At 43.3% G+C, this 252,284-nt stretch overlaps 22 protein-coding genes and 1 pseudogene across 42 annotated transcripts in view; 13 read left to right on the top strand and 10 right to left on the bottom strand.

Annotated features, from left to right (window-relative positions):
* The window catches only part of LOC115203135 (calretinin-like), a 15,348-nt gene extending 7,359 nt beyond the window's left edge, over positions 1-7,989 (bottom strand). The window contains exon 1 of the mRNA XM_029767543.1: positions 7,770-7,989. Within this exon, the coding sequence (XP_029623403.1) occupies positions 7,770-7,863 (94 nt within the window). The 5' untranslated portion in view covers positions 7,864-7,989. The remainder of the gene's footprint in view (positions 1-7,769) is intronic.
* Positions 7,990-11,775: 3,786 nt separating this feature from the next.
* LOC115203134 (purine nucleoside phosphorylase-like) lies at positions 11,776-33,266 on the bottom strand. 2 transcript variants are annotated; one of them, XM_029767542.1, is made up of 6 exons: positions 32,981-33,266; positions 15,346-15,515; positions 14,473-14,576; positions 13,899-14,074; positions 13,281-13,471; positions 11,776-12,105 (listed from the first exon to the last, which is right to left on the bottom strand). In XM_029767542.1, the coding sequence occupies exons 2-6, from the start codon at positions 15,455-15,457 to the stop codon at positions 11,909-11,911; spliced, it is 780 nt and encodes a 259-aa protein (XP_029623402.1). In that variant the 5' UTR covers positions 15,458-15,515; positions 32,981-33,266; the 3' UTR covers positions 11,776-11,908. The 2 variants fall into 2 exon arrangements, with proteins under 2 accessions (XP_029623402.1, XP_029623401.1); XM_029767541.1 differs by lacking the exon at positions 32,981-33,266 and adding an exon at positions 18,850-18,953.
* A 582-nt stretch (positions 33,267-33,848) lies between these two features.
* On the bottom strand, positions 33,849-39,390 carry cmtr2 (cap methyltransferase 2). Of its 3 annotated transcripts, none has more exons than XM_029767538.1 (3): positions 39,209-39,390; positions 36,641-37,905; positions 33,849-36,339 (listed from the first exon to the last, which is right to left on the bottom strand). In XM_029767538.1, the coding sequence occupies exons 2-3, from the start codon at positions 37,886-37,888 to the stop codon at positions 35,269-35,271; spliced, it is 2,319 nt and encodes a 772-aa protein (XP_029623398.1). In that variant the 5' UTR covers positions 37,889-37,905; positions 39,209-39,390; the 3' UTR covers positions 33,849-35,268. The 3 variants fall into 3 exon arrangements, with proteins under 3 accessions (XP_029623398.1, XP_029623400.1, XP_029623399.1); XM_029767540.1 differs by having other exon boundaries at positions 39,333-39,353; XM_029767539.1 differs by lacking the exon at positions 39,209-39,390 and adding an exon at positions 38,653-38,716.
* Positions 39,391-47,073: 7,683 nt separating this feature from the next.
* Positions 47,074-51,029, bottom strand: LOC115203132 (putative sodium-coupled neutral amino acid transporter 8). 2 transcript variants are annotated; one of them, XM_029767536.1, is made up of 10 exons: positions 50,496-51,028; positions 49,350-49,548; positions 49,025-49,181; positions 48,778-48,882; positions 48,572-48,629; positions 48,303-48,417; positions 47,936-48,083; positions 47,643-47,845; positions 47,444-47,495; positions 47,074-47,260 (listed from the first exon to the last, which is right to left on the bottom strand). In XM_029767536.1, the coding sequence occupies exons 1-10, from the start codon at positions 50,682-50,684 to the stop codon at positions 47,158-47,160; spliced, it is 1,329 nt and encodes a 442-aa protein (XP_029623396.1). In that variant the 5' UTR covers positions 50,685-51,028; the 3' UTR covers positions 47,074-47,157. The 2 variants fall into 2 exon arrangements, with proteins under 2 accessions (XP_029623396.1, XP_029623397.1); XM_029767537.1 differs by lacking the exon at positions 48,778-48,882 and having other exon boundaries at positions 50,496-51,029.
* Positions 51,030-58,198: 7,169 nt separating this feature from the next.
* Positions 58,199-63,810, top strand: LOC115204734 (dynein assembly factor 1, axonemal). The gene is made up of 10 exons (XM_029770449.1): positions 58,199-58,440; positions 58,547-58,682; positions 58,779-58,870; positions 59,069-59,290; positions 59,384-59,550; positions 59,753-59,874; positions 59,994-60,163; positions 60,262-61,004; positions 61,232-61,294; positions 61,525-63,810. Exons 1-10 carry the CDS (start codon positions 58,314-58,316, stop codon positions 61,825-61,827), a joined length of 2,145 nt encoding a protein of 714 aa, XP_029626309.1. The 5' UTR covers positions 58,199-58,313; the 3' UTR covers positions 61,828-63,810.
* A 498-nt stretch (positions 63,811-64,308) lies between these two features.
* On the bottom strand, positions 64,309-67,138 carry LOC115202702 (neuritin-like protein). The gene is made up of 3 exons (XM_029766767.1): positions 66,176-67,138; positions 65,043-65,190; positions 64,309-64,770 (listed from the first exon to the last, which is right to left on the bottom strand). The coding sequence occupies exons 1-3, from the start codon at positions 66,228-66,230 to the stop codon at positions 64,461-64,463; spliced, it is 513 nt and encodes a 170-aa protein (XP_029622627.1). The 5' UTR covers positions 66,231-67,138; the 3' UTR covers positions 64,309-64,460.
* A 4,000-nt stretch (positions 67,139-71,138) lies between these two features.
* Positions 71,139-72,905, bottom strand: LOC115203131 (THAP domain-containing protein 11-like). The gene has a single exon (XM_029767534.1). The coding sequence runs from the start codon at positions 72,769-72,771 to the stop codon at positions 71,932-71,934; it is 840 nt and encodes a 279-aa protein (XP_029623394.1). The 5' UTR covers positions 72,772-72,905; the 3' UTR covers positions 71,139-71,931.
* On the top strand, positions 72,529-82,112 carry LOC115203129 (centromere protein T). Of its 5 annotated transcripts, XM_029767533.1 has the most exons (15): positions 72,646-72,767; positions 73,586-73,689; positions 73,870-73,999; positions 75,294-75,450; positions 75,604-75,697; positions 75,817-75,953; positions 77,916-77,982; positions 78,076-78,227; positions 78,453-78,874; positions 78,968-79,700; positions 79,885-80,235; positions 80,313-80,412; positions 80,513-80,680; positions 80,912-81,016; positions 81,126-82,112. In XM_029767533.1, exons 2-15 carry the CDS (start codon positions 73,601-73,603, stop codon positions 81,256-81,258), a joined length of 2,838 nt encoding a protein of 945 aa, XP_029623393.1. In that variant the 5' UTR covers positions 72,646-72,767; positions 73,586-73,600; the 3' UTR covers positions 81,259-82,112. The 5 variants fall into 5 exon arrangements, with proteins under 5 accessions (XP_029623391.1, XP_029623393.1, XP_029623392.1 ...); XM_029767531.1 differs by lacking the exon at positions 72,646-72,767 and adding an exon at positions 72,529-72,619 and having other exon boundaries at positions 78,453-79,700; XM_029767532.1 differs by having other exon boundaries at positions 78,453-79,691.
* A 6,425-nt stretch (positions 82,113-88,537) lies between these two features.
* LOC115203128 (glucose-fructose oxidoreductase domain-containing protein 2) lies at positions 88,538-100,791 on the top strand. 3 transcript variants are annotated; one of them, XM_029767527.1, is made up of 5 exons: positions 88,538-88,734; positions 88,868-88,971; positions 89,092-89,180; positions 97,535-97,898; positions 98,842-100,791. In XM_029767527.1, exons 4-5 carry the CDS (start codon positions 97,646-97,648, stop codon positions 99,762-99,764), a joined length of 1,176 nt encoding a protein of 391 aa, XP_029623387.1. In that variant the 5' UTR covers positions 88,538-88,734; positions 88,868-88,971; positions 89,092-89,180; positions 97,535-97,645; the 3' UTR covers positions 99,765-100,791. The 3 variants fall into 3 exon arrangements, with proteins under 3 accessions (XP_029623387.1, XP_029623386.1, XP_029623388.1); XM_029767526.1 differs by lacking the exons at positions 88,538-88,734; positions 88,868-88,971; positions 89,092-89,180 and adding an exon at positions 94,702-95,024; XM_029767528.1 differs by lacking the exons at positions 88,538-88,734; positions 88,868-88,971; positions 89,092-89,180 and adding an exon at positions 97,146-97,281.
* Positions 100,792-101,590: 799 nt separating this feature from the next.
* LOC115203127 (trichohyalin) lies at positions 101,591-112,018 on the top strand. The gene is made up of 3 exons (XM_029767524.1): positions 101,591-102,082; positions 110,733-111,197; positions 111,378-112,018. Exons 1-3 carry the CDS (start codon positions 101,839-101,841, stop codon positions 111,815-111,817), a joined length of 1,149 nt encoding a protein of 382 aa, XP_029623384.1. The 5' UTR covers positions 101,591-101,838; the 3' UTR covers positions 111,818-112,018.
* A 12,886-nt stretch (positions 112,019-124,904) lies between these two features.
* On the top strand, positions 124,905-132,582 carry vrk3 (VRK serine/threonine kinase 3). Of its 2 annotated transcripts, none has more exons than XM_029767523.1 (15): positions 124,905-125,209; positions 125,817-126,043; positions 126,118-126,261; positions 126,409-126,546; positions 128,277-128,417; positions 128,696-128,751; positions 128,858-128,924; positions 130,006-130,090; positions 130,624-130,726; positions 130,834-130,926; positions 131,019-131,151; positions 131,261-131,381; positions 131,500-131,558; positions 131,656-131,792; positions 132,130-132,582. In XM_029767523.1, exons 2-15 carry the CDS (start codon positions 125,818-125,820, stop codon positions 132,151-132,153), a joined length of 1,527 nt encoding a protein of 508 aa, XP_029623383.1. In that variant the 5' UTR covers positions 124,905-125,209; position 125,817; the 3' UTR covers positions 132,154-132,582. The 2 variants fall into 2 exon arrangements, with proteins under 2 accessions (XP_029623383.1, XP_029623382.1); XM_029767522.1 differs by having other exon boundaries at positions 124,909-125,209; positions 126,406-126,546.
* A 1,454-nt stretch (positions 132,583-134,036) lies between these two features.
* LOC115203125 (rho family-interacting cell polarization regulator 1) lies at positions 134,037-146,959 on the top strand. Of its 5 annotated transcripts, none has more exons than XM_029767520.1 (17): positions 134,037-134,246; positions 138,884-138,968; positions 139,300-139,420; positions 139,543-139,621; positions 139,792-139,815; positions 139,945-139,998; positions 140,216-140,365; positions 140,630-140,693; positions 140,870-140,913; positions 141,013-141,138; positions 141,412-141,560; positions 141,870-141,978; positions 143,096-143,788; positions 143,863-144,044; positions 144,373-144,475; positions 144,587-144,734; positions 146,389-146,959. In XM_029767520.1, exons 3-17 carry the CDS (start codon positions 139,329-139,331, stop codon positions 146,454-146,456), a joined length of 2,085 nt encoding a protein of 694 aa, XP_029623380.1. In that variant the 5' UTR covers positions 134,037-134,246; positions 138,884-138,968; positions 139,300-139,328; the 3' UTR covers positions 146,457-146,959. The 5 variants fall into 5 exon arrangements, with proteins under 5 accessions (XP_029623380.1, XP_029623381.1, XP_029623377.1 ...); XM_029767521.1 differs by having other exon boundaries at positions 134,037-134,266; positions 144,376-144,475; XM_029767517.1 differs by having other exon boundaries at positions 134,037-134,266.
* Positions 146,960-147,761: 802 nt separating this feature from the next.
* On the top strand, positions 147,762-158,932 carry LOC115203124 (transcriptional repressor CTCF). The gene is made up of 13 exons (XM_029767515.1): positions 147,762-147,965; positions 149,376-149,658; positions 149,777-149,968; positions 150,082-150,433; positions 150,810-150,980; positions 151,105-151,238; positions 151,312-151,432; positions 152,427-152,576; positions 152,698-152,858; positions 153,077-153,259; positions 155,755-155,890; positions 156,021-156,167; positions 157,797-158,932. Exons 1-13 carry the CDS (start codon positions 147,874-147,876, stop codon positions 158,075-158,077), a joined length of 2,403 nt encoding a protein of 800 aa, XP_029623375.1. The 5' UTR covers positions 147,762-147,873; the 3' UTR covers positions 158,078-158,932.
* Positions 158,933-159,527: 595 nt separating this feature from the next.
* Positions 159,528-164,625, top strand: LOC115203123 (flocculation protein FLO11). 2 transcript variants are annotated; one of them, XM_029767513.1, is made up of 8 exons: positions 159,528-159,782; positions 160,597-160,700; positions 160,986-161,451; positions 161,625-161,726; positions 161,806-161,842; positions 161,942-162,013; positions 162,179-163,882; positions 163,982-164,625. In XM_029767513.1, exons 1-8 carry the CDS (start codon positions 159,684-159,686, stop codon positions 164,374-164,376), a joined length of 2,979 nt encoding a protein of 992 aa, XP_029623373.1. In that variant the 5' UTR covers positions 159,528-159,683; the 3' UTR covers positions 164,377-164,625. The 2 variants fall into 2 exon arrangements, with proteins under 2 accessions (XP_029623373.1, XP_029623374.1); XM_029767514.1 differs by having other exon boundaries at positions 159,533-159,782; positions 162,179-163,876.
* A 581-nt stretch (positions 164,626-165,206) lies between these two features.
* On the top strand, positions 165,207-172,166 carry acd (ACD shelterin complex subunit and telomerase recruitment factor). 3 transcript variants are annotated; one of them, XM_029767512.1, is made up of 14 exons: positions 165,207-165,306; positions 165,939-166,074; positions 166,675-166,799; positions 167,013-167,103; positions 167,226-167,305; positions 167,574-167,618; positions 168,065-168,111; positions 168,205-168,380; positions 168,479-168,557; positions 168,650-168,808; positions 168,945-169,058; positions 169,336-169,874; positions 169,991-170,067; positions 171,915-172,166. In XM_029767512.1, the coding sequence occupies exons 2-14, from the start codon at positions 165,958-165,960 to the stop codon at positions 172,018-172,020; spliced, it is 1,755 nt and encodes a 584-aa protein (XP_029623372.1). In that variant the 5' UTR covers positions 165,207-165,306; positions 165,939-165,957; the 3' UTR covers positions 172,021-172,166. The 3 variants fall into 3 exon arrangements, with proteins under 3 accessions (XP_029623372.1, XP_029623370.1, XP_029623371.1); XM_029767510.1 differs by having other exon boundaries at positions 168,647-168,808; XM_029767511.1 differs by lacking the exon at positions 165,207-165,306 and adding an exon at positions 165,341-165,421 and having other exon boundaries at positions 168,647-168,808.
* Positions 172,167-172,453: 287 nt separating this feature from the next.
* On the bottom strand, positions 172,454-173,329 carry LOC115204733 (leukotriene B4 receptor 1-like). Its single transcript, XM_029770448.1, has one exon. It carries the CDS (start codon positions 173,327-173,329, stop codon positions 172,454-172,456), a length of 876 nt encoding a protein of 291 aa, XP_029626308.1.
* Positions 173,330-174,609: 1,280 nt separating this feature from the next.
* Positions 174,610-180,113, top strand: LOC115203120 (cleavage and polyadenylation specificity factor subunit 5). 2 transcript variants are annotated; one of them, XM_029767508.1, is made up of 7 exons: positions 174,610-174,882; positions 177,810-178,010; positions 178,133-178,196; positions 179,052-179,141; positions 179,242-179,317; positions 179,402-179,516; positions 179,651-180,113. In XM_029767508.1, the coding sequence occupies exons 1-7, from the start codon at positions 174,758-174,760 to the stop codon at positions 179,670-179,672; spliced, it is 693 nt and encodes a 230-aa protein (XP_029623368.1). In that variant the 5' UTR covers positions 174,610-174,757; the 3' UTR covers positions 179,673-180,113. The 2 variants fall into 2 exon arrangements, with proteins under 2 accessions (XP_029623368.1, XP_029623369.1); XM_029767509.1 differs by having other exon boundaries at positions 174,870-174,941.
* Positions 180,114-180,408: 295 nt separating this feature from the next.
* On the top strand, positions 180,409-190,701 carry LOC115203118 (prolyl 3-hydroxylase OGFOD1). The gene is made up of 13 exons (XM_029767505.1): positions 180,409-180,716; positions 185,058-185,203; positions 185,331-185,377; positions 185,713-185,813; positions 186,065-186,181; positions 186,254-186,345; positions 186,455-186,583; positions 186,705-186,818; positions 186,900-186,979; positions 187,096-187,328; positions 188,921-189,049; positions 189,235-189,293; positions 189,387-190,701. The coding sequence occupies exons 1-13, from the start codon at positions 180,521-180,523 to the stop codon at positions 189,546-189,548; spliced, it is 1,605 nt and encodes a 534-aa protein (XP_029623365.1). The 5' UTR covers positions 180,409-180,520; the 3' UTR covers positions 189,549-190,701.
* A 1,389-nt stretch (positions 190,702-192,090) lies between these two features.
* Positions 192,091-205,465, top strand: LOC115203119 (tumor necrosis factor receptor type 1-associated DEATH domain protein). 2 transcript variants are annotated; one of them, XM_029767507.1, is made up of 7 exons: positions 192,092-192,194; positions 201,069-201,118; positions 202,731-202,824; positions 203,125-203,275; positions 203,664-203,944; positions 204,127-204,274; positions 204,722-205,465. In XM_029767507.1, exons 3-7 carry the CDS (start codon positions 202,804-202,806, stop codon positions 205,018-205,020), a joined length of 900 nt encoding a protein of 299 aa, XP_029623367.1. In that variant the 5' UTR covers positions 192,092-192,194; positions 201,069-201,118; positions 202,731-202,803; the 3' UTR covers positions 205,021-205,465. The 2 variants fall into 2 exon arrangements, with proteins under 2 accessions (XP_029623366.1, XP_029623367.1); XM_029767506.1 differs by lacking the exon at positions 201,069-201,118 and having other exon boundaries at positions 192,091-192,194.
* A 2,374-nt stretch (positions 205,466-207,839) lies between these two features.
* Positions 207,840-220,850, top strand: LOC115203115 (guanine nucleotide-binding protein G(o) subunit alpha). Its single transcript, XM_029767501.1, has 8 exons — positions 207,840-208,308; positions 208,470-208,512; positions 215,293-215,434; positions 215,748-215,908; positions 216,475-216,603; positions 216,725-216,854; positions 216,950-217,103; positions 217,269-220,850. Exons 1-8 carry the CDS (start codon positions 208,191-208,193, stop codon positions 217,454-217,456), a joined length of 1,065 nt encoding a protein of 354 aa, XP_029623361.1. The 5' UTR covers positions 207,840-208,190; the 3' UTR covers positions 217,457-220,850.
* Positions 220,851-221,651: 801 nt separating this feature from the next.
* LOC115204732 (conserved oligomeric Golgi complex subunit 4-like) lies at positions 221,652-235,504 on the bottom strand (annotated as a pseudogene).
* Positions 235,505-235,868: 364 nt separating this feature from the next.
* Positions 235,869-239,564, bottom strand: LOC115203117 (probable ribosome biogenesis protein RLP24). Its single transcript, XM_029767504.1, has 6 exons — positions 239,398-239,564; positions 238,856-238,969; positions 238,677-238,749; positions 236,837-236,900; positions 236,351-236,436; positions 235,869-236,177 (listed from the first exon to the last, which is right to left on the bottom strand). Exons 1-6 carry the CDS (start codon positions 239,476-239,478, stop codon positions 236,110-236,112), a joined length of 486 nt encoding a protein of 161 aa, XP_029623364.1. The 5' UTR covers positions 239,479-239,564; the 3' UTR covers positions 235,869-236,109.
* A 203-nt stretch (positions 239,565-239,767) lies between these two features.
* rab27a (RAB27A, member RAS oncogene family) lies at positions 239,768-250,219 on the bottom strand. Its single transcript, XM_029767502.1, has 6 exons — positions 250,018-250,219; positions 243,955-244,127; positions 243,230-243,315; positions 242,980-243,083; positions 242,725-242,848; positions 239,768-240,849 (listed from the first exon to the last, which is right to left on the bottom strand). The coding sequence occupies exons 2-6, from the start codon at positions 244,105-244,107 to the stop codon at positions 240,645-240,647; spliced, it is 672 nt and encodes a 223-aa protein (XP_029623362.1). The 5' UTR covers positions 244,108-244,127; positions 250,018-250,219; the 3' UTR covers positions 239,768-240,644.
* Between the last annotated feature and the right edge of the window lie 2,065 nt (positions 250,220-252,284).

Genomic DNA, 252,284 nt, shown 5'->3' with positions numbered 1-252,284 from the left:
GAGAGAATGGGAAGAAATAGCTAGGAGATGCAGCAATAGAGAGAGAGGGGGGGTAAAGAGAGGGCAGAAGAAAGGACCCGCTCTAACATTCTTGTAGTTTAGCTCAGTGTTGGGAGAAGGTAGGGGTTCTGCATTAGTCACATGACCAAAGCACTGCCAGCATCAGGCAGATCAGGGTGGCATTTACGAATGGGAAGTGTGGAAATTCTCTGGTAATGCTGCCACAGAATGATATTTAAAAACAGGAATCGCCTGCAGCTCAGAAGGCATTAGAAACATATTCACAGTGGAATGGCTTTGTGCCTGGGGGATTGACAGTGGGGGGTCAGGTAGATGTTTATTGGGGCACTAGATATTCTGTAGCAACATTCACAAACATGGCAGGCATGTGACTGGCTACGCATGGTGTACAGCAAGTTTGCTGACGACACAATAGTTGTAGGCCTGATAACCAACAATGATTAGTTCACCTATAGGGAGGCGATAAGTGGACTGGCATTGTGGTGACATCATGACAACAACCTCTCCCTCAATGTCAGCAAAACAAAGGAGTTGACTGTTGACTTCAGGAAGCAGAGGAGTGAACATGCCCTGATCCACATCAACGGGACTGTAGTAGAGAGAGTCACTAGTTTTATGTTCCTCAGCATCCACGTCACTGAGGACATGTCATGGATCCACAACACCACCACTCTTGTCAAGAGGGTGCAACAGCACCTCTACTGCCTAAGGTAGCTGAAGAAATTTGGCATGTTGCTAGAAATACTACCACTGAACCATCAAGAGTGTCCTGAAAAGTTGATTCACGGCTTGGTATGGGAATTGCTCCGTCCACGACCGCAAAGCTCTCCAGCGGGTGGTGAAGACGGCCGAGTGCATCACTGGGACCATGCTTCCACTCATCCAGGACGTCTACTTGAAACTGTGCCTGAGGAAGGCACTCAGCATCGTCAAGGACCCCACACACCCCAGCCACTAGCTGTTTTCTCCCTTACCTTCGGGCAGACTGTTTCGAAGCATGTGGTCTAATACCAACAGGCTCACTTTAAGTTTTTATTCTTATTTTTTTACTGTTTTTTATTGTTGTTGCATTGTCAAAAAGGAACCTGCAAGTAAGCATTTCGTTGGACAATGTATACAATACGTATCCCGTTGACACGCCCTGACCATAGAGAGCCCTATGGTGTTGTAGGTCAGGGCGTGACTAGGGTGTGTTCTAGTCGATTCATTTCTATGCTTGGGATTGAGTATGGTTCCCAATTAGAGGCAGCTGATTATCGTTGTCTCTAATTGGGGATCATACTTAACCTATCTGGGGTAGTTGGGACGCATAGCGTCCCACATGGCCAACATCCAGTGAAATTGCAGAGCGCAAAATTCAAAAATACTAAATTCAAATATTTAACATTCTTGAAAATATATGTGTTATACATCAAAATAAAGCTTAACTTCTTGTTAATCCAGCCAAAGTGTCAGATTTCAAAAAGGCTTTACGGCGAGGACAGCGTCCCTCATACAAAACACATGAAATTCATTTTTCAACCAGGCAGGTGCGACACAAACGTCAGAAATAGCGATATAATTAATCCCTTACCTTTGATGATCTTCATATGGTTGCACTCACACGACTCCCAGTTACACAAAAAAAAATTGTTTTGTTCGATAAAGTTCCTCTTTATATCCAAAAACCTCCGTTTGGCTGGCACGTTTTGTTCAGCAATCAACTGGCTCCAGGGCCGGCACAACAGGCAGACGAAAAGTCAAAAAAGTACAGGTAACGTTCATAGAAACATGTCAAACGATGTTTAGAATCAATCCTCGGGTTGTTTTAGTTATAAATAAGCAATAATATTTCAACCGGACAATAGCGTTGTCAATAGAAAAAGAAAAATAACACACGGCGCGCTCTCGGCCATGAACAACAAACAACTCTGGGACATCAGACAGTCCATTCACTCTCTGTGCTCTTACTCACTAATTTTTCACAATACAAGCCTGAAACTATTTCTAAAGACTGTTGACATCTAATGGAAGCCATAGGAAGGGCAATCTGACCCCACAGCCATCGGATACTGTGTTCAATTCAATTGAAAACTACAAACTTCAGAATTGGATTTTCTCAGGTTTTCGCCTGCCATATGAGTTCTGTTATACTCACAGACATGATTTTAACAGTTTTGGAAACATTAGAGTGTTTTCTATGCAAATCTACCAATTATATGCATATCTTAGCTTCTGGGCCTGAGTAACAGGCAATTTACTCTCGGCACGCTTTCATCCGGATGTCAAAATACTGCCCCCTACCCTAGAGAGGTTAAGGTGTCCCTGTTCCCACCTGCTTTTGTGGGATATTGTTTGTGTTTGTGCTTGTTGCACCACGTAAGTCACGTTTCATTGCTTGTTTATTGTTTTGTTGAGAAGTTTTCACTTAATAAAAGGATGTGGAACTCAAATCACACTGCGCCTTGGTCCGTCCATTATCACGAGCGTGACAGAATATCCCACCAATCAAGGACCAAGCAGCATGCTCGGGAGGATAAAGTGAGTTGGACCTGGGAGGAAATCCGGGGAGGATGCGAGACCCTTCCTTTGAGAGAATCGCAGAAAGATCAGGAAGGACAGCGACAACGCCGGGGGCCACGGCCACAGAAACTCCAAGATTTTTTTGGGGGGGGGGGCACATGGGGTGGTCGACTGAGCAGCGGGGAGTGCCAGAGTCCGTTTGGGAGTCGGTGGAGGAATTCAATGAAAGATACCGGAGAGAGGTGATAGCGAGTAGTATGCTGCAGCGCAGGCGTGCTGAAGAGCGTGACACCAGTCCAGTGCCATCTGCGCCGGTTCCACGCACCAGGCCTCTAGTGAGCCTTCTCAGCCCGGTACATCCTGTGCCGGTTCTCGCACTCGCCCTGAAGAGCAGGTCATCAGTCCGGTGCCATCTGTGCCAGCTCCCCGCACTCGCCCTGAAGAGCCAGAGACCGTCAGGGAGGCGATGGAGAAGTTGGGAGAGAGAGAGAGGAGAGAGATGTTGGTCAGGTGTGTTCTGCACAACATTCGACCTGAAGAGCCTGTCAGCAGTCTGGAACGTCCTGTGCCAGCTCCCCGCACTTGCCCTGAAGTGCGTCTCACCAGTCCGGTGCCACCTGTGCCGGCTCCACGCACCAAGCCTCCAGTGCGCCTCCCCAGTCCGGTATGTCCTGTGCCAGCTCCCCGCACTTGCCCTGAAGTGCGTGTCACCAGTCCGGTGCCACCTGTGCAGGCTCCACGCACCAGGCCTCCAGTGCGCCTCCCCAGTCCGGTATGTCCTGTGCCAGCTCCCCGCACTTGCCCTGAAGTGCGTGTCACCAGTCCGGTGCCACCTGTGCCGGCTCCACGCACCAGGCCTCCAGTGCGCCTCCCCAGTCTGGTACGTCCTGTGCCAGCTCCCCGCACTCGCCCTGAAGTGCGTGTCATCAGTCCGGTGCAACCTGCGCCGATGCCCAGTCCAGGCACGGCGTCCAACCCAGCTCCATGGCCGGAGCCTTCCTCTGCGCCGGTGCCCAGTCCAGACACGGCGTCCAACCCAGCTCCATGGCCGGAGCCCTCTGCGCCGGTGTCTAGTCCAGGCATGGCGTCCAACCCAGCTCCATGGCCGGAGCCCTCCTCTGCGCCGGTGCCCAGTCCAGGCACGGCATCCAGTACCGCTCCAAGGCCGGAGCCTTCCTCTGCGCCGATGCCCAGTCCAGGCACGGCGTTCAGCCCGGCGCCATGGCCGAATCCGGGGTCTGGGCGGGGGCTACAACCCGCACCGGAGCCGCCACCGACACTAGTCACCCCCCCTACCCTCCCCATTTGATTTCAGGTTTTGCGGCCGGAGTCAGCACCTCTGGGGGGGGGGGGTACTGTCACGCCCTGACCATAGAGAGCCCTTGGTTCTCTATGGTGTTGTAGGTCAGGGCGTGACTAGGGGGAGTTCCAGTCGATTCATTTCTATGTTTGGGATTGAGTATGGTTCCCAATTAGAGGCAGCTGATTATCGTTGTCTCTCATCATACTTAAGGTGTCCCTATTCCCACCTGCTTTTGTGAGATATTGTTTGTGTTTGTGCTTGTTGCACCACGTAAGTCACGTTTCGTTGCTTGTTTATTGTTTTGTTGAGAAGTTTTCACTTAATAAAAGGATGTGGAACTCAAATCACGCTGCGCCTTGGTCCGTCCATTATCACGAGCGTGACACCCGTACAACTAATACAACTTTCAACGTAAAACGTTTAACTTTGTGTGATGTATTTGATAGGTAAACCATCATCTGTGCATTGGCTCGGCTGGTCTTTGAGATGTAAGCAAATCACTGCAGAAACACAAAGCTTTGTGTATGTAAATAAATCAGCCCATCAGATGGAGGGACTGAGGGCTGTCTCCTCTCTATATCAACATGTCATCACTCCACAGAAGCACAACTAAACATATTCCTGTACTGTGTGGGAGGGAAGTGGGTGAGTTGGCTGGTTAACTGTGTAAAGAAGTTTCACCAAAGACATGGATATTATGCTAGATATGTGCAGACCATCACAAATAATCCCAATTGCTCTTCCCAATGTGAGGATTTAGTGTGAATTATGCCCATGTCTTTACACAGGGCAGGACTTGGGCATAAGCGACATAGGCGGTTTGTCTACGTCCCCTGGCCGCTAGGGGGACGGTGACCCAAAAAGGAACTCATTCTTACTGTTGAGAATTTGAACAGCAGAATACACAAAGCGCAATTTGGAAATGTGGTAGTGCATCAGCAGTTTTCCTCTTGTTATGTCAGTCACTGACAGCACTCCATTAGCCCACGAAGCTTCGCATTTTTAGATTGATAAATTAGTGTACCCTGCTATCTAAATTTGTAGTAATAATGACCAAATTACTGAACGGGAACGAAGGGCACATGCGCAGGGTTCCTGCCCTTTAGAGGGCCCCCATTGATTTTGTTTGCCACTCTCACTCACGAATAAAATTGCATGAAATTAGTTAGACATTTACCATAGTTTCTTTTTAGCCCTATGGCAAAATGTGTACAATTGCAGAAAACTTGCATTAAAACTGAAAAACTTTCTCTATGACCTATGGCAAAATGTGTGGAATTACAGGAAATTTACTTTAAAAATGTATGAATATTTCCATGGTCAAGTGGGGAGCCACTAAAATATTTTACCAGCGAGGTGGTAGGCCCCTCAACCAAATATCGTATAGAGCCCCAAAAGGCTTGGCCCTGTTCATACATTTTCCAGTTATGTTAGACATAGATCTTGTTTCCTTGCATGGAATAATATTTGGTGTGAAGAGTGGAATAATGCATGCGCTTCCCAAATGTCATAGGCCTATTCTCTACTCCACACACAGACACATTCTGCACAAACCATAACACACACACACACACACCATACAAGGCCTGTCCTAGGAGTGAATCATCTGAAGTTTTAAATCTGAAATGCGTCATTGACATTGACCGAAAAATGTAATCTAGGATTCTTGAAAAGCATGCTCCACTACCCCAGCTCTAGTCCCACTTTATCATGTATGAGACTATGGACACAGATTGGCACACGGATTCGACTTGACAGACCGACACAAACCCGCTTGGCCGCAATATGTTTCTGTTAACCACCTCTGCCTCCCACAGATGGATTACTGGCACGACATCTCTGAAAAGCCTTAAATGCATTAATGTATTCACAGCGAACAGTGAGACCTATTTTTACATTCCACAAACTATAATTTGTGTGTGTGTGTGTGTGTGTGTGTGTGTGTGTGTGTGTGTGTGTGTGTGTGTGTGTGTGTGTGTGTGTGTGTGTGTGTGTGTGTGTGTGTGTGTGTGTAATTGCACTCATTCCTCATCCCTGGCTCTACTAATTCTAGGTCCATTCCAGCCCAGTGCACGCCAGGGATGCGTATGGCTTAGTTGACCCGGTGGGCGGATTTAACTCTCGGCTGGGGCAGTGGAGTGTTTGAGCGGCTCGGAGAATCCCTGCGCTTGCTCAGGTGTGACTGTTTACATGCTCTAGGTTTACACGCTCTAGGTTTACACGCTCTAGGTTTACACGCTCTAGGTGAGAGGCTGCAGAGCTCAGAGTGAGCGCTATGGGGCGGAAACATGTCAAGTCTGCGCAATGTCACAGACTTTTTGACACATCTTTACACACTTCAACAGGCGCGTGTTTAGTAGAGCCCTCAGTAAGTCTAAATGGACCTAGCCCAGCGTTTTGCTGCCAAGCAGAATGTCTCCAACGGCCCTAAGGGACCACCATGGGATGGGGAGAAGGATTCAACATGCTTTGCGCAGTGCAGAAATGAATGCATGGATGGATGGATTAAAGAAAGAAAACGCAGTGCTATACCATGCAATATATTTATATCCAAAGACGTAAATGAGAGATACTGAGGGTCATGGGATTTAGCAACTCGTATAGCTGCTGTTATAATCACTGTTTATAACCTTTCATGATCACTTTTGAGTGCTGTGTGACAGAGACCAGCTCTAGCGCACAGTGACGCACACCATACCCGTGACTGGGCCATCAAGCTGCAGTCAGTCACACCCATAACCGCCCAGTATCTAGTGCGTGCACTCCCCCCCCCCCCCCCATCCCTCTCCCCCAATGACTGTAAAGGCTATATGGCTATTCCCTATATTAATTCCGTCGCTCTCCTTTTCCCCATCACTACTTCTCCCTCGTCTCTCCTCTCCCCCCACTTCCACTTTACCATCCTCTCTGTCCTCTCTCCCCATCTTCTTCGCACACTGCTCCCCGTTCTCCTACCCACCTTTCCCCCCTACTCTCTCTCCCGCTCCGCTCCTTCCCATTCCCAGACCGGACACGGCAAGCTGCCTGTCCATACACCGCGCCTGGCAGAAGCCCCGGTGATGACATAGGCTACTGTAGATTCATTCATAGGAGACGCGCGGATCCGGTTGCCTCGTCGGGGTCGCTACAAGCCAGGCACATATATAATTCACAGCGATCAAACAGCGCTAAAAACAGCCACTCCGTTTTGCACACACGTCACCAGTCTATATAATAAATGATCTAGCAAGAACAACGCATGTTAACTCTCAAAGAATGTAGTGCTGTAGTAGACTTTTGTGTTTTACGCACAGAAAATAGTGCCACAAATGTGGTCCAAAGCAGCGCTCTTCTGTTCCATAACTTAGCGCGGTTTGATGCGTAATTGAGAAACTAAAAGAAAATGATGATTAACAAACATGGTTATAGGGGATTATATGTAGCCTACGTGTCGACTGAAATCTCATATAACACTCGTGTGGGAAAAATGCACAAACTGAACTATTTGAAAATGCTTTTCTACTTTGCTACTTCAAAATATGTTTCCTTATCTGACAGTTCTGCAACAAATATCTACAAACCCCACAAATGCCCCTTTATACAACTTCAATATGCTAATTGTGCAATGAAAGTTAAAAAAGGAGTGTCAAGTTAAAAATCTTTTCAGAAGTGCATGATCACGGAACAGGGTACAGGGCACAGGGAACTCTGACTGACAATCACAGCCAAGATTCCCAAGACGCTGTTTAAATAACAACCCATATGCTCCTCTGTCCCGCAGTACAACACACAGGACTTCCTGGCCTCGTCTATCACATCTGCTCACTTTCTCTGTCCCACCATGCACTAGCCGATCAGTTTAACAACTATCCAACCATTCGGAATTTACAACCAGCCTACTCCTATGATATGACCATAGTCCAGTCCTGCCCAAGTTTAACCCCCTGGCCGTAGCAGTACTGACCGTCTGCGTCGAAATGTTTCCAGATGTCGAGAAACTGCGCCGCGGTGAGCTCTGCCAGGTGGAGATGAGGGGGCTGCTGTGCTTGACTCGCCATCGTTCAGTCGCTGCAGCTTTTTCTTCTTCTTCCCGAGTTAACTTGGTCCCAGTCTGATCCAGAGCCTAAACTGTCAGCGGCTCGCACTCAGCCGGGGCTTTTAAACCCCCCCGCGGCGCATGCACTTTTCACGCTGACAGAACGGGGGCGCAGCGGCTCTGAACCTGCATGTACTCTGAGCTAAGGAGTGTGAGAGCCTGCAGGAGTTGTACTGATCTGTCACTCCCCTCAGAGGGATGAGAGATACTCAATGGCACTGTCCATGCAGGCTCTGTCCATGCAGAATAACACTCTCTGTTGATTGGAAGTGTGGAAATATAATCATACAGAGAAAGGCCCCATATACTTGCACTCATGAGCCGAAAATTACATCAAAACATTCCATCACATAGTCTGTCCCATCAAACAGCCAACACCTCAGGAAGACAGTAGTAATCCAACTAAGTGTGTGTGTGTGTGTGTGTGTGTGTGTGTGTGTGTGTGTGTGTGTGTGTGTGTGTGTGTGTGTGTGCGCGCGTGTGTGTGTGTGTGTGTGCGTGTGTGAGTGTTAATGTGTGAGTGCACATGCTCTGGTAACGAGTATCTATCTCTCTGCTCTACCAAATGCCTCACCATTGATCTTACTGTACTTATCAAGTATCACTTTGAAAACAGACTGTACTATCCCCTCTCTCACCGTTCCTAATTTACTCCCATTTTCTCCCCCCATCCATCCATGCATCCCTCTCTCACTGCCTCATCTCCCTCGCAGTAAGCCCAGCTCTTCTATAGGGTCTGTTTAGATTTAAGTTTCCCCTCAGACTCCTTGGCCATTCAACCTCATAGCTGGCACAAATCCTATCACCCACTAGGACGACTATATTGTACTGCCACTAAAGTATAATAAAGCCTCTTTAGGCTCTGGTATGGGGGATATCCCCACTGATCTTTTATCTATTTTCTTCTCACTTTTCTCCCATTCTTTCTATTTGAGGCTCCAGAAGCTTTGATAAAGCCTGAAGGTGCGTGAGAGAGAGAGAGAGAGAGAGAGAGAGAGAGAGAGAGAGAGAGAGAGAGAGAGAGAGAGAGAGAGATAGAAATTTCAAGGGGGAAAGGGAGAGAGAAAAGCATTTTATCTCCACATAGCAGTGTTGTGTATTGATTAGAGTGAAATTAAGAGAGAGAGAGAGAGAGAGAGAGAGAGAGAGAGAGAGAGAGAGAGAGAGGACCCCTGTTGTGAAATCTATACTGTATGAATAATAATTACAGACAGTGTATATAGCAGTGTTTCCCTCTGCTCTGATCTCTCTGGGGAGAGGAGAGATAGAGGGGAGAGGGGGAGAGGGAGCGATAGAGAGATTGGAAGAGAGAGTAGGGTGTAGTAGTTAGAGTAGATGGACCACTGATCAGCTCTCACATGAATATGTCCATTAAATCCTCACGCAAGGTTTACCTGAACACAAAAATATCCCCACACACGCATGTATACAAGCACTAACACACATACTGCACAGTGACCTCAGACCTAATCCCTTTAGTTAACCATCCTGTCATCAGAAAGGCCATTACATTTCATCTGCTGATAAGAAGGTGAGGGTATTATTTTAGCATGCCACTCTCACTGCACCCCCCATGGATCACTTGAAAGTAAATGTTCAATCAGGGTAACGTCCTTAAAAAAAACGTCATCTGCATATTTAGCATTTAAATGTAAATTAGAGTGAGGATGAAATGGCTAGAATGTGATAAATATTAATAAAAGATAACGTGCACATTATAACACAATCGGGGACATGGGGGAGGGAGGGGGCATAAAGGAGGTGGGCAGGTGTATAACAGGCTTTTCAGACCATTTTAATTTAATTTCAGATGTATTTATTTTTTTAACTCCATAGCTGGGGTAGAGCTATGTGGGATGAGAGTATGCCTGACGTGTGTGTGTGTCCATTAGGCATGTGTGTGTTTAGGGTGGGTGTTCAGGGAGTTCATCCTAAACCAAGAGGTAATTTTGCTTACAGTAGATCCTGCCCGTCATCCCCTCTATGCAACTGCAATACTCTCCCTTTCTCCCTTCATCATTTCTGTCTAGTTCCTCACTATTCTTCTATCTCCATCCCTCTCTCCATCTGGTTATTGATCCATGTTATTGATGACAATACCTTTCTTGTCTTCTGTAGTTTCACCACAACATCTCCTGCTTGGATCAATGAGACTTACTCTAGCATCTCTCCATCTCCCCATTCCCACTCTTCCTCTCTTCCTTCTCTTTCGATGTAGCATGATCAGAGAAGCAATATTGGTTTAACCATTTGATGAATAGATTGATGAACTTAAAGGCAGTTGAACATAGAGGTAGACACACATGATTGGAATGGTGCCTTTTATTTCACAAGAGTGTTTCAGAAGAGATGCAGGGTTATAAGCAAGGCAACAACAGCAAGTAAGCAGAAAGAGACATTATGTTCATAGAATAATAAAACCTTTTATAGTAATAAATTAAAACTGTCAGTACTGTCAGTACAATAACAGATAACAGTACTATAATATAATGTATTCATTTATTTTTAGAAAGATAGTTACAAAAATGACTTTGGACTGAATGGAATATCAGCGTCAGCTTTTTCAAGAAAATAAGATATTACTTAAGAAAGAATAATCAGATGTGGACAATAATAAGGTGGAGTTGAGTTCCAAGTCCTCTCAATCTCAGGCACATATTAATAACTCACAATTACTGATTTGGATACAGTGTGTGGAATCAGATACACTCGTATCTCTCTGATTCAAGCTGTCCTTAGTTTTTATTGTACTGACAGTATTGGATGGTTCTGACTTAGAATATGTAGACAACTACAAATACCTGGGTGTCTGGTTAGACTGTAAACTCTCCTTCCAGACTCACCTTAAGCATCTCCAATCTAAAATTAAATCTAGAATCGGCTTCCTATTTCGCAAAACAAAGCATCCTTCCCTTATGCTGCTAAACATACCCTCGTAAAACTGACCATCCTGCCGATCCTCAACTTTGGCGATGTCATTTACAAAATTTCCTCCAACACTCTACTCAACAAATTGGATGCAGTCTATCACAGTGCCATCCATTTTGTCACCAAAGCCTCATATACTACCCACCACTGCGACCTGTATGCTCTCGTTGGCTAGCCCTCGCTTCATACTCGCCGCCAAACCCACTGGCTCCAGGTCATCTACAAGTCTTTGCTAGGTAAAGCCCCACCTTATCTCAGCTCACTGGTCACAATAACAACACCCACCCGTAGCAAGCGCTCCAGCAGGTATATCTCACTGGTCACCCCCAAAGCCAATTCTTCCTTTGGCCGCCTTTCCTTCCAGTTCTCTGCTGCCAATGACTGGAACGAACTGCAAAAATCACTGAAGCCGGAGACTCATATCTTCCTCACTAGCTTTAAGCACCAGCTGTCAGAGCAGCTCACAGATCACTGCACCTGTACATAGCCCATCTGTAAATAGCCCATCCAACTACCTCATCCCCATACTGTATTTATTTATTTATCGTGCTTCTTTGCACCCCAGTATCTCTACTTGCACATTCATCTTCTGCACATCTACCATTCCAGTGTTTAATTGCTATATTGCAATTACTTCGCCACCATGGCCTATTTATTGCCTTTACCTCCCCTATCCACCCGTAGCCTAGTGTTAGAGCGTTGGACTAGCAACCGAAAAGTTGCAAGATCAAATCCCTGAGCTGACAAGGTACAAATCTGTTGTTCTGCCCCTGAACAAGGCAGTTAACAAGGCTGTCATTGAAAATAAGAATTTGTTCTTAACTGACTTGCCTAGTTAAATAAAAATAAAATAAAAATGTGCACACACTGTATATAGACTTTTTCTACTGTATTATTGACTGTATATTTGTTTTACTCCATGTGTAACTCTGTGTTGTTGTATGTGTCAAACTGCTTTGCTTTATCTTGGCCAGGTCGCTGTTGTAAATGAGGACTTGTTCTCAACTGGCCTACCTGGTTAAATAATGGTGAAATAAATAAAAAATAAATTGAACATCACTATCAGATAGTGTGTGTATCTATATTCGGGCCAGGAGGTTGATGATGAGTTTCTGCAGGTCCTGTGTGCGTCGCTGGGTGATTTCCAGCACCTCCTCATGGTTGACGCGGTCCTGGCTGCCGTACTCTGACACCACGCGGTTGGTGATGAGAGACAGGCCAAACACACGCAGACCACCGTGACGAGCCACTATCACTTCTGGCACTGTACTCATACCTGAGTGAGAGGGAGCAAGAGACAGGGAGCAAGACAGAGATAAAAGGGAGAGGTCAGAGGGAGACAGAGGGAGAGAGAGAAAGTGATATAGGAGGGTGTGTGAAGACAGGGGATAAAGAGGGGAAGGGAAAGATGGGGGGAAGGGGAGACCCAGAAAATGAGTCATGTCAAAGGATAATATGTACAGCTTCCTCCCTGTCAACCTGTTACCCTCTAACTGACACCACTCAGGGTTCAGATCAATTGAACTGTGACCCCTGAAGCTGAACCCATTGGCGTAGATATCCCCCTGGGCACAGATGTCAATTCAACGTCTATTCCACGTTGGTTTCATTGAAATTACGTGGAAACAATGTTGATTCAGCCAGTTTGTGCCCAGTGGGATGGCACCTGATGTTGTGTGTTAGAGAGAGGAGCACCTGACGTTTTCTGTTATTAACATCCGTTTGTTTGTTCCTAATTTTGTTTCTAGCTGCATGCAGCTCTTCGTGTGTGTGTGTGTGTTTTATTGATGGTGTCATTGGTTAGATAGTATTACAAATTCCAGTGACTGGTATTAGCACCTAACAAACCCTGAGCTTCACATTCCACTCCCCATCACCCACAACTGGAGCCTGAGAGTCTAGGGGGCCCCATAAACCTGCCTCTCAAACTCTCCCTGACCTGTGTCAGATGTGCCCTGATAGGTTGCTAGGGAGGTTAGTAGGGGGCCGGACATTTGCCCATCCTCTTGATTATACAGGTCACACAATACTTGCAGCCTCCCTCAAGCAGGTCTCTGCCCATCAACAACTGGACTCAATAATATCTCTGGACTTGTGGGAGGTGTGCGTGCCCAAAATCCACTACCATTCCACAACCTCTCCCACTTTTCATCCCCATATGCATCAACATATTCATCTTCCTCAGTGTGTTTAAATAAAGTTCCTGTGTGTTCGTTATTTGGCTGCTTTATTCCCCTCTAACCGGGGGGCGGTGTCAGTGAGTCACAAACCAGTAAAATATGTAGAGCCGGGGCACTCTCTTTCAGATAGAGTGCTCTTGGGGAGAGTCTTCTCCATTTCCTCAGTCAGAAGACAGTATACACATCAGAGGCCTGATGTGCTCCCTGAAGGTACAAGTTTCCCTTTAGCACAGATCTGAAAGCTGACCATAAATCAGTGTCTTGTACCCACCCACAGCGTCTGCCCCCAGGCTTAGCAGAATCTTGCTCTCTGCCACTGTCTCGAAGGCGGGGCCGCCCACATTGCAGTACACCCCCTGTTGGAGGAAAGAGGAACAGCCCTGCTCCTCTGCCACCTCTCGAGCCAAACGGCCCAGGTCTGCATCATATGCATCCGACATGCAGGGGAACCGTACACCAAACCTACACACACGCACACACACACACAGAACAGTAGAGTTAACACACACACAAACATACACCCCAAAACTTCACACGCCAAAGTGTACTTTTTTAAAGTCCACACATACCTTCAACAATTAAAGCACCTAATGATGGTAATAAGGGCTCATCACAGCTAAATGACTCATTATCGTAAAAACTCCATTTAGGTTATCGACATCTCATTATCAGTGCCTTAGCGATGACTGCTTAGAGACACTTGAATTGCTAGTTCAGACTCAAACATGACAAATGTGAAATTACAGTCTATTCTCAATACAGTAGAAAGTGCATAGTACAGAACCCCATAGAATAGGGTGTCATGTATGGTCATTTGGCCTCAGTGTTTGGGAGGCTCACTGATGATCAGAGGCACCTGTTTGACTGTCTCATAGTTTAGGTGTCTCACCTGTCATCGTTGTGTCCCCTCAGAGGGTTGATCCCGGCCAGGCCTGGCATATTGATGTGGTCTCTGATCAACATGACGTCACCAACATTGAACTTAGGGTTCAGTCCTCCTGCAGCGTTGGTCACTATCAACGTCTCCACCCCAAGCAGAGTAAACACACGCACCGGGTACGTCACCTGCACAACACACAGAATATACACTACTTCAGCAGTCAGAGTGGACCTACACCATTACAGTGTCTTGGAGTGACAGAGAGCATCATCACGTTAATCAGCTGTTTTTACTTAGGACTCAGCAGCCCACTGCTGTCACAACTATAATGTCATCTGCCAGCCCTGTGGTCAGAGTAGTCTAGGAGCTTCATGTTGGACAGTGACACAGCATAATCCAATACAGTACTATGTAACAAGCTTAGGTCCTGCTTAGACAGTATCAATTGCATATGTTTATTGCACGTCTTTATTTTACAGCAATTTGTCTTCAAAATACTTTTTATGGAAAGCATAGCATACACAGCATGGTATGTGCTGAATGTGTGTTGCATTATGTTTCAGAGCGGAAGAGGCAGTCTAACCATGGCAATGCTGTAGCCCTCATAGTAATGGAACCTGCCCTGCATACAAACACAGGCCTTCCCTTGCAGCTCCCCAAACACCAGATTCCCAGCATGGCCTGGCACTGATAGAAAGAGGGAGAGAAAGAGAGAGACATACACAAATATGTGCACGGCACAGGAGGCTGCTGAGGGGAGGACGGCTCACAATAATGGCTGGGATGGAGTGAATGGAATGGTATGAACAACATGGAACCATGTGTTTGATACCATTCCATTATTCCGTTCCAGCCATTACTAGGAATCTGTCCTCCACAATTAAGGTGCCACCGGCAGCTTGTGGTGCACTGGCACATTCACACTAACTAAATACACCAACTTCCTTGCCAGATTTGTGCTCGACGAGGTGTTACACACACGCGCACGCAAACACACACACATACATACACACGTATGTTACCCTACATGGGATGGGATTAAGGGAGACAGATGAGGAAATGGGGTCAAGTTGCAGGTCAAAGCACTAACAGACCAGTCTACCTGGTGTGCAGTATGGTGGAGTTTGGTGTGTGTGTTTAGTAGGTGGGCCTCTCCCTGTGTGTCTCAGTGGCAGGGCCAGTTCCCCTACCCTCTGAGGTGTGATTAAGCCCTGTACCCCAGAGCTTACACCTGAGTAGGAAAACAACCCAGCTACCCCCCCCCCCCCCCCCCCCCCATCTACTCACCATGGTCCCTCATTAATGATGTCACCTGGGACCAATGTTGATGACATGGCTTTAGAACTTTATTATGCAATGTAGTCATGTGCTTTGAGGTGAAGAAGATGTTAAGCTACAGACTCACAACACAGTGTCAGAGATAAGAAGTCTTCAAGGTTATGCGTGTATACTGTACCTGTGCTCTGAGGGAAGTGAGGGATGTCTTTATAAGGGAAGGCTACGCTATTCTCCAGTAAGTCTGCCAGCCCTCCCAGTCCAGAACCACAGATGATGGCCACCTTGGGCATGTGCTGCGTACGCTCCAGCAGCCAATCAGCTGTCTCCTTGTACTGCTCATAGGTGTACCTGCGAAGTGGAGAGAGATAATGAGAAAGAGAGAGAGAGAGAGGGAGAAGAAAGAAGAAAGAAAGAAAGGGCCAACAGTGAAGGGTTAGGGGCAAAGGGAAGGATTTGGGGGGTGTAAATGCAGTTTTGTCCCACTCCTGCAGTGGAGCGTTTAGCTCAGGCCCTGGGCAGGTGATGAATCACAGGCTGAGTAGCCTCCATAAGCAAATCCACTGGAGCACAGCAAGCAAGCAGTCCCTTACACACACATCAAAATGCGATACTCAACACACACGCGTGGGTGGTGATGTGTGAGTGTGTGTGCATGCACACACTTCCAACAAGTGGGCCCTGAAGCCTGATTGGAGGGTTAGGATGCGTAAATAAACCCCATCAGCCAGCAGGGATAAACGCGCTTGTGATAGCCTTGGTCATGGGGGGTGGGAGGTGGGGGTGGAATGGCTTGAGCAATTCATCAAATTCAATCAATTCAATTCACTGGGTGAGTAGACATCTCTCACTCTGTCCTGAAGGAGGGAGGGAGAGAGAGAGAGAGAGAGAGACAGAGAGAGTGAGTTAGAGAGAGAGAGAGAGAGAGAGAGAGAGAGAAAGAGTGTGTGAGAGAGAGAGAGAGAGAGAGAGAGAGAGAGAGAGAGAGAGAAAGAGTGTGTGAGAGAGAGAGAGAGAGAGAGAGAGAGAGAGAGAGAGAGAGAGAGAGAGAGAGAGAGAGAGAGAGAGAGAGAGTGAGTTAGAGAAAGAAAGAAAGAAAGAAAGAAAGAAAGAAAGAAAGAAAGAAAGAAAGAAAGAAAGAAAGAAAGAAAGAAAGATGGTCTGTGGGGATGGAGTGGACTAGAGTTCTCTGACATGAGAAGCCACTGAAGAGAGCAATCAGTCTGGTTAATGCTTTCCCTCTCTCTCGGTGTATAGAGAGGCAGTAATGGGTGAGAGGTTGCAAGAAAAGGTAGCTAGAGGAAGGGCTATAGGAAAGGGAACAATGGGGTACTAAGTTAAGGGGAACTAGGCAAGCAAAGAAGCAAATAGTCTAGTCTAGTCTAGTTCATCCTATAGAATGCAGGAATTGACATTCAGGTCTCAAAGACATTTGCCCATTGGGCAAGTCAGTAATATATTTTTGTTGCCCAAAGATTATGATTACTTGCCGAAAATGTAAAATAGCTATTTTCCACTACACACAGGGGGTGCACACATACACAAACACACACACACATCACCACACACGTGTGTGTTGAACCAGAAAGACCAGACTACTGGAATTCTTTGCATCTCGTTGTAATCAGTAAAAAAAAAATCACCTGCCACATGGGGCATCCACAGGCTCAACTTGCACGACTGCTCATGTCTGAGAAAGCAGAAAAGTACTGAGAAAGCAGAAAACAAACGATGAGCACGGAGTGCGCAACAGGGGAAACTAGATTGCCCAACATTGCCCCATGCCTTCCCTCCCACACAGAGCTGTCGAAGGTCCTGGCGGTCGCTCTGGCAACTTTCCTGTCCCTTGCACTATGAATACGGAAGCGGGACCGACCACAGCACAGCAGCCTCGTTCAGAGCATTTGAATACCAAACAGGCCTAATGTAGGCTACAACGAAAAGCCCTGATATACAGTATTTCTTCTCAGGAGCAGCCTAGAGAGGCATGTTCTCTGAATTCTAATCTCTCCCTAGCCTAGTCCCTCCTGTAGCTGTGCAGGAAAACAACTCCAGTGACTGATGAGTTTTCAAGTTTGAATCTTGAAATTATGCAGCGGAATCCTGCATGTTTTAGCATTGTTTTTTTGTAGGGTGAGCAGCCTCTGTAGTTTGTATGCTAAATAGACAGTTACACTTTAATACGGTCCATATTCAACTATTTATAAGACATTTACAAAAAGATAGCACACTATTAAGGATTAGGGTTAGGTTAGGTTAGGTTAGGGTAGGGTAGGGTAGGTAAGGGTTAGGGTTAAACAGCGATCACTTTAGATTAGGGACTGCAAAAATCCTTTACTTATGATTATTAAAGGTTTATAAATGTGTGAGTAATGATTAATAAATTATTTATTACAGAACATTAAAATAAAGTGTTACCACATAAACTATTCAAAACTTTCTATAAGCTACCTAAATGAAACTCATGCCTACACTCTCAGAAAAAAGATGCTATCCAGAACCTAAAAGAGTTATTCAGCTGTCCCCATAGGAGAACCCTTTTGGTTCCAAGTAGAACCGTTTCGGCTTCCAGGTGGAACCCTTTCTACAGAGGGTTCTACATGGAACCCAAAATGGTTCTACCTGGAACCAAAAGGGTTTTACCTGGAACCGGCAAGGGACAGTGGTGAAAAAGTACCCAATTGTCATACTTGAGTAAAAGTAAATATACCTTAATAGAAAATGACCCAGTAAAATACTACTTGAGTAAAAGTCTACATGCATTTGGTTTTATATATACTTACGTATCAAAAGTAAATGTAATTGCAAAAATAAAAATATAAAAAGTATACATAATTTCACATTCCTTATATTAAGCAAACCAGATGGCATCATTTTCTTATTATTTTAATTTATGGATAGCCAGGGGCACACTCCAACACACATCATTTACAAACGAAGCATTTGTCTTTAGTGAGTCTGCCAGATCAGAAGCAGTAGGGATGACCAGGGTGTTCTCTTGATAAGTGTATGAATTGGACCATTTTCCTGTCCTGCTAAGCATTCGAAATGCATTTAGTACCTTTGGGTGCCAGGGAAAATGTATGGAGTAAAACGTTGCCTAGATTCTTTTCTTTAACGGTGTAAAAGTAAAAGTTGGCAAAAATATATAGTGAAGTACAGATATCCAAAAAACATCTTAAGTAGTACATTTAAGTATTTTTACTTAAGTCCTTTACACAACTGTCTATTGGGTCACCCGAAGAACACGTTTGAAACCCTTTTTCTAAGAGAGTATAGGCTTATAGCCTAATATTGTGCCTGCATAGCCTGCAGTGTTTTGGCTGCAGCGTGGTTATATTGTGTGCAATATAGGCAAGCTCTCATCGAATTCAAACTGGCCATCTGTAGTCTATTTCCTTCCATCCTCTTTGAATCATATGGGAAGGACGTTTTGGCTATCTACCTGTCACTTTGACCGGGGGCGTTATCAGAAACGAGAGCTACTGCCGCCACATAACTCTTGCGCTTTCTCACTGTAATGTCAAGTTCTCTACCAGGAATGATCTCCGTTGCTATGGCAATGATCTGGTTGTGCCCGAGTTAATGGTTAATTCGAATAGGCGAAACAAGTTTATGAGGTGATAGATTAAGGTTTATTCCTTCTGACCCAGCCTAATATCATGTAGTCGTTTATTTATCGTACCTGCTCTCGATGGTGGATGACATGTCGGCGGCGGTTGAGGAAATTGTTAGATTTATTTCTCTCGCTGTCTGTGATACAGCTTCCGGCTTGAAAGATGGAGTGGACTGATTCGCTCACGGGGTGGATTGACAATAGTGCAGCACGTGGACTAGTTTGAGGGCCAGGGCCGGCTTAATGCAAGGGCTTACCGGGGCTGAAGCCCCTTGGCCCAGGCCTGTGAGGGGTCCAAGAGGCCACAAAAAATAAAAATAAAATAGGGATATATATATATAGTTCATACACTGCTATTAGAATGCAGGAAAATACGACTTCACTCAAGAGGATACTACTTAATCAATGTTAAAAACACCCTTTTATCGCCATCATGACATTAAAATACACGACAGTGTTCATCAGTGTGTTGGTATTACCTTTGTTAATTAACTTGTATTTGACTATGTTGTTACTGGAAATGCATTATTTCATTGTAACTGGAGCTAGTACATGCCTCTTTCAGCGGCGCCGTTCTGGTCCAATCTCTGCTAATTTTACAACTTGGAGATGCGTTTCTAGTTTTTTTTCTGCGGTTTGGACAAATCATCATCATCATGATCTATATGTTGTTTGAATCTATGGAAGTCCAACTTTCTATTCCTATCATCCCAATTCGCCAATCTTTTCAGGACATTTTTCTGTGGAAATTTAAAGAGAAGAAGTCGAAAATTTACCACGGAATTTGAAGTTCCTGATCGTTGGGTGAGTAATTATTGAATTGTAGATTCTTTACCTTGTATGTACATATATATTCACCCACAGTCATGTTTAATATTCTGCAGATTTCAGATAGAAAATGTACTGTCGCCCTGAAACTCAGAGCTAGCAGCTTAGCTAACGAATTCAATTCCAGAGGTGCAGCATTCGAGGATGCTGCCCAGTTTTCGCTTGTAGTGATTAGTGAAGCTTTTTTACAGTGTTGCAGATGGTGAATATGTAGTAGTTATGTTATTCAGAAAGCGTTGTCCAAATGAATGGACTGTTGACTGTCAAATATGAAGAAAGACAACTTTCAGGTGTCTCATCCATCAGGATAGCTTCCCCTGTTCTGATTTCCTGCCCCTCGTTTCCGCCCCTCAATTCCCCCACTCGTTTCCGCCCCTCATTTTGGCTCACACCCTCATATCACATACAGTCCTGTGTTGATAGCTGCATTGATAGACAGCGAATTGGATGAGTGTCCTTGAAGAGAAATGTCTTCTTGCACTGTTTTCTGACAATCAAAGTTATGAATTTTTTCTAAATAAAAATACAATAAAAACAAAAAGCTTGTCGTATAACTCTGTGGGGCACAGTAGTATTGTCTTACCCTCAGTACTAAACAGCCATGAACAAGAATTACATTTCTTATGTGACCCATTCATTGACCCATTTTTTTTATAAATGATGGGCTATTTCAGTTTTGCTCCTTCAGAAAGTATTCATACACCTTGACTTGTTCCACATTTTCTTGTTACAGCCTGAATTTAAAAAAAATGTCAACACTCAATAACCCATAATGACATTTATAGAAAATTAATAACATAAATATCTAGTTTCCATAAGTATTCATACCCTTGAGTCAATACATGTTAGAATCATCTTTGACAGCGATTACAGCTGTGAGTATTTCTGGGAAAGTCTCTAAGAGCTTTGTACACCTGGATTGTACAATATTTACACATTATAATTTTTTTAATTTTTCAAGCTCTGTCAAGTGGGTTGTTGGTCATTGCTAGACAGCCATTTTAAAGTTTTGCCATAGATTTTCAAGATGAACTAAGTCGAAACTGTAACTAGGCCAGTCCCTCCAGTGTATATTTGGCCCCTGTGTTTTAGGTTATTGTCGTGCTGAAAGGTGAATTTGTCTCCCAGTGTCTGCTGGAAAGCAGACTGAACCAGGTTTTCCTCTAGGATTTTGTCTGTGCTTAGTTCTATTCTGTTTGTTTTTATCAAAAAAAAAATCCCTTGTCCTTGCCGATTACAAGCATACCCATAACATGATACAGCCACTAACATGCTTGAAAATATGAAGAATGTTACTCAGTGATGTGTTGTGCTGTATTCAGGACATAAAGTTAATTTCTTTGCCATATTTTTTTTCTGTACAGGCTTGCTTCTTTTCAAACTTTCAATTAGGTTATTATTGTGGAGTAACTACAATGTTGTTGATATCAAGGCTCAGGAAAAGACCCAGATGCAGACAGTTTTGAAGTAACAAAAGCTTATTACTAAACAGCAGGGCAGGCAAACGACAGGTCAAGGGCAGGCAGAGGTCAGTAATCCAGAGCAGAGTCCGAAAGGTACAGAATGGCAGGCAGGCTCAGGGCAGGCAGGGGTCAGTAATCCAAGGTGGTGTGACAAGGTACAGAACAGCAGGCAGGCTCAGGGCAGGCAGGGGTCAGTAATCCAGGGTAGTGTGACAAGGTACAGAACAGCAGGCAGGCTCAGGGCAGGCAGGGGTCAGTAATCCAGGGTGGTGTGACAAGGTACAGAACAGCAGGCAGGCTCAGGGTCAGGGCAGGCAGAATGGTCAAAACTGGGAAAACTAGAAACAGGAACAAGAGAAAAACAGGAGCACGGGAAAACCGCTGGTAGGGTTGGCAAAACAAAACGAACTGGCAACAGACAAACAAAGAACACATGGGGAAGATGGGTAACACCTGGAGGGGGTGGAGACAAGCACAAAGACAAGTGAAACAGATCAGGGTGTGACAGTTGATCCATCCTTGGTTTTCTCCTATCCCAGCCATTAAACTCTGTAACTGTTTTGAAGTCACCATTGGCCTCATGATGAAATCCCTGAGCGGTTTCCTTCCTCTTCGGCATCTGAGTTAGGAAGGACACCTGTATCTTTGTAGTGACTGGGTGTATTTTTAAAAACACAATTTTATTTAACCTTTATTTAACTAGGCAAGTCAGTTAAAAACAAATTCTTATTTACAATGACGGCCTACCAAAAGACAAAAGGCCTCCTACGGGGACGGGTATTAAAATTAAAAAAATATATAAAATATGAATATAGGACAAAACACACATCATGACAAGAGAGACAACACAACACTACATAAAGAGAGACCTAAGACAACAACATAGCAAGGCAGCAACCTATGACAACACAGCATGGTAGCAACAACATTACAACAACATGGTTGCAACACAAAATGGTAGCAGCACAAAACATGGTACAAACATTATTGGGCACAGACAACAGCACAAAGGGCAAGAAGGTAGAGACAACAATGCATCACACAAAGCAGCCACAACTGTCAGTAAGAGTGTCTATGATTGAGTCTTTGAATGAAGAGATTGAGATAAAACTGTCCAGTTTGAATGTTTGTAGCAGCTCGTTCCAGTTGCTAGCTGCAGCAAACTGAAAAGACGAGCAACCCAGGGATGTGTGTGCTTTGGGGACTTTTAACAGAATGTGACTGGCAGAACAGGTGTTATATGTGGATGATGATGGCTGCAGTAGATATCTCAGATAGGGGGGAGTGAGGCCTAAGAGGATTTTATAAATAAGCCTCAACCAGTGGGTCTTGCGACGGGTATACAGAGATGACCAGTTTACAGAGGAGTATAGAGTGCAGTGATGTGTCCTATAAGGAGCATTGGTGGCAAATCTGATGGCCGAATGGTAAAGAATATCTAGCCTCTTGAGAGCACCCTTACCTGCCGATCTATAAATTATGTCTCCGTAGTCTAGCATGGGTAGGATGGTTTCTGAATCATGTTTAGTTTGGCAGCTGGGGTGAAAGAGGAGCAACCAAGTCTAGATTTAACTTTAGCCTGCAGCTTTGATATGTGCTGAGAGAAGGACAGTGTACTGTCTAGCCAAACACACAAGTACTTGTATGAGGTGACTACCTCAAGCTCTAAACCCTCAGAGGTAGTAATCACACCTGTGGGGAGAGGGGCATTCTTCTTACCAAACCACATTACCTTTGTTTTGGAGGTGTTCAGAACAAGGTTAAGGGTAGAGAAAGCTTGTTGGACACTAAGAAAGCTTTGTTGTAGAGCATTTAACACAAAATCCAGTGAGAGGCCATCTGAGTATAAGACTGTATCATCTGCACATAAATGGAGGAGAGAGCTTCTTACTTCCTGAGCTATGTTGTTGATGTAATTGAGAAGAGCATTGGGCCTAGGATTGAGCCTTGGGGTACTCCCTTGGTGACAGGCAGTGGCTGAGACAGCAGATTTTCTGATTTATACACTGCACTCTTTGAGAGAAAGCCAGTCAGTTGATTATTGACAAGTTTTTCCAACACTTTTGATAAACAGGGCAAAATAGAAATAGGCCTATAACAGTTAGGGTCAGCTTGATCTCCCCCTTTAAATAAAAGACGAACCATGGCTGCCTTCCAAGCAATGGGTACCTCCCAAGAAAGGAGAGACAGGTTAAGGTTGCTGCCCCTATCATCGCCAAGCCTATCTTCGACCGTTTTAAAGAAGAAAAGGTTTAAACCATCTGACCCAGATGTTTTTTTGGGGTCAAGTTTCAGGAGCTCCTTTAGCACCCCAGACTCAGTGACTGCTTGCAGGGAGAAACTTTGTTGCGGGGCAGGGGAAAAAGAGGGAAAAGCATTGGGGATAGTCTCATTAGAAGGGGTGGGAGACGAGGAAATGTTGGACGGGCAAGGAGGCATGGCTGAGTCAAAAAGGAATCCTGACTTAATGAAGTGGTGATTAAAGAGTTCAGCCATGTGCTTCTTGTCAGTAACAACCACATCATCAACTTTAAGGGACATGTGCAGCTGTGAGGAGGAGGGTTTATTCTCCAGGTCTTTAACCGTTTTCCAGAACTTCTTGGGGTTAGACCCACAGAGAGAACTGCTCCTTAAAGTAACTTCCGGATCGTCTGAGTGCATTTACTTCTCATTTCGCCAAATGCAATTCTTGAGGTAGAGTAACTTTGCAAGATCACCGTCGAACCAGGGGCTGAACCTGTTTTTAATTCTCGTTTTCCTTATGGGGGCGTGTTTGCTAACAATACCACTGAAAATATAGAAAAAAAGAAGGTCCAAGCGTCTTTGACAGAGGGGATCAAGCTGATTCTATACCATTTTACAGAGGCCAGTTCATAAAGGAAGGCTTGCTCATTAAAACATTTTAGCAAGCGTCTATGTCAAATCAGGGCAGACAACCAGGGCAGACGATGAACAGATCGCCAGCTGGAATCCAAGCAGCAGTGCAGCAGGCGACGAGAGTAGGTGTCACCATCCAATACACCATCCAAAGTGATACACCTTCCAAAGTGTAATTAATAACTTCACCATGCTCAAATGGATATTCAGTGTCTGCTTTTTAATTTTTACCCATCTAAAAATAGGTGCCATTCTTTGCGAGGCATTGTAAACCTCCCTGGTCTTTGTGGTTGAATCTGTGCTTGAAATTCACTGCTCGACTGAGGGACCTTACAGATAATTGTGTGTTTGTGGGTTACAGAGACGAGGTAGTCGTTCAGAAACCATGTTAAACAATTTTATTTCACACAGAGAGTCAATGCAATTTATTATGTGGCTTGTTTTTACTCTTGAACTTATTTAGGCTTGCCATAACAAAAGGGTTGAATACTTATTGACTGAAGACATTTCAGCTTTTCATTTGTTATTTTTTTAATTTATTTTTTTAAATCCACTTCGACATTATGGGGTACTGTGTGTAGGCCAGTGACACAAAATCTCTATTTTTCCATTTTAAATTCAGGCTGTAACACAACAAAATCTGTAAAAAAGTCAAGGGGTGTGAATACTTTCTGAAGGCACTAAGACAATAAATACTATTTGCCTATTAATACAGTTGAAGTCGGAAGTTTAGATACACCTTAGCCAAATACATTTAAACTCAGTTTTTCACAATTCCTGACATTTAATCTGAGTAAAAATTCCCTGTCTTTGGTCATTTAGGATCACCACTTCATTTTAAGAATGTGAAATGTCAGAATAATAGTAGAGAGAATTATTTATTTAAGCTTTTATTTTTTTCATCACATTCCCAGTGGGTCAGAAGTTTACATACACTCAATTAGTATTTGGTAGCATTGCCTTTAAATTGTTTAACTTTGGTCAGATGTTTAGGGGTAGCCTTCCACAAGCTTCCCACAATAAGTTGGGTGAATTTTGGCCCATTCCTCCTGACAGAGCTTGTGTAACCGAGTCAGGTTTGTAGGCCTCCTTGCTCGCACACGCTTTTTCAGTCCTGCCCACAAATTTTCTACAGGATTGAGGTCAGGGCTTTGTGATGGCCACTCCAATACCTTGACTTTGTTGTCCTTAAGCCATTTTGCCACAACTTTGGAAGTATGCTTGGTGTCATTGTCCATTTGGAAGACCAATTTGCAACCAAGTTTTAACTTCCTGACTGATGTCTTGAGATGTTGCTTCAATAAATCCAGATAATTTTCTTTCCTCATGATGCCATCTATTTTGTGAAGTGCACCAGGCCCTCCTGCAGCAAAGCACCCCCACAACATGATGCTGCCACCCCCGTGCTTCACGGTTGGGATGGTGTTCTTCGGCTTGCAAGCCTCCCCCTTTTTCCTCCAAACATAACGAGGGTCATTATGGCCAAACAGTTCTATTTTTGTTTCATCAGACCAGAGGACATTTCTCCAGAAAGTACGATATTTGTCCCCATGTGCAGTTGCAAACTGTAGTCTGGCTTTTTTTATGGCGGTTTTGGAGCAGTGCTTCTTCCTTGCTGAGCGGCATTTCAGGTTATGTCGATATAGGACTCGTTTTACTGAAGATATAGATACTTTTGTACCTGTTTTCTCCAGCATATTCACAAGGTCCTTTGCTGTTGTTCTGGGATTGATTTGTACTTTTCGCACCAAAGTACATTCAGGTCTACAATTTCTTTTCTGAGGTCTTGGCTGATTTCTTTTGATTTTCCCATGATGTCAAGCAAAGAGGCACTGACTTTGAAGGTAGGCCTTGAAATAAATCCACAGGTACACCTCCAATTGACTCAAATGATGTCAATTAGCCTATCAGAAGCTTCTAAAGCCATGACATAATGTCCTGGAATTTTCTAAACTGTTTAAAGGCACAGTCAACTTAGTGTATGTAAACTTCTGACCCACTGGAATTGTGATACAGTGAATTATAAGTGAAATAATCTGTCTGTAAACAATTGTTGGAAAAATTACTTGTGTCATGCACAAAGTAGATGTCCTAACCAACTTGCCAAAACTATAGTTTGTTAACAAGAAATTTGGGGAGTGGTAGAAAAACAAGTTTTAATGACTCCAATCTAAGTGTATGTAAACTTCCGACTTCAACTGTATGTCTAATGGACAGAAATTATTATGTATTTTTGTATTATTTATTTTTCCATCTGATACTGTTCCATACAGTTCACTCCAGCCTTTATGATGATGAACATGTGATTTGCAATTAAGCTCTACTAGCTGCCCCTGCATACACAATGTGGCCAAAAGGATGTGGACACCTGCTCGTCAAACATCTCATTCCAAAATCAGGGGCAGTAATATGGAGTTTGTCACCCCCTTTACTGCTATAACAGCCTCCACTCTTCTGGGAAGGCTTTCCACTGCAAGTTGAACATTGCTGTGGGGACTTGCTTCCATTCAGCCACAAGTTCACTAGTGAGGTCGAGCACTGATCTTAGACAAATAGGCCTGGCTCGCAGTCAGCGATCCAATTCATCCCAAAGGTGTTCGATGGGGTTTAGGTTAGGGCTCTGTGCAGGCCAGTCAAGTTTGGGCCGTCATTGTAAATAAGAATTTGTTCTTAACTGACTTGTCTAGTTATATAAATAAAAAATAAAGTTATTTCACACCGATCTCGACAAACCATTTCTGTATGGACCTCGTTTTGTGCCCGGTGGCATTGTCATGCTGAAACAGGAAAGGTTATTCCCCAAAGTGTTGAAACAACGTTGGAAGCACAGAATCGTCTAGAATGTCATTGAATCCTGTAGCGCTAAGATTTCCCTTCACTGGAAGTAAGAGGCCTAGCCTGAACCTTGAAAAACAGCCCCAGACCATTGTCCTTCCTCCACCAAAATGTACAGTTTGCACTATGCATTGCGGCAGGTAGCGTTTTCTTGGCGTCCGTCAAACCAAGATTCGTCCGTTGGACTACCAGATGGTGAAGCGTGATTCATCACTTCAGAGAGCGCGTTTCCACTGCTTTAGTGTCCAATGGCGTCAAGCGTTACACCACTCCAGCCGGCTGCTCGGCCATGGAAACCCATTTCATGAAGCTCCTGACGAACAGATTTGTGCTGACGTTGCTTCTAGAGGCAGTTTGGAACTCGGTAGTGAGTGTTGCAACCGAGGACAGATTCTCACATTCTGTGAGCTTGTGTGGCCTACCACTTCGCAGCTGAGCTGTTGTCGCTCCTAGATGTTTCCACTTCACAATAACAGCAATTACAGTTGACCGGGGAAGCTCTAGTAGGGTAGAAATTTGATGAACCGACTTCATATGATGGTGCCTCATTGAAAGTCATTCTACTGCCAATGTTTGTCTATGTACATTGCATGGCTGTGTGCTCGATTTTATACGCCTGTCAGCAACGGGTGCTGAAATAGCCGAATCCACTAAGTTGAACAGGTGTCCACATAATTTGAAGGGTTGTTCACCGGACCTATACGAACATACCTACCTGGCCGGCAGGATCTATCTATCTGGCTGGCCGGTCGACCAAACATACCTCTCTGGCCTACCAACCAACTTGGCCTACCTATCTGGCCGGCCAGCCGAACCTACTTATCTGGCCGGCCAGACTGACCTATCTGGCCAGCCTGACCTATCTGGCCGGACATACCTATCTGGCTGGCCGCGGACCTACCTATCTGACCGACCTGACCTATCTGGCCGTCCGGCCGGCCGGCCAACCGGACCTTTCTGGCCTGACCTATCTGGCTAGACCTACCTATCCGAAAGGACCTATCTGGCCTGACCTATCTGGCCGGACCTACTTATCTGGCCGGCCGGACCTATCTGAATGAAATACACATGCATTTATTGATGTATGCTTCATGCTTGTAAAAACACTATGATGAAGTGTATATGTATTTAAGAATGGTTGATTTATTGCTGGAATAGGTTTATTGTGCATTTCATGCCTTTTTTAAAGTTAATTCTACAAGTGATTACTGATTGACTGAGAATGGTATGGTCCAGGTGAATGCCATGTTTGAAATGTATTTAAACCTTGTCATTCGTGTCTTGGCCAGACAGAGGTAAGGTGCCATGCTGGCAGTCTACAGGCATGATTGAGGCCTGGTTAATTTTTAGAGCTCTACAATGTTTAAATGTACTTTCAGTTTTCCCCCAGTTTATGTTACCTGTCCAGTCTATGTCCTGTTTGTTATTTTGTTGTACATGTACATAGTGTACGGTCTTTGATTCCGTGATTTCACTTATAAAAGCCCTCATCACGTGCGCTGCACTGGATCCACCTTTATGCCTCCTCACTGAAACCTCCACTGCAAGGGTGACTTCATTTACTCTTTTTTAAAGTTTCAATGGCGGCCGTCTTGAAAAATCTGCCATCTTGAATTTTCAACTGGGTCCATTAGAAAAAAAAATACACGCGTTAATGTCTGTTTTTATAGTTGTTACATGATTTAATAACCTACGTTGCTCTCAAGGCTGACTACTATACCCTCCTCCCCTTTATTGAATTATGGCGGCCATAATGGATATTAATTGTACAATTTTCACTGTGTTGGTATTTCTGTTTTTTATTTTTAATACATTTGCAAAGATTTCTGTTTTCACTTTGTCATTATGGGGTATTGTGTGTAATTTAATCCACTTTAGAATAAGGCTGCAACGTAACAAAATGTGGATAAAGTCAAGGGGTCTGAATACTTTCCGAGTGCACTGTATATTGGTCATATGGCCTGTGCCATTAGATTAATCATATTCCTGTCATGAAATAACCAACCACGTTTCAGAGTGTATATTCAAGAATTTAGGACAAGTGATGTGCTTAGTAGGCCATAAAGCATAAGCCATAGGGAAGTTTACACATAGGCCTATTGAGCGCATTGATCTGGGCCAGTGTGAGCAAGGCCTCACATCAAAGGGGATTACTCACCCCAAACCATTTTTGTATCAAAAAATACCATCTCTATAAATAGGCACCTCTGCATAAATGGTAACAATTTCTCATTGTCATGTGCGCTTATAGCAAAGGGCGAGAAGTAAAGGAGTGGGTGTATAAATGCAAGGAAATTAAAAAGTGTTGTGGCTCCATGGAAACTGAAGTAGTGTCAATTAATGGAGCCCAATTGGAGCTCTTAAAAGCATTAAAAGCATGAATAAAAGACCCCTCGCATGGGGTCAATAAGCGCACTAATGGCCATACTGTAATGCATGAGAGAGGCTTCATGGCATTAGTTTACACTTTACAGTGACAGGAAGAAAAAAGCCACATAGTGGCCCCGACCCACACACTCTCACTCTGAGCTGGGCTGGGGCCTATACAATCACAACCCTTACTGCAAGGGGAGTGTAAGGCCTCCACTTACCAAGAGAAATGGAAATACAATCCAGCCATAAAACAACACAATGAACACACACAACACAGGTTGGGGAAAGGAAGATGTGGAATTTACAGACACATCATCAAAGCTGCACATTCATCCATTTATCACACACTGACACTGAGTTATGACAGTAAATTGTCATGTGAGAAGGAGGAGCAAGACTGCAATAAAACTGAGAGGGGTGTTTGCGTCAGTTTCTCCAGCTCACAGCACAGAAATCATAAATACAGAAGACTGACCTCAGACCAGTCCCACCAGTACCATTCCTCATCTAATCATATACACAAACACTGAAGCATCTCCATTATGTTGATGGGTGAGAGCTTAAGAGGGATGATTGCAGTAGACTATTAGAGTGTCAGACTATGCAGGCTCCACTAGGTTGTTAAGAGTGTTTGAATTTCATTCCCCAAATATTTGGCTCTGTTCCCAAATACAACCAGGACAGAAGTTCACCTAAGGCACTGTGTGTGTTATGGGACTGCTCTGTGTACCAGCATGCTTGCATGCACATACACAGTCACACATATACACACACAGTTGCACATGCACACTTTCAAGTGCACACACACTCTCTCTTTCTCTCTAGCTCTGTCTCACACACACACACACACACACACACACACACACACACACACACACACACACACACACACACACACACACACACACACACACACACACACACACACACACAGACAACTCGTCACATCAGCACAGATTAGGGGAGAAATGTTAATTAAATCAGTAAACGCTTAATTCAAATCTTTAGGAAACACGAACACACAGGCCTCATTTGTTCCATACGGCAAATGAAAGACAGAATGTAAATACATGAAGAAAGGCAGCATTGATGAAGAACACTTTAAAGAGACAAAGGCATAGACAATCTGGAGTCAGCAATACATAGACAGTCTAGCATGATGTACATACTCAGTCCATAAAACCAGCCGTTTAACTGGGGGGCAGAATTCAATATTTTCAAGTAACGACAAAGATGGATATTCCAATCCAGACTAGGTGTCAGTGGTTAATTTGTTGTTTGTTGATGGAAAACACCTGCCATCCAGAGAGATTTGTGACCCCTCCATATCCTCACAACCCTTCCCCTTCTCATCTGATTGGTCAGTCTTTGATTTGGCTGTAGACCCCCCGTCTTCCAATCACCCCCTTTATGTTTATTACCATAGCAACTTTATGAGGCTGGACAAGACTCCTTCGTTAATCAATGACATGACAGGGGAACCTACTCGTCATTTACCCAACAAGCTCCTCTTGGTTAATCACATACCGTAAAGCACCTCATTAAGGACTAAAGCCTCCCTTGAGCATCGGATTTTTAATTACTGCTGTTTGTGGCCTGATCTGATTACCAGTCTTTGCCATTGATGATTTCTATTATTTTTTATTCTATTCTATATTTATTCCTATTTGCATGTTTATTGTAGAGCGAACAGTAGTGGCCCAGCTCCTCTCACAGCTGCTCTCACAGTTCTCTTTCAGAAGGCTCTGCCTGTAACAAGCATCTGGGGAGAACAACTGCATCTCACAAACCTCTCCACGCGCCTCCCTTTCTTTCAACTCTCTCTCTCCCTCTCTTCCTGCATCTCCCCTACTTTCATCATCCTTCATTTTCCTCTGTCTCTGTACTCCCTCTCTCTTTCCTGTCTTCGCTCCCTTCCTATGACTCTTCACTCTTCTCTCTCTCTCTCTTTCTACCTGCTTCCTTTAAATCTATTCTATCTCTTAACTGAGCAAGTGTAGGAATAAGGAGGGTGACTGCCTCTCTGTCCTGTTGTTGTGTTGCTGCAACAGAAAACAGCTTTTCACTGTGCTTCTAGCGGCCCTTCTCTTTTCACTGTGTATTTATATCAAGTCTCTGCATCCCAATGTATCTCAGTGTGATGGTTTGTCTCAGGGGATACCAGCCACAGAACAGAGCTGTCATCCCCACACTCCATCATTCCCAAAATGCAGAACTTCACCAATCCATCATTTCCAAACAGAAACACACTCTGACACATGTTTCATTCCAAAAACCCAAACACGCTGATACTGTTATCATTCAAAAACCCTGACACTGTAAACCATTTCTGTCTGACACACTGTCACTATGACATGTCAATGTCAGTCTGCTTTTATAGCCAGGGTTGGAGACATCCCACAGAAAGTAAATACCCCCTTTCACACAATGGCTGACATCGACACACAAGTATAACCTGAGCGGCAGACGTGGGGCATGGTGGACAACATCACTGGGGCGTAGGGTGGGATTTGCAGTGTAATTTCCCAAACAAGCCCCTACATCTTCAACGCCACACGTTCCCCCCATAATTATTCATTATTATAAGAGGACGGCCTTTCCAGTCCATTCACTTCACCTTTGGCCTTTCTCTCTGGTGTTAAGTGATTACATCCCTGATCTATATTTGGATTCACTCCTGGATGGATGGAGGGACATATGGAAGGAGGATCTTTCCACAGATTGTGATGTAGCTGGAATCATGCCACCAGTGTAGACCATCCATCCACTGAAGAGGGGGCAGGGGAAGGGGTTCATCCATTCAGTGTGTAAGAGGCAGGGTTCATAGAGAACATCCAGTGCGTGTGTGTGTGTACGTGTGCGTGTGTGTTTCAAGTTTAGCGTTATATTAGTCGTATGTACAGGATGCACATTGTATACACCGTTCAACAAAATGCTTCCTTGCAGGTTCCTTCTCGACAATGCAACAAAGATAAGAATACGAACATAAAGTAAATGGCTCAGTAGAATAGAATAACCTTTTTAGCAGAAGTATAATACAGTAAGGCACAATTTATAGTCCAATATGTACACATGTACGTATCAGGGAAGGGGGGATTGGGGGGCAAGTTTTTAAATTGTGCATTATTAACAATAGTAATTAAGAGTCTGGTAGTAGCAGTTGTATCATGAACGAGCATGTGTGTGTGTGTGTGTGTGTGTGTTTGTACAGATTGGGATTGGACAGAGCAGTGACAGAGGAACAAATTGGGAGCACTGAAAAGGGATTACATTTACAGTAAATGTCACCCAATCACCTGAATTTCTACCACTCTCACCAACTTAAGCCTATCATAACTCATTGTCATCTATCTCGCTTATCCACACACACTCTCTATTTCACTCTCTGTGACAAATTCATCTATAGTATATTACACAGACAGAAGTTAATCAGTAATCTCACACTGTCACACAGACATAATGTAATCAAATGGACATTGCTTTTCCATGTTCAGTTGATGCCTTTGAAACTCTCCAAGGTATTGTTAGCATGTCTGTGTGCATGTATGTACACGTTTGTGTGATTCAAACTGTGATTTATTCAGCAAAGGCAATGTGTGGGTAATGAGCTTACACCAGGTCAGTGCTTAAAGTGTGAGAATGTGTGTGTGTGACCCTGTAGAACACTAGCCATCCATCATAGGGTTCACCATTTAGCCTCATCCACACAGCAAGATTCTGATAAACCAGACAAACACTATTCTCTGTTCTGCTGTTGCCTCAACACTCTTTCACCCGCACACACATTCTGATCTGAATGAACCTGCAGAGGGGTGGCTTGTTACCTTCTCCTTTTCTCATTTTCTGTTCATCCAGACATCTGCTCAGTCCTTCATTAGTAGTCTCTGGCGTGTGTATTTTGCCAGGGGAGATGCTAGTTGTTCAGATATTACATAAAGCTGCCGACTCGGCTACTCTCCCCCCCTCCAAACCCCATCTCTACCCTCACTCACAGATGGTGAGTGGATTTGGTTAATCGAAGCAAAAGCAGGGATTCTACTCGGAATCATTCAATGGTTCCATTAAAACAATTCATTAGATCGCACTACACTCACTGAAGCCCTCCACTCCACAGCTATGGAATTCAACAGAGATGAGTTGGTAGTGGAGGAGGAGGGGGCTGAGAAAGAGGAACAGAGAGTGTGAGAGAGATAGAGGAAGAATGTGAAAATGACAAACTGTGTTCAACAGCAGCCACAGGGATTAGAAGAAGTCAGCAGCGAAACAATGAGATGTCTAAAAATGCAATCTGAATCTATTCCTTTTGAGCTGACAGGAACCCCTTGGCTGTTGAGGCATTTTAAGCCTCACTGTCATCTTCTTTATTACCCTGTCCTTCAGTTGTTTCCCTCCTGACTGCTGACTAATTAACACACACAGGAAAAGTATTAATCAGAAAATTAGGGAATGGCTGGTCTTCAGATGATACACTGGGACAAATACAGCTTCTCAAACACTCCCTTTCTCCAAATGGCCTACTGTGATACAAAGATTTGATCATCACTTAATCTTATACCTCATCTACCTATAACATGTACTGACAGTACATTGTACTGCATAAAGAAGGCTCAGGGCTGTAGCTCTGAAGTTTCCTTTGTGCTTTTGGATGGTTTTATAAAAACTAATTTAGAGCACAACAAAGAGAAAGAAGAATCGTCTCCCAGTATCTTTATTTACCCTGATTTCAGCAGCTTGTGTTTATTACAGAGCACCCCTGGGGGTTCTCACTCGCTTTGGTAAACCTTAAACCCTCTTCCCGAAGTGGAGGCTCTTGCTGAAGTAGACACCAGGATTGTCCTGACAGTTTCTGCTAATGAAGACTTTTCTTGGTTTTCACAAATGGCTGTGTTCCAGACTCTGTTGTAAATATCCTGAAAATAAATAAACTCTCCTCTGTTTCTGTTCACTAAAGTAAGGCAAAACGAGGTAAGAATTCAGTGAAGTCAATATTTTTGTTATTAAAGGAATACAACCTGCACCAAAAAAAATGACTTCAAATATTCAACAGCACATAAATATAAAAAAATAGTTTTTTCAAAGGCAAACAAAACCTATACAAAAGTATATATAAAACACATTGTGGACACATTGGCTTGCACAGCACGTTCCCAAAACCCAAAGCACAACATTTCGGTCCAACCATTTTCTTCAATAAAGTATCTGACCACATAGTGGATGCATCATTCCAAAGAAAACGTAAAAATGCAGACAAGACTGATATGAGACGCATTTCAAGGCCAGCTGTGTTGTGGACATTATCAGATCCTACATAATCAGGTATTCATTTGCAGTTTAACACCAGGTGTAAATGGGGTTTAAGTATAGATGCCGTAGAGGCAAGAGTACATTTTCTTCAAACCCCTGCAGAGTGAAACAGTGCATGCACTGCTAGCCTTCACAGCAGTCACCAGGTAAAAAAACAGTCACACAATCTACTGTATTTAGTCACTTCTGGTTAGACAGTGTCAGGAAAATGACACAAAAAAGGCTTTTTAACTCCTAACAAAATGCATGATAATATTTTTATTTTAATAGTGAAACTAATATGAAGTATTTTTTACTTCAAATAACTTGAATTAGCAGTACATGAGTTATTGTGCTGTCCTAAAAATACATTAGATCAGAGACCCAGGGAAATGTGACCAAATGTTGTCCTAATTCAAAACAGATTAACTGTTGATATTTACAATCATAAAAAAAAAATAAAGTCAGTTAGGTCTTCAATGTCTGATCATCACAGCACCAATCATATGATATCAAATAGATTTACTTCAGCGAATTGCTTGCCTCTAATTTTCATCAAAACAAGGACCAACTGTGCCCTTATTAAATATTGAAAGTTGCGAGGTCCAAAAACAACCCCATACCACTTCTGTGATACAGATCTGAAGGGACCAGATGGGATTAAGTTATGGGGGAGCTTCCACCATATTGCTTCCACCCATCCAATTCCTTCACATTTGTCAACACTGATGGGGTAGGGGCTAGAGAAATTAGCTAGTCAGTGCTTGTTTTCGGGCCAGGCTATGGTACAATCCACCTGAGACACTCAGAGCCCCTCTGTTGACCCCAGCTAAGCCTGCATGAGCAGGTGCAGCAGTTGACGTGCGATGGCTGAGTTCATGGTCCACAGGAACTCTGTCAGCTCTCCTTTGAGCAGCTCCTCCATGGGAACAAACTGCAGTACCTGTCTCTGGCCTCCAGGAGGCAGACTGTCAGTGTCCTCCTCCCTCCTGGCCAGGCAGCCCATACGCTCCTGCAGGTCACCAAGGTAGGGAAGGAGTCGAGCGGCAGCCTCTGGACAGAACCCCACACATACCAGCACCGCCCCCGCAGCACCTGGAGGAGAAGGACACCTGAAGGTGACAGAGCGGAAGGACAGATGGAGGCAAAGGACGGTTGCCGCGGTTACACGGGTAAAGGCGGAGAGGATGGGCAGGAGGAGGGCGTCGCCGGGTCCCATGCGGCGCAGGGAGATCAGGACGCAGTCCAGCAGGTCTCTCTGATACTGCGGCTCCCCGTCATGCAGAGTGATGTGGGCCGTAGGTGGTAACGAGGGCTCCGAACAGAACTCCAGCACCAACCCCCCAGCCTGCTCCTCACAATCCCCCCAACACGATGCTCTGCCAAAGACTAGGCACTTTCTGTTTCCCTTGCCATTGCAGGGAGAGATGTCACATAGGGCTGCCACCTCTGAGAGGATGGAAGTGGTACCAACCATTGGGCAGGAGCTACAGGGAGGGACCAGAGTCCAGGCAGCTGACCTGCCCATGCCTGAGCCTAGGGTAGCCTGCTCCAAGGCTTCATTGAGGTGGTTCAACAGACCCCCATCACAGAATGGTGAATTCCTGACTACAGTGAGGGCCGCCCCCACCATCACAAACCAGGTGTCCATATGGCATTCTGCCAGTGGCCCTGCCAGCACACAGCCTGCCCCCGTGCCCTCGGGGCCGTGCCCTTCCACACAGGCAGCGTAGCGGCCCTTCCCAACACGCTCCTTCCAGCCCAGGGCCTGCAGCTCAATCCGCTGGTTAAAGGAGCCCATCTGATTCTTCTGGCTCAGGGGCCTCTGACTCGTTACGCTGCAACACGATGGGGCCACTGTGTTACGAGACAACCAGCGGGCCCGCGGCAGAAAACTCACCTACACACAGGAATAGGAAGAACAGCTCAGGCCTGTGGCTTGAACATTTTTATGCAGAACTTTGTATTAAACAAGTCACTGATACTAAATGACAGATCCACCAAAAATAAATTCAGGAGGTGGCCATCGGTCACTGAATATCTCATATTATACTCATCAAGAATTATTCTTAAATTGTAGATAATTATTATCCTAGCACTTTATAATGTCTAACTAATGGTCAAAGGGCATCAGCAAACTTTTATCGAGCTATAGGCTTCGCCATCTACTTTAATTAACTTTGCACATTTGCCACTCTTACCTGGAAGCGCTGCAGGTACTCCTGAGCAGTGCGGTCCCTGATGTTTTCCAGTCGTTGCCTCTGCTTCTCATTCAGGCCCTCAAACAATCTCAGGTTTTCCCTAATTGTCCCAGTCTGTAGGGCATGGAAGTAGGAGCACGCCTGCTCATGTTGCGCCATGAACGACTGTGGGAGGAGCTTGCTGGGGAATAGGGCTTCACGGGCAGCCAGGTCCGGCCCGAAGTGACGGATCAGCTTGGACAGCAGGGGCCTCACAGCCTCCTTACCATCGTAGTGAAGACAGACGACGTACACCTCAGAGTTCCCTGCTTTGCTGGTTGCCGGTTTGAAGATGCTGACGGAGCGGAAGCAGCAGTTTAACAGGTAGAGCAGGCAGACGGAGGAGTGCTCGTACAGAGTGAACATCTTCAGTATAAACGAGCCGCCTGGGCCCAGAAGGAAGAGTGCGGCCGCAGCCTCACAGTAGTGCAGCGATGACACCAGGGCCTCCTGCTCATCGGGGTTCCCCTGGCAGTCAAAGCTCCCGTCCGCCGTCACCACGTCAATACGGCGCATGTTACCCACAAAGGTCTGCAGCTCCAACAGGTGCTTCTGGCTCATGATGTCTCCTGTGTTGTCCGAGCCAAAGAACCACCAGGGCAGAGTGTTGGCGATGAGGCGGTCGTCCGTGATGGTGGTGCCCCCTCCGTTGGCCTCGTGATAGGGGTTGAGTGTGTTGGCTGCCCAACTCCAGTCACAGTAGCGCGTGTGCTTGCTGGTTTTGAGATAGTGGTTCAGAGCGGCGATGAAGGCCCCTGGAGCCTCACACAGGTGAACCGTGTTCAGCTCCCCGCTCTGCAACGCCTCCTCTGACAGAAGGTTGAAGGTGCCCAGGATCTCATAGAACTTGCACCAGGCCTGAGTGCAGATTTCGGCATTGGCGGCAGCTCGCACAGTAGCAATGACCTTCCCGGCACGGTTGGTGGAATTGGTATGCTGGTGCCAGACTTCCAGATCCTTATCGCTAAGTTGGTTCTTCACCTCATTTAGTGACGTCTTCAGGGTCTGCAGGAGGACGTGGTCCTGGGCCGGGTGTCTCAGTGCGTCGCTGGGGTCAGGGATACACCACTCCCCATTGGCCGGTTTGACGTATGTCCTGACTTTATTGAAGAGTTCTCTGACCTCTGCAACTACTTCCGGGTCAAAGGCTTCCACGTCAGTGGGCTGCTGCCTGCCAGCTTTCCTCCTCGCTCCCCGGCCCCAACTCATCCTCTCCACCAGACACCCTGCAGCAACAACAAAAAACAACCGATGTGATTTGCTGACATCCACAACGCTATACAATGCATGCATGCATGCCCTGCATAATGTAGATTATATCAAGTAACTATTTTATTTACAATCATATTTGTTGACTTTTTAGTTTATATGCATTAATGCCTGGTCCCAGCTCTGCGTAGCTACTGCCGTCACTCTATATATGCATGGGCAGTGGTTGATTACTGATTTATATGTACACTAGACTAATGGCTGGTACCATAACGATTTCTACCACGGTATGGGCTCGGAGTCTGAACACACCAATAAAATAGGCCTAACTGAATAAACCTTTCTAAACACATAACCAAGCCCTGCAATAATTCTTAATGTTCAGCTACACAGTTGCTAACATGATTTAACTATGATGGAATAGTAGGCTTTGCCTTATGTTAAATTGACATTTGGCAGTGTACATTAATCATTTTCTGCATCTCAAGCAACAGGGTGTGTTTGTAAATTCAATCTGGAGTGACAGAGTGTGCTCTGGGCGTTTGTAAATTCAGAGCGTTGTCAGATTGTCCGTTCCTAAATTCAGAGCGTTTCACTCTTGTAGCGTTCAGAGCGCACACTGGACGCTCCGGCCAAAGAAAAGTTGGGTTGATCCGAGCGTTCTGACCTCACAACCGCAGTCAATCACCCAAACGAACTGGCTAACGTTGGCTAGTTACTTCCAGACACAAATGAGAGAACACCTCACTCTGACCATTACTCACCCTAGCAGAGCAGGTTAGGCTGTTTTCATGTTATTCAGAGCTTTGGTGACTAAATGGGGTGCCGTTTACTGATTCCGGCCATATTCAACGGGTGTTGAGCGTTCGTAACTTCATAACAGTATTCTGCGATCTTGCATACTCAGACCAGAGTGCTCTGAAATCGGAGTAGATAGAGCTAATTTAGGAACGCACCCACAGCAAGCAGGACAACCTCCTACTAAATAAAGCTAGCTAAACGTTAGGCATTTCATACAACGTGCCTAAAGGCGAAACAAGTAAGCGAAATCATTTATTTCCGTCTATAATACATATTTAAGGGACACATAACTTAACTAGATGTTTAAATGGCCACACATCACACGGGCCAGGACATGATTCTGTGAGTTGCTAACAGCATTTGTCCCCCTCTCCTTGCAAGTGCAGCGGCTTCGTCTGTGTTAAGCAAGAAACTACGGGGTCGACTTTTAGGCCTAAACTCATTTCGTTAGCCAACAAAGCTAGTTTCTCTAGTGTTAAGGAACATATCCTAATGAATAACTTGAACTTGCTACTATACCTTGCTTGTTTACTGTACAAACACTTCCATAATAGGCACACGTTCACAACGCTTACGGTCGTTAAGTTACAAACAAAATGTAAGCTTCCCGCCGGTCATAATGCTAACTTAAAAAGGCTCCTACCTAGCTAATGCTAGGTCAGCTAACATCCTCTTTGGCTCAGCACAGCTAGCTTCTGAGCAGACACCTTTAAAAAAATAGCGCCCCCCGAAAAAACAGACTTCTTCGGTGAGGTTTAATGGCGGTTGGCATCCAATATGTTGCATTACCGCCCCCAACTGAACTATAGATCCATTACACTTAAAATACTAAATGGGAATCAGAATTTAAAAAAAATATATATTACCCTATCAACTAACCATATACTCATTAAAACTCATCACCTTATTCCACGACTTTAACCCTCTCTGATCCTACCCTAGGCCAACAGCCTGAGAAGATGGGACATCACTGCTCAACACACCCTGTAACTCTTCTGAAGTTAAATCTTGTATAACTAAATACTTCTCTGCAGTTGCCACCACAGCATATATTTTCTGTGATTTACTTCCCATTTCTGCAATACAGTTGATATCCATTACTATGAACGTTAAGAAGCCAACCTTACTGAAGCATAACTCACTGATTGGCCTATCCCTCTGTGCTGGCACAAATCTAACACTCACTGGGAGCCTCACCCTTGACCCATCCTCCTCAGCATATGACACCCTCTGCACTACTCTGACCCTGGCCACCTCAACCTGCCTCTAGAGCCACATAGATTTCCGATCCCCAGAAACATGAGCACCCCTACAATTGACAAACAACTTTATCCACCGAAACTTCACAATCCTCTGGCACATGCCCTCCAGCACACTTCCCACATCTTGGAATCTCCCTCTTACACACTGCTGCAACATGAACATAAACGTTGCACCTGAAACAGAGCAGTGGATTCTGCACAAAAGCCCTAACCAGATAACTGATATATCCTAACATGACTTTGTCTGGTAGAGACTGACAATGACTCTTTTGTTTCACCACGATGCACCTGCATCGCACCAAACGGCAGGCATCACAAACACCAGGAATGTTCAACTTCAATTGCTACACCTCCACACTTAACGCTACCACAGAGAGCTAAGAGCAAGCAAGAAACAGATCTTAACCCACGTTGCATGACACAAAGCGCCTTCTCCCTCTGGTCATAAGTAACACAAACAAATATCACAAGTCCACTACAGGTTACCTTTAATTGAGTTAAGATCATTCTTTGGGATTGGGTTGGTGGCTCGCATCTGAGTTAAGGTGAGTACACCGCCACCTACCTAAAGTTTATAACTGTGGGGATGAATGCCACAAAATCCACCTTTATAACACACGGTATATTTTGAATGGCAGCAAACATTTACGACAACCTGGAATTCTCTTCAGGTATTTAATGTTAATGTAACAGTGTAGGTGTAGCCCAACCTGGGCTCGAACCAGGGACCCTTGCACACATCAACAACTGACACCCCACGAAGCATCGTTACCCATCGCGCCACAAAAGCCTCGGCCCTTGCAACGCAAGGGGAAACCCTACTTCAAGTCTCAGAGCGAGTGACGTCACTGATTGAAATGCTATTAGCGCGCACCACCGCTAACTAACTAGCCATTTCACATCGGTTACGCTCACCCCTCCCTTTGACCTCCTCCTTTTCCGCAGCAATCAATGATCCGGGTCACGGCACCAATGTAACAGTGTAGGTTCCGTCCCTCTCTTCGCCCCAACCCGGGCTCGAACCAGGGACCCTTGCACACATCAACAACTGACGCCCCACGAAGCACCGTTACCCATCGCGCCACAAAAGCCGCGGCCCTTGCAACGCAAGGGTAAACCCTACTTCAAGTCTCAGAGCGAGTGACGTCACTGATTGAAATGCTATTAGCGCGCACCACCGCTAACTAACTAGCCATTTCACATCGGTTACATTAACATCCATCGTCACCCCTGAGATGACTCCTTTCACAGGCACTCTGCTCTGAAGTTCAAAGCATGATACTTCTGTTGTATGGATTCTTTTGAGGGATACTGCAACCTTCCTCTGTTCTACAGAAACCCACTTAATCAGAATAATAGCTTTGATAGATTCCACTTTTCCCAGAGTATGCTTCACCATCTTCAACACCTCAAACAGGTCTCCCATGTATTTTTTAAAATGTTACCTTTATTTAACTAGGCAAGTCAGTTAAGAACAAATTCTTATTTTCAATGACGGCCTAGGAACAGTGGGTAACTGCTTTGTTCAGGGGCAGAACGACAGATTTGTACCTTGTCAGCTCAGGGATTTGAACTTGCAACCTTGCGGTTGCTAATCCAACACTCTAACCACTAGGTTACGCTGCCTCCCCAGGATGCATGCATCCTTCACATGCACAAATATCTATCCTCCATTCCAACTTTAGATCATTTCCTTTTTGTTTCATTCTTTGACACTACTGTTGTCCATTCATCTTCACCAACTTTGCTCAACGCACTGCTCGATTCAACCCCGGCATCCACTTCCACTGTCTTCCTCCTAAACGACCACTTCCCATTTTAGGGCTCTTCTTTCCCAGTCCTAGTCATCCCCCCATTATTAAGCTATATCTAAGTTTACATTTTATCACTCTTTTGCTTTTCCACCAGATCCATCTGTATTTTGTGCATTTTATAACCAACCAACCTCATCCAGACAAACACCCACACAAACCTATGGTTTTAATCCACGTTTGCAACATAACATTTTGAAAAGATTGGATGACGACGACCTTAGGCTGCCTGGTTGGCAATGGGCAGTGCTTGACTTGGTCTGAAATAGGTGTCGGTACTATTTTTGGGTCCCGGTACTGATTGTATTTAGGTGCTGGAACTTTAAGCCAATATTTAAGGTGTTGGAACTCAAGCTGTAGAACATTTGAGGTGCCAGTACAGTTCTTGTGAGCTGGGGCCCGAGTCAAGAACTGGCAATGGGGCCATTAGGGAAATCCCACACTAAATAGAACTGATCCAGAACAAATTAAGTGAAGTCTGACCTAAGTCCTTCTCTGACTGCACCGAACCATTGGGGAACCAGCAATCCACAACTTCACCCCCATCCCCCAATGTCTCAGCCTGTAGAGTGGAGCTGCGGGTGATGTAATGGCCTTAATTTGACATGATAATGGTTCGTTTATTAGTCTGAGAGAACAACATAAGAACTGTGTGCATTCTACCCATACTGCCCTGAGGCGCGTACATCTGTGCTCTGTCTCAGTATGTTCACAAATTACTACTGCTGTAACTGTTAGACATCTTAGAAATTACTACCTTTAGAGACACATGCCAGTAATGCCAGAATGGGGTCGAAAGAGTTGGAATTATTGTACATTTAAAAAATGTTATTCACTAACTAAAATTATATTCTTTATTTGTGACATGCTTTAGCTTGAGGTAGTCTCAGCCTTTTCTCCACACTTGAGGATACCATTCTCCTCTTCAGACGATTTTAGAAAAGTATTTGTGCAAAATTATTTTATTGCCAAAGTAGACCTGCTTACAAGTTACAGTTGAAGTCGGAAGTTTACATACACTTAGGTTGGAGTCATTAAAACTCGTTTTTCAACCACTCCACAAATTTCTTGTTAACAAACTATAATTTTGGCAAGTCGGTTAGGATATCTACTTTGTGCATGACACAAGTAATTTTTCCAGCAATTGCTTACAGACAGATTATTTCACTTATAATTCACTGTATCACAATTCCAGTTGGTCAGAAGTTTACATACACCAAGTAGACTGTGCCTTTTAAACAGGTTGGACAATTGTAGACCTCCACAAGTCTGGTTCATCCTTGGGAGCAATTTCCAAACGCCTGAAGGTAACCACGTTCATCTGTACAAACAATAGTACGCAAGTATAAATACCATGGGGCCACGCAGCCGTCATACCGCTCAGGAAGGAGATGCGTTCTGTCTCCTAGAGATGAACGTACTTTGGTGCGAAAAAGTGCAAATCAATCTCAGAACAACAGCAAAGGACCTTGTGAAGATGCTGGAGGACACAGGTACAAAAGTATCTATATCCACAGTTAAACGAGTCCTATATCGACATAACCTGAAAGACCGCTCAGCAAGGAAGAAGCCACTGCTCCAAAACCTCCATAAAAAAGCCAGACTACGGTTTGCAACTGCACATGGGGACAAAGATCGTACTTTTTGGAGAAATATCCTCTGGTCTGATGAAACAAAAATAGAACTGTTTGGCCGTCATGACCATCATTATGTTTGGAGGAAAAAGGGGGAGGCTTGCAACCCGAAGAACACCATCCCAACCGTGAAGCAAGGTTGTGGCAGCATCATGTTGTGGGGTGCTTTGCTGCAGGAGGGACTGGTGCACTTAACAAAATAGATGGCATCATGAGGAAAGAAAACTATCTGGATTTATTGAAGCAACATCTCAAGAGATCAGTCAGGAAGTTAAAGCTTGGTCGCAAATGGGTCTTCCAAATGGACAATGACCCCAAGCACACTTCCAAAGTTGTGGCAAAATGGCTTAAGGACAACAAAGTCAAGGTATTGGAGTGGTCATCACAAAGCCCTGACCTCAATCCCATAGAAAATGTGTGGGCAGAACTGAAAAAGCGTATACAATCAAGGAGGCCGACAAACTTGACTCAGTTACGCCAGCTCTGTCAGGAGGAATGGGCCAAAATTCACCCAATTTATTGTGGGAAGCTTGTGGAAGGCTACCTCTACTATTATTCTGACATTTCTCATTCTTAAAATAAAGTGGTGATCCTAACTGACCTAAGACATGGAATTTTTACTAGGATTAATTGTCAGGAATTGTGGAAACACTGAGTTTAAATGTATTTGGCTAAGGTGTATGTAAACCTCTGACTTAAACTGTCACTTTCTATTTTTCTTGCTTTATTGTGTTTCCCTCTCTAGAGAGATGTTTCACTCTTCCTCTATGACAATGTGTTTGTTTGCAGTTGTCTATGTCAGTGATATCTATGTCTCTTCATGATGTCACTATCATTGTGTGTGTATGTGTGTGTTAGAGGGGGCAGTGTGTTGGAACTGTAACACACGAGAACAGAGACACGGCTGCTGAATGCTGGGAACAGGGCGGAAGGATTGGGAACAGGGCGGAAGGATTTTTAAGCCTTGAGACAATTGGGACATGGGTTGTGTATGTGTGCCATTCAGAGGGTAAAATATGTAAGTGCCTTTGAACAGGGTATGGTAGTAGATGCCAGGCTTTTGTGTCAAGAATTGCAACGCTGCTGGGTTTTTCACGCTCAACAATTTCCCGTGTGTATCAAGAATGGTCCACCATAGAGTCCATCCCCCGATGAATTGTGGCTGTCCTGAGGGGGTTGGAACTCAATATAAGGAAGGTGTTCCTAATGTTTGGTGTACTCACTGTATTTCATGCACATACTGTATATTATGTAATTTGTGTTTACCTCCTCTTATCCCAGCTTCCAGTTATTCCATAACTCTTAGAGAAATCCTGATGAGCTTCCCGCAGGGACAGCAATTCCTCTCATTACCAATGATGGACAGAGCAGCAGTGAGACGATAATTGCAATATCTGCCACAGATTACAGCGTTAGCATTTTTTCTCTAAATTAACCTATTAACATACAGCCTTCAAAAAGAAAAACACCTAGAAATAGAAGCAGAGAGTTGCTCCTTGATGGTGCCTTCAATTACATAATCAATCTCTTAATCTGCGGTACAGTCATGTTTTGAAAATGTACTTTATTCAAGCTCTGATGTGTGTTTTAGATACCTCAGGCAGTATAGAGCAATGCAGTGTAGGTTATGATAGCCTGCTTGTGCTTGGATCACAGGGCAATCTGTCAGCTACTAGGGACAGAATTATTGTATATTTGAAACACCCATACAATCTTCAAATCACACAAACTTCAATACACACACACACACTCACACTCACATGCGCACTCACGTAGACACACACGTTTCAAGTATTCTCACACAGTCTGACAGCAAGATAACAAAGCAAAGGATGTGTGACTAAGAGGATTAAAAGTGTTTCTGATTGATCATCTGAGCAGTGTTTCCCTCTCAGTCACTCCCTGCCAATAAAGATCTGGGGGGAAAAACGCACAAACCCCAATCTCCTCTTCTTCCATTTGAGCAATAGTAATCATTAATATATTCTACCGTCAGCTTGCGAGCTATCAGAGCTCTCTCTCTCTCTGTGTGTGTGTGTGTGTGTGTGTGTGTGTGTGTGTGTGTGTGTACGTGTGCGTGATCTTGTGCTGCCGCTGTCACATTGATTAAATGTTTGACGGTCAGTTCCATTGTCTTCCTGTTTAATTTACATAATAGTATCCAGTAATTATTCAATTGTCTTCAAATAGTGCCACTTTATTGAATTTAAGGAATTTAATTTGCCACGGGCAAATTAGGAGGCAGATGTAATGATGTTACACTGTTGTGAATGTGTATAAGGGCTGCATGCGTGTGTGTGTTGTCAGCAGCCTGATCTGTGGTTTCGGCCTATGTCTCTCTATGCATAGATACAGTACATAACTCATTCACACACCGACTCACACCTACTCACACACACACGCTTCACACTCTGCTAGGGTTCAGTCCGTTATATCTGGAGTATTTCGCCTGTCTTATCCGGTGTCCTGAGTGAATTTAAATATGCTCTGTCTAATTCTCTCTCTCTTTTCTCTCTCTCTCTCTCTCTCTCTCAGAGGACCTGAGCCCTAGGACCATGCCTCAGGACTACCTGGCCTGATGACTCCTTGCTGTCCCCAGTCCACCTGGTCGTGCTGCTGCTCCAGTTTCAACTGTTCTGCCTGCGGCTATGGAAGCCTGACCTGTTCACTGGACGTGCTACCTTGTCCCAGACCTGCTGTTTTCAACTCTCTAGAGACAGCAGGAGCGGTAGAGATACTCTGAATGATCGGCTATGAAAAGCCAACTGACATTTACTCCTGAGGTGCTGACCTGTTGCACCCTCTACAACCACTGTGATTATTATTATTTGACCCTGCTGGTCATCTATGAACATTTTAATATCTTGGCCATGTTCTGTTATAATCTCCACCCGGCACAGCCAGAAGAGGACTGGCCACCCCTCATAGCCTGGTTCCTCTCTAGGTTTCTTTCTACGTTCTGGCCTTTCTAGGAAGTTTTTCCTAGCCACAGTGCTTCAACATCTTCGTTGCTTGCTGTTTTGGGTTTTAGGCTGGATTTCTGTACAGCTCTTTGTGACATCAGCTGATGTAAGAAGGGCTTTATAAATACATTTGATTGATTAATTGATTGATTGCTATAACTCCTGAGTCTGATGTTGGTTAACACTAAAACAGTCATATTCAGCATCTCTGCTGTCGGGCTCTACACCGCACCATCACTGATATACCAGTACTCACAGCTGGGATAGAGGGAGGTCAGTGGGGAGGGAGAGTGGGAGAGAAGAAGAGATGCAGAGCAACAACAACAAAAAAACGGTATAGAGGGAGAGAAAATAGAAGTGTTTCCATATGTTCTGTCATTTCGAGGTGCAGTCTATATTTACAATGTCTCATTGTGGAAGAACTCATTCAGTCTTCCTGCCTTCATCCCTATGAAAGACTGCCCCCTGCCACAGCTCTGCAACATGACACACTGCATGCTGACTGGACTGTAGCTGCATATCTGTTGTGATTAGTTGTGATGGCCACAAAGGAAGAATAATTTATGAATGCTCATACATGTCTATGCATACATAAATACATTGATCAATTTCCCCATGCAGTGTTGATATAGCAGCACTACATCAATATCTTATTCTAGACTTCTGACTCCCATAAACATCAACTTTAAAAACAGGATGAACCTCAAACAGAACCCGGGTACAATCATAATGATGTTGTTTTATTGATAATGACAGATGACAGTGTTGGTGATTTGGTGGTTCTGATGGTGATGGTTATCACAATTTGTGGAAGATCTCCATAATGGCAATGGTAGTGCTCTGTCCCAAAATGAAGGCTCCAACAATTACAGTAATCACACCCCACACAGTGCACACTACCCTGCAGACAGGGAGAGAGAGAGACAGAGGGACAAAAGAGGAAGAAATGGGTGGAATCAGGTACATTCATGAATGTTTACAATAGTAATGCAATAGTATGCAATTTAACTCATGTTTTGTGGGCAGTTTGTGATTCAATTCAAAACCACCAGGTGATCTCATAACTTCAAACTACTCCACTCACCTGACTCTGGGCGACACAGGCTCTGACTGCATAGTGAATACCAGGCAAAGCCCTGCAACACACATCTCAATGTTAGTTGACACAAGTTTTACACAAACACAGGATCAGCTCAACACAGGAAGGCTTGTGAGACACAAACAACCTCAGACACATGCCTACATACACACACACACACACACACACACACTTTGTTTCATACCAGGAAAGATAAAGATGAAGAAGGCACTGATTCCTCCGATAACGCTGATGACCTCACTCATGTCAGGGACGAACATGGCGATGAGGAGGGTGATTGTGATCCAGATGACAGTCAGAATCACTCTGCATTGGTTCTCAAACGAATGTGTGACCCCACCGCGCCGACGGCGACGAATTCGCAACATCAGGTCCAGAATGACAGACCTATGCAATGAACATAAATGTATATACACAGACTCAGTTACATGGTAACACACAGAAACAACCGCTTGTGCTGTCCAAGTGGGGCCCTACCTTCCCAACAGAAGTATAATTGGATAGATGGTGATGATTGATATTCCAAATAGCAGTCTGGCAATGATCATGACCACATCATTTCCAGGATATGACATCAGAATATCAGCCGCCACTGTGCGCCCAAACGTCAGGAAGCCAAAGATACCTAAGAACAGAGAAAGAGATATGACTGACAGCCTGACAGCTCCCACAATGCACTAAACAGCTGGACATCAAGTCCTGTTTGAATACTTCCTTGCATCCTTAAATCCATCCTTCTTTCCTTGAGGTATTCACTGCTCAACGCTAAAACCATCCAACCACTTTTATCAGTGATTTACTTCAAAGAAGGAGGGACCATGCCATGACTGACAGGCCAGCTCACCTGTAAGGGTGTAGATGAGCAGGCAGAAGAACATAGAGATCACAGAGATGATCACCCAATGGGAGAGCTTCTTGTTCTCCATGCTGCTGTAGATGGCTATACAGGCCTCATGGCACTACAACACACAAACACACATTCATATACATACTAATAATACACAAACAGAGTATAGGTGTTGTAGCAGTGTAACACACACACAAGCAAAATGCATAACCCTATAGTACAGATACTGTCTCCAAACTTCAAACAGTTAAAAGATTGTTCTGTACCTGGAAGCCAAAACAGATGGTGGGAACGACGCTGAACATTGATGCCCATGAATCTTTTCTAGAAAACATAGAAGACAGGGAATAACAGATTATCACACACATCATATGCACAAGTATACTCATACCTGCCGAAGAAACACATGCACACAAACACACATGCACATACATACACACACTCACACAAACCAACTCATACACTCACTGACCCTTCACTGTGCTCTGGGGTAATGACGGCTGAATGTTCGTCCATCATGTAGTATTTGACAATGACAGCCACACAGAGATATGTAGCAGCCAGAGTGCCCAGCACACTGAGTGATACAGAGAGTCAAAGAGTCAAAGAAAGAGAGGGGAAATAGGGGGTCTGAATAACCATGAAGTGTCCCAATTCAAACACACACAGACATGCACAACATATTACACAGACAAGCACCCCCGCTCCAACCGACACACCTGGTGTATTTCTGGATGCCAATCTCTTTGGGGATGGAGAGAGGGAGGATGAAGATGAGGCACATGATGAAGAGGTGGAACCGTTGGTCCATGTACCAGTGGTACGGTATCTCGCCCTCAAAGGACCCCGTCACCGTCTCATACAGAGACACACACACTGGAACACATACAGAAAACACTCATAGATACACATTAAAACATTTTCAGGACGTTGGTGGTTCTATCGGTATATCAGCTAACCGCATCCATTTCTAACTGTGGCTACGGGGCCATTGTGTGAACGACGTGATGCTGTGCCAATGCTGGTCTGGAGGTTATCACTCACGTTTGTCTAGCTGGTCCTGCACCACCACCAGGAAGGCCACAGAGATCATGAAGAGGTTGAAGCAGAAGCAGACCTCACACAGCTGGCCGATGGCCCCCCCACACACCTCTCGCACCACGTCCTGATAGGTATTCTTTCTGCTGATGGACGAAGCATAGCCCAGGATGATCAATCCGCTGATCAGGAACACCAGTGACACCTGGGGGTGGGGGTCGGGGTTGAAGGAGAGTGTTTTGCAGTACAGATATCATTATGTCTGAGCACGTAAACGGTTCCAGTGCTATTCTCCCTTCCTCCCTGAATTTCCTCCCTAAAACTGTTTGGATAAGTGCTAGAAGTTTGACAGGGAGCTCACCCTTGGCAATTTAAATGCAAACCATGTTCCCCATCAATGATACAGTGAGATGGAAACCACTAGACTAATTGTGTGTCGTAGCCCTGATGGAGTAAATCATTCACCCATCAGACACATACAGAAAGAAACACAAATACACACACAGGCAGGCCTTCGTGGTGGGTACTGCTGATATTACAGTATACATGCATGGGCGCCTGCCTGGCTCCTGACCCATGAGCCCTTCATTAGAGTTAGCCTGTGAAAAGATGCATCTCATTCACACCAAGGAGAGGAAATTCAACAAAGCAGGCCTAGGCCATGGGTGTATGCGGCCTCACACAGGCCATCACACATACACAGGGGCAGACTGGGACCAGAAATCAGTCCTGGCATTTCTAAAACACTGGCCTATTTTTTTCTCGAGGCACCCATTATTAGCCAGTTAATGATCATTTTGTGCAACAACAAAAAACAAGCAAACAGGCCCACTGGGCTAGAAATGGACCAGACCATCTGGCATTTGCACAATATGCCAGATGTCCACCACCGTGACACACACACAAACTAATATGAGAACATGTAAGTATTAACAGGATGAAGTAAACTAATTTTGACTTTAATGAAGGGTGCAACAAGGTGCAAGGGTGCTATGACTTCCACAGATTTCCCATAGTGCATGTTTGATTGAATTGACACCAAGTTACAGCACATTTCTTGATTGTGTGGACAAAAAAAATGTTTTTCTGTTTTATTACTTTACTCTTTCTTTTAGAACAATATTTTGGTTCTTGATTTTTGATTGCGCTTACCATTTCAACGCTGATGGCTTTATTGACTCCTCCCGCCTTCTCGAAAGCCCACGGGAAGTTAAGCAGTCCCGCGCCTAGGGCAGATTTGAGCATGATGAAGATGGCACCGAACGAACCGAGCCGTGGGGGATCCGCGTGCGACGCAGATCTCGCCAACAGGCTGATACTCTCACGAGCAAGTTCTTCCATGTCTGGCCACACAGGTCACCGTCCTTGTCCGTCTTTGCAGTAGTTTCCTGGAGTCGGGATGCCAGATGTTACCGTTGCGCTTCAAAGCGCTTCTGCCTTCAAGTGCGCCCTGAGCCTCAAATAGCTATAGAGTGTGAGGAGACTAATTTAAGTGTCGCTGAAGTTTCCAGTCCTATAGAGTCCTTAGCGTTATGACTTCAGAAAGAAAAAGTAGGCTTTCATACATTTGTGCTATATATACTGTATATATAGGCCTGCCCTAGGTGGCCGCTCTTTCTGTCCATGAGGCATCCACGCGCATCGCCATGATTACACAAGAGAATCCGAGGTGGACTCAAATAAAACAGCCAACACATATCACTCTGAGGTGACAAATATGACACCAGGCTGCGACCGTTACTGTGTGTGTGTCTGTGTGTGTGTGTGTGACTGGGTCACCTGTAATCCCACGGGTACATACTTACATTAATGTATTTTCCACGTTTGTTAAACGTAATTTCATTGAAATGACGTGTAACCAACATTGATTCAACCAGTGTTTGTCCAATGGGATAATGTGCCCAGTTTCACCCCATACAGAACCAATCAATCGATATAATAGAGAACAATCATCAGAAATCACGCGATATGAATCAGACAGTGAGGCGCCGTCTGACGCACTAGTTGGTCAGAAGGTTCAAATCATCGTTTCATATCGTAATTTCCGAGTAGGGAGTAATGATCATTTTAATTGTGCTGTAAATGAAACTAGAATATCTTATGATGTCCTTTCCCTTCGTCAAATGTACGTACTGGGTTTTTAAAAGGGTTTTTACGCCGGGATAGCCAGCTAATATGACCCATAGTAAGGAAGAACATGTAGAGTGCAATTCGATCTACAGTACATCTACACCACGATATGATACGTTGATTTGAACCTTCTGACCAACTAGTGGCACTAGCGGTTCTGGGGGGAGGGGGGGGGGCTGTGACAACAATTTTGGACCCCCTTGTGGCCCCCCTAAATGTGGAGTATGAAATAATTTTTACATAACTAATTTTTGCTATCGTTCTTTTTTTACATCCGTTATTAGACAGAAAATGCAAATAAATTGTGGAATGATTATGAACATGGTCTTTTGCCTACTAATGCCTGCAATGCAGTGAAGAAAACGATATGACAACAATAACGTCTAATGTAACTGGCCCCCCTAACAGTACAACTTGCCCCAGCTTGTGCGTAAAATTGATACGAGCGACATTCGTCTAGAAAACGAGTTAACTCAGACGACACAGAGGCCCACTGAGAGTAAAATATGCTCAAAGGAATTCGGCACGAGAATGACTCGTGCCAAAAGCAAACAGTATCACCTGAGCAAATAGGATAACGTGACGCATGCTGACAGCGAACCTGACAACGGCAAGGTTTAATGTGGCTTATTTATGAGGATCTAGTCTCCCGTGACCATCCTTGCAAAATTAAATTAATTGTATGATCAGCAGGTAAACGTTTGTGATTTACAAGTACAAGTTGTCATTTTGACAGATGGAAAACCCTCCTTGTTTGTAATGTGAACTTTAGGATCAGGAGCAGGTCAGGGGTCAGAGGGTCATCTCTCAGGTGCACCTGACAAATAGCATGCAGCAGACAGCTGTCAGACAATAGAGAATACATTCTCTCAGGTTCTTCCTCTTTCATTGTGTGTGGTATGCAATGTATCTGAGAGAACAAGATGCAGGTGCTGTCTGGAGCTTCAACATTCACATCCTCCAGGTCAGGGAGATCATGTGGAGAGTCAAGTGACCTTTAGTGCTCTAAATTAAGGTTAGAATCAAGAGAAAAATTATATGAGTCTGGGGCAGCCTGTTCTTTTGGATAAGACACTGATGGAGAGGGACAATATTTTCGCTGATAATGTAAATGAGTACATTAGCAGGTTTTTTTTTTTACATGTAATCAGATACTCTCCAACCCTGCCCTATGATCACCTCAGCTGTCTGAGATTTTGTCCCGTGTAGCTCAGTTGGTAGAGCATGGTGTTTGCAACGCCAGGGTTGTGGGTTCAATTCCCACGGGGGACCAGTACGGAGAAAAAAATAAAAATAATGTATGTATTCACTACTGTAAGTCGCTCTGTATAAGAGTGTCTACTAAAATGTAAAAAAAATTAAATTTTGGCTGGCCACATACTGACCACTCTCTCTAGCTTCTCTCTTTTTTGTAGTTGCTCCCTCTCGCAATGCTACCGTACCTGTAGACTTCCAGTCATTGTGCTAACACTAGTTAGCATTGACTCACGAAACTACCGCTACTTCATACTGCATGCAGACATACAAATGGTTTCTATGAGTTCATCTGACTCTGGGTAAGTAGAACAAGGGGGGGGGGGGAGTGCCCTGTGACAACAATTTTGGACCCCCTTGTGGCCCCCCTAAATGTGGAGTACGAAATCATTTTTAGGTAACTAATTTTTGCTATCGTTCTTTTTTTACATCCGTTATTAGACAGTGGCAACGATGATGATTATGAACATGGTCTTTTGCCTGCTAATGCCTGCAATGCAGTGAAGAAAACGCTATGACAACAATAACGTCTAATGTAACTGGCCCCTCTAACAGTACAACTGGCCCCAGCTTGCCCCCCGCCCCAGTTGAAATGGTCTAGAACCGCCACTGGCTAGCTCTCTAGCTGATCTCTGTCCAGATCCTGTCTTTCCGGGTGCAATTGTATACGAGTGTGTGTATGCGTTTGGCATATATATCCTACAGTGCATAAAGTTTCATTTTGCATCTTTTATTAAGGTTTGCATTTTTCATTCAATTCTCCCATTTCTGTCTCCAGTGGGATACAGGTCCCTCGGGATCGGAAGAACCCCTTGTTCACCATCTGCACGCGTGCATTCTTCTTGTAGGGAGCCTCCAGGGGCTTGTCTACATGCCAGCCGTACATAGACGATGAGAGGACAGGCACCCGTCTACCCCTTTCCTGGTGCAACAGGACAAAATGCTTAATCAATCATTGACATCAATAATGGGCAGTAAGAGTTCTAAGTGGACTGGCAAAAATGAAGGGACATCTTCAGAAAGATTATGGCCCAGAGAAGAAGCTTTGTTAATACTTACCTCCTTATTAATGTTCAGTGTAAGGTTCACAGCCTTGTCATCACGTGACACTTTGGGTTCATACCCCTCCCTAAGATGGAACACTGCATCATAAACCCTTCCTTGCTCCTCACGCTGTGTATACAAAAAAACTGTGATTAACAGTTGGCTAATGTCATCATTGGAGGTAGTAGTGTCCCTGGAAGCATATTTTAGAGGAGGTAGTGCCATATAGCTTAACTTCAGGAGTACTGGTTTACAACAAGCCCTGCCCCGGATGTAATATGCCTAAATGACTACCGCCACATAGCACTTACGTCAGTAGCCATGAAGTGCTTTGAAAGGCTGGTCATGGCTCACGTCAACACCAACATCCCAGAAACCCTAGACCCACTCCAATTCGCCTACCTCCCCAACAGATCCACAGATGAGGCAATCTCAATCGCACTCTACACTGCCCTTTCCCACCTGGACACTTCCCTTTCCCACCAGCTCAGTGTTCAACACCATAGTGCCCACAAAACTCAACACTAAGCTAAGGACCCTTAGGCTAAACACCTCCCACTGCAACTGGATCCTGGACTTCCGAACGGGCCGCCACCAGGTGGTAAGGGTAGGCAACAACACATCTGCCACGCTAGTCCTGAACACCGGGCCCCTCAGGGGTGGGTGCTTAGTCCCCTCTTGTACTCCCTGTTCACCCACGACTGCGTGGCCAAGCACGACTCCAACACCAACATTGTTAATGTTGTAAATGACTATTGTAGCTGGAAACCGCAGATTTTTAATGGAATAACTACGTAGGCGTACAGAGGCCCGTTATCAGCAACCATCACTCCTGTGTTCCAATGGCACGTTGTGTTAGCTAATCCAAGTTTATAATTTTAAAAGGCAAATTGATCATTACAAAACCCTTTTGCAATTATGTTAGCACAGCTGAAACCGTTGTGCTAATTAAAGCAGCAATAAAACTGGCCTTCTCTAGACTAGTTGAGTATCTGGAGCATCAGCATTTGTGGGTTCGATTACAGGCTCAAAATAAAACAAAGAAACAAATAACTTTCTTCTGAAACTCGGCAGTGTATTCTTGTTCTGAGAAATGAAGGCTATTCCATGTGAGAAATTGCCAAGAAACTGAAGATCTCGTACAACACTGTGTACTACTCCCTTCGCAGAACAGAGCAAACTGTCTCTAACCAGAATAGAAAGAGGAGTGGGAGGCCCCGGTGCACAACTTAGCAAGAGGACAAGTACATTAGAGTGTCTAGTTTGAGAAACAGACGCCTCACAAGTCCTCAACTGGCAGCTTCATTAAATAGTACCTGCAAAACACCAGTCTCAACGTCAACAGTGAAGAGGCGACTCCGGTGTCTGTGTTCTTTTGCCCATCTTAATCTTTTATTTTTATTGGCCAGTCTGAGATATGGCTTTTTCTTTGCAACTCTGCCTAGAAGGCCAGCATACCAGAGACTTGTGAGGCGTCTGTTTCTCAAACTAGACACTCTAATGTACTTGTCCTCTTGATTGCAAAAGGGTTTTCTAATGACCAATTAGCCTTTAAAAATGATCACCTTGGATTAGCTAACACAACATGCCATTGGAACACAGGAGTGATGGTTGCTGATAATGGGCCTCTGTAAGCCTATGTAGATATTCCATTAAAATCAGCCTTTTCCAGCTACAGTAGTCATTTACAACATTAACAATGTCTACACTGTATTTCTGATCAATTTGATGTTATTTTAATGGACAAAAAATGGTGCTTTTCTTTAAAAAACATGGACATTTCTAAGTGACCCTAAACTTTTGAATGGTAGTGTATATACTAGGCGGTGTCAGAGGAAGGTCCAAAAAATTATCAAAGACTCCAGTCACCCAAGTCATAGACTGTTCTCTCTGCTACTGCACGGCAAGCGGTACCGGAGCGCCAAGTGTGGGTCCAAAGGGCTCCTTAACAGGTTCTACCCCGAGCGCTATAAGACTGCTGAACAATTATTTAAATGGCCACCGGGACTATTTACATTGACACCCCCCCCCGTTTATTATTTATGCATAGTCACTTTACCCCTACCTACATGTACAAATTACCTCGACTAACCTGTACCCCCACACACTGACTCGTATATAGCCTCCTTTTTGTTAAGTCATTTTATTGTGTCCGTTTTTTAACAACTTTATTTGGTAAATATTTTCTTAACTCTATTTCTTGAACTGCATTGTTGGTTAAGGGCGTGTAAGTAAGCATTTCACGGTAAGGTCTAAACCTGTTGTTTTCGGTGCATGTGACAAATACAATTTTATTTTATTTGATGTAACCTACCCCCTCAGTTGCTACATGGCAGCAGTGAGTTCATCCAGTCTCATAGACCTTTGTTAGAAATGTGCTCCCTTTAACATTGCGTTTTGTATTTGGCCAAGTCTTTAGAGAGGGGCAATAGACCAGCATCTGTTCATTTGCCTACAGCCTTTGACCTTTTTGGCACAGAGGTAAGGCTAAGGCACTGACTTTCCCATGTTTACGGCAGCTTATATCAGATGAGAATAATACACTATGGTGCAATTATGTAGGCTTAGGCGGATATTTTATGTTTCATAGCAATGCATTTGATTTACCTCCGGTAACATGCGCTTGAAATAAGAGGAACGAGACACTGCGTCAAGCTCCCTTTGAGTGAAGCTTCGCGCCCGCATGCTCGTGTTGCCCCCTTCTGTCTTGCTTATGTCACTGCACTAGCGTGGGACAACGGGTTGCAACAGTAAGCCTTGGTTTAGGTGTCTTCATAGAAAGCTACGCTTTTCAAATAGACCTCTCAATTTAAAGGTTCACGCACCTCTCACTATGTAGCCTATGACGTCAGTTGTAAAAAATGGTTTAATTGATTCTGTCACAATCGTTGTGTGTTCAAGCATAAAAAAAACATTTCCTGCTGACTGTATTTTAGCCTACAATAAATGTCGTTTAGACGGTATACTGATGCTCTACACTATACAGTGCATTGCTTGTTTTGTCACATAAACTGAAATTAAGCAAACTATTAGAATGTTAGCAACCAGCAAATGGCGGAGATTTGTCTGCATATTGAACCTTTAAAGCGGCCCGCTATCCCACCCCTGTTTCAGTAAAAAGCTGAGGGATAGGGCTGGATAAATGTAACCAATGTCACATTCATAGACAGAGCTATGGAATCAAGTACTGAGCATCCATGATATCAACATTATAGTTCTAACCATGTTTGTAGGCTATATAGGTGTATATAGTGTTTATTTATGTACTTTGTTTCCAAACATTGGATTGAAACAAGCTTGTATTTTTGGTTCTGATGGGGTACGACAGTTGAACTAAACTCATGCAGCATTTATAAGTTATCTTCTTCAAGAATCAATGGGTACATTTCATTAAATCAGATGAATGAAGCAATTTAAGATTGCCCCTTTAAGGTGTTAGCTTGCTTTGTTTTGGGTAGCCTAATCATCGTTGTAGCCTTGTATAAGCCTACTGTAAGAGTTAGTTCATAGAAGTGCATAGAATTACATAACTAGAAATAAAACTAGATGTATAGGGTCTCTGCCTTTTTGTGGTCGACAATACATGTATTATTCAGAATAGGATACATTGATTACATACACGTTTTATTTTAGAATCGCTGTATGTTGTGTAAATATTCATATTTTTAGCTCGGGGAAAAAATAGATTGACTGTCAGTCCTTTTAACCAATGAAAATGTTTTAGTGTAAAGACGGCTCGGCTACATTAGTTTATATCGGAGCCATCGAGGGGGTTCGATTAATCGCGCCCGGGCGCTCGTGTCGGCGTGTTTTGCGTCGGCTGAAAGTTGATCGTATTCGATTTGGAACCGGGCCACCTCCTGGGCGTGAGCCAGGCAAAGTCGGCTCAAAACAAAAGTGACTTAATTAAGCACGTGTAGTAATTACTAGGATTCTGTGTTTTCCCATGCTAAAGGGATTGTTTTTGATAAAAACGGTTTATCTGCCTTCACAATGAACAATAGTTAGAAAATTCGAACAATTCATTTTATGGAAAATATATGTTGTATGTTTCTGGACGATGCACCATAGTGCCTTGTTGACAAAATGACCGAGCGGCGCAGATTACTGTTCGATTTGAGAAGGGCGTTCCTCCCTCCCCGATTTCACCCGATGACGTAACGTGCCATACCCTGTGCCCCGCGGTTTAGCATAATCGAATCCGCACTTTATCACTGATGAATGTCTTTATGTTTTTATAATGTATTTTCTTTCATTTATGTAATTCAAGGCTCATCTGTAAAATAGAACTTGGTCTCAGTATGACTCCCTGATAAAATAAAGTTTAAATTAAATATGACTCTGGCTTGCACAACCAATCATGAGAGGATGGCGGTCGTCGTTTGGTGTTCACCGTTGCTATGGAAACACAGAAAAGCTTTACCGGAAAATAGTTGATAGGGAGTTTATGACAAGTTATTACAACTGGCTAATACGGTAACAGAAACTGTTAACTAAACAAGTAAATAGTATATAGTTGTAATAATCACTTAACTATCGACGATGCATCCTAAACCCCACGAATCCGGTGAGGTGGAAGAAGAGAGTGGCGAGGAATCCAGTACGATCCAGCAAGCTGGAGATGCAGAAATATTGCTGAACGCGATGTCAACAACTTCCAGTAAACTAGGTTAGACAGTTCACTATAATTTAGCATAATAGTCAGCACGTGGCAACATGTTAAATAATCGCATGTGTCTAGCCATGTCTAAAGTTATCCTCCTCTCTCACTTCAGAGGAGGCCCCCACGGCGAACTGCAGCCCCCTGCCAAACGATATCGAAGGAGACCGTTGTGTGTCATCACATACAGAAGTCGACAAACTCATACAAGCCCAACAACAAGAGAAAAAGGAAAAGGACTCAGGTCCAAGGTAATCCAGAAAGCTAGGAATTGGCTGTGAGTCGTCTTCTAGCATTACTGTTCGTTCTGTCTAGCATTCTAACTAGTGACGCTTTATGTTCCTCAGAATGACGAAGACATTTCTGAAGGACCACTGCAAGCAAAATAAACTCTACATGACACCTCGATTGAATGACACACTGTATTTGCACTTCAAAGGTATGTGTAGAATTGTTGTTGTTGTTTATGGACGGTTTAGATATATTGTTGCATGAATATTTTACAGAAATTAAAATCATAAGCTTTGTGTGGTCTATATAGAATTGTAGGTGGAATATAACTACGCTGTTAGTGTTCTTGTAGTATTCTAATGTAGTTATTTGTTTTATGTTTTGTTTTATGTATGCCACCTCTTAGGCTTCTCCACTATAGAGAATCTGGAGGAGTACACAGGGCTGAAGTGTCTCTGGCTGGAGTGCAACGGGCTGCAGCGCATCCAGAACCTGCAGGCCCAAACAGACCTACGCTGCCTCTTCCTCCACCAGAACCTCATACACAATCTGGAGAACTTAGAACCACTCAGCAAGCTCTGCACCCTCAATGTCTGCAACAACTACATACACACCATCGAAAACATTGGTGAGTCTGTCCTCACTCTACATACCACACCTATCTGGCTATCTCAGTGTGTGTGTGTGACTCCATCTATCTGATTTGTGATTATTTTCCCAGCCTGCCTCCCTGATCTGGGCACCCTGCAGATAGCCCATAATAAGCTGCAGACAGTGGGAGACGTGGAGCATCTGAGTCAGTGCCTCTCCCTCAGTGTACTGGACATGTCCCACAACCTGCTGGATGACCCAGACATCCTCACTGTGCTGGAGAGAATGCCTGAACTGGTGAGAAACATGCTCACAATAGGCTCACACAGATAAACAGTACTGTATGCTAATAGAGATCATATCATTTTTATTCATTAGTATGCCCATGCGCATGACACACTGACTATAAAATGCAAATACTCTTGCTTCATGCTGATAATATACCCAAGCCTGTGTATGTGTGTGTGTGATTACACCCTTGTTGTTCCCTCCTCCTCAGCGCGTGCTGAACCTGATGGGAAATGAAGTGATAAAGAAAATCCCATACTACAGGAAGACTATGATCATACGTCTAAAACAGCTCACATACCTGGATGACCGACCTGTGTTCCCAAAGGACAGGTGCATTAGCAGTTTGTCTCTGTTTGCCTGTGCATGTCATACTTATGGTTGAGTCATTGTGTGGTCTGTGATGTTGGTCTTTGGTTGCTGTATGATTGTCATGTGGTTGCGGTATGAAGGGCGTGTGCGGAGGCGTGGGGGACAGCGGGTCCGGAGGGGGAGCGTAGGGAGAGGGAATCATGGCAAACACGAGAGAGAAGGAAGATCCAGGACAGTCTGGACGCCATGGCAACCATCAGAGACCAAGCCAGGAAGAGACTGCGAGTCAGAGAGGAGCTGCAAGAGAGAGGTACGCACACACACACACACACACACACACACACTTGAAACCTGCTACACACACACTACGTAGAGAAGGTTCGATAAGGGTGTGTTGACCTTCTCTAGGGGAGTATGAGACCACTACAACTCCAGAACTTGAGAGCCCCAGTGAAAAGAACCAGAGACAGAATCAGATCCCGGGCTGGGAGGAGAGGATCCAGGCGTTTGTGGAGGACAGTCTGGAGGCCCATGAAGAGTTCCTACAGACACAGAGAGAGCAGCCAGAAAAGGAGGAGCTATGGAATAAACAGCCACTGAAGAAGCAGCTAGACAGAGAACAACCAGAAAGAGAGGATCAGGAGAGAGATCAGCTAGAGAGAAAGCACCAAGAGGGAGATCAGCTAGAGAGAAAGCACCAAGAGGGAGATCAGCTAAAGAGAGAGCACCAAGAGGGAGATCAGCTAGAGAGAGAGCACCAAGAGGGAGATCAGCTAGAGAGAGAGCACCAAGAGGGAGATGAGCTAGAGAGAGAGGACCAAGAGGGAGATCAGCTAGAGAGAGAGGACCAAGAGGGAGATCAGCTAAAGAGAGAGCACCAAGAGGGAGATCAGCCAAATGGAGAGCAAGCAGCAGAAGAAAGCTTAAAGGAAGAACTGTTAGAGTTAAACCAGTCAAAGAGAGAACAACTACAAAGAAGGCAGCCAAAGAGAGAGAAGTTAGAGAGAGAGCAGTCAGTATGTGGCCAGCCAGAGTCTCAGACAGCTGGGGTGATTGTAGAGCACGGTCCTGGACCAATGGTGACTGAGCTAGAGGAGACAGAGGACCTGGAGACCATCCACCTGGAGCCACGCCCACCACTTCGTATTGACGTGAGTCAGACTGAGCACCACAGCCAAGCATTACCAGTCACTATCACTATAATAGAGTGATTATTACACTGTAATAACGTTTTATTGTTGTTATCTAGTCCCTCTCCATCAGCATCTTATCCAAAAGCACAGACTGCCCCAGACTCATATCATTTAGCTCTTGACTCTAACCTTCATTTAGAGCACTAAAGCCTTGTCCCCTGACTAATGGTCACCTGACTCCACAGGATCTCCCTGACCTGGAGGATGTGGATGTTGAAGATCCAGACAGCACCTCCATCTTCTCTCAGGTACATTACATACCACACACTAGGCTGTAACTTTGATTATCCAAAAGAAAGAATAGAATACCTTTAGCATTTATTGTACAATAGTCAGCAGGCATATTCCAAATACACACAATTAGTCTCTAAATTACTCACATACTAATATTTTATTAGGTCAACACAGCATTTAAGTCAGCAGTGTATTTAATATGGGTCAGCTGTGTTGTGTCTGAATTGACCACCTGTGTTTCCAGCAAGTATTCCGGCCAAAGATAGAGGTAATTTCAGGAGACAGCAACGATGTAGATCCAATCATACATCAGAGTGGGACAGTGTGGACCACAGAGACCACACCTACCTCAGATCCATGCTCATCTTTACTGTTCAGGGTCTGTGACAACACGTCAAACAAATCGCCCACCAATCACCTAGTAGCATTGGACCCAGAGGCGGGGGATGCCCCAGAGCTGCTGATATCAGAACCTCAGGGAGAACCCAGACAGAGGCAGAGCCCTGAAGCCAGCAAACCAGGTTGTCTCATTGAGGAGCTGGACTAACCCTGCATAAGGCTTTGATAGCATTAACAACACTAGGTTTAGGTGTTCAATCTGGGAAAGCCTTGTTTTGCTGAATACAGGTACAATGTAAGCACAGAGAGCTGCTATGGAGCTATTTTGCAGCCATGGGTTTACACCCAACACATTTTCCGCACTAAACAATGTTGTTTTTGTTTAAGTTATTCGTAGCTGTTCTGTTACTGGTTATACTTTATATTCTGTATTCTTAGGCTCAGTGTTCTAAATGAAATGTTCATGAACCGCATTCAAGTCCATTCCAAGATAATCCCGGTCAGATTATAGCCAGGGCTCATAAAATTAAACGTTATAATACAGTATGGGGAATTTGTCTCAGTGCGTGTTACAAATACTTAAAATCTACCACTAGGTGGCACTTAAGTACCAGATGTGCACCTCATATGTGCAATAGACTGGCCCATAATTACAGAAAATAAAACATAAAAAACATAACAAGTTTAGAAAATAGAAAAATGATGATGATCATGCAGAAATGTGAACCTAAAGAGCAGTTATTTTGTCAAATTCTTTGTGTTTTAGCAGTAATATTACAGACCTGCTAATGTAAAAACACATAGAATCTCTTCTTTATCGTTTAATCTACCCGGGACTGAGGGTGACATTTCAGGGCTCCCTGAAAGATAACATGGCCCGGTGCCCAGGTCAAATACTGGTCACAGGGAGACTAGAGAATAGATTTTAGTAGATTGGGTCTTTTAAATAAAGGCACCAATAAGAGGATTAACAAAAAATATATCCACCTGTCTCCTCATCTCTCTTGTCATAGCCACACGCATTGTCAGGATTGTCTACTGTTCTCTAAATATTTGTTTCTGTTCATGACCATGTTCACATCGTAATTCACCATCTCTTCATCTTTCCTCCTCCCTCTCCCTCCCCCCTCCCTCCCCTACTCTGACACATGGCTAGGATGTGCAGTGTTTCCTGGGCTGTCAGGGTGCATTGAGGGATGCTGGGCAGGAACAAAGACAGATTAAATTGATCTGCTCATGACCTTCTGTTATGAAAGGATTTAAGAGCAAAGATTACAAACACACACACATACAGGATACACACACATTGCACGTTACATGCTACACCATACATATTCTTGTTAATATATTTTATTACAAATGAATGCATGAATTATTATTAAATCTAACTGTCTGGATTAATCAGATGTGTGTCTGATTTCACATCTCACAGCTGAATGAAACAAAGCATGCACCCCTTAAAGCAACTGCTCTGAGCAACCTCACATGAAACTATGAAAACAAACATGTATCTAAGTGAAGTGCAGCTTCTGATATCATTTTTACATTATGATGAATCATTACATAATAAGTCCACAGGCATACTGTGTGTGGTGGCTATTCCATGCCACAGGCAATGCACGAATCAATGATTGGGGAATATAGGGATTTAGTCAGCTGGTGGCTGAGTAAAATACATTTTACAGGTGAACTCTTTTATAGCTCATATAAAAACACGAAAGTGGCGGGCACATCCCCAAAGTGACTTATCAACTGTATGCAAGGGTTCCTCTGTGTTGTCTAAGGAATTCAGAATTCTCTGTGTTGATCTCACCAACCCCCATTGTCACACCTCTGGGTAGCAGAGGTTCTGTTGTCTTTACAGGTCTTTAGGTCTGATATCTGATTGGAGGTTAATTTTACAGTAATGCTATTGATCAACAACTCAGATTCTGAATCCGAACAACTCAAACATTATAAAAGGTCTTAGATTCATTCTTTCTATTTTTTTGTTCCTGGACTGCTGTGGTGAGATACTCCGTCTTTCTTTCTTACTTTCTCCATCTCCCATGAGCTATGTGCCATGGCTCAAGCTATGGTATCTTTGTCTCTCTCTCTGACCATGCCTAGAATAATGCTTGTTAATGCTTTGTAACTTAAGCTTTATGTCTTGTATGTGAATCCATTCATTTCATAAAGTTATTAAGTAATACTTGCTTTGATATTCACTTCTCGTGACAATTCCTTGATATTAGTCAGCATAATACTTGATTGCACATGGTTTAACTATAGTCTTTTGCATATTGTTATTTATCTTATGAAGTCAGATAATTCAGTTAATGGGCTTATTGCTTAGTCTTATTTACAAGTTGCATGTGAGGTATATATAATATATGCATACATACATGTATCAAATATTGCCCCACTACACATGTCACATATAAAAACAGAGTTCACATCGTGTAGATTATAGAGCAACTCTGTATCAGTAATGTCAGTACTTCCGTCTTATAAATGATAGGTGGTATACAGACAATTGCACAGAGATGTTGACATATAAACTTTATTTTACATAATATGCATAATAATTACGTCCATAACGCTTGGGAGTGTTTTCTTGCGTTTCTGTGTGTGTGTGTGTGTGTGTGTGTGTGTGTGTGTGTGTGTGTGTGTGTGTGTGTGTGTGTGTGTGTGTGTGTGTGTCTGTGTGTCTGTGTGTGTGTTTGTGTGTGGATGCACGTTGGAGGAGGTATGCATTTTGGAGTGAGGGGTTTTTACAGGTGTGTGTTGGTTCATTTGATGCTCAGTCCATTTAAACACAAGGCTCACAGAGAACCTATAGCAGTCTGAGGGAGGCCAGGGCTACATCCTGAGCAGGAGCAGTAGAGAGATGCATGCTGAGAGCAGAAGCGTGGTGTAGGCGGGTCCAAGGTGATGCGTGTACCCTTTTAGAGTTTCTTGATTGGTCTGGTCTGACGTTGGTGGCCTCTGGGAGGGTGGCACGGGCACTGTGTTGGGTGCCAGTGTGGTGCGGCTGGCACACATGTCATAGAGGTTTCCAGAAAACTGTGTCTTCCTGGACTCTTGCCTCAGAGACTCCCACACAGCCGCTGCGTCTCCAGGACAACTGGCAAGTGCCGCATTCGCACACACATGGAACGCATCCCATGATCTGTAAGGTAGCAAGGAACTCTAAACTCTAAGGAAGTCTGAAGGTTGTGAATGAGGGACGTGTAAGGGAGTGAGACGTGTGTGTTTACAGGTGTTGGAGCACATGTTGGGCTACAGATTCTGTATGAGTGACTTTGTCTGAAAATGTGATTTAGTCAGATGAACATTTACAACAGTTATTTGTGTGAGAAGATGGGAGAATATGCGAGGAGAAAAAGAGAGCTGGAGTGATTCAGAGTAGGTGTCAAGTTGGAGTGGGAGAGAGAGACTCACCTGCAGACTGTGTCAATGTCCTGTATGCTCTGCTCTTTCTGTGTGTCACCCAGACTGTCCCCCAGAGTGAGGAGACACTGAGCAAAGCTCTTGTAGATGACGCCACAGGAGCTAGGGAGCGCAGCAGCCCAACACACAGGGGCCAGACCTGAGGGAGGGGAGGGAGTGAAGAGTATCAATGTGAATTACAGTAGATAGATAAGCTCCGTTGTCCACTGCTGTTAATAGATTACTTTTCATTTGTTTATTTACGTCTGGGGTTTTAGCATCGGAGTAAGGTCATTCATCAGCCTGCATTATATATTACAGTTATACTGTATGTTACAGTTACATCGTGTGTGTGTGTGTGTGTGTGTGTGTGTGTGTGTGTGTGTGTGTGTGTGTGTGTGTGTGTGTGTGTGTGTGTAAACCACATGTACACACACATTGGCAAACATACAAACAAACAACCACATAATCACACACAAACACACACACACATCAGCCCTGAGAGAGGGTGGAGAAGGAACATGAAGATGAGTATCACCACAGGGGGAAGGTTGGGGTGAATGCAACACACATGCATGATGTCTCTCTCTCAACGTAACATTCTTATGGCCTTTAGTAACTCCGTAAACTACAGGAGGTACCGCCCCTATCCTCAGCACTAACCTCAGAGGGATAGTATTCTCCAGCTGTCTCACAACTCCCAGAGAGACGACAGTGGGAGGCACACACACACATAAACACACACACACACACACTGCGCTGTTCGGAACAAGCTGGAACAGCATGTATTTCATTAGGATAAGTACTTCGTGAAACCTCTCTCCTTCATTTCCGAATGGATTCAGAAATTTAAAAAAATTCACCCATACAATTGCACTCCTCTCCTGACCAACTTACCATCACTTCATACCAAACCATCACTCCTGTCCTGCTACTTATTCCATCGCTTCAGTTTAAAATATTCTAATAAACAAAAACAATTGAACAGAAAAAATACAGGAAACTAGTAAGAGCAGAGTGAGATAAAGGCTGCCTTTGAAGTGTCACACTGCACTCACCACACTAAAGTAACATCACTACAATACACACAGACAAAGACACACAGACATACAATACATAAATAGATAAGGGAAAGGCATCCTTACAGAGGTAAAGAGCAACAGGCAGGAGGAAAGTCACGGTGCAGGCATGGGACCTCATACTCAACTGGCCCAACTGAGTCCAGTGGAGCCCCAGCACACAATTAATGGGCTCTGATCTGATGACGTTCACAGCAGTGTTATAATCCCGGACAGAATGTTGGTGTCTTCTCAGAGTGAGGTGTCCTGTCACTCATTTGTTGGATCATCAGAGCTCAAGAGTAGAGCAGAGCATACAGGCAGATCGTAGTGAGTGTTCACTGGATTAACAGAGCAAAGGGCCGACGTGCTGCATCCAGGGGATGTGTGTGTAGGGGAGGGGTGGAGGGCAAGCTGTGGAAAGCTTGGGGGCAACGGACCAGGGACGTCACATCATAGCACACTGGATTAGAGCATTCTCATTTCCGATCTCAGTATTGAGGGCATTTAGTGGAGGTAAAAAAAACACATAGCACAAATAGTTTGGTAGAGAGATAGAAGAGAGAGCGGAGCTCCTGAGAAATATGGGCTTCATAGTTTGCAAACAGTTTCTTACAAAAGAGGGGAAATACTCCTAACACAGACCCGTAGATTCCAGATGTTTGGAGTTACTATTTCTCAATGAACAGAATTTATTCTTGGTTTACTGAGAATTACTCAGTAAATCTGTCCTGTATATTTTGACAGTTTCTGCCTGTGTGGGGCTATGTCTTGTTTTCTAGGGCAGTGAGGTGGGCTGTGCTGGGTTAAATAATCCGATGTTTGGGAAGAAGCGGGCAGATGGCCCGCTTCTGAGGATTAGAGAATCCAGCCCACCTGGGAGAGACAAGCTCGGAATCACAGGATCCTCTGGGAAACTCAGCCCCCAGAGGACAGGGAGGGGGGACAGGGTTCAGGCAACATTAGTTACCCACACACAGATCATATGTGGAGTTTCCATCTGTCCCACGTCCAATGCCAGCCCTTCCTGGTTGAGCCTTTGCATTATATTTTACAGACAGTTTTAACAACCCTCTTTCCACCGTATGCCCCCTGCTCCACTCTCCATGCCCCCCAGATGGCTGGCGCTGGGTGCATTAATTGTCACGTCCTGACCAGTGAAAAGGGTCATTTTGCCATAGTAGAATGGTCAGGACGTGGCAGGGGGGTTGTTTTGTGTGTTTTGGGGTTGGTTTGTTTCTAGGGGAATTTGTTCTAGTTTTCTGTTTCTATGTTTCATTTTCCATGTGTGGCCAAGTATGCTTTCCAATCAGAGGCAGGTGTCTTTCGTTGTCTCTGATTGGAAGCCATACTTAGGCAGCCTGTTTTCTTTTGGGTTTTGTGGGTGGTTATTTTCCGTTTAGTTATTGTACCTGACGGAACTGTTGGTCGCGTTTGTTATTTTGTTGTTTGAAGTGCATTCATTAAAATTCTAAAGATGAGCACTATACACGCTGCGCCTTGGTCTAACCCTTTCGACGCCTGTGACATTAACAGATAAGTCCTGTTTCACATCTGTAGACAGTCACAAATGGGAAGAACGATATCTCAACAGTAATCTGCGGTTTAATACAACCATTAACTTCTGAATAATCTGACTGCCTGTCTGCCTCTGGAGATACCTGCTATGCCCCTCTGGTGTGTGTGTGTGTGTGTGTGTGTGTGTGTGTGTGTGTGTGTGTGTGTGTGTGTGTGTGTGTGTGTGTGTGTGTGTGTGTGTGTGTGTGTGTGTGTGTGTGTGTGTGTGTGTGTGTGTGTGTGTGTGTGTTACCGTCAGAATGACAACTGGAAGCAGGGATTGAGATTAGGACACATGGAATGTATTTTTTGTTCTAAAGACAGGCAACCCCATACTGGTCCTATACACAATATCCCTATCTGATTGCAGAATAAGGGTCTCAGCATGGCAGGAAGCTGAGATCCACAATCGTCACACTGCTGTTTAATCTCCCACAGTTCAATGGATGGCATCTTTATATAGATTTGAGGGTCGGTTTATGTAGATTAAGAAGTAGGGACACTATGGTCAGATAAAGGGTATGCACTTTATCTCTATGGTTGTTCAGAGAATAGAGAAGAACAATGGCTAACAATGAAAACAAGGACAGTATAGTATATAGCACCAGAGTACACAGGGGCTAACAAAATCCACAGGGGCAAACAAGGCTAAACAGGTTTAACATAACCAAAGGAAGAAATGTGCCACAAAAGCTAATGTAATATCCTTACAAATAGAGACAAATCCACTTGGAACGATGCATGGCAGTGTGGTCACTTACACATGTCACACGATGACCACTGAGAGCTTTGGCATGGGATTGTTTGATAGAGGATTTCATGAATTGTTTGTTTTGTAAAAAATATGAAGGGAGAGTTGTGTAAATTTGATTGACAGGCCTAGGTTAAGTCATTACATAACTCTACTGGGACCTGGGGTAGAGAATAAATCCAGATTAGGATCAGGAACCTCCCTCTCTCCATTCATCTCTCTCTCTCTCTCTCTGTCACACACACATAATTCCTGTACCCATGTCAGTTGAACAAATATACATATATTAACAAACTGCATAGTCAGTCATCCAGTTTACACACATCATTGCTCTTCAAACTCCAAAATAACTAGCATTGCAATGTACACAGAATATTCCAACACACCCACTATACACACTCTCTAACAAACATACACACATACAGGTTACCAACAAAACAGCTCTGAGCTTTCATGTGAGGCGTCAGCCGTCAGACAAACCCTTTTCTAACCAGCAGTGGAGCCTCTGAGTGGTCTGGTCAGAAGACTGAGGGTGCATATCAACACTCTTACTTGGCCTCCTCGTCTCCTTTCCTTAATCTACACTGTATAATTTGACATCCCTCAAAGTGTTTTTGACTGTCCAATGCTTTTAAATCCATACAAATTAAGGAGGTTTCCATTAAACCTTTTTATACTGATAAAGTACATGTCGGATATAAACATTTCATGACCAGCCTGATGAACATTTTTCGGGAAACATTCCAAATGTTGATGGAACTCAATACGCTAGAAATAGTGGGATATTTTTGTACCAGTAAAATTAATTATGCGAGATATGTCGATTGAAACGCTTTTATGCGCGAATATTGATACAATAACCATCATATCGAAAAACTTGGAGTCACGCTATGACATGTGTGGTCCTCCCACTACGATTTGGGAAACCATACAGTTTATTAGGCTACAGATAAAATAAATGATGATGAATTTCACAGGGTGGTGAAAGTGCAAGGTAATGAACTTGATGCTCCTTTCCAATAAATATCGAGGGTATTGTTATGGTGACATGATGGTCGATGTTTGGCTGCCATTTGACAAATAAATAATAATCTCACTATGTAGGGTATACATGAGCTCTAGCCAACACCGCTAGAGCGCACGTCCCAAGAGCGGGCACACTCGCTATGTAACGCAGCATAGTTTGTGAGAAAACCATCAGTAGAGTTGAAAATGCGGTGGAAACCCATTTAACTTCTATTTTTTATTCGGCACATGGGAATTTAACCACAAAATGTATTTTTATGTGTAGTACGTCATCACGCACAGCCTTTTATCAGCAACAAGTCAATTTGATGGAAACATCTCTGGTGGGAAAATGCGCGTATTGTTTTTATGCGGATTTTAGAATATTTGCATGAAAAACTGTCGCCACGCCCCCTACTTTGCAATGCGAATCACATCTCTCTTTTTTAAATTGTTTTTATTTAACCTTTATTTAACTATGATAAATGGATTTGAATTAGTCACAAGATAAGTCACTGATAGAATCTACATCAAAATAATACAATAGAAAGTAACAATAAAGATTCTTATAAATGTAGTTTTCTGATGCTAAGTGACACAGGGCAGGGGCGAGAATGCATAAGGTCCCATATAACAAAGGAAGGTAAGATAGTGGACCATGATCCACCAAGGGAGATAGAGAAAAGGTGACCGACAGGGGTGGACACTAGACAGACAGAATGGGGAGGTGAAAGTCCAGTGACATTGATGTCCAAGCTGTATTGTAGTGCCATCTACAGTCTCTGTATAGTGCTGCAGGTCTGGTGAGAGGATTAAAACTTTATTTTGAAAATGAACTCCCCATACCAGATATTCCTTAATGTGAGCTAGTCATTTAATTTGATTTATTAGGATCCCCATTAGCAGACGCCAATGGTGACAGCTAATCTTACTGGGGTCCGATGCATAACGAAAAATACATTACAGACAAAAGACCTTAAAATGTACATTTAAAAACATTAACATGTAGTGTGTGTGAGTGTGTGTATCTATCAGTTACACATACATGTCAGTACAAACACACAACAAGTAGTTCACATGGGGGAGAGGCAGTGTGCCATCAGATGTTGCTTTATTTGTTTTTTGAAACCAGGTTTGCTGTTCACTTGTGCTATATAAGATGGAAGGGAGTTCCATGCACTCATGGCCCTGTATAATGCTGTTCATTTACTTGAATTTGTTCTGGACCTGGGGACTGTGATAAGACCCCTAGCGGCATGTCTGGTGGGGTAAGTGTGTGTGTCAGTGCTGTGTGTAAGTTGACTAAGTAAACAATTAGAAATGTCCAACACATTTCTTATAAAAACAAGAAGTGAAGCAGTCAGTCTTTCCTCAACTCTTAGCCAAGAGAGACTGGCATTCATAGTATTAATATTAGCCCTCTGATTATAATGAAGAGCAAGATGTGCTGCTCTGTTCTGGGCCAGCTGCAGCTTAACTAGGTATTTTTTTGCAGAACTTGACCATACGTCAGGCCAATAATCAAGATAAGATTAAATCATGATTCTAGAGCCCTATGGTGTTCGCTTTAGTTGATTTCTCTAAGAGAATGTCTGTTTCAATTGAAAAGGGAAATAGAAATGATAGACATCAACTGCATGACATGATCCAGGTCACTATCCAGCCTACTGAGCTATCTCCAAGAAATTAGTAACACTCGTGCATCAATTTAAACAGATAAAGAAACAACTCAGGATATATTATTTAAAAATTAAATTTACTTCAAATGGATATGGTTTAAGTTTCAGAACAGTCATTGCTGTCAGTTCAAAGTTCAACAGTCAGAGGTTAACATAATATCCATATGTGAGTGCCAACTGCAGATACTGTATCAAACCATTTGGGAGAAGGTTGAGACACCAGTCACAGTGAACCTTTAGGTGGTGTAAAAGTCTTACAACCAGATGGTGCCATGGATCAAGCCAGGTCTCCGGTGGAAATAGGCACCTCATAAGCACACATACTTTCATGATGCACAACACATCTTCCCACAGTTAGAGTCACAAAGCAACCTTGTTTTGGAGGATGGCCGCTGAGCTGAAAAGCTGGTGTTTAATATACTGCAAGGAGAATTCAACTGCAGACACTGACATACAAACAGCTTAACAACAAAACAATGGCCTAATAATTCCCCCATCTCCCTTTAAATGTTCTGTCGAAAGTAGGGCTACAGAGTTGCAGCCAGGCGATCCACAAGAACGCATTCGTCTATGATTTTACACTCCCCTAAAAGGCTGCTTGCATTTAGCAAACACATTGGTGGACTAAATTGGGCAATGCTTTATAGGCAACTATGGGATTATCATCAACTAGCTAGCCAAAAATAGCATTAGTAGACCAACAAGTTGCTACCCCTCTATTGAAAATAAATTCTCATCGCTTTCGTATTAAAAGAGGGTTTGCTCTGTTCTCCACCGACCCCCTTCATCTCACGTTAGAGTCTTAGGTCGCGACTGTCTTTAGTTATCCATCATTTGGGTGGGAATGATGGTCACATTTTCTTTAACGCTGCTCCTGCCGACAGCAAACGGTCCCGCTCGCGCACCTCCTCCTGTAGCTTGGCCTCGGTCACGCGCAGCTGGCGGATGGTTGCCTTCATCTCCTTCATCTTCACTTCCATGAGTGCGATGATGTCCCGCTGCTCGTTCAGCTTCCGAAGCAGTTCGGCCGAGGTGGTCCCGGTGGTCAGCGAGTACGCGTGGTCCAGCGGGTTGCTGACAACGCTGTAGTACTGCACAGTCTGCTGCTGGGCAGCGGCCGCGGCCGCGGCGTCTGCAGGGGGATCGTCGCCCCTGGCCAGGTCAGTGGAGCTGGAGACGACTGCAGTAAAACAGGACCCGTCACCCTGCGCGGCTGGATTTACTGGTCCGAGGTATTCGCCGTCCGGGCCGATCTGCACCACGATAGGGCCATCAGTAGCAGCTGTGTCGGTGACTGCATCGCTCTGAGCGGTCTCAACGGCATCTGGGGCTGTCGAAACAACGTTGGTGATGACAATGTTGCCTGGACTGTGGGCTGGAACACCAGCCGCCACAGACGCCTTCCTGTTCCTGCCCCTTCGGTTCTTGCGTTCATTCACTCCTCTCAGCGGGAAGAGCGTCGGTACACGAACGGTATAGGTCTTTCTGCCACCGGGAAAGTGTACGCTACAGACGCGGTGTCCCGTAGTGGGTTGGAAGGTACTAAAACAGCCGCTCACCCCGGCCCGGGAGATGTTCTTGAGCCAAATCTCCCTTTGCGTGGTATCCTTTGGAAATGTGTAGAACCGCAGCTCTCTGTCCCGATGAGAGTTGTTGTAGCAGCCAGGGACACAGCAAGTGAATCCAGGCATGTTTATTCCAACGAAAATCTGATAAACTTGTTATTCTATTGAAGTTTTGTCTAATTTATTTTTGTTTCGTTCTTCCTCGCGTTGTTATCTAGCCGATCGGCCTCGAAGCGGAACTACACGTCCCACAATGCTTACAACTTCCTGTTTTGTGTCCTAAGCTGGTAGCCCCAAAAATATGACATTTTGTTTAGTGTTGCGCACAATTCATATGTTTTTAGACGTATTTGTGTATAATGTCTCAGACTTTTATTATGGTGATAGATGTTTAACTATTGTATCCATTATTACTGCTTTCCAAGCAAGCGTGAATCAGAACTAAGAATTTAAATAAACTACATGTCCCATAATGCATTCCCTAAACTCTCGTCTCGCGAGTTTTCACTTGAATTTTAAACGCGGGAGCCACCCGCTAAAAGGTAAACACTAGCTAGCAAGCTTTTTATTGTATTTATTTGATAGTATCCTAGCAAGTTTAGGATACTATCATAAAATAGCACATCAAAACGGTGATTTTCCACATAAAGAGGCGACACGAATCTAACGTATCGTGAACACGTACGATATCTAACTTTAGCTTAGCATGGATAGCTAACTTAGCTAGGTTTTATGTATTTATTTTATTTAATCCGTTAGCGAAGTTAACTTTAACGCGTTAGTCGCCCTACTTACTTTCAGAAGTAGTAAGCTATATGTTTATTTGCATTAACGTTAGCTAGCAAGTACTAAACCAGTAGTTAGCTAGCTAATTAAAGCTGTCAGCATGTCAACTATTTCCAGAATATCGATAAAACGTTGACTTCTTCTGTTTCGACAGACTGAACGTTATGCCATGGATTCTGTAGACGAGGACGTGTCTGCTCGAATTCTCCTGCAAAATGTAATTCAAACGGAGTCCTCCAGGTCCCCAATTACCCGCAGGTAAATCAACACTGTCGAAAAGTGTCACCCACAGTACCTACTACTATCTATCAACTAAACTTGCTTTGGCAAGCGGTTGTCTACTGTTAGGTTGACAGGCTCTCTCTTGTCAACTGTAATATCTCAAGATAAAATGTTTAATTTTAATGGAATAAGCCATGTGTGTTATGTCCTCTCTAGTGCCTCCCAGGCTCAGTTCCAGTCCCCGGGGTCCAGAGTCAGGTGTAGTATCAGACTAAGGAGGAGTGATGTTGGGGCCCTTACACCACAGGAGGCCCTCAAACAGAGCATCAAAAAGAAGCTTCGTGAGGTCAGGTTAAGCCGGGTCTTCACTATGTGATTTTGGCCCCAATTTTAGCTGTCCCAGACAAGTTTTTGAGATTGGAGACAAAATCCCAATGTCCTTGCCTACTCTGGGTGCGCGGCCATCAGCTACGCTTGTTTAATGTGAGCGGATCAGAGACGCAATCAGAGGGCTACCGATCCTGTCTTTGAGCCGTCCCAGACATCCCAATATTTAGATTTTTATCTGCACAAAATTTGCAATGCTCTTGTAGTGTGACATATGCAATGACAATATTTGAGAACGGTGATCAGCAATAGCCAATGAGAGCTCTCCTGAGAAGCTGTCACGAGAATTTTGAATCCCAATGATAATAACTAACAATTATTAAAGCTTTGACTAATTCCCGAGGTTTGTAAGACCCTGGGTTTAATAATAATTAGGCAAAGACTCAGTTTATACAAAAGGTCCGTACAGTTTATTCAGAGAGCGCTCTAAAGTCCACAATACAAAGACATGCCATTTTATAACTCACTCCCTACTTACGCACATACCTCCACACAAACAGTAGATATCCTACGCACATACATACACACGAACAGTATGTGAGTTGTATCAACTGTTTATCATTACCAAGCTAGCAGTTCCATTTACCCGAGATTAGAGGAACCTTGAAAGGACTCCCTGTCCAATCGTAAGTTTCTCAGAGTTCTAGCCAGGTCAGGTCATACACAGTTTAATTGTTCTCTTCTTAGTCACACACACATTTCTCTCCCTCACATGTTTCTACTGAACCTTATTGGACTTTATGTTCATTATACATGCTACATAAACTAATAATCACTAATAGTTACGTTTCAGGGTGGAATTCTTTAATCATTACCTTTAAGCATATAAATTGCCTTATCAGAAGGAGCCAGTGAGATGATGACATTGTATCGCATCACCCAGAATGTGTACTCTCGAGCAGGAGCGATGAATACTACTCGTATGTGTTTGTACTTGCCAAAGTGTCAAATCGTTACAGCTCTTTACACACAATGTTATTCAATTAAAAATGTATTTGTTAGATATTTCAACTCTGTAGGGCAAACATGAATTTCTGACTGAAAACGTTTGAGGCTGCTTTGAGCCACAGCTCATTCCAGCTATGGAATCGCATCCTTGTCAAGACAGCATGGTTTAGAGAATCCTGTAGTGTCTGCCCGGCGTTACTTTGGAGATCTGTCTTTCTGTCCGTTTGTCTGTGTTGGGCAGAGAAACTGTTTTAAACAAGGCTTGTGTTGAGTTCATCGGCATTTTTGTCTTTTTTTTCTTACAGAGCACTTCCAGGTTTTCCCTGCCAGTGCCACCCAGTAAGAGGCGGACTATATCAGAGGGAGTCAGGAAGATAAACACGCCTGCACCAGCCACAGCCTCACTTCTCTATGACGATGACATCACACCTAGATACCTACTCAGGGGGATCCTGCAGACAGGTGAGTGTTGTTATGTCAGTGTGTGGGTCAGTGTTTTTATTATTGACTAGCGGTAAGATGGATGTGTTATTATATGCTCATCATGGGTACATTAGGGCCCATTGTTCAGTGATCTTTGTCTTTGTTGCTCTTCTGTCTCCTCTGATTGGTCAGAGCCGGAGACATCCCTTCTGGTTCAGGACCGGCCAGTCAAGAAGGAGCCAGAGCTGCCCTCCACAAACTCCAGTCTTCACAGCAACCGCCCAAGGTATGCTGACAGACAAGGACGATATCCTCACAGGTGCACTCAGGACACACAGCCCTCTGCATTATTGGTGTGGTGATGTGTTTGTGCGTTCACACCATGTTTTTGTTTGTGCCTCCTAGTACAGGGCTGTCTGACTTGGATCTCCCTGACATGACCACCACAGTAAACCTGTCAAATACAGTGAAGGGACTAAGCAGGAAGCGACCACGTCGGAGTCTCAACATAACAGCATTCAACAGGCAGCTTGAACATGAAGGTAAGGTCAGGGTTGGCACTGTACAGTCTGTGCGCATGGTTAAGTTTGTGTGACATCTGTAACTGGAGCATGTTCTGAACGTGTTAGATGGTGTGATTAAATATACTGGTTAACTGCTCTATATGAGAAGAGATTTTCTGTTCCACTCATTTTGACCCACTGACAATCACACTTTCATGGGTTCGTGTTTAAATTAAATTGTATTTGTTAAATTCTGAAAATACAACGGGTGTAGACTTTACCATTAAATGTTTGCTTACGAGCCCTATATATATGGCAGCTAATCCAAGTTGATAGATATATATTAGTATTGTGAGTGCATATACACTACCGTTCAAAAGTTTGGGGTCACTTAGAAATGTCCTTGTTTTTGAAAGAAAGCAAATTTTTTTGGGCCATTAAAATAACATAAAATTGATCAGAAAACAGTGTAGACATTGTTAATGTTGTAAATGACTATTGTAGCTGGAAACGGCAGATTTGTTCTGGAATATATACATAGGCGTACAGCGGCCCGTTATCAGCAACCATCATTCCTGTGTTCCAATGCCACGTTGTGTTAGCTAATCCAAGTTGATCATTTTAAAAGGCTAATTGATCATTACAAAACCCTTTTGCAATTATGTTAGCACAGCTGAAAATTGTTGTCCTGATTAAAGAAGCAATAAAACAGGCCTTTAGACTAGTTGAGTATCTGGAGCATCAGCATTTGTGGGTTCGATTACAGGCTCAAAATGGCCAGAAAGAAATAACTTTCTTCTGCAACTTGTCAGTCTATTCTTGTTCTGAGAAATTCCATGTGAGAAATTGCCAAGAAACTGAAGGTCTCGTACAACGCTGTGGACTACTCCCTTCACAGAACAGAGCAAACTGGCTCTAACCAGAATAGAAAGAGGAGTGGGAGGCCCCGGTGCACAACTGAGCAAGAGGACAAGTACATTAGAGGGTCTAGTTTGAGAAACAGACTCCTCAAAAGTCCTCAACTGGCAGCTTCATTAAATAGTACCCGCAAAACACCAGTCTCAACATCAACAGTGAAGAGGCGACTCCGGGATGCTAGCCTTTTTTGCCCATCTTAATCTTTTCTTTTTATTGGCCAGTCTGAGATATGGCTTTTTATTTGCAACTCTGCCTAGAAGGTCAGCATCCCGGAGTCGCCTCTTCACTGTTGACATTGAGACTGGTGTTTTGCGGGTACTATTTAATGGGGCGGCAGTTAGCCTAGTGGTTAGAGCATTGGGCCAGTAACCGAAAGGTTGCTAGATCGAATCCCTGAGCTGACAAGGCAAACATCTGTCGTTCTGCCCCTGAACAAGGCAGTTAACCCACTGTTCCTAAGCCGTCGTTGTAAATAAGAATTTGTTCTTAACTGACTTGCCTAGTTTAATAAAGGTTACATTTAAAAAATGAAATACTCAACTAGTCTAAAGAAGGCCAGTTTAATTGCTTCTTTAAACAGTTTTCAGCTGTGCTAACATAATTGCAAAAGGGTTTTCTGATGATCAATTAGCCTTTTAAAATGATAAACTTGGATTAGCTAACACAACGTGCCATTGGAACACAGGAGTGATGGTTGCTGATAATGGGCTTCTGTACGCCTATGTCGATATTCCTCTAAAATCAGCCATTTCCATCTACAATAGTCATTTACAACATTAACAATGTCTACACTGTATTTCGGATCAATTTGTTGTTATTTTAATGGACAAAAAAACATTACTTTTCTTTAAAAAAACAAGGAAATGTCTAAGTGACCCCAAATTTTTTAACGGTAGTGCAGTCAGTGCAAGAAAGGATCAATGCATATAATTCATGGTTACACGGACTAACTATTTAATAGTCTTATGGCTATTTAGCTGTATTATGGCCTGGGGGTGGAAGCTGTCTCTGAGCCTGTTGGTCTGATGATGGATGTATTCATTTTCTGATAGAATTTTATGTTTGTGGATTCCTTGTTTGCAGATGGAGAGGGTGAAGGTGGCAGTGCAACAGAAAAAGACCTCTCATCCCTGTCTTCTGCCTCTCCAAGGTAAAGAGCTTCAAATTGGAAAAACTTCTGCTCATTGAATTTCAGTGGTGAATGTCAGAAATGTAACTGAGGCTTTTCTCACACATTTTCTAGCTCTATCACCTTCTCCCTGAAAACACCCTTTGTGGATGTTCGGACTGAGAAAAGAGTATTTCAAAGGAAGGTAACAAATCGTAAAAAAATTTGCCTTGAGGAGTTTGACAAGGCCCTACAGAATCGACAGGCGGCGATGGGTGGAGACCCTGGTAAGCCCCTTCCTCTGCATCCTATCTCATTTCTTCCCCCCTTATATTTCTGTTTGTCTTTTGTTTGGTGTATTATATTGTTTGATATGTACTTAAATTATCTGGAACAATATGAGATTGAGACTCTTATATAAGACTACATTTTGTGTGAAGAGTAGAACTTAAACCTAGTTCTTACACCTCTTTTTCTCTTCCCACGCCCACCTCTCTCTCCCTGTTTTTCAGAGCTGAGTGTTAGGGAGGATCAGCAGGGTCTCAGTGAGACCGTTCGGTTTGAGGGGTTCACCTCGGGACTGAGTGACCTCACCGCTCCTGACATCACCCATGATATCATCACCAGCAACACAGCGCTCTACGCCCCGCCTGTTGACACAGCAACAACCTTCACTATCACCACCCAGGACAAAGACACCATCACGGGAACACAGATCCAGCGAGAAATGGGAGGAATGAAGGATGAGGAGGAGAAAGATATGGAGGAGGTAGGGGAACAAAAGGAGGACAAGATGGAATTAGACAACAAAGATGGAGAGGATTTGGCTGGAGAGGCTGGGCAGAGAGAGGACTCAGTGAGACAGGAGGAATCCAAATCACAGACTGAAGAAGTAGAAGCGGTAGCTGACTCCCAGACAGAAGAAGAGGATGAGGTGGCTGACTCCCAGACAGAAGAAGAGGATGAGGTGGCTGACTCCCAGACAGAAGGGGATGAGGTGGCTGAATCTCAGACAGAAGAGGATGAGGTGGCTGACTCCCAGACAGAAGAAGAGGATGAGGTGGCTGACTCTCAGACAGAAGAAGAGGATGAGGTGGCTGAATCTCAGACAGAAGAGGATGAGGTGGCTGAATCTCAGACAGAAGGGGATGAGGTGGCTGAATCTCAGACAGAAGGGGATGAGGTGGCTGAATCTCAGACAGAAGAGGATGAGGTGGCTGAATCTCAGACAGAAGGGGATGAGGTGGCTGAATCTCAGACAGAAGGGGATGAGGTGGCTGAATCTCAGACAGAAGGGGATGAGGTGGCTGAATCTCAGACAGAAGGGGATGAGGTGGCTGAATCTCAGACAGAAGGGGATGAGGTGGCTGAATCTCAGACAGAAGGGGATGAGGTGGCTGAATCTCAGACAGAAGGGGATGAGGTGGCTGAATCTCAGACAGAAGGGGATGAGGTGGCTGAATCTCAGACAGAAGGGGATGAGGTGGCTGAATCTCAGACAGAAGGGGATGAGGTGGCTGAATCTCAGACAGGGGGGGATGAGGTGGCTGAATCTCAGACAGCAGAAGATGTAGCAGATGAAGGGGGACAGGTAGTGGAAGAAGGGCAGGAAAAACGATTGACATCACACAATGCGATGCACATCAGTCGGAGAGCTTATTGCTCAGAGGGTGGCATCACGGTTGCTGGAGTGATGGAAGGAGGGAGGGGTTACAAGAGCATGGGAGCAGCGCTCCATCCTACAGAGACTGGTGAGTCAGGTTGGTATGAGAGCATGATGTGATATTGGCCGATGTGCACAGTATTTCACTTGACTCAAATACTGCTTGTCAACAAGACTGTTCAATCTTTTTCAAGTTTGAAAAATTATATTTGTGCGTCTGTTCTATTATTTAATGTAGTATTTGTGAGACTGTTTTATTGATGTTTTTGTGTGTTTTGTAGGGTGGGCAGGCAGAAGGTCAGAGGGGGACACGGCTGGTGAGTGGCACAGCGGGCCAGAGGTGGGAGCTAGTGAGAGTGCCCACACCCGCACAGTAACCCTTGGCAGCAGCCCTCCCTCCCCGTTGCCCCAGGAAGATGAGCAGGAGCTGGAAGGTTTGAGTAGAACTGGCACCAGCCTTGGCAATGAGGAGATGGAGAACTCCATGCCTCCTTTAGAGATGACCTTTGAACCTGAGAACAACGCCTCTCACAGCGGCAACTCATCCCTGCACCCCATCACTGTCCAGAGCCCAGCTGAGCATGAGGAGGACTGGGATGATGTGGAAGAGGGGGATGGTATCTGGAGTGAAGGTTGGATCCACAAAATCTGTATTCAGGTGTGTGTGCGTGCGTATATGTTGTGATGACTAACCCCTTCTTTCCTACAGAGCTGTCCATGAAGACTCCTGCGTTTGTCAGAGAGAAGAGGAATGCTCTGCCTATTGACCCCCTGGCCACACCCACTGTTCTCAAAGACCTTCAACCAAGGCAAGTCGCACACAAACACATGCAATCATTTTAGTAGTAGTGCTGTGTGTTTATACGTGTGCAAGCTTGTGACCTAATCTGTTGTGTTTTGGGGCCTCAGGGTTTTGGCTGGTGCTGCAGCTGCGGTGAAGCCCAAAGCGGTGAGGGGAAAGCGGGCTGGATCAGCCAAGAAGGATCCTGGTCTCTCTAAGAGCTACATCATGAGCGTGTTCAAACACTTCGCCAAGACCAAGGTGTCTACAGATGTCTACCCTGTCCTAAAGGAGATGTAAGAATCTACACCCATCTTAGGGAAAAGTGCTTATGTTCATTAACTTGCACATCAAGTGATTTGGTGATGTACCAATCTGTTTAAAGACAGGAAAACATCAGAATGCTACTGTTCTTTTATCGTTGATGTTAAATTCATTGATGTACGTATTAGTGACAGAATAGAGGACTTTCTTAATGATAATGTATTGATGGATGAATGAATACATGTGTAACATTTACTTACCAGAATGGAGCGCTACTTTGACCGACTAGCTGATGACTTGGAGACGTTTGCTGCTCACGCCAAGAGGAAGACCATTGAGGTGGAGGACGTAGAGCTGCTGATGCGGAGGTTTGTTTATAGCTCTGGTTCGTCAGGTGTTTAAGTGTACAGTATGTACTATAATCTCCTCGTGTGTGTGCGTGCATTCTTCTTTCTTTAACTCTGTTTTTCTCTCCAGACAGGGGTTTGTGACTGACAGCATGCCAGTAAATGTGTTGATTGAGAAATATCTCCCAATGGAATCCCGAAAGCTCCTCATTCCCGTGGCAACAAGTGGTAACTACGTCATTCCCAAACCGAGGAGAAAATGATCAGCCTATACTGAGAGTGATCAGCCAAAATCATAATGTGGGCTGATGTTGAATATCTATGAACAGCTGTTCATGTATTATTTGTAGACACTCATTCAAACACAGCCAGGAAAAGAACATGTAACCTGGTGTAAATGTGTTGTATTTGTTTGAATATGGCTTTGTGTCTTTTATATCTGTCAAATATTACTGCAAAAAAATGTATTTGATTTATTCAGTAGTCTGGCATTTGTAAGGGCCTTTGGATGAGAAAGGAGACTGGAGTTAAAGCCCTGAGGTTAGGAGTGCCTTGGCTTCCATCAGAGCAACCTGAAAGACACAACCAATACAAGCACTATAGTTTGGAGACACTAATCTAATGCCCTCTGTCCTCATGCTGCCCCCAGTTTTCACAATCGACCCAGCTAATCATGCTACAGTCAGAGTAAAAAAAGCAATCATTCAGACTTTCGCATTCGATACTTTGGGGTGTAATCATTACTTCAAAACGTTCTGCGACAAACAATTTACTCCAAACAGAAAATGCAAACGACCGTTTCTATTGGACGAATTCAGGTAGGCCCGTTTTCGTTCGCCTTGTTTGGTTCTTGGTAAACGGTCAGTTTTCAGGCAGTACGCGTCGAACACACCGACTCTGTTATGCGTTTTGGTACACTAGAAGTACATTCATTTCCAGTGGAACGCTGCGTTTGCCTTGCAGCATTGCGTTGCAGAGGCCGTTGTAATGCGTTGTGTAGTAAATCGAATGTATGCATCAAATTGTATGCGTAGGCTAGTAGAATGTTGAATTTTTGTTGCACACATATCCAGTAAAAGAAATGTTGGATTCCATAATAAAAAGTTTGATAGCATAATTTCTTTACATATTTTATTCATTTATTTGCCAGGTAACATACATATTTATTCGATTAAATCCAAAAATTGTGAGAGCCTATCATTTACCTCCAAAATGCATAGTTTTGGAGCGAAATGCAATAATAAATAGTCAAGATAGCAGAGAGTAGGCTCTTTCAACAATGAGACCAACGTTGTGGAAGGTGGTATTGATCGCGCTGTTGGGCCGGTGTCTGGGACCAGCCCCGCGGAAAGCGCAGGTCTGGATGGTTAAAGTCCCGAAAGCAGGCAGGGGAGTTCCACGGTGTCATTCAAGAGCTTCGACTGGAGAGGAATTTCGAAGTTACTTTCGTCTGGACCGCAGCCAGTTCGATCACCTGCTCCAGATTTTTGGAGCCAGGATCGCCCGGATGGAAACCGAGTACCGGGAGTCCATCAGCCCAGTTGAACGCCTGGCGATTTGTATCCCGTAAGCTAAATTCTAGTACATTTTTAAAGTCTTTGATACCGTAATTGATTGATATTAGATATATTTTATGTGCAACCTAGCTAGCTAAAGGGCTCTCTAGTTAGTAGCCCGTATGTGACATCAGATGTACATTTACAGAATGTTAATTCGGACTATAACTTCCCTAAATTGGTTTAAATCCTTTAATGGTGCAAAGTTACCAAATGAAAAGAAAGTTGGGGTGCCTTCTGCCCTGTAGGCTAGTCTTCTCCAGGACCCCTTGTTGTTCAAGACAGTCATTCATTAAATTCTTATTGGAATTACTTACACTTAGAAAAAAAGGGTTCCAAGAGTGTCCTGCTTCCCCCATAGATAACCCTTTTTGGTTCCAGGTAGAACCCTTTGGGGAAAAGGTTATACATGGAACCGAATAGGGTTCTCCTATGGGGACAGCCGGAGAACCCCTTTAGGTTCTAGATTGCATCTTTTTTTCTAAGAGTAGAATTGGCCTGGGCTACAGTTTGATACAGTCAGACTGAATTGTACTGTTTCAAGGCATTAATGATGGTTGATGACTTACAATATAATTAGAGCATAATAAACTAATGAGGTAGGTATGTGATATAATATGTGGGTGGAATTTCAAGATACACACACAGTCCCGTCTTGGCGACAGGGGACTCCTACAGAACCTTCGGATTCAGCTTCCAAGTTGGACGGTCCACGGTGGCAGGCATTGTCCCCTCTGTGGCACAAGCCATTTGGGACTGTCTGTTTGGTCAATACATGTCTGTCCCCAAGGAGGAAGACTGGAGGGCCATTGCTGCCGAGTTCCTGGAGAGGTGGAATTTCCCCAACTGTCTTGGCTCCATTGCTGGGAAACATGTAGTAATCCAGGCTCCACCGTGCTCGGGTTCGCAATTCTACAAGGGTACATATTAAGTTGTACTCTTGGCTGTTGTAGATGCCATCTACTGTTTCCATGTCATCAATGTTGGTGCTTACGGCAAGGGAAGTGATGGCTGGACCCTCCGGGACTCTGCCTTCGGCCAGGCACTTCAGGATGGCACCCTGGAGATTCCACCACCTGCATCCCTCCCTGGAGCTGAAGACCTGGGACCTGTTCCCCACGTCTTCGTCGGCGACGAGGCCTTCCCTTTAAGACCCAACCTCATGAGGCCCTACGCTGGACACCAGCTGCCATTGCCAAAGGCTGTAAGGATCTTTAACAAATGACTATCCAGGTCAAGGTTAGTTGTTGAATGCGCCTTTGGGGGTCTGGCAGCCCGGTGGAGAATGTATTGGAGAGTTCTTGGTCTCAGCCCCTCAAATGTCGATGCCTGCATGAGGACCACATGTGTTCTCCACAACTACCTGCGGAGGGCATTCCAGGAGCCGCTCCGGATGGAGATGGGCACGCCAAATGGTCACCTACCTGATGTCACCAGGGCAGGTGCCAACAACGCCCCCAGGCAGGCACTCCAGGTGAGGGAGAAGCTGACCACCTACTTCATCGCCGGCAGGTGAAGTCCCATGGCAGTATGCCGTGGAGTGAAACGGCTCTTCTAAGAGCCCCCTAACACAAGGTTATTTTAAGAACCATCTACTGTTGTCCATAAAGTAGCATTTTTCCCCCAGATGACTTTATGTATCATTGTCTCTCTTCATTTGGAAGTTATATTTAAGTGAAATTTGGGAGTAAAGACCACACCTTAACCCCTTCCCTCTCCCATTAACGTCAGTATTATACACACCTGGCATGGTACATCAGGTGAGCAGGAGCACTAATTAAGGTTATACGACATACAGTTAGTATGATAACAAAGGGAAAGGGTAACCTATGGTCCCTACAAATAGTACAGTTTACCACCATGTTCACTGGCCTGACAAAATACAGGTGGAAAAAAACTAATAAGGAAGAGAATGTGTTTTTACTTTCATCTTGTCTTAGATCTGCAAAGGTGTAGGGAAGAAATATGCAGATTAAGTCTAAATGAGATATTAATAAACAACTGAAACAACTGACTATGAAAACATAATTTAATAAGTATTCAAGTACAGGAAAGAACATGAGAGGTATGTATGTTGTAAAAAAATTTTTTTAAATTAAAATATTGAAAGAGGTTTGTGTGTGTGTGTAAAAAAGACAACAAGAGCATGTATTTTTGGCACAACGGCTGACAGATACAGGGACTACTCATAAAGCCTAGACGTAGTAGGGGAACTTCAGACATGGCCATAAAGAGCGAGAGGGCAGGGCACTGGAGATCTGAGGTACAAAGAGGAGTGGAGGAGAGGTGTGTGTGTGTGTGCATGAGTCTCTGAAAAAAAGTAAATAATATGTAGCCATAACACAGCTAAACAAACAAATGGCCCCTGGACGTCATGGACCAGTTGACGGAACATAACTTCACAAAAAGTTTCAACACCCTGGTTTTCAAGTGGTTTTAAATGAAAGAAATATATTCACCTTTAGTCTCGTAAGAGACCAACAAGAGAATCTGTGAAATCTCCGGTGTATGAGTTTCAATTCAGGCAATTCAGAAATCTATGTAACACTAATAATGAATGCTATCCTAAGACTTTATAAACAAATTACTTTATGAATTAACTGAATTTAAACGGAACTGACGTGTGTGAAAAGAAAAGGTACAATGAGGGAGGTCAAAACAACAACCAGACAACTCCTCTCCTCTTCCTGTCCTTCCTGTGAGTTGCTCGGCTAAATTGACTCCATCTCTGGAAGGGAAGAGAAAAACAACACATGCAAGCTTTTGGAACCTTTTTCGCTAAGTCCAGTAAGAATGTAATGAATGACTAACTGTCTTGAACAACAATGGGTCCTGGAGAAGACTAGCCCACCTTCATCAGGGCAGAAGGCACCTCAATTTTCTTTTCATTTGGTAACATTGCATAATTAAAAAAGGATTATAAACCAACTTTGGGAAAAGTTATAGTCCTAATGAACATTCTGTAAAAGTACATCTGATATCAAATTGGAACTATTAACTAGAGAGCCCTTTAGCTAGCCAGGTTGCACATAAAAACAATGTATCAATCAATTATGGTATCAAAGGCTTTAAAAATGTACTAGAATGTAGTTTACCGGAGACAAATCGGCAGGCGTTCAACTGGTCTGATGGACTCCCGGTAGTTGGTATCCATCCGGGCAATCCTGGCTCCAACCATCTGGAGCAGATGGCTTCGGTCCAGACGAAAGTAACTTCGGAATTCCTCTCCAAACATTCGAAGCTCTTGAATGAGACAGTGGAACTCCCCTGCCTGCTTTCGGGACTTTAACCATCTCTGGAACCTCACAGACCAGCGCTTTCCGCGGGGCTGGTCTCGGCCCAACAGCGCGATCAAGACCACCTTCCTCGATGTTGGTCTCATTGTTGAAAGAGCCTACTCTGCTATCTTGACTATTTATTATTGCATTTCGCTCCAAAACTGCATTTGAGGAAAATTATATTATAGGCTCTCACAATTAATTTGTGGATGTCATCGAATAAATAATATACTTGGCAAATAAATGAATAAAAAATGTAAAGAAATTCTCCAGTCAAACTGTTTTTATTATGTAATCCCACAATTTTTTTACTGGATATGTGTGCAACAAAAATTCAACATTCACATTTTGCTACTTTCTGTCAAGTCTACGCATACAATTTGATGCATACGTTTGACCACACAGAACGCACTGCAACTGCCTCTGCAACGCAATGCTGAAAGGCAAACGCAGCGTTCCATTGGAAATGAATGTACTTCTGGTGTATCGAAACGCAATGACACAGTCTGTGTGTTCGAAGCGTAAGGCAAGTTTAAATTTTTTTTTAACTAGGCAAGTCAGTTAGGAATTAAGAACAAGTTCTTATTTACAATGACTGACTAGCCCGAACCAAACCCTAACGACGGTGGACCAATTGTGCGCCACCCTATCACAGCCAGTTGTGATACAGCCTGGAAACGAACCAGGGTCTGTAGCGACGCCGTTAGCACTGATATTCAGTGCTTTAGAACCCTAAACACCACTCGGGAGCCCAAGGAAAGAGATTGATAACAATTTGGTACATATGTCTGTTTAATAAAGCTGAATTGCTGATTATCAGTTGATTTAAAAAAACGTGTCTATTACCACTAAACTTTTTGGTTTTGAATATATGAATATGTTAATTACTGCCAATCAGCTGTCCCCTGTGTCTTCCCCTCAGGAGAGTACTTGAGACTTGTGTGAGAAGAAACTTATTGGAGCGAGAAGTAGGTGAAGGCTCAGTGATTAATGAAAATTGTTAGAAAATGATTGTCTAGGATTTAATACTCATCATTACAATGGACTTGTATATAATGTAAAATATTACAATAGCTTTTGGTTGATTGACAAGTCGGAGAGCCCTCGCTTGCACATCACTTCAGAGTTAATTCACCTCCGAGAGAATGCTCTCAATAAGCCAACTTGCAGGGGACTTAGTGAATTTGGGGGCCGTTTAAAAAATGCTGCGGGGGGGCCCCACTAACCCAAAATTCAACAAAAATATGATTGTGGGGGGTAGAGGCAATTTATAAGGTAAAGGTAGAGGAGTGAAATTATATGCTGTATGTTATTTTCTTCCAGAATGGATTTTTAAAATTAAGAGTGAGTGCTTTCAAAAGGAGTCGTAAGGGCAGAGGTGGAGGTGTATATCGAAAGCTATATCAGTGACCTTGATGGGTCATATGACTACAAAAGTCTAAATACACAACCACTTCATATTTACTGTGAACGACACACGGCAAGAGCAAAGTCGATACGGCAGCCACAGGACACCATGGCAAACAGCTGTAAGGTCTATGTGTCCATTGATATCAACGATGGGCCCACCTCAAAAGTGTGTATCAGAAAGATGCTGGAGCACAAGGGCCATGAGAATTCCCACTCTGAGAATGTGACAAACCGCATCCATCCAGACCTGGTCACATATATTGAGATCTTGTCTCTTCAATCTTGTCTCTTCAATGACTCCAGGAGTCATTATGAAAATGACTCCTGGAGTGTTGACTCGCTTGTGAAACCACACCTTAAGAGAGTACAATGTCTCAATCAGCCTCTGCAGAGCAACAGATCAATCACTGATACTCATACTTCAAAAAGGCAAAAAATAATGCAGTGTGGGAAGAATCAACTTTTTATGGACGCTTCATATTCTGGTGAGTATGGCAATAACGTGAAACCTAAACTTAAATTTAAAGAAAGAAAAAAATAAATAAAATATATATATATATATATATATATATATATATACATATACATACACACAGTACAAGTCAAAAGTTTGATGGTGTGGGGGTGCTTTGCTGGTGACACTGTCTGATTTATTTATAATTCAAGGCACACTTAACCAGTATGGCTACCACAGCATTCTGCAGCGATACGCCATCCCATCTTGTTTGCGCTTAGTTGAACTATCATTTGTTTTTCCAACAGGACAATGACCCAACACACCTCCAGGCTGTGTAAGGGCTATTTGACCAAGGAGAGTGATTGAGTGCTGCAGCAGATGACCTGGCCTCCACAATCACCCAACCTCAACCCAATTGAGATGGTTTGTGATGAGTTGGACCGCAGGGTGAAGGAAAAGCAGCCAACAAGTGCTCAGCATATGTGGGAACTCCTTCAAGACTGTTGGAAAAGCATTCCTCGTGAAGCTGGTTGAGAGAATGCCTAGAGTGTGCAAAGCTTTTCAAGGCAAAGGGTGGCTTTAATCTTTTTTTATTTAACTAGGTAAGTCAGTTAAGAACAAATTCTTATTTATAATGGCGGCCTACACCAGCCAAATCCGGACGATACTGGGCCAATTGTGCGCCGCCCTATGGGACTCCCAATCACAGCCGGTTGTGATACAGCCTGGAGTCGAACCAGGGTCTGTAGTGACACCTCTAGCACTGAAATGCAGTGCCGTATACTTTAAAAATAAAATAAAACCCTTGAATGAGTAGGCGTGTCCAAACTTTTGACTGGTACTGTATATTTTATTTTACTAGGCAAGTCAATTTGTGTTATACAATAAAGAAATATCAATAATATTACAAATAATAACTTGTGTTTATGCAGTCTATGCACTAGTTGTCAGGGATGAAAGTGGGCATGGCTTCCCAGTGGCAACGTTCAGCATCAGTGAATAGACCCAGCAAAACGTTGCTCATGACTTTGAGACAAGGTATTTGTTCAGCTTCTCTTTGACAACTATGTTTGTGAATAACTATGACTTGCCATAACCAAGTAATTTTCTGTAGAGTTTTCATGACTCTAAATTTAACATGTTATACCTCTTTTCTTTCTTATTGTTACAGTACATTTTGGGCCTTCGTGATTAACAGATATGAAGGAGGTGGGGGCCATAAAAGAAGTCTTTCCAAATGCCCATGTTCTTCTGTGCTGGTTCCACATCCTGCAGGTACAATATGATTCAAATTATGTGTTTGACCTAATAAATGTGTATTACATTTATTTTTACATTTTATGAAGTTTAGGGTAATAAGTTAAACAATTCATCAGAGGACTATATATTTTGCAGGCTGGAAACGGTAGGATTACCACCAAAGTGATTGTGATTGACAAAGAAAAGTGATTGACTTCATGATCCAAGTGAAAAATCCACAATCAGTGAGTAGATTAATCTTTATTAAAAAAAAATCACAAAGGGTTTGGGGCTTCATTTAGTCAAATTAGGCAATTTGATAACACATTTTGACTTTAATTTCATTTATCACAGGAAATTATTACCTCAAAAGTAAATTTGTGCAACAACGACACAGAACACACTACATACAACCCTCATGGGGGTAAAGCTCTCTCCTGAAAAGGACTAAGGGGTGCTTTTATACCTTTGAAATCAAATCAAGCTTTCTTTATACAGCACATTCCAAACATGGATTGCTACGCAATGTCCTTGACAGGAAAAAAACTATGAAAATAAAAACTGAAACACAAGAGGATAAACAAACTGAACAACTAAAAAGCACCCTAAGGAAAAGCAAAGCTAAAAAATGTGTTTTAAGCTCTCTTTTAATATGTCCACAGTTTCGGCCCCCTTCAGATTCTCTGGCAGGCTATTCCATAGGCTGGGGGCATAGTAACTAAAGTGCCAGAGGACATAACTTAAAAGCATGTCTGACATGTATTGGGGTGAACAATCATGGATTGACTTAAAAACCAGTAGAATAACCAGTAGAATAATTCCAAAACTCACAGCCAGTGCAGAGACCTTAAAACCGGTGTAATGTGTACTCTTCGTCTGGTCTTTATCAGTACCCATGCTGCAGCATTCTGTAAGTTTTGTAGTTGACCAATGGCTTTCTTGGGTAGACCAGAGAGGACAGCATTACAGTAGTCAAGCCTGCTTGTAATAAAGGCATGGATGAGTCTCTATGTATCTGCCGGAGAGAAACGTACGCACCTTGGCAATGTTCCTCAGGTGGTAAAACGCAATTGAGTTCAGAATCTAAAATAACACTTAGGTTTTTTGCCTGGTGTTTTATCTTTATTGCCCATAAATTAAAATGTGCGGCCAGATTCTCTCTCTGTGGTTTGGCTCCAAGAATAAGTACCTGGTCTTGTCTTGCTTTAGCTGGAGGAAGTTGGGAGCCATCCAAGTATTTAAATCACTAACAGTCTAAAAATGTATCTGTGGAGCTAAAATCCTCTGGTGACACAGAAATGTGAAGTCGTGTATCGTCTGCGTAGCAGTGAAAATCAATGCAGTGCTTTATTATAACGCGGTCAAGGGGTAACATATGTAAACTGGGGTGCCGTTTCCTGTCACAGTTACATGGCAATGCCTTGCCTGTCCTTTGTTTGTTTTTTACATTCCAATTTTTATTTGTATTTATTTATTTCACCATTATTTAACCAGGTAGGCTAGTTGAGAACAAGTTCTCATTTGCAACTGCGACCTGGCCAAGATAAAGCATAGCAATTCGACACATACAACAACACAGAGTTACACATGGAATAAACAAAACATACAGTCAATAATACAGTAGAACAAAAGAAAACAAAAAGTCTATATACAGTGAGTGCAAATGAGGTAAGTTAAGGCAATAAATAGGCCATGGTGGTGAAGTAATTACAATATAGCAATTAAACACTGGAATGGTAGATGTGCAGAAGATGAATGTGCAAGTAGAGATACTGGGGTGCAAAGGAGCAAGATAAATAAATAAATACAGTATGGGGATGAGGTAGGTAGATAGATGGTCTGTTTACAGATGGGCTATGTACAGGTGCAGTGATCTGTGAGCTGCTCTGACAGCTGGTGCTTAAAGCTAGTGAGGGAGATATGAGTCTCCAGCTTCAGAGATTTTTACAGTTTGTTCCAGTCATTGGCAGCAGAGAACTGGAAGGAAAGACGACCAAAGGAGGAATTGGCTTTGGGGGTGACCAGTGAGATATACCTGCTGGAGCGCATGCTACGAGTGGGTGCTGCTATGGTGACCAGTGAGCTGAGATAAGGCGGGGCTTTACCTAGCAGAGACTTGTAGATAACCTGTAGCCAGTGGGTTTGGCGACGAGCATGAAGCGAGGGCCAACCAACGAGAGCGTACAGGTCGCAATGGTGGGTAGTGTATGGGGCTTCGGTGACAAAACGGATGGCACTGTGATAGACTGCATCCAGTTTGTTGAGTAGAGTGTTGGAGGCTATTTTATAGATGACATCACCGAAGTCGAGGATTGGTAGGATGGTCAGTTTTACGAGGGTATGTTTGGCAGCATGAGTGAAGGATGCTTTGTTGCGATATAGGAAGCCGATTCTAGATTTAATTTTGGATTGGAGATGCTTAATGTGAGTCTGGAAGGAGAGTTTACAGTCTAACCAGACATTCAGGTATTTGTAGTTGTCCACGTATTCTAAGTCAGAGCCGTCCAGAGTAGTGATGCTCGACGGGCGAGCAGGTGCAGGCAGTGATCGATTGAATAGCATGCATTTAGTTTTACTTGCGTTTAAGAGCAGTTGGAGGCCACGGAAGGAGAGTTGTATGGCATTGAAGCTCGTCTGGAGGTTAGTTAACACAGTGTCCAAAGAGGGGCCAGAAGTATACAGAATGGTGTCGTCTGCGTAGAGGTGGATCAGAGAATCACCAGCAGCAAGAGCAACATCATTGATGTGTACAGAGAAGAGAGTCGGCCCGAGAATTGAACTCTGTGGCACACCCAGAGACTGCCAGAGGTCCGGACAACAGGCCCTCCGATTTGACACACTGAACTCTATCAGAGAAGTAGTTGGTAAACCAGGTGAGGCAGTCATTTGAGAAACCAAGGCTGTCGAGTCTGCCAATAAGAATGTGGTGATTGACAGAGTCGAAAGCCTTGGCCAGGTCGATGATGTGTTGATGTGTTAATCTGATGCTTATCTGAAAAATAGATGGTTAAAGGGGCAGGGCAGTATAAAAAAACCTAGATTTTCCTGTGTTTTATATACACTGAGTGTACAAAACATTAGAAACACCTGCTCTTTCCATGACAGACTGACCAGGTGAATCCAGGTGAAAGCTATGATCCCTTATTGATGTCACCTGTTAAATCCACTTCAAATTAGTGCAGATGAAGGGGAGGAGACAGGTTAAAAGAAGGATTTTTAAACCTTGAGACATGGATTGTGTATATGTACCATTGAGAGGTTGACTGGGCAAGATGAAAGATTCAAGTGACTTTGAACGGGTATGGTAGTAGGAGCCAGGCGCACCGGTTTGAGTGTGTCAAGTACAGCAACGCTGCTTAGTTTTTCACACTCAACAGTTTCCCCTGCGTATCAAGAATGGTCCACCATCCAAAGGACATCCAGCCAACTTGACACAACTGTGGGAAGCATTGAGGGCTCCCAAGTGGCACAGCGGTCTAAGGCACTGCATTTCAGTGCTAGAGGTGTCACTACAGATCCTGGTTCGATTCCAGGCAGTATCACAACCGGCTGTGATTGGGAGTCCCATAGGGCGAAGCACAATTGCCACAGCGTCGTTTGGGTTTGGCCGGGGTAGGCCGTCATTGTAAATAAGAATTTGTTCTTAACTGGCTTGCCTAGTTAAATAAAATTGAAGTTAACATGGGCCAGCTTTCAAAACCTTTTAAAGTCCATGCCCCGATGAATTGAGGTTGTTGAGGCCAAAAGGGATGCAACTCAATATTAGGAAGGTGTTCCTAATGTTTTGTACATTCAGTGTATATTTCCACACTGAGGTTGGAATAATATTGTGAAAATTATGATAATGCCCTTTTAATGTAAGAGCTGTTTGACAAGACTGCATGGAATTTCATCCTGCTTTGGTGGGATGGAGTTTTGGCCTGACTAGTGACATCACCAGGTGGTAAATTAGTTAACAGACCAATAAGAAAGAGTTCCAAAACGTTCTGCCGATAACAGATCATTTTCGGTTTTCCCCTCCCCAATCAGACCAGTCTGACAGTCCTAGCTAAATTCTTGCTTGAGAAAACGCTCTTTGCTAAGAATTTTGTATTCTTTTTGAACATTTCTATTTAAAACAATCACAATAAGGTACTTAATTTTTCCCTAGGCCAGAAATGATTTGATATTGAGATACAAATAGCTGCATTGGACCTTTAACCCCAACCCCCTTAACCTAACCTTATTTTAACCAATTCGGAAATAGATCATGACTTGACTATTTATCTGCATAAAATATCCCATATCATACATCTAACTCTCCATTTTACCACATCCAGCTCAGGTAATATATAGGCCTACTCTGCTAACTCCTCCTGCCCCTCCCTCATCTTCACTGACCTCACTCCCACTTGGACCCTCTACATATGGGAAAACAGAAATGTTGCCAACAGCACAGTCCTGTTGCAGCACTAGTGACAAATGGATTCAATATTCAAGTTAAGGTTATTGGAAACATAGCATGTATGTCTAACTTTATTTTCCCGGAGGGAACTTAATTTGGGGTGTCAGATACATCAAGCACACTTCAATTTAAAAACACGCATAACAGAGTATTATTACAATCAAAACTATTCACACTATGAAAATAGATATTTGATTAAAGAATATGCTATCTAATATCAAAGCTTAGGCTACATTTTATTATATAATAAGCCCTTTTTTGGGGGGGGGGGTGAGACAAGTATTTTAAGATGGGCCTAAAACTACTTTCTTTGTTACTTTGTTCTGTTTTGGGCAGCCCTGGCATGGTCTGCCAGCAGTTTCCCACCTGGATCTTGACTGGTGCCTTTGCCTTGGTGTGGGCAAGACACTGCTCTTTCTGAGGTGGCAGAGACAGGCAGTTGACCTCTTCTTCCAGTGGGGTAGTCTCCAATTGGCATTGACAGTTTGTCCAATGTGCAGACTTTAAAAGGGGCAATTAGAAGTTGCTACAGTACATCCATTTTTGGACTTAAATTAATTATGTATCCATTGGTTATTGAAGAATATAACGTATAAATGCATCACGAGCTTAGTTCAACTGTCCCATCAGAACCCAAAATACAAGCTTGTTTTACTCCGTTTGTAAACAAACACTATATAGCCTCAAAACATGGTTAAAACTATTAATTTGATATCATGGATGGTCAGTCCTTGCATCCATAGCGCTATCTATGAATCTGAGATCAGTTATATTTCTCCAGGCCCATCCCTCAGCTTTACCCTCACCATACCAGGGGTGGGGAGGACACTTACCTTTCATGATACTGGTGCGTGCTGTTTTATATGTAACGACATGCACACGCTATTGGAATAAAAGTGTACAGACATGTTGTACTTTCAGAGTAACACATCATCGACAGTTACATTATAGTAACTAGCTACCTTACTGAGGTGTCTTAACTTTCTTCCAGTGTAAGTTACAGCTCAGTCTGTCAAAGTCGCCGTTTTTTTTCTTGATTTCATGAAGTGCAACGCAGCATACCAATGTGTGTTCGTCTTTGACAATGTCAATGATGCAACTTAAGCTCTATTTTTGAATCTGAAAACAAACAATCCTACTCGTAAACCATATCTAATCCGTTAGCTATCTTCCTTAATTTACATGTAGCGTAGCATTTAACTCGCTGTCAGTCAATAGAACTAGCTGGTTGGACGCGGCACTGCTGCAGGCAGACTGCTTCTCCTCGAACGCGGTGGTGAAAGCATTGTTGAGAGCCCATTGGCTGTCGAACGACCAATGGCGTGGGTCTTGATGGCTTGGGAGCCCTCCTCCGAACCAGTCCGGGCGTTGCTCAGATGGACGTGACTGGAATTTTGTCTCTCGGACGACACTGCGCAGACGCATCAGGACAACTTCGTGAAGAAAGACGGATGCTGGGCGAACGCGGATGCCCAAAGTGAACCTCGAAAAGTATACTGAGGACAGACTACAGAAGTGTGAATAAATTGAGTCTAACTCTGGTACCATTAACTTTTGACCTGAAAGTGAATGGTGAGTCTCGTTGCCATCGATTAAACGGCCACCGGGAGTCTGACCGAGGCGGGGGACGTCATCACATCAGCAGGTAACGTTACACGGCATAGCCTCCTAACAATCGGTGGAACAAAAGTCATCTAGCAAACCACCAAAATATATCCTAGTCACAAGAGTGGTTATAAAGATCTCATCGACCCCTGGGCTTCTGCCTCCTCAGTCACTGGTTCGTTAATGTTAGCTAACCTATCTATACTGGACAACAATAAACGCAACAATTAACGATTTTACCGAGTTGCAGTTCATATAAGGAAATCAATCAATTGAAATCAATTTTGACCTAATCTATTAGTTTCACATGACTGGGAATACAGATATGCATCCGTTGGTCACAGATACCTTAAAGAAAAAGGTAAGGGGTAGATCAGAAAACCAGTCAGTATTTGGTGTGATCGCCATTTCCCTCATGCAGCAAGATGCATCACCTTCACATAGAGTTGATGAGGCTGGTGATTGTGGCCTGTGGAATGTTGTCCTACTCTTTTCCGATGGCTGTGCGAAGTTGCTTGATATTGTCAGGAACTGGAACAGGCTGTTGTAGACATCGATCCAGAGCATCCCAAACATGCTCAATGGGTGACATGTCTGGTGAGTATGTAGGCCATGGAAGAACTGGGACATTTTCAGCTTCCACGAATTGTGTACAGATCCTTACCATTATCATGCTAAAACATGAGTTGATGTCATCAGGATCAATAGCAGGACAATTGGCCTAAGGATCCTGTCACGGTATCTCTGTGCATTCAAATTGCCATCGATAAAATGCTATTGTGTTTGTTGTCCGTAGCCAACGTCTGCCCATACCATAACCCCACCGCCACCATGGGGCACTCTGTTTACAATGTTGACACTAGCAAACCGCTTGCCCACACTGCTTATACGTCTTCTGCGGTTGTGAGGCCGGTTGGACGTACTGTCAAATTCTCTAAAATTATGTTGGAGGCGCTTTATGATAGAGAAATGAACATTACATTTTCTGGCAACAGCTCTGGTGGACATACCTGCAGTCAGCATGCCAATTGCATGCTCCCTCAACTTGAGACATCACATTTTAGTGGCCTTTTATTGTCCCCAGCACAAGGTGCACCTGTGTAATGATCATGACCTTTAATCAGCTTCTTGATATGCCACACCTGTCAGATGGATGGATTATCTTGGAAAGGGAGAAATCCTCACTAACAGGGATGTAAACCAATTTGTGCCCAAAATTTGAGAGAAAAAAGCTTTTGTGTGGATGAAGGATTTCTGGGATCATTTATTTCAGCTCATGAAACATGGGACCAACACTTACATGCACTTACATGTTGCGTTTTATATTTTTGTTCAGTCTGGATATGGTTCTGCCTAGCCCTAGGTCATGACTCTCAGTTCCATTACACATAATAAGAGTAATTGTACGAAGGCGTCTTCTGTAGAGGGAAGTTTTGTTAAGATCCCTGTCACTTGGTCTGAACATTAACATGCATCGCTTGCGGGAAGGTTTTGGAAGCACATGGACCTTTCATATCAGCAAGAAATAATTTTCAGAAAACAAAAGGTTACGTTTATACACACATTGATAGGGTTAGTGTTCCCACACTATCATATCTCAATGTTACAGCGCTTGTTTACGGAAAACAGACTGAAGACAAAAGCTGACCACCTGTGCTAATTAGCAATCTACCATGCTCCGAACACCTGTGTGTAAGCGTAACTTGAAGTGTAGTCTGGTAGGATGGAAGCACCCATAGCTATGTGGAACTGTGCAACACTTACTGTAGCAGTTTATCTTCTTTATCTTAAGGATTGTTTCTCGCTGATGAGTGATGAGGGCCATATCGCAAGCGATGATTTGACGTTTCCAAACGTTAAAACACAGCATCGGGGTTGTAGTTCACACAAGGCAGTCTGGGGGAAAGCAGTGAACTGTAGAGGGTTTGAGAGCTATGGTTCTGCTTATCTTACACATGCATAAGTAGCAGTCTTTGCTGTTCTGTACTGTAAACTACTTGGTTATCAGCCATAGAACCATAGGTATGAACATCAAATTGTTTTTGAGAATAAGTTTCAACTAACCTGGTATTGGCAACACTATCCTCGTTCTTGATTCGGCAAAACATGTATCTTCAAAAATGTCTCCGAAAATTCTCCGTTGTTAAAATGAATAAATGTTTTTCTCCATGAAGTAATCTAACAATGTGTATGCCGCCATCTTGTCTATTTCAAATCTTCTCTCACTCATCGAGACATGAGTGTCATCATGACATGCGACACTTTGGGGTGGACCCATCTATCTCAATCAATACCAGGTTAGTTGAAAAACCTCTGGCAACGTTTTTTACAGGCAAACCTGTAACTCGCAGTAATGGATACCAAAAATCTTTGGTTAAATCACATCTGGTCTACCAATCTGTAGCTAATGTGTAGATAGTTGGACAGAGGAGCAGGTAGTCGTGGACGTTCATAATCGTGCAATGCATGTAAAAGTAAAACAACGTTTAGTCTGTCCATTGTACATAATAATAATAATAATACTAAAACATATTTTCTCTGTGTTGCCAGGCAACAGCAGACACTACCACTGTGAGAGAAGAGTGGTGGGAGTAGGACGACGTTGGGATGCTTGCGTGTCTGTGGTGCAGACCAGACATACAGTGAAGAGGAGTGGCAGCAATGTTGCCTGGTGTTGGTGTGTTTGGCACAGGGAGTACGGCACGGGTGCTAGTTCCATTGCTGCGGGGGGAAGGGTTTGAGGTACACGCGCTCTGGGGGAGGAGCGAGGAGGAGGCAAGCTCCCTGGCGCAGGAGCTGGGCATTCCGTTTCACACCAGCCAGTCGGACGATGTCTTATTGCACCCTGATGTTGACCTGGTCTGCATCTACATCTCACCCCCACTCACACGGCAGATTGCAGTCAAAGCCCTGGGTAAGACAACACAAATGCATGCATGCACGCTTGTACACACACACACAGTTGGGTTCTATGCTGTCCAGCCCCACCCAGGAAGTGTGGCAGACTGGGGCTCTTTCCTGCCTCTGCCCTGTGGGAGAGCGTGGGTAATCTCAGTAACAATCCCAGTGTTTACACCACAAACATTGGCACAATGCCTACACAACGCTCACCCAATACACAGAATACTCTTACTGTGTTTTCATAGCACACAAATACTTGATGAGGCTGTAGGGAAGCAATGCTTCTACAAACTTACATAAACAGTATAGTCTCTGAACACTGATACTGCGTGCATTTCTCTTCTAATCTGTCTGGACTCATACCTCCCCCCCACCACCAATCTCACCCTCTCCACGGCTGAGGCTCTTTTTTCCTCTCACTACATCCCTTCTCTTAGTCTCTATTGAGCCCTCTGTCTTTCACTGTGTTCTGATTGATTTACAATAGGAGGTGACCGTCTTATCTGGGTGAATTCCTGAGCGTTGACCTCAGCTTCCTGCTTTAGTTTCTGCTTCCTGAGAGTGTCTCTACCAACCGGAAGGTCCCTCCCTGCTCTGGGGGAGGGAGGTGCCATTTGTGTGTGTGTGTGTGTGTTTGTGTGTGTGTGTGTGTGTGTGTACGTGCGGCAGAGGGGTCTGGACAGTATGTTCTTCCTCATATTGAGTCGGTCGAATGGTGGAATTCCTGTGTTGGGTGGGGCTTTAAGGTCAGGGCTGAGGTTATATTTGCATATAGACACACACACACACACACACACACACACACACACACACACACACACACACAGTTAATAAATAGTGCCACAACCTACATACACACATGGTGGTTGTTGAAGCATAGAGGCGTTTTCAGGAACACCTCTCTCTCTCTCTTTCTCTCTTTCTCTTCTCTCTCTCTCTCTCTCTCTCTCTCTCAGGGATAGGTAAGAATGTGGTATGTGAGAAGGCTGCTACCGCTGTGGACGCGTTCAAGATGGTGACTGCGGCGCAGTACTACCCCCAGTTGCTGAGCATTGTGGGTAATGCTCTGCGCTTCCTCCCAGCGTTCGTAGCAATGCGGCAGATGCTGGCAGAGGGATATGTGGGTGAGCTGCAGGTGTGTGACGCCCGTGTCTATGGCCCCAGTCTGCTCGATCAATCATACGGCTGGACCTGCGAGGAGCTGATGGGGGGTGGCGGGCTCCACACGGTTGGCTCTACCCTCGTGGACCTGCTGAGTCACCTGACGGGAGCACGGGCGATGCGGGTGCACGGCCTTCTCCGGACGTTCGTGGGGCAGAACGGAGCGATCCACGGGATCCGCCGAGTCACCAGCGATGACTTCAGTTTCTTCCAGATGCTGATGGGAGGGTCTGGTTCTGGTAGAGGGGCGGGGACTGGGACTGGGTCAGGAGTGTGCTGCACTGTGACTCTGAACTTCAACATGCCGGGGGCCTTTGTCCACGAGGTGATGGTTGTTGGGTCAGCAGGGAGGCTGATTGCCAGGGGGACAGAGCTGTATGGGCAGCGCAATGGAGGGAACGGGGAGGAGCTGCTGCTAGGGGACAGCGGAGGGACAGGACAAGAGGTCAAGGATGTCCCCCTGCCACACCTGCGGGGGCTAGGCTCCATGGTTACGGCTCTAAAATATGCTTTCCAGGCACAGGAAGAGCGTCGGTCGTGGGCGCGGGGGCCAGTTGCTATGGCGTCGACGTTTGAGGATGGGCTGTACGTGCAGACGGTGGTGGAGGCGGTGAAACGGTCAAGCCGCAGCGGAGAGTGGGAAAGTGTGGAGGTCATGACTCAGGAACCAGATCCCAACCAAAACCTCTGTGAGGTGCTGCAGATAAACAAGAACTGAGTACCCGTTTATATACACACACACACACACTAATATAAATGACGTATAGACAGCCTCTATGGCCTGTCCTGAGGAGACTGTCCCCTATCAACCACTACCCTGTGTCTGGTGACCTCTTCCGTGCATCAGGGCCACACTCAAAGCCACAGCATCCTGCCCTGCAAGAACCCACAGGCAGGCAGACTGGTGGGCACACCTACTACTGGATGGGAACTCTTCTTCTCAGCAGTTTGTGTGTGCATGCCTGTGTGCGTTTTTACATTTTCCAGACAATCTGACCCTAGTTCACCTTACCCACACACATTCCTATCAAATCGGTGAACACCTTGAAGGAGGAAGTGTTTAGTATTCATGCTACAGTTTCTCACTGTGCCTCACTACTTCTGCTGATGAAAGAAATGTTTGCAGTTGTTTACATACATGTCACAGATGAAATGTTGGATTTTCTCTTACACAAATGTGTATTATGCACATAAAAAACAGTTACTTTTAAATAGTAACTTACTAACTCAAGAATTTCATTTAAAAAATCTACCTTTTTAGTTTACAAGAAGATGCGTATCATCATTAGACTGCCATCACAGCAGAGTTACTCATATGCAACCCCCCTTGACTTTCAGTTAATTATTATTTGATGTGTGTAGTTGTATTTTTTTTATTATATTGATTGTTGATCCCATGTTCCATATCAGCATCTCCTGCATTGATAAAATGCTACTACAACCCTGTGCTGTGTGCAAGCCTGTGAATAGAATGTGTCTGACTATATGGTGGAAAGACTACTGTATTTATTTCATTTTTACTTTTGTGTTTTTACTAGTAGTATGTGTTCAGCAAGTGGAAATGTCTGATAAGCTATAAGAAGTTTAATGGATATTTATTTTTTGTTTTAAGTTATTTCAGTTTTACTTGGTGTTATCACTGTTACACACTACCTGTGATTTTGTTTTTAGTGGAGGGGACAGAGGCTGTGAAAACATACCGTGCACTCCTGTCACCTCCCTAGTTAATAAATACATCACTAGTATTGCTGCCTCCGTGTGTGTTTAATTTACTCAGTGAGGATTTTCAAAAATTACTGATAAAATGTAAATGTCTTCCAGTAGTGTAAAGTAATCCACACAACACAATGTTAATTGAATGATGGCTCCAATCTTCCCCTATGAATTGGGGTCTCGTTCAAATGTTGGATGTACAATTAGACTGCCCAAAAGTGCACTGCATCACAATGTAGCTAATTTTGACGGGTAGGGGTTTCAATACTCTGCTGCAGGCTTTCGATGAAGACTGCAAATACGATAGGTGGCAGCAAAACGCCTGTTAGTGTCATTTTCCAGCATTCAAGCAACTCGCAATCACTAAGGTATAATGCATACACTACACGATTTTGCCACGAATTCGTCATGTTTTGCCGTCCCAGACAAGTTGTCATGGGCGGGGTAAAATCTTCTGAATTTGGCCTAGGATCATATGAACTTGGGTTAGGATCAGAACAGCCGGGACTCGCGTAGTTTGAGCGGGTCAAGGACGCACCGATAATGGCTGTTTTGTTCTCCAGACCACTGTCAGATGTCCCGAAAATGTTCTGACATGTCAGCAATTTTGGTTGTGCATCTTGTAGCATAAGCAGTGCTATGACGCGATTGGGCAAGGATTGCTGTCAGTTTTCCGCATGTGACACCAAAATTAAGATAAAACTAAAACTGCTTTTTTTCAATAGAAATCCCTGATCACACTTGTAGGCGACGTTAGCTAGCTAAGCGCATGTGCACAAATACATCATCGGCTATAGCAGTCGACTCGCTGCGACTTCATAACGTTACAGAAATTTCGTGACCCGGAAGTAATTTTTTGTGTCGCTGACGAGACGTCTATTAGTTACCACAACCACAAAGTTAAAAGGGCTATATCGTACAAAGTCATGAAAAAAAATGTGGTCTTCGTTTAAGGTTAGCAGTTTGCTTAAGGTTAGGTTTAAAACCACAATTTAATACGATAAATTCTAGAAATAGGCGAGCTTTATGACATTGAGGCTGTGGTAACTAGTGACGACCGACGAGACGTTTATGGGAAGATGGCGCCTAGAAAGCGAAGTGTCGTTTGGTCTTTTTTCAGAGCAGTAGACGAGAAAAAAGTGACTTGTCTGCTGTGTTTGGAGACCGTCCTTCATTGCGGCCACACCACGAACATGCTAAGGCATTTGCGTAGCAAACACCTGAACGAGTATAGTAGCGCGGCAGCATCAAAAGATAGGCGGTCTGTGGCGGCGGACGACAACAGTCAACCAATGATGATTAGCAGTGAAGACTACTGTGACGGTATGATTTGATATTATGTGGAGACGTTATCATACTCGAATAGCAGGTTCTGCGATTGTGAAGTGTACCATACTTGAATTCGTCAACCCACGCTTGATGCACAGACGGTGTTTAGTTATTCAGTCGAAAATATTTATATTGTGCTACCCCAGATGCTTGACCAGCTAGCACACATTTGTACCATAGGCCGGGCTAGCTATGTTAACGTCACCATATCCAAGTGTTACGAGTCTCGGGTCACAGCGGAAAGACTGGTTGCAAAGTTTGGTTGACTGCTTAATGTGTGTGTCTTTTTGACCCCAGATGCTTAGTTATTTTTGATCATGGCCTAAAGGCAGTGTTTACCCTATATTAATTTAGCAGCGGTGGGTAATTGTTGCCAAAAATGTAATTAGTTTATCTAAATATTTCTGCCGAGCCGCCCTTTCAAATGGATAGTCGTTAGCTCAATGGCTGGACATCTATGGGAAGACCTAGTATGCTAGCTGAGCCAGTCACAGTAAATATAAACGAATGGAATGCTGCTTACCAACTAGCTATATTATGATGCACTCACAATGCTGAACGCTTCCACCAAAAGTAAGCTAGCTTGTAACGTTAGCAGCTATGCTGTCTGTGTCCCGAATCAGCTGTTGCTGACCCAACGTTACAATGTAGTGATCGTGGAGAAACATGCTGATCTGCTTATTGATTTGTGTTAACATTTCTTCTTACTTTTGGGGCAGCATGTCTACAACTTTAAGGTTATTAAACAAGCCAAGCAGCGTTGCCAGGTTTAGTAAAAATGTCTAACTCAATGACCTCTGAACGCGCCACAAGGCCTGAAATGTATCCCCAACATGTTGTTTTGCAGCGTCAGAGGAGTTGCCTCATTTATCCATGAAACCCTTTTCCATAACTTTATCGAGCGAATTAAGGAATATCAACGTAGGTTAAGAAGCATGAATAATTATTTTAATGGGAAACCGAATTTTGCCAGTTTTAAGAATGTAAAAAGAGAAAATATAAATCGCCTTTATTAAACTCCAGATTGTTTTCTATCAATGGATGTCGATTTTAAATAGTTTTGACTGCTATGATTAAACAATAAGGCCCTAGGAGGAGTGGTATATGGCCAGTATACCACGGCTAAGTGCTGTTCTTTGGACATAGTCCTTAGCCATGGTATATTGGCCATATTCCACAAACCCCTGAGGAACCTGATTGCTATGTCCTTTTTTTGTTTTTGTCATTCCCATGGCTTTCAACCAATCAGCATTCAGGGCTCAAACCATGTAGTTATGCATGTGCAAAGCTATATAGATAAATCCGACAGGAGAATTTCAGTGATGAAAGTTGGACAGAGGATCTGAATCTCTGTGCAAGAAATACTTGGATGAATTTCAAAAAAAGAATGTTAGTCTATTTTCTGGTAATTGTGCCTTCATTATGTGCCAGATGTTAAGGCTACAAACCGTTATAAATGACCTATTTGCGAGATATACTTATTTCAATAGGCATAGGCTACTGACTAAAATCTGCGTTTGTAATTGCAATTCAACTTTTCCATGGTTTGCTGAGCTAGTTGCATGTAGCCTATAGCCTCTGAAAGGCCAACATCTAATTTCGGGGAAATTACCTGCTTCTGCTTTATAGTCAGCAGCAGCAAGTCGCAGTAAAATACTATATATATTTCAAAAATTGCCTTGGTGGCCGCGGTGCAATTTATAAGTAGCCCTAAAATCCGCAACAAATGCATTTTAACCCGCGTCATCATATTCAAAGTAGCTCAATTGACCGGAAAATTGCGGGAAAGTAACTTTGGACTCAACTTTGACTTGAGACTGATGACTGGAAATGATTTAGACAGGTTTTGTAACGCTTTTCACTCATGTGACAGTGGCACAGAGTCAACGTGGATTACTCTCCACGCAGCCAGAGACAGTATCTCACTTGCAAAAAAGCAGATTGGCTAGTGAAACGCAAACTGTCAATCAACACCGGTCTGTGAGCGCTAGCGCGGTGAAAACTTTTTTGGGGGAATCAAGAGTGTGAAACAGAATGGGGAAAAATATATTTTTTCATACATATTTTATTAGGCTACATAGCCTACCATTTGTATTTTATATTATCATTTTATATTATCATTGCTTAATCTATCTGGCCACTAACATAGGCCTGCCCCAAGTTCTTGTTTCAAAAACATCTTATCTGTGCTTCAGAACCAAGTGGCGCGTCTTGATTGCTGACCAATGACCAGTCATCAGCATTGTCGCGCAAATGCGGGCGCACAAAAATATCCAGATTAGTGTCCAGAAAGCGCTTGTTTAATATTCTCCGGTTTGGCCTAGGAAAAACGAGAGTAGCCTACCTATGTTAATATTACCCATATAAAATGCAGTTGAGCAATCTAAGGATGCATCTTTGCCAGACCAATGGGTAACCTGGTGATTTCAATAGTAATTGTCAAATGGGCCTAGTTTGGGTGGGTTATAATTTCATACAGGCCTACCTCAGTGGTGGGTATTGGCTATATATCTAATGATGGCGGTAACATGACTCTATCTCAAATGCTAATGGGATTCAGATGCAACATATTCTGGGGAATTTAATTACGGTATTTGTGAGGAAGAGAAATGCTACAGACGATAATTTTTCCATCCAATCCTGCAACCTCCACTGCATGCAGGTAGGCCATATGATCCTGCTTGCTCTGGACTCCAGAGAAGTAACAATGTGACATGATATCGCAAGTTGATATTGACTGATGACATAAATGACTTTCAGCCAAAATGCAGGTGTATAACGCAGTTTATTTCTGGATCTTGCGCTTCGAGAATGCATCACTGTTTATGATTGTAATTAGAGGTCGTCCGATTAATCGGAATGGCCGAGTAATTGGGGCCGATTCAAGTTTTCATAACAATCGGTATTTTTGGACACCGATTTGCCGATTTTTATTTAAAAAATTATTATAATTTATTTATATATATATATTTTTTACACATTTTATTTAACTAGGCAAGTCAGTTAAGAACACATTATTATTTTCAATGACGGCCTAGGAACGGTGGGTTAACTGGCTTGTTCAGGGGCAGAGCGACAGATTTTTACCTTGTCAGCTCGGTGATTCAATCTTGCAACCTTATGGTTAACTAGTCCAACGCTCTAACCACCTGCTTTACATTGCACTCCACGAGGAGCCTGCTTGTTACGCGAATGCAGTAAGAAGCCAAGGTAAGTTGCTAGCTAGCATTAAACTTAAATTAAAAAAACCAATCAATCATAATGACTAGTTAACTACACATGGTTGATATTACTAGTTTATCTAGCCTGTCCTGCGTTGCATATAATCGATGCGGTGCGCATTCGCGAAAAAGGACTGTCATTGCTCCAACGTGTACCTACCATAAACATCAATGTTTTTCTTAAAATCAATACACAAGTATATATTTTTAAACCTGCATATTTAGTTAATATTGCCTGCTTACATTAATTTATTTTAACTAGGGAAAATGTCACCTCTTGCAACAGAGTCAGGGTATATGCAGCAGTTTGGGCCGCCTGGCTCGTTGCGAACTGTGTGAAGACTATTTCTTCCTAACAAAGACAGCCAACTTCGCCAAACGGGGGATGATTTAACAAAAGCGCATTTGCGAAAAAAGCACAACTGTTGCACGACTCTACCTAACCATAAACATCAATGTCTTTCTTAAAATCAATACACAGAAGTATATATTTTTAAACCTGCATATTTAACTAAAAGAAATCCAGGTTAGCAGGCAATATTAACCAGGTGAAATTGTGTCGCTTCTCTTGCGTTCATTGCACACAGAGTCAGGGTATATGCAACAGTTTGGGTCGCCTTGCTCGTTGCGAACTAATTTGACAGAATTTTACGTAATTATGACATAACATTGAAGGTTGTGCAATGTAACAGGAATATTTAGACTTATGGATACCACCCGTTAGATAAAATACGGAACAGAAAAAACGTTTTGTTTTTGAGATGATAGTTTCCGGATTCGACCATATTAATGACTAAGGCTTGTATTTCTGTGTGTTTATTATAATTAAGTCTATGATTTGATGGAGCAGTCTGATTGAGCGGTGGTAGGCACCAGCAGGCTCGTAAGCATTCATTCAAACAGCACTTTCGTGTGATTTGCCAGCAGCTCTTCGCAATGCTTCAAGCATTGAGCTGTTTATGACTTCAAGCCTATCAACTCCCAAGATTAGGCTGGTGTAACCGATGTGAAATGGCTAGCTAGTTAGCGGGTACGCGCTAATAGCGTTTCAAACGTCACTCGCTCTGAGACTTGGAGTAGTTGTTCCCCTTGCTCTGCATGGGGAACGCTGCTTCGAGGGTTGCTGTTGTCGATGTGTTCCTGGTTCGAGCCCAGGTAGGAGCGAGGAGAGGGACGGAAGCTATACTGTTACACTGGCAATACTAAAGTGCCTATAAGAACATCCAATAGTCAAAAGGTATATGAAATACAAATCGTATAGAGAGAAATAGTCCTATAATAACTACAACCTAAAACTTCTTACCTGGGAATATTGAAGACTCATGTTAAAAGGAACCACCAGCTTTCATATGTTCTCATGTTCTGAGCAAGGAACTTAAACGTTAGCTTTCTTACATGCCATATATTGCAATTTTACTTTCTTCTCCCACACTTTGTTTTTGCATTATTTAAACCAAATTGAACACGTTTCATTATTTGAGGCTAAATTGATTTTATTGATGTATTATATTAAGTTAAAATAACTGTTCATTCAGTATTGATGTAATGTTTATTTTTTATAATTACACTTTTTTTAAACGTACGATTAATCGGTATCGGCGGTTTTTGGTCCTCCAATAATCGGTAGCGGTGTTGAAAAATCATAATCGGTTGACCTCTAATTGTAATGACAGACTACATTTTCGCAGTGCGTACGCGTGGGTTGCAAGTGTTGAACCACTACATTTTGGGGGTCGCGGATCAAAAGTTTTGATAATCACTTAGCTAGCAAAGAGTGCTGATTTGCAGTAGGCCTACACGTATAGGATCAGGTGCATCGCAAACTTCAAATTGTAGGGAGAGGATTGCCATAAATAAATATGCAGCACCAAAAATTGTTTGGTGATCAAGAATATTACCTTCACCGGCAATGGGCGTCAAGCAACAATTACTACCATAAGCCTACTGGTCTTTTGGTATGTTGAAATTGATGATTTACTTATGGATTTAAAAAAAAATGATCTATTACATAATCAAAATGTGTTGTTGACAAAGCAATGTAAAGGGCTGTCTGGTGCCTCCCAATAAATACATATTTGAACACGCTTTAGAAAAAAAGATGCCATCTCATACCTAAAAGGGTTATTCGACTGTCCCCATAGGAGAACCCTGAAGAACCATTTCTGGTTCCAGGCAGAAGCCTCCATGTAAAACTGTTTCAACAGAGGGTTTTATGTGGAACCCAAAAGGGTTCTCTTATGGGGACAGCCGAAGAACCGTTTTTTTCCCTAGGTGTGAAGTTGAACAAGTCATTGCATGTAGGCTATATATAAATAGGGAGAAAGTGGTTAGAGCGTTGGACTAGTAACCGGAAGGTTGCGAGATTGAATCCCTGAGCTGACAAGGTAAAAATCTGTCATTCTGCCCCTGAACAAGGCCTAGGAACAGTGGGTTAGCTGCCATCATTGTAAATAAGAATTTGTTCTTAACTGACTTGCATAGTTAAATAAAGGTGTGTGTGTGTATATAAAACAACTTAACTTGGACTTGACTCGACCCGTTCAACTTGAGACTCGGATCTTGTGACTTGAATAATAATAATGACTTGGTCCCATCTCTGGAGCTAGGTAGCTACAGTCGCTTCAGAAAGTATTCATACACCTTGACTTATTCCACTTTTTTTTTTACAGCCTGAATTCAAAATGGTTTAAAAAAATATATCTCACCCATCTACACACAATACCCCATAATGACGACGTGATAACATGTTTTTAGAAATTTTTGCACAGTTATAGAAAATAAAAAAAATTGATATCTGATTTACATAAGTATTCACACCCTTGATTCACGACTTTGCAGAAGCACCTTTGGAAGAAATTACAGCTGTGAGTCTTTCTGGGTAAATCTCTAAGAGCTTTCCACACCTTGATTGTGCTATATTTGCCCATTTTATTATTTTCAAATTTCTTCAAGGTCTGTCAAATTGGTTGTTGATCATTGCTAGACAACCAGGTCTTGCCATACAGTTTCGGGTAGATTTAAGTCGACTCTAACTCGGCCACTCTGGAACATTCACTGTCTTGGTATGCTATTCCAGTGTCGATTTGGCCTTGGGTTTTATGTTATTGTCCTGTTGAAATGTGAATTAATCTCCCAGTGTCTTGTGGAAAGCACACTGAACCAGGATTTCCTCTAGGATTTTGTATTTACTTAGAGCCATTCTGTTTTTGTTTTTTTTATCATGAAACTCCCCAGTCCTTAACGATTACAAGCCTACCCAAAACATGATGCAGCTACCACTATGCTTGAAAATATTGAGTTGTACTCAGAAATGTATTGAAATTGCCGCAAACATAACTTTATATTCAGGACAAAAAGTTGAAAGCTTTTCCAAAATTTTTTGCAGTATTAATTTAGTGCCTTATTGCAAACAGGATGCATGCTTTGGAATAGTTTTATTCTGTACAGGCTTCCTTTTCCCCTCTGTCAATTAGGTTAGTATTGTGGAGTAACTACAATGTAGATCCTCAGTTTCCTCCCATCACAGCCATTAAACTCTAACTGTTTTAAAGTCACCTTTGACCTTATGGTGAAATCCCTCAGTAGTTACCTTCCTCCCCGGCAAATGAGTTAGGAAGGACCCCTATATCTATGTAGTGACTGGGTGTATTGGGACACCATTCAAAGTGAAATTAATAACTTCACCATGGTCAAAGGGATATTCAGTGTCTGCTTTTTTTATTTTTACCCTTCTACCAATAGGTGCCCTTCTTTGCGAGGCATTGGAAAACGTCCCTGGTCTTTTGTGGTTGAATCTGTTTGAAATTCACAGCTCTACTGATGGACCTTACAATAGTCTGTGTGAGAGGTCGTCATTCAAAAATCATGTTAAACAGTATTATTGCAGCTTTATTATGTGACTTGTTGAGCACATTATCATTCGTTAACTTATTTAGGCTTGTCATAAGAGGGGTTGAATACTTATTGACTCAGGACATTTCAGCTGTTCATTTTTTTATTTGTAAACATTTGTAAAAACATATTCCACTTTGACATTATGGGGTATTGTGTGTAGGCCAGTGAGAATTATTATTTTTTTCCTACTATAATTTAAATTCAGGCTGCAACTCAACATTTTGAAAAAGTCAATGGGTGTGAACTTTCTGAAGGCACCATATGTAAAACACACTACATGACCAAAAGTATATGGTCACCTGCTCGTCAAACATCTCATTCCAAAATCATGGGCATTAATATCTAGTTGGTCCCCCCTTTTCTGCTGTAACAACCTCCACTCTTCTGGGAAGGCTTTCCACTAGATGTTGGAACATTGCTGCGGGGACTTGCTTCCATTCAGCCACAAGCATTGAACGACTAGGATTTGCTCGCAGTTGGCATTTTAATTCAATGGGTTTGAGGTCAGGGCTCTGCAGTCCAGTCAAGTTCTTCCATACGATCTCAACAAACCATTTCTGTATGGACCTCGTTTTGTGCACGTGGGCATTCATGCTGAAACAGGAAAGGGCCTTCCCCAAACTGTTTCCACAAAGTTGGAAGCACAGAATTGTCTAGAATGTCATTGAATGCTGTAGCGTTAAGATTTCCCTTCACTGGAAGTAAGGGGCCTAGCCCAAACCATGAAAAACAGCCCCAGATCATTATTCCTCCTCCACCAAACTGTACAGTTGGCACTATGCATTGGGGCAGGTAGCGTTCTCCTGGAATCCGCTAAACCAATATTAGTACATCGGACTGCCAGATGGTTAAGTGTGGTTCATCAGTCCAGAGAATGTGTTTCCACTGCTCCAGAGTCAAATGGCGGTGAGCTTACACCATTCCAGCCGACGCTTGGCATCGCGCATGGTGGTCTTAGGCCATGGAAACCCATGTCATGAAGCTCCCAACAAACGGTTGTTGTGGTGACGTTGCTTCCAGAGGCAGTTTGGAACTCGGTAGTGAGTGATGCAATCTAGGACAGATGATTTTTATGAGCTATGGGCTTCACCACTCGGCAGGCCCGTTCTGTGAGCTTGTGTGGCCTACCACTTCGTGGCTGAGCCGTTGTTGCACATAAACGTTTCCACTTCACAATAACAGCACTTACAGTTGACCAGGGCAGAAATTTGACGAATTTACTTGTTTCATCCTATGACGGTGCCACGTTGAAAGTCACTGAGCTCTGGCAGTAGAATGGCCTTACTGAAATGTTTGTCTATGGAGATTGCATGGTGGTGTGTTCGATTTTATACACCTGTCAGCAATGGGTGTGGCTGAAATAGCTGAATCCACTAATTTGAAGGGATGTCCACATACTTTTGTAGTGTAGCTGTAAGATACGTTAGCTAGCAACACATTTTTGGTGAATGGTTAAGTCAGACAGTCCTCAGTGGAGTAACTTATTTTTTGTATACATTTTTTTTTTTTCTGGTCTGTTTGTGTTTCAGTGGAGGTAGCACTAGAGGAGCAGCCCCCAGAGCAGGCAGCCTCGGTGAGTGACGCAGACATCGCAAGCGCCATCAATGGCATCCTGAAGGCAGCAGAGGATCATGCTGTGGTCCGAGACAGCGGGGCTGGGATTGTGGGCCAGGGCAGTGCAGGGGCCACACCATCTGGCCGGAAGTGGAGCTCCGTGTGGACGCACTACGAGCGGTTGGAGGAGCAGAACCGCGCGCTTTGTCTGATCTGCAATGAGAAGATCCAGCACCAGAGCAGCACCAGCAACCTGCTGCGACACCTCTCCAAGAGACATCCAGAGGCCTTTGCTCGCCTGGAGTGTCACATCAAGAAACAGAAGACCAGCAGTGTCCAGAAAACATTGCGCAGAGATGGCGACTCAGGCCCCAAACACACCAACCTGTCAAGGAGAATTGGAGAGGTTGCACTGAAACAAAGCCCAGGGAAATTTCCAGGTAGATCTGATGACTGTATATATGTGAATATCGGTGTTGCTCAAATTGATCCCAAAATACTGTATTATTCTCTATTCGAAGAACTGATGCTCATACGTGTGTTCATTTATGAAATTAGAGAACCTGAGCTCTTGATTTCATTTTGTCTTTCCTGTCTCCGCTCTTTCTCTCATTCTGTAGATGCATTTGATATGATGGGAGCATGCGAGGGGGAGGTGCGTGTGTTGGAGCGGGAGCGTGAGCTGACGGAGGCCTTGAGGAGGGCTCAGCAGCAGGAGGCACGGGCGCTGGAGCAGCAGAGGGAGCTCCTGGAGACACTACGTCGGGCCAACGCCAGAGAGGCATCTGCAGAGAAGGAGGCCCTGGAGACCCTGAGAAGAAGCCAAGAGCAGGAGGCCCGCTGCCTGCAGAGGGAGAGGGAAGACCTGCAGAGAGAGCGAGTGGAGTTGCAGATGGAGAAGGAAAGGATGCAAAGGGAGAGAGAGGAGCTGGAGTGCTTACGAAGGGAGTCTGGGCAAGAGAGGAGTCCGGTGCAGACAGTGGACCGAACCACTGGTTTATTTCAGGGGGACGTGGTACAGGAACAGGAGGTGACTATGAGGGAAGAGGTTCTTGGTTAGGGGATGTTTCAGTAAGCCAACAGGACGATATTGTAATGTTCAGAAGTTGACCATCTATCCCATCACCATGCATTCAGACTCTAACTTTAACACCTCTCTAAAAGGAGGGAGATGGTGGGTGAATGCACTCTGGAGGGGGCTTAGTGATGTAAATACTTTAAACTTTTTTTTAATGAAAATAAACCTGTACCATGTCATTAAGTTGTGGAGTTTTTAGTTCAGGAGTATAGAAAGTCCTCGTGCAGAAGACCACCTACCATTAAATCATTGTACTATAGAACAAAGTGACACATTTGAGTTAGGAGTATAACGTATTTTGTTTAAAAAAACTTTTTTATACAGTACTAGTCAAAAGTTAGGCTACACCTACTCATTCAAGGGTTTTTCTTTATTTTTACTATTTTCTACATTGTAGAAGAATAGTGAAGACCTCAACTATGAAATAACACATGGAATGATGTAGTAACAAAAAAAGTGTCAAACAAATCAAAATATATTTCAGATTCTTCTCCTTTGCCTCGATGACAGCTTTACACACTCTTTGCATTCTCTCAACCAGCTTCACCTGGAATGCTTTTCCAACAGTCTTGAAGGAGTTCCCACATATACTGAGCACTTGTTGGCTGCTTTTCCTTCACTCTGCAGTGCAACTCATCCCAAACCATTTCAATTGGGTTGAGGTCGGGTGATTATGGAGGCCAGGTCATCTGATGCAGCGCTCATCACTCTCCTTGGTCTAATAGCCCTTACACAGCCTGAAGGTGTTTTGTTACATTGCCCTGTTGAAAAACAAATGATAATCCCACTAAGTGCAAACCAGATGGGGTGGCGTATCGCTGCGGAATGCTGTGGTAGCCATGCTGGTTGTGCGCCTTGAATTCTAAATAAATCATCAACAGTGTCACCAGAAAAGTACCATCAAACCACCTCCATGCTTCACTGTGGGAACTACACATGCAGAGATCATCCGTTCACCTACTCTTCAGCTCACAAAGACACGGCAGTTGGAACAAAAAATCTAATTCGGACTCATCAGACCAAAGGACAGATTTCCACCGGTCTAATGTCCATTGCATGTTTTCTTGACCCAAGCAAGTCTCTTCTTATTGGTGTCCTTTAGTAGTGTTTTCTTTGCAGCAATTCGACCAGGAAAGCCTGATTCACACAGTCAATGTTGAGATGTGTCTGTTACTTGAACTCTGTGAAGCATTTGTTTGGGCTGCTATTTCTGAGGCCGGTAACGCTAATGACCTTATCCTCTGCAGCAGAGGTAACTCTGGGTCTTCCTTTCCTGTGGTGGTCCTCATGAGAGCCAGTTTCATCATAGTGCTTGATTGTTTCTTCAAGTGGAGTAGCAAAAACATTCAAAGTTAATGACATTTTCTGGATTGACTGACCTTCATGTCTTAAAGTAATGGACTGTTGTTTCTCTTGGCTTATTTGAGCTGTTCTTGCCATAATATGGGCTTGGTCTTTTACAAAATAGGGCTATCTTCTGTATACCACCCCTACCTTGTGACAACACAACTGATTAGCTCAAATGCATTAAGAAATTCCACAAATTAACTTTTAACAAAGCACACCTGTTAATTGAAATGCATTGCAGGTGACTACCTCATGAAGCTGGTTGAGAGAATGCCAAGAGTGTGCAAAGCTGTCATCAAGGGGAAGGGTGGCTACTTTGAAGAATCTCAAATATATTTTGATTTGTTTAAAGCGTTTTTAGTTACTAAATTATTCCGTATGTTATTTAATAGTTTTGATGTCTTCACTATTATTCTACAATGTGGAAAATAGTACAAATAAAGTAGGTGTCAAGTTGACTGGTACTGTATATGTATATTTATTACGGAATTAAAGTGTACAATCATTACAATTCATACTTTCGTTTCATCTCTGGGAACAGTCCCAACCCCCGACCCTGATCCAACCCCCCTTTCCATCCCAGGAAAATAATAATAGAAGGCTTTAGGTGAAAGGTGCATACATCATGGCATAAAAAAACAGTACATCTCATTTTAACAGGAAGAAATTAAACGATAGGGAGTACAACAAGTTCTTTCTTAGTGATTATCTGCTTCAACATTATTTACTTAACAATGTGATGTACTGTATGGGACCGAAGCAAACAGTTCTTTCACGATACTTAATTTCCATTAGTCATTTCCATTCATCTCATTGAGCTTTTGGTCAGAACTTGGATGTATTTGCAGCAATTGCTCCCTCTTGAGGCACTGACTGCCTTGTTCTTCTAGAAGAGGGCCAGACCTCGCTTCCATCAGAGAGAATGTGGGTGCTTGAGCTCTGTCCAGCTGTCATGGAACTCGGCTCTGCCCCCCGCAGTCTCTTAACACAGATCCACAGGAAGAACCCTGTGGAAAACAGGAAGCAGTGTCATAAACTAGCAGAGCAGAGGTGTATCCGGAGAGCGCAACATTGCTGAATGTTCAGAAAGAAATATACTGTGTAGAACAGCCATACCTGTCTGTGGAGCTCAGCAGTACATTATTGCTATCTGCAGTGTTAATGTAAAATTGCAATGTTCCTGAATAAGCCTTATTTAGATTGTATGTACGGGATATCTTTCACCCCTATGTTACTTGCTTGTTTTCACACTCTTATAGAAAGGAAAAATAGAAAATAAAGTATGCTGTTGGCTCTCTCCGATAAGGATGAGAGTTTACCCTTAAGTGAGTTGAAGATGTAGAGGATGATGTAGTTGGTGTAGCCAATGGAGAAGAAGCCCAGCCCCCAGGTGAGGCCCAGGATGCAGGTCAGCCCCAGAACGCTGCAGGTGATGTTGCGGCTCCGCCTCTTCTCCTGCAGCGACGTGACAGAGCGCAGCTTGAGCATCATTGTGAGGACGAAGATGGTGCTGTTGAAGAGCAGGTCCACTAACAGGTAAGCCACATCAGAGCCGTACTGCACATCAGTCTTTGATCTAGCACCTGTGTATCAGAGGGAGAAAGTCCTTAGGGCTGGTATGCAATGCACCAATATGATGTGTTTTGTTAATAAACTCACATTCTGTCATTCAGCCCATAGAAATCTGTACTGACAGCGGTAACTGTGGATACAACCAAAGCAGGAACGCCTGAGAGGAGACAGATTGAGGCTTTGGATTTTCAGTTTACTGTTGGTCTGTACATGTTAATTGTTGTTGACTAACTGTGGTATCTGTTCTGAAACTGCTGTTCTTACCCCAGCCCAGCAGGCTTGGCTTCAGCAGGTAGCGTCTCATGTAGGTGTTGTAGACCAGGACCAGCAGCCTGTACAGATGCAGGCCCATCCAGGTGAAGTAGTGCAGCAGGGCGGCCACGGCAGGACACAGGCCAGGGGCCATAGATGCAGAGCCCACAAAGGCAAAACCCACACTGCTCAACAGCAGCAGGTTGAGTAACAGCAGAGATGCCACCAACTGGAGATGGATCAGCATGGCATGATCAGTAGATTTCTGTCTGAAAAAGAGAGAGCTAGTGTGTTTGGTTGTTTGCCATTCATACAAGGACTTATACATAGCTAGACATGACCGCCTCATTAACCTGATAGCTAGTGAGGTGAGACAGACAGTACCACCATCAGTGCTTATGCACAAACATTCTCTTGTCAGAGGAGGCCGATTTGATATTTTCTTGTAAACAGTTGCTCTTTTGACTTGTAGTGCTGATATTTGGGAGCCTCGGCCATGTAAATAGGCTGACAGTACGTGGCCTTCAGATTGCAGACCTGTGTAGGACGAAGGCAAAGCAGCTAGCGAGGTACTGCTCTGTGTCAGCAGTCATGGGCAGCTTAGCTGTATGGAGAATGTGTTTTCTGTATCCATAAGTGTCCATATATCCATGACCTATGAAATGTTTGAATCCTTCTCGACTGTAATGTGATTGGTGGGTTCAATTCAAGTATTTAAAATGTGTGTGTTTGCTTGACGGGTGTCACTCACGAATGCTGGACGCAGTGTGTCAGTAAGGTGCCGGTGCAGAAGAACACAGAGGTTGGTTCTGCCCACACAGGTGAGCACGCTCAGCGTCCTGGCATGGACCTCACTCAGTTTCACATCAGGGATCTGTGGGAGCAGTGACATCATGCTGCACATAGCATTTTATAAAGATCTGAGTACCCTAAGACTATCTGCATACCATTTGTAAATTATTTTGACCGTGCGTACTAAACAAGAAGCGAGTATGGATATTGGAACACAATCTCAATGCATTGACTATTCCTCTCAGGGCATCATGGTACTATGGTAACTGGAGCTGACTTTTTGACTCTGGAGATATGCAAATGTTGCCCATGAATAGATGTCAGGAAAGGAAATGGCAAACAGTAAGATATAATCTGGAAAGTAGAATCATCTCACAATGAGGGCAAAAAAGGAGTGGTGGTCACAGCTACAGATGTTTTGGTTAGTGAGCCTCAGGGTGTGGCAGCCATCAGTGACCCATTCACTTCCAACAATAAGAAACAGACATTCATATACAACGGATAAACCGAGCCATTCTTGAATAAGTCATTCTGATTTATATCATGCTCTATCGAAGCATTAGCCCATATATTGATTTGATACAAAACTGCCCATTAGTTGGAACATATGCAGTCCATATTTATGACTCTGGTTGAGGTAGACACACGTTGTATTCTCCTTTTACTGAAGAAAAGAAAATGACAGTGTAAGCAGCTTGTTTAAATCTTACCACTGGTAAGTTGATTTTGACGGTAGTTACCTGTAGTTCAGATTTGTGTTTGAAGCCCATGTTGAATGGTGTTGAGAGATGGTTATGTTCTCAACTTCAATACCAAAGAGAATCTTACCAAGTTGTCCCTCTACAGTCTACACACAGACATTATTCCTGACAAAAGTTTGAGATGTTTTAGCCATGTGATGTGCAACTTGGGAGTGCATGGTAACTCACCCAATTTGTTGGTGGGGTTTTAGACGCAGAGAAGATGAACTTAACCATGTCAGGGGCATGTCTACGCTTTAGCCCTGAGAGGATGTCAGGGGCATGTCTACACTTTAGCCCTGAGAGGATGTCAGGGGCATGTCTACGCTGTAGCGCTGAGAGGATGTCAGGGGCATGTCTACGCTTTAGCCCTGAGAGGATGTCAGGGGCATGTCTACGCTTTAGCCCTGAGAGGATGTCAGGGGCATGTCTACGCTGTCAGGGGCATGTCTACACTTTAGCCCTGAGAGGATGTCAGGGGCATGTCTACGCTGTAGCCCTGAGAGGATGTCAGGGGCATGTCTACTCTTTAGCCCCTGAGATGATGTCAGGGGCATGTCTACGCTGTAGCCCTGAGAGGATGTCAGGGGCATGTCTACGCTTTAGCCCTGAGAGGATGTCAGGGGCATGTCTACGCTTTAGCCCTGAGAGGATGTCAGGGGCATGTCTACGCTTTAGCCCTGAGAGGATGTCAGGGGCATGTCTACTCTTTAGCCCTGAGAGGATGTCAGGGGCATGTCTACTCTTTAGCCCTGAGAGGATGTCAGGGGCATGTCTACTCTTTAGCCCTGAGAGGATGTCAGGGGCATGTCTACGCTTTAGCCCTGAGAGGATGTCAGGGGCATGTCTACGCTTTAGCCCTGAGAGGATGTCAGGGGCATGTCTACGCTTTAGCCCTGAGAGGATGTCAGGGGCATGTCTACGCTTTAGCCCTGAGAGGATGTCAGGGGCATGTCTACGCTTTAGCCCTGAGAGGATGTCAGGGGCATGTCTACGCTTTAGCCCTGAGAGGATGTCAGGGGCATGTCTACGCTTTAGCCCTGAGAGGATGTCAGGGGCATGTCTACGCTGTAGCCCTGAGAGGATGTCAGGGGCATGTCTACGCTTTAGCCCTGAGAGGATGTCAGGGGGCGGGTTCACCTGTAGTTCAGGGTTCAAAATCTCTGCGATGCTGAATGAGATCTAGGGACAGATGCATCAACAGCCTCATACTGATACTTCCATGTACACTAATGCACTTACTTTACCAGTGAATACTCCATCTCCTATTCAGATACATAGGTCTGTATATTACTTACACACAAATATTTGAGAAATTCTTAATGAACAGTGAGTAATTGTAAATGTACTATGTGCTTTGTTTGAGATGTACAGATGAATGCTGTGTTGAGATATGTTCTTGATATAGTATATAATTGAGAGGAAGTTAATATTGATATCCGTGGGTCGTTGGATTTGGTTGGAGTTGAGTCGTTTGGTGCTGATATGTATTGGAAGGATGCATACAGTATGTACGTCTGATATACTGTATGTACAGTCAAAAGGGTTCTCTGGCGAGCCCTCCATGTGCTCGCCAGAGGTAGCCTGACTGCCATTAGGTACCGAGATGAGATCCTCAGACCCCTTGTGAGACCATATGCTGGTGCGGTTGGCCTTGGGTTCCTCCTAATGCAAGACAATGCTAGACCTCATGTGGCTGGAGTGTGTCAGCAGTTCCTGCAAGAGGAAGGCATTGATGCTATGGACTGGCCCGCCCGTTCCCCAGACCTGAATCCAATTGAGCACATCTGGGACATCATGTCTCGCTCCATCCACCAATGCCACGTTGCACCACAGACTGTCCAGGAGTTGGCGGATGCTTTAGTCCAGGTCTGGGAGGAGATCCCTCAGGAGACCATCCGCCACCTCATCAGGAGCATGCCCAGGCGTTGTAGGAAGGTCATACAGGCACGTGGAGGCCACACACACTACTGAGCCTCATTTTGACTTGTTTTAAGGACATTACATCAAAGTTGGATCAGCCTGTAGTGTGGTTTTCCACTTTAATTTTGAGTGTGTCTCCAAATCCAGACCTCCATGGGTTGATAAATTGGATTTCCATTTATTATTTTTGTGTGATTTTTGTCAGCACATTCAACTATGTAAAGAAAAAAGTATTTAATAAGATTATTTCATTCATTCAGATCTAGGATGTGTTATTTTAGTGTTCCCTTTATTTTTTTGAGCAGTGTGTGTGTGTGTGTGTATGCAAATATCCTGTCCCAGAGGTATAATTGTGCAGTTGCATGGAGGATATGGCTCACAATATGAACCTACCATTTCCCATTGTATGTTATTTTCTGTCATCCTTTTGTCTATTCTTCTGTTATGGAACTCATAGTACCTTTGTACTAGATCAACTTTGTGGCTGTGTATGTGGTAGCAGTTACAATTGTCCTCTAGATGTAAACAAAATAAACATGTTTTGATACAATCATATCCTTTTCAGACAATTGGAATATGCCACCTTGGAAGCACGTCAGCTATGGCTTTTTTTTGTCTCTGCAAGCGTAAACTACAATTTTAAAAGTGCTGACTTGAAACCTTGAGACGGTTTCAAAGTACCACTGAACAAGCATTTTATTTGTCTGAAAAGCAGTCGGATGTAAACAGGACTATACTGTATAAGCACAGTTCTACAGTATTGTAGTATGGCAATTGATACAGTATTGGTAATGTTAGCGCAGTGCAAAGGGACACAATCATTTATTATGAAATATTTTAGAAATAAGAGCTGGAAGGTCTCATCGGTAAAACAGTGTACATGTTGGCATAGTTGCATGGCTGTTATGGTGGTGTGGACTGTACAGGTGTAATAGTGTTTTGTAGCTGTAATTCTGTTGGTGCAGATGAAGTGCGCTCTGCTTATCTGAGCTTTGAACTCTGACATTCAGCACAGTCCAAGTGAGGAGGAAAACATGTCCGACACGCACCCACATTGTCTCTCAAGCAACTGTCCTGGTGAGGTATTGATCCTCAAACTCAGGTCTTTCCATTGGTGTTTATCTGCTACGTCTCACATCTGGATGTTTCTGTTCAGTTGTCACAGGTTTCTAGGTAGCCTAAGTCTAACCCGTTTGGAGTTTATTTCAACCCATCTATGTTTTCAAATGCAAATTCATGGAGACTTCAAGTTAAGCAGAGGATTGGTTTCTGTTTTCTAATAATGCATGCAAATTAGTGTGTCTGTGTCTGTCTGCATGTGTATAAAGTAGAACTACACTACCAGTCAAGTTTTAGATCACCTACTCATTCAAGGGTTTTTCTTTACTATTTTCTACATTGTAGAATAATAGACATCACAACTATGAAATAACACATGGAATCATGTAGTAACCAAAAAAGTGTAACAAATCAAAATATAATTAATATGTGAGATTCTTCAAATAGCCACCCTTTGCTGAGCACATGTTGGCTGCTTTTCCTTCACTCTGCGGTCCGACTCATCCCAAACCATCTCAATTTGGTTGAGGTCGGGGGGATTGTGGAGGCCAGGTTATCTGATGCAGCACTCATCACTTGGTAAAATATCCCTTACACAGCCTGGAGGTGTGTTGGATCATTGTCCTGTTGAAAAGCAAATGATAGTCCCACTAAGCCCAAATCAGATGGGATGGCGTATCACTGCGGAATGCTGTGGTAGCCATGCTGGTTAAGTGTGCCTTGAATTCTAAATATATCAGTGTCACCAGCAAAGCACCCCGACACCATAACACCACCACCTCCATGCTTTACAGTGGGAAATACACATGCAGAGATCATCCGTTCACCCACACAGTGTCTCACAAGGACACGGTGGTTGGAACCAAAATTCTCCAATTTGGACTCCAGACCAAAGGACAAATTTCCACCGGTCTAATGTCCATTGCTTGTGTTTCTTGGCCCAAGCAAGTCTCTTCTTATTGGTGTCCTTTAGTAGTGGTTTCTTTGCAGCAATTTGACCATGAAGGCCTGATTTCACAGTCTCCAGTTGATGTTGAGATGTCTGTTACTTGAACTCTGTGAAGCATTTATTTGACCTGCAATTTCTGAGGCTGGTAACTCTAATGAACTTATCCTCTGCAGCAGAGGTAACTTTGGGTCTTCCTTTCCTGTGGGCGGTCCTTATGAGAGCCAGTTTCATCATAGCGCTTGATGGTTTTTGCAGCTGCACTTGAAGAAACTTTCAAAGTTTTTTTGATTTTTTAAAATTGTTTTTACCAAATAGGTCTATCAACTATATACCAGTCCCTTTAAAAAAATGTTTTATTTAACCTTTTATTTAACTAGGCAAGTCAGTTAAGAACAAATTCTTATTTACAATGACAACTTACCCCGGCCAAACCCGGACGACGCTGGGCCAATTATGCGCCGCCCAATGGGACTCCCAATCACGGCCGGATGTGATTCAGCCTGGATTTGAACCAGGGACTGTAGTGTCGCCTCTTGCACTGAGATGCAGTGCCTTAGACCGTGCCACCCGTACCTTGTCATAACACAACTGATTGGCTCAAACGCATTATTAAGAAGGAAAGAAATTCCACTAATTAACTTTTGACACGACACACCTGTTAATTGAAATGCATTCCAGGTGACTACCTCATGAAGCTAGTTGAGAGAATGCCAAGTGTGTGCAAAGCTGTCAAGGCATAGGGTGGCTATTTGAAGAATCTCAATTCTATAATATATTTTGATTTGTTTAACACTTTTTTGGTTACTACATGATTCCATATGTGTTATTTCATAGTGTTGTCTTCACTATTATTCTACAATGTAGAAAAAAGAAAAACCCTTGAATGAGTAGGTGTTCTAACACTTTTGACCAGTAGTGTACATCACTCCTGAACACTGGGAATGCTTGGCTCATGTTGAGAGGCACAGGGTCAGCCACTGAGCAAAGTGTTTGGAGAGCAGGTTTTCAAGGTTAAAGGCAGATATATTTTTCTTTTTACACCCGACATGGCACGGCCCATAGCCAACACATTTGTCAATAATTGTGTTTCTCCAGGTAGCCTGCAGATTTAACTTGTACACTAAGAAAATAGGTTTCCTCAAGGGTTATTTGGGAAGGGTGATGGTTCTATGTTGAACCATAACTCAAAGAACCGTTTCAGCCTTTCAATGGTTCTTTCAGTTCACAAAAGGGTGTTTTGGTCTTTTAGTGATAATTAGAATGTAGGGGTGGCGGCTCATTCAAATATTTTGAGGCGTGGTTTCCTCACAGCTCTTTTTGTGCAAACATGAGTGAGTGTCATTCCCGTTGATCTAACCTGTTGTGTTATGCCACTATACTGTATACGACTATGACCAGCGACTGTGTCTTGAGACTCACTTATGGCCTTCTGTCAATTAAGAACAGTTGACTTAAGTCAGTGGTTCTCAAGTCTCTCCTCAGCGACCCCTAACCAAAATTAAAAACAAACCGGTATGGGTCTTCAAAAGGATCTACAAAGAACCTTTGCGATTAAGGATTTATAGAACCATTCTCCATAAAGAATCTATAAAGAACCATAAAGGTTCTTTTTAGCCCCAAAAAGAGTTGTAGCCATAGTGGAACAATTTTTTGGTGCTATATAGAACCTTTTATTAATAGTTATTTATAGAACTGTAGGAAAGGGTTCTTTATAGAACCTTACAGATTCCATTTAGAGCCTTAGGAGCATGGTTTATAGAACCTTCAAAAAAAGGTTCCACATAGCACCAAAAAGGGATCCGCTATGGTTACAAGCCAAATAACCCTTATTTGGCGCTATATAGAACCATTTGTTTTTAGTGTAAATAATGCTGTGGACTGGTCAGAGGTCAGCATAACACATGGTGCAAAAAATAATTTCAACTACTAGTATATCTTAATTTGATCACTCTTGTCACAGAGAATTGTCCTGCACCGCAGGATTCAATTGAGCCTCGTGATGTACATAAATTCACTGAAAACCTGGAGTTCTTTCTCTCTCTAGATAGAGTCCTTGCTTTAACAATATATTTGATGTCGAAATCTTTGTCTTCAGCCTTCTACCCGTTAGTAGTTATGCAAGTGAGAGACGTACTCCATCCAGGGGTGTGTTGCTGTCTCATGCTTTTTTCCAACAGGTTCTTCAGCCTGAACTGCTCTCTCAGCTTGGCCGTTTAACTGTGGAAATCTAGGGCTGAACGTGACATGTTTAAACTCCCAGCTGGTAAAGAACTCTGACATTTGTGGAAGCACAAAACATCGGGAAACTCATGCCTTGCGAAGATTGATTTTAGTGCTGTAATGATGTTTACTTGTTGTCCCACTGAGCTTGGATATTTCAGGGGATTTAGAGTAGTAATCCACACATCGTAGATACTCTGTGTCGTAATGGAAGAGGTCCGCTCTAACAAGTTCTCTCTGATTGGATGACAGGGCTCCCGAGTGGCGCAGCATCTCTGTGCAAGAGGCATCACTACAGTCCCTGGTTCGCATCCAAGCTGTATCACATCCGGCTGTGATTGGGAGTCCCATAGGGTGGTGCACAATTGGCCCAGCGTCGTCCGGGTATGGCCAGGGTAGGAAGGTCAATGTTAATAAGAATTTGTTCTTAACTGACTTGCCTAGTTAAATAAAGGTTAAGTAAAAAAAATATATATATTAAAACTCTTTGGTTTGTTTTTGTGTGTGTTGCAGACTGCACATTCCGAGAGATTTGGGATGAACTTTGTGAGATACTGCAACATTCCCATGAACCTCTGAAGCACTGTTTTATCCTCTGGCTCTGGCATTTCTTGTATTGCTCTGACCTTTTTCGGAGTCTGGTTTCAGGCCTTCTTTGCTTAACACGTGTAATGTAGTGAATTTCTGTCATTCTGATTTTGCACTTGTCATTATTCAGTTTCAAGTTGATGCTTCTCAGTCTGTCTAGTAGCTGTCTGTCTCCAGTCGTGCTGCTCTGTGTCATCACACCAGACAAGAATGTAATCCATGATGTTTATGACACCTTCCAGACCTTCCAAATGCTGTACCCTCATAGCCTGGTTCCTCTCTAGGTTTCTTCCTAGGTTCTGTCCTTTCTAGGGAGTTTTTCCTAGCCACCGTGCTTCTACACCTGCATTGCTTGCTGTTTGGGGTTTTAGGCTGGGTTTCTGTACTGCACTTTATGACATCAGCTGATGTAAGAAGGGCTTTATAAATACATTTGATTGATTGGACGAGGCACCTCTGGGGTGGACACGATTACGAACGGCAGTCTCTTGAGTGAATGAATACGTCCCAAACGCCTTATTGAACATGCGGAGTCGGGAGCTCTCTTCATCGAGTTGGATTTGCCAGAATCCTTGGTTTGCATTAACTACTGAAAATACCTTTCAGCAACTGCCTCTTCAGTGGTACGTAAAAGGGTATTGTTCTCTCTTGCTGGCTTTGTTTAGATCCTGTGGGTCCATGCATACCCATATTGTTTGGCATCACGATTGTCACCAAGCTGTTTACCCATTCAGTAGGCTCAGTTTGACTGATGACAACATCCATGTTTTCCATGAGGTTCAGTTCCTTTTCAAGTTTTTATCTTTGCTACTTTTCTGGGTGAGTGAACCACTGGTGTTACGTTTGGGTCTATTTATATGTGATGAACTCCTGCAACACATCCAAGTCCTGTGAATAAATATTCATATTAATTCAAAATGTCAGTCTCTGTCCTTTGTTCAAGCTTGAATATTCTCTTTATAAGGCCATTTGCAGACAAGCTGATCTTCCAAGTATTGCAGGTGCATCTTAAGTCACTTGAAATTCCAGTTCAAACACCGTTTTTGTATTGACATTGGGAGTTTCTTGCCTTTTGGCTCCATCTGGTGGCCAGAATACACCACTATATTGCAGTTTGACTTTTTTGCATGGAATCGCCACTCACTTTCAGGGTTTAAGTCTCTCACCGACAATATATTACAAGATATGGCTCACAGTACGTTCGGAAAAGCTACTTTAATACATCCAAGTCATCTTCAAATGACATCGTCAGAATCAAAAATATTCCCACTACGTGCAGGAATGTGGCACATTAGACTTTTGGGGATTTCTCTGAGATGCCGCTAGCTATGATAAAGGTTACATTTTCGGCTAGATTTTCCTCTAGGTTCAGAGGAGTTGGTGGTGTCATTTGTTCCTTGTTTCCTAATGTTGAGCTTTCATTTGTATTAACTTCTGAGAACATGTAATATATTAGCACACTGAGGCGTGTAAAAGAACGTTTATCTGATGTCGTACAGATGATCACATGTAGTAATTACTAACAGCGCCACCCTCAGGCACGCCAGGTAAATACATGTACATGCATCACCGTTTCTGGAAGCAAACAAAATGGGGCGGGACCTTCATGAATTTGTCTAATAAACTCTCGTTTTCGTTACAAAACGCAACTGTTTTGCTATTGATTACACCCCCGCTTCCGGTCGCCACCACTTTGACATATTATTTTGTATACTGGCTCACACAGTAACTTCGTATTTTTTGTATATATATATATATATATATATATCTATATATATCTCTTCTCTCGCCGTGGCTCTCCCTATCGGCAGATCAAAGCCACAAATCTGTTTTGTCTCCACGGAAACGACGTCACCCCAAAAGTGGAACAAATAAAAGAGGTACAGTCTGTGGATTTTGCCTCCTCACCTCTCCCCAGGTCTCCCTCCACAGGTGAGTCTCTGCAATGTGCTAGAAATAAGAAACCCCTTGGATGTATCTTTATTGACAGATTTAGATACCTGTGGTTGTGAAGAGCAAGGTACCAGAGCAGGACAAGCTGAAGCTAGACCAATTTATTTCGCTAGCTAGCGATAGGAGACAGAGGGCAGCTGTCTAAACTTGTTTAGCTAATAACACCGCTGAGATAGCTAGCGTGAGCCTTTAGCTAGGTTCAACGTTAGCTTTTAGCTTGGTTTTATATGTATATTTGTATGGTAAAGAATGTCACCTTGTGTTTTTAGGCAAGATCTGACCAAATAAAGTCAGAGGAAAGAACTACATTAGCTAGTTATAGCTAGGTTCCTGATTCTAAACATCTGATTAGACATCGTTCTGTAATGTTAGTTAACTAACTTAGCTATCAACGTTGTGATCACAGCTTTCAGAGTTAAGCCAAAATGTAAACAAAATAATGTTATTAGCTACATTGCCCTTAAATGTTAAAAAGCTCACAGTCATCAATCATGGGCAAAACCTTGTGTAACTAAAGTTTCTGGCTCCGTTTGTGTGTTAAACAGCATGATCTTGTCTGTCTGTAAAACTCATTTTGTGTTGCCAGGATGCTTTTCCACTTCTGCCCCCAGTGTGGCACCAAACTACAACCTGGCTTCCGGTTCTGCCCCTCCTGTGGGGACAAGCTGCAGTGTGTTGTGGACCCCTCTGGACCTGTGGAGGTTGCTTCCTCTGGAGTCTTTCAGCTTCATGTCACTGATGGTGTAACCATGACTGCTAATGCAAGCAGTCCTACTCCAAGCACAGCACAGCTGACTGGCTGGGACACAGAAGGTAATGGGCAGGGAGGGCGGTTGTCTTCCTGGAGATTAAAATATGGTCTTGTCACATCTCTCGTTTGTTTACAGGCCTCGTCTGTGCCACCCCCAGCCCTGTGTCAACCCGTCCCCCACTCCGTAGGACCCGTAACTCAGTCCCCGTGGCCTGGAGCGAGGAAACTCCTAGTAGTATAACCAGTCCTCCTGTCACTGCCTCCCCAAAACCTACTGCAGGTAAGGGGACGGGGGCAGTATGATTATCATCAGTGGTAATGAAGGAAAGGTAATGATCGTAGCCATTGACGGGCTTTGGAAATGTAATTGTCACATTGATGCTTTTTTTTTTTGCAAATGGAAAACGTGTGTCCTTCCTATCAGCAGGTCAAAGCCACAAATCTGTTTTGTCTCCACGGAAACGATGTGCTGTCACCCCAAAAGTGGAACAAATAAAAGAGGTACAGTCTGAGGAGCTTGCCTCCTCACCTGGCTTTTCACCTCTCCCCAGGTCCCCCTCCACAGGTGAGTCTAAACTACAGCCACTTACAACTAACAAAACACATGACGTGTCCTTTTTTCCTCCCTCATACAGTTGAAGTCGGAGGTTTACATACACTTAGGTTGGAGTCATTAAAACTAGTTTTTGAAACAAATGTCTTGTTAACAAACTATAGTTTTGGTAAGTCGGTTAGGACATCTACTTTGTGCATGACACAAGTAATTTTTCCAACAACTGTTTACAGACAGATTATTTCACTTATTCACTGTATCACAATTCCAGTGGGTTAGAAGTTTATATACACTAAGTTGACTGCGCCTTTAAACAGCTTGGAAAATTCCAGAAAATGATGTCATGGCTTTAGAAGCTTCTGATAGGCGAACTGACATCATTTGAGTCAATTGGAGGTGTACCTGTGGATGTATTCTAAGGCCTACCATCAAACTCAGTGTTTCTTTGCTTGACATCATGGAAAAATCAAAAGTTATCAGCCAAGACCTCAGAAAATAAATTGTAGACCTCCACAAGTCTGGTTCATCCTTGGGCGCAATTTCCAACGCCTGAAGGTACCACGTTCATCTATAGAAACAATAGTACGCAAGTATAAACACCATGGGACCATGCAGCCGTCATACCGCTCAGGAAGGAGATGCGTTCTGTCTCCTAGAGATGAACGTACTTTGATGTGAAAGTGCAAATCAATCCCAGAACAGCAGCAAAGGACCTTGTGAAGATGCTGGAGGAAACAGGTACAAAAGTATCAATATCCACAGTAAAACGAGTCCTATATCGACATAACCTGAAAGGCTGCTCAGCAAGGAAGAAGCCACTGCTCCAAAACCGCCATTAAAAAAGCCAGACTACGGTTTGCAACTGCACATGAGGACAAAGATCGTACTTTTTGGAGAAATGTCCTCTGGTTTGAGTAAACAAAAATAGAACTGTTTGGCCATAATGACCATCATTATGTTTGGAGGAAAAAGGGGGAGGCTTGCAAGCTGAAGAACACCATCCCAACCGTGAAGCACGGGGGTGGCAGCATGTTGTGGGGATGCTTTGCTGCAGGAGGGACTGGTACACATCACAAAATAGATGGCATCATGAGGTAGGAAAATTATGTGGATATATTGAAGCAACATCTCAAGACATCAGTCAGGACGTTAAAGCTTGGTCGCAAATGGGTCTTCCAAATGGACAATGACCCCAAGAATACTTCTGAACTTGTGGCAAAATGGCTTAAGGACCACAAAGTCAAGGTATTGGAGTGGTCATCACAAAGCCCTGACCTCAATCCTATAGAGAATGTGTTGGTAGAACTGAAAGTGTGTGCAAGCCTGGAAGCCTACAAACCTGACTCAGTTACGCCAGCTCTGTCAGGAGGAATGGGCCAAAATTCACCCAATTTATTGTGGGAAGCTTGTGGAAGGCTACCTGAAACGTTTGACCCAAGTTAAACAATTTAAAGGCAATGCAACCAAATACTAATTGAGTGTATGTAAACTCCTGACCCACTGGGAATGTGATGAAAGAAATAAAAGCTGAAATAAATAATTCGCTCTACTATTATTCTGACATTTCACATTCTTAAAATAAAGTGGCGATACGAAGACATGGCATTTTTACGAGGATTAAATGTCAGGAATTGTGAGAAACTGAGTTTAATTGTGTTTGGCTAAGGTGTATGTAAACTTCCGACTTCAACTGTATGTGTGCATGTATATATGCATGTTCCTGTGTGTGTGTGTGTGTGTAGTCAAGGGGAAGGCAAAGAAGGCCAAGCGGGCTTGTGCTGTGGAGCCACTGCAGGAAGGGGAGGAGCTTTGTGACACAACTGGCAGGAAATGGAGGCTGGCAAAACTGTTGAGTCAGAGCGATGCAGAGATGTTCTATGGAGGTGAGAGGTCACACTGCACTCTTCAATTCTGTTCCAGGGTACCCTCAAGGTGTACAGGCTCTTGTTCCATGCTAGCACTAACACGTATTGATGATTAGTTGACTATTCACTGATTTGGGTGTGTTAGTACTGGGCTGGAACAAAAATCTGCAACACCCTGTGGGACCCCTAGGACCAGGATTGAAGAATACTTTCACACAGGATGGAGTGTCAAACATGGACCAGGGTGATTTAATCAGACACTTATTTATTTTTTCTTGTCTTCAATTTCTCCCCAGTCCAGCAGAATGGGCAAGGTGCCAATTCCAGTGACTACAAGCACATCCTCAAACTAGTGAGTGCAACTGCACAGACTGTGTTCTCTAATATAGAATGATTATGTTGGCTACAGTGTTGCTTTGTGTGTTATGTGGTGAATACTGATGTCTGTTCTCCTGCAGGGGGCTAAGGACGGGAAGATGTTTAATGAGCTGAACTTCCTGCAGAGAGCTGCCAAGCCCTCATCTGGTGAGTGTCAACATCTGCCTTCGTATACCTGGCCAGCCCTCAGCTTGACTACAGCTCTAAACGGACCCCAGACTGGACTACCCATCCTCTTACCATAGCTATCTACGCATTTAAGTAGGTCTGGCCGTACAGTAACACATTTGACAGAAGCTCTAAAGAATACAAGGCATAGATTGTTACAAAATCCTTTCATAAGCAGGTCACAGAGAGGGCTTGCAGATCACTGATGTTTACCCCATAGGCATTGGTGGAAAAAGTACCCAATTGTCATACTTAAGTAAAAATACCTTAATTGAAAATGACTCAAGTGAAAGTCACCCAGTAGAAGTCTAAAAGTATTTGGTTTTAAGTATACTTATGTGTCAGAAGAAAATGTATTTGCTAAAATATACTTAACTGTCAAAAGTGAAAGTATGAATCATTTCTAATTCCTTTCATTAATAAGCAAACCAGATGGGGTCATTTATTATTTACGGATAGCCAGGGGCACGCTCCAACACTCAGACATCATTAACAAACGAAGCATGTGTTTAGTGAGTCCGCTAGACCAGAGACAGTAGGGATGACCAGGAATGTTCCCCTGATAAGTGTGTGAATTAGACCATTTTCCTGTCCTGCTAAGCATTCAAAATGTAATGAGTACTTTTGGGTGTCAAAGAAAATGTATGGAGTAAAAAGTATATAGTTTTCTTTAGGAATGTAGTGAAGTAAAAGTAGTCAAAAAATATAAATAGTAAAGTACAGATACCCCAAAAAACTACTTAAGTTAAAATACTTAAAAGTACTACTTAAGTTAAAATACTTAAAAGTACTACTTAAGTACTTCATACCACTGCTCGTTGGGCTCTACTTGGCTGGAACATCCTTATATTAATGCAAAGCTGCAAACTGTCGTGTGAATGGGCAACTCAGATGGGTACCCATAGGTGGCCATGTAAGTTGTGTAAGCTGAGGTATAGAGTAGGAGGAATTGTTTGGTTTGTGTATGACTGACTAGACTACTGGTGGTGGAAGCACATTGTAGAGGCTCTATTAGTTACGAATGAGCCTTTCTAACTGCTTTGATGCTGTCTCCCCCTAGTGGACAAGTGGATAAAGCATGCCAAGATGGACTTCCTTGGGATTCCTTCCTGTGTAGGATTTGGTCTCCATGCAGACTCCTACAGGTGTGTGTACACTGAGATGTGTGTTTGCTGCCTGCTTGTACATATGGGGGATTTGTGTGTTTTTGCTTTCGTATGTGTGTTTTGAATGTGTAGTCAGACTGTTCTCTCTGCTACCGCACAGCAAGCGGTACCGGAGCGCCAAGTCGAGGTCCAAAAGGCTTCTTAACAGCTTCTACCCCCAAGCCATAAGACTCCTGAACAGCTAATCAAAGGGCTACCCAGACCCCTCTCTTACGCTGCTGCTACTCTCTGTTTATAATCTATGCATAGTCACTTTAACTCTACCTACATGTACATATTACCTCGACTAACCGGTGCCCCCACACATTGACTCTGTACCGGTACCCCCTGTATATAGCCTCGCTTGTTATTTTACTGCTGCTGTTTAATTATTTGTTCCTTTTATTTTCTACTTATCTATTTTTTTACTTGCCACTTATTTAATTTGTTTCTTAACTTAAAGCTTTGTTGGTTAAGGGCTGTTGTATTCGGCGCATGTGACAAATAAGATTTGATTTGTGTTTTTGTTTCAGGTTTTTGATTTTCTCCAGCATGGGCCAGAGTCTTCAGTCTTTCATGGATGAGGGGGAGGGGCTCCTGTCTGAGAAAGCGGTCCTTCAGCTGGCCTGCAGAGTAGTGAGTGCTCTCTCAGGCTCATATAGAGTCCCTGATAGGACTTCAAAATAGGATTCCCTATCTGATGTGCTTCCTGTTTGACTCTGCCTTTCTCCCTCCTCTCCCAGCTGGATGTGTTGGAGTTCATCCATGAAAATGAGTATGTTCACGCAGACATCCATGCTGAAAACATCTACATCAGCCCAGCACAACAAACACAGGTTAGTGTGTTTGTATAGTTGTGTGTTTGTGTACTTTTGTGTAGCTGCCAGACCTCTCTACTATGCTCTTACTCCTGTATGCATGTGTGTAGGTATACCTTGCAGGGTACTGCCATGCTTTCCGCTACTGTCCTGGTGGCCGGCATGTGGAGTACCGCGAGGGCAGCCGAACACCACATGAAGGAGCCATTGATTTTATAAGCCTGGAGTCTCACAAGGGAGCAGGTGAGTCATCCTACGGCCTGTCAATCATCTGCAGTCCTTTAGATACTGTGGAGGAGGTACAAGTTGCCTCTAACCAACCATAAGTACTTGTGTGTGATCGTACCTCTAGGTCCGTCTCGGCGTAGTGACCTGCAGGCTTTGGGTTACTGCATGCTGCGCTGGTACACAGGGGCACTGCCCTGGACCTCCCTCACACACACTCCAGCCCGCGTTGCTACTGAGAAGGAGAGGTGAGAGCCAGGTCCTCACTATGGCAACAAAGCCATTATGATAATGTTATTCTGTATTTATGAAATAGTAAAGCCTTGAGTGAGTGGCCAAACCTGACCCTTCACTGTAATGGTCCAGGTACATGGAGGACGTTCCAGGTCTCCTGAGTCACTGCTTCGGACAGAAGAAAGGCTCGAGTAAGTCCAGTTTTCTAGTGATTTGTTTTTTTATGCAGCATAATATGTTTTGTGTGTGTTCATGGGATATAATGCATCTGTGTGTATTATGTATTAGGTGCGCTGCAGGTGTACCTGTCTCAGGTGATGGCTCTGCAGTACTCTGACCAACCGGACTACAGGGCTCTGAGGGCTGGCCTTAGTGCAGCTCTGCAGAAGCTGGGAGGGTCACTGGAGCAAACCCTTGACCTGCAGGTCAGAACACCCACACGCATACTGTACACACACACACACAACCTCCACTCTATCCCCAAGCTCCAGTTGAGAAAACAGTCAGATGACCACAGAAACCTGGAACCTCCCCTCACCCCACAACCACCACTTAACAAGTGGGGTCCAACATCTTTTAGTTGACATTACTCATTACTTTCTATTACCCCCCCCCCCCCCCCCAGCAGGTTTGACCAGAAACCTGTCCCTTCCAACTGGTTAGACCACTCATCCTTACACTGTTACCTGTTCAGGTTATCTACTGAACTCATTTACACCTCTACACCAGTCTGAATGTTTGTTTATCTGTATCTCTCTTCAGATGAAAGCGATAGGAGGAAGATGATACTTCGGGATGAAAATTCACTAATGGGATTTTTAGCCAACTGTTTTTAAAATGCTGACTTCATGACTATGTGGTGTGAGTCCTGCTGTGGTTTTATTATGTTGGACTGCACTCAAGGAGGAGCGTGTGAAGGTGCGTTTCATTAAGTTCACTGTAGGTGCAGTGCACAGACACTCATGGTTATGCCAAGTTAGTGAGCACTGCTGTACTGTGTTATTGACAGCAGTGGTTGGCGCTGTGGCAGTGAGTGGGTAGTTCATGTTTAACTATGAAATAATAGTTTAAAACAAGGAACCTTTTGGTCAGGTGGTAATGATTGTAAGTGCAAAATTTCCACTGTTCCAGTTACAGATGTACGATATGCATTTTACTTTTTGTGTTTTAATCACAGGATAATACTTTGTTATTAAAGAGCTTTTATTAATTCAACTGTTTACCTGTATGTGCTCATTTCTTTGGCGTTTCTGGTGTTGATTGTGAAACTCTGGTCTTGAGTGCTCAGGGTCAGTACACTGATCTGGAAGAGTAGATATCATTGCCCAATTCCAAACCAGTTCCCTGCTCATATCCCTAGATTCTTGTTGACCCCCTTCTCAGATCTGTCAGGACTTGATGTTTGTGATGTGAGCAACATGGTGGAAGACTGTGTATGGAGGCTAGATGGAGCTATACAACACAGACTAGTCAGCATGCTCTTGTCACCTCTAGCCTTGTGTGTCTCTTATGACCCCTCTGTTATACAGTTGGTCCCTCCCTGAGGGAACAGTTTCTAGGTCAGGACACTTCCACGGTGGGGACTCCCTGTTAGGCTGCTGGCTATGAAAGAAAGTTAGGCAACAGATTCATTATAAGAGGGAGAGAACCTTTAAGTCCCATGAAAGGGGGGAGCAGAGAAATCCTGTTCATTTTCAAAGTTCTGTGGTTATCTTACTCCTTTTGTAGCCCTGTGCATATATTCCACCCTCCTCCCATAGCAGTTCTTCTGAGAAAATAAACATTTAGGGATGACATCTAACATGTTAGGTGTTCCATAAAGATGTTAGGCTACCTCTTCAGCCCCTGTGCTGATATAGATTCATTGTTTACATGCCTTTTATTTTCCTGCGTAAGTAAACCTCTGATTATACCTCTACTGCCATTCATTCTAATTAGACTGGTTTGGATTTCTCCCTGACCAATATAGCTGCCATGTTCCCACCTTTCTGGAACTTTGAGGGTTTATGACATAGCCCTTCTAGTAATTTATTAGGATCTCTGTGTGAACCACTATACTGGTGTAAGAAAAAAATGTGAAACAGTTCTATATTTAGCACCACGTAAGCGACCACATACGGTGTTGTCATGGAAACAGCACAAACTTCGGCGTCCTAGTTTATGCTGTGGAAGAGTATATTAATCAGACCTGTTGAATAATTCAGTATAGGAAGAACTATACCCACGCTCAGAGACTGGCTGACCTCTCAACCTCTCTGCACAAAACGCATACATAACCCAGGTGTTCGCTGCACTTGAGAAGGAAAAAAGGTAGTGCCTTAATGCGCAGACACACATTAAGGCTATAGCATATTCACACATGGCACATACAACCTTGTATTAAACATTGTGTTTCTGTGTGTGTGTGTGAGAGAGAGAAGGAAATAAATATATGTGCTAGAAGCTGTTTCTATTAGCCCCTAGTGCAGATGGGTATGTGCGACGCTTGATGGCTCCAGAACACTGCAAGCAAATCCTGAAACGTCGTCGATGTTTATGAAGAACTTATTTTCACCTCCCCTTCCTATTCCCGAGATATAACGGGAAATGTATAGTCACAAACAGACGCGCTTTTTCCGTTTACCCCGACCGCCACACCCCTTACTGGGGGAGGGGTGTAAGCCCGAGGCGTCGCCAGGAGAAGAGGGGGAGGGGGAGGAGGAGATGGGAGAGAGTGACAGTGACAAAGTGAAAAATGTGTTGGGAGTCGGAGTAAGGATAGCAGGACAGCGCCCATGCTGAAATAGGATAGGCCAAACTTTTTATTCTCGCATCGAAACATCGGATTCTCGTGCTCCGGTCGGAATAGCGGCGATTGAAACATCGGGTCCTATGGACATGTATGTAACAACAGCAACTTGTAAGAATCATTTCCCCTTCATTTTCTAATGGGGTGGGGGTTGCATCCATAGCGTAATTTACAGTTTACAGTGTTATTTTCGGCTTTCTCAAACTCTTCCGCTATGTGGCAAAGTGACAGTGTGAGCCAGTGCTCATAAGTAGATGTTCTGGTAGGCTACTAAACGTTTTTAACTTGTCTTGGTTTTGTTAAAATTGAAAGAGTCATGTCATTAAATAAATAAACATTCTACCGGACAGTGGGGGTTTGTAAAATTTTGCCGGGATGGACGGAGATGTCATGCAGTGGTTATCACCCATATCGTGACCGACAATACATCCTACTTTTATTTTTTGGTGACACAGAGGTGAAAACATCCACAAACACTGGCTCAAGAGTCCAGGATCTCGAGTTTACTGGGTGGCAAAATTTGAGGCCATGTTCCAACTCAGTGGACCATCCTAAACGCTGCGTAAATGCGCTGTTTTGGAGTTGTTCGCCATGGCCTATGTCGTCCATGTATGTCTGTGTCTTTGACGATAATCCCGTAATCTCTAATCCAAAATACTCCAAATGCTTTTTTCACACCACTGGGTGTCTGTCAATCTGTCTATGAGTTTCTCTACATCTCTCCACATGGTCCTTCCTTTATAATCTGTGTTAGAGTTTATTCATGCAGGGGACCAGTCCCCATCACCCCTACCCAGAATGTAACTTTTGCCACCATTGTCAAAACAGACAGCATGGCCCTGCTTGTGCAGTGGAGAATGGATTTGACAGAGATCCACATACACAACAGTGCAAGGCCACTGTCTCACAGTGATGACCTCATGGTATCATTGAATTAATCTCTTCACTGACTACATTATTACTATAATCTGTAATTCGAACCCTTTTTAGGGAGATCGTTCACAAGAAGGCTAACTGTGTCTTGTAAATATTACAAAGTTACAGTGGGGTAAGACTTGCAGTAGGTTACAGCAGGACAGTCAAGAAATATTGGGTGGTTTGCATAAAGTCCATAGAGTATGGCTTTGTGTATTTGTGTGTGAGAGTGTGACCTGCTGCTCATGCGCTGGCCTGCTGAGTGTGTGGGAACAGCTCTATGGAAACTCAGCCTCGTGGGGTAATTCTTACAATCTGTCCTTTGTGTGCGAGTCGCCTGTGTAGAGGATTAATAATAGCTAATGATCCAATCAGCTGCTCACTAACACTGGTGAAGAAAGGAGTACACACAGAGAAAAACAAACATCACAAATATAGATCTACTGCAGTCTACACTTGGATCAAGAGGTGGCACTGGCAGGAATTGAGTTTCGGGATGTGTGTGTTTGGAGGAAAATGTCTGAGATGAGAGGTGTATGTGGGGGGCTGCTGTGTTTTGTTTATGTGTGTTTGTGTATGTCTATGTTAGTGAATGTGTTGGCTGGTTAAAAAAAAGAATCCATAAAATGTAATAAAGACAACCTTTATTTATCAGATTTGTTACCCAAACCACACCTCTATCCAAAACTAAACCTGACCTTGACTAACCCAAGCTAATCCTCTCAGCGTCCGGCTTGGATTAAGGATTAAACTGTATGCTTGGAATTCATCATGGTCTAAGGATTTCACAATCTTAGACCAGAAATCACTTGGACAGTTCCATGGTGATGGTAGAGGTTGCATGTGTACATTATATTATTGTACATTAAATAGGCTTCAGATTAAGATTATTTTAGTTTATCTGTCCATCCGTCCTTCTCTCCCTCTCTCTCTGCCAGCCACTTACTCTCTCACAGAAACACCCAACCATAAAGATGCAGGGTGGATTAAGGGTAACTAACACTGTTTGGGATAGCAATTGGTAGTAAGTGGTTTGAGTGTTCTGTGTAAAAGGTAGGCTACTGCTGAGTCGTCATGTCAGTTTCATCTACAGGCGTGTGGAGTTTTAGCCTCACCTCAGCTCATTTACTGAACCTTTGTGTTAATTTAGGTTTGGCCTTCGCTAGTAAGATAAAGTTTAGCCTTTAATCCTTTTGTGTTACTGTCTTATCATAGCTAAGACACTTACCCTGTGGGGTGGCTGTAATGCTTATTACGCTCTGTTCTTATCATAGCTAAGACACCTACTCTGTGGGGTGGCTGTAATGCTTATTATGCTCTGTTCTTATCATAGCTAAGGCACCTACCCTGTGGGGTGGCTGTAATGCTTATTACGCTCTGTTCTTATCATAGCTAAGACACTTACCCTGTGGGGTGGCTGTAATGCTTATTACGCTCTGTTCTTATCATAGCTAAGACACCTACTCTGTGGGGTGGCTGTAATGCTTATTACGCTCTGTTCTTATCATAGCTAAGACACCTACCCTGTGGGGTGGCTGTAATGCTTATTACGCTCTGTTCTTATCATAGCTAAGACACTTACCCTGTGGGGTGGCTGTAATGCTTATTACACTCTGTTCTTGGAGAGGCTCTGTTCATGGTGACTGTACATGTGGCTGGTGTCTTGCTTGTTTAGACTGTTATTGGATTCTCTTTTTCCAGAGAACTCCAACCAGAACATTTTGAAGTGTGTGTGTGTAATGCGTATGACACAGTGGACACACATGCAATCTAACAAATCCCTTGAATATATGAGCAGGAGGAAGAGAAGCAGTTTTACACTCTTTCACACACTCCTACTCATATGTGTACACTTGCACACGCAGATGGTTTTATATTCCTGGCCCAAGCTCCTCTGTAGAATTTCCTGTGTAGAGTCAGCCATCAGACTTCCTGTATTCAGGATTGGATGCAGAGGGGGAGGAGGTGGGGGGGGGGGGAACCGGGCTAATGGGGAACAGGAAAGGAGAGAGAGAGAGAGAGAGAGAGAGAGAGAGAGAGAGAGAGAGGAAGCACAAGCACAAGCACAGAGTGTTTTCTGGAGTCAGTGTTGGTTGTTGAGCTATGTACAATGCAGCCACATAGCATTGGACACGACACAGCAGACAAGCTCTGAGGGAAGGAGGGGAAGTAAGTGAGTGGGAGCTAGGCTATGGTCTGTCCTGATTGTCCCTGGAATTTCTAAGCAAACAGCTGGAGGCAGGTTTTTCACCTATAGAGCTCAATTTTTATGGAATGGTCTGCCTACCTATGTGAGAGACGCAGACTCGGTCTCAACCTTTAAGTCTTTACTGAAGACTCGTCTCTTCAGTGGGTTATATGATTGAGTGTAGTCTGGCCCAGGAGTGTGAAGGTGAACGGAAAGGCTCTGGAGCAACGAACCGCCCTTGCTGTCTCTGCCTAGCCGGTTCCCCTCTCTCCACTGGGATTCTCTGCCTCTAACCCTATTACAGGGGCTGAGTCACTGGCTTACTGGTGCTCTTCCATGCCGTCCCTAGGAGGTGTGCGTCACTTGAGTGGGTTGAGTCGCTGATGTGGTCTTCCTGTCTGGGTTGGCGCCCCCCCTTGGGTTGTGCCGTGGCGGAGATCTTTGTGGGCTATACTCGGCCTTGTCTCAGGATGGTAAGTTGGTGGTTGACGCTATCCCTCTAGTGGTGTGGGGGCTGTGCTTTGGCAAAGTGGGTGAGGTTATATCCTGCCTGTTTGGCCCTGTCCGGGGGTATCATCGGATGGGGCCATAGTGTCTCCTGACCCCTCCTGTCTCAGCCTCCAGTATTTATGCTGCAATAGTTTATGTGTCGAGGGGCTAGGGTCAGTCTGTTATATCTGGAGTATTTCTCCTGTCTTATCCGGTGTCCTGTGTGAACTTAAGTATGCTCTCTCTAATTCTTTCTTTCTCTCTTTCTTTCTCTCTCTCGGAGGACCTGAGCCCTAGGACCATGCCTCAGGACTACCTGGAATGATGACTCCTTGCTGTCCCCAGTCCACCTGGTCGTGCTGCTGCTCCAGTTTCAACTGTTCTGCCTGCGGCTATGGAACCCTGACCTGTTCACCGGATGTGCTACCTGTCCCAGACCTGCTGTTTTCAACTCTCTAGAGACAGCAGGAGCGGTAGAGATACTCTCAATGATCGGCTATGAAAAGCCAACTGACATTTACTCCTGAGGTGCTGACTTGTTGCACCCTCGACAACTACTGTGATTATTATTATTTGACCATTCTGGTCATTTATGAATATTTGAACATCTTGGCCATGTTCTGTTATAATCTCCACCCGGCACAGCCAGAAGAGGACTGGCCACCCCTCATAGCCTGGTTCCTCTCTAGGTTTCTTCCTAGGTTTTGGCCTTTCTAGGGAGTTTTTCCTAGCCACCGTGCTTCTACACCTGCATTGCTTGCTGTTTGGGGTTTTAGGCTGGGTTTCTGTACAGCACTTTGATATATCAGCTGATGTAAGAAGGGCTATAAATAAATTTGATTTGATTTTGAAATACATTTGATTTGTTAAATGGCTCTCCTTCCCCATACGCATTTTGTCTTCTACAATATCACTTATCTAGTCCTTTCTCATCAACGGTCATGAGAACTTGTTCTCAACTAGCTTACCTGGTTAAATAAAGGTGAAATAAAAATGAAGGAAGGGAAAGGATATTAGGAAAGGATGCTTTTGAAAATAAGCCATGGAGTGGGAAGGAGTATGGTAGAGAGTAAGGGGAGAAAGAGAGCGTGTGTGTGCAACCTGTAATGTCTTCCCTCCTGTTCCTTTACATACAGGACGTGTCCTAGGATCTGTGGAAGCCACCCCACCGTGCTAAATCCTCCCAGCATGCAGTAGGGGCGGTCCACCTTAACTCCACAGGTAAGACACACACACACATAGATAGACTCTCCACACCTGAATGCTGTAACACACTGACGGCTGGCACACAGACAAAAGCAAGTCCATCCTGCAGTGTCTGTGAACTGTGACCTTATCTTCCTCATTGAGCAAAATCTACTCATTGGCAGTCGTGTGTCTGTGTGTGTCTGGCTGCTTGTGTGTGTACTAGTCACTTATCCTCTTCACCCCCTGTGGAGTATGAAGCAACTACAAGCAAACACCATTGCATGTGTGTGTGTTATTGTCTCTCTCTTAATCTTCAGTACTCCACTATGTCTATTACAAAGTATCTTTCTCTCTCTGTGTTAAGTTCACGGCATCGCCCTCTAAAGAACCAGGATGTTTACAGGTTCTACCAAGAACCCAACCCCTAAAATACCTCAGCCTGAGCGGCTGGACGAGGTGTACTCTGCTCTGAGGAGAGGCCTACAGTGAGTACACACACACACACACACACACAACTGGCCTGGCTGTTGTAGCAGACAGGTCAACAGCGAGACAGGAAATGGTTCAAAGTGAAACAGGAAATGACATCACAATGCTGTGTTCTCAGGTCATTCCTGCAGGTCCACCAGCTGGAGCTGGACAGCCTGGGGCAGCAGATCAGAGAGAGCAAGAGAAATGGCCGTCTGGTGAGAACACACACCACCAATCACACCAGTACTAACCCATCACCACACTAACCAATGCCACTCGCAACATCCGACTTAGGGGACGTTTAATTTCTCAGGACACTCTGTTAGAGTAATACTGTGTGCAAGGTGATGTTAACTGTTATATGCCTCCCTTCCTCTCTCTGCAGGGGTCTCTGTATGAGTTGGATAAGGTGGGTTTCAATCACACCAGGGGAGATGACTGTATTAATTCACAACTCTATTAATAAACTAATGAATATGTACATTTTGGGGTGATTTAATTGCTGAATAACTTGTCTTTGATCTTTGTGCTTTATCAGCAAGTGAAGGCCATTGAGAGATTTATGCGTCGCTTGGAGTTCCACCTCAGCAAGGTATGACTTTGTGTGTGTGTGTGCATCTGCAGTGCAGTAAGATACCTGTTAGCCATACATTTGTCATAGTGTTGTCATAATGTTGTAACTACGAGTAAACTCTGTTTTGTTATAGTGTAACCGTCTCTAATACTATTTGGTAGCAGATTAAGGAGCTTTACAGGGCTGTATCACCATAGTGTTTCTGCACAGCTGTAATGTTGCTGTAACGTTCCAGGTAGAGGAGCTGTACGATGCTTACTGTATGCAGCGGCGGCTGCGGGATGGGGCCAGCAAGATGGTGGCAGCCTTTAACTCTGCCACAGGAAGCAAAGAGGCACGGGAGAGCCTGAATGAGGCCAACAGGGGCTACAGGGAGTACACTGAGGTAGGGGGCAGTGGCTTATGGGTACACTGGGGAGACATGTTAGAGAACAAGGCTATTTGCTCTTTCATAGAGCCTTTTAACGTTTAAAATAGCCATTTACATAATGGAAAGTAAGTCTTGAAATAAGTAATTTATCAGAAATAAGAGTTTGACCGCAATGTCATGTTGCTCTGACAACAAACATCACAGATTAATATTGATATGAATGGCTCATTCTCTCTCTCTCTCTCTCTCTCTCTCTCTCGTGTCTCACTCTTTTTGCAGCACATGTGTTCCCTGGAGAGTGAACTGGAGAACCAGATGGGAGAGTTTCACATCAAGATGAAAGGTGAGTCATTTTCTCACCCTCCACTTACCCCCCCCCCCCCCTTCTCCCACCAATTTGTTCTGGCCCTCACTCCCATCTGTTCTTACCACCTCCTCGCTCTCTTTCTCTCTCTCATTCTAGTGTTCTCCCTGTGTGCATATGTTATGTACTGTAACTGTATGTTTCCTGTATTGCAGGTCTGGTTGGCTATGCACGGTTGTGTGCAGGAGACCAATATGAAGTGAGAATAGCTAATGGACACATACTCACCTACACTGACACAAACACACATACAGTATGCACACACACATGAGGCACTGATGGTACCCTTGACCCCCAGGTCCTGATGCGTTATGGGCGTCAGCGCTGGCGGATGAAAGGTCGTGTGGAGGTCAGCAGTAAACAGGTGTGGGACAGTGAGGACAACGTCTTCCTGCCTCTCATCACAGAGCTCCTGTCAATCAAGGTGAGAAAGCCCTTTAGATGGAGCATGATAGTGTTTATTATCAAATCAGTATTTACTGTAATTAACTCTGGATAAACGTGTTTGTATTTATAATTACATATTGATTATAAACATGTTTATAATAACTATATGTTATTACTGTATTGCCATGTTATTATCACATTATTGTACACAAACAGCAAAAATACCCAAAACTTAACAATAGTCCTAAAAAACATCACTTGCCGCCACCATTCAACTGACTGTGGTTGTTTGTCCGTTATGGTTGCTAAGGTGACTGAGCTGAAGAGCTTGGCCAATCACGTGGTGGTTGGCAGCGTGTCCTGTGAGACACTCGACCTGTTCTGTCCGCTGCCTCAGACGGTTGCCGTGGATATCAACGACTTGGGGACAGTAAAACTGAACCTAGAGGTCAACTGGAGGTCAGTCTCACCTCAATCATCCCTCTTTACCACTTCATCCCCCTGTCTCACCTCCCTCCCCTGTCTCACCTCCCTCCACCTCAACCCCTGTTCCACCTTCATCTACCTCCCCATTCTATCGGTGATAGCCAAACCAGGCCATTTGTGAAGAGAAAGAGTACTGTTTGTGTCAAGACTGACTCATACGTTTGTCAGTAGTATTAACACACGATACAGCTGTTTCTATAATATACATCTCTAATGTAATTATATTGCCCTCTCTCACTTTCTCTCTCGCTCTCTCACACACTATCCTTCTCTCTCTCTCAGTCCATTTGATAAAGATGACCAGACCTCGTCCTCCAGTACGGTTTCCAAGCGCTTTTTGTCCAATCAGAGCCCTCCAGACACACCTTCCATGCGCGAGCAGGTGTTTTATGTGAGTCATACCTTGTCCTCCCTACCTCTCTCCCCAGCTTTAACCTATGCTTAAGTCAGCAGTTCATAATTGGCTGGAAAACCGAAATATTGTATTGTTTTATTGTTGTTATTATAACCATTGATTACTACTCGCTATTATTAGTTTGTTCTGTTTCAGCTGCTCCTTGGCTGCTGTTTTTGTAGAGGTAGAAGTGGTGTGTGTGTGATTGTAGTAGAGGTGTGTGAGTATCAGTGAGCTGTGTAGGAGAGGAGTGTGTGAGCGTACAAGATCGGGTTGTGGACTGTGTGAGTGTATTGGCGAGCTATGTAAATGTAGGAGAGAAGTGTGTGAGGATAGGAGTGAGTTGTGTGAAGAGTGGAGATCTGGTTGTGGGGTGAATGAGGGTACCAGTGATATGTGTGAGACCAGAAATGAGTATGAATGTAGCTGTGGTTCTCTTAGCTGTTTAATAGTGGTTGAGTAGTAGTCCGATTTATCCCTCCTCTTCCTCGCCGCGCTGAAGAGCATTTCTCCTCGGAGCAGGGCCAGACTGGGCCAACGTTGGTCAACATTGGAAGTGTTCCGTGACACCTTGACGGACAGGCTCTCTCCACCCAGCCGCGTCCACTCACAGTTGGTGTGTGGCTGCATACAGTTGAAGAAGTGTGATTGTCTGTAGTTGAAATATGGTGGTCTGGTTAGTGTGTGGTGGTTTGTAGGTAGTCAAGTCATGATTTTCAGTGTTCTGTACTTGGTAAATGTGAACTAGCCAGTGAGTGAGCCTTGGTCCATGAAGTATGATCATTGCAATTTTCTGAAATGCAGTGCCATCTAGGGAATTTGATTATTTTGTCCTGACATTCAGATATATTGAAAATCATGTTTGTATTTAAAGTGTATATTCAGTGTGCAGTTCTGGTATAATTGTTCTGTCGTTAATGGTGTTTTAGCCAAGTTAAGTGTATGACAGCAACACCGGGTCATCAAAATAGGAATTTCAATTCTCCTTTCCAGATGGAAATAAATATATTTTTGTTTTCCATGTTTTGTCAGATGGACTTGGCTATTATTGATGATATATTTCTCTCTTCCTCTTCCCCCACCCCTTCCCTCTCTCATTTATCACTCTCTGTAGTCTCTATTGAGGAGACCAGGGGAGCTGGAGAATGGTACAGTCTGGTCAAACTCCTCTGAATCATCAGACGACTCTTCCAGCCCAGCCATGGGACACACACACAGGATGATGGCCACTCACAGCCTGCAGACCACACCCACTATCCAGATCTCCTTCAACCCCCGCCAATCAAGCGTCTCTACCCCATCCCTCTCGTCCAATCATGAGGAAGGGGAGCCAGGCGCCATCAAGGGATTTGGTGGAACAGATTCTGTGAAGTGTACACTGCTGAATGGCCATTTGAAGTGTTCTCGATCTCTCAGCCATATCAGTGAGAGAGCCATAGACTGTGCTTCGACTAACAGGTTGTCTGACCAATCAGTTGAGTCCTCTGAAACGCCAAAGCCCCTACCCCGCTTAGACCTTGAAGTCTCCTGTGTGGCTTCTCACTGCTCTAACCAGGACATGCATGAAGCCTTGGACTTGCCTGAATCTGGGGGCCCAGAGTCATGTGTTTCAACCCCAGTGGATCAGGGTGATGCTCCTCTGGCCTCAACACTACAGGCTGAGAAGCCTAGAGCTGGAGTAGAGCCTCTTCCCACAGACCGTGTACTGGGAGAGGGACTGAGGGAGGAAAAGTCCTCCACGGAACACAATCACAGACTCCAATCTACCCAGCCACAAGAGCTAACACTACCAGAAGAGACAGTGACTGTGAGTGTATGTGACAGGTGTGTGGGTAGACATGTAATTGTGTGATGTGTGTACTAAGTCTCTTTACTCCATAGGGTCGATCTCACAGTCGGTCCTCCAGCTTCACTCAGGAAGTTGAGACTGCCCTGGAGAGCTTTGATTTTCTCAACTGCTCTGACCTTGATGATGAAGAAGAGGAGGAAGAAGATGAACAGGAGAGGGATGAGAAGGAGAAGGAACAAGAGAAGGAAGACAAGACAAGGGACTCTGCTCATAGGTCAGCATTCTCTTCTCTTATGTATCAGGCTCTAATTGAACTCATCCTGCCATCTAGTGTTTGGAAAGCGGAATGGTACGTGAATTTAGTTGAGTCTGGATGGTGGATTTAGTTTGTATAATACTGGGTGAAGTTGCATAGTGTTGTTTTCTAATGTTGTACTCTCACACTTCTTTGAATGTGCCCAAGTCCTTCATATCCATTTCATAAGACAGAACTGTTTGCTCAATATTTTGTATTACACAGAGTGAGTCAGAGTCTGTGTGTGAATGTCAGATTAAGTGTGTCAGATTGTGGTCTGTAATATTCTCCTTTTTGCTTTCCTCAGCAGTGATGCGTGTGAGGACGATGTTATAGAAATCATTGTCGAGGCCCCTGAAGGCTTCCGGAATGAGGACTGTCCTCCTCTAGATGCAGACTGCAGCTCTGAGGTAATGATAATGATCATGGGTTTATGCATGTATATGCATGTGGGTTTATGCATGTGCCTTAGATTTCAGTGTTCTAAACTGTAAACAAGTTTGCATGTAACATTTACATAGGAGGAGGAGAGTAGCGAGCAGCTGCAGGCCTCCAGTGAGACAAAGGACAAGCAGGAGGAAGAGAAGGAGAAGAAAGTGGAAGACAAGAAGAAGGAGGAGGAGGAGGAGCAGGTTACAGAGACGGACATCCCTGCCAGGCAGGAGCATGGTGAGAGGGGAGCGTCAAAACAGGGGAAACTGCTAACTTGACAGTGATTTGACATGTGAGTGGTGTTGATTGAGATGTGTGTAATTTGTATATACAGTGCATTCGGAAAGTATTCAGACCCTTTCACTTTTTCCACATGTTGTTATGTTACAACCTTATTCTATTTTTGGGTGGTGTACAAATGTATTACAAATAAAAAAATTAAATATTATATTTACTTAAGTATTCAGACCCTTTACTCAGTACTTTGTTGAAGCACCTTTGGCAGCGATTACAGCCTCGAGTCTTCTTGGGTATGACGCTACAAGTTAAATAAAGGTTGCCTGGTTAAATAAAAATGAAAATAAAACAAGCTTGGCACACCTGTATTTGAGGAGTTTCTTCTCTGCAGATCCTCTCAACGTCTGTCAGGTTCGATGGGGAGCGTCGCTGTACAGCTTTTTTCAGGTCTCTCCAGAGATGTTCAATCTGGTTCAAGTCCAGGCTCTGGCTGGGCCACTCAAGGACATTAAGAGACTTGTTCCGAAGCTACTCCTGCGTTGCCTTGGCTGTATGTTTAGGGTCATTGTCCTGTTGGAAGGTGAACCTTCGCCCCAGTCTGAGGTCCTGAGTGCTCTGGAGCAGGTTTTCATCAAGGATCTCTCTGTACTTTGCTCTGTTCATCTTTCCCTCGATCTTGACTAGTCTCCCATTTGCTGCCGCTGAAAAACATCCCCACAGCATGATGCTGCCACCACCATGCTTCACCGTAGGGATGGTTCCAGGTTTCCTCCAGACTTGACGCTTGGCATTCAGGTCGAAGAGTCTAATCTTGGATTCATCAGACCATAGAATCTTGTTTCTCATGGTCAGTGTCCTTTAGGTGCCTTTTGGCAAACTCCAAGCGGGTTGTCATGTGCCTTTTACTGTAGAGTGGCTTCCGTCTGGCCACTCAACCATAACGCCTGATTGGTGGAGTGCTGCAGATATGGTTGTCCTTCTGGAAGTTTCTCCCATCTCCACAGAGGAACTCTGGAGCTCTGTCAATGTAACCATCGGGTTCTTGGTCATCTCCCTGACCAAGACCATTCCCCCCCGATTGCACAGTTTGGCCAGGTGGCCAGCTCTAGGAAGAGTCTTGGTGGTTCCAAACTTTTTCCATTTAAGAATGATGGAGGCCACTTCTTGGGGACCTTCAATGCTGCGGACAATTCCTTCGACCTCTTGGCTTGGTTTTTGCTGTGACATGCACTGTCAAATGTGGGACCTTATATAGACCGGTGTGTGCCTTTCCAAATCATGTCCAATCAATTGAATTTACCATAGGTGAACTCCAATCAAGTTGTACAAACATCAAGGATGATCAATGGAAACAGGATGCCCCTGAACTCAATTTCAAGTCTCATAGCAAAGGATCTGAATACTTATGTAAATAAGTTATTTCTGGTTTTTATTTTAAATAAATTCGCCAAAAAATTCTAAAAACCTGTTTTTGCTTTGTCATTATGGGGTATTGTGTGTAGATTGAGGGGAGAAAATATTTAATCAATTTTAGAATAAGACTAATGTAACAAAATGTGGAATAAGTCAAGGTGTCTGAAAACGTTCTGAATGCACTGTATTGATTGTGGAGTTGTCATTGGTGAAGAGTAAGTTGTATTTATGCTTCATGCAGGTGATGAGGCATCCTGTGTTGAGGAACCCTGCTCCACCCCCAGCAGTATGGCCACCACTGTCCTTTAACATAATGGAGATGCCACTTCTTCAGACCATTATCAGATGCCATCCTAATCCCACCACTCTAAGAGATCCTTACCATTTCACCACTAACAGATGAAAGAGCCTCTTCTAGATCAGACAAGCGATTTCTGCCATGGAGGTGGAGATTGCGCAAATGAACAGAAATATATTTGCTTCCCTCTCTCCACTCGTGATTGAAAACATTAATGACTATTGTTGTCCACTCATCCAAAGGCCACATGTAAACACACAGTCACCTTACAGTGAAGATAGACATCTTTAGTCTAATGGAGCCTCTTCAATAAGAAAGTGCCTCAAGTTACAGAAAGGGGGATTGTCAGTTAACGAATACATGAAGAAAATGAACTTTTATTACTAACCAGAGAAGAATATGAATGAGTATACAGAGTTTGATACATTGTTTATTTTCAGGATGACTTACAGATTGTGCACTATAAAAGATACAATTATTTACTGTTTCATATAAATAAATAATGTTGAGCAAATATGTTGCCTGCTCTCAATTTATTTTACTTTATTATAAAAATGCTGTTGGTAAATCTACTACATTGAATGGTATTCACATGAGAGTACTTTCAGTGTGCTTTAAAATCAATGTTTGAGAATGATAACAATTATACAAAACCCCTCAAATGTTCTGGGCAGCACTTTAATGTCCATGACTTCCAGACTTCAACATCTTTGTGAACTGTACTGCCCTCTCCTGGGTCGGGTCATGATGGAGAGGAGGCCATAGAATTTTCCACAATATTATTTTCACCTTTAATTAAATGATTGATCTTTGGAAGGAGGTATATAGGATATACACTGTGCTTTACTTGGACTAAAATAGGTGTCGGTACAAATGTTTGATGCCGGTACTGTATATTTTTAGGTGCAGGAGCTCCACAATACTTTTGAGCTAATATTTATAAGAGGATTAGGAGCTCAAGCAGTAGAACATTTGAGGGGCCGGTACAAGTCAAGCACTAGATATACACTATAATAGCCTGCTTCAATCCTTCCCAGCCCCACAATAACATATGTTATGTAATAAAAGCTACACCTTGCACAAACTATTCTTACAAGCATGCATTTATGCTGTGGTTGCATGTTAGTCTTTAGTCTTGAAATATTTAGCCTTTCATAGTAAAATAGCCCTCGAGGTAATGCAAACTTAAGTCTAGAAAAAATAACTTTTTTGTAATGTGGAAACAACTGTTCACCCAGAACCACGCCCCCGAACCCTTGAATTCAAAACTGGCGCCCAGACGTCACTGCCACCCAACTGCTGCGCTACCCCCCTCCCACTTCTCCCGTCGGACCTCTGTCTGCGCATGCACACTCGCCTGCTCCAGGCCACCATTTTGTGTAGAGACAACTCTGTCAACGCGTGAGAGGATTAATCGAGCTGGGACGCATGGGCAAGCTTCCCTACCATCGCCAGAGGAAGACCGAACAAGCACTGAGCGCTCAAACAAATTTACCCGGAAAAGGAAGACCGAGGACCAGGTAAAACGGCACTTTCTCCGATGAAGGGGGGCATTTTTGTAGGAGCTGTCGTCGGCCTCTAGGTGTCACGGTGGGGCTCGCGGTCCAGGCGACTGGCGGGGGGGTGTTTGTCTCCCTCTATCGTTATCGAAAATTTACTAAAAACATTTATAACCCAGAAGTTAGAGCTTCTGTTAAACGTATTAGTGTATTTGGACTGCTATTGGTTCGTATTAAGGCACGGATGGCTTTATAAATGCTTTAATGTTTAGGGTCTTGTTTAGGCCAGGCGTCCATCTTCTCGTGCCCTTTGTTTCCTCTTTTGAGAAGAGAACCTGCGTCTCCGGGTTCTAGAACGAAAGCTCAACATTTCGAGTTTAAACTTTGTATTAATTTCGATGTAACATCCTTAATGTTTCCTGTCACTCATGGTGCTACGATTTGAACAAATTTAAATGAATCATATCATCTGTAGTCTCAGATTTACTACATAGCCCCTGATCTGGGTAGTTGTTTTAGTCTGTTCTAGAACCATCCGATGGTTCTAATATCAACACTAATTGTGTAATACTTTCTATGGATTCAAGTTATTTTACTGCTTCTCAAAATGGGGCTGTAGTTAATTTGGCTCAGAAACTAGGTAACGTTTCACAAAGGTTTCCGAGAGTAAACACGGAAGGAGGGAATGTATAGTAATCTCTTAATATGTAGCCCAACTAAATCTGCGAGCACGGAAAGTAGATTTCTTCCAAATCAGAAACTAGATTAGGAGTTGGTTTTCTATCATCGGCACCACGTCCCATCGCGTAAGCTTGGTCCGCCTACAGCCGCCTTTCGATTTAAAACTTGTGAGCTCGAGCTCCCTCTATAACCTGCACGCTAATGTTACAAAAACATCCACTATACCGGAGCAAGACACTAGGGTAGTTTCCTTTTAGCAGTGAGTTTTATATCCCCCCCCCAAAAATTTTTTTATCTGCTTATTTTGTATTTTGGCAGTGTTGTTTTTTTATTGGGACTTTGTCAAATGGTTGGTAGATCAGAGAAGTATGATTAAAATAATCAGCTGATGTTTGTTGATTTAGGCCTGGCCACAGTCAGTGTTATAATTTATCCCAAATGGTGTTCGATGGGGTTGATTTCAGGACTATATCCAGTCACGTTCTTCCACGCCGATCTCAACAAACCATTTCTGTATCACTGAAACAGGAAAGGGCCTTCCCCAAACTGGTCCCACAAAGTTGGAAGCACAGAATCGTCTACTGCCAATGCTTGTTTATGGCGATTGCATGGCTGTGTGCTCAATTGTATACACTTATCTGCAACATGTGTGGCTGAAATAGCAGAATCCACTCATTTGAAGTGGGGTCCACATACTTTTATGTTTATATAGCGTATCATGCGTCAAAGTTATTTTTATGGTCTTATCAGGTCGTTTTCTATGGAGGGTGAAGTCGTTTCCATTGAGACCGCTCAGGTCGAGGGTCTCCAGGACAGTGGGGAGGGAGCAGAGCTGCTCCAGACTGCAGAGGCTGCCCTGATGGAAGGGGGTGTGGCACCCCAAGTGGTGGCAGGGAATGTTGAAATGATGGTGATGGACACCCTGGACTCAACCCTTGACCCTGCCCTGCTACAGATGAAGACTGAGGTCCTCGAAGGGGGTGGCACAGTGACGGTCACCGGGGGAGACGAGGGACAGATCATCACCCTGCAGGTTAGTGTGATTTGTGAGTTTACGTTGAGAAAGGTTTGGAAGATATCCTTTGTAAGCCAAACTTGTAGGCATAAATTATTCAGAGAACTGACTGGCCCTGACTGTGTCTTGACTTTAGGTGGTGAACATGGAGGGCAACATGGAGCAGACGAGTGCAGCGCTGGGGCTTGGACAGCTGCAGCTGGTGCAGGTCCCTGTCACTACAGCCACCGTGGAAGAACTCCAGGCCAGCTTTGTTGACGCCTCAGCAGGCAATACTGAGGCAGAGCCAGTGATCTGCCACACCCTCCCTCTGCCCGAGGGCTTCCAGGTCGGACACTACTCAACTACAAACACACACTTTGGCCTGAAGGCTCAGGTGAGATGCACTGACTATAATACAACTCTAATCCCTTCCTGGCAAATTGTTTTTGTCTGGTGAAGGTGGTGAAGGTTGGGGCGAATGGAGAGGTGGAGACAGTTGAGCAGGAAGAACTGCAGGCAGCCCAGGATGAGCTCCAGGTGACCCATGGGGAGGAGGAGGAGGAGGAAGCTGAGCCCCAAGTAGAGGACCAGACCTGGTCCAAAGACCCAGATTACCAACCAACTGCTGGCATCCGCAAGGGGAAGAAGGGCAAGAAGAGCCGCCTGCGTTACGGGGAGGGGGAGCGAGACATGGACGTGTCTGTATACGACTTTGAGGAGGAGCAGCAGGAGGGGATGCTCTCTGAGGTCAACGCTGAGAAGGTTGTGGGCAACATGAAGCCTCCCAAACCCACCAAGATAAAAAAGAAAGGTCAGAGTTGTGTGAAAGGTCAAGTTTTGTGTGTATGTGGGGGTATGGCAACCCCTCTTTTTTGGGGTGTGAGGAGGAGATCTGTGTGTGTTAAAGGGAGAATCGGCGATGATGCAGAAAGTACAACGCATAGTGGGTCAATTTCCGCAACAACTATGAACATTGAAGCGCAAGGTTCAACTTCTGTGTTGTTTTGGTCCTGTGGCTACCACGCTTTTAACAGCATGAAGCAACTCTGTGCACATGCGCAGATACTGTGTGACAGTGAGCGCGACGTCTTGCATTTTGCTCATCTCAATATCTGTGGTGCTGCTCGTGGCAACGTCATTTCGTTGTCTACCTTTTAATGTGTTAAATAACCTCTTGTCTCTCTCAGGTGTGAAGAAGACGTTCCAGTGTGAGCTGTGTAGCTACACCTGCCCCCGGCGCTCTAACCTGGACCGCCACATGAAGAGCCACACAGATGAGAGGCCACACAAATGCCACCTGTGTGGGAGGGCCTTCAGAACGGTCACACTGCTGAGGAACCACCTCAACACACACACGGGTATCTACAGACTCACATGTTCAGTCGCAGGCTGTTAAAAAATATATATATATATTTATCCTAATTGAATTGATAGGGTGCGTGTTAATTATGTTTACTATTGCCCCTTCCCGTTCAATTTTAGGCACTCGTCCTCATAAATGCCAAGATTGTGACATGGCATTTGTGACCAGTGGAGAGCTGGTGCGTCATCGTCGCTACAAACACACATTCGAGAAACCCTTCAAGTGCTCCATGTGTGACTACGCTAGTGTGGAGGTAAGTACATTTGCAATGTATAACTGAAATGTTTCTGGAATGTTGTTTAAATGTTTCTTTCTCTTTGCCCCAGGTGAGTAAGCTGAAGAGACACATCCGCTCCCATACAGGCGAGAGGCCCTTCCAGTGCAGTCTGTGCAGCTACGCCAGCCGAGACACCTACAAACTGAAGAGACACATGAGGACACACTCAGGTAACACATACCCCAATCTCTCAGCCTTACACCCAAGTATTCCTGATTTTAGTTCTGTTCATCGATGCTACATTACTTGACAAAATATATGGAGACCTGCTCGTCGAAAATGTCATTCCAAGATCATGGGCATTAATATGGAGTTGGTCCCCCCTTTGCTGCCAGATGGTGAAGCGTGATTCATCACTCCAGAGAACGCATTTCCGCTGCTCCAGAGTCAAATGGCAGCAAGCTTTACACCACTCCAGCCGACGCTTGGAATTGCGCATGGTGATCTTAGGCTTGTGTGCTGTTGATCGGCCATGGAAACCAATTTCCAAAAGCTCCCAATGAACAGTTCTTGTGCTGACGTTGCTTTCAGAGGCAGTTCGGAACTTGCTAGGGAATGTTGCAACTGAGGACAGGTGATTTTTATACGCTTCAGCACTCGGCGGTCCCGTTTTGTGAGCTTGTGTGGCCTACCACTTCGCAGCTAAGCCGTTGTTGCTCCTAGACGTTTCCAATTCACAATAACAGTACTTACAGTTGACTGGGGCAGCTCTAGCAGGACAGACATTTGACGAACTCACTTGTTGGAATGGTGGCTCCCGAGTGGTGCAGCGGTCTAAGGCACTGCATCTCTGTGCAAGAGGCGTCACTGCAGTCCCTGGTTTGAATCCAGGCTGCATAACATCTGGCCGAGATTGGGAGTCCCATAGAGCGCCGCACAATTGGCCCAGCGTTGGCCGGGGTAGGCCGTCATTGTAAATAAGAATTTGTTCTTAACTGACTTGCCTACTTAAATAACGGTGCCACGTTAAAAGTCATTGAGCTCTTCAGTAAGGCCATTCTACTGCCAATGTTTGTCTATGGAGATTGAGCACACAGCCAATGTTATACACTTGTCAGCAATGGGTGTGGCTTAAATAGTCAAATCCACTATTTTGAAGGTGTGTGTAGATGTATATCTATCTGTCTCGCATACGACCTAATAAAGCTTCCCTCTCTCTGGCAGGTGAGAAGCCATATGAGTGCTACATCTGCCATGCTCGTTTCACGCAGAGCGGCACCATGAAGATGCACATCCTGCAGAAGCACACAGAGAATGTGGCCAAATTCCACTGCCCTCACTGTGACACAGTCATCGCCCGCAAGAGCGACCTGGGTAAGCGACTTGCTTGTGCACAGTCATATCTCCTCTGCTGAAATACGGTCTTGTAACCTTGAGTGGATCAGTCTATGTTCCTTACATTTGGATTGTCCCTTCCTTCCTTTCTCACTCTCAGGTGTGCACTTGCGGAAGCAGCATTCGTTCATGGAGATGGGCAGGAAGTGTCGTTACTGTGATGCTGTGTTCCACGAGCGTTACGCACTCATCCAGCACCAGAAATCCCACAAGAACGAGAAGCGCTTCAAATGCGACCAGTGTGACTATTGCTGCAGACAGGTGAAAGAGACCTTCTCTGCTTGTTTCCTCTCAATCTTCGCTGATTTTAAATGGTGGATGTCCACCAGATATTTGCCATCATCAATCTCAGAGATGAGGATAAGAGGCCACTTTAGATTATTGAGATGCATCCCATGGATATGTTTGGAATCAGCCGGAGACTGTTCTAGACCTCGGTGTGTTCACTGACTGTCCTATGTTTAACCTCTGACTCCTAGGAGCGTCACATGATCATGCACAGACGCACACACACGGGGGAGAAGCCGTACGCCTGCAGCCAATGTGAAAAAACTTTCCGGCAGAAGCAGCTGCTGGACATGCACTTCAAACGCTACCATGACCCCAATTTCATCCCCACTGCCTTCGTCTGCAGCAAGTGTGCCAAGACCTTCACTCGCAGGGTAAGGGGACAACACACATCCACACTGCAAACTAAAGGACTCCTTCACATCCAAACCCATATCCTCCCAAGCAGAATTCAGGACACACAAAAACACACATCCTCTCACCAGGTTGGGGAGGATTGAAGCCTAGTTGCTCCACAGTGTGTTGTGGTCTTAGTGCCTTCAGAAAGTATTCATACTGCTCGACTTATTCCACATTTTGTTTTACAGCCTGAATTCAAAATGTTTTTCTCTCACCCATCTGCACACAATACCCATAATCACAAAGTGAAAACATGTTTTTCGAAATTTTCCCAAATTTATTGTAAATGAAATATCTAATTTCCATAAGTATTTACACCCCCGAGTCAATACTTTGTAGAAGCACCTTTTGCGGTATGTCACCTGGATTTGGAATGTTCTCCCATTTCTTCCAGATTTTCTCAAGCTCTGTTAGAGCCACTGAACACGCCAATTGACAGGTGTTTTTTATGTTGCTCATTAAAAATGAGATTTCAGTCTTTCCTGACCAAAATCCGCATTTGGTTAATGATTGTCCCCATGAGTCACTGAATAAATCTAAGAGAACTCAAATCTGTAAATACTTTTTATGTTTTTGCCAAGGATGTTTTAGTTGCACAATTTTGTTTCTGGTGCAGTATTTCTCAAGCAAACCTTTTTTTTTTGCACGGTGTTTTATGTGAACATTTGGAGCTGCTGAGCAGGTCTGTTGCACTGTCTATGCTATTGGATTGAGCAGCTGTTCATCCCATGTTAGTGGGAAAATGGATATTGTTTTGATTTGACAATCTTAATTTACCTGTTGTGATGCATGAATGTTTTAGATGACTGACTTTGTCCCAAATATCATGTTTACATGTTTTAAAGTAATTTTGACACTAGTTTCTGACTCATTGAAGTCATTTTTCAAAGGGATTCGTTGCTTTTTAAAGGCAGTCACTCTTTAAGTCAGATGGGGAACGGCGGTGAACAGCCATCAAGTCTTTCCGCCGATTTTCAATGGGATTTGTGTCTGGGCTTTCTCTGGGCCACTCAAGGACTCTTACATTCTGTTCTGAAGCCATTCCAGCGTTCCTTTGGCTGTATGCTTGGTCATTTTTCGGTTGGAACGTAAATCTTCACTCCAGTCTAAGGTCATTAGATATAAAGCAGGTTCTCATCAATGATTTTACCTGTATTTGCCTCCATTCATTGTTCCCTCTATCCTTACCAGTCTCCCAGTCCCTGCCACTGAAAAACATCCCCATAGCTTGATGCTGCCACAACCATGCTTCACGGTAGGGATGGTGATGAGCTGTGCCTGGTTTTCTCCAAACATAGTGCTTTGCATTCAGGCCAAAGAGTTAAATTGTTTATCAGACCACAATCTTTTGCCGTATGATCTGTCATTCACGTGCCTTTTTGCAAACTCCAGGCGTGCTGGTGCCTTTTTTCTCAGTAGTGGCTTCCGTCTGTCCACTCTCCCATAAAGCCTAGATTGGGGAAGTGCTGTAGATACTGTTGTCCTTCTGGCAGGTTCTCCCATCTCAGCCATGGAACTCTCTAGTTCTGTCAGTGGTCATTGGGTTCTTGGTCACCCTCCTGACCAAAGTCCTTCTTGCACTGTTGCTCAGTTTGGTCGGACGGCCAGCTCTAAGCAGAGTCTGGGTAGTTCCATATTTTTACAATTTCCCGATGATGGAGACCACTGTGCTCTTTGAAACTTTGAACACTCCAGAAATTGTTTTATACCTTTCCCCAGGTGTCTCCTCACAATTCTGATTGTTCCTTGGACTTCATGATATAGTTTTTGCTCTGACATGCACTGTTAACTGTGGGACCATATATAGACAGGTGTGTTTCTTTCTAAATCATGCCCAAACAATTTAATTAATCACAGGTGGACTCCAATCACATTATAGTGACATCTCAAGTATGATCAAAGGAAATTAGATGTACATGAGCTCCATTTGGAGTGTCATAGCAAAGGGGTGTGAATACTTGTATAACTGAGATTTATGTATTTATCTTCAATAAATGTGCAAACATTTCTAAACATGTTTTCACTTTGTCATTATGGGGTATTGTGTGTAGATGGTTGAGAGAGAATATATTTAATCCATTTTGAATTTAGGCTGTAACACAACAAAATGTGGAATAAGTCAAGGGATATGAATACCTGTGTTATTTATTTATTTATTTATTTCTCCCATTCTTTTTTAAACCAGTTACACATACGAACAACTACATCTCATCTGCCCAGACCCACATGCTCACACCCCATCCCTAGTACCTGCATTATTGTTTGCCACATGGCCTTAAATTGTACCAATTTGTCTTTCTAGATCGCCCATGCTATTTCAATAAATCATTAGATTTTTTCCCCCATTATGTTAATGGTTGATTTACATGTTTTTAGTATGCATTTTTTCAAGATGAGTGATGAAGAGAATCATCCAGCCCATTGACTCTCACTATTTTCTGAAGGCACTGTATATGACTGTGCTCCTCAGAACACCATGCTGCGTCACACAGAGAACTGTAACGGAGAGAACACCGGCGACGAGAACGGAACCCCGCCCAAGAAAGGCCGCCGCGGCAGAAAGAGGAAGATGCGCTCCAGACGGGATGATGACGATGACGACACCGGTACGACCAAGTCAAAGTTAACTTTATTGTTCTTATACATACAATGCAACAATATCATGTAATATTGTTTAGTGTGCATCTTAAGAGTACAGTGCTAAAATCAGGTCTTTCTTGTTCCTCTCTTCCACAGAGCCTGAGCTGGATGACATTGAGGAGGAGGAGCTGCTAGCTGAGATTGAAGTGGAGCAGGCACCACCTGTTGTCCCTGTCCCTGCCCCTGTTGGCCCGCCAGCCAAGAGGAAACGTGGAAGACCTCCCAAGGCCAAACCTGCCCCAAGTGAGTCGCACTCTGGTACCCTGTTGGAATAATACAAAAATACCACCCTACTTAAATTCTTGAAGGAATCACTTTTCATGCAGACATGCAATCGAGTGAATACTTTGGCCTTCACATATTTAACTTCTTATGGCTGGAGTCCTGGTAACGGGATCCATATGACAACAGCTAGTGAGTGCAGGGCGCCAAATTCAAACAACAGAAATCTCATAATTAAAATTCCTCAAACATACAAGTATTTTACACCATTTTAAAGATAAACTTGTTGTTAATCCCACCACAGTGTCCGATTTCAAAAAGGCTTTACAGCGAAAGCACACCAAACGATTGTTAGGTCAGCGCCTAGTCACAGAAAAACACAGCCAAAGAGAGGAGTCACAAAAAGCAGAAATAGATCAAATTAATCACTAACCTTTGATCTTCATCAGATGACACTCATAGGACTTCATGTTACACAATACATGCATGCTTTGTTCGATAAAGTTCATATTTATATCCAAAAATCTCAGTTTACATTGGCGCATTATGTTCAGTAATGTTTTGCTTTAAAAACATCCAGTGATTTTGCAGAGAGCCACCTCAATTTACAGAAATACTCATCATAAATGTTGATGAAAATACAAGTGTTATGCATGGAACTTTAGATTAACTTCTCCTTAATGCAACCGCTGTGTCAGATTTAAAAAAAGCTTTACCAAAAAAGCACACCAGACAATAATCTGAGTACGGCGCTCAGACACAAAAACAAGCCATACGTATATCCGCCATGTTGGAGTCAACAGAAGTCAGAAATAGCATTATAAATATTCACTTACCTTTGATCTTCATCAGAATGCACTCCCGGGTATCCCAGTTCCACAATAAATGTTTGTTTTGTTCGATAAAGTCCATCCTTTATGTCCAAATACCTCCTTTTTGTTCGCGCCTTCAGTTCACAAATCCAAATTCACGACGCGCAAGCCAGACAAACTCAAAAAATTCCATTACAGTTCGTAGAAACATGTCAAACAATGTATAGAATCAATCTTTAGGATGTTTTTTATCATAAATCTTCAATAAGATTTCAACCGTGGAATTCCTTTGTCTTTAGAAATGCAATGGAACTCAGCTACCTCTCACGGGCGCGAGCATGGCTGAAGCTCATGCCCATCTGGCAGACCTCTCACTCAATCAGCTCTTATTCTCCCCCACTTCACAGTAGAAGCCTCAAACAAGGTTCTAAAGACTGTTGACATCTAGTGGAAGCCTTAGGAAGTGCAATATGACCCCACAGACACTGTATATTGGATAGGCTAAGACTTGAAAAACTACAAACCTCAGGTTTCCCACTTCCTGGTTGGAATTTTTCTCAGGTTTTTGCCTGCCATATGAGTTCTGTTATACTCAGACATCATTCAAACAGTTTTAGAAACTTCAGAGTGTTTTCTATCCAAATCTACTAATAATATGCGTATCTTAGCTTCTGGGCCTGAGTAGCGGGCAGTTTACTCTGGGCACCTTATTCATCCAAGCTACTCAATACTGCCACCCAGCCATAAGAAGTTAATCAGGTGGAGATCACTGATCAGTACCCAAAGGTACTCAAAACAGCTGAACAGATGTGTAAAAGTGGTTTTCTTCTTCCCTCAGCGGCGGCAATCATCCGTGTGGAGGATGAGACCACAGGCGAGGTGGATGACATAATCGTGAAGAAAGAGATGAAGGCCGAGCAGGCGAGCCAGGAGGAAGAAGCTGTCGAGGATGAGGTGCCAGCAGTGGAGGTGGAGCATGCTGAAGGAGAGCCTGCCAGTCAGGTAGAAGAATCATTCCAGGGGGAGGAGGTGGTGCAGGAAGTGGCACTGTCTGTCACAGAGGCTCCGCCCAACGGTGACCTCACTCCTGAGATGATTCTCAGTATGATGGACCGGTGATGAAGACGAAGCCTCTGTCTACATCTAACAATACAAATTGTCTACATCTAACAATACAAATTGTCCCCTATCTGTACACTCACATGCACTCCATTTGTACCCACTCTCAAACACACATACCTGCCCTCGCATACACCGTACACGTATTCCACACATGTACACCCCAGTTAAAACCTTAGATCTCTCTCTGATGTTGATGATAATGCCTGGGACATGTCTAAAGATGCCTTTAGCCCATTCTATTTTTTTAAGAGCTTATTTTCCTCTCTCTTGCGATCTCTATCTACATCCCACTGCGAAACCCCTGACACCCTCATGTTGAATTATGTTTGTATACAGAATCTAGATAACATTATGCAGACTGTTGTCACTGGAAAAGATGTAAGGAGAGGGGGTGTGGTTTAGATCATGATGATGTATTATGTCATAAATCATGTCCTCATTCTGCTGTCAATTATGTTCTATAGGCCCTCAGAATACCTTCTCTGTAGCATATTTTGGCACACATTTGATCTCTTTATATTGGCCCTCTTCTCGTGCTCTGTTGTCTGTAAAAAACAAGTATCATGTGCTTTCACCCATGGAATTAGCTGTTAGGGGTTCAAAGGTTAGGGGGGTGGGATGACCTGAAATATTCTGCTTTTACAAACTGTTATGCTGTTTTCAAATGAAACACAATACCTTGCTCTTGTTAAAGCTTTTAGAATGTATTAGTTTTTTGGTTTGATGCTTTTTTTTCTTTTGTACCATCAAAATGAAATGCTAGGGGACTTGAATGGCAATGATATGATTGGAGGGGTGGGAGAATGCTTGACTATACAGCCAATAATAATACAAATAAAAAAGATCAACCTACTGGGGTGTCATGAGTCAATTTGCTTCAGTTTCAGCCTTGATTAGGCTAATTTAGTATGGCATGTAATACTGAAATATAGACACTATAGGATGTTTGATCATGTTCAGACTAGAGCACAATCTGCCCTATTTATCTGCTACAGGGTTCTTACACCTGACAGAATGTTTATGCCCACAAGTCTCTTTTTAGAAACCTGTTTGGAATAGTAGGTGAACTAGCCTCTTTTGGTTGTTCCTGTGGAATTTCTTTCAGAGGATCTGTTAAAACACAATTTTAGTCCCCTCCCTGGTTTTCCCTTGCTTGATATTTTAATCACTTTGTGGAGATTTACACACACTAGAAACCCATTGCCAGATCACCAGTCATCCCCTGCATTTTCTATATCCCATCCACGTAAAATCAATTATTCATTTGTTATTTTAGTACATATTGTTCCCTTCCTGCATTTTGGTCAGTTCCATGAAGAACCTTAATCGTGCACCTGCACTGCTCTCCCTTTAGCACAAGCTCTAAATTTCTCCATTCTCTCTCCGTCTTCTCATTCTTTCGGTCTTTCTCATGCTTTCTGAGGGAGGGGGGGAGGAGAAAGGCGAGGCCCCTTGTTGTCAAATCTGTCAGTCTAGCTCAGCTTGGCCCCTCCTACCTTGGTGGAGGCAGTGAATACTGCTGCTGGTGCTCTTAGCAACGGTGCCTCGGCAACAGAGCCACGGCAACGGAGCACCACGGCAACGGAGTGCTGTGTCTCCCCTTATGGAGCTTCCATTGGGCGGGCCGGCGCTGAGGCACTACACCCGCAGCAGACCTAGACCACACCGACAAAACCAACACCTCCGCCCCAGCAGACCACAGGTACAGAGAGATGGAGAAAAAGGGGTGCTGTGTAGAGGCATAATGGTGAGGGGAGATGTGATAGGGTACAGTGGGGAGAGGCAGGGGACGGGAGGGATGGAGGGAAGATGCCTGGTGCCTGCTTGATTCAAGGTACTTGGATCGCAACAGCAACCAGCTGCTTGCATATTCAACACCAATAGTGTGTGTTTGGGGGGATTGCATTGGTGTATAGGATTGTGATTGTATGTGGCTAATTTCTAGGGCTATATAATGCTTCGTCTGAAGCTGGCGGGCTTTTTCTTGGTAGGTGTATGTGAATTTTCTCTACCTTAGCCATCATCACCTTATCCATTGTATGCCTGCCATTGGTACTGTATCAGTCACGATCAGAGTTAACACATGTAATGCTGGTTTTGTTGGATGAACTAAACCAAACCTAATCACATGGGCAGCGTTAGTGCCACAGGACATGACATCATAGGGTCTTCTGGGTTTTCTGAGTCAGTCATTGGTAATTGTACATACCGATGGTAGTGTGATAATGTAGATCTAGGGGATATATGTATGAGGTGTTGATGTGTATATATGTGTATATTCTGCGTGTCCGGGAAGTCTGAGCCCATGAGGTGACAATGTTATGTAATAATTACTATGTGCTATATGAAGGAAACTGCTCTCAGTAACCTGATATCCAACATAGCCAATTGGAAACCCTTTCGTTTCTATTTTCTGGTAGTCTAACTGCGCTCACACACATTCTCACACACAAACACCTAATAATCACAGATATCATAACACTTATCATGACTCTCTGTGCATGCGTGTGACACAGGAATCGGTGGTTGACAATGAAAATGGAGTCCCTGATCACATGGGGCGAGTTGATGAGGGAGTTGAGGAGTTCTTTACTAAGCGAGTCCTTCCTGTCGACACCCTGTGAGTATCTGACCAAACTCATCCTAGATAATCTGACTCTTCACTATCTCATACCCATCTCACAATAAACCACTTTAAATGTGAGTAATTTATGAGATGCTTATGTTCATAACAACCTACAATAAGTACATTCAAGAAATATAATATACAACATTTCCTGACCACCTTACCTACATGCAGGCCCTAGCTTGTCCAGGTCAGGCCACATGGCCAGGAAAAACTCAGGGCCCTATAATTGACAAACACACACATGCTGGTCCTGTGCTACTCTGACTCTTCCTCCAGGAAAACACAGAATGAGGCTGGGGAACCTCCCATTACTGAACAGGAAGTGGAAGTAGCACCTACTAGTGCCGCCCCTTGCCCCGCCCCTTCCAGAACCCTAAGGAGGAAGCTGGGCGAGTTCTTCACCCTTAAAAAGCGGAGGGCTGTGAAATCAGAGGGAAGCCAAGAAGGGAAGGCCAAGAAGACCTCCATCGCCGACCTAATCCGGCCTCTCAGGGAGGCCGCCAGAGCTGAAAAAGATAAAGTGAAGGAGAATGAAAAAGTGAAGGAGAAGGAGAGTGTGGATGACAGCGTTGTGACAGGAGATCCAGTGGAAGCAGAAATCCCTTCTTCTGATGGTCCCACTCCACTGAGGGGTGAGGCTCCACCCCGTCGTGCGCTAAGAGAGGGGAAGTCACAGTCTCTAATTCTGCTCTCTGGATCTGCAGCCAACGCTGGGAACACCAAGAACACTGCACAAGGGAAGGTAGGTATTCGAATGTATTCAAACCGACCCTTGAAAAAATTTGATGGATTAAAGCAATTTGGTAAAAAATTCTACATAGCTTATGAAAGGATTGTTTTTGGTTTAATTTTGATCATTCTTTAGTTTGGATTGGTTCTTATCGGCACTGACTGCTTCTCCTTGGTTCTGGTTAGTTTCAGAAACACTCGTCTGACAGCCATCATGGCTTTGAGCAGCGCCTCCAGCTCATGCTACAACGTATTGGTGTGTCCAAAGCTCAGCCAGGAGAGACACAGGTGTGTATGTGCAATTATCTGAGTGTGTATGTGGTTGTGTGTCTAAGGAAAACATAACAATTCTTATTCCATTCTACAGAGTCAGGAGAGAGAGATGAAAAAAGCTGAATCAGAGGGTAAGTCCCTTTACTCATATAACACTTGCTACAGTATATGTGCAAGTCTGTGTATGGTGTTGGATGTGTGTGTTCCTCCATTTTCTGTCTCGGTTTCAGGCACTATCATCGATAATAAACCTGAGCCCCCACCCACATTTATGAAGCCCAGGACCATGTCCACCTCATCAGGTAACACACTCACGCAGACAAACACAAACGCATGCGCACACACACACACACACACACACACACACACACACACACACACACACACACACACACACACACACACACACACACACATACTATTGAATACAATTTTGTGTATCTTATGCTCATCTTCTTTCTATTTAGATACGAGACGTCCGGTCCGACAGAGTGTGTCCGCACATGAGTCAGCTGGGAAACCTGCTCTGCCTCCTAAGCCAATAATTAAGCGTGGCCCAACCCCACCTCCCACTATCTCTGGTCATCTCACCCCTGAGAATGACCTAGCCCAAATACAGGAAGGAGAAGCGTGTTCCCCCACAGACCCCACCCCTAGTATCACTGATACCCCTACCAGTTCTAAACCTATCCCCACTGACACCATCCTTCCCTCCCCTGTCCCAGATCCCACTAACTCTTCCATCCCCGTTTCTACCACCGCTACTTTCTCTAATTCAACCCCCAATGACATCATCCCCTCTACAATGTCTGCACCCCTCCCTATCAATACTACAGCCCCCACCCCCAACACCACCACCTTCATCCCCAGTACTAACCCTGCCACAACCACTACCATTACCTCCATCACAACTACATCTGGCCCTATGAATATTACAACTTCCACCCCCCCTACTGACATGAACTCTGGCTCTATCCCCACTATTACCCACACCCCAATTCCCCCTACCTCCACTGACTCCACCACCCCAACCACCTCTGCGTCTTCCATCCCTAATCTAGCCACCATTACAAGCATTACTGCCCCAACACCTGTTAACACTAATACTGATACCCATACATCAACAACCCCCACAACTAATGCTTCGACCCCTACCTTTACTGATACTTCTGCCTCAACTTCTACTGACTTGACAACTCCAACACTAAATACTTCCATCTCCATAATTGCTTCTGCTGCCAACAACACTTCTACTCCCACCCCCACTACCCCTCTGTGTCCCACCCCCACTAACTCTCTGTGTCCCACCCCCACTACCCTAATTACTAATCCAGTTACCCCACCTTCATCTCCTGCTGCTACTATAACAACCTCTACCCTTAATTCTATGAATGGTGCTTCCACTCCCACCCTTACCTCCATAAACTCTACTGACTCCAACGCTACCCAAACCGGAACTAACAATACCAGCGCAACTAACTCTGTCAACTTCACTTCTACCTTAAGTCCCACTAACTCTACTAGTCCTATCCCTACTTCCTCTACCAGCTCAACTTCCATTAACTGTGCTGCTCACACTGCTACTATCCCTAGCAGTCCGATTCCCATTCTCTCTACTAATCACTCCCCCACTGTCACTTCTATCCCCACTGCCACTCACTCAACTAACTCCACCAATATTTCCTCCCCCACATTCTCTTCTACTCACACCACTACTAACACTACTAGTCCCATCCCAACTAACTCTACTAGCCTGACCACTACCCCCACCCCCATTAACTCTAGCCCCATCACCGCTATCTCTGCAAGCCCTTCTAATATCACCACTATCTCTACAAGCCCTTCTAATATCACCACGGCCACTAACTCTTCTGTCCTCATCAGTACCCCTAGCCCCACTAACTCTACTACCAGCACCCCCACTAACCCTTCAAATCCCACCAACACCACTAAACCTACTAACTCTACTACACAAGCTACTATCTCAATCCCCACTAATTATGTTACTCATTGTCCCACAAACTCTTCTACTCATAGCCCCACTAACTCTTCCAGTCCAACCCCCACTAACTCTACTAGCCAAACACCAACTAATACTATTCAACCATCACCTGAGGAGAGAATTAGCCCTAATCCTGCAATGGGACTGCTGTCCATGACTAAAGGTACAAGTAAGTGTGTGTGTTCAATAATAATAATAATATTGCTTGAAATTTGGAAGTAACCTGTTGAAAATAACATAATTTGTCCTTCCCTTTCCTCTCCTACAGATGACCTGAATGCTGAGAGGGTAGAGAGGAACAAGGAGACAGAGAAGGAGAAATGTAGCAAGGAAGAAGATGTCAGGAGGGCCACAGAGAAAGAAAAAGAACAGGAATCATTGGCGAACTACATAGGCAAAACCATAAAAGAGGAGAAGGAGGAGGGTCTGCAGAAGGTGGATGGGATCATGAGGCAGGGAGTAGAAGGGACCAAATCAAATGAGGGTAGAGAGCTGTGTCAAAATGATTGGGATAAAAAGAGGGAAGGAGGGACTAATGGGTCAGATGAAAAAGAGTTCAAAACTAAGGAGGTGGTAGAGAGCAAGTCAAACAAGGGACCAACTACTGTGATAGAGGCAGGGGAGGCCACAGTAAAAGAAACGGGGGAGAGTCCATGGGACTGAGTACAGGGACCACATCACAGCAGCAAACCGCAGAGGGTGGAACATCGGACCAAAGAACTGAGACCCCCTCTGTGTTACACAAATGGACTGACCCAGCAACTTGTCCTTTTTTTCTCGACCATGTTTACATTTGCATTGCACGTATTGTATGATTATGTAATACATCAACTGTGGTGAAATATGTTTACAATAGATGGATATGAGACATATAGTTACTTATGATTATTAAAATGAATATTCATAATGTCATGATGTCTTTATCATGCTTCAGTCCATCTGTTAGTTCCTGGCTTCAAATCTCTTTGGAATGTCTATAACTAAGCCTAAACCAGAAATGTATGACAAAAGGTGGTGAAAGGAGAGAAGGTCTGAGATAGAAGTGTTTCTTCATGGTAGTACCAGAGTGAATCCATGCCCTATTCCATATGCCCTCGATGACACACCTTAAGGGACAGATATTATTGGATTGATGAAGGCAATATGTGGTAGCCGAACCATATCTGGCCATCACCTGTCTCCAAGGACAAATTGTCAAGGGCAGAAGGAGGGGAGCAATTACACAAGGAGATGTTGCTCCCGGTACTCCATGAGGCATAATTCCTTCATCTCCTTTCTTTTTTTAAGGGTAGATGAAGGGACTGTACAGGTGTTCTCCACAAGTGCTTTAATACAGACATTTTAGAAAAGGGGTCATGAACGGACAAGGAAAGGAATATAACGTGTGTGTGCGCGCGTTGGCGCGCGTGTGCGGTGGGACAGGACACACTTCGGTATAGAAATGGCGCGAACAGGTGTTTCCCATGATAGGGGACTGCAGTGGGAACCAATTGCTGTGGAAAGGTTCACCAACGGAACGTAAATAAAGTAACACTCAGTGGAACCGCTAAATTTAACCAGGCTCAAAAGTGGTTGTCGTTGTTTTACTATCAGGTGAGTTGCTATATCTATTTGCCTCTGATCCTAAATGTAATAGTTTCAATCTGAACGACATGAAGACCTAGGGCAGTGGTTCCCAACCGGGGGATACTTGGCCAATCCACAGGGGGTAAGTGAGTAGACTCATGAGACCATAGGCCTACTGGTCAAATACTTCAGGGGTACTCCGGGCAGAGCAAAATTCAGTTGGTGGTACAGTATCTGAAAAAGGTTATGAACCACTGACCAAGGGGATCTACGGTAGCTAGCTAACGTTAGGTGTAGGCAGCTAAGCTTGCGGTCACATGAGTAGGAGGAAGACCTCGCAGTACAGTTCACAACAAAGTTAGCTAGCTAAGTAACGTTATAGCTAGTATTGATGTTTTCTCGATCTGATCTATTCGCTAGGCCTAGTTCTAATTTATCTTAGTGTAGTTTGTAAACTAGTTATGTGTGGAAAAGTTAGTACCATGAGAGCCTTTTCACTGCAATGTTTAGCTAGCTAATACATCCACAATTGTGTATGGATATTATAGTCACCACACCAGTTAGTGTAATAACAGATAACTAGTAACTAGCTAGTATACTGCAAATAGTATAATGGACTAGTGCCATCAACTGTCACATTATTCTGTACATGTCTCCAGTGTTTTAGGGTGTGTGGCCATGACTCGGGGTAGGAGGACTAAGTTGGAGCCCTGGATAGAGCAGGTCATCCTGAGTTATGGCACAGAGCCAAAGGAGGAGAAGAAGAACACTCTGATGAAAGCGCATGTTGTTGGGGTAATGAGGCATCTAGTACATACACTTCATGCAAGGCCTGTGTTCCAAGTTTAGAAGGTGTGTGTGTGCGTGCGTGCAAGAGAGCGCTTATTTTGCACACACCTTTTTTTTGGTATTTTTCATCCCTTTTTTTCTCCCCAATTTTGTGTTATCCAATTGGTAGTAGTTACAGTCTTGTCTCATCGCTGCAGCTCCCGTACTGACTCGGGAGAGGCGAAGGTCAAGAGCCATGCGTCCTCCGAAACACAACCCAACAAAGCCGACTGCTTCTTGACACAATGCCCATCCAACCCGGAATCCAGCCGCACCAATGTGTCGGAGGAAACACCATACACCTGGCAACCGTGTCAGCGTGCACTGCGCCCGGCCCGCCACAGGAGTCGCTAGTGCGCGATGAGACAAGGATATCCCTGCCAGCCAAACCCTCCCTAACCCGGACGACGCTGGGCCAATTGTGCGCCGCCCCATAGGCCTCCCGGTCGCGACAGAGCCTGGACTCAAACCCAGAATCTCTAGTGGCACAGCTAGCGTTGCGATGCAGTGCCTTAGGCCACTGTGCCACTCGGAAGGCTGCACACACCTTTCTGTCTCTCTCTGTAGGTTGGCCGGATGTCAGAGTCACAGGCCCGACAGACTGAGGGTTTGACAACGTTGCTGTTCCTCTCTGATGGAGTGGTGCACATCCCCACCATATTGACCCAGGACGCCTGGGAGACTCTTCAGGAGTGAGTTAACAGTTAGGACAAGCCAAGAGGCCTATGAGATCCCATTAAATGATATGTATGTCTAAAACCCATCTATAAACCATATCTTGTTAAGCCCAGTACAACTCTAACAGCCAACATAAGGAGAAACAAGACGAGACAAAACGTATTAAGATAATTAAAAACCATACAGCAAATGGTGATGCATTTCTATCTATCTGTATCCTCTGGCAGGCAGGAGGACCGTGAGTGCTTCTCCAGTCTCATTAATTGCACAGTGTGTGTGTATTCATACACCCTGCAGTTCAACATGGACTCTGAACAGGTGCGTGTGAATGATCCTATTATATTGGTACTAGTAGTCCTTTGGTCTAAGAGACAGTTCATATTCTTTATTCTTTACCATTCATATTTTATTTTACTCTAAATGTGTCCTCATCTCCTCAGACAAAGAGCCAGTTTTACTTATCGGTTGGTGAGCTGACCACCACATCAGCTGGGGCTGCTAAAGACAACACCCCTTGCTGGTAAGAGACGCACATCCTGGCCTCTAAATCCAGACACATACACACCACAGGAGGTTGGTAGCACCTTAATTGGGGAGAACAGGCTCATTCTAGTGACTGGAGCGGACTGAGTGAAATGGTAACAAATGCATCAAACACATGGTTTCCAGGTCTTTGATGCCATACCATTTGCTCCATTCCAGCCATTATTATGAGCCGTTCTCTCCTCAGTAGCCTCCTGTGATACGCACATTAAATGTAGTGACTCTCCAACTGGCTTTTGTTTCAGCACATCGCTCAACTCAGTCAGACAAAAGATCTGTACAACATGGAGGTGAGCATGGGGTGTGTGTATTTATTTTATTTAACTAGGTAAGTCAGTTAAGAACAAATTCTTATTTACAATGACAGCCTACCAAAAGGCAAAAGGCCTCCTGCAGGGATGGGGGCTGGGATTAAAAATAAATAAAATAAAAAATATAGGACAAAACATATTACGACGAGAGACAACAAAACACTACATAAAGAGAGACCTAACACAACTTAGCATGGCAGCAACACATGACAACACAGCATGGTAGCAACAAAACATGGAAGCAGCACAACATGGTAGCAGAACAAAACAGGGTACAAACATTATTGGGCACAGACAACAGCACAAAGGGCAAGAAGGTAGAGACAAGTGTCTGTGTTTGCACATTTTTTGTTGTTGCATATAATACACGTGTACATTACTTTATATATTGTATTTGTTGATCATGTGTTTTCTTTTATCCCCAGATCCCTGCTTGCACAGGATTCTGTCCATACTCAGAACACCCAGTCTGGTATGGAACTCTATACATTCTGCACTACATTGATGATTTGTATCCTTATTGTTTGCCACACCTGTGTATATGACTGTGTTTCCTGTCTCCTAGAGTTCAGTCTGTCAGAGCTGCTGGGGGAGTGGCAGCATGACTGGCGCCAGTCTCTGTTGGAGGATGTGATGGAACTCCTGAGGACACCCACAAATCCCACCTCCTCACAGCCCTCCACCTCCAACAACCTCACACACGCTGGCACCAGATGGGCTATTGAAAGGTTCAGATATAAGGTGTGTGTGTGTGTGTGTGTGTGTGTGACCAGCCTATTAAATGTAAGAAAACAGTAGGAAATCTGCAACTTTACAAGAAGGTTGTTGTTTTTTCCTAGAGGGAGGATACTTTCAATGTCCCTGTGTCTCACCTACACATCCCAGACAATCTGAGTCAGAAACTACACGCACCCTCAGGTAACACTTAAGGGTGTCTCACCCTCTCTCTCACACCTGAAAATCATCTATACCTGTTCTCTTTCTGAGCTGACCGTTGTTTTATTTAGAAGACAACAGTGAAACGCAGAGTGGACTGGTCCCTCCATCTGAAGACAGACCGACAGACCCACCAGAGACAGATCAACCAATCGTTGTTGCTGACAGCAGGCAGACTGACAGGCCAGTGCCTCTGGAGAGAAGACATCCTGCCCATGAGCCCACACTTTCTCGTGAGTTATGTTTGTTAACTGGTCCATGCTGTAGATTAAGTATTTGTTATCAGTTAATACTAGCTGAAGTATGCTGCTACCACAATAGAGCCCAGTGTGTCTACAAATATATCTGTTTTTCTCTCCCTCTCCCTAGAGGAGAGTATGGATGGTGAGGTGGTGTCAGGGATGACCGGAGGAGCAGTGGCGAGCCCATGGGACATGTTTGCACCAGCAGCTGAGCTTCTCAGAACCTCCTCTGCATCTGACGGTGTGCTCCTTTCCTTTTAACTTTTCAATCATTCAACCTTTACACACACACACACACCACACCACACCACACCATGCACATTTATCTTTGCGCCGTACTACAGATATTTTATTTTTTCAATATATATATGTTTTTTTTTTACCTTTTATTTAACTAGGCAAGTCAGTTGAGAACAAATTCTTATTTTCAATGACTGCCTAGGAACAGTGGGTTAACTGCCTTGTTCAGGGGCAGAATTCTATATTCTGACTTCTGTCTCTCATTGGTTCCCTGACAGAATCCATCACCTCGGAGCCCCTCCCCCTCCAGAAGAGCCAGTCTCTGCTTGACCCCACTCCACAACCAGTCACTCTTGCAACATTTCCCCTGGCAACCAGCACCCAGGTGCCATCCCTGACCCCTGGGGCCACCCAAAGGTCAGGCGAGCGCTCCCTTCCTCCTTATCAAAAACCAGGCCCCTCCCACAGCCTACTCCCCTCCAGTGGCTCCTCCTCCACTGTGAGTCTATCTACAAAGCACCAACACTCTGGCATGAAGCTCCACCACAGTGGCTCAACCACAGCACATCAACTTACAATCACAGAGCAGGTAGAGGATGAGGAGGATGTTGTGAAGAGGTGGTGTAGGAAGGCTAAGAGGAAGAGTTCCGTGCAGACCTCTGAGAATAATGATATCACCTGGGAGGAGGAAGATATGCAGAAGAACCGCAGCCCGCCCTCCTGGATGTTTGAAACTCTTGAGATTCCCAGGATTGGGGAGGGAAGCAGCTGCAATCAGAACGCATTTGCAGCAATAGCCCCCCAGAGGCCCTCCAATGTAAGGGCGACCAGTTTTCATCCAAAAAATAGGATTTATATTGACCATTTAGTGGAATTTTGAACCTGTCCATTTTGTTCAATTGGTATGAAGTAAATTCTGTCTTGCTCTCTCAGGTTCACAGTGATGGCACTTTGTTCTCATATTCTTATCAGCTGTGTGGCCGCATTTCGAAGGATCTAAGCCATTTAAAGTGAGTAAACCGTGTGTGTGTGTGTGTGTGTGTGTACCGTGCCTTCGGAAAATATTCAGACCCCTTGGCTTTTCCACATTTTCTTACTTTACAGCCTTGTTCTAAAATGGATTTTAAAAAATTTCAGCAATCTACACGCAATACCCCATAATGACAAAACGAAAACAGGTTTTTAGAAATGTTTGCAAATGTATAAAAAACAGAAATACATAAGTATTCAGACCATTTGCTTTGAGACTTGAAATTGAGCTCAGGTGCATCCTGTTTCCATTGATCATCCTTAAGACGTTAAGTCTACCTGTGGTAAATTCAATTGATTGGACATGATTTGGAAAGGCACGCACCTGTCTATATAAGGTCCCACAGTTGACAGTGCATGTCAGAGTAAAAACCAAGCCATGAAGTCAAAGGAATTGTCAGTAGATTGTCCACATTGACTCGGTATATAGCCTTGTTATTGTTATGTAATTTTCTTGTTACTTTTTAATTTTATTTATTTCGTTTTATTTAGTAAATATTTTCTAAACTCTATTTCTTGAACTGCATTGTTGGTTAAGGGCTTGTAAGTAAGCATTTCACGGTAAAGTCTACACCTGTTGTATTCAGAGCATGTAACAAAACAAATGTGATTTGATTTAGAGCTCAGAGACAGGATTGTGTAGAGGCACAGATCTGGGGAAGGGTACCAAATCATTTCTGCAGCATTGAAGGTCCCCAAGAACACAGTGGCCTCCATCATTCTTAAATGGAAGAAGTTTGGAACAACCAAGACTCTTCCTAGAGCTGGCGGCCCGGCCAAACTGAGCAATCGGGGGACAAGGGCCTTGGTCAGGGAGGTGACCAAGAACCCGATGGTCACGCTGACAGAGCTCTAGAGTTCCTCTGTGGAGATGGGAGAACCTTCCAGAAGGACAACCATCTCTACAGCACTCCACCAATCAGGCCTTTATGGTAGAGTGGCCAGACGAAAGCCACTCCTCAGTAAAAGGCACATGACAGCCCGCTTGGCGTTTTTCCCAAGAGGCACCTAAAGACTAAGACCATGAGAAACAAGATTCTTTGGTCTGATGAAACCAAGATTGACCTCTTTGGCCTGAATGCCAAGTGTCACTTCTGGAGGAAACCTGGCACCATCCCTAAGGTGAAGCATGATGGTGGCAGCATCATGCTGTGGGAATGTTTTTCAGCTACAGGGACTGGAAGACTAGTCAGGATCGAGGAAAAGTTGAACGGAGAAAAGTACAGAGAGATCCTTGATGAAAACCTGCTCCAGACCGCTCAGGACCTCAGACTGGGGAGAAGATTCACCTTCCAACAGGACAATGACCCTAAGCACACAGCCAAGACAACGCAGCAGTGGCTTTGGGACAAGTCTCTGAATGTCCTTGAGTGGCCCAGCCAGAGCCTGGACTTGAACCAGATTGAACATCTCTGGAGAGACCTGAAAATAGCTGTGCAGCAACGCTCCCCATCGAACCTGACAGAGCTTGAGAGGATATGCAGAGAAGAATGGGAGAAACTCCCCAAATAGAGGCGTGCCAAGCTTGTAGCGTCATACCCTAGAAGACTCGAGGCTGTAATCGCTGCCAAAGGTTCTTTAACAAAGTACTGAGTAATGGGTCTGAATACTTATGTATATTTCTAAAATCCTGTTTTTGCTTTGTCATTATGGGATACTGTGTGTGTGGAATGATGAGGGGGGGAAAAACATTTTAATCAATTTTAGAATAAGGCTGTAACCTACCAAAATGTGGAAAAAGTCAAGGGGTCTGAATACTTTCTGAAGGCACTGTATGTGTGTACAATGCGTAACTGTGTGTGTCTGTCCGTCCGTACGTATCCTGCAGGATTCCTGATGGCATGTTGCACTGGGCTGTACGGTACCTGGTCCCTTCCATGCAGACGGAGGTTGTCAAGGATACACAGCTGCGACCCCAGTCTCACCCCAGTTGACAACCTCAGGTCATCTCCCCCATCTTCCCATTGTGTTGAATTCATAGTGTACAGAGGCAGCTTTGTTGTTTTCTTTTAGGAATTTCTATTGTTATGTTTATATAACATTCTGAATATTGATAAATAAATATACATTAGTCATTGAATTGTCAACTCTATTGTGAAGCAGGCAAATGTGAACTTATCAACTTTTAATTTGTCAACAGCAAGATAATTTCATTGTCAGTTACTCACAGATGTTCTTTCCTTAATTTGACCTTTGAATAACACACATGCACTTATTTACTTATGCAAACATTTACTGGCTGCTATAATAAAATACAAATCATATCAGATGTCCTCTAGAATAATTTTTGCAAAATATAAGCACAACAAAAATAGTCACAGGTACATAGTGCTTTAAACAATTATATCTACTCAATGGAAGCCAGTGTCATGTGCTGGTGGGGTGGGGGCTTGCCCTGGGGATTCCTGAAGAGGCGAAGGCATAGAGGAAAGGATTAAGGCAGCTGTTGATGATGGTGAAACCCATGAGGATATTCCAAGCTGAGTCACACACATTCTTCACAACCTCGTTCTGCACGGCCAAGTTCACCAGGGCCAGCAGGTTGAACAGGTGCAGCGGAGTCCAGAAGCAGAAGAAGGACACAACAATGCAGGTGACCAGCTTGGTCAGCCTCCGCTGCCTGAACAGGGCCGCCTGGCTCACCCTCTTGTGGAGGTAGAAGTAGGACGTCACCAGGATGCAGCAGGGAACTACAAACCCCAACAGTGTTTGGACAAGTAGGATGATCATTTCTTGTCTGAGGTTCTGGTAGTGCGAGCCGCAGGATTGATGGTCGTCGTATGTCTTGACGTCAAGGACAGTGAAGGCGGGAGAGGCAATGAACCCTGCCAGCCCCCACAGGGACAGGAGGAGTGCCTCTTCCCCCATACGGCCCAGCCTCACCCAGCTGTGGGGGTACAGCACCTGGACGTAGCGCTGCACGCTCAGCAGGGTGATGGTCAGCACACTACCATTCAGGCTGCAATGGATCAGGAAGAAGAGCAGCTTGCAGGCGGCGGAGCCCAGATCCCAGTTCCTCAATAGGTTGTTGATAACGAGAGGCAGGCACAGCAAGACCATCAGGTCACACAGTGCCAGGTTCAGCATCAGACGCATGTTGAAGTTCCCACTCTCAAATTTCCGCCCAACAACAATCAGAACCACCACATTCCCAGGAATTCCCACCATGCAGCAGAAGCCCATGATCACGCTGGGCATCACGCGGGTCATGTGCCAGTAAGGATAGGACTCTGGCTGCTGCATGGGGCCGAGCTGTCCAGACTATTAAAATCCACAGAGAATGCTGGTTAGAAACTCAACAGGGCTGTCTCACTACCTCTGTCTGGCTGGGCTGACTGAGACACACTAAGCTCTGAGTCGTTCCCCAGATTGTCTTAACTACTGGTGGTAGTGATGATATGCTGTGAACAAAGGGTACCTGTGTGTGACTCTGGGCTGGGCCTGTTTTGAATATACAACGTGTATACAGCTCTGTGTTATGTGAAGGTAACAGCCTACCAACATGACACACTGTCATGTATAGCCTCCTGACCCCTGAGAGTTACAGGAAAACCTCAACAGAGGCCCATAACACCCTCACAAACTTTTACAGATGCACAATTGAGAGCATCCTGTCAGGCTGTATCACCGCCTGGTATGGCAACTGCACCGCCTGCAACCGCAGGGCTCTTCAGAGAGTGGTGTGGTCTGTCCAACGCATCACCAGGGGCAAACTACGTACCCTCCAGGACACCGACAGCACCTGATGTCACAAGAAGGCCAAAAAGATAAAGGACATCAACCACCCGAGCCACGGCCTGTTCCCGCAACTATCATCCAGAAGGCGAAATCAATACAGGTGCATCAAAGCTAGGACTGAGAGACAGAAGCTGTTCTTCAATCTCAAGGCCATCAGACTGTTAAATAGCCATCACTAGCCGACTTTCACCGGGTTACGTAACCCTGCACCTTAGAGGCTGCTGCACAATATACATATGTTTTTTTCTTGGAATCACTGGCCTCTTTAATAATGTTTACATACTGCTTTACTCATCTCATATTTATATGCTGTATTATATTCTACTGTATTTACCTAGTTAAATAAAGGTTAAATATATATTTTTTTAATTTTGTCAATGCCACTCCGACATTGCTCGATGTAATATTCATATATTTCTTCATTTCATTATTTTACTTTTAGATTAGTGTGTATTGTTGTGAACTGTTACATACTACTACACTGTTGGAGCTAGGAACATAAGCATTTCGCTACACCCGCAATAACATCTGCTAAATATGTGAATTAGATTTGATGGAGGAAAGTGCTTTTATTGATGAACCATCATGACCTTATCCATGCAGGGTTAGAGTTTTTACATTTAACAGAACCTTTAGGGTATGTTGGACAAAGCAATTGGACAGAGTTCGACCACCTCAGAATTCAGTCCCTTCAGATTTTCATCTACAGGAGCTACTTTATTACTAGTTATTACACTCCAGCACGATAGGTGGCGGTAATGCCGAAGTATACCTACTGCATCAAACACGGAACAGGAAAAGGAGAAGGGAAGAAGTCAATTTTCTCATGCTTACGTCCTTCCATTTTTCTTTGTTATTGTTATAATACACGTTTTGTATTGCATTTCTATCTGAGGATTTTGGAGCTAGATTTTGTTTAGTGGTATTGGAGCAATGTCGAGTGTGCCTGCTCCCAATCGTTCATCCGCCGGCTGGCCGCGCGGGGTCAGTCAGTTCGGCGGGAACAAATACATGAGCGCGCCTGCAAAACCGCTCAGCCTGGAGAGAACCATTAATTTGTGAGTAACAGGATGAAGGGGGGGCGACGACGATTGGTTTCTAACTTCAGATTATGTGTGTATGTATCGTGGTTATGCAAAGACTCCTAAAACACCCGTCTCATTCAATTTTATGGAAAAGTTCATGGACTGCAAGCTTTGCAGTAGCCAGAATCCGACTAAAGTTAGACGTTGATTACAGTAGTCGGAGCACGGCTATGACACGATCAGAACAGCACAGAGTTGGCGAGAGATATGGCTCGGAAAATGTACCTCAATCCAATTTATTCCAACAAATGGAGAGGATTTTTTTAATGACTGCTAGTTTTTTCGTCAGTATGCTAGGCTAATGCTATAGCAGGCCATTGGATTCCATTAAAATTTGAATCCTAGCCAAAGATGGTGGATAAATAGGAACCGTAACAAACGATCTTGTCTGTGTAAGTGGGCGTTTCATCTCTCGAGTGAGCATGCTTTCCCCCGTAAGCTCATGCCTCTATAATATAAAATATATTTTTATAAACTGGGTAGTTCGAGTCCTGAATGCTGATGGTCTGACAGGCATGGTATATCAGACCACTTATTTTTACTGCTCTAATTACGTTGGTAACCAGTTAATAATAGCAATAAGGCTCCTCCGGCGATATATGGTATTGTGATATATGGCCAATATACCACGGCTAAGGGTTGTGTCCAGGCACTCTGCGTTGCGTCGTGAGAAAGAACAGCCATATACCACCCCACCAACCCTTATTGCTTAAATAACTAACCCAAGATAGTTCATCTGTGTCATTTACAGTGGTAGTAAATTAAGCATCGTGAGCAGAAGAAATAAGGTGTTTTATATATATTTATTTTTTTAACAAATCGAAACTGAATTAAAAAGAAGGCTGGACTCCAAAAAACAAGTTTGTAGCTCCCTCCAGTAACCACGAGCACAACCGTTCCTTGATTTTAACTTGCGGCTTTATTCTGTAGTTTTAGTCAGAATTATCACCTTCCGTGAGAACTATAAAGTAAATGAAAATACAGTTAAGCACACAACCTTCTTGTCTTACGAGTGACCTATTAGCTTGGTATAACTCTGAAGTGCTTACAGTTTAGCCGGAGCTATAACAGTATCAGATTAAACACATACATAACGGAAAAATACCCCACTGGCTGCTTATTACAGAAGGGAGGAGATCAGAACATCACACGTATTATTCCTGGCATGAATTCACGCTTCATCCTAACATACACACATCAACCTTTACGAACTACACCCGATGACATGAAAATGTAGCTAACACAGCGCGGGATTGCCTTCACTCCAAAGGTGGGTTGCTACGATAATGATCCCGTTACAACAGTTATTAGCCACGTAGTTATGCTTGTCTTATAATTTCCCCCGCATAGCAAACACGTAAACAATTTTTAAAAACAACGACATAGACTTACATGTTAATTGTCAGTTACAAAGTTGACATACAACAACTGCCATTTACACTATTAAATATGTAAATTATGTTAAGTAGCCTAATAATGAACCCATGTATTGATGTGAAAACAGATTTGTATTCATATGAATTAATCTATTATGTTTGAAAAAGTTGAAACAAGAACGAGCTAGCGAGATCTTTCTTCTTTAGGATTTTATTGTCAGATCCGCATCCAACTTTTAGGTGCATACACCACCACCTATTGCACTGGTGTGAGACCATTCATGGCCTACCTACATTAAATTCTTGATACAGTAGTGGAAAATTGCCCCTCCTACTATTAGCCCTCTATAATAATAAAAACTCCACCCCATTCCACTATTTAAATCTACAAAATGCAGTCCACTCTGTTACAGATTATAGTTTTGGAAACAGAAAATATTATTAAGATCAAGATCAAATGTATTAAGATCAAATGTTTAATCGATGAGAAAATTTGCAGAATGTCTGCCAAAATCCATCTCGCTCCATCTTCTCCCACTGCCAGCCATTGGGCTTCCTCTCATCACCATATTTGGTAGTGAGTGGAAATTCCAACCAGATGCTTCACATTTACATCAGGTGAAATATCTGGTTTGTTCTTTTGGCTCATTCTTCTGTCTTTCAGCTAGCTCTGGTCTACTTATTTTCCCCTCCCTTTCACTCCACCTGTCCCGCCCAGAAAACATTTGCCACTGAGATGTCTCGCCCTGGGGCACCCAAGGGACAGGGGCAATAAGTAAACCAGAGTGGCCCCGCCACAATCAGAAAAATTTAAGAGTGGGGTGTCTTGCTTTCTCTGGCATAGCTTTGGGGTGGGTAACTACTGGAAGTGTTGTTGAATCTAGTGGACTGCTATAGCATTAGCTAGCCTAGCATGCTGACGAAAAACTAGCAGTATTTAAATCTTCTCGATTTGTCATTTAGGATGATGAGACAATTAGTAGTACGCTGCCATCTCCCATCCCTGGATTGAGGTACGTTTTCCCGAGCTGTATCTTGAGCCGGCTCTGCTCTGGCCTGATCGTTGCAAAGCCACCTTCCGACTGGAGAGAGAATGTAATGAACGTCTATTTGGATTCTGGCTAGCTTTGCAGCTGGCTCTATGTCCTATTTGACAGCCCAGTTTGTGACTAAAAATTAAGATGAATTGATAGTCTCCCGTCCTGTAGATGCATCCGCATTCAAAAGCTATACAGTGTGTGTTTGTAGGGGGGTGACTGGGTAACAGTGAAGGCTGCTGAGGGGAGGACGACTCATAATAATGGCTGGAAGGAACAGAGCGATTGGTATGCCATCGAACATATGGAAACTGTGTGTTTGACATATTTCATTCCATTCCACCGATTCTGCTCCAGCTATTACCACGAGCCCTTCCTCCCCAATTAAGGTGCCACCAACCGCCTGTTCTGGGTAGTGTGTGCATGTTAGTAGAGGCATGCTATGGGATGTGCACATTTAAAAATGGTATTCATGACATTGTTTCAGATACCCTCTCACCAACTACACATTTGGGACCAAGGAGCCTCTGTATGAGAAGGACAGTTCAGTGGCAGCACGGTTCCAGAGGATGCGGGAGGAGTTTGACAAGCTGGGCATGCGGAGGGCGGTGGAGGGAGTGCTTATTGTCCATGAACACAGGTTGCCCCATGTACTGCTGTTGCAACTGGGAACCACCTTCTTCAAACTGTAAGCACTACCACCAACTAAGCACAGTCTGCAGGAGTTACACCAACAGTCTGTTGTTTTTAAAGTGTGTGCATGCGTGTTTGCATGGTTCTCTTATAGGGTTGTCTTTATGTCTCTTGCAGGCCAGGTGGAGAGCTGTGCCCCGGGGAGGATGAGGTGGATGGGCTGAAACGCCTGATGACAGAGGTACGATACACATGCACTCTCAAAGGAGGCCGGCCAGAGTTGGAATCACAACCTCAGATGACATCCATCCTAGCGTTCTCTTAGCTCTCAAACTCTTCTTCTCTGTATGTAGGGTTTTCAGCCATTCCATTACCCTACGTTTGGCTCCGTGTAAACTCCAATTCCAATGCTGTGTTTTAACATTTAGAAATGTCAATAATCATTGTTTTGAGAAAGAATCTTTAAAAAAATTACTTATTGTAGCAGTTTTGCACACATTGTGTGCCTCCAGTTGATGAACAACACTTCCTCCCCAGTTAGCTTACACACTGGTAGCTAATTAGCACAGGTGGCAGCCTATGTCTTCCGTAAACAAGCGCTGTAACATGGAGATATGGCCATGTGGGAACACAAACCTAACCCTATAAAGGTGTGTAGTAATTTACAGTGTGAAAAAAAATAGAATAATATTTGTATTTATTTCTCGCTGATATGAAAGATGCATTCTTTATGTTTTCAAAACAGTACTGCAAGTGATGCGTGTTAATGTTTAGAGAAAGTGTCAGGGGTTCTTAACAAAACTACCCCCGTCAAAAGACACTATCGTCAATAGGCGCTAAAGTAGTTTGCATCTATCAGTGGGGTAGCATTCTCTAAGATCCTGCAGGAATCATTGTAGCTCAGTTGGTAGAGCATGGTGTTTGCAACACCAGGGTTGTGGGTTCGATTCCCACGGGGGGACCAGTACGGGAAAAAAAATGTATGAAATGTATGCATTCACTGCTGTAAGTCGCACAGGATAGTAGCGGCTGCTAAATGACTAAAATGTAGGAAGCCGTGATGCCATAGTAATTGTCTTTACTGTGTCTTTGTCAGATCCTGGGCCGGCAGGACGGGGTGAAGCAGGATTGGGTGATCGATGACTCCATCGGAAACTGGTGGCGCCCCAACTTTGAACCCCCACAGGTGAGCACAACCCAACACACAATACAGTTTACACTGAAATGTATCGAGGAGGAGATATTGAGCCTACAGTAAATATTTGTGTTTGTCTGTTCTGCTGCAGTATCCCTACATTCCAGCCCACATCACTAAACCCAAGGAGCATAAAAAGCTCTTCTTGGTTCAACTGCAAGAAAAAGGTAAGTGCCCCTTAGCTAGTCAAAATCTGTTCTACATACTCTACACACATAATCTTGAGTGATATTTGCTTCTGTGTCTCTCAGCTCTGTTTGCAGTCCCAAAGAACTACAAACTGGTGGCAGCCCCCCTGTTTGAGCTTTATGACAACGCCCCCGGCTATGGCCCAATCATATCCAGCCTTCCGCAACTACTAAGCAGGTAGTGTGTGTGTGTTGTGTATAAAGCACTTTTGTGTGTGTGTGTGTGTGTGTGTGTGTGTGTGTTAGAATGAGTGTATGAAGGGTGTGTGTGTGAGCTCAGGTATGCTGTATATTCATATTTATTTCCTGTAGGTTCAACTTTATCTACAACTAAATGGTGTGAGAATGGGCACAGTGGCTGGCTGTCTCTGTGAGTGCAGCCAATTATGGGTGAAATGAAGACATGGAGGTGAAGTAAAACAATGTGGGGCAATCCAAATAAGGCTACTCACCTCTGGCTTCCCGGTAAAGGCTGAACAAAAAACCCACCACCTCAAGAGAAGGGACTGTAAATGTGCTGTTTACAATGATGGAAGAAAATACACTGTCAGACTTTTTGTTTGGATCTGAAAAAATTCAGTCATTTTTTTAATGATTAAACGGCAACCCAGTGTCTCAAGAATCAGATGTTATGCTCTTGCTGCAGAATACATTTGTTTGATTAAAGAAACAACAGCATTGAGTTTCCTGTTGTGTTTTAACCTGTATTACTGTCATGATATTTCATTTTCTTTAAAATAAATGAGTCTTTTCATTTAGACTTTGTCTCCTATAACAAGTGTGTTGATGACATCTTGGTTTTGATGTGTTGTTTTCACTATATATATAATGCTATCTCTTTGTGATGTCATTTGGAAACAATGTCAACTTTCACTGCTATATTGACATAAGGAAGTAGATGGCTGCAAATGCTTTCTAGGTCCCAAGAAACAAAGATATCTGCTGTCGGATCTGACAATGAATATCAATGGTTGCGCAGTCCTCTCAAATAAAACGGAAGGCCCTCAGCGTTACTCTGGACCGTGATTTCTTTCTATGAACATGTCAAAATGTGTCCCAACGACCCCCTCGATTTTAAAGCATTGCGAAAGAAGAGTCGTTTGTGAGCCGGCTCTTTTTAAGTGTAATGAGCCAAATGAACCGGCTCACCGAAAAGACTCGGAACCACTAACGTCCTGCGTTATGACGCAATTTAACCGCGACTCATTTATACAAAAAATGAATTGTAAACGACAGCGAGATGATAGCGAGAATGCCGAGAAAGGAAAGAAGAGAAAGAAACGCGAAGAGAGAGTAAAACTTTCTCCACTACTCGAGGACGAAGATGTGAAGAAGGAAGTGAAGGAAGCATGGTCACAGCGAGCGCAGTACTCTCATGGTCAGCTACTTGCTAGCTATCTTAGCTACATGTGTTTACAACGAGCACATGCTTTGGCTAGTCTTGTTACATAGATGGTTATTTTAATTGATACGCTAGTAGTCTCCCTACATATCAATATTGTCAGTCAAGTGCAAAGCTTTAGTCACAACTTTGCTTTCATGACCACTGATTTGAAAACACTAAAATATGTGGGTCAAACTATCTCAACCATTATCACTTTACATGAAGTTACTTTTTTTTATAAGTCTTATATTAGTCTTATACATCATCCAACGAAATGCTTACTTGCAGGTTCATTCTCGACAATGCAACAACAATATAATAAAAATCAGATTACGAACATAAAGTAAATGACACGTAGAATATAACTTTTTTAGCTTAGGTATAATACAGGAAGGCACAATTTATAGCAAATGTTTACACGTGTATTTGGGAGGTGGTCAGTGTAGAAACTGAGCAGTATAATAAGAGTCTGGTAGCAGCCGTTGTAATGTGTGTATAGCGTTCGGAAAGTATTCTGACACCTTCAATTTTTCCACATTTTGTTACCTTACAGCCTTATTCCAAAATTGATTGTGTTTTTTTGCGTCAATCTACACACAATACCCCATAATGACAAAGCAAAAACAGAATTTTTATACATTTTTCAAATGTATTAAAAATAAGAAACTGAAATCACATCTACATAAGTATTCATACTTGTTACTCAGTACTTTGTTCAAGCACCTTTGGCAGCAATTACAGCCTTGAGTTTTCTTGAGTATGACACTACAAGCTTGGCACACCTCTATTTGGCAAGTTTCAACAATTATTTTCTGAAGATCCTCTCAAGCTCTGTCAGGTTGGATGGAAAGCGTTGCTGCACAGCAATTTTCAGGTCTCTCCAGAGATGTTCAAGTCCAGGCTCTGGCTGGGCCACTCAAGGACATTCAGAGACTTGTCCCAAAGCCACTGCTGCGCTGTGTGCTTAGGGCCGTTGTCCTGTTGGAAGTCAGGTCCTGAGCGCGCTGGAGCAGGTTTTCATCAAGGATCTCTCTGTACTTAGCTCCATTCATCTTTCCCTCTATCCTGACTAGTCTCCCAGTCACTGCTGCTGAAAAACATCCCCACAGCATGATGCTGCCACCCTTATGATTCACCGTAGGAATGGTGCCAGGTTTCCTCCAGAAGTGACACTTGGCATTCAGGCCAAATAGTTAAATCTTGGTTTCATCAAACCAGAGAATCTTGTCTCTCATAGTCAGAGTCCTTTAGGTACAGAGGAACTCTGTCAGAGTAACCATCAGGTTCTTGGTCTCCTCCCTGACCAAGGCCCTTCTCCCCCGATTGCTCAGTTTAGCTGGGCGGCCAGCTTTAGGAAGTCTTGGTGGTTCCAAACTTCTTCCATTTAAGAATGATGGAGGCCACTGTGTTCTTGGGGACCTTCAATGCAGCAGATTTTTTTTGGTACCCTTCCTCAGATCTGTTTTTTATTTAACCTTCATTTGACTAGGCAAGTCAGTTAAGAACAAATTCTTATTTTACTAAAACAGCCTATGGGTTAACTGCCTTGTTCAGGGGCAGAATGACAGATTTTTACATTGTCAGCTCGGGGATTCGATCCAGCAACCTTTCTTTTACTGGCCCAACACTAACCACTAAACTACCTGCCGCCCCTGTGCCTTGACACAATCCTGTCTCAAAGCTCTACGGACAGTTCCTTATACCTCATGGCTTGGTTTTTGCTCTGACATGTACTGTCAACTGTGGGACCTTATATTGACCGGTGTGTGCCTTTCCAAATCATGTCCAATCAATTGAATTTACCACAGGTGGACTCCAATGAAGTTGTAGAAACATCTCAAGGATGATCAATGGAGACAGGATGCACCTGAACTCAATTTCGAGTCTCATAGCAAAGGGTCTGAATGCTTATGTAAATAAGGCATTAATGTTTATTTTTAATAAATTAGCAAAAATGTCTAAACCTGTTTTTGCTTTAATTTTTTTTTTACATTTTAGAATAAGGCTGTAACGTAACAAAATGTGGAAAAAGTCAAGGGGTCTGAATACTGTATATGTGTATGTCTGTGTGGGTCTGTGCATGAGTGAGCACATGTGTGCTAAGATGCGGAGAATCAGAGCAGGTGGTCAGTCCAGTTCAAGTGTTCAGCAGTCAGATGGCTTGTAGATAGGAACTGCCACTGAGCCTGTTTGTATCAGACCTCATGCGCCGATACCTTCTCCTTGTGGCTGGGGTGTGTGGGGTCCTTTATGATGTTGTGTGCCTTCCCCGGGCACCATTTCGAGTAGATGTCCTGCATGGTCCCAGTCATGTACTGGGCCATCTTCACCACCCGCTGGAGGGTCTTGCATTAGTGCACGGAGAAATTCCCATACTAGGCCGTGATGAAACTGGTCAGGACGCTCTTGATGGTGCAGCGGTAGTATTTGGAGGCATGCCGGATTTCTTCAGCCGCCATAGGAAGTAGAGACGCTGTTGCACCCTCTTGACAAGAGTGGTGGTGTTGTGGATCCATGACATGTCCTCTGTGACGTGAATGCTGAGGAACTTAAAACTAGTGACTCTACTGCAGTCCCGTTGTTGTGGATCAGGGCTTGTTCCCTCCTCTGCTTCCTGAAGTCAATAATTTTGGGCTCCCAAGTGGCGCAGCGGTCTAAGGCACTGCATCAGTGCAAGAGGCGTCACTATAGTACCTGGTTCAAATCCAGGCTGTGTCACATCCAGCCTTGAATGGGAGTCCCATAGAGCAGTGCGCAATTGGCCCAGCGTTGTCAGGATTTGGCCGGAGTAGGCCGTCATTGTAAATAATACTTTTTTTCTTAACTGACTTGCCTAGTTAAATAAAGGTTCAATTAAAAAAAACATTAAAAAAAGAATAAACTCTTTGTTTTGCTTACATTGAGGGAGAGGTTGTTGTCATGACACCACAATGCCAATTCACGTACCTCCTCCCCATAGGCTGACTCGTCATTGTTTGTTATCAGGCCTACAACCGTGGTGATGGAGTTGGTGTTGTGCAAAGCCACACAGTCCTGGGTGAACAGGGGGTGCAGCAGAGGACCGAGGGCACACCCCTGTGGGCCCCTGTGTTACGAGTCAGTGTGGAGGAGGTGTTGTTGCCAATCCTCACAGCCTGTGGTCTGCCTGTCAGGAGGTCCAGGATCCAGTTGCAGAGGGTGGTGTCCAGACCCAGGGCTCTGAGTTTGGTGTCGAGCTTGGAGGGAACGATAGTGTTGAATGCTGAACTGTAATAAATGAACAGCATTCTCACATTGGTGTTCCTCTTGTCCAGATGTGTTACAGCCGTGTGCATAGCGATGGAAATGGATTTGGGTCTGTTGTAACGGTAGGCAAATTGGAGTGGGTCCAGTCTGCCTGGCACGCTGGCCTTGGTGTGGGCCATGACCAGCCTCTCTAAGCACTTTATGATGACCGATGTGAATGCGACGGGGCTATAGTCATTTGGGCATGACACCTTGTTTTTTTGGGCCACTGGGACGATGGTGGTCTCCTTAAAACAGGTGGGGACTACAGCCTGGGAAAGGTTTAAGATGTCCGAAAAATACATCTGCCAGCTGGTCAGCACACCCTCTGAGGACGCAGCCAGGGATGCCATCTGGGCCGGCGGCTTTGTGAGTATTCACTTTTTTGAGCGTTTTCCTCAAGTCAGCCTTGAAAAGCGAAAGCACCTGGTCGTCCGGAGCAGCGAGTCTTCCTGGATGGCTCTTTATTGTCTGCCTCGAAGCAAGCATTCAATGTGTTAAGGTTGTCTGGGAGTGAGGCTTTGGTGGGCAGCGCACAGCTGGATTTGCCTTTGTAGTCTGTGATAGTCAGTAGTCCTTGCCACATGCAACGCGAGTCTGAGTTGTCGAACATCAATTTAAGTTTGAGTCTGTATTGTCTTTTTGCGTCCCTAATCCATTTGCGGAGCTCGTACCTGCTTGCCTTGTACACGTTGCGCACCACCGATTCATCGGGGTTCGTTCTGCTGACATTGAATGCTGCAGTACGGGCTCTCAGCATTGTAGGAAAGGAAAATAGATGAGAGGAAACTGTTTGTATTGTTGAGCATCACATGACACATATATGGCACCCAAAGAGAAGTCACAAAAGGGTGTCACAAAAAGGTATGTTTTTGGAGTATTGAGAAGGTTTACCACCTTCCTATGTGCTGTTAGAACGGGTTAGAACCTCAAATGAAAATGATCCAGAGGTAACAACTGACTCTAAGACATACTTTAGTTAATGTTACATTTATTCACATAATTAGTGTTAAAACTTTTTTTTATATTGCTAGACCAGTCGTTGAGTGTTCCTCTGGTGTTCCTCTTAAGGGGGCCTGGAGCTGGACTGCCAACCTTTCCCTCACTGCATCATCAGGAACTTCATCCAGAGTGACAGCTTTACAGAGAACCTACAGAGGGAGCTTCTAGACCTCAACTTCCATGAGAAGTCCAACGACCTGTACAAATTTAATCAGGTGAAAAAGGAAAACTGATAGGAATACAGTTTTGAAACGAATTGCTTCTTGTTCATAATGTTTTTTTAATCTGCCTTTTGGAGTTATGACATTGGGAGTTATGATACTCATTGACAATTTCTTACAGTCAGACGACCTGAAAAAGAGAAAAGAGCCTCACATCACAGGCTTGAGGTAATTTGTATGTGTGTGTGAGAGCAATTTAGGGAGGTAGAGAGAACATGTTTGCTTTGTGTGTGTGTGTGTGTGTAGCAGATGGGTATCTGTGTAACTCATTCCTCAGCCTGAAGTGTCTCCACTTGCGCGTGCTTCCACAAGTGTCTCCATTTGGACGACTGAGTAAGACGCTTCAGGATGTTGGTCACGTGTTTGTGAGGCAGAGGTCCTGAGTTCAAGCCTTGGAATGTGCTGAATCAGGGAAAGTGTTACTCACTAAGCAAGCAGCGTGATGTTCTTTACATGTACATGCTCTCAGTTTGGCTGTTTTTGAGCTTTGTGTGTGTTTTCAGGGCAGCACTATTTGGGCTGTTTCGATCCTGGCTGGGGGAAGTGTTGGGGGTAGAACTGGAGCCCACAGTGGATGTTTCCTGTGCCAAGTACCAATACACTGGTGAGTCACATGTTTTTACCTCTACTCTTCAAAAAAACAATGAGCCAACCTTAATATTAGCATGCTCCTCCTAGAAAAGAGCAGAAGCACTGAGCTATCCCCCCAAGATATCCTGTTCTACCCACTGCATAGTTAGTCTATATCTATATGGACATGCACATTTCTGGAATGAATTATGAAATATACATTATCTATCTGTTTCATATCTCTCTTTCTCTTTATCTATGCCCTCTCTATCTCTCTGTCGGTAGATGTTCTGTTGTGTCATGATGATGAGTTGGAGGGGAGGCGTGTTGCCTTTATACTCTACCTTGTCCCTCCATGGGAGAGCAGTGATGGAGGAACCCTGGATCTCTTCAGCACAGATGGTAAGTATTGGTGTGTGTATTGGCATGAGTTAAAACATGTGTGTTTTAATTTATAATCTACTTTGTGCATAGATCATTTCCAGCCCCATAGTGTGGTGAAGTCTCTGGTGCCCAGCTGGAACACTCTGGTTCTCTTCGAGGTTTCACCCGTCTCCTTCCACCAGGTAGTTCTTCTGATACAACCGGGTAACAACCACACACTTCAGACCTCTCACCTGTCCAGGTAGCAGTAGTGCAATCTACGGATGGCTGTCTCTCTGTGTGTTTGTCCAGGTTGCAGAGGTGTTGTCAGAGGATAAGTGTCGTCTCTCTCTGAGTGGCTGGTTTCACGGGCCGTCTTTGGAGCGACCCCCTCGTCACATCGAGCCCCCCTTCCCAAGGAGCCCCCACCTTCCCAGAGATGTGTGTGTGTTTGTTCTGAAAGAGTGAACTCACAGCCATAGAGCAAGGATGTGGTCACATGAAATAAATACATGTGTGTGTGTGCATTTTACCTGAGTGTATTTTGTGTGTCTGTTCACAGGAGACACTGCTGCTAGAGTGGCTGAATCCACTGTATCTGGATGTTGACTACCAGTCACAGGTTCAGCAAGAGTTCGAGGACAGCTCTGAGATCCAGCTCAAGAATTTCCTCAAAGTAACCCCATTACTCAACCTTTTCATTTCTCCATCTCTCTCCTGCTGCCTCTCTCCTGGTTGACAGTGTCTCTCTCTACAGGAGGAGAAGTTTAAGGAGGTGAGTGAAGCACTGAGATCGACTGATGTCCAGTGGACCAAGCAAGGTCCTCCCAACAGGAGGTGAGCCTGTCGAGTAATTTGTTTGTGTGAGTGAGAGAGAGATATCCCTAAGATGTTATGATGGCTGTAAATGTATATGATGTGTGTAAATATTTTTGTATATGTGCATTGTGCAGATGTTATGAAGTGGCTTCGTTAGAGTCCTTCCCCCAGTGTGTGAGTGCATGCTGGGAGCTGCTGTGCTCGGAGGCGTTCTTCCTGCTTCTGTCCAACTTCACTGGCCTGAGACTGCACTACCTCAGCCCTGGTGACGAAGACGAGGAGGAAGAAAAGGACCAAGAAGATGAGGAAGAGAGAGAAGCCACAGGGTCATCTGGGGACACACCATCAGCTAATAAGAATTACAAAGGTATGTTGCTTGTTTGTGTATGTACACTACCGGTCAAAAGTTTTCGAACACCTACTCATTCAAGGGTTTTTCTTTATTTTTACTATTTTTTACATTGTAGAATAATAGTGAAGACATCAACACTATGAAATAACACATATGGAATCATGTAGTAACCAAAAAGGTGTTAAACAAATCAAAATATATTTTATATTTTAGATTCTTCAAATAGACATCCTTTGCCTTGATGACAGCTTTGCACACTCTTGGAATTCTCTCAACCATCTTCACCTGGAATGCTTTTTCAACAGTCTTGAAGGAGTTCCCACATATGCTGAGCACTTGTTGGCTGCTTTTCCTTCACTCTGCGGTCCAACTCATCCCAAACCATCTCAATTTGGTTGAGGTCGAGGGATTGTGGAGGCCAGGTCATCTGATGCAGCACTCCATCACTCCTTCTTGGTAAAAAAGCCCTTACACAGCCTGGAGGTGTGTTGGGTTATTGTCCTGTTGAAAAACAAATGATAGTCCCACTAAGCCCAAACCAAATGGGATGGCGTATCGCTGCAGAATGCTGTGGTAGCCATGCTGGTTAAGTGTACCTTGAATTGTAAATAAATCACAGACAGTGTCACCAGGAAAGCACCCGACACCATAACACCACCTCCTCCATTCTTAACGGTGGGAAATACACATGCAGAGATCACCCGTTCACTCACAAAGACACGGCGGTTGGAACCAAACATCTCAAATTTGGACTCCAGACCAATGGACAAATTTCCACCGCTCTAATGTCCATTGCTCGTGTTTCTTGGCCCAAGCAAGTCTCTTCTAATTTGTGTCCTTTAGTAGTGGTTTCTTTGCAGCAATTCGACCATGAAGGCCTGATTCACGCAGGCTCCTCTAAACAGTTGATGTTGAGATGTGTCTGTTACTTGAACTCTGAAGCATTTATTTGGGCTGCAATTTCTGAGGTTGGTAATTCTAATGAACGTATCCTCTGCAGCAGAGGTAACTATGGGTCTTCCATTCCTGTGGCGGTCCTCATGAGAGCCAGGACTTGGTATTTTACCAAATAGGGCTATCTTCTGTATACCCCCCCCCCCCCCCCCCCCTCTCACAACACAACCGATTGGCTCAAACGTATTAAGAAGGAAAGACATTCCACAAATTAACTTTTAAGAAGACACACCGGTTAATCGAAATGCATTCCAGGTGACTACCCCATGAAGCGGTTGAGAGAATGCCAAGCGTGTACAAAGCTGTCATCAAGGTAAAGGTTGGCTATTTGAAGAATCTCAAATATAAAATATATTTTGATTTGTTTAACAGTTCTTTTGGTTACCACATGATTCCATATGTGTTATTTCATAGTTGTGATGTCTTCACTATTATTCTACAATGTAGAACATTTTAAAAAATAAAGAAAAACCCTTGAATGAGTAGGTGTTCTAAAACCTTTGACCGGTAGTGTATGTGTGGATTCGTGTGTGTGTTGACCCCTGTGTGTATCCTCAGATCTGTGTGTTTGTGAGCCTTGACCTTTCTGTACCTCCTCAGGACTGAATATGCCTTTGTAAGTATGTGTTGACCCCTCTGTGTGTATCCTCAAGAGCCGAGCACACCGGTGTGTGTTGGAGAACTGCGTCGCTGGGCTCATGGGGGCTACACACTACTGCACGATGGAGATGCATCGAGAGCAGAGTACGCCCTTGACCTACTGCTGCCCCTGAGCTGTCCTGGTCAGTCACACACGCTTAATCGCACACACACGCTTAATCAGACACTCATGCCTAAGCACGCACACACAGACACACAATGTAGGTTAGAATCATAGTTTTGGGAACTATTTTCAAAATTGTAAGTGCAAATGTTATCATACACAATATCAACTCCAAAGTGTGATAACTGTCTTTTTATTTTTCAGACTGGCAGACCGAGTTTGGGGGCTTCACCTCTTACGTTGCTAATGAAGAGGATGAGGAGGTGAGTGATGTCACTGTTCAAATGGCAACTGATCAACTAGATTCCTGTGATTGTCATGGTTGTCATTTCCCATCGGTGTCCTCCTGTCCGCAGCTCCTGATGGTGTATCCAGAGGAGAACTCCCTGGCTCTTGTCTACAGGGACAAAGAGACTCTCAAATTTGTCAAACATATCAATCACAGAAGCTCCACCCTACCTATTGGGGATTCTTGTAGGAGAGCAGTTTATGACTTCTCCTTTGTGTATTATGAATGAGTTTTTATGTGTATGTGTTGAGGTGTATGTGTTTGTAATATAACATCACTGTGAGGGGTGGTCGGTCTACTCTAAAGCCTCATGATGTCATGTGTTCTTCATTAAAGTGAACAAGCAGGGATACCCTGTTACCACGGTTACCTGGTTTTGGTCGGCAGCCACAGAGTAACACAGATTTTTTTAAATTGTCTACAGTGACAGCATTTGGTAGTATTTTGTGTTCATTATCTTGTGTCATTATTGTGGCCCTGTATGGCTGAGTTGGTAGAGCATGGCGTTAGCAATGCCAGGGTTGTGGGTTTGTTTCCCGGGGCTACCCAGACGTAAAATATATGCACACATGACTGCAAGTTGCGTTGGATAAAAGCATCTGCTAAATGGAATATAATATTATTATTATATATTACTAGTTTATTTGTATGTGTCTGTAGTATGTGTTCAAACTCTTACAGTATTCATGCTGTCACTGTAAAAATGAATCTGTCTGCAAGGAAAGTAAACTCCAGAGCAGTGATTGAACATTAGAGAACCAAATCCACACACACTCGCACAACCACCACTCCGGTGTTAAATTCTTCACTTGGATATCAAACTGAATAACAAATGAGTAATAACAGCTAAATGTTTGGCAGACCTATGATTTCACTAATCTTTTTCATTTTATTTTTATTGGCCCATCCCCTCTTACAGTTTTTGTTGTTGTTATATTTACGTATGACTCATATTTTACATACATGGCACTTTTTTTACACAGTAGTTACATAGCAAAATATTGTTATTTTAAATACATTGCATAGTACTTAAACACATCGGTATACATTATATAGTTTTTAGTCACCTTAGTGAAAATATTGAAACAATTGTTGCAATCTGACTTAAATTTTGACAAAGGATGGAGCTACATACTGTAGCTATAGATTGTTACACCAGATATTGTGATTTAACCAGAGGCTTTTGGTATCCATTACTGGGAGTTACAGGTTGGGTACTGTTTGGTGTAGCACAGAGAATTTTCGACCAACTTTAACTTGGCAACACTATCTTCGTTCTCAATTCGGACAAACGTATCTTCTAAAATATCTGTGTCCAATTGCAAGTGATGCGAAAATGCTCCATTATTCAAATAAATGTTTTGCTCCATTAAGTAATCTAACGATGTGTACGCCGCCATCTTGTCTATTTCAAATCTTCTCCCATCGATCGAGACAGGTGTGTCATCATGACAACTAGGAAACTGGGACATTTTCTACAAATTAGCAAATCGGAAATGTATGAGTTTCCTAATTCCAACTAGCATGTGAAAGCGGCATAATCTCTTGTGGACAGATGAAACGGCGAGAAACTGTCAAGGCTCACATAGAAATGTGTTATTACTAGCAGCAGTAGTTCCTGGTTTGGGGTTTTCATCATTGATTATTTGGACGAATCAAGATTGGGGCGAAGGCGGTGCTTGAACTGGTGCGGTTATTTACAAGCCCGTGTGTGGACGATAAATGGTTTTCACTAGATTCCACAACCACAAAGTAAAAATTGTCTATATCATAAAATTCATGAAAATAATTTGTTCCTATCTTTGCACAAAGGTAATCACAATTGTTAATGCCCCCCCCCCCCCAGCAGTGAAATAGAGAATGTGTTTGTGATGGTTACAATCTTGCTGCTGTGATCAAAGAGGATACTTGGGGATGAACAGTAGTCTAACATGTTTAATGTATGTGGGTGTTTGACAGTAACACAGCACTACAGATATATTTCAGCACTAGGGTTTATTAATCAATTGAGATATTTTAGCTTTGCACACTGTGAAGTGCTGGCATATCAGATTCTGAGCGAGGAAGAGAGGGCTAAAGTCTGTCTTGACTTCACCTGTCCGAATTGTCCAGGAAGTGGCTCTCTGATTAATAGTGAGGCCATTTCCTGTCATGCCTAGATAAGACTGACAGTTTACTGTCAGACCTTATGTGGGCCTTGCTCACATAATTATTTATTTTTTTTGTGAATCCTTTCTATTCTGTTATAGGCTTCATCTGGCCTGTTTTTGTCCCCAAGCAGTTGCCATAGTTTCAGTCTGTAACAGAGGTATTTCCAAGTTAAATGTGGCCTACCTTCTCTGAATTAATCACTTGTCTGACAATGTGGATTCACTTACATTCAAATGGCGCAGTGAATACTTCGAGGAAGGAATATACATGTTAGCAACATTTAAACCGGGCAAATTAATAACATCACCCTGCTTCCAAAAACATAAATTAACAGTACCAATATCGGCCTAAAAAAAAACTGTTACTTATTTGGTATGTTGCTTCTCAGTCGATTAATTTTGCCTTCAGTGTCATGTTCAGTGGGTACATGCAATGATAGAATTTCAACATTGTCGTTAGCTACACAGTTGCAAGCAAATGGCTACAGCAGTAAAGGATCAGTTAGACAAATATTTCCATCCAATCAACCAACAAAAACAGTCAACTACTCCCTTCCCGTAAAGATACGTGATTCTAACCAATAGGGAAGCGGCATGTTCTTTCTTACCAATCACAGTGCCTTCAGGTTTCCCTGTAGCCAATCGCCTGTCGGGAAGTTATTAATGTGTCTGTGTGTGTTCCTGTGGTCAGGACGCGTTGTCCTTACGACGTTTTTTCTTTAAAGGTAAGTTAACAAAACAATTATGATTTTACTTTAAACCCAAAACGAAATTATAGCCTATACAACAGTTAATGCCACAAATGACAGTCGATAAATGCATAACAGTACTAGTCAATCATGAAAGAAAATGTTCTCAAGTTGCTATGAGTCCTTTCTATTGTTTATTAGGCTACTGTTTTGTAACAACATGAATGTATGATTAAAACTTAAGCAGTAGTTTTTTTGTATTATTTAATGTCAACTAGAAACTACTTTTCTAGTTTCCTAAAAGTGAACCTCACTGTGTCCAACGTGGTCTCCGAGCATTTCGTATTATTCTGTACGTAAACGCATTTTGTACGGAAATGCTTGACATTTCATTCATTTAATATGGGAAGTATTCATTTGTGGATGTCCATCATCCATTTTGTATGATATGTTACAAATTACTATTCATATGACATATTACGAATTGCAATTTAAACCTTATGTTACTTATTGCGATTTAATATGTTATGCATTTCCAAAACATATATGTTACACAGCAGATTAGCCACAAAAAAAATAATGTTAACATTAGCTAGCTCTAGGGGTTAAGGTTGAGAGTTAGGTTAAAGTGTTAAGGGAAGGGTCCGCTAAAAGTGTTAAAGTTAGGGGAAGTTACTAATTAGCTAAAATGCTAAAGTTGTCAGTGATGAGATTCAAACACGTTCGCATTATATGCTCACCCATCCACCCCGACCAACCACCCTCCTTTAGTTTTTGCCTGGGTGATGTTATTCATAGTGCAAGAAAGTGCATAAATGAAAAGTGAAAACAAAACACAAAAGTTTTGGCCTCAGGTCGTTCTCAGTGTAAACATACCTTCATTTATTTGGGAACCATGATGTTCAAATAAACATCTTTATTTTGCATTCAAGCCTCAGTTTTGGATTTATTCCTTTTTTTCTACAGTTTGCGGGTCTCCATCTCTTTCACCATACCAAAGTAACATATCATACTAATTTGAGTGACCTGGATTTACATTTACTATGTTACGTCTAGTCTATGAGACCAGTCTGCTGTGTCATATTCTATATTCATATTGTCATATCCTCATAGCAGGAGAGAATGTAATGAAATTCCTGTCATCATGTCCGTGACTCACGAGACTCGCGTTTTCACAGAACTGCACACCCCACAGTGCCACCTGTCTTGTAGGCCCAGTAGTCTAACCCAATGATGTATATAAACCCTGGATTGCTGATGCTATGTATTGGGCAATGAGAGACTTTGAAGCCATGTTGGCGCTCTTCAGAAAGTAGCAGTTCCGTAGGAATGAATAGAATTCTTCAGTATTTAATTTAAATCTTTCAAGGACAAAATTACATGTATTTAAGTATTTTGTTGTAGTGGGGACAGTGACATATTAGTTATTTCAAAATATTATACTTTAAGGAAGATGTTTTTATATATTAGAATTGTTTTATTTGTATGCTTAGCACACATTATATGATTCATAAGTATGCATTAAGGTGTCTGTAATATAATAAACGTGGCAAAAACAAATAAATGCATTCTAAAATATTCCCAAATATTTGTAGCTTCAAAAGAGCGCAGTCATCAGTCAGTCATCTAGTGTATATTTAAATGATTAGTCTAACCCAGCATAGAGCTCACCAGTTTGTAGTCCTAAAAACCAGAAATGCGTTACGGCTTTCCCTGTAGCTCAGTTGGTAGAGCATGGTGTTTGCAACACATGGTGTGTGCAACGCCAGGGTTGTGGGTTCGATTCCCACGGGGGGCCAGTACAGGAAAAAAAAAAAAAAAAAAATGAAATGTATGCATTCACTACTGTAAGTCGCTCTGGATAAGAGCGTCTGCTAAATGACTAAAATGTAATGTAAAAAATGTTACCTGTGGTTCATTCAGCCATTCCTATGTGGAAAATGAATGGAGAAAGAATTTGATTTGGAATAAACACCAAAAATAAGGTCTGAGGTAACACAGGCTTAAGAGATCTTATATATTTTGTTCTATGAGATAATAATAGTCAGTTAACATGATCTTTATGAATATATATGTTTATTATAATGTAAATGCTTCAAAATTCACAAAAATGGATCTTAGCTGATGAAGATTATTTCATAGAACAAAACTAAGCCTGTGTTTTACCACAGGCCTTATTTTCGGCGTTTATCGAAAGACCCTACAAAAACAAAATTTTCCCGTAAGCTTTGCCCAATGAATCATTACTATTGCTATCTATAGACTGAACAATATAAGTATTCACTACAAAAAATGAAACCGACCAATTTGACTTGTTTGGCAGTCTGTACCATGTAGACTGATTCTCGTTTTCATCCCAATCAAAAGAATGGCATTCACTGAATTGATCCAATGTCCAGGGAATCCTTTGGTTGTCACTTGGCAGAATGATTTTAGTCTTTGACGCTGCAGTGGTGGATGTTAAATGTTGCATTAATAAACTCTTGATTATGACATAATCCTCATACACTCTATGGTAGGCTACATCTGGTGAATTAATCCAGCACACTTTCAGTTTTAATAATGTATGACACTACCTGTCTATGAATGTAATGATGGCTTATGATTACATGTAGGCCAGGGGTCCCCAATTACATTCAGCTGTGGACCGATTTTTCCTTGAGCGGATGGCCGGGGGGCCGGAACATAGTTCTAAATAATTTGTACACTGCAAATTGACCGCAAGAATCCCAAACATATATAGTATTTGACAAAAACAGAATCATTTCAAATCTTGATTACATTGAGAAATGATCACATACAGTGCCTTCAGAAAGTATTCACACCCCTTGATTTAGTCCACATTTTGTTGTGTGACAGCATGAATTCAAAATTGATTACATTTTGATTTTGTGTATTCAACCCCTTTTGTTATGGAAAGCCTTAATAAGTTTAAGAGTAAAAATGTGCTTAACAAGTCACATAATACATTGCATGGACTCACTCTGTGTGCAATAATAATTTAACAGGATTTTTGAATGACTACCTCATCTCTGTACCCCACACATACGGTGCCTTTGGAAAGTATTCAGACCCCTTGACTTTTTCCACATTTTGTTACGTTACAGCCTTATTCTAAAATTGATTAAATATTATACTTTATTCAGCAATGTACACACAATACCACATAATGACAAAGTGAAAACAGGTTTGTAGATATTTTAAAAACAGAAATATCTGACTCGAAATTGAGCTCAGGTGCATCCTGTTTCCATTGATCATCCTTGATGTTTGTACAACTTGATTGGAGTCCACCTATGGTAAATTCAATTGATTAGACATGATTTGGAAAGGCACACACCTGTCTATATAAGGTCCCACTGTTGACAGTGCATGTCAGAGCAAAAACCAAGCCATGAGGTCAAAGGAATTGTCCGTAGAGCTTTGAGACAGGATTGTGTCGAGGCACAGATCTGAGGAAGGATACCAAAATATTTCTGCAGCATTGAAGGCCCCCAAGAACACAGTGGTCTCCCATCATTCTTAAATGGAAGAAGTTTGGTACCATCAAGACTCTTCCTAGAGCTAGCCGCCCGGCCAAACTGAGCAATCGGGGGAGAAGGGCCTTGGTCAGGGAGGTGACCAAGAACTCGATTGTTTCTCTGACAGAGCTCCAGAGTTCTGCTGTGGAGATGGTTGTCCTTCTGTAAGGTTCTCCCATCTCTGCAGCACTCCACCAGTCAGGCCTTTATGGTAGAGTGGCCAGACGGAAGCCACTCCTCAGTAAAAAGCACATGACAGCCCGCTTGGAGTTTGCCAAGAGGAATCAAATAACTCTCAGACCATGAGAAAGAAGATTCTCTGGTCTGATGAAAGATTTAACTATTTGGCCTGAATGGCACCATCCCTACGGTGAAGCATGGTTGTGGCAGAATAATGCTGTGGGGATGTTTTTCAGCGGCATGGACTCAGGATTGAGGAAAATATGAACGGAGAAAAGTACAGAGAGATCCTTGATGAAAACCTGCTCCAGAGAGCTCAGGACCTCAGACTGGGGGCGAAGGTTCATCTTCCAACAGGACAACGACCCTAAGCACACAGCCAAGACAACACAGGAGTGGCTTCGGGACACACATTTTTTAGAATAAGGCTGTAATGTAACAAAATGTGGAAAAAGTCAAGGGGTCTGAATACTTTCCGAAGGCACTGTACAATTATCTGTAAGGTCCCTCAGAATTTCAAACACGGATTCAACCACAAAGACCAGGGAGGTTTTCCAATGCCTCGCAAAGAAGGGCACCTATTGGTTGGTAGATGGGTAAAAATAAAAAATGCAGACATTGAATATCCCTTTTGAGTATGGTGAAGTTATTAATTACACCTTGGATTGTGTATCAATATACCCAGTCACTACAATGATACAGGCGTCCTTCCTAACTCTGTTGCCGTAGAGGAAGGAAACTGCTCAGGGATTTCACCATGAGGCCACAATGGTGACTTTCAAAGAGTTACACAGTTTAATGGCTGTGATAGGAGAAAACTGAGGATGGTTCAACAACATTTTAGTTACTCCACAATACTAGCCTAAATGACAGAGTGAAAAGAAGCAAACCTGTACAGAATAAAAAATATCCAAAACATGCATACCACTCTTCATATCTTCAAGCATGTTGGTGGCTGCATCATATTATGGGTATGCTTGTCACCGGCAAGGACTAGGGAGTTTTTTTATGATAAAAAGAAACGTAATGTAGCTAAGCAAAGGCAAAATCCTAGAGGAAAACCTGGTTCAGTCTGCTTTCCAAAAGACACTGGGAGGCAAATGTACCTTTCAGCAGGACAATAACCTAAAACACAAGGTCAAATATACACTGGAGTTGCTTACCAAGATGACATTGAATGTTCCTGAGTGGCCTAGTTACAGTTTGGACTTAAATCGGATGGAAAATCTATGGCAGGACTTGAAAATGGCTGTGATCAACAACCAACTTGACAGAGTTTGAAGAATAAAAAAAATAAATTATGTGCAAATATTGTACAATCCAGGTGTGAAAAACTCTTAGAGACTTACCCAGAAAGACTCACAGCTGTAATTGCTGCCAAAGGTGATTCTAATGTATTGACTCAGGGGTGTGAATACTTATGTAAATATGATATTTCTGTATTTCATTTTCAATAAATGTCCTAAAATGTCTTAACATGTTTTCACTTTGTCATTGTGGGGATGGGGATGTGTGTAGATGGGTAATAAAAGTTTTTTTAATCATTTTTTAATTCAGGCTGTAACGAAACAAAATGTGGAATAAGTCAACGGGTATGAATACTTTCTGAAGGCACTGTATGTTCCTCTATTTATGCGTGGGAATACATGGGAACAGATTTCCTAAATTAAAACACTTTGAGCTGATTTCCTGGTGATTTTACAGTGTTTTACGTTCCCCAATAGGCAGCAGTTTAAAAAGATATATATTTTACTTTGTTCAGAAAACTTGGGTCAAATAAAATCACCCGCAGGCCAAATTCGAAACCCTGAATTGTAGGCTGAGTTATGGACACGTTAGTTAGATTTCTATATGTATTATTTTGGGCTCCCGAGTGGCACAGCGGTTTAGGGCACTGCATCTCGGGGCTAGAGGCGTCACTACAGACCTTGGTTCGATTCCAGACTGTATCACAGACTGCATAATCTAGCTCAGATACTGTTTTCCCTTTATTTATCCCTCTCCCAGGTCTAGCACATCAAGCATTTACTTGACCCTAAACCAGACCCAAGTCACATTGAAAGAAGTCTATCCAGAGATAGGGGTTAGGTTGAGGTCAGGCGTTAAGAGAGGGTGGACTGTGTGTGTCTCTGAGTGAGTGTGTTGGGGTGGAGGTAGTAGCAGTGGCGTCATTAGGCCTGGGCTTCCGGGACCTTAGCCCCGGATGTTTAAGATCCAGCCGCAAACATTGTTTTTCACATTTCAGTCTGATTTAAGTTTCCATTAACACATATCACTACACATTTTTACTACAAAAATAAACAATACAATATACTGCTCTAGGCACTGCAAGAAACCCATGGAGTGACGCAGTGCTTGCTGTGATTGGTTGAGATTTCACAATACAGTGGACCGCTCATGTCCTTTGACCCCTCCCTCACCCCTGCAGCACTGGTTAGATGTCAATGTCATTACTTACGAAAACGCCTGTCACTCAGTCAGAGTCTGGATATTTGGAACTTCTTCCAAAAGAGTGGCAAAAAAAGCCAGCCGGTGGAGAGGGCAGAACAGCCAGAAAGTCAAAGCAGCAGCAGAGTTAACCACAGGTTTGTGCAGGGTTGGTGGTAGCTTACTAGCTAGTCTCCCTCAGCATAAGAGTTTGCTAATGGTAATAAGCTAGCATTAGCGCTCAGCATCCTTAAGCTGTCAGTCAGTTATTTACAGTATATTTAGTGAATGGGCAAGCTAAGTATGTTGATATAAGTCATGATATCAGGGAAAGTTTTTATTTCCAGTGAGTGTATTTGATGGATTTCATTTCTGTAGCTAGCTTGGCTAGTTAGCCACCTTGTTAGCTACTGGCTAGCTAGTTGAGACAGAAGAGATGAGAAAAAGGTTTTCTGCCGAAAGCACATGGGCGTTCAAGCAGATCAAGTTGGTGACCATTGTTGGTCACAGCCTTTCAAAGTGTGTTGCATTATGGGGTTAACAAAAATTGTCCAACTTGTACCTACATTTCTACTGCATGAACTTTACAAAAATCATGTGATCAAAGGTCATGAAGTTTTGACTGCAGTCGACTAATTTTTTTCAGTTGCTCTTTACCAACTTCATCCTCCAGCCATCGCTTGCATTGTGGGAGGATCTATTGTCAACCAATCATTAGGGTTTTTTTGTTTGACCACGCGAACGTGACCAAAGACACAACTGAAAAAGGAACCAACTTTGCCGTGATTCATGTATAAAGTGGATATGAATGTGATATTTGAGGCTCTCTCACTGATTGATTGTACAATGTAGGCCTACACACTATACATACTATACTATACATACTGTACACACTTTACATACTATTCTATACACACTATACATACTATACTGTACATACTATACATATTATGCTATACTCGACATACTATAAACACTACATACTGAACTATACACACTACATACTATACTATACTATACATATTATACACAATATACATACTATACACACTATATGATTTCAGTTTGTGAGTTTGTAATATGGATGTTGGAGCCATGTTTATTTCGACATTACGAAGAAAAACTTTTATAGACAATATAAATATATATATATATATATATAAATATAAACACTGCCGTGTTGATCTGAGTCTTGCGGTTGAAAAAGCACATTAGTGTCCAACTTTCGGCGGTTGCAGATGCACAACCCCCAACTTCACTCCTCGACTTTAGTCTACAGTCGGTTGCTTTCGCCTTACAACTGAAACGAACCCCATATCTTCTGAAAGTGACACAGTGCCTCCCTGTGAACTGAAGCTGAACTTTACTACAACATTATATTTAATCTTGTTTAAGATAAGCAATGATGAGGTGGTAGAACTGACAAAATTAAATGAATCATAGAAGTCTTATAACCTATTCCATTCTACAGGTAAAAATGCTTGGCTCATGTCCGTTATTTCCATATAGGTTATGTAACTATTTGTAAAAATAAAAACATTAAATAGGGGGAAATTATTTCATTGAGCTTTTATTTGTATTACTCTTTTTATTCACTTAGCTACTTACCTTTTCTATTGTTGTTGCATTATCGAGAGGTTAACCTGCAAGTCAGCATTTTATTTGCACTCCATATATATCATGTGTATAGAAGGGAAGGGAAGGGGGAGGGCAGCCAGAAAAAGAGGGGAAAAGATGGCCAGCTTTGCAGTTAGATTGTAGGTGAACAAAACATTGAAAATATATAGTTCATTTAGGTCCTCAAATGTTATCTAATTAAAAAATCTCACATTAGCTGGTGGAACTGACTAAATTAAATTAATCACAGAGATTTTATAACTTCTACAGGTAAATGTTTTTGGCTTTTGTCTCTTTATAGTCATATAGCCTAGGGCAGGGATGGGCAACTCCAGTCCTTGGGGGCCTGATTGGTGTAACACTTTTGCCTCGCAAAAAAACCTGACTCCAATAATCTGACTCCAATAATCAACTAATCATGAGCTTCAGTATAGAACGCAATTAGTTTAATCAGCTGTGTTTGCTAGGTATGGGGAGAAAGTGTGACACCACTCCAGTCCCAGAGGACTGGAGTTGCCCACCCCTGGCATAGGGGCTATGTAGCTTCTTATCTGGAACTGGGTTTGTTTCAATCCTGCCCACAGCTGGCAGGACACAAGTAATTATCAATTCAGAGTGCAGCTGCAAGCGACCCGATCGTAATGCCTGTAGTAAATTTAGTTTGACTTTGGATATCCCTATGAGGCTAGTTAGGGACCCTCTGTAAATTACACAATGTACATGGGACAATATGCTAAAATTCCAATCGCTCCAAATTTCAATGACTTGATAACCTCAAACAACTATAAATTGTAGAAATTCACATACAAATGTTAAAAGCATTTCATGAGAAAACTAAAAGGTGTGCAGCATGAAAATATTGTCTCATTTACATTGTGTAATTTATTTCCTGGCCATAACTAGCCCCGGAGATAGGCTATCCAAAGTCAGGTCACACACCAGCAGGCTGAAGCTAATTGGCAACATAATTTGGCTAATTCTTCCCACCTGTGAACATGCACACGAGACACCCACATCAAACCACACCCCAAAACCAACTCACATTTGAATTCAGTCATGGCCGCTAGCATTTCTTAATGAACCAAATCTAAAACAAGGTCAAATCAGGAAGTGCAGTTGCCCTTCAAAATGAACTAATGACATGCTGCACCTTGCTACCTTTCAGATAAGCCAAGGAGGAGGACAGATGAGAACAGCAGCAGCCAGGGGCAAATGGTAGGGAAGAGGATGATTTAGGTGATCCGGTCACAGGCCCAAAACAAGTTAAGCTACCCCAGTATCCCCTTGACCGTTTTGGATTGCAAAATTTAAAGAAACACACTAAACAAGACACAGAGACAGCAACAGAAAAATAGATGGTGCAGAGAGACACCAGACAAGACACAGACAGCAACAAAAGAATAGGTTATGATGAAGAGAGACACCAGAAGAACACAACAGGCCATAAACAGAAGAGAGACGGTAACAGACAAGACACAGACAGCAACAGACAAGATACATAGAAAGTAACAGAAGAGGGCAGGTGGATTGAGTACACAGTAGACTGTATCACTTCAAGCTGCTCTATAGAATCTAATTTATTTTCACATATTATAAGAAGTGAAATACAGACAGTGAAAAAATAAAACATGGCTTACAAAGAATGTACAGGTAAGGTGAAAATCCTGTGAAATTACTATTAAAACAATTGTTTACTTTTACACTTTTTACAACCAGGACAGGATGAGAGAGGAGGGTAGACAAAAGACAGCAACACTAAGGGACAGCAACAGACGACACATAGAAAGTGATGGAGAGAGGTAGAGGGGTGAGCACACAGTAGACTATCACTTAAAGCTTCCCTATGGATTCTAATTACTGCCGTGTGTGTGTGTGTGTGTGTGTGTGTGTGTTTGGGTACTGTGGGTGTCACGGATCCCTCCGGAACTTTCATTACGCACACCTGCCCCCTATTCCCAGTGGTTAGTAATTGTATAAGTGTGCCCTTGGTTTACCAATGTAATTATTGTGATGACAATTATTGTTACAATGTCAGTTGGTTCGTGTGAGTACCTGTGCTGTGTGTTTTGGCTTTCGTGCCATTGTGGATTGCGCAGATGATGACGGGTCTCATCCCGTGTGTTAATCATTATGCGCTTGTGTTATCTATTCGAGGTACTCCTCGCTCTTTTGTTTGGGTTTCTACCCTGTGTTTTGTATAGTGTTTGTTTGGTCTCCGTCCCCGTGCCTTTACACTGCACGTCGTAAATTTGGGTGTAATAAAAAAAACATATTACGCATTACTGCGCCTGTCTCCCGAATCATTCATACCAACGTCACAGTGGGACTTTAATCAGTTTTGGCTCAGTGGTTTTTGGCAATACACTGTAGATGTGTGTGTTCCAGAGTAGCGAGACTCTGTGGCAGGTGGGAAGGTGCAAGTTACCTGAAAAATATATATTCTCTCAATGTTCTAATCTCTCAATATTAATCTCAAATTGCACCAAATGAATGCATTTAGCTGTTGAAATTCCTTACATTTTTTCTGGGGGAGAAAGCCCAAAGCCAGTAGGGGGGTCCTGGGGCAAAGTTCCTAATGTTCTCAAATCCTAGAAATGCCCCTGGGTAGTAAAGGGACAAATAGTAAATTAATGTAATGACATATAGGGGAGATAGGGTAAAATAAGAATAGTGGAGTGAGATAATATAAAGTGAGGGGTTGCATTGTATTGTGACTGCATCTGGATCCCGACTCTTTTTAATACCAGGATGGATTTGATTGATGTGTATTATCCTTTGAACTCAGACTGTTGATTGTCTGAGTAATATATCTGCTCTATCTCTGCAGGAAGGAGGAGGCTTGAAGGAAACACAGAAGAAGCTTTTGACAGCTGAGGTCAGATGACGAGAATGCCCAAACAATGGACATAATGGATGAAAAGGTACTGTATGTTTAGATGGGAGGAGAGAGGCAGGAGAGAGGAGCTGTGATATGTATGAGAGAGAAAAGGGAACGAGACAGAGACCGTTCCCATTAACTATTTATAGGACAACATGCATGTCTGTTTCTGTTAGTGCGCATGCGTGTGATAATGTCAAGTGGGGAGTGTGTGTGTACTGTGTATGTAAGAATGTAGCTATAAGTATAAGCTCCTGTGCTGTACAAAATTCAGCATAATGTCTGACTAGTAGTATACAGAGCAGAGGCATTATGAACTTTAATCTTGTATGGGATGTTGTAGAAAATGGTGACACTGAGTGTGGAGGATGGCCCGTGGACAGGATGTGCGGTTCTCTTCCTGCGCTCCTGTCCCGCAGTGAACCTGCTCTCTCTCTACAAAGACCAGCAGGGCAAGTTCAGCGTCTTCAAAGTCCTCAAGCTGACACTCACAGGTGAGCCACATCAGGCCATCCGGTCTCCAGCTAGCGTAGGGAGCATGCTGAGCATTGGGTGAGGCAGATGTATTATTGATAGAAAGAAAGGCTTAGCTTGGTGGTCATGGGGAGTGAAAAAGGGCTAGTGTTGCAGTGTGACCTGCTTATCTACTGACGGGATGAATATAGTTAAAAGCTTATGAAAAACTGCTGTCAGATAAACGCTGGGAGATCTTTTAGGAAGTCATAACACGGTTGAGCTCAGAGCTCTGCCTGGACCAGAGTAGTGGAGGGAGACACAGTCAGGTTATATTTATTTTATAGTCACAGTGAAAAATATTACAATAGTGCCAGTGATTCGCTATGGTTACCTCTAACCTTTGACCTTACCTGGCCTGTGTCCCAGACTCAGCTGGTGGGCTGGAGGGGTACGAGATCCTGAAGCTGCACGATGCAGATCCTCTGCTGGGTGTGGAGGTGAAGTTTGTGGATGTGGCGGCGTGCCGCAGGTTCCTGCAGAGCTACGGCTCCGGTGCCGTACAACAGTCCCTCTCCCAGCACGCCTGCCGCCTCCTCCACTGCCCACAGGAGCTTGTTTTGGAAACCCAGCTCAAAGCCGGGACGCACACTTTGGACTTTTGTCTGGACGACCTGGAGCTCTGTCTGCAGCACATCCACCAGTCACAGGTAATATACTATATACCAGTTAGAATCCATATATAGTGGTGTTGTTACTGGTAATATATGATAAACAGATCACAAGCAATACTTCAGCAATCTATAGTGTTTACCTAACAGGTGCTCTGCTGTGCCTTATGCCTTATGACTCACTATGAGGTGTTCTAAATGTTGATGTCACTTCCTGTCAGCCGGGGCGCCTAAGGGATGATGAGATTGCTGAGCTGGACCAGCAGCTGCAGAGCCAGGCCTTGGGTCACATCCCCCAGCCACCCACTCTCTCACAGGAAGAGCCCCCCGTGCCCAGCAACTGTTTCCTGTTCCAGAAGAGGGTGTTTGGTGAGTTGGCTCTGACTTCCATGGCTGCTTCTTATCATCAGTGGGGGTTCAGCGGGGAGCTGTCCCCAGGGTCCTCTACATTCATACACTGGCATAGAACAGTGTTTCTCACCTCTCGGTCAGTAGACCACCACTGGTCTAGGGAAGGTTATTGACCTGTGCCTCAAATAGTTTGAAACTTTTAGTCAGCTCAAGTGCTGGTTTTAATCTAAGTGGTCCTTTGAGGAAGAGGACCATTATAGCTTGCCCAATCTCTGGTATAGAGGACACTCATTATGGGTCATCTACTACACCCGGGACGGCAGGGTAGCCTAGAGGTAAGAGAGGAGGGCCAGTAGCTGGAAGGTTGCTGTTGTATTTTACTTTCTTACACCACGTCTTACATGCAGAAACATATAGACACTGGATACATGTCTCTAACAGCCCCTCTGTCTCCTGACCTATCAGAGGACCGCATACTGGCAGCAGGGGACCTGCAGCGGTTCTCCAACGGCGTTGGGCGGGACTGGAGGAAAGTGGGGCGGGCCTTGGGCAAGAACTGCCGTGCGCTGAAGGGGCCGGCCATAGACAACCTGGCCTACGAGTATGAGAGGGAGGGGCTGTACGAGCAGGCCTATCAGCTGCTGAGCCGCTTCATCCAGGCGGAGGGGAGTGCGGCACGGCTGGGCCGGCTGGTCAGAGCACTGGAAGACAGCAAACTCACCAGCCTGGCTGAGAACATTTTGGACATACAGCCCCGGGAGTGACGCTGTCTGTCACACTGTCTGGGGGTGTGTGTTGGTCTGTATGTATGTGTTTGTGTCTTTGTGAAAGAGTGGTAACGTGTGGGTGGCATTGCTTGTGTGAGCTTGTGTGCTACCACGTGTCTGTTCTGTGTGGGTTTTGTGTCTGTGAGCTTGATTGTATGTTTTTTTATTTGAGTAAAATTGTATTGTGTCACAAAACGAATAGTTCTCATAATTGCTATGTCACGTCATTGTTGTCTCTGGTTGGAGAGCAAACTGAAATCACTGCGGGTCTTTTCTTCTTCCGCTTTAAACCCCCTTTCTCCACCACAGACCATTGATGTATTTGATCATTCTACCAATAACCATTAGTTATTACAAAAACTAGATTGATATTGAACAATTTGCAATGGGATTGGGGAATATTTGTTCCCGAAATCCAAATAAAGTGTTGGATTTATAAAAACGAATTGCCCATTGCTTTCATTCATGTCGAGAGTTGCATTTCATTTCCACAATCCAAGATCCCGATCAAACTTTTTACTATGGATTACGTAGAATATTTAGGTAACCCGTTGATCCTGCTTTATGAAATACCACCCAGGTAAAGAATATGTCAACTTTGGGAAATGGGCAGTATCTAATCCATGTACACACACAGCAAATGTTTTACTATCCTTGTGGCGACCTAAAATATATTTCCATTCAAAATCCTATTTTCCCTAAGCCCTAAACCTAACCCTAAAATCCTAACCCTAATTGTAACCTTAAACTTAACCCCAAAGTTTAAAACAGCCTTTGAGAATTTTCCTTGTTTTGCTATCCTTGTGGGGATTTTCGGTAGCCATGAGGATAGTAATACAAGCACACACACACACACACACACACACACACACACACACTGTGACACATCTTGTGTTGTTTTGGATCTGTTCTCCAGCACTTTGGATGGATTTGAAATTATTCAATGACTATGAGGTTAACATGCAGACTGTCACCTTTAATTTGAGGGTATTTTCATCATATCGGGTGAACCGTTTAGAAATTACAGCACTTTTTGTACATACTGTAGTCCCCCCAATTTAGGGGACCAACATTATTGCTACAAATTCACTTATGTGTATTAAAGTAGTCAAAAGTTTAGTATTGGTCCCATATTCCTAGCATGCAATGATTACATCAAGCTTGTGACTCTACAAACTTGTTGGATGCGTTTGTGTGTGTAATGTTGCTTACGTGTGTGTGTGTGTGTGTGTGTGTGTGTGTGTGTGTGTATTTGTCTGCAGTGCAGTATTTGTAAAAGTTAATGTGTGTATGTCACTGTCTGTCTCTCTGTGCATGTGTGTGCAACTATGTGTGTATGTGTGTGCATAAACACATAGTGTGTAGTAAATCGTGAATAATGATCACTGAGAAAGTTACTGAGGCACAAATATCATACCCTCAAAACATGCCAACCTCTCAGCATTTCAATAACAGGGGAGGTTAGCTTTTTGGGGGGGTATGACATTTGTGTGTCTGTAACTTTCTCAGTCATCATTATTCACAATTTATTCAGGACAATCTGTAATCATGGTAGAATCCACATTAATGTAGAAGTGTTTGGAAATATATTATATTCTTATTTACAATAAAAGTGACTCCAAAATGACACAGTACATTATTTACCATTCATTTCTATTGGCCACAAAATAATCTGAACCACAACCAAAACAAACAGCAAATGCATCCAACAAGTTTGTAGAGTCACAAGCTTAATGTAATCATTGCATGCTAGGAATTTGGGACCTATACTAAACTTTTGACTACTTTAATACACATAAGTGAATTTGTAGCAATAATTTTGGTCCCCTAAATTGGGGGGATTACAGTATGTACAAAAAGTGCTATAATTTCTAAACGGTTCACCCGATATGATGAAAATACCCTCAAATTAAAGGTGACAGTCTGCATGTTAACCTCATAGTCATTGTATCATTCCAAAGTGCTGGAGTACAGAGCCAAAACAACAAAATGTGTCACTGTCCCAATATTTTTGCCGCTCACTGTATGTCCTCTTGCATTAGGGTAAGAGCTTGGGGCTTAGTTTATGAAGGCTATAGGTTCAACCGGCGAAGGTTGTTGCGTAATTGACTTGTAAGGCTGTAGGTTTAACTGGTAATTCAGGCTTTTGGTGTCAGTATAGTCCATTGTAAAAACCCTCACACCTTACCACTCCACTCTTTCCACATGTGGATTAGAAGTTTTTAATGTGCACACACATACACACATAGAGTTACACACACATGCACAGAGAGACAGACACACACACATTCACTTTTACACATACTGCACTGCAGACATAAACACACGCACACACACTCATCAATACATATATGTAAGCAACATAACACACACACACACAGGATAAAAACAATTGCTAGATTAATACAATTGAAATGTTATGATATTGTGTTGTACTACCTTGTGTAGCCTATTGTTGCTGTTGACATTACATGAGCAAGGCCCTTAACCCTAATTGCTCCTGTAAATCGCTCTGGATAAGAGTGTCTGCTAAATGACTAAAATGTCAAATATAAAAAGGCTAAAGTTATAGGCTAATGTTTACCCACTCCTAGTGGATTATACAGTCTATTTATAAGGACACGGAAGACAAGAATAGCCCACTTCCAGTATCGTGCGAGACCACGCCTTTTATGTAATAAAAAGGCCTATTATACATTGTATATTCAGCGAAATTATTCCACGAAGCAAAATGTGTCTTTAAAATCCCCGTTTGAATGTGGTCGCATCGGACGATTAGCGCCTGCCTTGGCTCTGACGTCAACGAGATTGTCTGCGCTAGGTGAGTCTCGCGCACACTGCCTTCCCTTCCCCTCCGCTCTCCGTCGGTTATTGTGAAGAGATTGAACGATGAGATCGCTCGCGCTCGCTGTCATCAGTGCCGCCCTATAGAGACCCCCAGCCCGAGGCTCGAACACAACGACCCCACCCCCGCTCCAAGAGGGACGGAGCGCAATCCATAGAGGCACGGAGAAAAAACCCTGTTCTGACCCGGCTTTATTTGCCCTCAATCCGGGCCTCATGCTGTAGCAGACTGAACGATCGAGAGAGAGAGACAAACACACATATTGAGTCGGCGAGGGACAGGGCGGAATAGAGGAGAAGGGATTGTTCATTCGGCTCTAGACATGGGATGTACACTCAGCGCTGAGGAGCGCGCTGCTCTGGACAGGAGCAAAGCCATCGAGAAAAACCTGAAGGATGATGGAGTCACTGCCGCAAAGGAAGTGAAACTGCTACTGCTTGGTAAGACACCGTTTATAACGGGGCTGCCCGTTCTACACAGTTCGGTTGATGTTGATGTAGATTGCAGAGAGCCGGGCCGGGGCGGCAGGCGCTCTCCGTGGTCCTGATGTCATGTCCCCCTAAAGACGACCGACTCTCACTCTGCTCTCTATTCCCTTTAGGGGGAGGAGAATCGGGCAAAAGCACCATCGTCAAACAGATGAAGTAAGTGCTGTTTTTTTCTGAAATAGGCGTCTTTGACGAGGCCTGAGATTGCGCCTCCCCTGCCGATAGTGAGGCTGAGCCGCTAGCTCCGCCATGTTTCCTGAGAGGCCGTACCTCTGCCGGTGATTCGAGCACCTCCTGTAGACGGTAATTGGAGGCGGTGCTCACGGTCAGTAGCAGGCCGCAGGGGTGCTGTCCACTGACATGGTGCTGAAATTTACCCTGAGGTTTTTCATGCATCTATCGATAAAGAGGGATGGCGAATACATCGTTGTGTGTGTGTGTGTTTGTGTGCAGCCAATGTGTGTGTATGTGTGTATTAGTGAGGTCACTACACTACAGTTCCATTAGCAAATATCTCTGCTTTAATCTTACTGGCTTTAAGTGCCTGATATCGCTGAGAGTACTTTGCCTATAAAGCGGATTTACTCAGAAAATATGGCATCTAAAACCTCATCTAAACCTTTCCCTTTCTCATCTAAACCACTCTCTCATCTAAATCACAGTTCTTTTTCTAAACCCTGTTACTAGATTTCTTCTTTAAAGAAGACCTCTGCATCCAGGGCCCAACCAGAAAAGCACATTATATAATATTTTCATGCACATAATAAAACATAACTGTTGCTATGCAGACATCCTCTCAAAAATCTACAATTTCAAAAACGTTGGGTTCAGTGCATTCACTGTACCTCAGCTCAGTCTCATCTGCCCCACACACACCCTGCTTTTTCCATCACGCACACTACTCCCTCTACTCCACTCTGTTTCCTTCCATTCTAGCACTCTCTCCATATTTAATTATCCTGGGGGTTCTCCCTAGCGGTACAGACAGTTACCCAAAAGCATCGCTCAGGAGAGGCTTCTGTTGTGAACTACATATGTTACATTGGCTATATTATATAATGCCGAGATCAGGAAAGGGAAAACTGATCCTGGAGCTGAGATAGCATTGGCTCCTTGTGTGTGTACACATGTGTGTGCCTTTGTGTAGTTTTGTATGTATATATATTGATAAAGGTGTGTGTCTGGATGTGCTTACATCCATACGTTTATTTGCCAGAATTTTATTGACATGATAAACCCCTTGAGACACCCTATCATGTTTTACAAAGGAGTGTATTAATAATAATAATAATACATATCTCATTCAAAAATAAATCATAGGCATTATATGGAGTTGGTCCCCTTTGCTGCTATAACTGCCTCCACTTTTCTGGGAGGCTTTCCGCTAGATGTTGGAACATTGCTGATGGGACTTGCTTCCATTCAGCCACAAGAGCATTAGTGAGGTTGGGCACTGATGTTGGGCGATTAGGCCTGGCTCGCAGTCGGCATTCCAATTCATCCCAAAGGTGTTCGATGGGGTTGAGGTCAGGGCTCTGTGCAGGCCAGTCAAAGTTCTTCCATACTGATCTTAACAAACCATTCATGTATGGACCTAGCTTTGTGCACGCTGAAACAGGAAAATACCTTCACCAAACTGTTGCCACAAAGTTGGAACCACAGAATTGTCTAGAATGTCATTGTATGCTGTAGGGTTAAGATTTCCCTTCACTGGTACTAAGGGGCCTAGCCCGAACCATGAAAAACAGCCCCAGACCATTATTCCTCCTCCACCAAACTTTACAGTTGGCACTCTGCATTGGGGCAGGTAGCGTTATCCTGGCATCCTCCAAACCCAGAGTCGTCCTTCGGACTGCCAAATGGTGAAGAGTGACACATCTCTCCAGAGAACGCGTTTCCACTGCTCCAGAGTCCAATGGTGGTGAGCTTTACACCACTCCAGCCAACGCTTGGCATTGCACATGGTGATCTTAGGCTTGTGTGCGGCTACTCGGCCATGAAAACCAATTTCATGAAGCTCCCATCAAACAGTTATTGTGCTGACGTTGCTTCCAGAGGCAGTTTGGTACTTAGTAGTGAGTGTTGCAGCCGAGGACAGACGATTTTTACGCGTTACGTGCTTCAGCACTCGGTGGTCCCATTCTGTGAGGTTGTGTGGCCTACCACTTCGCTGCTGAGCCGTTGTTGCTCCTAGACGTTGCCACTTCACAATAACAGCACTTACAGTTGACCAGGGCAGAGGAAATTTGACGAAACTGACTTGTTGGAAAGGTGTCATCCTATGACGGTGCCCCGTAGAAAGTCACTGAGCTCTTCATTACGGGCCAATCTATTGCCAATCTTTGTCTATGGAGATTGCATGGCTGTGTGTTAGATTTTATACACCTGTCAGCAATGGGTGTGACTGAAATAGCTGAATCCACAAATTTTAAGGGATGTCCACATATTTTTGGCCATGTAGTATAGCTGCGACCAGCAATGAACGGGGTTCTCAGGATGACAGAAAGGACACAAGATCAGAGTGGATTTACAGTGGTTTAAATACACAAATAAAAACAGATTCTTGATTTGTCAATAACTCAGCCATCTTTTGATATTTTCTCAAACTAAGTTAAAGCAAGTACTATGTCCCTACATTCCAATTTTGTTGTCATTTGGTCCTATGGTTCATAAGTAGAAGATGTTTGAAGTATTTTTAGAATATTTTAGCATTTTAGCCTATGTGCTAATATGCTTTTACATGTGGCCATCTTTGAATTCATCAATGTTATTTTCTCAAACCTGTTAGGGACTATTGTGATGAGTCCAAAGACCACATTTGGAGTGAATCTGACTTTTAGTCCATGAGAAGAAGATTTTTTTGTGATTATTTTAAGCATTAGCGTTACATAGTGAATTGTTAATTTTTTTAAAAGATATCAATGCCAAACTTAACATGGTTCATCATGTTAAAACTTCTTATGGCTTGAATCCCGTTAGCGGGATCGATATGACGACAGCCAGTGAAAGTGCACGGCGGAAAATTCAAAACAACAAAAATCTCATAATTAAAATTTCTCAAACATACAAGTATTATACACCATTTTAAAGATTCTCCTTAATCTAACCACAGTGTCCGATTCAAAAAGGCTTTACGGCGAAAGCAAAACATTAGATTATGTTAGGACAGCACCTAAACAAGAAAAACCAATCCATAAACCCCATTTTACATTGGCGCGTGATGTTCAGAAAATGTATTCCCACCAAACCTCCGGTGAATGAGCACATCAATCAATTACAAAAATACTCATCATAAACATTGATAAAATTTACAACAGTTATTGAAAGAATTATAGATATACTACTCCTTAATGCAACCGCTGTGTCAGATTTTAAAATGGCTTTTCGGCGAAATCACATTTGTCAATATTCTGAGTACAGAGCTCAACCATCAAAGCAAGCTAAATATTCCCTTACCTTTGCTGATCTTGGTCGGAATGCACTACCAGGACTCCTACTTCCACAAGAAATTGTATTTTTGTTCGAAATACTCCATATTTATGTCCAAATACCTCCGTTTTGTTCGTGCGTACAGATCACTATCCAAAGGCATAACGCGTGAGTGTAAAATGAGAGACAAAAAGTAAAATAGTTCCATTACCGTTCGTAGAAACATGTCAAACGATGTTTACAATCAATCCTTAGGGTCTTTTTAACATAAAACGTTGATAATATTCCAACCGGACAATAGCGTATTCATTACAGAAGAAAAAGAATGAGCAGCGCGCCAAACGTGCCTGCGCAGTAAACAACTCACTGGTCCCAGGCAGTCCACTGATAGACTGAGCTCCTATTGTCTGCCCAGTAACAGGAGACACATGAAACAAGTTTCTAATGGCTGTTGACAGCCAATGGAAGCCTTAGGAAGTGCAAAATGACCCCACAGACACTGTAGTTTGAACAGGGATTAGATAGAAGAACTACAAATCATTTCCTGGTTGGATTTTTTCTCAGGTTTTTGCCTGCCATATGAGTTCTGTTATACTCACAGACATCATTCAAACAGTTTTAGAAACTTCAGAGTGTTTTCTATCCAAATCTACTACTAATATGCATATCTTAGTTTCTGGGAGTGAGTAGGAGGCAGTTTACTCTGGGCACATCAGTCATCCAAGCGACTCAATACTGCCACCATCCATAAGAAGTTAATGTTTCAAACTGATAGGCCATAGTGAAGTGGATTTATCAATAACTCAGCCATTACTTAACCAATCCTTTAGGTTTTCTCAAACTAAGGAAACACAAATTTCACAAATTTCCAAGATGGAGGAAAATCTATCCTGAAGGACCTTATGGGTCCATGGGGCAAATTTGTTCAGCTTGCGGAAAGACACTTACATGCAAAGTTTCAAGTGTCTAGGTCAAACGGGCGGTGGATATGAGGGTTTAAGTGAGACTGCTTATAACAGCGTCATCTATAGGCCAATCGGGGCATTTCTTTGGCCAAGTTAATCATGGACTCTTGTTTCTGTGTGCCAAATTAGAAAAAAGTGTGTGTGTGTGTTTGTATGTAGCAAGGTAAATTGATAATGGTATACAGTAATCTGTATTATTAAAAACCAACACCTTAATTATTAAAAAGCAAGTATGTTTTAATAGAACTTGATCATAGTGTACTAGTACAGACTGGCAAAGTGGTACGCAAACATTAAGAGGCACATAATGAGGAAGGCTATGCAGCTTGAACATCTGTGAAAAAAAAGAAATCTTAAGAAAAGGTAATTGAAATGTTTTTTTATTTTTTTTTATTTCACCTTTATTTAACCAGGTAGGCTAGTTGAGAACAAGTTCTCATTTACAACTGCGACCTGGCCAAGATAAAGCAAAGCAGTGCAACACAAACAACAACACAGAGTTACACATGGAATAAACAAGCGTACAGTCAATAACACAATAGAAAAAAAGAAAGTCTATATACAGTGTGTGCAAATGGCGTGAGGAGGTAAGAATAAATAGGCCATAGTAACGGAGTAATTACAATTTAGCAAATTAACACTGGAGTGATAGATGAGCAGATGATGATGTGCAAGTAGAAAAACTGGTGTGCAAAAGAGCAGAAAAGTAAATAAAAACAATATGGGGATGAGGTAGGTAGATTGGGTGGGCTATTTACAGACGGGCTATGTACAGCTGCAGCAATCGGTTAGCTGCTCAGATAGCTGATGTTTAAAGTTAGTGAGGGAAATATAAGTCTCCAGCTTCAGCTATTTTTGCAAATCGTTCCAGTCATTGGCAGCAGAGAACTGTAAGGAAAGGCAGCCAAAGGAGGTGTTGGCTTTGGGGATGACTAGTGAGATATAACTGCTGGAGCGCGTGCTATGGGTGGGTGTTGTTATCGTGACCAGTGAGCTGAGATAAGGCGGAGCTTTACCTAGCATAGACTTATAGATGACCTGGAGCCAGTGGGTCTGGCAACGAATATGTAGCGAGGGCCAGCCGACTAGAGCATACAGGTCGCAGTGATGGGTGGTATAAGGTGATTTGGTAACAAAACGGATGGCACTGTGATAGACTGCATCCAGTTTGCTGAGTAGAGTATTGGAAGCTATTTTGTAAATTACATCGCCGAAGTCGAGGATCGGTAGGATAGTCAGTTTTACGAGGGTATGTTTGGCGGCGTGAGTGAAGGAGGCTTTGTTGCGAAATAGGAAGCCGATTCTAGATTTAATTTTGGATTGGAGATGTTTAATATAAGTCTGGAAGGAGTGTTTACAGTCTAACCAGACACCTAGGTATTTGCAGTTGTTCACATATTCTAAGTCAGAACCGTCCAGAGTAGTGATGCTAGTCGGGCAGGCAGGTGCGGGCAGCGAATGGTTGAAAAGCATGCATTTGGTTTTACTAGAGTTTAAGAGCAATTGGAGTCCACGGAAGGAGAGTTGTATGGCATTGAAGCTCGTTTGGAGGTTAGCTAACACAGTGTCCAAAGAAGGGACAGATGTATACAGAATGGTGTCGTCTGCATAGAGGTGGATCAGGGAATCACCCGCAGCAAGAGCGACATTGTTAATATATACAGAGAAAAGAGTCGTCCCGAGAATTGTACCCCCATAGAGACTGCCAGAGGTCCGGACAACAGGCCCTCTGATTTGACAGACTGAACTCTGTCTGAGAAGTAGTTTTAAAAATGTGTTGCATAATGTGTGAACCACCTTACTTTGTAAGAATAAGATCTTCATACCTATGGATTATGCACCTTTTGAAGTCAATGGTGTACTTCATTTTATTTATTTAACTCGGCAAGTCAGTTAAGAACAAATTCTTATTTAGAATGATGACCTAGGAACAGTGGGTTAACTGCCTTGTTCAGGGGCAGAATGACAGCTTTTTACCTTGTCAGCTCGGGGATCTTGCAACCTTTGGTTAGTAGTCCAACACTCTAACCACTAGGCTACCTGCCGCCCCAATTTCTGAAGTGTATTCCAGACTAGGCTGGTGTAATGGATTTATAATCTGATCCTCAATATCGAAACGTTTCACGTCAATGTTGTTGAGTGGTTTAAATGTACAGACCACCTTTGTCATTACAAATGTGTAACCTAAAGTGGCTATATTGGCTGCTACTGATGCTGCTGAGGTGTGAGTGAGTGTTTGTGTGTGAAAGAGAGAAGAAAAGAGAAGGTGGGTGGCACCCATTGATGTGCTGAGTGTATTTGGGTGTGTGCAAAGGAGCAGGCACTGCTTGACGCTCAGAGACAACCCTGTTCTTGGTCACATGAACGCGCGTACAGATGCACATACACTAAAGCGTCTGCTGAAATGTGGGTTCACTGAAGTGTGAATGTTTGTGTGTGCGCTCATGCACGCACACTTAGCCTACGTACAGTACGTGTGTGTGTGTGTGTTATTTTGTATGTGTTCTGATGTGTGTGTGTGTGTGTGTGTGTGTGTGTGCAGGATTATCCATGAGGATGGCTTTTCTGGGGATGATGTGAAGCAGTATAAGCCTGTGGTCTACAGCAACACCATCCAGAGTTTGGCTGCCGTCCTCCGAGCTATGGACTCTCTGGGCATCGAGTACGCAGACAAGGACAGAAAGGTGGGTACATGCTCCCTGCACAGGGTAGGATTAATCCATAGTGTACAACCAATGGCCCTTTCAAAACCTTACTTCAAAGTGCACTGCAAAGCAGACCTCAATGTTTCCAGTGGGGTATGGTGGTACATATCCAGGAATTCAGCTATACAGTCTTCAGCTCATATGTGTCTTAATAAATCTATGCATGTGTTTTTGTTTGTGTGTGTGTGCGCGTGCGTGCGTGTGTGTGTGTGTGTGCGTGCGTGCGTGTGTGTGTGTGGTGATGCATGGTCATATCTTTTGTACATAATATCTTATGTATGTGTGTGTCCAGGCGGATGCTAAGCTGGTGTGTGATGTGGTCACTCGTATGGAGGACACAGAACCCTACTCAGCAGAGCTGCTGACAGCTATGAAGCGTCTGTGGGCCGATGCCGGGACCCAGGAGTGTTTCAATAGGGCCAGGGAGTACCAGCTCAATGACTCCGCTGCCTAGTGAGTACACACTAAGGGACCAAGCATATCGGAATGCATGAAACTTTAAATTAAGCATAATTCATGCATTGACGACAATGGAAGATTTGTGAGAAAGTTCCAGTTACATAACATATTGGAATTTGAGTCCATTAGCTGCCTGTTCGTGAACAGTAACACAGTGCAAAGGTTAGTCTTTGAAGTGACTGCGTTGGTTAGTCTTTACAGTGCAAAGGTTAGTCTTCGCACTGTATTTTTGTAGCTCTACACTCTTAGAAAAAAGGGTTCAAAAAGGGCTCTTCGGCTGTCCCCATAGGAAGAACCCTTTTTGGTTCTAGATACAACCCTTTTTGGTTCCAGATAGAGCCCTTTTGGGTTCCATGTAGAGCCCTCTGTGGAAAGAGTTCTACTTGGAACCAAAAGGGTTTTACCTGCAACCAGAAAGGGTTCTTCAAAGGGTTTTCCAATGAGGACAGCCGAAGAACCCTTTTAGGTTCTAGATGGCACCTTTTTTTCTAAGAGTGTATTACTGAAGCTCTACCCCCCCTCCCCTCCCCTCCCCTCTCCTTCCTTCTTTCTCTCATTAGCTACCTGGACAGTTTAGACCGTATTGGTGCTGCTGACTACCAGCCCACCGAGCAGGACATCCTGAGAACCCGAGTCAAGACCACTGGGATCGTGGAGACCCATTTCACCTTCAAAAACCTGCACTTTAGGTTAGACCCACCACACACACATAGATTTACACATAGAGTACACAACCAGTCCAGTATATTTGTTTGAAGCATATTGGTGGTGTATGTTATGGCACGTTTATAACTCTTATGTTTCTTTCAGGCTGTTTGATGTTGGAGGTCAGAGGTCAGAGAGAAAGAAGTGGATCCACTGCTTTGAGGATGTGACGGCCATTATCTTCTGTGTGGCGTTAAGTGGCTATGATCAGGTTCTGCATGAGGACGAAACAACTGTAAGTACTTCACACACACTTCATACTACTCACAAACACACCACACATATTCTCAAACATGCATCTCATCTGTCTTGATTTTTCTTCTTCTGCAGAATCGCATGCACGAGTCCCTCATGCTCTTTGACTCTATCTGTAACAACAAGTTCTTCATCGACACCTCCATCATCCTCTTCCTCAACAAGAAGGATCTGTTCGAGGAGAAGATTAAGAAGTCACCACTGAGTATCTGTTTCCCTGAATATACAGGTAAGACTTCCCTCCAGTCCGCATATACACAAACTCAGACAGACACAAATGCAGAACAGATGGTCGTAAGTCTCTCTCACTCTCTGGCGCTGTATCTCTTCCTCTCCCACTCTTCTTTCTCCTCTCTCTCGCCCTCACCCACCTTTCCTCCCAATTCCCCCATAGGTGCTAACACTTATGATGATGCTACCGCATACATTCAGGTGCAATTTGAGAGTAAGAGCCGTTCGCCCAACAAGGAGATCTACTGTCACCTGACCTGTGCCACTGACACAGGAAACATCCAGGTAGTGTTTGACGCAGTCACTGACATCATCATCGCCAACAACCTGAGGGGGTGTGGCTTATACTGAGGCCTAGCCCTGCACAGAGGTTGCATTGGAGGGTGTGAGGTGGTTAATAATAATAATAATTTTGATGATATTAAAAAGCATAATTATGTAAATCTACACGTCCAAAGGGACCCAAAGAGCTGCCGCCAGACACCACGACGGATTCTTTGCCATGTTCTGTTCCTCTATTCCTTTTTTTAATTTCAGAATTCCACCACCCCTCTTTTGTTTATTTGTTATCAACATGTGTTTCCTATTGAATGTCTTTCATGTTTTGTTGATTGTATGAACAACTGTAAGATGTATATCGGAAAAGGGGCGGTCCAAGGGGTATATTCTGTTTTCGTGCCATGTTTCGCAACAAATTAGATAGAAATGTTATGCATAGAGCGGAGAAGGTCCTCTTTTCCTTGTGATAGAGATTTGTGTCTGTTCTATACATTACATCTCTATCTGCAACATCCAGAACATTGAGCCACAGTGAACGTACCCCTTGGTGCTCCGTTTGCAGAGGTGATGTTGTGCTCTAGGTGATGATGTAATAGGGGAGGTACTGGTGGCTGGGGCGCGTAGTGGGGGTTCTGTCCAGCGTTGGATAGAACCCCCCTCTCTGTTGGACTCACACAGGGCTGCTCTACATGAGCTCCTTCTGCTCTGTTTTATTCCTCTCTCTTTCAAACATCCAGAAGGGGGGGGCGGTTCTGTTTGTGTGGCAGGCTCTGCCATTGGCCTCCTGCAGTGTGATGAAATGCCTGTCAGCCAATGATATATCTGTGTCGGGAAAGTGTGATATCAGTGCCAACCTTCTGAGCATGACAGATAGGGGAATAGAATTAGAGATCATTGATCACTTTCACACTATCTTTACAATATAATGCAATTGAAGGGACACGAACGCTTTATTATCATCAAATTATCTATGGATTTTATTTCAACCTCATGCCCTCCATGCTTCCTCCTACCTCCTAGAATCCCGTGCCACATATTTATTTCCTGTCCTGTCAGACCGGTGGAACACCACTTCCTGTCTCAGTCTCAGAGGGTCTAGAGCTGCTCTGATGGACTGTCTCAAATGTCACCTCCCATGTAGTGTACTACTTCTTCAAAAGTAGTAAATAGTATGGGGAATAGGTTATCATTTTAGACTTGCACACTCAAGTCCACTGGTCAGTGATGTATCATATGGTTGTCTCCTGGTCTCCTCTCACTTATCACTTATCACTGAGATGAAAGGACTGGATAGGTTTCCACCGTGTTGTTTTCACTCACTAGTCCTTACAGATTTGTAGTTTTAGGAGAGGACAGCCACAGACCACTGACCAGTCTCTCTGCTTGTTCAAAAGGGTCTTCCTAGGTGCTCTTTATGTAATAAAACATGAATATGTGAATGCTCAGTTATTTGGAAGTTGAGGTAATTTGTAGATTAGATAAGCCACACAGTGCTTAGCTCAGGATGACCCTTGTGAGCAAGCATGCTGAATTCCAAATCCATCCATACTACCCCCTCTAGGCATTCCTGTAGATTTGAAAGGATTTGATTGGTTTAACCTTTTCATGTCCATAACGGAAATGTATAATATTCTTAGTACACATGTTCTTTGAGTTTATTGATGGACAAATCTGAAGATTTTTTTTACATCGGCCAAAGCGTTTAAACAATACCTAAAGAAATCCACACACACACCCCTAGAGTGCATGCAGTATAAGCCCATCAAATGCAAGTCAATAGAGACTGGAGAGTGAGTGATTTTACAGCATTGTCCCTCTTTCTCAGATCTTAAACATGTTCACATCGTAATCATTTTTGCTATATAGATTGTCTGGACCAATATATAAATATAAAAACAATATCTAAAGTAATCCACACCCTCTCTATCTCACAAGCAAATTTAATGGAGTCATTTGATGAGATTTTTTTATCTGATTCTCAGAACATGTTCAAATTTTAATAATTGTCTCGACCATTATATATAAAAACAATATCTAAAGAAACCCACACACACTCCTAGAGTATATTATACAGCATAAGCAAATCCAATGTAAGTCAATGGCGAGTGAAGCCTGCTACAGCATTCGCCCTCTTTCTCTCCCTCTCTCACAAGCACACGCGTGTGTATACACACACCACAGACATCAATGCACACCATTTGTAAAGTGTTTCTCTCTGCAGTCTCCATTGGATTTGGAAATACTGCATGTACTCTAGAGGTGTGTGTGTGTGAGAAAGTGAGTGGATTTCATTCAATATTGTTTTCATATTTATATTGGTCTGGACAATCTATATACCAAAAGTTATTAAGATCTGATCATTTGAACATGTATTCACATGACATGATTCATGTAATGTGTAAAATACAATAACCCCATGTGTCCAAAGACTCAATATGGTACGACACAGAAACGTCTGTAGTTCACAAACAACGAGTTGAATCATTTTTGTATATTTGGGCTTAAACGGGTCACAGAACAATACTTTATGGTTTTAAACTATATCATTCTGCATTGTATTTCAAAATACATATGCTGAAGTCATTTTAATGATTTTTATTGTCTTAAAATCCCGATTTTGGAGGTATGATAGATAATGACAATCTTAAAACGTCAATGTGGCATGTCTAGACACTTGTACTAACTATGTTATCACCAAATGTAATGCATTTACACCAAATAGAATTTGTTCAGTGCCACATTTGATAATATAGTACAAGGACATGAATGAGTTAGGTAATATGGTAATTGCGTCACCTTCTCTTCTGATAGAGTAAGTGGTATTTTTGACACACACACACACACACACACACACACACACACACACACACACACACACACACACACACACACACACACACACACACACACACACACACACACACACACACACACACACACACACACACACACACACACACACACACACACACACACACACACACACACACACACACACACACACACACACACACTTTTAGATCTACAGACATGTCCAAGCGGCAGGGGTAGAGTTGGAATTCAGCAGCAGTCTCTCAGTGGGGAGTTTGGGTTAACCCTAACCCCTGACCTCTTAACCCTGAGCAGGCCACAGTCAAACCCCGGCTGTCACGTTCTCTCTTTTCACAGAGGAAAAGTACTGCTCTCCACTCATTCACCTGTGCACCTGAAGATACATCCTATCCCTCTATACTCCCTCTATCACGTGTCGTTCCTCATTTCTCTCAATCCCCCTTTCCATTTTCACCTTAAACACCGTACTGTATATATATGATTATACCAGATTTCTTTTTTTTTTTACTGTGAATGCTTTTGTTCTGCACCCCTTCCTCCTCCGTAGTTTATTGGTTGCTCTCTCATGTGGAATGTTTGTGCTGAGCCAATCGAATGTTGTGTTTACATTAAAGCCACACTTTTCCTAACTATTCCCACGGCCATATTGAGTATCTTTTTCACGTCTGTCTTTCTCCCAGTGTTTTGTTTGAAATCAACCCCCAAGCTCTTCTCATATTCTCATTGATCTGAAATGATCGGATGGGTGCAATATGGTAATAGCTCCATTGACTCTTATGGTTGGATCGGTGGACTTTCCTCCATACTGCCTACATGTCTAATCCTCTCAGATCTACCAGAAGTGTCCAGGGGTAGATTTCAGACTGAAAACAGGTCTTATATGCCTCATGAGAGCATAAGGCCTAGATTCAATCCGATCTGCGTTATAGCGTCATTGACATTTAAGGATAATTTCCGATTGAGCCGACGTATGCAGCATTTACTGTGAATGCGGTCTCCACGAAAACTGAAATATTTCCTTTAAAGGGTGCATGGCCTAAAAGGGCAGATCGCATTGAATCTAGCCCTAAGACTTTGCCATCTACATATGTATGGAACATCATGTCAGGAAATATTGGAAAGTAGCAGCTATCAACAGAATTCCATTTTCTAAGATAGTCTAATCTAGAAGATAGACCACTGTCATCAATTAAAATGTGTTATTTATATATTGAATGATGAGTCTAGATCAGCCTTCTGACCTGGTTCTGTTAGTTTGATGGATGCGATGTTCATTACTGGGTCATTTCAGTGTCAGAAAACATAGGCGAGATCATTGAGATCCTCTCTGCCAGAGAGTATAGCGCTCGTCTGTCCCTGCGTGCCCCGTTTCAATATGATGGATTCCGTTAAAGGGCTGGGCTTTCAATATAAATTAATGACAAAAAAAGACATCTTCGAGAGAACACTTTAATATTTTACATTTAATATGTTACATAATATTTATTAATCCAAGCCAAAAGGCTCAAATCCATAATCCCACTGTTCCACAATCCCATAGTTTCATTACTGCTGTTACTCCTAGCTCTGATTGGCTGTATGAGGCCGCTAGAATTAGAAGTAGCATTAAATACAGATCTAGGATCAGATCTCCCTACCCTCAAACCTAACTGTAACCATTTGGGGGTTAAACAAATGTCTATCCCTGTATCTGTAGTTAGGGGCAACCTCTTCCTCCTCCTATGAGGCCAGCAGAGGTCAGAAGCAGCAGGGACTTCCTCTCAGGGGATCCACCTGCACACTCCTCTTTTTCCTCAAAGACCAATCAGCATGAGTCTAGTCCCATGTAACATGTGCACCAGCACAGTCTCTGGGTAGCAGAGTTAGAGGCAGAGCCTCTTGATGTCCTCACTGCGGAAATCGATGCGGAGCGGCAGAACCTGCCGGACCTCCGCTGGGGTCAGACGCCACGTTAGAGGACCAGAGTTCGGGCCCCAGTAATCCAGGATCTCTGTTACCTAGAATCACAAAAACATACACAGTTCTGAGAACAGGCCTGTGTATACAGAGACATGAAAGTCTACAAAATGAGAGGTCAGTGGTAAATAGATAGAGTGAATTCGGAAAGTATTTAGACCTCGACTTTTTCCACATTTTGTTACGTTACAGCCTTATTCTAAAATGTATTAAATCGTTTTTTCCCTAATCAATCTACACACACAATACCCCATAATGACAAAGAAAAAACTGGTTTATTAAAAATAAAAAACTGAAATAAAACATTTACATAAGTATTCAGACCCTTTACTCAGTACTTTGTTGGCAGCGATTACAGCCTCAAGTCTTCTTGGATACGACGCTACAAGCTTGGTACACCTGTATTTGTGGAGTTTCTCCCATTCTTCTCTGCAGATCCTCTCAAGCTCTGTCAGGTTGGATGGGGAGCATCACTGCACAGAAATGTTCAGGTCTCTCCAGAGTTGTTCGATCGAGTTTAAGTCCGGGCTCTGGCTGGGCCACTCAAGGACATTCAGAGACTTGTCCCAAAGCCACTGCTGCGTTGTCTTGGCTGTGTGCTTAGGGTCGTTATCCTGTTGGAAGATTAACCTTCACCCCAGTCTGAGGTTCTGAGTGCCCGGGAGCAGGTTTTCATCAAGGATCTCTCTGTACTTTGCTTCATTCATCTTTCCCTCGATCCTGACCAGTCTCCCAGTCCCTGCCGCTGAAAAACATTCCCACAGCATGATGCTGCATGCTTCACGTAGGGATGGTTCCAGGTTTCCTCCAGACGTGACACTTGGCATTCAGGCCAAAGAGTTCAATCTTGGTTTCATCAGACCAGAGAATCTTGTTTATCATGGCCTGGGAGTCCTTTAGGTGCCTTTTGGCAAACTCCAAATGGCCTGTCATGTGCCTTTTACTGAGGAATGGCTTCCGTCTCGCCACTCTACCATAAAGGCCTAATTGGTGAAGTGCTACAGAGATGGTTTTCCTTCTGGAAGGTTCTCCCATCTCCACTAGAAGTCGACCGATTATGATTTTTCAACGCCGATACCGATTATTGGAGGACCAGAAAAAGGCGATACCGATTAATCGGCCGATTTAAAAAAGGTCTTTGTAATAATGACAATTACAACAATACTGAATGAACACTTATTTTAACTTACGGGTGGCATCCATAAGTCTAAATATTCCTGTTACATTGCACAACCTTCAATGTTATGTCATAATTACGAAAAATTCTGGCAAATTAGTTCGCAACAAGCCAGGCGGCCAATAACTGTTGCATATACCCTGACTCTGCTGCAATGAACGGAAGAGAAGTGACACAATTTCACCTGGTTAATATTGCCTGATAACCTGGATTTCTTTTAGCTAAATATGCAGGTTTAAAAATATATATTTCTGTGTATTGATTTTAAGAAAGGCATTGATGTTTATGGTTAGGTACAGTCGTGCAACGATTGTGCTTTTTTTGCAAATGCGCTTTTGTTAAATCATCCCCCGTTTGGCGAAGTTGGCTGTCTTTGTTAGGAAGAAATAGTATTCACACAGTTCGCAACGAGCCAGGCGGCCCAAACTGCTGCATATACCCTGACTATGTTGCAGAGGTGACACATTTTCCCTAGTTAAAATAAATTAATGTAAGCAGGCAATATTAACTAAATATGCAGGTTTAAAAATATATACTTGTGTATTGATTTTAAGAAAGACATTGATGTTTATGGTTAGGTACAAGTTGGAGCAACCTTTTTCGCGAATGTGCACCGCATCGATTATATGCAACGCAGGACAGGCTAGATAAACTAGTAATATCATCAACCATGTGTAGTTAACTAGTGATTATGATTGATTGATTGTTTTTTATAAGATAAGTTTAATGCTAGCTAGCAACTTACCTTGGCTTCTTACTGTATTCGCGTAACAGGCAGGCTCCTCGTGGAGTGCAATGTAAAGCAGGTGGTTAGAGCGTTGGACTAGTTAACCGTAAGGTTGCAAGATTGAATCCCCAAGCTGACAAGGTAAAAATCTGTCGTTCTGCCCCTGAACAAGGCAGTTAACCCACCGTTCCTAGGCCGTCACTGAAAATAAGAATGTCTTCTTAGCTGACTTGCCTACTTAAAAGATATTTATATAAAAAAAAAAGACAATTAAAGAGGAAAAAAAGGAGAAAATAATCGGCAAATCGGCGGACAAAAAAACGATTACCGATTGTTATGAAAACTTGAAATCGGCCCTAATTAATCGGCCATTCCGATTAATTGGTCGACCTCTAATCTCCACAAAGGAACTCTGGAGCTCTGTCAGTGACCATTGGGTTTTTGGTCACCTCCCTGACCAAGGCCCTTGTCCCCTGATTGCTCAGTTTGGCCGGAAGGCCAGCTCTAGGAAGAGACTTGGTGGTTCCAAACTTCTTCCAATTAAGAATGATGGAGGCCACTGTGTTCTTGGGGACCTTCAATGCTGCAGAAATGTTTTGGTACCCTTCCCCAGATCTGTGACTCGACACAATCCTGTCTCAGAGCTCTACGAACAATTCCCTTGACCTCATGACTTGGTTTTTGCTCTGACATGCATTGTCAACTGTGGGACCTTATATAGACAGGTGTGTGCCTTTCCAAATCATGTCCAATCAATTGAATTTACTACAGGTGGACTCCAATCCAGTTGTACAAACATCTCAAGGATGATCAATGGAAACAGGATGCACCTGAGCTCAATTTTGAATCTCATAGCAAAGGGTTTGAATACTTACGTAAATAAGGTATTTCTTTTTTTTTTTATTTAATAAATTTGCTAAATTTCAAAAAACCTGTTTTCGCTTTGTCATTATGGGGTATCCCATAAATATTTTAGAATAAGGCTGTAACGTAACAAAATGTGGAAAAAGTAAATGGGTCTGAATACTTTCCGAATGCACTGTATGTGACCCCATCTATGTGATTGTGTCTGGATTGAAGATTGCTTGTGGGTTGAGAAATGTGTGTGTGTGTGTGTGTGTGTGTACTGCAGTTTACCCGCTCCAGGTTGAGGATGGTGGCCATCTGAGTGAGCCGAGCAAACTTGTCCCTAATAGTCCAGGTGGTGACAGTAGTGAGGTAGGCCACCAGAGAACGCAGCTCCTTATCAAACTGAAGCCCTCCCAGCTAAGAGACAGGTGCAATAAGGGGTTCAAATCAAGAGCATGAAACTGAAAAAAGGTATCCAGACCAGTAATTAAATATTTAAACATAGACCACATGAAAAAGGATCAAAGGATCAAACGGAGAACATCCCAGAAAAAGAAAGAGGGGATACGTGACCTGCAATAAAATGCTTGAGTATAGTTGCACTACATTACAGCACACACACCGCGTAGAGGCAGATGCCAAGGGGAAAGAAGCTTCATCTACCATCCTTCTGGAATCATAAATAAAACATTAAAAGAGGGCCTCTTGTCATTACGTCACAGATGTGCATGCGGTAGGTGTGATGCCACCCTGTGGCCAGGCCTGGGATACCTCACCCTGCTGAAGGTGCACTTCAGGACGGTCTTCTCCATCTCCATGGAGACCAAACTGGTCATGAGGCTGGTTAGTGTGTCGTAGATAACTGAAGAGAGCCCCGCCTGAGAGAACAAGTCAGAGAGATTATAAAGAGGGGGAGAAGAGAAAATAAATAGTTTGTAAAATGCTAATGTAAGATATTTATTCCTGAGGCTAAGCAGAACCATGGTTACCTTGAACTCTGCCATGAGCTGCTTGAGGTTGACGATGAGCTGCTGGACCCAGGGGACATTGGCCTCGTACTCATTAAACTCCTCCTGCACAAAAAAACAGTACAGTCACACTGGGGGGAAAGGGTGTGGCCTAGTGTGTGTGTGTGTGTGTGTGTGTGTACCTCCTCTATGTTGTGTGAGATGGACAGGAAGCTGCTGATCCACGGTTTGACCTGAGGCTTGATGGCTGTGGTGTTCAGCTCCGTCAGGCCCTCCTGAGGGTCACAACTGAGTTAGTTCTAGTCCATACAGATTAGACACACTGGTGACGTTTTGTAGTTGTATATTGTCTATCCATGTAAATTGGTACACAATTCAGTTTATCACTGTGATTTACAAATAAATGTTGCTGCTAGTACTACTACTGTTACTAGTATTACTTGCAAAATGAGGTCAAAGACCCCCTTAACACAACTGCACAGAGACAGATCATGTGTCTCTCTGATCTGAGTATATTTCTGCGTCCTCCAACCTGCAAGAGATCCTTGAACTTGCTGGATGTGTTGACGAGGTCTGACAGACAGCTGTCAATCTTAGCTTGCTCTCCTGATCCTGCTCCCTGAGTGAACAACTTGGAGCAATCACTCAGATAGAGAGAGAGAGAGGAAAACGTCATTATCTGTGGTATACTATACATAATGTGTCTTACTGAAATGTTACTCTTTAGCACCTCCAGGTTCCTCTTCAGAGTGGTGATGTTCTCGCTACACACCTCCACGTTATTCAGAGTCACCTGGGATAGAAAGAAAGACGGGTGTAAGTGAATGTGTGTCTCTGTTACGTGTTTATCATCAGGAATGCTGCCTTAGTGTGCTCTCTGTGACCCGTTTGTGTTTTAGACTGTGTTTTTCTTACCAGGAACGATGCCTTGGCATTTTCTGTGCTTTCAATGCTCAGTTTGGCGGTAAGTGTTTGAGTGTGTGACGGTAAGCGTTTGTGTGTGTACACAAGTCCCTCACCAGGAAGGCAGCCTTGGCGACCTCTGCGCTGTCGATGCCGAGCTTGTTGAATTTGGCCTGCTGCAGGCTGCTCTGCATCAGACTCACTGCACTGCTCACCCCACGCTGGATGTCCTGCAGCGTGGTCGCGGGGAAGCCCTGCCTCAGCTTATTATACAACACCTCCCTGAGAGAGACAGAGAGAAAGGGGGGAGAGAGAAGGAGGGAGAGAAAGCATGGGTTGGTGGAAGACGGAGAGAAAAAGGAAGGTGTGAGAGCTAGAAGGAGATTCAAATGAGCGTTCAAATGATTGATGGAGTGTGTGTCTAACTACTGTCTACCTGAAGTCAGACTCTGGCACTGAGGTTGAGTGGTTGATCATGGCACACAGGCAGTCAATGCTGGAGCTGGACAGAGCTCTGCTGATGCACTTCTTCACAATGTAGAAACAGTCATCCACCATGCTGGACGTCAGCTGACCCTTCTCATATGTATCCATAGCTACAGCCTGAGAAGAGAGGGGCAATCATTATTACTATTGTGTGGTTACATATGTATACTGTGTATCAATGGTAATCAAATCCGGGTTTGAGGTTGACAGCATTGCTGGTTTTCATTATTTTCATTCTAATGAGGGCTGATTCAGGGATAAATGAAACCCCTGCTGTATATTTAGAAGTGGTGGCTAACCTTGCTGACGGTCTCCCTCATGTAGTACTCCTCCATTGGAATGTAGTAGCCAATCAGCTCCTGCATGAGCCCAGCATGCAGTGTTTCAGCAGTTTCTCCACATTATTCTTGTGCTCTGTAGCAAGAAACAAAGACAACCAAACTTACTAACACAGTCAACAACATGTGTACAGGGTTTTATAAGTGTGTGTGTGCTGGGTGTCTTACCTTGGACGATGCCAGGTGTTGCCGTAGCATCCCCAACCTCAAAGTCGGCCATCATGCGACGGCGCAGGAATCGTAAGTAAAGCTCCGACCTGGCATTCATCAGAGTGACTTCCAGTAATACAGGATCCAGCTCCCTACACACACAGGTGAAACACAGGTGAAACGCAGCATAAATACGCATAGTACACATGCATTGTCCTCTACACCAAAAGATGACATTGAGTAATGCTGTTGAAATAAAGTAGGCTGAACTGTCACACTGACCTGGGTTCAATCTTCTCAGTCGGCACACTCTTCACCATGCTGCTCTGGACGATCTGAAACTGCAAGCAGAGACATTCAATTTAATAACACTTTCTTAATTTAGTCTGTAATTGAAAGATCTAATTAATTGAATGCAATTGACACACAGACCTTGTTGTGGTAGTCTCTCTGTTGGATGAACTTGTCAACTACTTTCTGGGCCTGTCGGTCACACTCCTGCTGCAGGTGAGTGATGAGAGTATACAGGTAGCCTGGACCGTAGTACGTCTCTACGATGGGCTGGTGGGTCTCCACAACACGAGCTATGCCTGAAACACACACTAAATATTTTCCACCAATTCTATTTTCCTATACATACACACAAACCAACACGTTTACAGACATGTCTAAAGAGACACATCATTATTATGGTCAGTCTCTCACCCTCCAGCAGCAGAGTCAGGGTGTCAGCAAAGACCAGAGCAGCTCTCCTCTCTCCCAGCTCTCCTCCCACAGCCAAGAGCAGGTTCTCATCTGCTTTAGAGGCCAGCTGAGAAAGAAAAAGACGACTGAAGATAAACAAAATGCACAAGCATTAACGCTCACGCACACCCTATTGCATGGACAACGCCACTCACCTGGCTGCAGAGGTACTGGCCAAAGCGAGCCAGGCCTTGATCGTGGAGGCCAAGCAGAGGGAAGATTTTAAAGAATCTTTCCACCTGAGCCAGATCACCCCTGGTAACAGCCTCATCCAGTCTCTCCGCAACCAGGACTTTCAATCGCTGCTGTGCCTCTTGAAGCATGGCCAGGCTAGAATCCACAGCACTGCCTGAGCAGAAAATAGTATCAAAGACCACACAGAACACGTTAGAAGGGACTGTGACAAAAAGCGAAAGCAATGCAGATCTTACTTTCTGCACATTACCTGATGAGCTTCCCTGATTTCCTGAACTTTCCAATGCTTTTCAGTAACTTTGTGATCCAAATTCAAAAACGTTCTACACCTTTCCCGTATTCAAGTCATTTGACAAATTTTCTTATTACCCTTATGAACATAGAAACTTGGTTGCAGTTTGTATCTGTGCTACAATGGTTAAAAGGTCATCAAATAAAAATTCCCACATCGGTGCATCCCTACAAAATATGAACGTCTAGAACCAGATAGAAAGTATGTAGAAATGATAATGGACCTTTCAATTTTTTAATAACTAATAATCATTTATTTTGACAAAACAAAATCGATCCCAAAACAACTTGGTTGAATTTAGAAATCCCAATGCGGCTCTGGAGACAAAATGATGAGCCACCCCTGCACCATAAGGAAGCGTGTTGTGAGTAGGGTTGCAAAATTACGGGAACTTTCAATAAATTCCCTGGATTTCCAGAAATCCAGTAAGTGTGTGATTAGCTAGGTTTCCGTCCAATTGCTGAGAGATTTCGATGCGAATGTTCAAATATCTGCATTAAGAAGATATATGCATTTTCCAACCAGTGGGAAACGGACTTATTGCAAACAAAAATCAGTGCGTGGTGATGTAGTACAATATAATATAATACACAAAATGTACATTTGAAAGTTCAATGTGTTTCCAACTCTTCCGATAGTTTTGTCACAAAAACCGTTGCGTTAAATAGCAAAATGTGCCTACTCTGGTCTTGGCACGTGCGCTCTAGCCAACAGCTCGCAGATACATCTAGGCTAGTCTACATGAGAATATTTTGGATAAGAGCGAGAATATTTTTATTAGTCAAATAGCAGTTAAGCATCGATCATCATGTCACCAGAATAAGACGCTCACAATTTATTGGAAAGGAGCATCAAGCTCATAACCATGCACTTTCACCACCCTGTGAAGTTCATCATAACTTACAGTTGAAGTCGGAAGTTTACATACACTTAGGTTGGAGTCATTAAAACTCGTTTTTCAACCACTCCACAAATTTCTTGTTAACAAACTATAGCTTTGACAAGTCAGTTAGGACATCTACTTTGTGCATGACACAAGTAATTTTTCCAACAATTGTTTGCAGACAGATTATTTCACTTATAATTCACTGTATCACAATTCCAGTTGGTCAGAAGTTTACATACACTAAATTGACCGTGCCTTTAAACAGCTTGGAAAATTCCAGAAAATGATGTCATGGCTTTAGAAGCTTCTGATAGGCTAATTGACATAATTTGAGTCAATTGGAGGTGTACCTGTGGATGTATTTCAAGGCCTACCTTCAAAGTCAGTGCCTTTTTGCTTGACATCATGGGAAAATCAAAAGAAATCAGCCAAGACCTCAGAAAATAAATTGTAGACCTCCACAAGTCTGGTTCATCCTTGGGAGCAATTTCCAAACGCCTGAAGGTGCCACGTTCATCTGTACAAACAATAGTACACAAGTATAAACACCATGGGACCACTCAGCCGTCATACCGTTCAGGAAGGAGACGTGTTCTGTCTCCTAGAGATGAACGTACTTTGGTGTGAAAAGTGCAAATCAATCCCAGAACAACAGCAAAGGACCCTGTGAAGATGCTGGAGGAAACAGGTACAAAAGTATCTATATCCACAGTAAAACAAGTCTTATATCGACATAACCTGAAAGGCCGCTCAGCAAGGAAAAAGTCACTGCTCCAAAACCGCCATAAAAAAAGCCAGACTACGGTTTGCAACTGCACATGGGGACAAAGATCATACTTTTTGGAGAAATGTCCTCTGGTCTGATGAAACAAAAATAGAACTGTTTGGCCATAATGACTATCATTATGTTTGGAGGAAAATGGGGAGGCTTGCAAGCCAAAGAACACCATCGCAACCGTGAAGCACGGGGGTGGCAGCATCATGTTGTGGGGGTGCTTTGCTGCAGGAGGGACTGGTGCACTTCACAAAATAGATGGCATCATGAGGCAGGAAAATTATGTGGATATATTGAAGCAACATCTCAAGACATCAGGCAGGAAGTTAAAGCTTGGTCACAAATGGGTCTTCCAAATGGACATTGACCCCAAGCCTACTTCCAAAGTTGTGGCAAAATGGCTTAAGGACAACAAAGTCAAGGTATTGGAGTGGCCATCACAAAGCCCTGACCTCAAACCTATAGAACATTTGTGGGCAGAACTGAAAAAGCGTGTGCGAGCAAGGAGGCGTACAAACCTGACTCAGTTACACCAGCTCTATCAGGAGGAATGGGCCAAAAATCACCTAAACTTATTGTGGGAAGCTTGTGGAAGGCTACCCAAAACATTTGACCCAAGTTAAACAATTTAATGGCAATGCTACCAAATACTAATTGAGTGTATGCAAACTTCTGACCCACTAGGAATGTGATGAAAGAAATAAAAGCTGAAATAAATCATTCTCTCTACTATTATTGTGACATTTTACATTCTTAAAATAAAGTGGTGATCCTAATTGACCTAAGACAGGGAATTTTTACTAGGATTAAATGTCAGGAATTGTGAAAAACTGAGTTTAAATGTATTTGGCTAAGGTGTATGTAAATTTACAACTTAACTGGATTTCCACACACCATATCATTGCGTGTCTCCAAGTTTACTTCGATATGATGGTCACTACTTGGCACCAACAAACGCCCCATAATATCTGTCCCTCTGCCCTCCCTAAATCATGGCATTGAACGGTTCAGCATACTTTTAGGCCTCCATATCTGGCCACGAGACTACTGCAGCTCTGTGGGTGTAACATTTGACCATTTTTATACCTTCTTGAAACAAAGCTCTTTTTATAAGGAGGATGGGACCCACCCAAATCATTTGGGTTCCTGGATCCTTTCACAGCATTACAAGGCTGCGTTGAGACAATGACTTATCAATGATCCAAAGCCCAGCTCAGTTAATCCCTACCATTGTGTCAATGAGTTGTCAAAATTCTTCAGCAAATTAACATTATCCCAGGAGCATTGGAAGACACAATGTAGGTAACCTAATTTATGTCCCTCTTACTGCCCTGAATGCCTCTGCTGATCCCACAGCTATTGTATGCAGTAATCATGTGCCAGAGTGCCAAAGTAGGAAGTCCACTGTGTGCAGCTCACCCTGCACTAACACAAATAACACGAGCATGTCTACCTCTGCTAAGCTTACCAGTAAAGCAATGAAAACAATCAAGCATCCCAGAAAAGTGCTAAAAATGGCCCACGTTAACATATGTAGCTGAAATACTGTTGAAGTAATATGGCTTCAGGTTCATCTGTCTCACCTAAAGCTCATTCTGGTGGAAAGCTGCTATAGACCACCAAGTGCAGTCAGTATCTGGATAACATTTGTGATATGCTTGATAATGTATGTGATATCAACAGAGAGGTTTCTTTTCTGGGTGATTTAAATATTGACTGGCTTTCATCAGGCTGCCCACTCAAGAGAAAGCTTAAACTGTAACTAGTGCCTGCAACCTGGTTCAGGTTACCAGTCAACCTACCAGGTAGTTACGAACAGCACAGGAATGAAATCATCAACATGTATTGATCACATCTTTACTAATGCTGCAGAAATTAGCTTTAAAGCCAAATCCATCAGATGTAGTGATCACAATATAGTAGCCATATCTAAGAATACCAAAGCTCCAAAGACTGGGCATAATATAGTTAATAAGTTTTGTAGTGATTCCTATGTTGTTGATGTAAATAATATTTTTGTTTGTCTGTGGTGTGTAATGAGGAGCAACCAGATGCTGCACTTGACACATTTATGAAATTGCCTATCCCAGTTACCTGCACCCATTAAGAAAATGACTGTAAAAACTGTTAAATCTCTGTGGATTGATGAGGAATTGAAAAATTGTATGGTTGAGAGGGATGAGGCAAAAGGAATGACAAATAAGACTGGCTGCACAACCGATTGGCAAACGTACTGCAAATGTATAAATCAGGTGACTAAACTGAATAAAAAAGAAGAAACTACACTATGAAACAAAGATAAATTACAAAGAATGATAGGTGCTCCAAAGCTTTTTACTAAAATGAAATTTTGGGCAAAAGGGCAAACTCAGCTCCATCATTCATTGAATCAGATGGCTAAGTCATCTCAAAACCCACTGATATTACCAACTACTTTAATATTTTTTTCATTGGCAAGATTAGCAAACTAAGGCATGACATGCCAGCTACAAACGCTGACACTACACATCTAAGTATATCTGACCAAATTATTAAAGACAAGCCTTGTAATTTTGAATTCCATAAAGTGAGTGAGTGTGGAAGAGGTGAAAAAAATTATTGTTGTCTATCAACAATGACAAGCCACTGGGATCTGACAACTTCGATGGAAAATTACTGAGGATAATAGCGGACGATATTGCCACATCTTGAATTTAAGCTTACTAGAAAATGTGTGCCCTCAGGCCTGGAGGGAAGCAAAAGTCATTCCGCTACCTAAGAATAGTAAAGCCCTGTTTGGAGTAGCCCTGGATTGTAAACTGTCAAAGGTCAAAACATATTGATACAACAGTAGCTAAGATGGGGAGAAGTCTATCCATAAAAAAGCTCTTCTCTGCCTTCTTAACAGCATTATCAATAAGGCAGGTTCTACAGGACCTAATTTTGTCACACCTGGACTACTGTTCAGTCGTGTGGTCAGGTGCACAAAGAGGGACTTAGGAAAACTGCAATTGGCTCAGAACAGGGTAGCACGGCTGGCCCTTGGATGTACACTAACATGAATAATATGCATTAATAATAATAATAATAATTAATGTTAATTAATAATAATATGCATGTTAATTTCTTCTGGCTCAAAGTGCAGGAGAGATTGACTTCATCACTATTTGTATTTGTGAGAGGTATTGACATGTTGAATGCATCGAACTGTCTATTTGAACTACTGGCACACAGCTCAGACACCCTTGCATAGCCCACAAGACATGCCACCAGAGGTCTTTTCACAGTCCCCAAGACCAGAACAGACTATCGGAGGTGCACAGTACTACATAGAGCCATGACTACAAGGAACTCTATTCCACATCAAGTAACTCATGCAAGCAGTAAAATTTGATTTAAAAAAACAAATAAAAATGCACCTTATGGAACAGCCGGGACTGTGAAGAGACAGACACATGCAGACACACACATGATAACATACACACTACACACACACGTACACATGGGTTTTGTGTTGTAGATGTGGTAGTAGAGTCGTGGCCTGAGGGCACACAGGCCACAGCAGCAGCTAATGGGGATCCATAATAAATACAAACAAAAATATGTCAATATTTGCGCATAAAGGCATTTCCACCACCATTTCTCACATTATTTTTTTTACAGACACAAAAAGATCCACTGTGTCGAATGAACAAATTATCTGTTTGCATTTTTTAAAATTGTACCGAAACTTCTTGTTTCCATCACAGCTGTTGTGATTTTTTTTATATGGTATGACTTTACTCGCATAAAAACTGTGGATGGAAACATGCTTTCTGTGAGTGAGTCTATGTGGGTGTAAACAGCGTGTCTGTAGACAATACCTTTGCCAGGTCTAGCTGGCGGACTTTGCTGCTGACATTCTCTGCCAGGTGAAGGTAATCATGCCACACAGCTGACTGGCATCTCCTCCTATCAGCTGCAGGTTGGGCCTGGGGGACAACGTGACAGGAGAATTGATATTGGATTAGACATGGTATTTCTCTCAATAGTTTACAGTAGCTTCCACAACTAATCTCCTTTCCTTCATCTATAATGATCGGAAATTGTTGAAATTACATTGGTGAATGTCTACCAGATATCGCTTTTCCCAGAGTCCATCTCTTCCACACCAGTGCAATTGAAGAAAAGGAGATAAGGAAAGGAAACCTCTCTAGATTATTGGGATGTAGGGTATGTACTCAGACAGTGAAACTTCTCTCACCCTCTCTAAAGTACACACACTTACCCCATCCTTTGAAGAGCGAGAATCAATGTTCCCCTGCTGCCTGACCAACATCTCCAGCTGTCTCCACCTTTTTCTGTGGTAGATGAACACACAAAGACTGTGAGTCTCTGTCTCACACACACACAGAGCACTCTGTGGCTTCAGGCATTATAGGTTGCATTCAATAGATAATGGCAATGAATAATTAAGCAATAAGGCCTGAGGAGGTGTGGTATATAACCAATATACCACGACTAAGGGCTGCAGAGTGCCTGGACACTGTCCTTAGCCTTGGTATATTGGCCATATACCACAGACCCCCGAGGTGCCTTCTTGCTATTATAAACTGGTTACCAACGTAATTAGAAAACACTTTTTGTCATACCCGTGGTATAATACGGCCAAATCAGCACTCAGGGCTTGAACCACCCAGTTTATAAGGCAGATAGATGACAGAGAACTGTTTCTGGTTTAGCTAGCTATGCTAACACAGTCTAGGGGTACATCGTTGCATCCCTACAGCTGCCCGCTGGGTGAATTCTCACCTTCTCGGTGCAGAGCTGCTGGTAGACCCGCTCCAGAACATCCAGCTCCGTCAGAGCTGAGATAGCCTCCATGCTCACGGCAGATACACAAGCAGAATCGCATCCCTTCACTACTATGGGGCTGCTCTCTGCCATTTTTGCCTCACATAAACAGAAAACGTGTCACGTCCCCGTTTCCTCGAACCGCTAGGCGTCGCTATTTAGCTGGATTTAGCAATGAGGATTTCTGTATATATTTTTTTATGCATTCCTTTCTCATAATTCATTTCTAAACAATTATCTTGACATTCAATTCCCTCTGTGCCATGTCTGTACTTGAAGTACTGGAATTCAGTAGGTCTCCACCAAAACTCCCAATTCACTTAAAACACATTTGACAATGTGCCATTTCAAAGTTAATGTGAATGAATAATAACAGGACGAATAACAAAACAAATATTTGTCAGGACACAAGACTTTATTAAATCCAACATATGACAACGCTATGCGAAATGATTTTCAAAGTGTTTAATATTGTGTTAGCACTGCAACCCAATGCAGTTGCGGAGTGCTATGTCTCCTTGTTTCTTCCCAGACTATTGTCCAGAGTTTGGTAAAGGATAGTCTATGGATGTTATGAATATAGCCAGTGGTTGTTTTGTAGGTCTCTATTTCAGCAGAGCCCCAATAAGGACTTGCTAATCGTCACCCATTTCCACATCTTGTAACTTCTGTACCATCTTCTCCTCCAGAACCTTGGCTTTGCCTACATATGGAAAACAAATTGATTAGCAAAATTATATTTTTGATTATGTAAACTCAAAGTGGAATGAATGCCATCACCTAATATAGAGATAGATAGATATACAAAACACATCTATAGACACACGCACACAATGCAAAATACTAAACAGCAACAAGGGAAGTCAGTGAACTCACCTGCATGTGGGGCTTTGATGAGGTGAATGTTCTTCTTCACTTCGCTGATGGCTTCCTCCTTTTCCAAATGCTTGCCTTTTTTCAGTCTGATCAAGAAAGGGATAGAGGAAATATGACCAAATCAATTTGAAAACAGTGCTTAAAAACACAGACTCCAATACTTGGCGATACTGGCCTTCTACATTTACATTTAAGTCATTTAGCAGACGCTCTTATCCAGAGCGACTTACAAATTGGTGCATTCACCTATAATATCCAGTAGAACAACCACTTTACAATAGTGCATCTAAATCTTCTGTTAACCTAGTTATTTTCCTGTAACTCATAGTAATGTTATGACTGTAATTAAAGTTTGACTCACTCAACCAGATTTTACAGAATACTAATATTATCATTATAAAGTTAGAATGCCCATGCTTTCCTAGTGTGGCCAACCATTTCAAATTGAGCCAGGCTCTTATCTGTGGGAGGAAAGCTAGGGCTCACCTGTTGAAGATGAACTGTGCCTGTCGTTTCCGTTTTATTCCTTCCACCTTCCTCATTGCCTCCACTGAAAATAGCAAAATTAGTTGGATTTAACAGATCAACAAGGCTATTAACAAAACCTTAGCAGTTAGCGACATCGGTCTTGATGTTATGCTGTAGAAGTAACATACACAACCATACAGAACATGCGTCATTTAAATCGTTCTTGCTGCTGGTGATTCTCTGATCCACCTCAACGCAGACTGTATACCTCTGGCTCTTCTTTGGACACTTAACTAACCTCCAGACGAGCTTCAATGCCATACAATTCCTTCTGTGGCCTCCAACTGCTCTTAAATGCAAGCAAAACTAAATGCGTGCTCTTCAACCGATTGCTGCCCACACCTACCCACCCGTCCAACATCACTACTCTGGACAGTTCTGACTTAGAATATGTCTTAGAATACTACAAATACCTAGGTATCTGGTTAGACTGTAAACTCTCCTTTCAGACTCATTAAACATCTCCAATCCAAAATTAAATCTAGAATCGGCTTCCTATTTCGCAAATAAGAATCCTTCACTCATGCTGCTAAACATACCCTAGTAAAACTGACTATCCTACCGATCCTTGACGATGTCATTTACAAAATAGCCTCCAACACTCTACTCAGCAAATTGGATGCAGTCTATCACAGTGCCATCCGTTTTGTCAACAAATCCTCATATACTACCCACCACTGCGACCTGTATGCTCTCGTTGGCTGGCCTTCGCTTCATATCCGTCGCCAAACCCACTGACTCCAGGTCATCTATAAGTCATTGCTAGGTAAAGCCCCGCCTTATCTCAGCTCACTGGTCACCATAGCAGCACCCACCCGCAGCACCGCTCCAGCAGGTATATTTCACTGGTCAACCCCAAAGCCAATTCCTCCTTCGGCCACCTTTCCTTCCAGTTCTCTGCTGCCAAAGACTGGAACGAACTGCAAAAACCACTGAAGCTGGAGACTCATATCTCCCTCACTAACTTTAAGCACCAGCTGTCAGAGCAGCTCACAGATCACATAAGCAATCTGTAAAATAGCCCATCCAACTACCTCATCACCATATTGTTATTTATTTTGTTCATTTTGCTCCTTTGCACCCCAGTATCGCTACTTGCACACTCATCTTCTGCACAGCTATCACCCCAGTGTTTAATTTGCCATACTGTAATAATTCTGCCACTATGGCCTATTTATTCCCCCACCTCCCTTATCCTACCTCATTTGCACACACTGTATATAGACTGTTTGTTTATTCCATGTGTAACTGTGTTGTTTGTGTCGCACTGCTTTGCTTTATCTTGGCCAGGTCGCAGTTGTAAATGAGAACTTGTTCTCAACTAGCCTACCTGGTTAAATAAAGGTGAAATAAAATGTTAATAAAAATAAAAAGTGCCAAGGGCATGATCTCAATCTGTCATTTGAGAATTGACTTGAATAGAGTATGAAAACAATTGAAAGATGAAAGTGAGGGCAAGGTTGTAATTATTAAGAACCAAACGGGCCGAAGTAGAGGCACCCATCAGGGGTGTATTCATTACACCTGATTCTGTTGCGAAAGTTTGTTACAAAAAGTGTTTACTCCAAGCAGAAAACGATTTGCAACAAAAACTAGAATTTATATTGGACAAATTTTGGTAGGTCCTTCCTGGTTTCGCTCCTTTTGTTTGTTTCTTAAACGGTAAACAGTTTCCGTTGCAAGAAGTACTGAAAACAGCCCTGACTTATCCAGTAAGAAACACTAGTTTTCATTGCAAAATGTTTTGCTACGGTTTGCACTAATAAATACACTCCTGAACTTTAGCCATAACATGTACCTGTCTTGCTCCACAATTCCCTCTGGTATTTGACAGCCACATTTCTGCGCTTCTCGAACTCCAGGCAGTTATCCTGTGTTGGAAATAAATCAGTAAGAGACTCGAGGGCAAATCGTTTATGATGGTTTATCAATCATATCACATTCCATTTCACATCATTCAACAACTTGGGAACTCACCACTGTCAATTCCTTGCCAGACGCTTTCCTGAAAGCCTTGGTCCATCTGGTCTTTCTTGGGTTACGCTTCTTCTTGAAGTTTTTGAGGCATTTTGATTTACAAAACCTGAATGTCTGAGAATACATTTTAGTCATTATTTAATTTATACACAAGGTAGTAGCAACAAGAACTGTTCTGTCTGGTCACGGAGAGACCCCCTCAATGTACGGGAAACAACACTACTACAGCTTTAGCAAAGCCAACGTCTCCTTCACTGCTGAGTGAGACAGACTTCACTTGGCAACAATAACAGTCCTGTCTGGCTAAGAAACTACACTAAAAACGTTGAAATATAGCTAAGAGGTGAAAAACTAATAGGTTATCTGGTATAGTTGGGCACCTGGGCTTATAGTGTCTTATGTTACATAACTACAGACATTTGGAATAAAAAAACATCCCAGCTGACAAAACAAGCTAGCTAGCTAGTGGGAAGTTAAACAATCTGCTAGCATATTAGCATAGAGGCCGTCAACCAGAAAGGAGGACACAAAAAAAGTCATACCTTGCAATCGTTCCGCACAAACATCGTACCGTGCCCGGGATACACAGGTCCCGAGCAAAAGTAACATTTTTCAATTCGCATCGTTAGACCTCTTGATTATTTATTGACCATGTGTTATCCGCGGTGGAATGAGAGTGGCAGGATTTTAAAAGGAAGTTACGACGTACTATTTCCGGTAAAGATATTTGTTTTTACTCGTTACAAACTGCCCCCTAGTGTGTAACTAGATAAGTTTCGAAACCGTAGCGCTTGGAAATGCAGATGATGATTGTTTAAATATTTGCATTACGTTACATATTGACTAGAACAAGATTGTTTCAATCTTATTATTTAGAGTCAGAGGTAGCCAAGGTGAGAACTGAGACAGCGCTTTAATAAATAAAATATATTTATTTTATGGAATAAAGGATATGGTTTACATATTTGGCATGAAAACAGTGTTTGACAGAATACAGCAGATTTAAGGCACATTGTAAAATGACAAATTAACAAAATCAGCATTGATTTACATGGAACCTCAAACATTTCTTATAGACCCAATATCCCGACATTGTGATACAAATAAAAACACCCAGCTACTCTGCTACTACAGAGCAGGCCTATAAAATAAATCACTCTATTCACTACAGATTGCATGTGCTCAGGACTTTTACATTGTACAAGAATAAATGGAAGTGCATAGTGACAAAATATCCTGTGTCAAAAAGTTCAATGTTTTATTTATTTTACCTTTGTTTAACCAGGTAGGCAAGTTGAGAACAAGTTCTCATTTATAACTGCGACCTGGCCAAGATAAAGCAAATGTAATAAGGATGGGTTTCCTTTTAATTCACAGGGAAGTGTCCTCAACTAATACAACTTTCAGTGGCTTCTCACTTTTCTACTGGATCTTAGAAAATAGTTGGTTATAATACAGTTCTTTTACAATGTAAAATACATATAATATTCTCTGAAATGAAAACATAAAAAGGCACTTAATTGACACTGTATGGACAAGTGTAAGGAGAGGCACCACACCAAATGGCATAATCAAATTAACAAAACATAATGATGCTCTGGTACATTTGGCAGGGGTTAGTAGTTACTTTCAGCTTTGCACGTCATACACACTCCCCCCACATCTTGCCAAAACTTACTATGACACCATTGATTTACAAATATTACATGCCTTTCATGACATACCATACAGCCCAGTCCTACCAAAACATCACTGAGGGGATGGTGTAACCATTATCTGTATGTGGACCCTAACAAGCACATTTGCCCTTCTCTTGGGTCTTGGGCTCTGTGATGTCTGTGTGACCACTGTGTCCATTGGATCGCACAGTTCCATCAGGGATCCAGGACTTGTCCACGCAGCGCTCCATCCTCTTCATGATGAGGTCCAGCAGGACATCCACAGCCTGGCTAACAAACTGCCCGTTAGCTGCACTTGTCTCAAAGTAAGGGATTCTGCACAGGAAGGAGAGCAACACATAAGAACATTGACTGATATGTCTCTGAATGAGGCAAACTATCTACCTACAACCTGAATCCGTTTTTATCTAATTGAAAGCTTTACTCAGAGACAGAATATAGTTCTCAGCAGCTGAAAAGAAATCAAGTTTGAAAAAAATGAATTGTTTGGGTGTTGTTTTTCCTCATGAAACGCTATCGCAGTAGAAGATGCATATTTGAAATAGTAGAGGAGCATGGCTCTCTAAAAACCACATTGGATTTCAGACTGGTGGAGCCATCGGTTCACATAACGTTAAAAAATAACGACACTGTAACCAAATCTGACATATGAGTCGTATCTAGTCAACCATGACAACTCAATATGATGTGCATCTGGAAGAGAGACTTCAGACTCCTCTGTTGAGTTAGGACAGTTAGGACCTGTATGATATTCGGCAATAACATTATGACTGGGCTATGTAAATCTGATTACCTGTCCTAAAACTTTAAATATGTTGTCACTTAGATATTTTCCGCGCACAAGATGGCCATTCAGCTCACCATAAATTTTTAACATAACATGATCATAACTCTAAGTACTGGGGGCTCTATTTTCGGCTGGCCTTAAGCTCGTGCAATTGTCAAAACGCACGCTCGTTTGCAATTTTGACCTGTTAAAGCCAGAGCTGCTCTATTTCCAAACCCTAGCGCCAGGATTGGTAATTTACCTGTCGTATGAGCTTGCTTGCGATGAGGTGGGAGGGGTGGCAATATCCAATTAATGTTCTTAAAAACTTGCGCCAAAATGGCAATTTCAGTATGCACTGGTGGGGATATTTAAGACCAACCGAAAGCTGGTCGTAGCTAACGCGGTTGGATACAGCATGGATATTGACAACGGAAGCGCAGCCTATCCAGCCCTGACGCACAGTGCCCATATGCACATGGAACAAGAGATATGTGCTTTTTTTAGTGTTCCCCATATACTTTTTGTATTGATTTGTTGTTGAAATTTTTTTATTTAAACGATTCAGTCATGCAGTCATGCAGTATCAACGGTAGACCTAGGCTATATCTTTCTTATTGAGAATGTGCCTCACACAAACAATACAATTTAAGGCAGACAATTTTTTAAGCGCGATATCTAAAGGCCTATGCTGATTGAAGCCTATTATAACAAGGTTGACTGTCAACACTCAAAACAGAGCAAACACTGGATGTTTTTTCTACTCGTTATCACTTGTTACTGTAGCCTATGCTATTGAATAAACTGTATTATCAATCTACAATGGTCTAGGACAGAATATTCCGTGCCCCCAGCCGAATTGGAGTTGATGACAATGCAAAGACCTTCAATAACCTACAGAACTTGAGACAAACACATGCAGCCTTGACGGGCCAGTGAGTGGTCAAGTCCTCCTCCCACCTACAACTTGTTTATTCATAAATTTAAAAAACAGCCATTTCGCGCCACCGCCAGCTATTGCGCTCATAACAGCTGTGAAATAGCAAAAATATTACTGACACACCCCTCCGCCTATAGAGCTACCCCCAGCGCTTATATTTACCATTGCGTTAGTTTATTTTAAATAGAGTCCGTAGTCTCTTACGACATTGCATTTGACCCCAAATATGGTGCATTTGTTAGTTTTAGCAAAACATAGGAGGTCCATATCGAATCCCTTTATATTCACTAAATGTGTAATTTCAGGCCACAAGCAGGATACTTTACATGGATGAGTAAATATTTTCCTTTCCAGAAAGACCAACCTAACCTAACATTTAGTATTGTTCGAGATTCCCCTGCACAGCCTTGAGTAAACACACATCAGCCACTGCCTTCTTGGCAAATGTTTCAGGGAGGGTTAGTCACAGGTAAGGGACACATACCCATACTTCTCTGCCAGCTCACGGGCCTCATCTTCACGGACTGCCCTCTGCTCCTGCAGGTCACACTTGTTGCCACAGAGTACAATGTCTGGATTCTCGCAGTAAGCGTGCATCTGTAATTGACCTGAAAAAGTGAATAAGCCCGTCATCAGCCCACCAGTCGTGATTGAAAGATAGTGGTTAAGACACTGCACATTTCTTTGGAAGAAAACATGAGATTGTGGTTGTCAGAATCTACATGTACAGAGGACTTACTCATCCAATTTCTGACATTAAGGAAACTCTGCTCATTGGTGAGGTCAAACAGGAGGAGGAAGCCCATCGCATCTCGGAAGAAAGCTGTTGTCAAACTCCGAAACCTGACACCACACAAGAAAAAACACCTTGTAAAGAGCTTCATTCAGCTTGAAGAAAGTAAGTAATTGAAAGCTGCCAACAACTACCTGAGAGCCAGTGAGGGCTTGAGCAAGAGTGTCAGTGGGAGATGAGTTTTGGATTGGCTTACCTCTCCTGCCCCGCCGTGTCCCACAGCTGAACATGAATCCTCTGTCCTCTGCCTACTGCCCCGTCTGGACCATTTGATTTGTATACCTGTCAGACAGAGAGAAAGTTATTATACCCATATAAAGCAGTGTGAGGTCATTCTGGCTATGAGGCCCTAAAAATATACTTTCCTATTGGTCATCATATACATATATTATCTTGCAACCCAAAGTGAACCTAAACATTTAGATGGAAAATGTTTGCCCTGATAATCTCTACAATATACACAGCATGAGTGATTATGCTTAAATTACCCTGGTGTTTGGTTATGTGGTGTGAAGTGTTTATTTTCTAGGAGGGTGCTGCTGAACTCAAGTGATATTAGTCATCCTTTCCTGGTCTGGGAGTTCCTCAGATTCCTGCGACACCCACACATACTGGTACATCTGCAGGTTCATATGTTTCAGACTCATGCCCTACAAAAAACAGAGTTCTACCACTATCTTTCGCACTGTGAGGAGTAATGCTTTTAAGCTCCTACATACTTCCATGGTCAATAGTAAACCTGCAGTACAAAAACTTTCACATGGAATAATTGGCCATTTCAAATGTTAACTCTTTCAACCAAGCAGCATACTATTTGGTCATTACGGGTGGTAGGGGAGTACCTGTATGTGAATAATTAAATTCATGGTCTCTCACACACACAATAAGTGACAAATTGTATGACTAGTGCAATCAACTTACCACTCGTTTTTCTCTGAAATCAATGCCCACTGTAGTGATGAATTTGGAGTTAAACTTTTTGTCTGTGTACTGGTAGAGAAAACTGGTTTTCCCTACTCCAGAATCACCAAGGGCTAGGAATTTGATGAGGTAGTCATAGTCCCCATCAGACATAGTGAGTGCTTATTTCAGACCTGAAAACCAGACAAAGAAACCAAACATTGAAGGAAGCAATTTAAAATCTGTGCACATATCCTGATGCAAATTTAAAACCGAGAATGTAGATAATCATTTGTAAACTAAAACACACACACACACACACACACACACACGTATGTGGACACCCCTTCAAATTTGTGGATACAGCTATTTTAGCCACACCTGTTGCTGACAGGTGTATAAAAATCGAGCACACTGCCGTGCAATCTCCATAGACAACCATTGGCAATAGAATAGCCTTACTGAAGAGCTCAGTGACTTTCAACATGGCACCGTCATAAGATGCCACCTTTCCAACAAGTCAGTTCGTCAAATTTCTGCCCTGCTAGAGCTGCCCCGTTCAACTGTAAGTGCTGTTATTGTGAAGTAGAAAGTCTAGGAGCAAGAACGGCTCAGCCGCGTAGTAGTAGGCCATACAAGCTCAAAGAACGGGACCGTAAAGTAGTCTATCCTCGGTTGCATCGCTCATTACCAAGTTCCAAACTTTCTCTGGAAGCGACGTCGGGAGCTTCATGAAATGGGTTTCCATGGCCGAGCAGCCGCACACAAGCCTAAGATCACCATGCGCAATGCCAAGCATCAGCTGGAATGGTGTACAGCTCCAAGCCATTGGACTCTGGAGCAGTGAAAACACGTTCTCTGGAGTGATGGATCAAGCTTCACGATCTGGCAGTCTGACTGACGAATCTGGGTTTGGGGGATGCCAGGAGAACACTACCTGCCCCAATGCATAGTGCCAATTGTAAAGCTTGGTGGAGGAGGAATAATGGTCTGGGGCTGTTTTTCATGGTTTGAAGGGAAATCTTAATGCTACAGCATACGATGACATTCTAGACAATTCTGTGCTGCCAACTTTGTGGCAACAGTTTGAGGAAGGCCCTTTCCTGTTTTAGTATGACAATGCCCTTGTGTACAAAGTGAGGTCCATTCAGAAATATTTTTTCAAGATCAGTGTGGAAGCACTTGATTGGCCTGCACAGAGCCCCGACCTAAACCCTATCAAATACCTTTTGGATGAATTGGAACGCCGACTGAGCCAGGCCTAATCGTCCAAAATCAGTGCCTGACCTCACTAATGCTCTTGTGGCCGAAAGGAAACAAGTCCCTGCAGCAATGTTCCAACATCTAGTGGAAAGCCTTCACAGAAGAGTGGAGGCTGGTGGGGGGGGGGGGGGGGGGGGGGGGGGTGATGGACGAGCACTTTTGGTCATGTAGTGTTTTTCAAATCATGAGCGCATTTTCAGAATGGTTTCTGCTACATAACCTCAAAACAGTTCCCAGTTCCTTAAAAAGCGCAGATTTTTACGCTAGCAGGATAGAGTGCCTGCGAAACAGTTGACCCGAGGACAAAACTTTTAGAGCTATGTTGGAGACAGACACACCTCTGTCTGTCTTTTGAGAGCCTACAGCTCTCTTCTCATGGTCATGTAAGTATGCTGACACAGTAACAGGAAACACAAATGTTTTCTGTGAAAGAAACTACATTCGCCTCTATGCATGTTCAGTAAGGAAATACTTAAACTTAGATACTGCTATAACCCCATCCGCAGTGAACTTTCACCTGTTTGCTTGGTACAAGTGGATAATCTCCTATTTGGGGCAACTGTTACAGATTGAAACTCTACATGAGAGGATTAATTGTGGGTAATTATGCAAATAAGACTAAGAATTACACAATTGATCAACAGACAAAAAATTCACAAGAAAAACAAGTTATTCAAGAAGAGTTGTCACAATTGAGTTCAAATTGTATTGAGCTGAAATTTTCACTGGCATAATTGGTCCTGGTCCATAAATAGTTTATGTAAATAAATCATAATTAATCAATGTGTTTTTGATAGATACAAAATATGTATTACACAAAGCCATAGTGCCATGCATTACTTCAGAGTTATTATAGCATAGCTAGAAAGTTGAGACCTGTGAATGAGAAAGAATGTTGTGGACACAAGATAAGCTGAACACAGATATCCATCAAATTATATTCAAGGGAACAAGCTGGATGTGATTCCCACTGAAAGCAGAGTCCATCACATGACCACGGTATGAAAAGGCATTCTTTCACTCTATCCAGCACTAAAGCCCTCATCCTGAGCAATAAGCTGCTTAAAGTCTGGAGCAAAATCAAGTTCTGTGATGAACACACTGTGACTGGACTAGTGGTACCCCATCTCCAGCCTCTCTGAGCTGTTCCCCAGTGGGAAATGGAATAGCCAGGCTTACATTCTAAAGTCTTATATATGGACCGACTTATTATGTTTCACCGCACAACTGCACAGTACTACCTGCACACACTAATCGACAACCTACTCCACATTCTTAAAGTGAAAGAAAAATAATAACTGTACCAACTCAACAAAAAACATGGGGACATGGCCATGGTAGCCAAAAAAAAGATGGCCTGCTCAGCATTTTTATACATGATCCTAAGCATGATGGGATGTTAATCGCTTAATTAACTCAGGAAACACACCAGTGTGGAATCACCTGCTTTCAATACTTTGTATCCCTTATTTACGCAAGTGTTTTCATTACTTTAGCAGTTACCTCCATGTTGCCATAAGAGTCGGGCAAAGTTGGTAGACCCTTTTTCAAAACTATTCACAGCTGTTACGGTTGCCAAAGGGGCTTCCGCCAAGCATTAACTCTGGTGTGTGAAGACATACGCAATCAATACATATTTTTACAATTAGGGAAATCTTCTATAAATTTTGTATTTATTTTAAAAAATGTGGAAAGATTGTGTAGATCGGCAGGGAAAAATGTAATCCTTTTTGGATTTAATTTTAAGGTGGCACAATGTGAATACAGTGCGAGGGGTGTGTAGACTTTCACTAGGCACTGTATCACTGAACTGCATATCGTTCCCTAAGCTACAGCCTATAGAGGAAAAAAAACAAGAAAAGCCTAAATTACATATTTTCATCTAATTATGCTAAATGAGTTTGCTTTAGTTTTTTTTACTGAAATAATTTTTTTGATGAGTGGGGTAACAAGTAGCAGGTTTGGTAAAATAGGTGGCATAGGACAAAGAATAAAACATTTTATGAAATGTCACGAGACTAATCTTATCACAGCTTCTACAAGGAAGCCTGAGCGGCTGTGATTACGTGTTGCAGATGAGCAGCAAAATAAGGTTGTTTGAGGAAGCCCACTACAGTGACTATAGTATGAAATATTTTAAGATGTGAAATACAACCTTGCAAGATAGACATTACAGCATCTTGAGTAGTCCTTCTGCCATTGTTTTTGAGTGAAATCCCTATGCACTGACTGGCTAGTTCTACCTCACTGCCTGTCACTGATAACAGGTAAATATTAAAATTCAGATTCCTTACACATTTGTTCAGGAATTTGCTCATGCTTAACAAATGATTTGATTCACATCGATGCCCCTGCCCATTTCTAAAACAGAAGATCCAAACTGAGCTCATACACAAACAAGGATCAGCCTTAGTCCTCTTCCAAAAGGTGTTTCAAAGTTATTGTGTTTACTTTTAAACCTAAACTTCAAGTGATTAAAAGAGAAGACTTTAGGCAAAGCCCTGTTCTCTAGTGGTGCGGATTTCACACTAGTTGGAGGGCACCTCAGATTATGTGCCAGCAAGCAGAACACAGCCTTTCAGACGTTCTCAGGGCAGTAGAGCTGAACTACCCACCCTGGGCAGTTGGCCAACTATAATGGCGAACTCCTCGAATGAGGATATGCAGATAACATGAACTTAAACAAACTGCACAAGAGGAAGGGTGTTGCAGTACCACAATACTACAGCACTCATCTCAGATGTATTGACAGAATGACTTGCCAATATGCATCTGAAATATCATCAGGTTTCATCATGTTCAGGACTGGAAGCACTATTTTGTAACATTCTGAATATGATTTATACATCTGTAAGTGACGTTATTCTGATGATGATGAGAAATGGTTTACAGATTATGATGGGCGGCAGGCAGTCTAGTGGTTAGAGCGTTGGTCCAGTAACTGAAAGGTCGCCAGTTTGAAGACACTTAAGCCTAAATGGTGACCCTGACCATGACCCCACTCTCAGAGGGTGTCTCAGGTGGAGTTAGGATATTTAAAAACACATTTCCAATTCACAAATGCGTATTAATACACACTTGTACATGTGTGAAATAGGACAACAAATATTATTTGATTATGGTTAGCAGTAGAAACATTTAAAAACACACATACCTGCATGTACGCACACAAACACAGAGAGAGAAGGAAACAATTGATTAGCTGACAAACCCTACTTGAAACATAAAACATCGAATAACCCCCAACTCAGTTGGTCATCATGTGGTTGTCGTGACTGGTCATGTTTTACTCTACCATTGACCCTGTTTAATAATCATATCTCCCAGTTTGTTCACAAGCGCAATTGCTCAAATCTCAGACAGAGGTCTATCTTTGAATAGCTGACAGATGTAAAGTAAACTAAAGACAACCTAAAAGTTAATTTGGAATAAATTGGTTTAGCATGTCCAGAATGTGTTTACACCTTGAGAAAATAAAAATGTATTAAACACAAAGACAAACGTTTTTAATTAGGTGTTCATTTTTGGTTTGGTCTGAGCCGATGTTTTTTCTGCTTTGTATGTCTCCAGCCAAAATGCCAGACTCGTATCTCTAAGATACCATACCAAGATAGTGAGGTAGGCATCTGTTGATGTTTCACCAGCCAAATGGATGCAGGTTTATGGAATGATAAACCTAGATAAATGTAGCCAATACAAGGGTTGTAATTATGAGGTCCCATTACACGTGAACAGTTTCCCTCTTCATTTTTGCTTCCACTGGAAATCTATTAAATAAGGCGTGATACATTCAACTCAGATGACGTCACACTTTTTATAAATTGTAATGCGAAAACCTATTTGCAGGTGCAAATTGACATAGACCTGTGTATCCTATATTAGCCTACTATACCAAAAGATTATTGCGCTATCAAACAACAGTGATCAAATAAATAATTAAATTGATACACAAGACACTGTAGAGAAAGCCACATGTACCACCAGGAGATAAGTCTTACCGATGCCAAAACGGTTTGCTTAAAACCCTTTCCTTCAGTTAAGTTGCCTCATGGGTGGAATGTTCTTAATAATAATTATCATTATTAATAAACAATTAAGACCGAAATCCGATTGTTTCTATGTCAGACGGTTTTGAGATATATATATATATATATATATATATATATAGTCTTCTGTGATGTATAGAAAGTATAATATTGGGATGCAAACTCAACATTTTATACATTTAAATGATATCTGACATGGTACAAAGTATCTTATTTTTTGAAAGCCCATAACCATGTGTGTGAGGTGTACATTTGCTTCAAGTAGATTTGTTTAAGACAACCAAGAAACACTGAGGCTGATTTAGCCCACTGCAGTATAATGTTAAAACTAAAATTAAATGTAATTCGATAGGAAAATGTTACACCAATTCCCAATGAAAGTGTCGCATTCCTACCCTACTAAGTACAGGCTACACGTAGCCTATCCTGTTTTACAATGTAGGTCTATCTAATTTAAGAGTTCACCGAGTTAGAATTCACTTCAAGGCAACTATAAAAGCGGACACATGGCATTATGTAAAAACACAAAAAAATGTAATTGCACTTTCAGTAGCCTTGGCTTCAAGTAGGCCTTGTAAATGTGAGCAGGAAATAACTTCGATTCAGCCCCAGCTCAGTGAAAATGCAGGTGGTCGTTATACGATGAAGTAACCCCATCCCGAGAAAAAATGTTTACATGTTGCACTTATAACTGTCGATATAAACAAATCCGCTAAACAGTTCCTTATGCCGAGACACATTTAACGCCAACTTTATTTCGAGAAATTAAACTTACCAGTGTCTGTGCGTCACTTTATTTCTCGGTGTTTCGTGTAGAAGCGCCCTATCAAAAGCGATGACAATTTGTTGATTTTCAAATAAAAAAATAACTCACTAAATTGAGTTTACGCAGTCCTTTCGATCCATTTGTTTAATGAACCCTCTTCACAATCAACGTAACATCACTTCCCGTTCAGTTGAAGTGAGCCAGCCCCTCCCTCTCTCGCCAACCCGTAAAACACCTCGGAACGGAAAACTACCCTACCCGCTCAGGAGTATTATTTTGGAACTACACTTTGATCACACCCACAGCTTCATTGCATTTTGGTACACCAGAATTACATTAATTTCTAATGAAACGCTGCGTTTGCCTTGCAGATGCAGTTGCATAAATTGGATTTATCGAACATATGCGTAAACGGCTTGACAGAAATGGTAGCAGAAGGTGAATGTTGAACTTTAGTTGCATACATATCCAGATGATGCTGCATATTATTTTGCGCCATGACACTGTCGGTGTGTTCGAAGTGACACACAGGGTTGGGGAGTAATGCTTCTAACACACGGACAGTGTCATTGCATAAAATAGTATGCAGCGTCATCTGGATATGTATGCAACAAAAGTTCAACATTCACCTTCTGCTACCATTGTAGTCAGACTCGCTCAGGTGGAACAAACTTAAATTTGCTCCTTTTTTTCAACGCTGATTTGAATGTCATTGAGAGAACAGGTGTCAAGTTTTTTTCCCCCCACAAACGTTCTTTCTGAATTTAAAAGTAATCATCGAAGTAATCATCTAGTTTTTCAAAAGGATTTATAATCTGATTACCATATTTTTGCTGGTAACAGATTACAGGTGGCGGTTTGTGTAATTCCTTACATGTTACACTTCGATCAAACCGACAGTGTTATTGCATTTTGGTACACCAGAATTACATTATTTCCCAATGAAACGCTGCGTTTGCCCTGCAGAATTGCATACATTGGATTTGTCGAACGTATGCGTCAAACTGTATGCGTAAACGGCTTGACAGAAATGGAGAGACCGCTATGATTTTTTATTTATTTAACCAGGTAGGCCAGTTGAGAACAAGTTCTCCTTTACAACTGCGACCTGGCCAAGATAAAGCAAAGCAGTGCGAAAAAAACAAGAGCTATACATGGGATTAAAAAAACGCACAGTCAATAACACAATAGAAAAATCTATATACAGTGTGTGCAAATGTAGTATGATTAGGGAGGTAAGGCAAATAAATAGGTCATAGTGGCAAAATAATTACAATTCAGCATTAACACTCGAGTGATAGATGTGCAGATGATGATGTGCAGGTAGAGATACTGGGGTGCAAAAGAGCAAAAATAAATAACATGGGAATGAGGTAGTTGGGTGGGCTATTTACAGATGGGCTGTGTACAGGTGAAGTGTTCGGTAAGCTGCTCTGACAGTTGATGCTGAAAGTTAGTGAGGGGGATGAGTCTCCAGCTAAAGTGATTTTTGCAATTCTTTCCAGTCATTGGCAGCAGAGAACTGGAAAGAAAGGCAGCCAAAGGAGGAGTTGGCTTTGGGGATGACCAGTGAAATAAACCTGCTGGAGCACGTTCTACAGGTGGGTGTTGCTATGGTGACTAGTGAGCTGAGATAAGGCGGGGCTCTACCTAGCAAAGACTTATAGATGACCTGGTACCAGTGAGTTTGGCGACGAATATGAAGCGAGGGCAGCCAACGAGAGCATACAGGTCGCAGTGGTGGGTAGTACAGTTGAAGTCGGAAGTTTACATACACCTTAGCCAAATACATTTAAACTCAGTTTTTCACAATTCCTGACATTTAATCCTAGTAAAAATTCCCTGTCTTAGGTCAGTTAGGATCACCACTTTATTTTAAGAATGTGAAATGTCAGAATAATAGTAGAGAGAATGATTTATTTCAGCTTTTATTTCTTTCATCACATTCCTAGTGGGTCAGAGGTTAACATACACTCAATTAGTATTTGGTAACATTGACTTTAAATTGTTTAACTTGGGTCAAATGTTTCAGGTAGACTTCCACAAGCTTCCCACAAAAAGTTGGGTGAATTTTGGCCCATTCCTCCTGACAGAGCTGGTGTAACTGAGTCAGGTTTGTAGGCCTCCTTGCTCGCACACGCTTTTTCAGTTCTGCCCACAAATCTTCCATAGGATTGAGGTCAAGGCTTTGTGATGGCCACTCCAATACCTTGACTTTGTTGTCCTTAAGACATTTTGCCACAACTTTGGAAGTATGGTTGGGGTCATTGTCCATT

This window comes from Salmo trutta, chromosome 12 (assembly GCF_901001165.1).
Source record: "Salmo trutta chromosome 12, fSalTru1.1, whole genome shotgun sequence".
NCBI classification, from domain to species: Eukaryota; Metazoa; Chordata; class Actinopteri; order Salmoniformes; family Salmonidae; genus Salmo; species Salmo trutta.
This window is presented reverse-complemented; position numbering and strand designations above follow the sequence as displayed.

Bases quoted from the DNA above. Each gene is read 5' to 3' on its own strand.
- LOC115203134 (XM_029767541.1), bottom strand. From the start codon at position 18,872: ATGTCATCCACCATCGAGAGCAG. The intron at 15,516-18,849 runs GTACGATAAATA...TCCACTTCGCAG, and splicing joins TCATCCACCATCGAGAGCAG to GTACACCTATGAGCAGTACA. The intron at 14,075-14,472 runs GTTAGACTGCCT...TGTGTTGTGCAG, and splicing joins AGGGCTACAGCATTGCCATG to GTGACGTACCCGGTGCGTGT.
- cmtr2 (XM_029767538.1), bottom strand. From the start codon at position 37,888: ATGAGTTGGGGCCGGGGAGCGAGGAGGAAAGCTGGCAGGCAGCAGCCC. The intron at 36,340-36,640 runs GTAAGAGTGGCA...TCCTGTGTGTAG, and splicing joins AGTACCTGCAGCGCTTCCAG to GTGAGTTTTCTGCCGCGGGC.
- LOC115203132 (XM_029767536.1), bottom strand. From the start codon at position 50,684: ATGGAAGAACTTGCTCGTGAGAGTATCAGCCTGTTGGCGAGATCTGCG. The intron at 49,182-49,349 runs GTGAGTGATAAC...TATGTGTTCCAG, and splicing joins GCAGGACCAGCTAGACAAAC to TGTGTGTGTCTCTGTATGAG. The intron at 48,084-48,302 runs GTGAGCTGGCCT...CTCTGTTCTTAG, and splicing joins GCTCATCTACACCCTTACAG to GTATCTTTGGCTTCCTGACG.
- LOC115204734 (XM_029770449.1), top strand. From the start codon at position 58,314: ATGCATCCTAAACCCCACGAATCCGGTGAGGTGGAAGAAGAGAGTGGC. The intron at 59,875-59,993 runs GTGCATTAGCAG...TGCGGTATGAAG, and splicing joins CCTGTGTTCCCAAAGGACAG to GGCGTGTGCGGAGGCGTGGG. The intron at 61,005-61,231 runs GTGAGTCAGACT...CTGACTCCACAG, and splicing joins GCCCACCACTTCGTATTGAC to GATCTCCCTGACCTGGAGGA.
- LOC115202702 (XM_029766767.1), bottom strand. From the start codon at position 66,230: ATGAGGTCCCATGCCTGCACCGTGACTTTCCTCCTGCCTGTTGCTCTT. The intron at 65,191-66,175 runs GTAAGGATGCCT...CCCCTCCCTCAG, and splicing joins GCCTGTTGCTCTTTACCTCT to GTCTGGCCCCTGTGTGTTGG. The intron at 64,771-65,042 runs GTGAGTCTCTCT...GCTACCTTACAG, and splicing joins GACATTGACACAGTCTGCAG to ATCATGGGATGCGTTCCATG.
- LOC115203131 (XM_029767534.1), bottom strand. From the start codon at position 72,771: ATGCCTGGATTCACTTGCTGTGTCCCTGGCTGCTACAACAACTCTCAT.
- LOC115203129 (XM_029767531.1), top strand. From the start codon at position 73,601: ATGGATTCTGTAGACGAGGACGTGTCTGCTCGAATTCTCCTGCAAAAT. The intron at 78,228-78,452 runs GTAAGCCCCTTC...CCTGTTTTTCAG, and splicing joins GGCGATGGGTGGAGACCCTG to AGCTGAGTGTTAGGGAGGAT. The intron at 80,681-80,911 runs GTAAGAATCTAC...TTTACTTACCAG, and splicing joins TACCCTGTCCTAAAGGAGAT to AATGGAGCGCTACTTTGACC.
- LOC115203128 (XM_029767527.1), top strand. From the start codon at position 97,646: ATGTTGCCTGGTGTTGGTGTGTTTGGCACAGGGAGTACGGCACGGGTG. The intron at 97,899-98,841 runs GTAAGACAACAC...TCTCTCTCTCAG, and splicing joins GATTGCAGTCAAAGCCCTGG to GGATAGGTAAGAATGTGGTA.
- LOC115203127 (XM_029767524.1), top strand. From the start codon at position 101,839: ATGGCGCCTAGAAAGCGAAGTGTCGTTTGGTCTTTTTTCAGAGCAGTA. The intron at 102,083-110,732 runs GTATGATTTGAT...TTTGTGTTTCAG, and splicing joins CAGTGAAGACTACTGTGACG to TGGAGGTAGCACTAGAGGAG. The intron at 111,198-111,377 runs GTAGATCTGATG...CTCATTCTGTAG, and splicing joins AAGCCCAGGGAAATTTCCAG to ATGCATTTGATATGATGGGA.
- vrk3 (XM_029767522.1), top strand. From the start codon at position 125,818: ATGCTTTTCCACTTCTGCCCCCAGTGTGGCACCAAACTACAACCTGGC. The intron at 126,547-128,276 runs GTGAGTCTAAAC...GTGTGTGTGTAG, and splicing joins CCCCAGGTCCCCCTCCACAG to TCAAGGGGAAGGCAAAGAAG. The intron at 131,793-132,129 runs GTCAGAACACCC...ATCTCTCTTCAG, and splicing joins AGCAAACCCTTGACCTGCAG to ATGAAAGCGATAGGAGGAAG.
- LOC115203125 (XM_029767520.1), top strand. From the start codon at position 139,329: ATGTTTACAGGTTCTACCAAGAACCCAACCCCTAAAATACCTCAGCCT. The intron at 139,421-139,542 runs GTGAGTACACAC...CTGTGTTCTCAG, and splicing joins GCTCTGAGGAGAGGCCTACA to GTCATTCCTGCAGGTCCACC. The intron at 139,816-139,944 runs GTGGGTTTCAAT...GTGCTTTATCAG, and splicing joins CTCTGTATGAGTTGGATAAG to CAAGTGAAGGCCATTGAGAG.
- LOC115203124 (XM_029767515.1), top strand. From the start codon at position 147,874: ATGGGCAAGCTTCCCTACCATCGCCAGAGGAAGACCGAACAAGCACTG. The intron at 147,966-149,375 runs GTAAAACGGCAC...TGGTCTTATCAG, and splicing joins AAAGGAAGACCGAGGACCAG to GTCGTTTTCTATGGAGGGTG. The intron at 152,577-152,697 runs GTAAGCGACTTG...TCTCACTCTCAG, and splicing joins CGCCCGCAAGAGCGACCTGG to GTGTGCACTTGCGGAAGCAG.
- LOC115203123 (XM_029767513.1), top strand. From the start codon at position 159,684: ATGGAGCTTCCATTGGGCGGGCCGGCGCTGAGGCACTACACCCGCAGC. The intron at 161,843-161,941 runs GTAAGTCCCTTT...TCTCGGTTTCAG, and splicing joins GAAAAAAGCTGAATCAGAGG to GCACTATCATCGATAATAAA. The intron at 162,014-162,178 runs GTAACACACTCA...CTTTCTATTTAG, and splicing joins GACCATGTCCACCTCATCAG to ATACGAGACGTCCGGTCCGA.
- acd (XM_029767510.1), top strand. From the start codon at position 165,958: ATGACTCGGGGTAGGAGGACTAAGTTGGAGCCCTGGATAGAGCAGGTC. The intron at 168,558-168,646 runs GTAACACTTAAG...TGTTTTATTTAG, and splicing joins GAAACTACACGCACCCTCAG to AAGACAACAGTGAAACGCAG. The intron at 169,875-169,990 runs GTAAGGGCGACC...TTGCTCTCTCAG, and splicing joins CCCCCCAGAGGCCCTCCAAT to GTTCACAGTGATGGCACTTT.
- LOC115204733 (XM_029770448.1), bottom strand. From the start codon at position 173,329: ATGCAGCAGCCAGAGTCCTATCCTTACTGGCACATGACCCGCGTGATG.
- LOC115203120 (XM_029767508.1), top strand. From the start codon at position 174,758: ATGTCGAGTGTGCCTGCTCCCAATCGTTCATCCGCCGGCTGGCCGCGC. The intron at 178,011-178,132 runs GTAAGCACTACC...TGTCTCTTGCAG, and splicing joins GGAACCACCTTCTTCAAACT to GCCAGGTGGAGAGCTGTGCC. The intron at 178,197-179,051 runs GTACGATACACA...TGTCTTTGTCAG, and splicing joins TGAAACGCCTGATGACAGAG to ATCCTGGGCCGGCAGGACGG.
- LOC115203118 (XM_029767505.1), top strand. From the start codon at position 180,521: ATGACGCAATTTAACCGCGACTCATTTATACAAAAAATGAATTGTAAA. The intron at 185,204-185,330 runs GTGAAAAAGGAA...AATTTCTTACAG, and splicing joins ACCTGTACAAATTTAATCAG to TCAGACGACCTGAAAAAGAG. The intron at 187,329-188,920 runs GTATGTTGCTTG...TGTATCCTCAAG, and splicing joins AGCTAATAAGAATTACAAAG to AGCCGAGCACACCGGTGTGT.
- LOC115203119 (XM_029767506.1), top strand. From the start codon at position 202,804: ATGGACATAATGGATGAAAAG. The intron at 202,825-203,124 runs GTACTGTATGTT...GGGATGTTGTAG, and splicing joins TGGACATAATGGATGAAAAG to AAAATGGTGACACTGAGTGT. The intron at 203,276-203,663 runs GTGAGCCACATC...CCTGTGTCCCAG, and splicing joins CCTCAAGCTGACACTCACAG to ACTCAGCTGGTGGGCTGGAG.
- LOC115203115 (XM_029767501.1), top strand. From the start codon at position 208,191: ATGGGATGTACACTCAGCGCTGAGGAGCGCGCTGCTCTGGACAGGAGC. The intron at 215,909-216,474 runs GTGAGTACACAC...TTCTCTCATTAG, and splicing joins CTCAATGACTCCGCTGCCTA to CTACCTGGACAGTTTAGACC. The intron at 217,104-217,268 runs GTAAGACTTCCC...ATTCCCCCATAG, and splicing joins CTGTTTCCCTGAATATACAG to GTGCTAACACTTATGATGAT.
- LOC115203117 (XM_029767504.1), bottom strand. From the start codon at position 239,478: ATGCGAATTGAAAAATGTTACTTTTGCTCGGGACCTGTGTATCCCGGG. The intron at 238,970-239,397 runs GTATGACTTTTT...ATGTATTCTCAG, and splicing joins TTGTGCGGAACGATTGCAAG to ACATTCAGGTTTTGTAAATC. The intron at 236,178-236,350 runs GTGAGTTCACTG...TTCCATATGTAG, and splicing joins CATCAAAGCCCCACATGCAG to GCAAAGCCAAGGTTCTGGAG.
- rab27a (XM_029767502.1), bottom strand. From the start codon at position 244,107: ATGTCTGATGGGGACTATGACTACCTCATCAAATTCCTAGCCCTTGGT. The intron at 243,084-243,229 runs GTAAGCCAATCC...GTGTGGTGTCAG, and splicing joins GACACGGCGGGGCAGGAGAG to GTTTCGGAGTTTGACAACAG. The intron at 242,849-242,979 runs GTAAGTCCTCTG...TCACTTTTTCAG, and splicing joins TAATGTCAGAAATTGGATGA to GTCAATTACAGATGCACGCT.